Raw genomic sequence first — 262,978 nt, forward strand, 5'->3', positions numbered from 1 at the left:
TTTACGCCTTCAAAGCGGACTTCGTGGGCTCCGAGAAAGGAATCATTACTTCATTCGACCCGATCAAGACCATGGGCGTAGGTGGTGTCCACTTTCCCAACTAGTATTGCCCTCAAGTCCACCGGGCTGGTTAACGGCAGAGCCGGGACTGAAATCCAGGTCTAGACTCCTAACCTGGGCTTCTTCCAGCAGGAACCCTGCCTACAGCAGAAGTCTCTCTTCTTCCCATTAGACTTTTCTTTGACAGGTCCCACACTGCACTACTTAAAATATATAAAAATACTATCTCATCCAATATTATTCACAGACTTATATACATGGATGTAAACTACTAGGTATCGACTTCCAAGGGCAGCCGTAACAAATGACCATAAACTGGGAGGCTAAAAACTACAAAGATTCATCCTCTCCCAGTCCTGGAGACCAGACGTCTGAGGTCAAGGTGTCCCAGGGCCGCGCTCCCTCCAGAGGCCCCAGGGGAGGGTCCTTCCCGCCTCTTCCAGCTTCTGGGGGCTCCAGGCATCCCTGGGCTTGTGGCCGCGTCCGTCCCGTCTCTGCCTCTGTCTTCTCAGGGGTTCTCCTCTGTGTCTGTGTCTCTCCCCTTCTGTCTCTTGTAAGGACATAAGGCCACCCTGACCCAGGATAATCTTGAAATCCTAAAATAATCACATCTGCAAAGACCCTATTTCCAAATAAGGTCCCATTCATATGTACCAGCAGTTAGAATAGGGATACACTTCAATTGACTACTATACTTATATGTTATATATAACACATACATCTATATTGAATCTGCATATATTTACACAATATGTATATAGAATAAGTAAATAAATATATATATATTTCATACATCTTTTTTGCTGAAAGCATTTCTGGGGACATTTTAGATAAATTAGTTTCGATAAGAATTAACTGTGTCTAGATCTTTACATTTGAACTCTATGTGTGCCAATGTCTGTGAATGTTATAAATAAAATGATAAACTACTAGTTTAGTTGCAGTGAACATAGTTCTACCCTTTTTTTTCTTTTCGGTACGCGGGCCTCTCACTGCTGTGGCCTCTCCCGCTGGGGAGCACAGGCTCCGGACGCGCAGGCTCAGCGGCCATGGCTCACGGGCCCAGCCGCTCCGCGGCACGTGGGATCCTCCCGGACCGGGGCACGAACCCGTGTCCCCTGCATCGGCAGGCGGACTCTCAACCACTGCGCCACCAGGGAAGCCCATAATTCTACCTTTTATAGAAACTGAATGAAACTCTTGCTAATTATAGTTCTGCTCCTTTATTTTCACATTTTGGAGGAAATAGGACCTTTTCAGGTCTCAAGCATCCATCACCAACCCCACACCCTGCAATGCAACCTAACAGTTTTCACCCCAGGGTACACTTAGAGAAGTATGACGGTTAACTTTATGTGTCAAACTGGCCAGGCTGTAGCACCGAGTTTTTGGTCTACCCTTAGTCTAGATGTTGCTGTAAAGATGTTTTTTTGTTTGTTTGTTTTTTAAAGATGAGATGAACGTTTAAATCAGGAGAGGTTAAGTAAAGCAGATTGCCCTCCTACTGCGGGTGGGCCACATCTAATCAGTTGAAGGACCGAAGAGAAAAGTACGGAGGGTCCCTTGAGAAGGAGGAATTCTGACTTCGGATGGTTTTCAGACTCAGAGTACAGCATTAACTCTTCCCTGCTGATCTAAGCTAAAGACTCTGGACTTGCCAGCCCCTACAATCATGGGAGTCACATCCTCAAATATCTACCTGTCTGTAATCTAATTCATTTACCTACCTATCAATCTATTTATTTATCATTTACCTATCATCGATCAATCTTTCTATCTGCCTATCTATCATCTATTTATTCATCTATCTATAATCTATCTATTATCTATGTCTAATCTATCATTCATCTATCATCAATATTTCTGTCTCATCTATCATCAACCTATCATCTATGTGTTCGTTTATATCTAATCTATCATCAATCTATTTATCTATCACCTATCATCTATCAATCTTTCTATCTATGTGTCTATCATCTATCTATCCATCCATCATATCCTATTATCCACCATCTTCTTATGTATCTATTTATCTATCACCTGTCTCTATCATCTATCTATGTATCTATCTATCTATCTACCTACCTACCTACCTACCTACCTACCCACCCACCCACCCAATCTCCTGTTGGTTCTGTTTCCCTGGAGAACCCTGACTGACACAGAAAATGATACTGAGACTCACTGGGGTGGATGGACAAGGCTGCATCCAGCCAGAGGCCATGAGTTCTAGACTCTGCCTCAATGACCAGGTTCCCCCACAGTCCTTGGGAACCACGGTGGGGCCTTTGTTGCGTGGTATGAGCTGTGGTCCCTATGCTTCCCTGCAGGCCACTGTGGAACAGAGATGGTGCCCGCATTGGTCTGTAAATTAAGGTTCTGCTTCTCCTATTCTCTCCATTTATTCTTCCCCGTAATCGACAGCCCTCACTGCCTTTCTCTCCCTTGCCTGGGGGTGGGGGTGGGGGCTGAGGAGGGGCCAGCAAGGCTCTGAAGCTGTGGAGGAAAGCAGACCTGGCAGCGGGGAATGAGCTAATAGATTAGCATAAGCATCTCAGGACTGGCCGCTGGATGTCGCTCCAGGGGCGAGACCTCCTTCTACCAAAGATCAAAGGAGCAAAATCCACCTCCATTGACCCCAAATGAGCTCATCTCCCCAGGGACGTGGGGGAAGGGGGTACCACACGTGGCCACCTGTCCCCAAATTGCCCCCTCCCTGCCCCTCACGGGCCTCCGGGCTTCCTGGGATGATGTATTATCGCTTAAACACTTCAACCTCGGGAAAAATAAAAATGACAAAGTACCGATTTCGAGCTCCTGAATGAGGACAAAAGTAAGTAAAATTCCCAAAGGTGAATGCATTTTTCTGTCTGATAGGACTTCCCTCTGCACAGGGCAGCACCACACCCACAAAAGTGCATGTCTGCAAACTGTGACACGTGGGCCAAATCCGGCCCTCGCTTCCTTGTGTAAATAAAGTTTTACTGGTACCCAGCCAGGCCTGTGCATTGACATACTGTTCAGGGCCACATTCCTAAAACACCTGAGGAGCTGTAAGAGGGACTTCTGGCCTTGGAGCCCAAGATACTGACAATCTGCCCCTTTCCAGAAAGAGCTTTCAGCATCTAAAATCATCTAAAATCATCCCAAAGTTGCCTTTTAAGGTATAGCTAAGGCCCTTAGGTTCCAACATGTCTCATCTAGACTCGGTGGGGTTTTTAAAGACTAAGAAGGAACAAAATCATTGCATTGCAATGATTGTCTTGCAATCATTAATTTATTAATTGCAATAATTAAATCGTTGCATCCAAATGGCAGGCAGATATAGAAAACTAACTTATGGTCACCAAGGAGGAAATGGCGGGGGTCGGGGAGAGGGATAAATTAGGAATTTGGGATTAGCAGATGCACACTACTATATATATAAAATAGACAACGAACAAGGACCTACTGTATAGCACAGGGACCTCTATTCACTATCTTGTAATATAACCTATAAGGGAAAAGAATCTGAGATATAAACATATACATGTATAAACGAATCACTTTGCTGTATACCTGAAACATTATAAATCAACTATATTTCAATTTTTAAAGAAGTAAGGCATTTTTGTGGTGATTCTGGAAAAAGATCCTGGGAAGTTCAACCTCATCCTATGCTATGGTGTAATTTTTATAATTGCCACCACGGGCATCACAAATGGTTACTGTTTTCTTTTTTTCAATCAAGTGATGTGAGCCCTGTCGAAAGCGGTTGTATAGCATCGTGTGCAAAAACCCCTGCTCACTGAGGTTCTGTTTTCTCATCTGTAAAATGGGTAGAATGAAGTGTTTCTCCTAAGATGCTTGTGTGTATCAGGTAAGAACACAGGTGAAAAGGTCGACCAGAATTTCAGGCACAGATGGGGCAGACGGTTGACGGAGGCTGTTTTTTGGAGTTTCATCGCAAAATGTTAACTTTGTTTGCAGATAGTGGGGCTCAGGCTTCTCCAAATTTACAAAGGCATTATAAAATGCCAGGGAAGCAATACCACCGTCCGGGAAAAACACGTGCCGTAAGGACCGAGGGGATGATGAAAACAATCACGCCGGTCGTTTCTGAACACGTACAAATAGGACAACACGCGCTCCCAGGGACAGAAAATGGGATTCGGGGCCACCACAGAATTTTATGTTTCTCTCCTCTCCCTTCCCTTGAATCTCTCCCTTCAGTTTTTTAGCAAGATTCCTCCCGTTCCTTCAATGCCAAGGTTTGGGCCATCGCTGGGAGGCGGGGAAAACAAAACGGTTCTCTTGTGAGTAGACCGACTTCGGGACGAGAATGTACACAGTGAGTTTCCCTAAATGGCATTCGGGGTCAGAAAGCCAGGACACCAGGGCTTGGGACTCGGTGCCGTCACGCCTGCAGGAAACAGACACACACACACGTGTGTTTTCTGGGACACGTGTGACAGCCGCTGATGCCACAGCAGGGCTGACACGGGCGCGGGGGCAGATGCGGACACGCAGTAGAAAACAAGGCGCCCGAAAACACCAGGCCGGCTTCATCACCCTGCACCGTGAATGAGCCTGCTGGCGTTCAATCCCCAGCTTCCCTACAGACTGTTTTCATGGAAACTGGGCTGTTTTCGGGTTCCTCTGCCCCGTGCCCACGGGCCTCTCTAGTGACTTCGCTACCTCCGCACGCCCCTGCTCCGTCCTCCGTCCACACCTTCTCCTGCCAGGACCCCTTGTCTTGGAGATTGCGGGAAAGGCTCCTTGGAGAACGTCTTCAGCGCCGATTCCAACCTCAGCCGAACTCCCGCGCCGTGTTTGCAGCTGGGAGGCTGGAACGCGTTCGTTGGGTCCAAACGCCACTTCTTCGATCACTGTCAGCCGTGCTTCCCTCTTTCGGAGCATGCAGCGCACCGCGCGGATTTCAAAGCGGCCTTCGCCGCACGTGGATGCCGACCCTGCCCTGTGCACCCACTCTGCCCCTCCATCTGGGCTCACGATCGGCTCTTCCTCCAAGGGGCGGCTCCGGGGGTCAGGGTCTGAGGGCTTGTAGTTCTGTTTTCCCACATCCACTCACGCCCCAGCACACAGGCACACACACACACAGGGGCATCGACGCACACGTGCATGCACACACGTACCTGAGGCATCCACACACCCATGCACACTCATTCACACGTGCATGAAAACGAGTGCACGTATGAATTGCACATATGTGCGGCATGTATGCACACACACCCACACAGGCATGCAAACATACATGCGCTGTACACCTGCACACGTACACACAGGCACACCCCCACACATATGCATAAGTGCATGCATGCACCGCACACCTGCACACATATATTTATTCATGCACACACATTCATGCATGCACACGTGCATATAAATGCACATGTGCATTGCTCACATGAACATACATTTGCACGAGCAGACATCCACACTCAGGAGCACACCTGCACACAGGCATGCATGCACGTGAACATAAATTCATCCACGCATGTATGGATGAAAAGAGCTACCTTCTTTTCTCCAAAACAGCCGCACCCTTCCCACTTTTGCCGTCTGGGTTTTCAGGCTGTGGTCGGAGGCCAAGAATCTTCTTTCTTTTTTCTTTTTTTTTGGGCCGAGCCATGCGGCGTGCAGGATCTGTTTCCGGACCAGGGATCGAACCAGTGCCCCCTGCAGTGGAAGCCCCGAGTCCTAACAACTGGACTGCCCAGGAAGTCCCCCAGGCTTCACAAGGAGCCTTGGGATATGTTGACTTATAATCAATCTCCGTGGGAGGCCATGACCTCTGACCAGCTCCACAAAAGCCAAGAGGAAGCGCAGCCATTTATCCCCAGGCTGTCAATTTTCTCTCTACCCTGAGGGTTCCTGCTCCACCATCCAGTGCACTGGTTCCTCCCCTGGCTCTGGCTTCCCACTTAGGACCACGGAGCCATCTCTTCCCGGGTACGGTTCACTTTCTGGCCCTTCTCTCCCTCTGGCCGTAACCCTGCGGTGGCCTCCTGCCTGGGAGCCTCTCAGCCCCCGTGACCTGCCCACTTCCCCACCTGCTGCTATTTCCTGGGCGCTGGAAAATCACGCTACGTCCTTGCTGAGAAGCGCTGTGGTCCTTGGGCAGGGGGGTGGGGGGGGGGTGGGGGGGGGTGGGGGGCGGCGCAGAATGAAAATCCAATGATGCCAGACGGGCATCTTCATGCATCCCGACCCTTGCTGGCGTCCTCCACGAGCCTGAGGCCAGCACGGCTGGGTGCGCGGTGCTCACAGCAGCTTGAAGGAGCCCGGAAGGTGCCCACACAGGGTCCCAGGTGACCCACCATCACCCAGTGCCCACAGGCTCCAGCCGTGGGTGGTGCCCTGCGTGACCAGGAGGTGGGTTCTGCGTGATTCACCGATGGCTGTGTTTCCCCCTAAGACCTGCCTTCCACCCCGCACGGTCTCTTTAGGCTCAGCCCTTCCTCTGGTCCCCCGTTCTCCCCTCCCCCGGTGAATACCCCCCGTTACCCTCAATTCTCAGACGCTGGGGCCGACGGAGGGACACAACTTTTCAACTCAAGTGAGGTCATCCTCCTGGACTTTGCCTCACGACACACCCACTCCAGCGACACAGTCTCCTTGCTGCTGGAATCACCAAGCCAAGCCCTGCCCCAGGGGCTTCACACATCCTGCCCGCCCCGTGCGCACGGAGCGCCCTGCACCCCAGGTAGATGCAGGGCCCACCCCCTCCCATCAGGGAGGTCTGCTTGAATGTCACCCCTTCTCTGACCCTCTGTCAACTCTCTCCACCTGCTCTGTTCCTCACAGACTTCATGTCTCTCCTTGGTTGTCCTCAGTCTCTGTGTTCGTGTCTGTGTAGACATTCAGATCCATGTCTACGTGTATTTACATCTATCATCTATTATCTACCTGTTATCTAGCATCTATCTACTACTATCTGTCATCTATTATCTAGCATCTATCTAACAATATCTATCTAATCTATCATCTATCCATCTCTATCTTATCTATCTTTATTATCTAATAAAATCTTCTATCAATCATCTATCGATCTATCATCTACCTATCATCTATATCTATCTAATTATTTATCTCTTTCATCCATCCATCCATCCATCCATCCGTCCATCTATCTAAATAAAGTCTGCCATCTGTGTCTATTTATCTATGATAACGGTTAGAAACTGGGGAAGACTCTACCCCCAGGAGACAGTTGACAATGTCTGGGGGCATTTCCCACTGTCACAACTCGGGGGAGGGGTGCTCCTGGCATGTGGTGGGTGGAGACCAGGGAGGCAGCTCCACAACCCGCAGGGCACAGGACGCCCCACATCCGAGGGTCATCCAGCCCCAAACGTCAGTGGGCTGAGGCTGAGAAACCAGGTCTCATCTAAAAGGACAGAATTCTTGATGCAGAAACACTGCTGGGGAACAGCCCCCCAGAGCTCCAGGCTCCCACACAGAACCATCACGGAAACAGCCTCTGGGCCTCAAAAGCTGACCTTAGCATCACCCAGGCCTCCAGGGAAGGTGTGTTCCTGGGTACCTGAAGCTCATGGTCACGTCCCACGCAGCAGGGTCCTTATAGGACCCTGACCTTTTACAAAAAGGCACCATTTAAAAATTCATCTCACTGATGACTGCAGAATGTAAGAAGCCTCTGCTCCCGGCGCTGAGAGGGGAAGATCAGAGAGAGACGCCTTGAGGGTCTCCCCCCATCCCACCCAGGCTGCCCTTATCCAAGAGCTCCCAATGTAGAAAATCAGGTAATGCAGACAGAGTAAGGGGATATACCTACACAGGTGCACACCTCTATCTAGAGCTGTCACACCTACACGCTGCCCTTCTATCTTATTTCAAGGAAGGCATTTCTTTTTCTTTCTTTCTTTTCTTTCTTTGTCCTCCAATTCAACCTTCACACTGACAAACACACAGACTCAGAACGACTTGAAGAATGGTCCAAAGGACGGAGCTCGCATCTCCGCCCGGGAAGCCGGCTCAGAGCATCAATTACTAATGTGGTCTGCAGCACAGCCCCGGGGCTGGAGGGAGCTCTCATTGCTCGGCATCTGTGCCCTTGGCTGGGGGCTAACTCCCTCCCCCTTCTTGCCCCGGCGTCTGGTACTTTAAAGTCAGAAGCGGTAATTCCCTGTGAAGGTAACTAAATTAATTTCCAAGGGACCGGCGGAGATCACGGTGTAGCTGTTATTCAATGGGTAGGAATAGAAATGAACACTAAGGAGGAGAGAGGAGATATGATTGTGGGGAGAGAGAGACCAGGTCGGCAAGGGAGAAACAGAGAAGGAAAAAAAAAAAGCCCAATTTGCAATGACAGCCCACTTTGCGGGCTCCAAGTGAAGGAAGGACACGGTTGCCTTTTTGCGTTTGGACTGATTTCAACGCTGGGCTCTATGAAGGGACAGCAAAAGCTCCATAAGTCGTAGGAAATGTCGGGCTCAGAAGAGATGGGCAGCTGCTTCTCCGTCCTCAGCAAAGATGAGCATGACATGGGGTCAGTGAGTGCTGGGGGCTTATATCAGCTTCCTGGGCTGCTGGAACCAATGACTCCAAAACAACACACGTTTACTGCCTTACGGTTCTGGAGGTGAGAAGTCTGACACGGGTCTCACAGGGCTGAAATCAGGGTGTCGGCAGGACCTGGGGGAATCCATGTCACTGCCTCTTCCAGCTTCCGGAGTTGCATCCTTGGTTCCTGGCTTCTTCCTCCAAATAGCAGGGTTCCATCTTGAAATCTGTCTTTTGTCGCCTTCTTGCCTTCTATCTATCTGACCCGCCCACCCCGCCTCCCTCTGGTCAAGACCTTTATGATTATATTGGTTCCACCTGGATAACCCAGGACCCTCACCCTTTCTCAGCATCCTTCAGTTACTCACACCTGCAAAGTCCCTTTGGCCACATCCAGGAACCGATTCAGGGATTCTGGGATTTAGGATGGGGATGTTTTAGGGAGACCATTATTCAGGAAACCACAGGAAGGGAAAGAATACGCTGAAAGAGAGAGTGGTGTTTGGTGGATTTTGGAATGATGTGGGAAAGACCCTCCCAGGGCAAACCCAGTGGCTGGACGTCTCGTCCCTGTATGGTTGACGGTGTCCAACTACGATGTCAGAAAACATAAAACCACGACTGTTCTACAGATACACCGCGAGCCCGTATCAAGGGCTTTTTGAACCTCATTCACGAGGGAATGTGTGCAGTGTTAAGCCTGGTCCCACAGCAGCTGCAGGGGTTGGTAAATATATAGTCAGGATTCTGGACTAAAATGGAAAAGTCAGATACAAAGCAGGCGGGTGTCCTACAAGGCAGTAAACCTGCCACATCGGGGTTATCTGTTCTCTGAGGTGTAGATCACTGACTACTTCACCATCTTCTACAAGCTACCAGGTGACCTGACACAGCTGGGTCCTTAATCCATACCCAAGAGTAATTCACGGAAGGTTACAATTGCAGAGGGTCAAATGCACCCCCCCCCCCAAGACGGTTTGGTTTCATAACATTCAGACGTGACATTGAAAGGGGGCACTGGATTGCTTTTGCCTCATTTCTCTGGTTTGTACAATTCTTACAAATAATGTTGTAACTGAGCAGGACCCTGTGAGTCCTTCCTGGAACAGAAACCCCTCCCCCCATGTCCTCTGCTTTCCTGTTGTTTGTAGAAAAGCTTTCACCTCTTAGTCCTTCCCCGAGTTCCAAAGAGCAAATTTAATCACAGACGTGGGAAAATGAGAAGCCAAGGGAAACAGTCAAGCATGACAAAATAATCATAATGTAGCCATTAAACAAAGTCAAGGACCTTAGTTCCTCCTCAAGGGCTATAGATCATATTCTGAGCCATGTCCTGTGAGCTGTTTTGCAGATACTGAAACCCCAGCAGGTGGGAGAAGTCACCTGCATGCTGCCCACCAGCATAGAGACCCCAGACCAGTCGGAACCAGAAGGTTGATGATGTGGACTCCCGATGACCTCCCTGCCAGCCAGTCAGAAGAATGTCCACCAGCTGATCACACACTCACCACGCCCCTCTCTCACCCTGTCTTTAAAAGCCCTCCCCTGAAAACCATCGAGGAGTTCAGGCCTTTTAAGCTCTAGCTGCCTGGACTCCTTGTTTGGCACCTGCAATAAACGCTGTACGTTCCTTCACCACAACCCAGGGTCAGTAGATTGGCTTTGCTGCACGTGGGTGACCGGACCCAAGTTTGGTTTGATAACAGTGTCTGACCATCTCGTTTCCCATCTGGTTACAGAAAAGAAGTATCAGAAGGTATCAACAAGTGATACGGTGGCTGCCCTGAGATGCCGTGAACGACCTTTCTGGGACTTGGCTAAGAGGGGACGACCCTCTCTGGGAGATGCCGGGTCTGGGATGTAGGCTGTGACGCATCTCCTTGTCTGCACCTCAGAATCAGGTCCACGCACTACTGAACTGTCTTAGAATAAAAGGTGATGGGCAGCTTGGAGAATGCCCAGGATACTGCCGGACCAGAGAAAAGGCAGGGCCCAAGCAACATCACGCCCCAGGTCCTGGGCGGACAGGCCAGCTCAGCTACCCCAGCCAACACTGGCCTCACACAGGAGATGCCTGGATGCTGCCCTGAACCCATCCTCCTGCTGCCTGGAAGGACCACACCACTGCCATGTTGAGAGCTGATTCAGGACCACCTACCCTAATCCTGCCTCACCAGGTTTGCGTGATTCCCCCCTCTCCCGGCAACTGTGTAACTGATGGAGCAGGTTCACCTGGCCTGTCCCAGGGGCAGGAGAAGGACAAAGAAGGGAAGATTCTGCCTTTGCCACGTGCCCGGTAGGAGACAGACTCTGCCCATGAGACAGAAAATGTTCCCCAAACGTGAGGGACATCCAGATGCTGGGTGACCTCTGATGGTGACACCGGCTCCATCCTCCTCTGATGGTCCAGATGGGACCATATTCACCTCTGCAGAATTTCACAGTGCACACAGATGAAAAGATTCTAGGAACAGTCTCCAGGTACTGTTTCATTAACAATGGGCTTCTTTTTTTTCCTTTGCATTAGGTTAAAGTCGTTAAAAAAAATTACTGCTAGTGATTTTTGTAATGGACATGAAATTCACATTATATAAAAGTAACCATTTTGAAGTGAAAGATTTGGCGGCATTTAGTACGTTTATAATGTTGTGTAACCATCACCTCCGTCTAGTTTCAGAACACGCTCATCCCACCAAAGGAGACACCGTCCCCATGAGCAGTCACTTCCCATCCCCCTCCCCCAGCCCCCGACACCATGAACCCATTTTCTGTCTGTGAATTTGCCTGTTCTGGACGTTTCCTACCAATGGAATCACACACTGTGTGTCCTTCTGTGTCTGGTTTCTCTCACTGAGCATCGTGTTGACTTAGAATCTATATGAAAAAAAATCACTGAATCATAAGCCTCTACATTCTGTAAAAAGATTCACATTCAGACCCACAATGTGACATCACGATACACCTATTCAAATTGCTAACCTAAACGTACTGATAATGCCAAACGCTGCTGAGGATGTGGGGCGGCTAGAATTCCCACAGGATGCTGGCAGGGACGCAAGATGGTACCGCCTCTCCGGAAACCAGTTTGGCTGTTTCTGATAGGTTAGCATCCTCTTAGCGTATGACCCAGCAATCCTACTCACAGATGTTTATCCAAGAGAAACAAAAACCTGCATTCACACAAAGACCTGTACAGGAATGTTGGTAGCAGCAGTCTGCACAGATCACCCCCAAATGGAAACCCACTTGGCCGTCCTTCAGTGGGGAAAGGATGAACTACATACAATGTGTGCATACAATGGAGTATCACTCGGTGATTAAAAGGAATGGGCCATCGTTCCTTGCGACAGCTCAGCAAAATGCATATTGCTAAGTGAAGGAAGCCAATTTCAGAGGGCTAAGTACTGCAGGATGCCACCTATATGACTTTCTGGCAGAGTCAAATATAGGGACAGTGGTCGCCAGGGATGAGGGCTGGAGAGAGGGTCTGACTGTGAATAAAGAACCAGGACGAGCGAATACTCTGAGGTGACGGAAATGTTCTGAATCCCATCGGGGGTGGTGGTTCCACGAATCTGTACATGAGTTAAAACTCACATGACTGTCCTGCAAAAACAAGTGAATGTCTTATTGCATGTAAAGTGTTTAAAAGAGCTCTATGTGTTGAAAAACTTGAAAATGGAATTACCCTATGATCCCACAATTCCACATCTGGGTATTTACCCAAAAGAAGTAAAAGCAGGGACCCAAAGGGATATTTGCGAGCCCAGGTTCACAGCAGCGTTACTCACAATAGCTAAGAGGTGGAAACAATCCAAGTGTCCATGGATGGTGGATGGATGGATACACAGCACTGGGTCCATCCACACAGGGGAAAATGACTCAGCCATGAAAACGTGTGAAGCTCTGACACAGGCTACCACATGGATGGCCCTTGAGGACGTGATGCTCAGTGAGAGAAGCCAGATATAAAAGGACAAATCCCATAGGATTCCAGTCATATGAGGTCCCTAGAGGAGTCCGATTCCATAGCGACAGAAAGTAGGATGGTGGGGGCCGGGGCCTGGGGAGGGGGCTGGGGAGTGAGTGTTTAATGAGGACAGAGTCTCAGTTTGGGAAGATGAAATGTTTCTGGAGACGGATGGTGGGGATGGTACATTACGTACACTGTGAATGTACTTAATGCCACTGAACTCTGCGCTTAAAAATGGTTAAGATGGTACATGAAACACTCAGTCTGTCTGTCTCTCTCTCCCCGCGACAAGGGTCCAGAGCTGAGCTGCAAATGGTACCGAGAAATCGTGATTCCAGAAAGGCCAAGCGTGTCATAGCCACTTGGAGCTGCCGGGATCCTTGCCGGATCCGCTTACATCCCTGATCACCATCCGCGGGGGTGGGCAGGGTATCAGCTCCAGACGTGGAAGCTGCATCTCAGGGCGGTGCACCTGGTCCGAGCGTCCGGGCTGTCAGGTGGGGGTGGGAGGGATGGGGTGGGAGGCACGCCCACCAGCGTCTCCCCAGCATCCCAGACCCTTAAGCGCTGAGAGGGGGAGCCTGGGACACCTCCCCATGGAAAAGAAAACAGCAGTGTTCACCAGCTGTGGGGAGAGGGGAATCTCAGCGGCTTTTTCGTTGTTGTTGTTTTTTTAATTTGGTCTGAAACAGACTGATAACTCACTTGGAATTTTAATGTGAATTCCAGCTCTGCAATTCTAAAATCTAGTGCACATAGCTTTGAAGGGTTTAGTCTTTGGAGTGACCCAGGGGTTCCCCAAAGGGAGTAATCCCGACCCCCAGGGGACACTAGCAATGTCTACGGACATTTTGGGGTGTGACGACTGTGGAGGGGCTCCTGGAATGTGGTGGGTGGAGACCAGGGATGCTGTTCCACAGCCCCCAGTGCCCAGGACGCCCACATCAGAGTCGTCCAGCCTCAAATGTCCACCTGCCCAGGTGGAGAATACCTGGGGCAGCCAATAACATCACCCCTTATAAATTATGCATATATATATATATATATATATATACATATACATACACGTGTATATATATGTACACACTCATATGCATGAATCGAATTGTGAGAAAACCCAAGGTGTGGGCGTCTGGCCACTGGGTCCAGTTTCCTGGCTGTGTCCTGACCTCCCTCCCTTACAAACTTCTAAGACACGTGCGTTCTCTGGTTTCGCCCATCGGGGTGCCATCCATCATTTTCCAAGCAGAGAGTTGCCACTTGCACTGCCTGGAAATGCTTTCGGTTCTTTTCCTCGGGATATAATTTTGCGTCTCTAACTTAACCAGGCGCGATTTTTTCCTAATACCCAAGACACATCCCGACAGCAAATCCTGTGCCTGAATCACCTTGGACGGTTTTATAACTCCCTCCAGCCCCGGGAAGGGTGCGTCATCATTTATGCATGGCCTCTGAGGTCCTTCCAATCCTAGGAAATCGACTGTCATATTTCATGCCGCTTTGGTACTTATAAAACCTTCCACGGAGAGAATTTCAAAGACGGGCAGAAAATGATGGAACCCAGTGGGGTCTATTTCTTTCTATTTTGAAGGTTACCGAAACTCTTGTTGTTTTTCCGCCTCCTTGCCCTTCAGACACAGGGAGACAGAGTTTTTAAAGGAAGCGGGGCTCCTGCTACAAGTGAGCATTAAAGGCTGCTTGCCTTTGCCAAGGATGCCTGAAGGTCAAATAACTAAAATACAAAGTGAAGCTGCCAACAGCCACTGATATGCAGATCTATGGCCCCGGTGGCTGGGAGGCTGGTCCAGTGGCTAGGGAGGGAAGGTCTGCTTTGGACCGGAAGTTGCACATTCTCAATGTGAAAGGATGACCTTCAGCGTCCTTCAAAGGCAGGCTATGACCTCGAAGACAGAGGAGAGCTGTGTTTTGCTTCCTAGAGCCTTGATTCTACCTGGAAGTGAAGGGTTCGACCTGCTACACTACAGGACCTCATGGACAAGACATGGCTGCCCGGAGCGTGTGCTGAAAGCTTCATTCGAAACATCAAGTGTCGAAACGTCTGAGGCGTGGAAATATCGTCCATACGGTCCAGGGGATGGGGGCCTGGGAGCCCAAGACGGGGACACCTTGTTTGCAGGATGCATAGACGGTTAAATAAGATGATATTGGAAATTTTTTTTTTTTTTTTGGAGTAGAGTTGCTTTACAATGTTGTGTTAGTTTCTGCTGAACAATGAAGTGAATCAGCTCTATGTAAACCTATAGCCCCTCCCTCTTGGACCTTCCTTCCATTCCCCCCACATCCCACCCACCTAGGTCATCACAGAGCTTCGAGCTGAGCTCCCTGTGCTATACTGCAGGTTCCCACTGGCTACCTATTTTACACATGGTAGTGTATTTATGTCAAACCTAATCTCCCAATTTTGGAAACATCCTGGCATAAAGTAGGAACTTCCTAAATGGAAGCCCCACATCTCCTGTCTTATTTCCCAATCTTTTTGAAAAGGAAACGAACACCCGTATTAGTTATTTTTGATTTGATTGAAGCAAGAAACAACTTGAGGGCTGTCCGCTATCTATGACAGGATAGAATACCCAAGGAGCCCACCATGGGGGTGTTCCCGCCCCGGCATCAAGCAGTTAGCTTAGATGGACAGGAGTTGGACGTAACCCCTGCTCGTGGAAACCGAGGACGATGTTCGAGGTCTGTCAGAACCCACAGCATCACACTATGTCAACCCTACCATCGCCAGGGTCGACATCCCTGGAGAAATGCTCTTCTGGCCCTCTTGGGAATCCCAGCTCAGGAAAGCTATCCCAAGGGGAGAATGCCTTATGCAATCCTGGTGCAAAGGAAAAATGGAAGTGGACGGTCAGGCCAGACCGCTTCTGCTCCATTGATCAGTTTGGTCCGGTTCAGAGCACCACCCGCGAATGCCCAGTGTGTGGGGCTGAGAAGAAAACACAGCCTTGCTGGGAGGTGCTTTGTATCTGCTTCGTAGCAAGTATTTAATTGTATGGAGGCGAGATTCACATAACATCCAATGAGTCACTGAAACTGGACAAATCAGGGACGCTGAGCACATTCACCATGTTGTGCAACCGCCACCTCTATCTGGTGCCAGAACCTTCTCATCCCCCCAGAAGGAGACCTGTCCCCGTGAGCGGTCACTGCTCCCGGCCCCTGGCAAACACTAAGCCACTTTGTGTCTCTCTGGATTTTACTACTGTGGGTGTTTTGTAGAAGTGGAATCATATACGATGTAGCCTTTTGTGCCTGGAGTCTTTCACTTAGGATGTTTCCAGTGTCCACCCACGATATACCATGTATCAATACTTCATTCCTTTTTCATGGCCAAATAATATTCCACCCTGGGGATGTAGGTTAACCCTTTTTTTTTTTTTTTTTTTTTGCGGTACGCGGGCCTCTCACTGTTGTGGCCTCTCCCGTTGCGGAGCACAGGCTCCGGACGCGCAGACTCAGCGGCCATGGCTCACGGGCCCAGCTGCTCCGCGGCATGTGGGATCTTCCCGGACCTGGGCACGAACCCGTGTCCCCTGCATCGGCAGGCGGACTCCCAACCACTGCGCCACCAGGGAAGCCCCAACCCATTTTTAATGTCCCTTTACTTTCCTAAAACAAAATCACAGATACCTACAGACAAATGACCATAAAGTGATACCCATTTGAACACAGCAGTGCTTGGACCTCCCCCCCCTCCCCCGCCCGGAGAGGGTGAAGCAGTAAGGGGATGTCTTCGTATGTTGGATCCCCAAGATGGTGCCGGCTGCCCCAGGCCTAGAGAACTGGTCACTCAAATGCCACGAGCTGCCGCCTGCCCTACGGTTTCCCCAAATGCTGAACACTCAAGCCAAGGATAATCTTCTATGAATGCAATGGTTGCTCGCCTGGAAATTCAATCTCTTGCACTGATGTGTAAACAGCCGTAAGTTCTAGGCTGGGGTTAACTATAAACAGGGTTTCCCCTATGTGAACGTCTGGCCAGATGTGAAGAAGTCATGTGAGGTGTGAGAACATCTGACGCTGGGTACCCTGTCCTGTGCCTTGTAAGAAATTAACACGCTGGCCTCCTCCTGCCAAATGCTAGTGCGAGGTCCACTCAGGGTGCCCCTCCCCACCCTTCCCTGCACCCCGGAGAAAACAGCCACTGCTTAGAAGCACCAGGATATCAGGAAAGGAGTCCAGATCATTAGGTCCACGTGATTTGCACCAAACCCACAACGGCGACATGACTCGTATAGGAAACGTATTTGCAGCCTTGAAACGCTTTTAGATCCATCCTCTTATTTGAGTCTTATAACCACAAAAGACCCATTGAACAGAATGGGACACCGGGATCCTGGAGGGTAAACTGTTTGACCAAATTATGCAGTTGGCAATAGACATTTCACATTGTTGCTGCAAATCAGAACATGTTGTCCACCTTAAAGAGATACAATTCCTATTTGTCACTGATACCTCAATAAAGCCAGAAAACTAAATATTCCTCCCTTAAAAAAGTGTTCCTCTTAGTTCCCATGCTATTTTTTTCCTTTCCAGGATATTTTAAATGAAAATGTTTTATTGTATCTACACATCTGGTACCATGGTAGACCAGAAGTCCCGCAGGGTCTTTTAAGGACAAAACAAGTAGGTTCTGGGTGAATTAGAACAGATGTACTTTTTAATGCATTCCTGGACCCATGACAGTAAAAGGATTATTTTTAATTCTATATACTTGGGGATTTTTAAATACCCATTGAAGTAACCCATGGGGTAAAGAGGAACCATGAAAATAAGGACTGAACTATGTATCTATGAGATGCAGCCCAAGGGACAGACAGAAATGAGGACCCTGCGACCAGAAATATGAAAAGTAAAAAATAAAGGGCAGGCATTAACTCTGGAAGCCCGACATGACATCCCAGAATGAAGGCAAAGAATGAAGGGAAAAAAAGGGGAGGAACAGATGTAGGCAATATCACCAGAAGTTCTAAGCTAGCAATAAACGCAAAGATCGCTAAAAGACTGTGAACTTCAGAAAATGCTTCACTGAAGAGAGCCCCAGAGACTGAAAAATTCTCAAGCTTTTTACTACGTACAGATGCTCCCCCATCACACATGCAGAAACCCAGGATGTCCTCATGTCTGGGATCGTGTTTGTGTTTTTGTGGCCGTCGGTAAACAAGCTATGGATTTAGATCCATCCCCTAGGATACTGGTACCCAGACGACAGAAAATACAACCCCAACTCATTTCTCTGGTTAAACGACAAATTCAGCGACTACGGAGCTTGGATGCAGAACCATGCCTGGCAGGGATTTACCCCTAAGCATCCTTCAAACAGAACGCATACCGCCTTGCTGTCCACTCGGCAAACCCGGTTGGAGACAGGGCACATGTTAGGAGCATTATTTGATGGATGAAGAGTCGGAAACACAGAGACCAAAAGGCTTAACGAGGATGCTTAACAAATGTGAGACTAACACTTCCCAAGGAAGAGCCCACATGGGTAATGGGCAGGGTGCTACCTCCCGGACCCATGGGTCACCTGAGGAGCTCCTAATCAGACTCCCAACCTGTCCAGCCTTGGAGGGAGCCCGGTGCACCTTCTATGGTTGTATTTCCTAATAGCCAAGATGAGAGGTATTTTCGATACAGGCACCCTCAAAATCCAGTGGGAGCCGAGACGGAGGAAGCTTCAGCTGGGTCATGTCGGACACAGACCCGCCTTTGCAGAGCCCACTCTTTCCCGTCAAAAGTGCCTCTTATCACGTCTGGTACCATCTCCAGTTTCTAGGCATTAAGACCTGATATCTTTGAGTCCTAATCCCACCCTAGACAGCAAGCTCCTTTAGGACAAGAGCTCTGTGCCACTCAACTTTGAGCTCCATCCAGTGTTTGCTCAGAGCTTGGCTGAGTAACCCTACTCAACACATCATTGCCGAATGGATGGATGGATGGATGGATGGATGGATGGATGGATGGATGGATGGATGGATGAGGTGGTCGTTTCCACTGTCGTACAAAACTCATTGATGCTACGTGCAGGGAACTGAGAAATACATGCACCATGGGTCCAATTACTGAATCAAGACTTGCCCAGGGATGGAAGGTCATCCATCCCGGTGTGTATGCACACAGCCCCGTTCCCAGGCTCCCTGAACGACAGCGACAGGTGTAAACCCAGGATCCCCAGTGCCCACCACGCCATGGACGTGGCCTTACTCACCCAGTGGTCCACGAGACTTCTCCAGCTGCTGCGAAGTGTCTCTGAGCTCTGAGGAATGTTCCACAATCAGGTGTCGAGGGAACATGGTAACTTCTCCAGAACTGTGTCCTCTCTCTCCCCTGGTGGACGAGCGACGTAAGGCCGGTCATGCAAAGAGGAGGAGCCTGTGAGGCCAGGGTCCTACACAGTCCAAATTGCTCTCAGAGCCTAGCTTCGCCCAGGGACTGCAGCATCTTTCAGGGGCCAGCAAGCTTGTTCTCAAAGTGACAGAGGATGTCGGACTGGCCAGGACTCTTCCTGCATCCTCATCCTGAGTCTGTACCTGGGAACCAACTTTGTGATGCTGCTAAGAGTAGCTGGCACTTGTGTACTATGACCTCAAGCCGTAAAGGGCTCTCTAGTGATGTGCAAATGCTCCAAGGTTGGGATCTTCCTGGAAGTCAAGATCCTGCTCTGCCATCCTGGCTATCCGGAAATATTAGACAAGGCATGTCTCCATCTTGGTTTGAACATACAAAGTAATTCTAGTTCTGAAACACATCAGTCAGGGCTGTAGGGCTTAGCAGAACATCTGAGCAGTTCTGGGAGGGGCTGGCGCCCAGGGCTGGAAGCTTCAATCTGCATTTGCCTGGCCCAGAGGGTCTCAAACTTGCCTGAACAAGAGGATGGCTTGAGGAGGTCTAATGAATGCTGGTGCCCAGAGGAACGAACTTGGGGATTCTGCTGATGGTGGAGCTGAGCATTAGTGGTTTTCAGAGGCTTCCCCAGTGTGCAGCCAAAACCCACTAGCCTTACTGGATCTCGGGGAGAGGTCTTCACCACCCATGAGAGGTAGGTTTGAGCGCATCAGTGGCCGGATGGAGGGTGTGCTGCGGGTGGGGGGGTCCTTATTGGGTGCAGACTTGCTCCTCTTTCTTGAGGTTGGAAGGAATGTGAGCAGAGAGGGCTACCGCATTTGCAGTTCCAGGGCAAAATGAAAATGTGGGTCCTTGTTCACGCTTCAAGAATTTCAATATGGCGGCCATAGGGCATTAAGCCAATAGGCGTCCTTATGAGCCCAGGGTCCCGTGTAGTGACATGGGTCACTCGCCCAGGAAAGCGGCCTTGGGTACATATAGAAGAAGCCGTGACCTCCGTGGTTTTCCAGTTCACCAGAAAAGGAATGGATGTTTCCTGAGTTTCCAAGTATCCAGTTCATGTACCACGCAGTGGATTGAATATTTTCTACCAAAAAGATATGACCACGTCCTAAACCCTGTTACCTGTGGATATGACTTTGTCTGCAAAAGGCTCTTGACAGATATAACTAATGAAGGATCTTGAGATGAAGAGATCATTCTTGATTATCCGGATGGAAGTGAAGGGTCTGAGATGAGGTCCTCCTGGAGGAGGGTGGCCCTACATCCAATGACACTGTCCTTATAAGACACAGAAGAGGAGAGACACAGACACAGAGAAGAAGCCACATGCAAACACAGGCAGCGATGGGAGGGATGCGGCCACAAGCCCAGGGACGCCTGGAGCCCCCAGAAGCTGGAAGAGGCGGGAAGGATCCTCCCCGGGAGCGTCTGGAGGGAGCACAGCTCTGGGACATCTTGACCTCAGACGTCTGGTCTCCAGGACCGGGGGCTGGATGAATTTCTGTTCTTTTCAGACTCCCAGTTTGTGGTCCTGTGTTACAGCCGCCCAGGACACTCTTATACACGACATAATAGTGAGCTGTTTGAATAAGCAGGGTCTTCCACTGGGACCATGCGCCCCCATCTTCACACAGTGATCTGAGCCACGGGCCACCAGGACCCACAAATCGTCTTGTGGCTTCACACCGTAATCATCACCTCCCCTGCAACTGTGATGAAGGGGGACAGGAATCTCTGACCCTCTGGCAGCTCTCTTCCTCGTGCTGGTCCACGGTCCCCGGGAGCCTCCTTGTCACCCTATGGTTCTCCCGGGAAGGGTGTCAGGATGTTTCTTATCCGAGCGGACATCCTGCAGAGTCTGCGCACCTGCAGAAGGGGCCCTGGTTTGTTCCTCTCAGGCCACCACATGAACAGTCCCAGACGCTGCGGTCTCAGCTCTGCCAACCACAGCAGGATGCAGGCAAGGAGGTGAGGACCTCAAACGTACACGTCCTGGTCTCCTGTCCTTTTACACCACCGTCTCCTGGTTGCACGACACAGAACTCATAACATCTTGTTCATCTGTAAGGAAAACATGGTCTCTGGGGTTAGACACCCCTGAGGTTCCCTCCTAAGGGTCAGCAGGAACTCGAAACTGGGTGAGACACCGAGTCTTTCTGAGGCTAAATGCCCACCCATACGACAGGACTTACAAGGCTCCACGTGGCACACAGGGGTCAAAACCAAGGTCAACAAAGTACGGGCCTCGGATAAATCTGACCTCCCCCCTTTTCTGTAAATAAAGGTTTATTAGAACACAGCCACACGTTAGCGTAGTGTGTGTACATGCTTGTGTGTCATATGGAAGAGTTGAGCAGTTGTAATAGATCATAAAGCCCTAAAATATGAAGATATTTATTAACTGGTCCTATATATAAAAAGTTTGCTGACCCGGAAACCCTTTCTATCTATCTGTCTGTCTATCTATCTATCTACCTACCTATCTATCTATGTACCTACCTATCTATCTATCTATCTATCTATCTAGTGTAGTGTGAACCCCACTCTGGAAGAGCTGCTGGCTGTTATTCCAACGCATGAATGTGCTGGGGGCTGACATCAGGTTTGGGGCCTCAGTGGGATTTTGCCAATTGAGGGAATGCATGGTTAGCTGACCAGTGGTCCCTGGTCTTGAAATTCAGGGTGCAGTCTGGCAGGAAACACACAGAGTCCTTTCGCTAGCATTCTAAATGTCTGATCTCTCCATGTTGGAATTTGAGAACCCAAGAGCCATTCTCAGAGAGAGGATTGAGCCTTCCTTGCCTGACTGGTGGGTGAGGCAGGGCGGGCCCGGATGCCCAGGCAAAGGTCCACTAAGCTGCTAGAGATGTTCACATGTGTCAACAACTGTATGAGTTTCTTGTAACAAATCACCATCAAGGTGCTGGTATCTTAAAGCAACTGAAATTTATTCTCTCTCAGTTCTGAAGATGCGGGGCTGCGCTCCCTGAAGAGGCTCCAGGGGAGGGTCCTTCCCGCCTCTTCCAGCTTCTGGGGGCTCCAGGCGTCCCTGGACTTGTGGCCGCATCCCTCCCATCTCTGACTCTGTGGTCACATGACCCCCTCCCTCTTCTGTAATCAGTTCCCCCTCTCCCTGTTTCCAATAAGCAACCTTGTGAGTACATTCGCCCTACCTGGATAAGCTAGGATGGTGTCCCCATCTTAAGACCTTAATGACATCTGCAATGATTCTTTTCCCAATAGGAACACATGTGCAGGTTTCAGGGGTTAGGATGTGGACATGTATCTTGAGAAGCCACCATTCAAGCCACTACAGAGGGAACTGGATGAAACCAGGATGGTCCCACCACTGACCTGTCTCCAAGGCATAGAGGGCGGCCGTCACGCTGCTGAAAGGGTCTGCAGGGTCTGCAGGCCCTGGAAGGCCCACGATGAAACTAGTTCAGGAAGAGCCTGACAGACAGCGATGGGCACCCAGATCCAGGGAAGCACGGGGCACTCGACATGATTGCTGCTACTGCGTTAGTACCGCGGTGTGACGCAGAATCCACGCCCTGCACACGCCTCCGGGAGAGGAGCACGCCCGTGCCCACAGGCGCCCAGGCCCCGTCCCGCAGACCCCATGGAGACAGGCGCCCAGGCCCCGTCCCGCAGACCCCAGCACGCCTGTGCTCACAGGCGCCCAGGCCCCGTCCCGCAGACCCCATGGAGACAGGCGCCCAGGCCCCGTCCCGCAGACCCCAGCACGCCTGTGCTCACAGGCGCCCAGGCCCCGTCCCACAGACCCCAGCACGCCTGTGCCCACAGGCGCCCAGGCCCCGTCCCGCAGACCCCATGGAGACAGGTGCCCAGGCCCCGTCCCGCAGACCCAGCACGCCTGTGCCCACAGGCGCCCAGGCCCCGTCCCGCAGACCCCATGGAGACAGGCGCCCAGGCCCCGTCCCGCAGACCCCAGCACGCCTGTGCTCACAGGCGCCCAGGCCCCGTCCCACAGACCCCAGCACGCCTGTGCCCACAGGCGCCCAGGCCCCGTCCCGCAGACCCCATGGAGACAGGTGCCCAGGCCCCGTCCCGCAGACCCAGCACGCCTGTGCCCACAGGCGCCCAGGCCCCGTCCCGCAGACCCCATGGAGACAGGCGCCCAGGCCCCGTCCCGCAGACCCCAGCACGCCTGTGCTCACAGGCGCCCAGGCCCCGTCCCACAGACCCCAGCACGCCTGTGCCCACAGGCGCCCAGGCCCCGTCCCGCAGACCCCAGCACGCCTGTGCTCACAGGCGCCCAGGCCCCGTCCCACAGACCCCAGCACGCCTGTGCTCACAGGTGCCCAGGCCCCGTCCCTGTCCTACAGACCCCATCACGCCTGTGCCCACAGGCGCCCAGGCCCCGTCCCGCAGACCCCACGGTGACAGGTGCCCAGGCCCCGTCCCGCAGACCCCAGCACGCCTGTGCCCACAGGTGCCCAGGCCCCGTCCCGCAGACCCCACGGTGACAGGTGCCCAGGCCCCGTCCCGCAGACCCCAGCACGCCTGTGCTCACAGGCGCCCAGGCCCCGTCCCGCAGACCCCACGGTGACAGGTGCCCAGGCCCCGTCCCGCAGACCCCAGCACGCCTGTGCCCACAGGTGCCCAGGCCCCGTCCCACAGACCCCATGGAGACAGGTGCCCAGGCCCCGTCCCACAGACCCCACGGTGACAGGTGTCCAGGCCCCGTCCCACAGACCCCATGGTGACAGGTATCCAGGCCCCATCCCTGTCCTACAGACCCCATCACGCCTGTGCTCACAGGCGATGAGGCGAAGGGGCAGGCACCGGGAGGGAGGCTTCATGTGGCCACTGAAGGGCAGGTGGGCAGCAAAGCTGCCATTCCTGGGCTAAGGCCCTCAGCAATGGTGGGGGAATCCCACAGTGACAGGTGTCCAGGCCCCGTCCCGCAGACCCCACGGTGACAGGTGTCCAGGCCCCGTCCCACAGACCCATGGTGACAGGTGTCCAGGCCCTGTCCCTGTGCCACAAACCCCATGGTGACAGGTGTCCAGGCCCCGTCCCACAGACCCATGGTGACAGATGTCCAGGCCCCGTCCCACAGACCCCATGGTGACAGGTGTCCAGGCCCCGTCCCTGTGCCACAAACCCCATGGTGACAGGTGTCCAGGCCCTGTCCTACAGACCCCATGGTGACAGGTGTCCAGGCCCTGTCCCTGTGCCACAGACCCCATGGAGACAGGTGTCCAGGTGCCATCCTACAGACTCCACGGTGACAGGTGTCCAGGTGCCATCCTACAGACTCCATGGTGACAGGTGTCCAGGCTCCATCCTACAGACCCCATGGTGACAGGTGTCCAGGCCCCATCCTACAGATGCCCATGGTGACAGGTGTCCAGGCCCCGTCCCTGTGCCACAGACCCCATAGTGACAGGTGTCCAGGCCCCGTCCCGCAGACCCCACGGTGACAGGTGTCCAGGCCCCCTTTCTTACCCCGTGTCCTACAGAATTCCCTACCCCTCTGTTGAGGGTCTTTCCATGAGTCACGGGGTGAGAGCCCTGATAGATGCCCTAATGGCGGCAGGAAGCCCCTAGGACCTGGTCCCCCTAAAGATGGTGGGGCAGAGGGTTAGGGTGGTCACATGACCCTTGATCAACACACTAAGGAAGGCTCACGTCTCTCCCTTTCCAGGACCCACAAGTCAGAGCCGCACCTCTGGCACAAATTGCGAGTGAGAGAACAGGGGACACAGGACACCCTCAAAGCCACCAGCGCCCAAGAGTCCCAGGCCCCCTTGAAAGTGTTTGTTTCACCCGGATGTTTCTACCCCAGGGTCCTCGGCGCCTCTGTGCTAAGCAAGAACACCACCTGCGTGGCTGGCAGGGTTTAATGACTCAGGGCACCCGGTACAACTGGACACATTGGGGATCACGAGATTCATGGCTGAGGACCAGCTGCTTGGGGTCGCACTCAGCATTCCTCTTCTCCTCAAGTTCTGGCCCAGGGCAAGGAAGCCGACGGGAGACGCTGGGGAGACAGAGCCCCAAGGGCGGGGGATGTGAACGACGCAGACACGTGGTCCAGCACAGACACACCTGCACGCGCCTGGCAGATCACGGTCTCCCCGGCGGGTGGCTAACCCTAGAAGACCTCCTGGGTCACGTCGGCGATGCCCGTCATCTGGCAACTTCTGGCCCACAGCTGTCGCTGAAGCTCCAGGTCGTACGTGACCCCCAGAGACTTGGTCTCTTTCTCGTTGTAAAGATAGCAGCCCCCACGGCCTTCCAGCGCTGGGGTGACCGCCGCGTAGACGGAGGTCCGGGCTCCCTCATCCGGCGTCTGCAGGGAGAAGGAAAGAAGAACAGAAGTCAATTTTCAGAGCAGAGACACGGGGGTCGCCACGCTCACAGACACTGTGGGTGAGACAGCACCTCCGACCTTCTTCCATGGACTCAGGCGCAAAGCCGGGCCGGACACGGTGGGGCAGCCCAGCCTCCATGGGTGCAGGAAGGTGAACCCAAGTGGGCTGTACTTCCACATTGGGTTAATCCATTTCGATAGATGCATACGAAGGCCCCAGTGTAAATACTCAGGTCTCCAACTCTTTTCTAAAAAGTTTATTTTTATTGAAGTAGAGTTGTTTACAACGCGGTGTTCGTTTCTGCTGTATGGCCAACGCCTGATGAAACCGAAATGCTTGCTCGTTGGCTCAGAGCAGATGACGGTTCCGCCTCTGTGTTGAACGCACGACATTTAGCAATTTGAGGTGGAAACGTCGAGACGGCAGAAAGGTTCTTGGTTTCCATGCAGTGAGGAGAGTTACAGCAGGAGAACTGTAAGTTCAAGAAAAAGCTTGAAAGGCTGAGAAGAGATTGAGAAAAGTGGACCTCGGGCAGTAGGAGGGAAGGAGGAAGGTTTGAACGCCAGACACCCTGTGTTTTGGGTTGGGAGCTGGTCCCTGGGCATGGTCAGTGGATTAGAAGAAGACGTGGGGTGGTGGGGTGTATATATATAACTCTGTGTGTGTGTGTGATGGAGTATTACTCAGCCATGGAAAAGAATGACATAATGCCATTTGCAGCAACATGGATGGACCTAGAGATTATCGTACTAAGTGAGGTCAGACAAAGACAAATACCATATGACATCACTTATATGCAGAGTCTAAAAAGTAATACAAATGAACTTATTTATGAAACACAAACAGATTCACAAACAGAAAACAGAGCTACAGATATCAAAGGGGAAACGGGGGCAGGGATAAATTAGGAGTTTGGGACTAACAGACACACACTATTATATGTAAAGGTCCTACTGTACAGCACAGGGAACTATATTCAAAATCTTGTAAGAACCTGTAATTGAAAAGAATCAGAAAAAGAACATATATATATAAAACTGAACCACTTTTCTGTACACCTGAAACACTGTAAATCAACTATAATTTTTTAAAAACTGCAAAAAAAAAAAGAACCAGTGGATTAAAAGAACCAGGCAGAGAAGTTCAAGGGATTAGACCTTGTGGGAAGTGAGGGGCTTTGGGGCTACGATTCAGTGTCCAGAAACCTACATAATCCCCTCATCTTACTGTCATGACGATGACTTTTCAGGAGCTCATCGCACGTAACACACTTTTGGAAATCCGCTGAACGCGCCTAGCCCTGGTCCTTCTCGTGTGCCTCTAAGAGCGTACCATTGTGGGACCCTCAGGTACACACGCAGGCCAGGAAACAACCCCACGGTCACATTTTTCTGGATTCAGACGTGCTCAAAAGGGCTATCTCGGAAGTCGTGATGACAAATATCCCCCGCCACTTACAATCGGGCTGGAGAAGGTTAAGAAGAGAAGTGCAGGGCAAAGCTTCCTTTACTCCACGGAGCCGTCTGACAGGCAGAGAAGCCGCGACTCTGAAGGTATTGTCTGGAAGACCAACACCTCCCCGTGTGATCTCCCAAGAGGGCTGTGTACCCACCTGCCAAAAGCACTGGACATGACAAAGATGGGAAACTGCGGAGGGCAGCCAGGTTAACTGTTCCTTTGATGTTACCGGGTCCCATACTCAAGGAAGCAAGATCCTGGGACTCTACGGTCAAGACATGAGTTGACGAAGACTATCTGGAACATATGGGCGTCTCCCAGGAGGAACCTGAAGGTTTGCAAGAAAGTCCGCAGAGGGGAACACGCGTTACTGGAAAGCCTGTGTTCTCATGTGCTGGGACGGGGTGGGAAGGGGTGGCCATGGGGTCAGGAGGGGTCAGGGGTCACGCCTCTTCAGGAAAAAACATTCATTTCACTGTAGCAACGAGCTCCTTTAGACAGGATTCTACTACTTTTTTATGGAGATAAAGTTATACAATGTTATATACGTCAGTTATAAAGTATAAAGCATATTGATCTGACACGCAGTCTTATGAAGACTCCTAAGTGTTTTGGGGTTTTTTCCCCAAGTGCTGATAGGGGTTTTTTCATCTTATTTTAGGTGCAGTTTCCAACTTTTAGAAACACGTAGGTCACCTATTCCACCAGCCCCAAGTCTCATCCTTGTCAATTTGTCAGTGTTGCTCCGATGCTTTCTCACATCCGGTTTTCTGTATATGCCATTCTTTTCAGATGTATTAAACAAAAATCCTCCAAGAAAAAAGGATTTACTCATTTAAATAGGAGACGCTGCCTGCACGTCGCATGTGCCCCGAGTCTGTTTTCTGGGAATGGAGGTTGGATTTACCTGTCTTCCTGGGGCAGTGGCTAGGACCAGGGTTCTGTTTCCACCTCAACTGTGATTCGATTCTGGTGCTGTCCACCCAGAGGTGGCAAAGCCTCTGCGTGTTTATGGCCTCGGTTCTCCTTAACGGTGCTCACCACACGTCTCTGGGGTCCTCCTGCACTCCGGACCCACTGACTATAGATACTGGGGTACCCAGGACCCCCGCAGGGCTGAGGATTTCCAAGAACGACTCACAGAATCCAAGACGGCATCTCCTTGTGATTCCACTTGTGATAAAATCCAGACCAGGCACAGCCACGTGCAGAGCGTGGGCCGCAGGGTGAGAGCTGGGAGGGTCCCACACATACATTTTCCAGGTGATTTTCCGTTATACATTATCACAAGACAGAGGAACTGCTCTTCCCTTCAGTGGTGTCTGAGACGTTCTTGTTAGGATGGATGTACACCTCCTTGGCCAACAGATCCTTCAATCGGCTCCTGGGACGAGCTTGCTTCGTAAGTCAACCGTCCTCCAGGCCGAGGATTCAGGGGTCCATGCCCGGAAACCCCCTGCCGTGTTTCACCCCCAGAGTGAGTCACCTCCATCAGAAACACCTGCTCTGTTGCAGCCGCAGGCTCCCCCGCTCCTGGGATTTCCCTGGGATGTGTCCAGCCCTCTTTTTAGAGGCTGCTTCTTTTGGGTCCTCCAGCAGGCCGTATCTGGGGGTCCATTTCCCCCACAGGTTGGAAGTCCTCTTGTCTGGGTAACAGTGCTTGTGATCCGCATGTCCAACTAAGACACAAGGATGGCAGTTTCAGAAGGTACTGCCTGTGGTGTGCCGGACATGAGCGTGGGATGCCCAAAGGACACAGCACTGGGCCCAAAATTCAGCTACTGTCAGGAGACGGGATTGCAATGGAAATCTGTTGATCATCCTGTTTCTGAAGGAAAGGGACTTCGAAGCACAGATACCCCCGTGCACACACAGTCACACGCACTCACACATTTACACCCACACACACACACATTCACTTGCACACACATATACCCCCATGCACACACACACATTCACATGCACACACATATACCCCCATGCACACACACATATACACCCATCCACACACACATTCACATGCACACACACGGATTTACATGCACACATTCACATGCACACACATATACCCCATGCATACAGTCACATGCATACACACATATACCCCCATGCACACACACATATACACCCATTCACACACACATTCACGTGCACACACACGGATTTACATGCACACATTCACATGCACACACATATACCCCCATGCACACACACGTATACACCCATCCACACACACATTCACATGCACACACACATATACCCCATGCATAGTCACATGCACACACATATACACCCATCCACACACACTCACATGCACACACACATATACACCCATCCACACACACATTCACACACACATTTACATGCACACATTCACATGCACACACACCCATGCACACATGCATTCACATGTACACACACCCATGCACACATATACACCCATCCACACATTCACACACATATACCCCCATGCAGTCACATGCACACACACCCATACACACAGTCACATGCACTCATACATATACACCCATACACACATTCACATGCACAATCACATGCACACACATTCACATGCACACACATATACCCCATGCACAGTCACATGCACACAGTCACATGCACACACATATACTGCCATGCACACACATTCATAGGCACACACACATACCCTCATGCACACATTCACACACACGTGCATTCACATGCACACACATATACACCCATGCACACAAATACACTTACATGCATGTACACACACTCACCCAGGGTGGCCCTGCCCAGCCAGGTAGTTCTCTGACACAGAAAAGGACAGGAAAAAAAAAGAGCTGTTCTTCGTGCTCACGTATCTCACGGAGAATTAATCTCATCCACTTATCCCACTTAAACACATGATAGATGCTGGGCTAAAAACAGCCACCCCCGAGCATTTGCAGAACATTTCCAAGCCCTGGGCAGATGATAAAGATAGAAGAAATGAGACTTCATTTGTACTTTTTAATTCCTAAATGTTTTGACAGCTCACGAAATGGACGGTTTTATGCATTTCTTCTTCCCGACATCCGATGTCACTGTCCTAACCCTCACCCATCAGGGTGATGGTACATCATGCCTGAGTGAAAGGAAGGAAGTCTGGTAGACGCTGAGATGCACACGTGTGTATAAGCAGGCACACGTGCACTCGGTCACATGCACAACACACACCCCCTCCCACGCCCAACGTTAACTTTGGGACAGTTAGCTACCTCCTCTGGAGGAGGGAGTGGCACCAAAGAATTGCGGGTCCCAGGACCAGGGTTCAATTTCTGCATCACCTCTCGTGACCCAGGAGACCTTGCTAAAGCCACCACTCTCTGTTAGCCTCAGCTTCCTCACCCAGATGCCAGGTGTTTGTGTGGGTGTCCGGCCCCCGACGCTCAGGTTCTGCCACATAGACCTGAGACCAGCAACGTCCATGGCGGGTGGGAGATGCTTCTTAAACAGGTGTCCAGTGAATGCATACGTCCTGCTATGGATGGAATGTGTGCAACCCCCGAGTTCATACACTGAAGCTCTTATCCCCAACGGGGTGCTATTAGGAGATGGAGCCTTTGGGAGGGGATTAGGGTTAGATGAGGTCATGAGGGTGGGGCCCCCAGGATGGGATTAGTGTCCTTAAAAGAAAAGAAGATGCCCCAGAGCTCCCTCTCCACCACGTGAGGACACGGCAAGAAGGCGGCATCTGTAAGCCAGGAAGACAGCCTTGCCAGGGACTAATCTGCCCACACCGTAATCTCAGACTCCCAGCCTCCGAAACCTGGAGAAACAAATGTCTGTTGTTTAAGCTGCCCAGTCTGCAGTGTTCTACTGGGGCAGCCTGAGCTGATGACTACATGTCCCAACTCTGTATTTAAATGAGAATGTCTTCAGGTTATCCAAAAAGCATGAAGAGGAAATAACCAGCACACCTTTCCCCAAAGCCTTTTGAGCTAGAACCCAACAGACAAAAGAGGTCATGGTACTGGTCCAAGCAGCTTCAGTGGGAGCAGCAGAAACTCCTGCAGCACTTACGTGTGCCAGGCGCTGCCCTGAACACCACGAGGGAATCCTTCTGAAGCATCCCCCACCCCCATTCCTAATGATGCCTTCGAAACACGTCTCGGAAACATCCCCGTGGCACCCAGGCTGAGACCCTACGGACACACCTCAGGGTCAATCACCCTTCCATCCCCACCCGCCAGTTCCCCCGTTTCCTGGACAGCCACCACCATGCGCCCCGACTTCCCTGAGTCAGAAACCCCAAATGACCCGAGTCTTTCTTGGTTCACTTTCCACGGGCAACCAGTCAAGAATGCGTGACTTGGTCTCTAGAATCATTTTCAAAACGAACTCCTTCTGCCCCTCTGCACCGGCCTCTAACCAGACCCCAGGCCCATCCCACCACGCCCTCCAGTCCACAGGCTGCTCTGTAGGCTGGGTGCATCTGATCCTACAACATCGCTGTTTTGGGGTTTTTTTTGAAGTACAGTTGATTTACAATGCTGTGCTAATTTCTGCTGCAAAGTGACTCAGTTGTACACATAGAGACACTTTCTTTCTTCATATTCTTTTCCATGATGGTTTATCACAGGATAGAGAAGAGTTCCCTGTGCTCTACAGTAGGACCTTGTTGTTTATCCATTCTATATATAATAGTTGGTATCTGCTAATCCCGAACTCCCACCCATCCCTCCCCCATCTCCCCTCCCCCTTGGCAACCACAACTGTGTTCTGTGTGTCTGTGGGTGTGTTTCTGTTTCGTAGATAGGTTCATTTGTGCCATATTTTAGATTCCACATGTAAGTGAGATCACATGGCATTTGTCTTTCTCTGTGTGACTTACTTCACTTAGTACGATCATCTCCAGGTCCTTCCATGTTGCTGCAAGTGGCATTATTCTATTCATTTTCATGGCTGAGTAATATTCCATTGTATACATGTACCACACCTTCTTTACCCATTCACCTGTTGATGGACATTTGGGTGGCTTCCATGTCTTGGCTATTGTAAACAGTGCTGCTAGGAACACTGGGGTGCACGTATCTTTCTGAATTAGAGTTTTGTCTGGATATATGTCCAGGAGTGGGATTGCTAGATCATATGGTAGTTCTATTTTTAGTTTTCTGAGGAATCTCCATACTGTTTTCCATAGTGGCTGCACCAACTTACATTCCCCCCAACAGTGTAGGAGGGTTCCCTTCTTCTCCACACCCTCTCCAGCATTTGTTATTTGTAGACTTTTTAACGATGGTCATTCTGACCAGTGTGAGGTGATACCTCACTGTAGTATCGATTTGCATTTCTCTAATAATTAGTGATGTTGAGTATCTTCTTGTGTGCCTACTGGCCATCTGTAATAACACCACTATTGACATCCGTTATCGGGCGTCCTGGGAAGAGGTCCAGACCCAACATCTAAGACACTCACTGGGGCTGGGACCAGTTGTCCTGGGGAGAATGGAGATGGGGGTAGCTCACACCATTTGTGGGGATCTGGGGTTCTGATGAGGGACCCAGCAGACAAGGGAGAAATGACAGTATGGCCACCCTCATCTTGAGCTATTTCTGCATCACTGATGGTCCCAGCCTGGTTCAGGCTCCTTGGACCTTAGCCCAGCCTTCAACCCTCTCCAAGGGCTGCATCTTTTGTGTCCTGCGTCCACTGCAAGGGCAGATCATTGACACCGTCCTCCTCCTTTCAGCACTCATGAAGATTGCTGAGGAAGGGAGTACCCACTGCCTGGTACGATGTTGGGACATACCTCCCGATGCCCTACTAACTGTCTTCACAGCTCTGTGCAGAGAGATGTCACGAGTCTGAAGGACATCACGCCCTAACCCCCTGCTCCATGCCTCCTAGGGAATCCCATCTGAGGTGATGTGATCTTTTTTTTTTTTCCTAAGGTGTATAGAAAATGGGAGATGTTATTTATCCCAGAGGGAGCACTGTTTAGAGCATCTTCCTGTCTATTCAGAATCCGATATGCATTTCCCAGCACACGGCACCCAGGAAACACACTCCATCATGCCTGGTGCGTGACGTGCACCATCCTCAGATCACGGTATCGGAAGGACAAGGATGTTTCCTGAAAGCTTGTCACCTTTGCTTCGATCAAGGACCCTACAGCGGATTTCTGAAAGACTTTATTTAGACTATACTATAAACTGTGAATTTTAATATATGTTCATTCATAAAACCGAATCGTTTCTAATGTTAAAAAAAAAATCCCTCCACGTTCCCCTCGGTAAACTGGGGGCAGGATTCGTGCCCGCCCCGTGGTCTTGGAATACAGATTAAACACGCCGATGTTTACAAAGTGCTGTGCGACATCCAGCACGTCGTGGGCGTCATCTGGGCGTTTCTAAGACGTGCGTCAAAGGTCTCATCAGGACGGGAGGGGCTGATGCTTCAAGAAGGATTCCCTCGTGGCGTCCGGGGCAGCGCCCGGCACAGGTAGGTGACGCAGGCGCCCACCTGAGAGGTGAGTCTTATCAACGTGCCCCAGAAAGGCAGGATCTGAAGGCAAGGAGCTTAAAAAGCCACAAGGTGATGGTCTGGACACTTGAGATCTAAGGAGAGAGGAGAGTGTCTGAATTTCCTCTGGGGGCTCTTGGGAATCATCACAAAATCGTGGCTCAAAACAGCACAAAGGTATCATCTTCTTCAAATCCTAAGAGGTCGGGAGCATACAGTGGATCTGGGCGAAAATCCAGGTGCGGGCAGCGCTGTATTCCTTCTCGAGGTGTCGTGGGGAGAGTGTTTCCTTGCCTCTTTCAGCTCTGAGAGGCCACTGCATCCCCTGGCCCGTGGTCCTCTGTTCCACCTTCAAAGCCAGGAAGCCATGACCTCTGCTTCTGCCGTCACTTCTCCCTCTCTGACCCTCAGCCCCCCAGCCTCTCTTATGAGGACCCCTGTGATGACCTTGGGCTTCCCCTGGGTCACCCAGCATCTCCGGCGAGAGGCTGACCTCCAAGGAGCCTGGAGTCATGGATGGCGGGTCCCTATGACATGATGGAATGTCAACTGGGGGTGTCACATGTCTTAAGCTGCTGGGACAGCGTGCTTGCACCTGGATGCTTGGTCCCCGACAACGGAGCAGCTCAGGACGCAGAGGTGAGACAGAAGGCTCCCTGGACGTGTGTCCCTGAGGTGCTTAACCAGGCCTCTCAGCCGCTGAGCGCATCCATCCAAGAACCAGACTTTCCGATCCGTCTTCACTGGACAGATTTCGATGCGTGGTGAAGGGAACCAACCACGGCCAGCCACATATGTTATTCTGACAAGGGCACACTGCACAGGGGAGATGTGATCGTTTGTAATTGGAGACCTGATAAAGGGAATTTCAAAGGGCTTATTGGACAGGAGCCCCGACCAGGGGACCAGAGGTAGTCAGCATTGAAAATCGTGGTACAATTTTTTCGTGGTACGCGTTGACCTTGAGGGGGTGCGGGAAGGCAGCCAGGATGACACCCCCAAATGCAAGGGTCCGACGGCCTCTGGGAGATGCAGGTTTTTCTGTATCGGAGCTAGATTTGATTTATGATGCTACTAACTGCTTCCTAGACGCCTGAAGGGCACTCACTCCCTCTGAAGACCTTCCCTGACCCTACGGCACAGACAAATGGAATGGTCTTGACTTGCTTGTAGAAAGAACCAATTAAGCCTCTTATCTTTATGAATGTAGCAACCTGCTGGGTTGTTTCAAGGTACTAACTGGTTTACCCAGGGGACCGGCTCTGAATTTGGAATCAAGTCCACGGCTTTTGATAACATGTAGAATAGAGGTTTCGGAGTGATAGAAAAGAATGCCATTAAATGACATAAAGGGACATAAAGACACATAAATCCTCTACACTCCCCCCCGGGCCCCCAGGGACTGAGGGCACACCCTTGAAGACTTCACACAATGCATGCACACACACGTACGTGTAACGAAATAATATGTATAATGATGACATACAATCATTACAAAGGTGACATCAGAGCCTGCCACTGTCCTACAACTTTTTTCTTTTTACAACTCACATCACTTTTGCTTTATTACCATGGTAACAAATAGGCTTCCACTATGGAATGCTACAGTTTCCATAATTTCCTCTCTTATATATAAAAGCACCATTACTCAGTGCCCTGTGGTTGCACTTTTAAACCCAAATGTGCGTGTGATGATCAAAAGATTTTTTAAAAATGATTCGCAGGTGCAAGCTTCACCTCCATGTTCGACCACAAAGAAAGAACACCACGTACTCTCTCGGGATGTACAGGGATTCCTGGAGGAATAGGGAGTATGTCGAAGCGTGGATGTTTTGCTAGCGAAAGAACGTAAAATTTGAAAAATTTTAACATCCTTTGCTTGAGAATTGAGAGACTAAAAGGTGAGCTGAGAAGAAGCAAACTGAAAAGAGTTAATGAAGGTCTAAACGGAGCCCAGGGGAGTAGCTGACTTCATTCAACTGGAATCAGGAGCATTCCCGAGCTGGAGGAAAGAGGTTTAGTAAAAACACATCAAGTCTAACACTGGAAACAGACGATTCTATCGATAGGAGGATGCTGCCAGAACTAACCACAGAAGAGGAAGAAACCCTCAAGCAAGCAACAAGCATGGAAGGCATTTTGAAAGCGGACTTAGAATTCCTTTTCTGAAAACTCCCAAACCCTGAGAGTTTTCAAAGGGAATCGTTCCACTTTTCAAAAGCTTCTCATGACAATTAGACTATTCCGAGCAAAAGGGCAGGAAATAGAAAGCTTCTTAATTCTCTCTCTCTTTTCTTTTTCTTTTTTTTTAAACAAATCATCAAAACTTTACCATCCACACTTGTCAAAAAACAGCACAGAAAGGGGATCTCCAGCTCCAGGATAAATATCACTAAGCAAGTGCGCAGTGAAGTCGCTGGGGAACAGAATCCCACAGAATGAGGCTCCACGACGGTCAGAATCATTCGAGAAATAAAGACCACCCCTTCTAGGGAATGTACTGACCCACACCACCCACATAAGGGAGGAAAGGAAACTAAAATGCAGTCCCCTCTCTAGGTCAGAGCCAGCCAGCTTTGTCTGCAAACGGCCAGACAAGAAATGCTTTTGACTTCTGTGGGCTTTTCGGTTTCTGTTGTAACTTCTCAACTCTGCCTTTGTAACATGAAAGCAGCCACGTGTGCCAATAAAACTTTATTCTCAAAACCATGCAGCCAACCCATAGTTGTCTAACCCTGTGCCCCGTAGGTCAGGTCTTTATAAAATTAAACTGATACTTTATTTTTTAAAAAGTAAGATAGGAGGACTTCCCTGGCGGCGCAGTGGTTATGAATCCGCCTGCCAATGCAGGGGACACAGGTTCGAGCCCTGGTCCGGGAAGATCCCACCTGCCGCAGAGCAACTAAGCCCGTGAGCCACAACTACTGAGCCCGTGCGCCACAACTACTGAAGCCCGTGTGCCTAGAGCCCGAGCTCTGCCACAAGAGAAACCACCACAATGAGAAGCCCGCACACCACAACGAAGAGCAGCCCCCGCTCGCCGCAACTAAGAGAAAGCCCGCGCACAGCAACAAAGACCCAACGCAGCCAAACATAAATATATAAATTTCTCAAAAAAAAAGCAAGATAGGAATGATATACAACATAGCATACGATAAAGTATAATATACAAAGGACAATAGGTATAAGTATTCTTCAGAGAGAAACATTAGATGTTTTCCCTTCAAAATAACAAATTAGCTACCAGGACAAATGATACACGAGCTACTATTTAATTGCCTAGAGAGTAGATGGGGACATTTCCAAAAGCAGCACACAAAGGAGACAGTCTGATCCATATATGCAGATTAAATAAGCATATGGCTAAAAAAAAATTGAGATTGAAAATCTATTAGAAAGTAGAAGGTGTCAGGGATGGAACTGGTAAAATCATGTTTTTGTCTCTTCTTTTTTTGTTGTTTTTTTAAAATGAAATAGACATTTATTTTCTTTAACATTGTTTTCCTATATTTTGAAATTATATTTCCCTGTTCCCACATACCATGAATCACAAAGCCATCACCACAGGCAGTACAGGCTCAGAGTATACTGAACATTGTCATCAGTGAGGCCGTTATAATGGGATTCTTCTGATAATGGGATAGAAATTTTGGAATCTCAATATTTCTTTTTTTATAAATTTATTCATTCATTCATTCATTTATTTTTGGCTGCGTTGGGTCTTTGTTGCTGCATGCGGGCTTTCTCTAGTTGCCACGAGTGGGGGCTACTCTTCTTTGTGGTGCGCGGGCTTCTCATTGCAGTGGCTTCTCTTGTTGTGGAGCACGGGCTCTAGGCGCACGGGCTTCAGGAGCTGTGGCACGCGGGCTCAGTAGTTGTGGCTCACGGGCTCTAGAGCACAGGCTCAGTAGTTGTGGTGCACGGGCTACGTTGCTCCGCAGCATGTGGGATCTTCCCAGACCAGGACTCGAACCCGTGTCCCCTGCATTGCCAGGTGGATTCTGAACCACTGGGCCACCAGGGAAGCCCCGTATTTAATATATCAAAATTACTTGAGAAGGAATCATGTCCCTTGAATAAATAATCTTCCATATAACTATGTGCATCTAGGAAGTTATAAATCAACGTGCATTCCACAAATGATATATGCCACATACTCCATCTATATGTATGCATGTATATGTACGAGTGTGCAGATATACACACAGATATACATGTATCTATTTTTTTGTTTCTCCATTTTCAAAGTATTTTTCTCCTATGTGCCAATATCTTTCTCCTATGTTCCAATATCTTCTCCTATGTTCCAATATCTTTGGTTATAACCATACAATATTACTTTCTTGTATGTTCTTGAAGCAGAAAATACAAAGGAAAAAGTACTGGCAACATACATAACCGATACAAACCAACAGCCAGAATAAGGAACAGAGATGAATCCAAAACACAAAGGCTAAACACCCCCTAGAAACACGGGGAAGAGGCATTTCCCGGAAGCCAGCGTCCAGATGCCAAATAATCCCACGGACACCGTTCCACCACAAGGATACTGCGGAAAATGCAAATGTAAATTAAAACACAGCAAATGCCATTTCCTGCTCCAGGACTGAAGAGCTCGGCAGTGGACCCAAGCTGGCAAAGACTGAAAAGTCCAACACTTAACGCATATGATGAAGATGTAAACCCCTGGGAATTCTCAGTACCTGGACTGTGCACTGGGAAAACCAAATGGAATTCCCAGGAAACGTGAACATGTGAGAACCTTCTAGCCTTAAAATGTCACTGCCTGCGATATTCCCTAAAGAAAGTGAGATGTGGAGATCCATGGAGGACCCTTCACGGCAAAGCTGCGGTAACAGGAAAGAACCGGAAAGAACCCAAGTGTCCTTGACCCTGAGAATGGATCTGAACCATGATGTATGTGCAGGTGGACGACTTCACAGGGATGGTAAGCAATAACCTACTTCTACATGCATCAACATGGGCAGATCGCCGACATTTAATACTAAGTGCTTTGGGGTAAACTGTGACCCCTCAAAAGACATGTTGAAGCCCTAGTCCCTGAACAGGACTGTATTTGGAAATGCGGTCTTTGCAGCCATGAAGGTTCTGAGATGTGGTCCTCCTGGATGAGGTGGCCCTACATCCAAGGGTCCTTCTAAGAGACAGAACAGGAGAGACCCAGACACAGAGGAGAAGCCACGTGAAGACAAGAGGCAGAGACGGGAGGGACGCGGCCACGAGCCCAGGGACGCCTGGAGCCCCCAGAAGCTGGAAGAGGCGGGAAGGACCCTCCCCTGGAGCCTCCGGAAGGAGCGCGGCCCTGGGACACCTTGACCTCAGACGTCTGGTCTCCAGGACTGGGGGAGGGTGGATGTCTGTGGTTTTAACCCACCTGATTTGTGGTCATTTATGACAACGACCCCAGGAAACAAATTTATGGTGCAAAGAAAGTACATCACAGACATTACTCTACTTATGTCAGGATGAAAAAATGCAAAATTAAATTTCAGAGACACACCCACGTAATGAGAAACAGGAGAATGGGTAACACCACAGCTGGGATAGGGGTTACGTCTTGGGGGAGGAAGGAATGTGCCTCTGGAGCAAAGCAGGGCGTGGCAGATGCTGTGATGACGTGTGCTCATTTATTATTGACTTTTAAATATTTTATTCTGATGTGTTCAGAGTCTGTAACATTTTTAATAAACCCTATTCAGAACCGAAACAAACATCAGCATTTCAGGAAATAATTAGGAATAAATGCAATAAATATATGGGCATTTATGGAGAATTAATAAGGCACCTCTGAAAAGCTCAAAGATTTTGATCACCAGTTCCCAAGTGTGGCTTTTCCAAGACCAACAAGCAATTCTGCGACTCCAGCAGGGTGTCCTACCATTCAACTCCATTCTGACACATCTACCTAGAGGTAGCCTCAGACCCCACAGGTGAAGGGCTCAGTCCCCCAGGACTACCCCTCCCTCTACCACAATTCCGACGCCAGGTGGTCACCTGTGCCTCGGACCAACCGGCTATAGATGGAAGGTTGCCATGACCCCTCCTGGGGTTCAGTTAATTTGCTAGAATGGCTCGCAGAAGTCAGGAGATATTTTACTCACTAGATCACTGGTTTATTATAATAGCAGATAACTCAGGAAAAGCCAGATGGGACAGATGCAGAGGGTGAGATCTGGGGCGGGGGCAGGGGACCCCCAAACCCTCTCCAGGTTCTCACTTTCCTGGTACCGCCACGTGTTCACGAACTAGGAAACTATCTGAACCCTGACCTTTGGGGGTTTTATGGAGGCTTCATGACACAGGCACCATTGATTAAATTATTGGCCATCGGTGATGGACTCAACCCCCAGCCCCTCTCCCCGTCCCCGAGAGGTCAGGGGGTGGGAATGAAAATTCCAACCCTTTAGCTGCTGATTGGTTTCCCTGGCAACCAGCTACCATCCTTGAGTGAGTTCCAAAGGGCACACCTCATGAACATAACAAGAGACACCTTTCAGGCTCTCAACACTTGGGAAACTCCAAGGATTTTAGGAGCTCTGTGCCAGAAGTGGGAACAAGGACCAGGCACATATATTTCTTATTATAAAACACAGTATCGGGCTCCCCTGGTGGCGCAGTGGTTGAGAGTCCGACTGCCGATGCAGGGGACGCGGGTTCGTGCCCCGGTCCGGGAAGATCCCACATGCCGCGGAGCGGCTGGGCCCGTGAGCCGTGGCCACTGAGCCTGCGCGTCCGGAGCCTGTGCTCCGCAATGGGAGAGGCCACAATAGTGAGAGGCCCGCGTAACGCAAAAAAATAAAATAAAAAAAATAAAACACAGTATCGCAAGCATCAAGAAAGACGTGGTCAAAACCAGAAATGACCTATATTCAGACAGAGAGCAGCTCTGTCTGAAATCCGGAATTAAATCAAAAATCCTCCCACCAAGGGGATCAATGTACACATACAGCTGGTTCAGTTTACTGTATAGTATAAACTAACCCAATCCTGGAAAGCAACTATACACCAATAAAAAAAAAATTCCCCCTCCCAAATTAAGTTTTCTTACGATGATTATATCGGTTGTGAAAAGAGGAACACCGCCAAAATGTACAAAACATGTGAGCAAATGATTGCACAGGAGAACCCCTCCTCCTACATGTTGCTTTTCTCGATTTGCAGAATCATCTAAAAGGTGGTCTGGAAAGATAATCGGTTCAGAGTCAGGAAAGGCAGGACAAGAGAGTGATAGCGTAGATAAGAGTAAATTCAGAACAGACGGAAGCAAGGGCAGGTTTCTAGGAAACCCCTTCAGTAAGCGTCACGGTTGGCGGTTTTAGTCATCGTCATGGTGTGTGGTCAGCAGAGAAGGATGGACCCTTGGACACAGGGCTCCTAGTTTGAACAGGAATGAGCACCTGGGGTCCTCCTACATCACCCCCTGCGGACATCACCTAGGCTAAGGATTCAGTTGTTGCCACAGGTAAAAATACTGGAGGGGAATTTCTAATCACGTCAGCCCAGAAACCATGAAAGTTCAACAACAGAACAATTTACAACAAGGAAAAAAAAATGTTAACCCCTTGACTCATTCTGGCAAAAAGTACTTTCTCTAAGACCGAAGGCACAAGAATTCATCGCGGAAGATGAAACAAGTGATTATGTCCCTAATATACAGAGAAGCTTTTTCTGCATCATCACCTCCCCTCCGCCACGCGCGCGCACACGCACGCACACACGCGCGCACACACACACACACAGATAAGGGTCCCCACAGGACAAGAACCAACAATTCGCACAAGTTGTCACATGCACAAAAGGAAATTCGATTTTGAACGGAACCACAAAGGGGAACTGGGTGATTCAGGAGAGCTGGGTTTTGATGGCCTGCTGACGAAGATGTAATTACAGCTGGTGCTGGCTGCATGCTGGGGCCCGGCTGTAACTGTTAATTCATACTTGTCAGAATCTCAGTTCCACGGGTGGCCCCAAAAGGCTGCACTGAGGAGAGCCCAGTGGTGGAGAACTCAGGGCGACCACTGTCATTTACGGCTTCCACCCTCCCCTCCAGGGCTCTGGCGATCACTGTTTCTAATCTCTGCGACCCCGTGGTGAGGAAGAAATGAATGTGGTCCACCCGCCAAGACTGTGAAAGCTGGTCAGCACCTCCCACTGAAAGGTGATGGTCAGAGGAAAGAAAGACGTAATCCTAGTAAGGAGCCAGACACCGTCCTGTAAACACACCATCTCGCTGCTAACGGGGAAGAAAACGCAGGGTTAAACGGGACCACATACGGTCTGGGGGCAAAACACTAGAAAACTATCAGCAGAAATGTGCTGTGGGAATTTGGGTACCACATTGTACATGTGCACAGCCTCCAGATAGACAAACTCGCTTTTAAAAATTTATCCTAAAAGAATAATCGCTCCAAAGACCTAAACAGACATGTCTCCAAAGAAGACAGACAGATGGCCAACAGGCACATGAAAAGATGCTCAACATCACTAATTATTAGAGAAACGCAAATCAAAACTACAGTGAGGTATCACCTCACACCAGTCAGAATGGCCATCATTAAAAAGTCTACCAACAATAAATGCTGGAGAGGGTGTGGAGAAGAGGGAACCCTCCCGCACTGCTGGTGGGAATGTAAATTGGTGCAGCCACTGTGGAGAACAGTTTGCAGGTTCCTTAACAAACTAAAAATAGAGCTACCATATGATCCAGCAATCCCAAATATCTGGAGAAAACTCTAATTCAAAAAGATCCATGCACCCCAATGTTCACTGCAGCACTACACCCAACAGCCAAGACATGGAAGCAACCTAAGTGTCCATCGACAGAGGAATGGATAACAAAGATGTGGTGTGTATATATAATGGAATATTACTCAGCCATGAAAAAGAATGAAATAATGCCATTGGCAGCAACATGGATGCAACTAGAGATTATCATACTAAGTGAAGTAAGTCAGACAAAGACACATACCATATGATATCATTTATATGTGGAATCTAATTTTTTTTAAATGATACAAATGAACTTATTTATGAAACAGACTCAGACATACAAAACAAACTCATGGTCACCAAGGTGGAAAGGGGGAGAGGGACAAATTAGGATTTGCGAATTAAGAGATACACACTCCTATATATAAAATAGATAATCAACAAGGACCTACTGTAGAGCACAGGGAACTATATTCACTACCTTGTAATAACCTATAATGGAAAAGAATCTGAAAAAGAATATCTCTCTCTCTATATATAAAATATATACATATAACTGAATCATTTTGCTGTACACCTGAAACTAACACAACGTTGTAAATCAACTACACGTCAATAAAAAGCAAAAAAAAAAATACAAAAATAAAAAACAATGTATAAAGAAAAGCAAGAAATAACCACAGAAACACCAATGTGTCTGGGGGCACGGGGCCTCCTTGGGCAGGTAGGTGATTTCATCCCTGTGCTTCCAGTGGGGACAGTAAAATAACGACAACCATGGCCTCTATGGGCCTCACTGGGTTACTTGGGGATTAACTGTATATAAAGGAATTATTTTCAGCTTGTAGCTCATACAGAGGGCGACAGACTGGATGTTAATTTTTCTTATGATTATTGCACGTATCAGGGTAAAACCGACCACAACCTAACTGCACCAGAAAGGAAGTCTGATCAAGAAAGAGATACCCCAGACGGCAATGCAGGGGGAGAGGATTAAGAGGTCCAGACGACTAGGCATAAAGTGAGCTCCAAGGATATCGTGCACAACACCGGGAACAGAGATGATAGTTTCTAATAACTATAAATGGAGTCAAACGTTAAAAAGACAACCCAGAGACCCTTGCATACTAGATCGTCAGGGCTCACTCCACGTGGGCAAAATGGAGCAGGAGGGACACCGAAACAGAAACACGGGGAACCTTTAATCGGAGGGACTTGAGGGGCCTGGCGTTCATCATTTCTCACTTTGGCATCGTGTGAGCCATGGCCATGGCGGCAGGCACATGTCACCAAGCCTTCTGTGTGTCCCCAGCTCCTACCTCCTCTCCTCAACCCCTGTGGTCTGGTTCACGTGTACTGTGAGAGCCTGCCCTTCGCCCCGGCATCCGGCCATGGCTGTGCTGTGCCCTGGGTGTCCGATGCCCTGTGGAGAGGGGTCTGCTGAGGTCTAGCGGGACCCAGATGAGTCCTCCAAGCGGCCTTTGGTGGGACTGAGACTGACATGTCCACACGGCTGGATATAAAATAGAGAACCAACAAGGCCCTACTGTAGAGCACAGGGAACTCTACTCACTATCTTACAATAACCTATAATGTCATGGATTGATCGAGAGATTCTCATATGGAGTGAAGTAACTCAGACAGAGACAAATACCGTGTGGTATCACTTATATGTGCAATCCAAAAAAAGATGACAGATGCAGGGGACACGGGTTCGAGCCCTGGTCTGGGAAGATCCCACATGCCACGAAGCAACTAGGCCGGTGAGCCACAATTACTGAGCCTGCGCGTCTGGAGCCTGTGCTCCGCAACAAGAGAGGCCACGATAGCGAGAGGCCCGCACACCGCGATGAAGAGTGGCCCCCGCTCGCCGCAACTAGAGAAAGCCCTCGCACAGAAACGAAGACCCAACACAGCCAAGAATAAATTAATTAATTAAAAAAAATAATAGAGAAACATGGGTCTTAATGAGATTCTGCAACTTTTTTTTAGTTAGGAACAATTGCTTACCTAATCTAGGTATTTGCAGTTAAACCATGAGTTGCACGTCAGACACCTATTCATTTCCTTCTGCATTAAAAGTTATCAGTAAATCGGGGATACTTAGAAGGTTTTAATAAGTCATCTTCCTTTATTTCAAAAGCTTGGACTTTGTAATGTACTTGTTATCATAAAATACCTGACAACTGGTCTGTCTCATTTGGATGCTGCAAGAATAAAATTAAGATAATATTCAAAAAAAAGATGACACAAACGAACTGAATTACAAAATAGAAACAGACTGACAGGCTTAGAGAACAAACTTACGGTTATGGGGGGAAGGGTCAGAAGGAGGGATAGATTGGGAGTTTGCGGTTAGCAGATGCAAACTCTCACAGGTAGAATGGATAACCAACAAGGACCTGCCGGAGAGCACAGGGAACTCTACTCAATATTCTGTAACAACCGAAATGGGAACAGACCTGAGAGAGTGGATACATGTATATGCGTAACTGAATCGCTGTGCTGTACCCCTGAAGCTTACACCGCACGGTTCATCAACTGTACGCCAACAGGAAATAAAAAGAGAAGCAAAGCGCTGTCCAAGGAGACACCGCGCGCAGGGCGGCACAGACACAAGCAGGAAGCACACGCGATTAATCCTGAACTGGAGGGAGGCTGGAGGGGAAGACACACGGCTTTCACTTCTCGAGGCAGACAGGTGTGCTTCCAACGCCCTTCAAGAGTGTGCAAACCAGGGCTTCCCTGGTGGCGCAGTGGTTGAGAGTCCGCCTGCCGATGCAGGGGACACGGGTTCGTGCCCCGGTCCGGGAGGATCCCACATGTCGCGGAGCGGCTGGGCCTGTGAGCCATGGCCGCTGAGTCTGTGCGTCTGGAGCCTGTGCTCCGCAACGGGAGAGGCCACAACAGTGAGAGGCCCGCGTACCGCAAAAAAAAAAAAAAAAAAAAAAAAAAAAGAGTGTGCAAACCAGGGCCAGGGAGAGCCCAGAAGGACAACCCCAGATGCCGCCTGCTCTTTCAAGACATGACCCTCTGAGATCCATCAGCCCCGAGTCAGACACGCTCGCTAATGACCAGGGTCCTTGGGAGCAAATGCAAGCCCGCCACCGGCCTCTGACCGAAATCGCTTTTTCTCTTTTCCAGCAACAACAAGAACAAAAAAGTGCCGCGTGGATACACAGGGGAGGGTTCTGCCTCGGTGCTTATCTCGGCAACGGGACCACGGGCTCCCAGGCCACGAGGATTCTCATCGTCCTGAGGACCGCCCCACCCCCCCACCCCGGGCACGAGTACAGAAAGCCCAGCCCCTTCGGGAAACCAAACTCTGCCCACGTGGGCTCGGAGCACACAAGCCACCGCGACACACCCGACCACCGCAGCCTTACCTTGAATAGGCACCACCCGAACAGCTTCTTAATGAGCCGTGTGCCCCAGAAGACGTGTCTATACAGGTCGGTGTCCACCACGCCGGGGTCGGCCACGTTGGCGGTCACGGCGCTGCCCGTGGCCTCCAGCAGCGCCTGCAGGCGGTAGGTGAACAGCACGAGGGCCAGCTTGCTCTGGGCGTACGCCGCGTGCGCCGAGTAGCTGCTGCTGCAGAAGCAAAGCGGGAGAGGGTGTGAAACGCAGGCGTCTGGCCCCGATTTCCCCTCGCCCGACCGGGGAGGCAACCTCCAGCTACAGGCTGAGGGCAGCTACACACGCACCTGAGTTCAAGCGTCTTACGAGAATCGTTTCCATCTCTGAGAACTGACTGCGTTTTGCTCTCCTCCGAACGCTCAGCGCTCGGGAAACAGGCCCTGATGCGTGTCCCACTCGGACACAGCCTGTCCATCTTAGCTTCCTGTCGTTGCAGATCATGTTATGGGGGGCACAACGTGTTGACAACCCGGGATGCCTCTCTGGCAAAACACATCGTTTCTCATTCCTTAGGGCTTAGTCACTTTCTTCAGGCCCACAGCTCCTTTTCCTGAGTTTTATGGGATATGAATACAGCCCCACCTGAGTTCCTTCTTCTGGTGGGATGTGCCCCATATTCTATGTTACTTTCACTCTTTCAACCTCAGAGGTGTCTCCTAAGTTGGGAGAAAATCCATCCGTGGAATTCACCCTCGTGGGAGTTTCACACAAAGATGAAAAGAAGGAAATCAGAGTCGTCGCGTGAAACGCGGAGAAAACACGCTTTGGAATTCAACGGACAAAGGCTCTTCCTAAATAGGAATTAAAAATTGCAATAAATGGGGACTTCCCTGGTGGCGCAGTGGTTAAGAATCCACCTGCCGACGCAGGGGACACGGGTTTGAGCTCTGGTCCGGGAAGATCCCACATGTCGCGGAGCAACTAAGCCCGTGCACCACAACTACTGAGCCTGCAGGCCACAACTACTGAGCCTGCGCTCTAGAGCCTGTGAGCCACAACTACTGAGCCTGCATGCCACGACTACTGAAGCCCTAGAGCCTGTGCTTCTCAACAAGAGAAGCCACTGCAATGAGAAGCCCGTGCACCGCAACAAAAAGTAGCCCCTGCTCGCTGCAACTAGAGAAAGCCCACGTGCAGCAACGAGGACCCAACGCAGCCAAAAAAAAAAAAAAAAAAAAAAGATTGCAATAAACGAACTAACTTGACTAAATGATTCAGAAAAGCGAACTGAGAAAATGTGACCAAGGAAAGCACAGAAGGGGAAAAAAATAATAAAAGGAAAAGGGAAATATTAGAACGTAGAAAACAGGACAAGAAAGGGTATCAGAAATCGAGCCTCGTACGCTTAGTTGCCACGTGAGACTTTCTGAAAAACCTCAACTCTATAAATTGCACACATGGGCGCTTGTCTGTTCCTATGTGACAACCACATCAACCCCTTTTCGGACTGATTTCCGGCCTCCTGCTGTTTCCTGGGTAGCATCTTTCTTCCTCATCAGCACGTCCCCACCGTGTGCCCATCACACAGCCCCTCGTCACAACAGGCCACAGGCAAACTCGGAGGTTTGGCCTCGGGTCCATGCAGTTTAAGCTGAAAAGAAGCCCCGCGTCTTTTGTCTGAAAGATGACTCAGAACAAGTCAGCCAAGGGTGACACCGGACAAGCTGGCCGCAGGGCGTCGGCCAAAGGAATTCCAAACAGGTCTTCTGTTGGAGGGAGGAATTAAGACAAAAATATAGCGCACAGACGCCCTCCTCTGATCCACGACAACCTCCCAATTATCGTCGAGATACTTGTTTTGGGCAGTTTCCTCCTGTCTCTTCCCCCCAGAAGAGGAGAGAGCTCCAAGAAAGAGGGAGTTATTAAGTGGGGGGAGAGAAAGGCTGAACTTTCACCTTGGAATTGGGCCATGTCGACCTCACGTGCACGCGTCTGCTCCTGAATTACCAGGGCTGTTTGGGAGGGAACAGGAACCCCGAATTTAGAAAGAAGCGAAGGAACCATAAATGTGCACATTCCTCAAGGGTCAACTGGCAAGTGATGTAACTGTAGTTTCCTAGGGTAGCATGGAGAAGAGAGAACGGAAATTCTCGAAATATACTATGTGGCTGGGAAAGTCAATACATTTCTCTACAGGAGGAAAAAAAAATCAAGAGTACAAGTCATTTCAGGAGAGGTTCCCTGGTGGATTTAAAGATAAATAAACATCCACAGTAGAACTGGAAAAGAATCAAAGCCGATACACAAGAGGACATGATTCCCCATGAAAGTTTAAAAACAAAGCCCGGAGGAACGGCAGGGACACTTGGTGTTTGAAACAATGAAGAGACTGTTGCAATTTTAACAGACAGAAGGCAGCTGAAAGGGAGAATCAATCCACAAACTTAAGCAGAGGTAGAAGAAATTCAGGAAATGTCTGCATGGCTTGATTCGAAACATGAGATTTTTAATACGTTGCTTTTGTAACGAATGGTGTCAAAAGGTAGAACGGAAACCATAAAAATATATCTTTGTTTTCAATAAATGATAATCTGTTGATGTAACTACTTCATAACGAATTTGAAAGTCGATCTGGAACAGAAGTAGAGGCAGTCTTGTGGTAGAGGCTTTTTGTCGGGGAGGAAAAATTTTTCTCCTGTACTTCTGTGTTCCGTACCTGAGGCGTGCAACTTAAACCACCAAGTGTCAGATTAAAGAGAGAAGTTTTTACTTCTAACTTTACACGTATGGGGAACTTCATAGAAAAGAAGAGAAAACCCCAAAGAGTTGGGAAGTCCTCATTGCTCACAAGTTTCTGCTTTTAGTCAGATAAGGGAGGCTCCCGAAAGGCACCCTTCTGCATCTGTTGCTTCTCCAGAAGCTCAAAATAACCTGTATGTCAAAGTGGCATATTCTGAGTTGGCATACTCAGACCCCCACCACTTTCTCTACCTTACAGACAAGAGGAGGAAAGGTGAAAAATGATATTTTGAACACAACATATGCAAAGCTGTGTATTGAATCAAAGACTCGATAATCCTCAAAGGCGTTCTTGATTAAAAACTAGGAAAACATTACTTAGAGATGGGAAAGCCTATTCCTAAATTGAAGCAGCATGGCTTTCTGGTTGGGAAGAGGACACTGGATTTTTGGATCCCTGTTTCATGTAAGCAGTGTGTGACATTTACAAGATTGAGGACTGTACCTGGTCTCCACCTGGCATTGATCTGACAGCCGATCTACACCCACTGAAGAAGTTACACTGAGCCACCAGAGACCAGGTGCTAAGTGCACAGGGTCCGCTAGTGCCCCCGTGCTCAGCAACATGCCAGGAATGTAGCAGGTCATACGTTGCCGCTAAGCAAATGAGGTTTTCAAGTTCTCATCAAAGACAAAGTTACTATTGCCTATGACAATAAATGCACACCCACATATTTCTACCTTTTAAAAAATACACACGTGAAATCTACATTTTAATAAAGTATTGTAGGGGGGAAATCTTTTCCCTCTATCCTCTTAGGTTCTGTCCTGGGGCCTGCAAATCAAACTGTTGAAGGACAGTTTAACGGGAGAAAACAGTTTTAATTACGTACATACATATAGGAATCCCCAAAACGATGTGATTCAGGGAGGTGGCCAGATGATAGAGGCTTATCTACCATCTTAGGGTAAACAAAGGAAAAGGGGTTTGGGGATTCTGGGTGGAGGCGGCAGGTTATGGGAAGGGAAGAAGTGTGTGTATATAAAAAGGACCGTCTTGTTATGCAAATAAGAGTCTCGGGGCGAAAAGAGTCATCTCCAGGAGTAGCTCTCTCCCTGGAATGGAGACCTTACTACACATGGAAAATCCCTGGATAAATGTAAATTTCCTTTACAAAACAGCAAATTGATACTGTATTTTTTAGACAGTTGGGGGCGGTGGCGGAGGGAAGTAAAGAGCGTTTCCTGGGTCTGCTTGTTCTCAATTGCCTTTAGCTCAAAAGATGGCATGTATCAAAGAGGTACACTTGGGGCTAGCGTGTCCTGGTCCCCTTCAGTAGGACCAAAGGTATACCTTGGGAGAACTTTTTAAGGACAATATTAATTTTTCATTATTATAAAAGAAATATATATTGGTTGTAAAAAAATGACAAAGCTCAAAGAAGAATGGAAAATCAATTCCATAGTGATGTCAGTGTTCCCCTCCACCAAGAAATGGCCATTGATCACACTGCCTGAGTGAGTATATTTGTATAGACACAGATATGTATATGAATGTGTGTACATATGTGTGATCGCACATATATGTACATGAATGTGTGCAACCACACATATGTGTATGAATGTGTGTATACGTATGTGTAATCACACATATGTATATGCACTCATATATACATATGTGTCTATATACTCATATATACATAGATGTATCTGTGTCTACATATATACTCATATATATACATGTCTATATATATACTCATATATATGTATATGTGTCTATATGTGTCTATATATATACTCATATATACATGTGTCTATATGTGTGTATACATATTCATATATACATATTTGTGTCTATATGTGTGTCTCTATATATATATACACCCATTTACATATATGTGTGTGTGTATATATATATATATATGTTTGTGTGCGTGTATTCCATCCTATCTTAAAGATGGCTTTCCTCACTGGCTTTCCACCATCTTTGACCTACACCGTATTAATCCTATGCTTTGATGTTTCAACTACTTCCACACGAGTGGTCAAGGTTACTTCTGCACACTGCTCTCTACTGCCCACAAGTAAACTACCGCCCACCTGTCTTAGAAAACCATTTCGCATTAAGTGTCTCACGAGGAGTCCGTTTCCTGAACTCCCTCAATCCCATGAGAAATCATGCCTATGACTATGGGATTTCTAAGACAATATCTTGAAAACCATTAATTCACTGAGCTTTCTTGTTGAAGGAAAACCCCAGGGAAACACACATGACCCTGAATGTGGATATGATTAAGGGTATCTGAGGTCTGTGTTTTCAGCGTGTTATAGAAAACATTATTCTCCTCTTGCCGTTGGAGATCAGAAAAAACCAACTGGCCTGGACAGCTTATTATAAGAAAGGAGCTCTTCATTGATTACCCCGATGGACACCGTGCCATATGTGTGTGTGCGTGTGTGTGTGTGTGTGTGATGGCTCAGTCCCACTCCAGTAAGACAACTGACTGTGTGATGCTCACTTCATATGAGTAAGTCCCATTTGCTTCCCTTGAAAGTTCAATTCTGAGACAGTAACCCATGAGCACATGGCAAACACGATTATGGAAACTCCACGTACTACCCATAACCTAGTTTCCAGTTGGCGCGTTTTGGATGCTGGCCGAGCCTGGTAACGATCAGTCTGCAAGCAGGACCCGTAGCCAGCACGTCGGCAAGTCAATAATCCCTCAGCTCCAAACGAAGTTCTCCCTTGACAAGACGAACAACTGCCTTGCATTCTGCCTTGGTGTCCTAGGTTTAACACGACGGAGGAAGATGGAAAGAGAGACCACCCACCAGGACCTCTGAAAGTATCGTCAGCTAAGAGGAGTCTGTCCTTCCACGAAGGGAAGTCGGCAGAGACAGCCCGGGATGCGGCAGGGCCGCCTGTGAATTCCAGCCTCATCCAAACACCTGCTACAGTTGGTCACAGAAGCACGGCAAGGGTGCCGGCTGCCTGTAAGGGGTCCCAGGACACACACTGAACATGCTAAATGTTTAGTGAAAACCACATCAATGCAGGACAGCATATTTATAACATGACATCTCACCACAGAGGTGCCACAACCAACGATATACGAGGATGTGAAGACGCACTTATGAATAAAAGAGTGAAAAACTGCCCCAAAGTTAAGTTTGGGAAACTCAAACCAAGACAGCTATGTTCACAAGACAGGGCCGTGCCCATAATGTGTCAATGATTACTGTGTCTCCAAAGCAAGGTCAGGCTGAAATAACGTGAGCCTTAAAAGGTTAAGGATGGGGCCTCCCTGGTGGCGCAGTGGTTGGGAGTCCGCCTGCCGATGCAGGGGATGTGGGTTCGTGCCCCGGTCCGGGAGGATCCCACATGCCGCGGAGCAGCTGGGCCCGTGAGCCATGGCCGCTGAGCCTGCGCGTCCGGAGCCTGTGCTCCGCAATGGGAGAGGCCACAGCAGTGAGAGGACCGCGTACCGCAAAAAAAAAAAAAAAAAAAAAAAAGGTTAAGGATCTATCCATTGGAGAGGGACAAATGGTGTGTGCTGTGGGCTGAATTGTTTTCCCCCTCTTCCCATAACAGAAGAGGTTATGCTGTGGAGTCCTAACCCCCAGAACCTCAGGATACAACCTTCCTTGGAAATAGGGTCTTTACAGAGGTGATCAAGTCAAAATGAGGTTGTCTGGGTGGGCTGCGATCCAATATGACTCGTGCCATAAAGCAAACTCCAGAAGCTGGAGAGAAGCCTGGAAGAGACGGAGCCTGGGCGGGTTCCTCCCAGGGCCTCCACGAGGGACCCACCCTGCCTAGCCAGCCAACCTCGATCGTGGACTTCCAGTCTCCAGGACTGTGAGACAGTAACTTTCCGTTGTTCTAAGGAACCCAAATTTCTGGTCCTTTGTCATGGCCGCCCCAGGAAACTCATACAGTAACCACTGTTTTACAAAAGCAAAAGTTACTTGGGAACTGGCGGTCCAGTGGTTAGCACTTCGCACTTTCATTGCGTGGTCTGAGTATGATCCCTGGTCAGGGAGCTAAGATCCCGCAAGCCACACGGCGTGGCCAAGAAAGAAAAAAGAAGAAGTTACTTGGTACAAACCATAACAATGTGGACTTCGCTGATTTACTCCACTGAAGAATAGAGAAGAGAGAAAGCCAAGAAAAATAAGGAGACTTTTCTACGTTCAGAGGAAGTAAGCCCATAAGATGTGAGTTTCTTGTGGGGAGAGGAAGCCATGAGAAGAGTGTGCTTGTGAGGAACCCTATGAAAGTCCCCTCTGAGCTCTGGTCTGTAGCTGCACCTCTGTGGACAGAGCCACAAGACCCAGGGACACGCAACACTTGAACCCAAAGAAGCACCTTGGCTGGTGACACAGCACGTAGCCTAATCCTGCATCCCGAGGGTTCTGTTAACTTTGCCACTAAGAGCAAATCTTAATCTCTTGATCTCTTCCGAGGTCAAGAGTCAAGATGGGGGACTCGCTTTGGTTTGGGTCCAAGGAGAGGAGGTAGCAGGGTACCATTTTCCTAGCCGAGGGCAGCCCAGGAAACAGCTGCCTGCATTAAGAGGGGAGGGTCCAAGGACAAGCAGGACGAGCTGTCCCCGGGAGAGGTGCAGAGGGGTCTTCCCGTGCGGCCACCCTCAGGGCTGGCACGCAGCTGGGGCACCTCTGACGCGACCCCCGCAGAGGGTCCCTTGGGTCCCGAGGTGCCCATGGGTGCAGGAGGCTGAGCACGGAGACAAGTCAGGGTGCAGGGTGGGTAGACGACCGACACCACGGCACATCACCTACAGAATGCCTTGCCCACATCTGTGCCCCTGACGGTTCATTTCACGTGTCCACGCTCAAGTGTTTGGTCCAGTGCCAGTCTAGATGGTGCCAGGAAGTTATTTTTCAGAGGAGATGAACCATGAAACCAGTAGCCTGCGTGTAAAGCAGGTGAACCTCGGCCATGTGGGTGGGCCTCGTCCTATCAGGTGAAAGCATTCAGGGGAAAAGAATGAGGTTCCCCCAAAAGAAGAAGGGATTTGGCCTCAAACACCGCAGCATAGAAATGCTACCTAAGTCACCTAGCCTTTAGGTTCAAGACTACGACCTAAGTCACCTAGTCTTTAGGTTCAAGACTACAAACGTCACCGCTTCCCTGAATCTCTGGCCTGCTGGTCAACCTTGTCAGCTCCTCCAAGCATGGGAGGTAGTTTCTGAAAACAAGTCCAACTCTAGTGGGGAGCGGGAAGGGGGGGGCAATATAGGGGGAGGGAAGTAAGAGATATAAACTATTATGTATAAAATAAGCTCCAAGGGGACTTCCCTGGCAGTCCAGTGGTTAAGACTCTGTGCTTCAGCTGCAGGGGGTGTGGGTTCAATTCCTGGTCAGAGAAGCAGGATCCCACAAGCCACACGGTGCAGCCCAAAAAAAAGAATTTAAAAAATAAAAAAATAAGCTACAAGGATATACTGTACAGCACAGAGAATATAGCCAATATTTTACAATAACTGTAAATGGAATAGAACCTTAAATTGTGACTCACTCTGTTGTACACCTGCAACTTATATAAATTATATAATATCTGTGGCAATTTTTAAAAAAAGATGCAACAGAGCTTTGTGCAGTTGATACCTTTAAAGAAAAGTCAGTCTCTCCCTCTCACATATACGTAAATTATAACTATACATATAATTATAATTGCATAATTACATAAATATTGCAGATATATTTTATATCATTTACATATTATATATAATTAACTATTATAGATATACAAGTATTAAATAAATTCAATATAATTTTTTTACTTAAATAGTATATAGCTTTTTCACCCTCTTCCCACTAAATATAACTTTTTTTTTCTTTTTTAACCAAGCTGTCCACTACATCACAAGTCTTGTTCACTGACTACAATTTTCCCAAGATTCCGCCCACCTCTTCCACTGGAATTTCTTCTGTAGGAGGAGGGACTGAGTGCAGCCGGGCAGAGGTGACAAGCCCTCTCGTGTGGAACAACCCACCTGGGTTTGGAACACTTCATGCTTTTACAAGTGATTTATGCTTGACAAGAACGCTCCTTACCCAAGCCAGCAAATCAATCTTGGCAATTAACCGTCATCACCAGCGGTGTCTACATCAGGTGCGAGCCAAGAATTCACTCTTTTTTTTTTTTTTTACCCGGAAAGGCAGCATGTTTTTAACCCAAGTGGTTCTCAAATGTCAGCATGCATTAAGAGCCCCTCAGAGGGCGTGTTAAACTTCCCAATGCCTGGCCGCACACCCTGAGTTTGGCTTGTTTTGTTTTGAACACGGTTTTAACGTTTTAACAGTCTATTGTCAAGCCTTTAAAATAGAACAAGCGTGAGTTAGGCTCTTTTGGTTTTTTTAAAGGTAATTTTCTGTATGTTTATTATAGAATGAAAAGGCTGTATGTGGCGTGGTCTCAAGTGAAATATACACTATAAGGTATATATAAGATTTACCTGGAGGGGGCAGGTTGCTAGGAAATACCCTTTTATTGTCTTTTTAAACAATTTTGATGGCAGTAGAGTTGCTTTACAATGTTGTGTTAGTTTCTGCTGTACAGCAAAGTGAATCAGCTGTACGTATACCTATGTCCCCTCTTTTTTGGATGTCCTTCCCATTCAGGTCACCTCAGAGCAGTGAGGAGAGTTCCCTGTGCTATACGGCAGGTTCTCCTTAGTCATCTATTTTATACATAGTAAGATTTACAGTACTGTGGTAGTTTCAGGTGTACTACAAAGTGATTCAGTTATATATATGTGTATACATGTGTGTGTGTATACGTACATATATTTTGTCAGATTGTTTTCCCACCCTCAGAGTTTTGATTTCACAAGTGGTGGCTGTGTGGTCTGAGCATCTACCTGTATCATCCATCACTTCTCAGGTGATACAGATGCTGTTGCTCTGGGGACCCCACCTTGAAAACCACGGTCCTAAACGGTCTCATCCCCTTTGGATAACCATTTAGGGGAAAAAACGATAACAACGAGATGCCTTTGGTGTGATTCGACATAGGAAACGTAAACAAATACAGGAGGGCAGTTATCACCGCTTCCTGACACACTCACTCCTGCGGGCCATGAGATTACTTCTCTGCAAATGTCAGAGTTTTGTGCGATGCCATAAAAAGCTTCATTTTAGAAAAAGGAAGCTACGGTGCACACATCTGCGTTCTCTCTTGCATATTTCTACACCCGTATTCAAAGGAGAAAAAGACAACGATATTCCTGAAAGAAGCGCCCCACCCCGTACACGGGTCCCCTTGTCACGATGCTGGGTTTTTTTTTTTTTTTTTTTTCAGTACACGGGCCTCTCACTGTTGCGGCCTCTCCCGTTGCGGAGCACAGGCTCCGGACGCACAGGCTCAGCGGCCATGGCTCACGGGCCCAGCCGCTCCGCGGCATGTGGGATCTTCCCGGACCGGGGCACGAACCCGCGTTCCCTGCATCGGCAGGCGGACTCTCAACCACTGCGCCACCAGGGAAGCCCACGATGCTGTTTTTTACGAGCCGTGTGGAGTCATGCCCCCATCAGATGCAGGAAACACTTGGCGATCCTATACCCTCTGCAGACCCTGAGCCTGGACCCATGCGGATGAGAGAACCACTCTGTCCAAAGACGCCCCTTTGAGGGACGACTGGACCCCAGGAGTTAAAACACAGGGTGTTGAGTCCAGGGGGAGAAGCAGCCGCATTGCTGTGCGAGTGCTTGAGGCGACATTAGACTCTCTAGAGGCTCAGGGGCCTTTTCATTCTCTTGCTATGCACGCCCTGTGCGGAAAGCACCGGGTTGGCTCAAGGGCTACGCACGCCTACGTGCTGAGAAATAAACGGGGACAACTCAGAAACGGCAGCGAACGAAGTCAGCCCGTTAACTCCATCAGGACCCCAGAGCGCCCGTGACACCCATCCTGGCCCGGCTCAGAGGCCACGGGGCTGGTCCTCCACGAGACCCACACACTCTGAAGGTCTCCTTCAGCCCCAGCACAGGTGACCCACAAACTGGGGGCTGAAAGCCACAGGACTTCATCCTCCCCCAGTCCTGGAGGCCAGGCGTCTGAGACAAATAGCACAGGACAGCACTTATATGTGGAATCTAAAATATGACACACAGGAACTTATCTACCAAACAGAAACAGACTCACAGACGCAGAGAACAGACCTGTGGTCGCCAATGGGGAGGCGGAGGAGGGGAGGGGAGGGGGGAGGGGGAGGGGGAGGGGAGGGATGGACTGAGACTCTGGGATTAGCAGGTGCAAACTGTTACATTTAGGATGGATAAACAACAAAATGCTACTGTAGAGCACAGGGAACTCTACTCAATATCCTGGGATAAACCATCATGGAAGAGAATGCGGAAAAAAACGTATATATGTGTATAACGGAATCACTCTGCTGTACACCAGAAATGAACACAACATTGTGAGTCAACTATACTTCAATTAAATAAATTTTTTTAAATATATGCTTCTCAGTTTCCTCAAGTGTAAAATGACGATAATAATAGGATTTACCTCAAAGCATAAATATAAATAGACTGATATGGATGTGTGAGTGCCAGTTAGCAAACAATTATTAATACGGGCAGACCTCACTTTACTGCGCTTCACCGATACTGCATTTTTTTTACACACTGAAGGTCTGGGGCTGCCCCGCGTTGAGTAAGTCTCCTGACGCCGTTTTTCCAACATCATTTGCTTGCTCTGTGTCTCTGTGTCACATTTTGGTCATTCTCGCAGTATTTTAAACTTTTCCATTATTATTCTATTTGTTACAGTGATCTCTGATCAGGGATCTTGGATGTTACTACTGCAAAAAGATTATGACTACCTGTAGGCTCAGAGGATGGTTAGCCTTTTTTAGCAATGAGGTATTTTTTAATGAAGGTGTGTACACTGTTTCTATAGCCATGATGCTATTGCACACTTACTAGACTACAGTGTAGCGTAAGCATCACTTTCAGATGAACTCGGAGCAAAAAAATTCGTGTGACTCGCTTTACTGCAGTATTTGCTCCACTGCTGTGGTCTGGAAGCGAACCCGCAGCATCTCCCAGGTCTGCCTGTGTTAGTCAACACAGCTTTCACCTCGAGACAGGTTGATTCACAAACGTTTGGGGGTGTGAACCGCCATCACCTGGGACGAGCACCCTGCCCAGTGCGTCGTGGTGACGGGTCACCCTGACCGTCCTGGCAGCACTCGAGACCCCTGGCGACTGGCACCCACCTGCTCTGAAGGTCGTCCAAGTTCAGTTCCCCGACGTAGTGTGTGGCTGAGGACACGGTCACCACCCTCGCGCTGCAGCCGGGGGCACCCGACTCCCGCAGGGTGTCCAGGAGGAGGTTGGTCAGCAGGAAGTGCCCCAGGTAGTTCACACCAAAGTGCTCCTCAAAGCCGTCCTCGGTGGTCCCCTGCGGCACCATCATTACACCAGCTGCGGACACAGGAGGGTTCACGGACAGTGAGATGGGAGGAAATGGGATGAGGATGGCAGGAGATGGGAGGAGGCGGGATGGGATGAGGTGGGGGGAGGTGGGATGGGAAGAGATGGGATAGGATAAGGTGGGATGGGAAGAGATGGGATGGGATGAAGTGGGATGAGATGAAGTAGGATGGGATGAGATGGGATGGAATGAGGTGGGATGGGAAGAGATGGGATGGGATGAAGTGGGATGAGATGAAGTAGGATGGGATGAGATGGGATGGAATGAGGTGGGATGGGAGATGACATGGTTTGGATAACATGGGATGAGATGGGATGGAATGAGGTGGGATGGGAGATGAGATGGTTTGGATAACATGGGATGAGATGGGATGGGAGGAGATGAGGTGGGATGAGGTGAGATGGGATGAGGATGGAAGGAGATGAGATGAGGCTGGATGGGATGGGGTGGGATGAGGTGGGACGGGGATGGGATGGGATGGGAGGAGATGAGGTGGGATGAGGTGAGATGGGATGAAGATGGAAGGAGATGAGATGAGGCTGGATGGGATGGGGTGGGATGAGGTGGGACGAGGATGGGGTGGGATGGGAAGAGGTAGGACAGGATGGTGGCGCTGCCCCCCAGGTGGATGGGGCACCTGCCCAGCGCCAGTAGGGTGGCTCTGGTCCTGGCTGCTGCCCCACCTTCCTGCCTCAGTTTCCTGCTCTGTACACGGTGGGGAAGATGCCAAAAGACCAACAAGACCCCTTCCTGCTCTCAAACTCTGCCCTTCAACGGCCCGAGCTTGTAAATGATGAGAAAACAGCAGGACCCCCCAGAAAGTGAGACAGTCCTGAGTCACCCAACAGTGTCCCCCGGGCAGATCACTGTTCTGGATGGGAACAGCCATCCGCAGATGCCAGGGGCCTGGTCTGAGGCGGGGGCAGCACGGCTGGGACACCAGGGGGTGACGCTATCCTATGGTCCACAGGCAGGTGGACAGAGCACTGATCCCCAAACTCACGTTGCCACGGCAGCCCCTCACTCAGGTGAACCCCACAAGTGAATTCATCCCTCAGGCGCCCTTTGGGGAACTGCAGGCCCCAGCAGCCAGCCCCTCGGCCATTGGTCCATAAACACATTTGTGAAGCATATCCTGGGGCTCCGTTCGTTCTACCCGTCAGTTTGGGACACCCAAGCCTGCCCTCCGGTGGGGGGCAAAGGTCACCTAAATCCCTGTCCCTAAGTCCCTCCTACAGAGGCCAGGACACAGGTGATGGGCAGAACACATGCCCGGCCCATATGGTTCCATCTCCTAGAACGGCCAGCAGGCTTGCACGTGTGTTTGTCTATGTGTGTGTCTAGATGTGTGTGCGTGCTGCCTGCCTGTGTGTGTATTTTATTTGTGCATGTAATTCTGCATGTATTCGTATGCTTACTCTAGATGCATTTGTATATGTCCATGTATACATGTGTATCGCGTATATGTTCATATGTATTTGCACACACGTGCACACGCACACATTTATACACATCCATGTTTATGCGTTTGTGTGTTTGCATGCACATGTGTTTATAAATGCCTATCAACTTATGCATGTTTTCTTTTGCATATATGTCGTATGCATGCCTATGAATTTGCAGTGCGGATGCATGTATATGTACTTGCATGAGTGCCTGCATTTGCATAACATGCATATGCAGGTACATGTGTACATATTTGTAAGTATATGAGCAGTTATTTGCCTATGTGTAAGTGTTCACAGTCAACTATGCATTTGCACATGTGTTTATGTGTAATGCATGCATACGTGCATTCCAGTTGTATATTCGTCCACATAGGCTTTTGTATTTACATATATATTTGCATTTTCAAGTTGTTTTGCATATATGCATAATTTTATACACATACGCATATATATTTTTGCATGTGTGTATACATGTGTTTGTACTTGCATGTGTATACACTTCTCTGGGTATATGCATTTACATATGTGTATATGTTTGTGTTGATATGTTTGTTTACATGGATGTATACACATATATTTGTATATGTATATGTACATTTGTATGTGGCTGTATATACATTTCTATATGTAATTCTCTGTATATGCATTTGTATATGTGTTTGTTGATGTGTGGGATTTTTTTTTTGTTTTTTGGGGTTTTTTTTGCGGTACGCGGGCCTCCCACTATTGCAGCCCCTCCCGTTGCGGAGCACAGGCTCCGGGCGCGCAGGCTCAGCGGCCATGGCTCACGGGCCCAGCCGCTCCGCGGCATGTGGGATCTTCCCGGACCGGGGCACGAACCCGCGTCCCCTGCATCGGCAGGTGGACTCTCAACCACTGTGCCACCAGGGAAGCCTGATGTGTGTGTATTTTATATGGATGTATTCGTATATGTATACATATATATTTGTATGTGCTTGTGTATGCATTTCTACATGTAATTCTCCATGTATGCATTTGTATATGTGTATGTTGATGTGTATTTTATATGGATGTGGATTTCTATATGTATATTTCTGTATTTGTATATGTGTGTGTATATATATATTTGTATGTGCCTGTGTATGCATTTCTACATGTCATTCTCCAAATACGCATTCATGTCTGAGTAACTGTATGTGTGGACAGTTTTCCCAGCTGCACTGCAAGGCCCCTCCCGGGCCACACAGGCCACACTGCACGTCCCTCCACACTCAGGTCCCGGGTAGGTTTCACGACCCCGTACATCCCCACTGCAGGTTCTGAGGTTCCTGAGGCAAGAAAACATCTGATTCAGGCTCTGGCTTTCACAGAGCCAGCCAAGTGCTCTCGGTGTTGCAAGGTGGTAATATTAAAAAAACAGAGCTGTAGGAAGGCTGCGGGCTGACGGCAGCTTCCACAGACAAGGATGGAAGAGGAACCGTGACGGAAGATGGGGCTCCAGACGCAGACACGAGAAGACGGGGAGTTCAGGTGTGTGGTGTCTCACCTCACACGCATCCTGGCCACACCTGCCTCTTCCCTCCACACCCAGCTCTCCCCAGAAACCTCCGGACTGCGGAAAGTTTATCCCCTGCGCTGATGACTTTCAAACATCATGACTGTGGCACAGCATGGACGGAGGCCACAGACACGAGAAAAACGAGCTATACGTGTCTTAGGCACTCCGCGGAGTGTGTGTTCAAATATACCTACAGCCACTAAAATTCGATGAACAAAACAGATTGGGAGTTTGGGACTGACAGGTTCACACAGCTACATTTAAAATAAAATGCCTTTCCATTAAAACAACATAAAGAAGAAGTGGCTTGGCAAAGTTCACACAGCCAGGAAACTATAGAATTAGGTCAAAGGATGATTTTATTTTTAACTTTTATATTGGGGTACAGTTGATTAACAATGTTGTGTTGGTTTCAGGTGTAGAGCAAAGTGATTCAGTGACACATATATGTGTATCTATTCTTTTTCAAATTCTTTTCCCATTTAGGTTACTACAGAACTAAAACCCATTATTTTAACTCTAAACCCTACGATTCTCTTTTTCCCCGGGACCATCATGTAACCAAAACTAGGTTTTCTCAGCTACAGACCTACATGCTCCAGCATGTCTGGTCTCTAAACTTGTGTCGTTCTGAGATGAGACACTTTGTTACGATTTTCACAGTCAAATGAATTTGTTGAGATTACATGACATTAGGCTCAAAAATACTCTAAAATGTTGTCTTGTAGTCAATAAAAAGTAAGGTATAAAAAAAAATGTTTCTGGACTTCCCTGGAGGTCCAGCAGTAAAGAATCCACCTTCCGGGCTTCCCTGGTGGCACAGAGAGTCCGCCTGCCGATGCAAGGGACACGGGTTCGTGCCCCGGTCCAGGAAGATCCCACATGCCGCAGAGCGGCTGTGCCCGTGAGCCATGGCCTCTGAGCCTGCACGTCCGGAGCCTGTGCTCCGCAGCGGGAGAGGCCACAGCAGTGAGAGGCCCACGTACCGCAAAAAAAAAAAAAAAAGAATCCACCTTCCGACGCAGGGGACGTGGGTTCGATCCCTGGTTGGGCAACTAAGATCCCACATGCCACGCGGCACAGCCAAAATAAATGAAAACATTTTTTTTAATTTGAAAAATGTTTCTGAAGAGCATGCCAGGGTGCCGTTCAGAAGTCACCCAGAAGAAACACAGGCTTTTTGGTTGTCACGTGGACATAAGGTCTGGCATTTAGAGAAAACGCACGCACTTCCCTGGTGATGTGTTTCCTTGATCGCCCAAGTTAGTGGGACGAAGCTAGACCAGTGAGCTCTGTCAGTGCCTGCAGCGCAGGCAGCCCTCAGCGCAGGACAGACCCGTGCATCCAGGGCACCTGGCCGATGTGAGGCTGGTTGAAAGGGACAGCAGCCTCCAAGCAGCCGGACAACCAGCCTGCACATGCGTCTGACACCCGTTTCCTCGGGAGACGAGTCTGTGTCGCATTCCTCAAATCCTGGCAGCCTCATGCACTTTGCTGTCATGAGTCGAACGCAGTGGCAATGACAATGTCGTACAACGTCCAAGGGCATATGCTCAGAAAGACCCCAGAGCTTCCGGTTTTCAGAACTCTGTCTCTCTGGGCACAGCCAGCTTCACTAGAGAAGGCTGGCAGTTCTGAGATCACTATTTTGGTGAGGAGACCGCACGTGGGGATCTGGTCGACCAGCTCAGCTGAGGCCAGGCGACGGGCAGGACCAGTTTCCCGCCACAGGAGAAAGCCACCCTGGACGTCTGGCCCTGGCTGACCCGTCAGACAACGGCGACCCAGGTGCAACCCCATGGGAGGACCAGAGTGATGACTGCCTAAAATGCAAGCACAATGGTTATTTTGATAGCAGCACTGTTGACGATAGCCAAGACTCGGGCGCCACCTAAGTGTCCAAAGACAGAGCAATGGATAAAGATGTGGTGCATGTATACCATGGAATATTACCCAGCCAGGAAAAAGAATGAAATAGTGCCGTTTGCAGCAACGTGGGTGGACCCAGAGACCATTATACTCCGTGAAATAAGCCAGACAAACACTATAGGATATCACTTATATGTGGAATCTGAAAAATACAACCCACTAGTGAATATAACAAAAAAGAAGCCGACTCACAGGTACAGAGAACAAACACGTGGTTCCCAGCGAGGAGAGGAAAGGGGGGAGGGGCAGGATAGGGGAGGGGAGTAAAGAGGAACAAGCTATTATGCATAAAATAAATAAGCTAGAAGGACATATGTACAGCACGGGGAACACAGCCAATATTTTATAATACCTACAAATGGAGTATAATGTTTAAAAGTTGTGAATCGCTATATTGTATACCTGTGCCTTATATAATATTGCACATCCACTGTACTTCAATAAATATAAATAAAAAATAAAAAAGGGGAGCCACTAGGATGGGGGAGTGGTCTGTGCACGCTGAAACGGTCAAGTCCAGGCTAGAGAGCTCCACCTCCTGGGACAAACTGGCAGCCACTAGACATGCCCTTCCAAGGTCAAAATCCATTGGAAAATGCCCCACATCACGGAGCAGGGGCATTTGAAGGGGATATGGGGTGAGCAGGAATTATGGCCTGAATCTGGGGGTGTTAACCCGCGGCGACTTCCCGGCTTCCACCTGGTGAGTTGAGGGTAACATTATATAATAAAAGGAAGCTGGTGGTGGTTGTTACTTCCTTACGATGGTCTTTGATTCCTTGGACGTTGACAGCAGAGAAAACAGCCAGGAGGCTCGGGTCAGCCAGACATTGGAACAGCTGCACCGACTCTGGATGTCACCCCGCTGGGGCAGAACAGCCGGACTCATCCGTGTTCATGTTCGCCGGGGCACCCGTGGTCCAGTTCGTGGTGACCTGAGCTGAAGGGCAACCCCTCCCCGATCTCCTTGAGGCTGTACCTATTCCATCCGCCCCACTCCGTGTTACGTATTTCCTAACGAGAATGTACAAGACAGGACATGTGCAGCAATGACGCAGCCCTGGGGACCTGCCAACACGGATCGTCATTGCATACAAGCTCTGCTGACAGATTCTAGCAGAAACTCACTGACCCCGAGCAACAGTGAGGATGCTCCGGGCACAGCACGAGTTCAAGGTGAGCTGGGAAATCATCACAGTCATCTGAGCAAGGTCTGGGCGGAAATAGCATCGTTGGGGAAAACATATTTTTAAAGCAACAGCAAGGACATCGCTGCCATGCACACAGCTGCCCACCCACCGTGTTCCAGAAGCATCTAGCCCATCCTGGGGTTCATCGAAGCTGTGTGAGGGCTACAGCCCCTCGGAGGCTGGACCCAAAAAAAACTCCCGGGGTCCCTGCCCACGACTAAGCCCACGATAAACTGAGATGCTGAGAATAATCACGCCGGTTTCTTTTTTTTTTTTTCCAAGGTGGACCATTTTCTTAAAAAGTCTTTTATTGAATCTGTAACGATATGACTCCTGTTTTATGTTTTGGTTTTTTAGCCACAAGGCCTGTGGGATCTTAGTTCCCTGACCAGGGATGGAACCCACATCCCCTGGATTGGAAGGCGGAGTCTTAACCACTGGACCACCTGGGAAGTCCCTGGTTTCCATTTTTTAAGCAAAATGTCCTAGACAGCTCCCTGGGTAGCAGATCTAACTGCAACAATATTGACTGAACGTCTGGCGGGTGCTGAGGGAGAGATTTTAAAGGTTCGCCCACGTCGCTGCACTTGTATTTTTTAAATGGATAAAGGGACGATGTCATGTCAGGGCTTCACATGGTCATCCTCGTTAGTGACCCTCCGTGAAAACAGCAGCCTCTGCGAACTGACACACAGGAAAAGAAGCCGTAAAAAATATCTGCTAGGGACTGCCCTGGAGGTCCAGTGGTTGGGACTCCACGCTTCCACTGCATGGGGCACGGGTTCGATCCCTGGTCTGGGCACTAAAATCCCACAAAGCTGCACAGTGCACCCCCAAAAACATCTGCTCGTTGGTGGATGGATTTGACTGGTGAGTGGACACACGTCTGTGGCCTGGAATATCTCAGCGTCACAGGTGGCTTCTACACTTTGTACTTGTGTTTTTTAAAAATTTTTCGGCTGTGCCACACAGCTTGTGGGATCTTAGCTCCCCGACCAGGTATCGAACCCGAACCCTGGCAGTGAAAGCACAGAGTTTTAACCAGTGCACTGCCAGGAAATTCCCCCACTGTTTTTACTTCTATAGATAATTTTTGCCTTGCATAGAAAAGCCAAGCCACTCGTCTGGAGGATGTTTCCAATCCAAAGAAAACGTATACGTTTTGTATCCAAGAAACCATAACGTGTACTGTTTGCACTTGCCTGCTGGGATGTGGGCAGACTCTCTGCACGGTTTTCGTGCTTTTCTAATGGATACTGGCCTGTGATGCTTGTTCATGGAGATGTATCAAATGTCTTCTTTGCCTGTATATTTCCATGCTTAGGTATTTCTAACGTTTATTTGTTTCCCCGTCTACTTCCATACACAGTGACGCACCGTGAAAAGTAAATGGCGTGAATGATATGTATATTATTATTCAAAATAAAGTCTTTCACTTAAAAATAAACCATGCGTTATTCCTTATAGAGAGGGGAAAAAAATAGATGTGTCCCAATCAGGAGAGGATGAGAGAGAGTTATTTGCCTTACGGGGGAAAAGAGAGGGGCAGGGAATGAGAGAGAGAAAGAGAGAGAGAGAGAAAGACAGACAGAGAGAGAGAGACAGAGAGAGATAAAGACACAGGGAGGGGGAGGGGGAGGGGGAGGGGGGAGAGGGGGAGAGGGAGGGGGAGAGGGAGAGAGGGAGACAGGAGAGGATGAGAGAGAGTTATTTGCCTTACGGGGGAAAAGAGAGGGGCAGGGAATGAGAGAGAGAAAGAGAGAGAGAGAGAAAGACAGACAAAGAGAGAGAGAGAGACAGAGAGAGATAAAGACACAGAGAGGGAGAGAGGGAGAGAGGGAGAGAGGGAGAAACAGAGAGAGACAGAGAAGGGTATATTGTAGCTGGTGCCCAATGGCTACATGAAGGTTTAAGTCCAGAACACGAGGAACATCTTAGAAAACTCTCGCAGACAATCCACCATCAGTCCAGGGCTGACCACGAAACCTGCCTCCAGAGCTGGGGTCTGCCGCAACTTTGGAATCCAGAGACTTTACCATCAGTGGAACTAAAAACGCAAAAGTAAAGACGTCTGGAAGCAGGCAACCAAGGCAGTCAACAGAGGAACGCAAAACTGTTTGGAAAGAAGGATAGAAGATTCTGGAAAGGGGACGAGGGTTCTGAATCCACCTACACAACGCGACCAGGAAAGGAGGTGTCCATGTGTCTCGGGGAAAATCTACAGATGGAGGGAAGCCTGTGATCTGAGGCAGGACCGGGGGTGGCCATGAACCCAGGTGTTTGTCAGCCCAGCAGGACCCGCGTGCTGGGGCTGAGTGCTTAGGGGTACTGAACACAGTCACATCCTGGGCCAGTGAAAACGTCGAGCTTCAAAGAGCACATGAGTGTGTCCCAAATCATCCTTAAGTCAATGGAGAAAACACTGGCTAGAGCATCACGTGGACAGGTCCAAAGGTCACCCTCGTACTGTGTTTCCAATACTGTCATCTCCCTGTCACCACAGAGGACAGAGCGCCCCATGCCCCATGGCCACGGCAGAGATGCCACCGCTTACTGAGGATGTTTCCCCAACGAGCAACTATTCGCACTAGAAATACGCCCTGGGGACCCGCTATAAGCACAGCCAGGACACCTGGGGCCAGGGGATCGGAAACGCCCAGCTCTGTTAAGAGCTCCTGTGTTGCACTGTTTCCAAAAAGACATCAAAGTAAGGCAGCAGGAGCGTGCATCCTCTCGGGGAGGGTGCATCAAAAACAGAATCTCCCTCCCACCCAGAAAACCCTTCTGAAAAGGAGACAATTTTATCATTGACTCACTGTGAAAGCAGAGGACAATCAAAGAAATTGCAAAGACGAGAGGACATGTCACCCTCTTATACAGCAAAGTGGCTAAAACCCATCCCATTCACAGTCTGAGGATAAAACTACTCCATCATCACAAAGTCTATATATAATAGACGCTGGAGAGGGCGTGGAGAAAAGGGAGCCTCCTACACTGTCGGTGGGAATGTCAGTTGGTGCAGCCCCTTTGGAGAACAGGATGGAGGTTCCTCAGAAAACTAAAAATAGAGCTACCAGAGCTACCAGCTCCAGCAATCACACTCCTGGGCATATATCTGGACAAAACTCTGGTTCGAAAAGACACACGCACCCCAATGTTCACAGCAGTGCTGTTTACAATAGCTAAGACATGGAAGCCACCTAAGTGTCCCTCAAGAGAGGAACAGATAAACAAGATGTGGTACGTAGATACAATGGAATATTACTGAGCCATAAAAAAAAAGAATGACATAACACCATTTGCAGCAAGATGGCTGGACCTAGAGATGATCATACTGAGTGAAGTAAGTCAGACGGAGAAAGACAAATATCATATGATATCACGTCTATGTGGAATCTAGAAAAACAGTAGAGATGAACTTATGTGCAAAGCAGATACAGGCACACAGATGTAGAGAAGAAACTTATAGTTACCAAGGGGGGAAGGCGGGGGATGCATTGAGAGATTGGGATCGACACGTACACACTGCTATATTTAAAACGCATAACCAACGAGGACCTACTGTAGAGCACAGGGAACTCTACTTAATACTCTATAATGGCCTATACGGGAAAAGAATCTAAGAAAGGGTGCGTACATGTATCACTGATGCCCTTTGCTGTACACATGAAACTAACACAACATTGTAAATCAACTGTACTCCCATAAAAATTTTAAAAAAAGAGCTCCTGAATTAAATGCTGGATGCATTTGGGTAATTAGAAAACCACTGCATCTTTGGACCCACTTCCTGGATGCTCAGCAAGGGCTTTGGAAGAAGGAGGCCCTTGAACAGGGACACGGGATGGGCAGCCTCCTGTACTCCTGTGGCACTTATGGAAGCCGGGTCAATCACGCCCAACAGCCCTGCGAGCTCCACCACCAGCAGAGGAGCGTCCAAGTGTCTTCTGCTCCCAAAGGCAGGAGGAGCACCCCGGAAAGCACGACACAGCGGGAAACGGTTCCCTCAGGGAGACACAAACCCCGGGAGAGAAACAGAAGGCGCTGACGGTGGTCCACACATATTCACATCCAACCCTCCAAGGATAAAGGCACCCACGGTGCGTCACCAGTCTCCCAAGAGACACATCCGTCGCCTCTTTCTCGGAGGAAACGCCGAGCACATAAATAAGGAAAGGATTCGGGCATCTGCACCCCTACCCCAAGAACTGGGCCCCGACTCCCTGCTTTCTTGACCCCCCTGTCGGTGCCAAGGCCACGGCGGCCACTGCTGGGAAGACTGGCTCTAAGTGTACCTGGTCCCTGGTCCTCCATGCTGACTTAGGATACGAATTCACGAACGAATGAAGAACTATACCGAAAACTGGGCTCCTACGTACCTGGCCGGGCAAGCATCTTTGTGATTTCTCAGGGTTACCACGGACACTGATTTGGAGGGAAAAACATAATTTTTAGTAATTCTTGATCTTGAGAAATATATCCACGTGTGTTATGGGGACAACTCCTCCAAGGCTAAAACTGAAGTCCTGAGGGCTGGTGACAAATCTACCCGACTTCTGGCACAGGGATGGGAAACGAGATAAATCCGTATGGATGTGAATAAGTGATAAATACTGACCAGCTTGGCAGGACGCAATCATGCTTGGGTTAGATAAATCCTCAGCTTCTCTCCTGAGTTCCCCACAGCCAGAGAGAGGCGGTCTGGTTCTATTTATGTCACGCTAGCGAGGGCAGAAATATTCCGCGTCCGAAACACCAACGTTTGCAAAATCCTGATCGCTCTCTTCAGGAATAAAATTTAGAAATGCAACGCACGGAGTCTAGCGAGACGTGGCCCTTGGACGTCTTCTCTGTGGGACACAGCTGGGGCTGTTTTCCATGCGAGTTGATGGGTGAACAGGAGTTTGTCCTATTAACCCAACTCCTCTGAACCCATCACCTTGGGGCGGGGGGGTGGGGGGGGTCGGTAGTTAATATCCCAGAGGAGGGTCCCAGGCATATGGTTTTCAGAAACTCTGCAGACCCTCCTGGACACCAACAGTACCATCGACAGGGCTCCCCTCTGAGAAGTCCTGTAGTTGGGAAGCCCACTGGCACCTGCTGACTCAGAATCTCCCCAATATCGGTCCCTTCAGAACTGTCGTTTGAACACAGCAAAGACAGACCCTCGTGTACAAACCAAGCCACGAGATGAATGAGAAAATCCTTCACTTCCCCCACATCAGCTAAGTCTGCCCCGAGCCCCAGGCACACTGCGCTGGTAATGAATCCATTCTCAGTCTGGACTGGACCCTCCTGGCTAACCCCTGGCCCGAGAGGCATTTATCCCTGGAGCCGTCCACCCATCCTGGGTACCAGAGGGGGATGCCCCTTCCTAAGTCCAGGGGGTGCCAACACTCCTGTGGTCCCGTGGCATCTCTGAGAGACACAGAGGCTCTGCCAAGGAGGGATCCCCTTTTTGAGGGACCCGACAGCCTTCCTGCCCAGCACCGTGGGGACTGGGCATCCATTATGGGCACCAGTATAACCTCCGCCCCAGGGCACATCGTTCCTGAAAGTTGCTGTCTGAACCCACAGAGGCTGTTACTTCCAAGTCCTAAGAACCGGGCTCCTCCCTACAGGGACCCAGACGGGGTTCCGAGAAGCACCGTCCTAAGTCTGCAGAAGAAACCGCCCCAGAGGCAAGAATGTGCCCAACCCGGCCAACAATTTGAAAGATAAAGGGTACCACACGACAGGAGCAAACACCACGTGTGATTTCAGCCAATCGTCCTGTAGGAACTGGACTCCCATCTCCGACTCTGGGAAATGGCGTTCGGAGGAGTCCGGGCTGGGAAATTCCACGCGTGGCGTTTAATTTAATCACACCTAATGATGCCGTCTTCTCTTCACACGACCCTGGGTCACACTGTAAGAGGCATTTTCTAGGGTCACGCATTTCACAGAATAAGTCTTTGTTTAACGTTTGTCTCCTTGGCTAGAGAATGATTTGCATGAGGTCAAGGGCTCTTATCACCGTATGGTTCCTGCGTATGATTCACCGAGATGGTGGGTGTGGTGGGCAGAACAATGTTCCCCAAAATGTTGTTTTAATCTGTGGAACCTGTGACTATGCCACCTGACCTGGCAAAAGGGAGTCTGCAGATATGATTACATTAATGACCTTGACCTGGGGCGCTGACCCTGGGTGAGCCCAGTGTAATTTCACAGTCCTTTACAGCAGGGAGGCAGGGGGTCAGACTCAGAGAAGGAGGTGTGAGGACAGAAGCAGAGGTTTGAGGGAGAGGGCTATGTGAAGGTGCTGTGGTGCTCGCTCCGAAGATGCAGGAAGGGGCCATGAGCTAAGGAATCTGGACAACAAAGCTGGAATAGTAAGGAAATGGATTTTCCCAAGAGCCAGTGTCCTTTAGGGGCTCAGGAATCCCACACCGGTTCTGTCGCCTTGAGGTGCCTCTGGGGCACTGACCAAAAACAAGAGGTGCTGAGCTCAGAGGAAACATCTGGATGAAGGAGTTAAATCTGGGCTGAAGGTCAGCCAACGTGCAGATCAGATTCTCTGCAGAAAGAAGAGAGAGGGTGTGAAAAGAGGGTCCAGCGGCAAGCCTCCCAGGTCCAAATGCAACTCTGTCCTGGTTTCCAGAGGACCGTTATCTGCCTGAGAGCCACGCATGCGGGGTTTAAAATCTGCAGAGAAAAGGAACACGGGACCATCGTAGGATGACTGGAGTCATCTCAAAACTCAAGGGCACTACAGATAAATGCTGGAGACGGTGTGGAGAGAAGGGAACACTCCTGCACTGTTGGTGAGAACGGAAGCTGGTGCAGCCACTATGGAGAACAGTATGGAGGGTCCTTAAAAAATTAAAATTGAGCTACCATACGATCCAACAATCCCACTCCTGGACATGTATCCAGAGAAAACCATAATGTGAAAATATCCATGCACCCCAATGTTCATAGCAGCACTATTTACAGTAGCCAAGACATGGAAGCAACCTAAATGTCCATGGACAGATGAATGGATAAAGAAGATGTGGTACATATATATATATATATATATATATATATATATATATAATGGAATATTACTCAGCCATAAAAAAGAATGAAATAATGCCATTTGCAGCAACATGGATAGACCTGGAGATTATCACACTAAGTGAACTAAGTCAGACAGAGAAAGACAATATCATATGACAGCGCTTATATGTGGAATCTAAAAAATTATACAAATGAAGTTATTTATAAAACAGAAACAGACTCGCAGACAGAGAACAAACTTATGGCTACCAAAGGAAAAAGGGTCGGGGGGAGGGATAAATTAGGAGTTTGGGATTAACAGATAAACACTACTATATATAAAATAAATAAACAACAAGGACCTACTGTAGAGCACAGGGAACTATATTCACCATCTTGTAATAACCTATAATGGAAAAGAATCTGAAATAGCACATATATGTGTGTGTGTGTGTGTGTGTATCACTGAGTCACTTTGCTGTACACCTGAAACACAACATTGTAAATTAACTACACTTCAAGTAAAAAAAAGAGAGCAAAACAGTCAACAGAGCATTGTATATAAACTAAATAAAATTACTTAAAGTGCTTTCCCTTTAAAAAACAACAAATACAACAACAAATTGGGCTTCCCTGGTGGCGCAGTGGTTGGGAGTCCACCTGCCAATGCAGGGGACACGGGTTCGAGCCCTGGTCCAGGAAGATCCCACATGTCGCGGAGCAACTAAGCCCGTGCACCACAACTACTGAGCCCGTGCTCCAGAGCCCGTGAACCACAACTACTGAAGCCTGCGCACCTAGAGCCTGTGCTCCGCAGCAAGAGAAGCCACAATGAGAAGCCCGTGCACCACAATGAAGACCCGACGCAGCCAAAAATAAAATGAATAAATTTATTTTTTAAAAAACCCCAGCAACTTAAGGGTGAGGGTGAATTATGGAGAACACATTGATGTCTTGCCTACGGTATTCTCCCCAGAGAGCTCTCTCCACTGCAGCAAATATTTCTCACTAAAATTCTGTTGACCCAAAGCGGAGATCTGTTGCAGAAAGGCATCAGATTTGGGATACATCATTTTCCCTACTTCCTGGCAGATGGAAGGCTGTACTGAAACTGCAGAAAAGACCCTCAGTGGATATTCAGTTCTGTTGTGCCTGTGTCTATAAAACCTCAGGAATCCTGCACGATGGCAGCACACGGGGCACGCGCTGCCGTTACCGATTCCTGAGGGTGTTAAATGTAATGTGGAAAGAAGGTGTGTGGCTCCACACGTCTCCACGGCCCCTCTGTGTAACCCACCTGTACACGTGGCAATCTGTAATGTTGTCTTTCTAATCAAGGACGACACAGACAAACGCCCACGAAAGGAACCCCACCCCAGGGCTGAGGATCCCAGGTGGCCATGTCCTTGGAAAGCGTTTATTTCTGCAAAGAGGTCTAAGGCATAATCGTTTTGGCGAACTTGAAAGATATCAACCAAGCGTACTTTAAATTCATTCTGAACCTTCCCAGAAGAACTGCCAGCATTAACGACACGCAGAGTCCTTTCCCGGGCTAAGGAGAGGGAAATGGTATTAGTTGTAGGTGTTTCATAGGTACCCACACATCAGGAATAAAGACACAGACCTACTAGAGAATGGACTTGAGGATACGGGGAGGGGGAGGGGTGAGCTGTGACAAAGCGAGAGAGTGGCATGGACATATATACACTACCAAACGTAAGGTAGATAGCTAGTGGGAAGCAGCCGCACAGCACAGGGAGATCAGCTCGGTGCTTTGTGACCGCCTGGAGGGGTGGGATAGGGAGGGTGGGAGGGAGGGAGATGCAAGAGGGAAGAGATATGGGAACATATGTATATGTATAACTGATTCACTTTGTTGTAAAGCAGAAACTATCACACCATTGTAAAGCAATTATACTCCAATAAAGATGTAAAAAAAAAAAAAAGCCACAGATGCATACGTGTAGCTTTGGAGACACAGTTTATATCCCATGCATTTCCCTTAAGTGGGAATTTCTAATTAAACAAGTGAATTGAACAGCAGTATCTCTATCTGACCCTGACCGCCAACCCCATTAGTATTACGGGAGAAAGATAGAATACGCAAGACAAAGAGAAAGGTGAGGAAATGACAACAAGCAGATCTCGGGAGCCAGAATCAGATGGACACTGTCACAGCCTCAGGAGGAGGAACAACGCTCCCTCGCCTTGAGATGTGTCCACACATCCCCGGCATTACGCGTTGGGTCCCTCAGAAAAAGGGGCACCAGCAAAAGGGAGTTCGGGGAAGGGATTAGCTTAAGGATGTTTAGATGCGAAAATGACCCTGGATTATCCACGGGAGGCTCCGTATAACCACAAGGGTCCTAGTTTTCTCTGCCATCCAAAATACGAATAATTTGGGACTTCCCTGGCCGTCCAGTGGTTAGGACTCAGCGCCTTCACTGCCGTGGCCCTGGGTTCAATCCCTGGTCGGAGAGCTAAGATCCCACAGGCCACGGGGCGCGACCAAAATAAATAAATGAATCCATAACATTGCTTAAAAACACTGGAAAAGAGAAAATCTTAGAGACAGAATAAAAGACATTAAAAAAACCCAAAATACAAATAATTTGACAAATGTTCTATCTATCTGGGAAAAAAGTATAGTGGCTGCAACTCACTGTTTACGTCTATTCCTTTTACTGTATTAATTAATTAATTTAATTATTTTTGGCCACGCTGTGTGGCAGGCGGGATCTTAGTTCCCCAACCGGGAATTGAACCCGTGCCCCCTGCATTGGGAGCACAGAGCGTTCATCACTGGACCGCCAGGGGAGTCTCTACTGTATCAATTTAACTATTTACCTCCTTTATATACTGGATTCTCCACGTCTGAAAGCAGTGTGTTAAATTCTACCAGCAAAAATGTTTTCCAGGAGGCTTACAATAGTTTTCGTTCTCTATATTTATTGTTTGGAGATGTTAAACACTGCGTTTCTCTGTGGAGAGTTTGGACGAACTTTTATGAAACAAGTTGTAGCAGCGGAAGAGAGAAAGAGGCGGGGAAAAGGGCAGGAAAGTGAGAAAGCAGACGTGTTTCCAACGCTCCTAAGAGCTCAGCGCGGCTGACAACAGGGCTCTGGGTGGTCTGCGGTCCGGGGGCGGGTGGAAGGCAGGGGGAGGGGAGATGTGGACTCCACATGTACGTTTGAAGAGTGCTGGCTGTAAGGATGACATCAAGAGACAGTTGGGCGTGACGGTCTGGAGCCCAGATAATGATTGTCATGGAAACACGCTGAGGCTTTAATAACATAACCCTTGTGACAACATCCAGCCCTTTGCATGTCCCTCATACATCTTAGCCCAAGTGGACCTGTCCAAGTTATCAAATCCACGGGACACATCATCCCACTTTACATCATTTCAAAGCAACGTCCTAAAATTGATTATTCTGAGGACGAAAGCCAAACGCATCAGTGGAACCAAACAGGGGCAATAATTGCAACATATATGTCCTTGGGAATCCCGCTTTCCCAAGGGACCGCTAGAGCGCGTGTCTGTGTCTGAATTAACCTCTGGATTTCACCAGAACTCACCGTTATTGACCAGTACATGCAGTGGGATTTTCTTCATCTTGAACCTCTGGACGAACTGCTGAATGGACCTCATGGACGCCAGGTCACAATACAGAAATTCCACTGGAGAAAGACAAAAATGCGTGGTCACCCTCCAATTTACCACAGATGCTAAGACGATTTCTAAAGAGGTTAACTTCTATCCCTCCTGGGAAGTAACACCGGATTAGAGGAAAGAGGAAGGTCCAACATACGCTAAGAAGACCCTCTGTGAGTTACGTCCTTGACGATGCCCTCTTTTTGAGTGTGGGTGGGACTGTGTCCTCTTATACGGCAAAGATCCTGGGATGTCACCCCTATGACTGTATTTCATTACATAATATTCCCTCTTGCAAGCAAACTAGAGGAAGAGAGATTCCCTTGCTGTTCTGCAAGAAATAAGTTGCCTCGTTGGGAGAGGGCCATGGGGCAAGACCCTCAGGGCAGCTCCTGGGAGCTGAGAACAGCTCCCACTCAAGAGCCAGCAGGACAGTCAGAACCTCAGACCTACAACCTTCAGGGACTGAGTTCATCCAACAACCACGTGAGCTCAGAAGACGATCCTGCGGTCCAGAGGGGAACTTAGGCCAGACAACCCTTCTGAGTGGAAGGCAGTTTTCTGGGTCATTCTGCAGCACTGCTGTCCTTGCACTGTCGCAGCTGGCTCTGCTGAAGGATCGCGTTGGGTCTCCCCAGGCCCAGCTCTTGGTAAGAGGCTCACAGGGATATCTGTGGTCCCAGGACCCAGGAACAGAGGGGAGTACGGTTTCCATATCCTAAGGACCAGCACCTACTGTGCCACACATCTCAGGGGGGAGACATGCCTGCAGGATTTTGCTGGTTTGTGGTTTCTGTAGGAAGTTTTAAATATAATTACACCTGAGATCCAGCCAAAGTACTAGCTTGGGAAGGTACATATTTTGCAACACATGTTAGTGTTCGCTCAGAAGAGACATTTTAAGATAATCTTGAGCACAGAGAATGGAACCTCTGTGGGCCAAGTCACACAGCCACTGAGGACAAGCGAGTGTATATATTTATTAAAGTATTTTCCCTAAAAATTTATAGTGGGAGTCGGGGTGGGCGTGCTCCTGGATCAGAGTTACTCAACGTGGCCTACGGACGGGCACCATCCTGTGATCTGTTGGCTACTAGGCTGCCAGAGGACACGTTCAGAAATCGAGGATGCGTTTAGAAATTTAAAAAAAAAAAATCAACAGTCATTTTATTAAAAAAAATTAATAAAAAAAATTTAAAAAAAAAGCAACACTGGGCACTACCGTTTTGCATGTCTCTTACATGTATTTTTTCTCGTAATTCCTTTCTATTCTGTCTCCAATGGCATCAGGCTGTGACAGACTGGGGACAAGGGAGCTTTGCCACAGGGCGTGTGAAAGTTCTGCTCTAGAACACGGTGCCACCTGGACAGGCATTCCTGACCCACTGTTCTAACTTTCACCTGAAACGCTCCCAGGAATGTGGAAAAAAAAAAAAAGAGGAAAACTCCCACTACTGCTAATACTCGAACCCATGGTAAAAGGCTGGGTGGACCCACACACTCAGCTTCCGGAAACAGAGCACTGTAACTGGATCTTTGAAATGTCAGAAGATGAATTTTCCCTGCTCCTTGGGGGAAAAGGGTCAGAAATGACCAGAAACATGAGGACTGATGTTCCAGGCTGAGAGCGCTGCTTTGTGAAGGAGCTACTGGGTTTTGCTCCTTCTCTGCCCATTCTTGTCATTAGCGCCCACTTTCTACATCCTTTGAGGAGCTGCCCCCCACCCCTCACCTCTCCAGCAGCATCACTGGCAGGATGATGGGGTGACGCTGCACAGGGAATATGAGCGCTCCAATCAAGCCCTACCGCTGAGAGGACCAGACTGTTCCCTGCAGACCAGGAGGCTTTAAGCGCTCCATCCCTGAGAAAAGAAACACCCAAGACAAGTTGCAAACTGTGAGGTCTGCCCCCCGTCGAGCCAAAGCACCAGGATTGATCACTGACAGGATATGGGGACTCATGCACGCTAGGGGCTCACCTAAAACCCAAGTAGGGGCTGCATCCCCCCAACAGCGCACACGGTGAGAGGGGACGGGGTAACTGACACAGCAGGGCTCCTGGCAGGGAGAAGGAGACACAAGTGACATCTTTCATTGTACCTGGGATGCCATCACGAACACCTTCACTTCTATCTGGATAATGAGAGAAATGAAGGTTGCGATGTTTTGAGAAGGGTCAAGATACCCGTAGGAAATAAGAAACGGAACGTCTGCCATGCAGAGGACTGGAACACAGGAGGTATACCAGTTGTCCGGGTAGCAAAGCAGGAAACCCAGGAAGCAGGTAGGGGTGCAGTTGGAAAGAGTAAGCGTGAACCCCAAGGGGGCTGGTTAGGATGCAAAACCAAGATGGTAGCCTCGTATGGGAAGACCACACTCAGCGTTCTCCTGGATATTTCATTATAGAACTTTTTAAAGCAGGGATTGAAAATTAAAAGACTGAAAAGTATCAGGCAAACAAGGAGAAATGAAGCAGGGCTGGCCCTACTGACATAAGGTGGGGAGGATTCAGGACTAAAGTATCAATGGGGCAACGTGGACCGTTATCTGTGGGTCCAACGCCCAGTCAATCTGAAGTCACGATAGTCACGTGCCATGTTCTCAGAATAACACAATATCGCAGTCTGTGTCTCACCAACCCTTGGGAATGCGGGGAGAAGTGCACAGAACCAAAATGGTTATGGGAGAAATGAGTGTATGTCTTTGAGCATCTGACAGATCGACAGACCGAAAGAAAAAAGAAAAAAAGACAGAAACAAAGATCCAGAGAAGACTGTGGATAATGTATTTGACAAGGTTGAAAATGCAAATTTACAAATAGGGACGAGTCCATCGTAGGAAGAAGATTTTAAAATGATAGGTGTGTGCTTCCAACGATATTAATAATATGCTAGATTTACAAGTCAAATATGAACATCTCAAGGAAATGAATGCTTTTCTGAGAAAAATGCTGATTGTTACGACCTAATCAAGGAAATTAGCACTGATCAGAGCAAAGAATATGGGAGAAAGAGAAAAATTAATGAAAGAATGACATCCAGAAAAGGCAGGGACAGTGTCCATGGTATTTTAGCAAATTTTGTCTGACTTTCAAAAAATAGATAATCCCACCTCTATTGACTGATTTAGAACACGTGGGCAGGGGGAAAAGCCTGAGTTGATTCTTTTTATGAAGTGTGCCTTGTTCTGATACAAAAATCTGCAAAGAAGTAGCACCAGAAGGAGAGGGGAGTTCACATCAATACTCAGAGAAGGAAAAACTCACGAACAAAAATGTAAATTAAAACATTTCCACTGGGATAAACATAAGCACGTACGAGAAAAACACAAGATGATTTTTGGAGAGGCTGCCTGTTCAGAGATGATTTCTGCCGTGAAAGGGCTCCTAGCATTGGTTCTGTGCATCTCACCATAACCACTACCCGCCTTGGAACCTAACAGGGGTAACTTTAGGGCCACCAAGACCCTGAAAGGCTGAGAGGCACCGTTTATGATGAAGGGGGTTCAGGTGAACACGAGGGCAGCTTTCAAATATCCCAACACCAAGCACAGCCCCCGTACACGGGGCCAGCGGGTCCCGGAGAATCTGCCCCCCCCCTCCCCAACAGGGAACAGCAGACGCTGTCTGGGTCCATCACAGACGAATTCGGGGAGCTGCCGCTGCTACATCCATGCCAGGCAGGGATGCAGCTTCCGGAGTCCTGGCCCTGTCTTCACTGCAGACAGAGGAATAGGGGCCCCCAAAGGACCAGGAGGCACCCAGGAGAAGAGCTTGGTTATCACAGCCTGCCTCCCACCTTTCCCTGTATCTCTCTATGTAAAAGACAGAGGTGAAAGAGCACCCATAAAGCGATATGAAAAGGACAAACAACCTCATGAAAAAATGGACAAGAGACACGAGCAGGCACGCCCCAAGAGAAGAAAACTGAATGCCAAATACACACCCTAAAAGACACGCCATCTCAACAGCAAGTGGGAAATGCAGATGAAAACCAGCAGACGTCCCTTCACATCCACCAAGGTGGCAAAAACGCCAGACCTCGCGTTATCAAGGTTGCTGAGGACACAGAATACAGCAGTACGTGTATACGTTGCTCTTTGGAATATAAACTGGTCCAGATCTTTGGAAAAGAATGTAATGTTACACAATCATTTTGAATATGCGTGTAGCACTGGACTGAGCAATTCCACGCCTAGGCGTATATACCCTAGAAAATGTCTCACCCCTGTCCACCAGGTGATGTGTATAAGAACATTTGTATGCGCATCATTGCTACGGGCAGAAACAAATTCACCAGAAATAGATCAAATGCCTGACAACCAGAAAAATAATAATTCGTTCCTTAAAAATAAACGTGACGTATACACACCTCTTGGCTGTTCTAGACAGACAGACGGACTCAAGTCTGCTGAGACGTGAGATGCTATTTTCTAGGTAGGAAGCAGAACCCAGCTGCCCCTAAAACCAGATAGGGAAAACGGACGGAGGGAGATTATCCTGTGTGTGCGTGAGAGAGAGAGAGAGAGAGAGAGAGAGAGAGAGCGCGAGCGCGAGAGGGAGGGAGGGAGGGAGGGGGAGGGAGGGAGAGGGAGGGAGGGAGAGGGAGGGAGGGAGGGAGGGAGGGAGAGGGAGGAGAGAGAGGGAGGGAGAGAGAGAGAGGGAGGGAGGGAGAGAGAGAGAGAGGGAGAGAGGGAGGGAGGGAGGGAGGGAGAGAGGGAGGGAGGGAGGGAGGGAGGGAGGGAGAGCCATCCCAGGCACACAGTGAGAAAAGTGAATAAACCAATGGGCAATTTTCTCTCTGGTTCTGCTGGTGACGAGCACCCTTCCATGGCTCCTAAACAGGGGGATGTCTCCCCAGGACATGTCCTGAGAGGGGTGCGTTTTCCCGGAAAAGGAGGCTGTACCCAGAAAGCATCCTGAGGACAACTCTGCATCAGGACCAGGACACGCATGCGGAATGAACTCCTCGCAGCCTCTCTTCCGGAAGCCCGCCCGCAAGGGCGGTCTTCCCGGAGCAACTGGGCATCACTGACAGCATCTCAGGAAACATCTCAGGAAGCAGCCGCATTCGGAACCACGGGGCCTGGCTGACGTGCTTTCTCGGGGGCTGTGACTCCACACCACCACAAGGTGGATTTGCTTTTTCTCTTTGACCAGTGCGGGCAGACATCGTGGTACGGCATCTCAGTGGATCGTGCTTTGCAGATGCTGTGGGTTTTTTGGGGTTTTGTTTTTGTTTGTTTGTCTTTACAAATGGAAGGTTTGGGGCAGCCCCGTGTCGGGCAAGTCTCTCGGGGCCATTTTTCCAAAAGCAATTGCTCAGTTTGTGTCTCTGGGTCACATTTTGGTCCATCTTGCCGTATTTCAAACATTTTCGCTAGGATTCTGTTTGCGATGCTGACCTGTGATCAGGGAAACTTCCCGTTACTACTGTAACAGGATATGGCTCGGGGAAGGCTCACAAGGGAAGGGAAGCAACTTTTGACAGTAAAGTTATTTTTAAATAAAGGTACGTGCGTTGTTTTTTTAGACACAGTAAGGACCTACTGTGTAGCACAGGAAACTACTCAATATTCTGTAATGGCCTGTATGGGGGAAAAAAAAAAAACTAAAAAAGAGTGGATACCTGTATATGTGTAACTGAATCACTTTGCTGTACAGCTGAAACTAATACATTGTAAATCAACTAAACTCCAATAAAAATTGTAAAAAAAGAAAGACTTTTTTTAAGTTACACGTGAATTACTTTTAATCCACGTGCTATTTTTTTAATTAAAAAAATTTTTTTTTAATTTTCATTTTTATTTTTGGCCACGCCACGCAGATTGTGGGATCTTAGTTCCCTGACCAGGGATTGAACCCAGGGCCCCAGCAGTGAGAGCGCAGAGTCCTAACCACTGGACCGCCAGGGAATTCCCAAGACATAATAAGACTTAACGAACCATGGTCTAGTATGAACATAACTTTTAGATGCACCGGGGAACCAAACAATTCGTGACTTGCCGTATTATTGTGATATTCGATCTATCGTGGTGGTCTGGAACGAAACCCACGATACCTCCCAGGTGTGTTTGTACTCCTAAAAGGATCAGATCGTAGACAGCCAGCCTGTACGGCCAGCATCTGAGGGAAGCCGTGAGGCCCCAGCCACTTGGTTGCTCTGTGTGACAGCTGCCTGTCCCTGCAGGTGAGGTCAGTGGGCACAGCCAGGTAGGTGCACCTGAGCGGTCTCACCCACCTGCCTTGGTCCCTTGATGCCTGTCTGTGCACATCCACTGCCCCAGCGTCACCTGTTCTCATGGTTCATAGTTCAAAATCCCCTTTTTCTTAAGCCTAATGCTCTCCTAGTTGAAGTATTTCTGCTCCGTCCATATTCCCTTTTTCTAAACTGTCAACTGAAAAAAAAAAAATGCACAACCTAAAAGTTGAGAATTATGTTTTATTTGGTGGACTTGCTGACGACTTAAGCCCGGGATACAGCCTCTCGGGTAGCTCGAGGGGACTGTTCCAAAGAGGTCAGGAAGCAGCCAGGGTATATAGGGGGTTTTGCAGCAAAGACCAGGTAGTTCAAACATCAAGAGATTATTAAAGAAACCAGACATCTCAAGTTAATGAATCTGGCACTTTTCTATATATGGGAAGATGCAGGAGTCTGAGCTCATTGAAATCATTCCTCTGATATGCACCTTAACTCTCTGGGGCCAGGATCCTGTTTCACGCCATCCTGAATCCCCTCAGGGCAAAACACTGGGGCAGCCAGGATCCTGGTTTTCTCCATCCTGAATCCCCTCAGGGCAAAGCACTGGGGCAGCTGCAGTGGCTGAGGGCTTGACAGCTGCAATATCCTTTGTTTAATGAAAAGGCTGGTGACATTTTTTTGTCCACATCACAAAGATATCTTGGAGATCCAATGCTGTCTTACAATCACCAGCTGCAATTTTTTGTTCCCCCTGTGCCCACCTGAGCCTCAAACTCACCCTTATCAAGCAAAGCCCTGGTCCTCCCTACAGACAGACATTTTTAGGACACACACATCCACCTCCAGGGAAGCTCATTTCTTTAAGTCTCCCCACTCACTTTTCTCTCTCTCCTTGGGAGACAGCAAACCACCACCACTGAACCATCACAGGAAGACGGTACATTCAACCCCAGAATCTCAAGTATAAAACCACTGCCACCACCAAAAAAGAGTCAACAACACCACTGGTAAAAAGCTTTAGTAAAAGCTGTTGAAGTTTGTGAAATTTTCAGGTTACAGATTATTCAAATGTTTATGGTTGCCAAGTATATTTGGAAAATGAAATTAAAGTGAGAACAGTCTCCATCGACCCCAAGACAAGTAACAGACACCCCAAAGCACTTTACAGTTAAAGACAAAAGAATGACCTCCAACTGACTGGTAAGCCAGGTGGTTAGAAGGCCATCAGCATCTTACTTGGAAACAGGAGCTTCTGAAGAGTTTTAAAAGCAATTCGTACTCCCAGGAGGTAAAGGGTCCTTCTGGGGATCTTATTTAGTTTATCCACCCACAGAGCTGGCCTAAAAGTAACTTCCACCCAGCCCACATGATCACAGGCCCCTAACTAGTGTAGGTTTAGCATGAGTGTGTTACCCACTGTTCATGGATTATAACACGAAGATGACGTGAGCATGCCTCACAGCCAACTACAGCGCTTCGTAACTCATCACAGGGTAAATGCAAATTTAATTGCAATGAGATATCACCTCATCACCTGCTGGAATGGCTACTATCAAAAAGATAACAAACAACAAACGCTGGAGAAGGTGTGGACCCCTCCCACACTGTTGGTGGGAGTGTAAATTGGTGCAGCTACTATGGAGATCAGTATGGAGGTTCCTTAAAAAACTAAAAATAGAGCTACCCTAGGACCCAGCAATCCCATTCCTGGGCACATACCCGGAGAAAACCGTAATTCAAAAGATGCATGCACCCCTATGTTCACAGCAGCACTATGCACGACAGCAAAGACATGGAAGCAACCTAAGTGTCCATCGACAGATGGATGGATAAAGAAGATGTGGTGCATATATACACTGGAATACTACTCAGCCATAAAAAGGAATGCAATCATGCCATTTGCAGCCACATGGATGGACCCAGAGATTACGTCACGCTAAGTGATGTAAGCCAGACAGAGAAAGATAAACACCATATGACATCACTTATGTGTGGAATCTACTTTACAGAAAAGATACAAATGAACTTATTTACACAACAGAAGCAGACTTATAGATATCGAAAACAAACTTATAGTCACCAAAGGGGAATCATGGCGGGCAGGGGGAGGGGGGTGAAGTAGAAGTTCGGGATGAACACACACACACAGGACTATATATAAAATAGATACCCAACAAGGACCTGCTGTGTAGCACGGGGAACGCTACCCAATAGCCTGTGATAACCTTTATGAGAAAAGAATCTAAAACAAGAATGAATATATGCATATGTATAACTGAATCACTTTGCTGTACACCTGAAACTAACAGGACATTTTAAATCAACTATATTCCGATAAAATTAAAATATGTTTTTAAAAAGCAGAGAGTAGAACGGTGGTTACCAGAGGTTGGGGTTTGGGGAAAATAGGAAGATACTGCTCAAAGGGTACAAATTTCCAGTTATAGGAAGAAAAAGTTCTGGGGTCTAACGTACATCATGGTGACTATGGTTAACAGTACCATATTATATACTCAAAATTTGCTAAGACAGTAGATCTTCAATGTTCTCATCACACACACACAACAAAATGGTAAGCATGTATGGTGATGGGTATGTTGTGTGTGTGATGGGAACGCTAAGGATCTCCTGACCTCGTAAAATTACAAGTATATAATACAGCACTGGTTCTGGTCATCATTTCAAAATGTACGTGCACATTAAATGTTCACACGGGACACCTTCATAAAAAGACAAAACACCGCAGTGTACAACCTAAGATCAATTAATCAGTCAATCCATCAGTGAATGACCTCAGTCACAGAAAAAGAAAAAAGAAATTCAAATCCTCCAAGAGTAATGTGTGGTGGCCAGAAATGGAAAAAAGGGGAAAAATCCAACTCCAATATACACCCTCTTCCCGCCCACGCGACCAGCACTCTAACTTGTGAAATTTTCTGTCCACTAGGAGGCAGGACAACACCAGTCATGTGGGGTTCAGGGTGGAAAAAGTTCTTCATAAGCAGCTTTTATTGAGATGAAAAGACTTCCTACCAGGAGAACACAAACAAATGTACCAAGATGTCCAACTTCCTTTGTTGCTCTCAGGATCCCCCTTCTTAGTCCCTGGTGAGAAGGTCGTGTGGTTACTTTACTTGGGTGTAGACACCAGCTTTAACAAGTTGAATCCAGGGAGTAAAGGCGCCCATCTGCCTGCAGGGCTCTCCTCACTCTGCCCTGGATTGAGGGCTTGAAGAGGGAGCCATGGGTATCAGCTAGCTACACTGTGTAACAAATTGTCCCAAACTCCCTGGACGGAAACAACACCCATTTACCATCTGCCAGCTCTTTATGTCAGAAGTCTGAGTCGGGGTGAGCAGGGTCCTCTGCTCTGGGTCTCACAAAGCTGAAACCATGGTGTCAACAGGGCTGGGGTCATCCTCTGTGGCTGGGGATCCTATTCCAGCCTCACTCGGGTTGTAGGTGAAATTCAGTTCCATGCAGTTGTAGGGCTGAGGTCCCGTTTTCTTTCTGGCTGTCGGGCAAAGGGGGCTCTCAGCTTCAAGGGGTCACTCAGCTCCATGCTGCATGGCCCTCCCAAAACACGGCTGTCAGCATTTTCTAAGCCAGCATAAAAATTTCTGCTTCTGTTTCAAGTCTCTCTCACAGGGTCACCTGTTTAGGCTAGGCCCACCCAATGGTCTCCCTTTTGATTAACTCAATGTCAACTGATTTTGGACCTTAATTATATCTCCAAAGTCCCTTCGCTTCTGTCATATAGCATAATCTAACCATGGGAGTGACACCCCCATCATCCCTGGGCCCCACCTACAGAGAAGGGGAGGGGATTACATAAGGCATGCACACATTGTAGGGAGGCAGGAATCTTGAGGCCACCTTCGCATAATGCAAAGCAGTGCTCCTTTATTTGGGGTCCCCTCTACCCAGTTCCATCAGTAGATCTCCATCGGGAGGACCTCCCTGTCACTTTTGCTCTTTGCTCCGGGGGGAAGTCAGAGCAAACAGAAAGTTACGTGAACAACGACCTAAAGGAGGTTTGTACCCACAGGGAGTAAGAGGTACCAATTATTAGGTATAAAGTAAGCTCCAAGGATACAGTGTATAATACGGGGAATACAGCCAATCTTTTATAATAACTTTCAAAGATAATAACACAGGTGAGTATCAAAATCAACATGCACTACAGTCGCCATTGTGTGGTCACCATTTATTACCATTAACTCACACATGCAACATACATGTTCCCTAATGCTGAACGGCCCGAGTAGAAACTTTCTTGTTGAAATAAGATTGAATCATGAAATCTCCAAAATACTTAAAATGTGAATTATTGGTTGCATTGGAAGTTATGACCACAGGCGTAAGAGCATTCCCTGAACTCTCCCTGTGGGCTGACTGTTTGTTTCCTCGTCCTCCCACTCACCTAATTTTGTTATAAATAGGAATGAGAAGACCCTAAAAGGTCCACCTTCACCTCCCCGCTATGAATGTGTGCCAGGACCCGTACTACCCAAGCCTGCTCAATGCATACGACGGCTCCATCCCATTCCCCTTCAATGACTGGGTAGTGCTCAATGCATATGGTGGCCTCACTCCATCCCCAAGCAATGAGCTGGTAGTGCTCAATGCATATGGCGGCCCCACTCCATCCCCAAGCAATGAGCTGGTAGTGCTCAATACGTATGGAAGCTCCATCCCGTTCCCAAGCAATGACCTGACACTCCTCAAGGCCATTCCACCCCCGGTCCCCTACAGAACACTGTCTGGACCCCAGACCTAGCTTCCCATGAACACACACTCACATTTCATCTTGCCGTTCTGCCCACCTCCTTTTCCTTCAATGAGCTCCTCTGAAAAAACTCCAGACTCCGGGAACCCCTTCCATGACCTGACGTGCCCTATGATGCTCAGGTTTTCAGAGACGGGGCGGATAATGAAACACTCTAACTCCCTCAGCATCTGTAAACTTCCTTGGGCGCCGAGGGAAGCTACAGAATTCACCGCATCAGCAGGATGTCCGGGTCACTACAGTTGCACGTGTAGAAAGTTCTCGGGCTTATCTCGTGAAAACTGGAGTAGGGAATCATTGCAGTAATAGGTTTTCATGTCTCTACATTATCTAAGAACAGGGAGTTTTTGTTTAGTTTTCGTTTTGGCTACACCCCGTCTCCACGGACACGCAGGCAACCCCAGTATGTGGTACCCACGGTTCCATTCCATTTTATTTTATTTTATTGGGGTACAGTTGATTTACAATGTTGTTGTTCCATTCTATTTTAAAGAATATTTCTTTTCAGACAAAAAAGGAAGCAAGGAAGCGAAGGATGGAGGGAGGAAAGAAGAAAAGGAGAGAGCAGAGGGACAGGTGTCATTATTGTCTTTCTACTGGGAACAGAAAAACCCCGGGTTTAGATTCTTTTTAATATAGAAGAATTCTTTTTATTTGCTCACATTTTAGTGACGGTAATTGGTGCCAGTGTTTTTTCACTCATTCTCTTTGTTTTATCAAATAAACTAGTAAAAAAAAAAAAGAATATTTCTTTTGAGAGGATGTGTTTTTTGTCTCTTCTTTCGTTGATGTGGTGTATCACACGGATTGATTTGCATATGTTGAACCATCCTCGTGACCCTGGGATGAATCCAGCATGGCCGTGGTGCCTGATCTTTTTGATGTACGGCTGGATTCAGTTTGCTAGGTTTTGTTGACAATTGTTGCATCTACATTCATCAAAGATACTGGCCCGTCATCTTTTTTGGTCGTGTCTCAAGACTATTCCTTGAAGGAGGTGCCCTGGGATTGGTATTCGCTCGCCACAGTTACTGTCTCTTCAGCTGGTATGCATGTCATGGAGGGACAGACGGAAACGTCGCAGTTTTATCCGTCCCACTCGGAAATCACCGCACTCCCGGTCCCGAGCACACGCCTCGCCCCACCTCCGTCAGCCGAGCCTGAAACTCCGATCGCGACGGAAGTCTCAGCACGTGCACAATAATGACGATCATTTCCCTGAGGATGCCACAGCGATTTTCTGCATCATTTCCCTTCCAAGGGCGTGAAGGACACATTAACGTTTGGGAGAACCTGTTCATCGAGGCTGTTAAACCTTCCCGAAGAACAAGCAACATCAAGAGACAAAAACGTGCTTTGTTTTTCTCCAGATGTCTGCAGTTCTGCCCGACAGTGGATTTTTTTTTGTTTACGCACACGATCGTCTTCTGCAAGTCTTTCATTTTTTTCCCTTTGCTCTTCAAGAAACAGTTTTGTTTTGGACTAGAAAGTATGTAACAGGGACTTCCCTGGCGGTCCAGTGGTTAAGAATCCGCCTGCCAATGCTGGGGATACGGGTTCGAGCCCTGGTCCAGGAAGACACCACATGTCATGGGGCCACTAAGCCCGTGCGCCACAACTACTAAGCCTGCGCCCTAGAGCCCGCGAGCCACAACTACTGAGCCCACACGCCAACACTGAGACCCGAGGCAGCCAAATTAAATTAAAAAAAAAAAAAAAAAAAAAAGACCAAAGAAAGGACATAAGAGTGGGTGGCCTCTCTTGTTTTTCTCCCCCTCATACCTTGCAAAACTACATTCTCTGGAAAAAACTGAGGATTTCTCCAGGCAGCTTTACAGATTAGTAATACCTGCACTGTTTCACATTCCTAGCTGGAAAAATCCCGTTTTTCTGACTATAGATAAATTTGAAGTCAATTGCCTTATTTTTATATAGTAACTACACAGTATACACAGTTCTAATCCTGCCCTATGTTGGCACGATGTTCGATTATGTCCTGTCGACTAAAAGTCCAGCTGGAGAGCCAATAATGGGCAGAGTGTAAACTACAATCTTTCTAAAATCTGGAAAAATATTCATTGTGAAACACGTCTGGCTCCAAGGAGTACTTTTCAGGACTTTTCCTGCCAGTCGTTCCATTTTCCAGTATTGATCAGCACTAAAAGTAAACCAGATTGTGCTGCCCAAACTTTAGCTTAATTTACTAAGTGGTTTCTGTGCAGGAATGAAAAGTAGAAAACCCTACCATATGTGATGATATATTCTAATCCAACATCCATTACAGCTGGACTTTCTTGACCAAGCCACTTGTCTTAATAAAACAGGACAGTAATGAATCTCCAGAGATACTTTTAAAGGGAAATCCAGACTGATTATAAATCGCTGAGGTGTGATTCTAGGGTGTTTTTTGGATACAGTGATCCAGGGTGCAACGTGAATTTCAAAAGCTTGTATTTATTTTTACCAGTATGTAGTTGCCTACATCTGATTTTTCTTTAGTGAAATGCAAACTTAACGTCCTAATCTTGTATTTCTGCTCAGGTCCTTTTTGTAAATGAACTTCAAGAGCTAGTTCCACTTACTGATATCTGGAACAAATATTATAGGATGGTATGGATTTAAATTCCTAAAAGCTGTATAGTAGTGTTTTTTTTAAATACTATCCACAACTAGCCCTCGTAATTGTATCTTGCAGTGTTTCCTTAGTAGCGCCTTTGTTGTTTATATGGAATGGCCGTTTTTACTTCCCCTTCACTCCCCATGACAAGCCCTTGGTACTGAAGTAAGTGCTGGATTTTGGAAATAATTTTCCTTACATGTAGTTAGAAAGAGAGAGTACTATCCATGCAGAAAAAGATACAGATAGAATTCCCATCTGAATGTGAAGCTACGTATTAAAAGAAAAAGAGAGAGAGAGAGAGAGAGAGAGAGAGTTATCCATGCAGAAAAAGATACAGATAGAATTCCCATCTGAATTTGAAGCTACGTATTAAAAGAAAGAGAGAGAGAGAGAGAGAGAGTTATCCATGCAGAAAAAGATACAGATAGAATTCCCATCTGAATGTGAAGCTACGTATTAAAAGAGAGAGAGAGAGAGAGAGAGAGAGAGAGAGAGAGAGAGAGAGAGAGAGAGAGGGAGAGAGAGAGAGAGAGAGTTATCCATGCAGAAAAAGATAGATAGAATTCCCATCTGAATTTGAAGCTACGTATTAAAAAAGAGAGAGAGAGAGTTTCCTCTTGCCTAACTTGACAAAGACATGCCCACAGGTGACAGCAAAGTCCAGCCAAAGCAGTGGTGCTAACGTAGATTCTGCCGTAACTGATGCATCGTGCATCCCACACTGTGCCACACAGAACACGGAACCCCGGGCTGAGATGTGTGCTTTTGTGCGATGCTGAGAGTGGAGTCCTGTCCTCGAGGCATCCTGACTAACACTCGCCCTGCTTTAGCTTCCTGGGAGATGAATGCAGCCATAAGACAACACGTCAGTGAGATCGTGAGCTCACCTGAACCTTTTTAGTGCTGTCACAGACACCTGCAAAAACATAGGATACAGACGATTTTGTTAGATTTATGATTTTTTTTTTTTTTTTTTTTTGGCCACGCAGCAGGCAGGATCTTAGTTCCCCGACCAGGGATCGAACCCAGGCCCCCTACATTGGGAGCACAGAGTCTTAACCACTGGACTGCCAGGGAAGGCCCAGATCTATAAATATTTGAAATAGCAAAAAAATATATATCACGACATTCAAATAACTCCATGGCCTGCCTAGAAGCAAGCTTTACCTTGAGACCCCAGAATAACTGAGAACGCCAACACAATGATCTTCCAGCGTCTACCCGTCAGCCATGAACGACGGGCCCTCAGAAGGTCATAAAATCAAGGGGAGGTCTGCACTCCGCGGGGGCTGGGGGAGGTAAATTGACATCTTTGACTGAGAAACTAAGCAGCTAGGACCATGCATGCTCAAGACAGCAGCACAGCACAGACACACACACCATCCTCAGTGAGGCTGGCTGAGCAAATGGGCAGATTCCTTGCGCTGGGACAAAATTCCACCAGGATCTCTCACGTTTCTGCATTTCTTGCCTGTGAGGCACTGATCGCCCTCTGTCCTGAATTACCTTTTCAAGTATTCATACAGCAAAACACCTAGAAGATGAAGACGGCATCTCGCTCCAGACCAACAAGTGGGCCAAAAGTTTTTAAAAAAAAAAGTGGGATTGCCTTACCCCTTCCTTGTTCTCCGATCCAAACAGCCAACACCCTGCAGTGCACTTAAAAAAGTGTTCTCTCATTTAAGAAAACAGAAAAAGTCCTAGTTATCTTTTCAGAAATTAATTTCAAAGTCGTCCTTCTTTGACAAGGATCTGCCAGGTTCTTTTTAAGGGGCACGATGAAAATGTTCCCATTTGTCATAATATTTGCTTCGAGGAACAATGTGCTTCAGACACAGATGTTGTTGTGGAGATCCTGGTGCATTAGTTTGCTAGGGTGCCGTAACAAAATTCTGCAAACAGGGTGGATTAACAACAGACATTTATTTTCTCCCAGTCCTGGAGGCTGGAGTCTGAGATCCAGGTGTGGGCAGGGCTGGTTCCTCCCGAGGCCTCTCTGCTGGGTGTGTAGACAGCTGTCTTCTCCCTGCGTCCTCACAGGATCGTCCTTCCATGTGTATCTGTGCCCTGATCTCCTCTTCTTATAAGGACCCCCATCCTATGGGATCAGGACCCACTCTAGTGACCTCATTTTACCTTCATTCCCTGTTTAAAGACCCCATCTCCAAATACAGCCCCATTCCGAGGTTCTGGGGGTCAGGGCTTCAACATGTGAATTCTGGGGGCCATCATGCGGACAACCCATGATGCCCGTGGATTGAGACCCAGGTCACCTGTGCTGAAGATATTCTGCACTTGGGCTCCTCCAACCAGATCGGCTTGGTCCTCCTTGGGACCAGTGACGCATGCTGTGGGGATGTCTGTGCAGAGTGACCAGGGAAGTCGTTGGTCTTAGAACAAGGCAAAGCCACCTGGACCACACAGGCCACCAATGGGGCTTGGCTAGCGCCTTGACGGAACCACGAAGCCAACGCCATCACCCACCCCCCCACGCAAAGTATTCTTCAAATTCAAGAAGGATGGACGGAGCTGGAATTGAGTATTTCCCTGCCCCCAGGTCAGGGAGGCACTGGTGAAGTAATTTCCCTTGAGAGCAGACAGAGAAGGAAACCCTCTGAGCTTGTTCCAAAATGGAATTCCTGCAGAAGGGGACGTTGCTCCAGTCTTCACCATTAGAACCTGGTGGGGTTCCTGGAGGTTCTGCATGAGAGGGCTGCCTCCTCCCGTCCTCATAAAAGACTGGGTCCCGGGGAGTTTAACTTCTCAGGCTTGTCCACAATCACCAGCAAGGCTGAACAGCATCCCACGGAGGTTCTCAAACGCACCAATTCAAGTCCAGGCACATCTTCCTCTGAAAGACATGGTTCATCTCGACGGGGCAGAACAGCTCCATCGTTCAGTGGCTTTGCAGCCTAACTGCCTGAGTCCCCATCCCACCCCCAAGGCTGGGTAACTCTGGGCAGGTCCCTCAACCTCTCTGAGCTCTGGGGTCGTATCAGTCAGCCTAGACCACCATAACCAGAGGATTAGGGGGCTTAGACATTAGAAATTCATTTTCTCACAGTTCTGGGGGCTGGAAGTCTGAGATCAGGGTGCCGACATGATTGGTTCTGGGGAGGTCTCTGTTCCTGGCTTGCAGACAGCCACCTTCTGGGGGAGAGACGGAGAGAGACAACAAGATCTCTGTGTCTCTTTCTATGAGGATGGTAATCCCATCATGGGGTCCCACTCTCATGACTTCATCGAACCCTAATCACCTCCCAAAGGATCTCCTGATACCATCCCGTCAGGGGTGAGGGCTTCCACGTATGAATTTTGGATGGACACACATTCATCCCATAGCAGAAAAAGTAAACCTTCCCCTTTGGGGGCTGGCATGAGCTGTAAATGTGCCCAGCACTCAGCGCAGCATCCACAATTCAGCAAGGGGTCCAGGAACAGCAGTTGTGACGCTAAATGTGATTTGTCCTCACCCATAGAGCTCTTTGGCGGTCCCAGCAGGGCAGCGCTGGCCTCACGTCTCACCTCTTTTTAGAAGTGCTGCTATCAGTGTGACATGAGGATGGACCTCAGCCCCACCAGTTTGCAGCCACGCTGCACACACAAGGCCGTGAGTAAGTCGGGTCTTGAGGCTGTGCTGGTGTGTTCGGCTGACACGACACAGAAGCCATCTACGCTGCTTTTAAATCTCCAGTCCGGCCGCAGGGTTACGTAACCGTGTATGTGCCAAACCCTATAGAGTTGACCGTGCGCTGCCTGCCCTTCCAGGGTGCGTCCTGCCTCTCTCCTTCCACTCACCCTATTTATCGTCAGAACCTGCTTCTGCACCTGTTTCTAATTTCAACGTAATGACGATCTGTGAAGGGCCTGGCGGGGGGCTGTCTCTGACGGTGTAAGGAGATGTCGCAGCATCCGTCCACGCCGGCAACGTTCGGGTACGTGCTTGGAAAAAAAACCGAACGTCAGAATAAACATCGCCTCCTGTCTCCCACGGTCAGGACCCCAGGAAACCACATCTGGCTGGGCTTCAGGGTGAACGAATCCTATCAAGACAGATTTTCCGAGTCAGAATGTTTAGGGGGTGTCTCGAGGGACCCTGACCGCGGCCACGCGCCTGGAGGAGAGTTCTCTTTTCGCGACCTTCGTGTGGTTACTGCAAAGCATCAGAATTTCTGTGTGAGTGATGGTAGTTTTTCTGGGATGCAGGGTGAGGGCCACTCCAGGTGACCAAGGGAGACACACTGTCCCCTGCCCATCCCTTGCTCGCTGATGAGGAAAGAAAGCAAGGGACACACGGTGTTCCTGGGACACAGCTTCTGCATCCTTGCAGCTCGTCGTTATGGGGCCCATATTTATGGCAGGGAATGTCCAAGGCACTAGGGCTCTAAGTAACACGCGGGGTCACTCAGAGGCACCTACGGCGTCCGCTGATAACGCAGGACAACAGGCTACGCCAAGGGCCACGGGCTCACGGTGAAGGCTTCGGTTGAGGAACCCACGTGACGATTCACTGCACAGGCACGGACAGACCGCAGCTCCCGTGATGCCCTTGGTCTCGCGGCCCAAGCGCCACGCCGGTTTCCTTCTAGCTCCCTCGTTCCGAAGCACCAAGGCAGACCTGAGACCCCCAGATGGACCCATGGCCAACAGGACAGCGGTGGGGACAGCTGTGCTCGTGGAGTCCAGCTCCAGGGGTACCAGCTGTGGAGTAAGGACGTGGATGCCTTACTCAGCTCACCAGGGTCACCGTCTATCACCAGGATGGGCAGGTGGGTACATACAGGCACTCGTCACCTCTGGAAAGCTACCTAGGGACGGAGAACCTACTGAAAACTGGACTCCGCCTGGCCGGCTCTGTCTCTCCCGGCTACCGTTTGGATCATTTGGAAATAAAACTGTTAAGTGCCCATCGTATGATGTCATCATTCTTTTGCTACATCAAGAGCACACGGACCCCAGGGCTTGACATTTAACCCTTAGTGACCTTAAAGTCACCTTCACATTCTAGATTCCCAAGCAAGTTGCCTTTAGTTCTTTGTGTTCCTGGGGTGTCATTCTTATAATCCACTAAGCAAAGGCTTCATAGGGACCTCATAAAAAAAATGTCCTCCGTCAGATGAGTGGATAAAGACGATGTGGTACATATATACAACAGAATACTACTCAGCCATGAAAAAGAATGAAATAATGCCATTTGTAGCAACAGGGATGCAACTAGAGATGATCATACTAAGTAAGTCAGAGAAAGACAGATACCCTGTGATCTCACTTATATGTGGAATCTAAAATATGACACAAGTGAACACTATCTATGAAACAGAAACACACTCACAGACATAGAGAACAGACTTGTGGTTGCCAAGGGGGTTGGGGGATAGGCGAGGGATGGAGTGGGAGTTTGGTGTTAGTAGATGCAAACTATTATATATAGGACGGATAAAAGACAAGGTCCTCCTGTAGAGCACAGGGAACTCTATTCAATATCCCGTGATAAACCATCATGGAAAAGAACATGAAAAAAGAATGTATACATACGTATGACAATCACGCTGCCATACAGGGGAAATGAACACAATACTGTAAAATCAACTATATTTCAATAAAAATAATAATAACGTGCGTGGTAATCTATGGAGCACACAGCAACTAGCTCGCAGTTTGCCCGCACCGAGAAAACACACTTATTGATACCAACAACACACCCAATTGCAAGGGATACAAAAGGCTGGGCAAACCCAAGGGCAAGAGGCAGCTTCCATACAACCAGCTAAGAGGGCGCCATTTTGATTCCAGAAGTGTAGACCTGGAAGTCCACCAGAAAGGAAATATGGAAACCTTAGATGTGACCCAGAGGCAGGAGGAAAGAGCACAGACCAGGGCATTCTAAATGTCTCTAAAATGTCAAAGGCTTATGGACGAGGAGGAAAAATTCCCACCAAAGGACCCCAAGGTGATGGCTGAGGGGACAACGGGGCAAACAAGACAGAAAGGGAGGCTTGGGAGGTGTCCGGCAGTGGCACGTAGTCCAGCCTTACACACTAGGTAGCTGTACCCCTTCGAGACCTGGGAAAGCCTTGCTTTTCTCATCTGCGCAATGGAGCTGAGAATCACATCTACCGTTGGGGTGTTGCATGGATAAGCCATGAGATGTTCTTTGCATCACACCCAGCATACACTGAATACCCCACGACCACTTCGTTCACTCCACGAGGCCTGTTTTTATTACTTAGGAGGGCCGACAGGACAGCCAAGAAAGATGTTGCAGAAAGAGAGGAAAAGAACAGATTGCTGGACTGAACAGTTAGCACGAGGCCCCAGGGAATAAGTCATGAGAAAGCCAAGATGCTGAGTAAAAACTACCCAGGAGAAATGTGTCAGGAAGGGGAGAGGAAGGCCAAAGCGTGTGCAGTGGTATTTTCATAGTGCTTTTAAAATTAGATTGCTAACTGGCCAAATCAGACCTTGGCTGGGTGACAGCGTGGGCAGCGTAACTGCCCTGTGTCAGCCACGATTCCAGGTCAAGAGACCCCGCCAGACAGTGTGGAACTTCACACGTGAGCAGAGACAAAATGGCTACACCGTGAATATGAAACACAACCTGTGTCAGCTCTCCAGCCGTATGACCACCAGCCGGTAACAGCCCACCCTGCTGCAGCCCCCAAAGACGGGATTCCCAATTTCATACATTGGCAAAGTATACCTGGATTTTCTTCCTCTGAATTCTAGCAAGACTATTCAATACCGAGTTCCCTTTCAGATCACCAGAATCACAGAGGCACATGAAGCATTTCAATTTCCATTTGATGTGGCCACAAAGGCAATCAGTCAAAGATGCAAGAAGACACTTTTCTATACGGCTGGCTTTGTTATTACCATGGGTTGTGGACAGTGCTTAATTCTTCCAGAGACCATGCAGGACGCAACACAGATGGAGTACTGCCAACCCAGGAGGCTCACCTGAGCTTTGACGTCCAGGGTTTTTTTTGAGGGGCAGTCATGTGGGCATGGCTGAGCACCTGCATGGTAGACATTCCTCCACATTCCCTCCAAGGCCAAGCTGACACTACATGCCCCAAAATATTCCATTGTATGTATGTATGTATGCGTGTGTGTGTGTGTGTGTGTGTGTGTGAGAGAGAGAGAGAGAGAGAGAGACATCTTCTTTACCCATTCGCCTGTCGTACCATTCTACTTCCTGTTTCTATGAGTATGACCTTTGGAGACTCCACATATAAGTGATATCATATATTTGTCTTTCTCTGGCTTACTTCACTTAGTGTGATCATCTCCAGGTCCATCCATATTGCTGCAAATGGCATTATTTCATTCTTTTTTATGGCTGAGTAATATTCCATTGTATATATGCACCACATCTTCTTTATCCACTCATCTGTCGATGGACACTTAGGTTGCTTCCGTATCTTGGCTATTGTGAATAGTGCTGCTACGGACACTGGGGTCCATGTATCCTTTCAAATTAGTGTTTTTGTTTTCGTCAGGTATATATTCAAAAATGGAATTGCTGGATCGTACGGTAGTTTTATTTGTAAATTTTTGAGGAACCTCCATCCTATTCTCCATAGTGGCTGCACCAATTTACATTCCCTCCAACAGTGTAGGAGGGTTCCCTTTTCTCCACGTCCTTGTCAACATCTATTATTAATATTTAATTTTACAGTCATATTTGTCTGTGCTCATCCCCAAACCTTCCTGAATTATCTGTTATTATGATGCTTCCGTTTTTATTTACTTAGGTGGCATCGTAAAGGAGTCATTTGTAGCTTTCTTGCAGTAACTCTGAGTCACACGAAACACAGCATTTGTAACATATGCTGAGTTCTTTTTCGCACCAAACCTCCTATGCTAGCTTTGCTGTCACCGTTCTCTGCCTTAGATGCTCGTTCTGCCACTCAGTAGGCACCAGGCTTAGTCACTCTCTCCCTTCCCTGCAGACCCCTGTGCATTTTCTTTATCAAAAGCATTTTGCTAAGGCTAATGTACCCTTATTATGTCAGACAGCTGCAGTTACATTTATCCAGCAACAAGGTTAATTGCCTTTGAGTAATAAACAAAAAGAGGTTTTGCGGCCAGAGGAACAGAACAAGGGGGGAATCGTGCCCATTTTGTCACAAGTGTCTAAGGGTGCAGATCAGCATTTCTGTTGTTGGTGGAGGATTAATTTATATGGTTCCATATACGCACAGCCTCAGGGTGGATCCCCTACCAACTACAGTCAACAGACACTCTCTTCTTCCTGGAGGAACACACGATTCAAGAGCAGACAGGTGGTTCTCAAACCGTACAATGTACTGGGGCACCTGGAGGGCTTGTGGAAGTGCGGGTCGGGGGCACCACCTCTAGAGTCTGTCACTCCACAAGTGTGTGTTGGTGGGGGGGAGCCTGGGAAGGAGCATTTGGAAGAAGGTCCCAGACGATGTTGATACTGCTGGTCTGGGAATCACGCAGTGAGAGTCACCAGATGAGACCACACCCCATGACACGCAGCTATCTGTCTATCTATCTAATCTATCATCTATCTCTCTATATACCTATCTATCTACCAAATCTATCATCTACCTATATCTAATCACTAAGTATGAGAGAAATGCAAATCAAAGCTACAATGAGGTATCACCTCACACCTGTCAGGATGGCCATCATCAAAAAATCTACGAACAATAAATGCTGGAGAGGGTGTGGAGAGAAGGGAAGCCTCCTGCACTGCTGGTGGGAATGTAAATTGATACAGCCACTATGGAGAACAGTATGGAGGTTCCTTAAACAACTAAAAATAGAGCTACCATATAACCCAGCAATCCTGCTTCTGGGCATATATCTGGAGAAAACCGTAATTCAAAAAGACACATGCACCCCAATGTTCACTGCAGCACTATTTACAATAGCCAAGGCATGGAAACAACCTAAATGTCCATCAACAGATGAATGGATAAAGAAGATGTGACGCATATATACAATGGAATATTACTCAGCCATGAAAAAGAATGAAATAATGCCATTTGCAGCAACATGGAGGGACCTAGAGATGATCATACTGAGTGAAGCAAGTCAGACAGAGAAAGACAGATACCGTATGATATCGCTTGTATATGGAGTCTAAAAAAAAGAATGGTACAAATGAACCTATTTACAAAACAGAAACTGAGTCACAGATGTAGAAAACAAACTTATGGTTACCAAAGGGGAAACGGGGGTGGGGTATAAACTGGGTGATTGGAATTGACATATACACACTACTATTTATAAAAGACAACTAATAAGAACGTACTGTATGTCTTCTTTGGAGAAATGTCTATTTAGGTCTTCTGCCCATTTTTGCATTGGGTTGTTTGTTTTTTTGTTATTGAGCTGCATGAGCTGCTTGTAAATTTTGGAGATTAATCCTTTGTCAGTTGCTTCATTTGCAAATATTTTCTCCCATTCTGAGGGCTGTCTTTTGGTCTTGTTTATAGTTTCCTTTGCTGTGCAAAAGCTTTGCAGTTTCATTAGGTCCCATTTGTTTACTTTTGTTTTTATTTCCATTTCTCTAGGAGGTGGGTCAAAAAGGATCTTGCGGTGATTTATGTCGTAGAGTGTGCTGCCTGTGTTTTCCTCTAAGAGTTTGATAGTGTCTGGCCTTACATTTGCCAACAAACACATGAAAGGATGCTCAACATCATTAATCATTAGAGAAATGCAAATCAAAACTACCATGAGGTATCATCTCACACCAGTCAGAATGGCCATCATCAAAAAATCTAGAAACAATAAATGCTGGAGAGGGTGTGGAGAAAAGGGAACACTCTTGCACTGCTGGTGGGAACGTGAATTGGTACAGCCACTATGGAGAACAGTATGGAGGTTCCTCAAAAAACTACAAATAGAACTACCATATGACCCAGCAATCCCAGTACTGGGCACATACCCTGAGAAAACCATAATTCAAAAAGAGTCATGTACCACAATGTTCACTGCAGCTCTATTTCCAATAGCCAGGAGATGGAAGCAACCTAAGTGTCCATCAACAGATGAATGGATAAAGAAGATGTGGCACATATATACAATGGAATATTACTCAGCCACAAAAAGAAACGAAATTGAGCTATTTGTAATGAGGTGGATGGACCTAGAGTCTGTCATACAGAGTGAAGTAAGTCAGAAAGAGAAAGACAAATACCGTATGCTAACACATATATATGGAATCTAAGAAAAAATGTCATGAAGAACCTAGGGGCAAGACAGGAATAAAGACACAGACCTACTAGAGAAAGGACTTGAGGACACGGGGAGCGGGAAGGGTAAGTTGGGACAAAGTGAGAGAGTGGCATGGACATATATACACTACCAAACGTAAAATAGATAGCTAGTGGGAAGCAGCCGCATAGCACAGGGAGATCAGCTCGGTGCTTTGTGACCACCTGGAGGGGTGGGATAGGGAGGGTGGGAGGGAGGGAGACGCAAGAGGGAGGAGATATGGGAACATATGTATATGTATAACTGATTCACTTTGTTGTAAAGCAGAAACTAACACACCATTGTAAAGCAATTATACTCCAATAAAGATGTAAAAGAAAAAAAAAAGGTCAATTTCATCAACGCTCTCAAAGGTCAGAGGAGCAAAATGGGACTGACGAGCAGTCATGAAAATCAGATGAACATTCATGCTCCCAAACCACCCAAATGCAGCATTCATCAACGTCCCCTCCCCCCACCAACCCAGGATGTTTTATTGTTCGACCCTGATAGTGGGTTGAATTCTGTCCCCCCAAAAGGTATGACCAACTTATAACCCCTGGTGCCTGTGAATGTAAAGATATTGAGAAATAGATTCTTGGAAGGTAATTAGAATGTCAGGATGACATCATCTTGGATTTAGCATAGGGTCTAAGTCCAGTAACCGGTGTCCTTGTAAGAGAAAAAAGAGACCCAGACACGGAGAAGAAGCCCCGTGAAGACAGAGGCAGAGACGGGAGGGACGCGGCCACAAGCCCAGGGACACCTGGAGCCCCCAGAAGCTGGAAGAGGCGGGAAGGACCCTCCCCTGGAGGGAAGGACCCTCCCCTGACCACACTTGACCTTAGACTTCTGGTCTCCAGAACTGAGGGAGGATGAAGTTCGCTTGTTTTAAGCCCCTCAGTTTGGGGTCACTTGTGATGACAGCCCTAAGAAAGTAACACAGCCTTAACTGAAAACATGAACCTCCATTCACGTTGGGTCTCACTAATCTTCTGCGATATAGGTCCACAAACACTCTCTGGACCTTTCCTTCCTCAGCCACGTCCACCATTTCAGTAAGTATCACCTAGAAGCTTCTTAGAACAAAGCCTTAGCATCCCGACAGACCCTTTCATTTCTCTCATGCTCCACATTCAATTGGGAAATTCAAAATATATCCCGCTTCCATTAACTTCTCATCAACAGCCCCGCCTTTGTATGAACAGTGTCTTTTAATTTTCTGCATTTCTGATACATTGACATCCAGCATCTGGGGTCTTGCTGACCATGGAGGGACCGCCCCTCCTAGGATTAGATAATTCCTCCAGAGAGTAAATAACTAGCCCCTAAGCATGCTTCTCAAATGCAAACCAACCCATGAAAAGTCCACACCCCACCCCCTTCTCTAAGGGGGTCTCACAATCTGGGCCACCGTCCACCTGCCCTCATCCCCCCCAGGGCAGGTGCCAGACAGCGAGGACAGTCCCTGCACCCAGGACCTGCTGGAATTATTCACACCAGCCCATCCTAACCCTGCTCAGCCTGCCTCACCTCTTCCTTCCTGCGAAAATCACAACAACGGCTCTTGTCTAAGTGTTCCCCTCTCCCTAAACCAACCCTGATGCTTCCCTCATGTAACCCTGCATGGCGTGGTGTGCTCCCTCGCTTTAGGGACTGTAAGAAACCCACTCTTTTCAATGTCAGTTGCTCCTAGTCTGTTGGCCTCACCATACCTGAATAACAAATCCTCTATTTCAGGACAACCTTCCCCCAGCCGCCATCTTTCCTGTGATGGCCATGGGCTCTGGTAGAAATGGGGCAGAGGATGTGAGAGCCCCAGATTCCATAACCCATAGACGATGGTCCTCTGTGGTTTCCCAGCCCTGGGAGTTTGTCTTCGCAGTGTCTAGCCATCACTTGTATTGTCACAGAACTGGTATTTTTTTTTTAAGTTGCAAACTTCTGTTCAATAAGCTACACTGTGAAATTCACACCCATAAGTAATAACTGGGTTTCCTTAGTGCTCCCCAATTTACCACGTTTTTGAAAAAGATTTAATAAACTCCTTGAAATATAGAAGAAAACAGAACACATCCTTGCAGTATGCAGGACGACTTTTCAGGTAAACATAGTTTAAAGTCCCGATATAAGCACTTCTTTGTATTTTAACCTAGCTTAAAGATGGAGGAATTGAAAAATGGAATTTTTTTATAAATTAAAAAAATATTGATACTGATCACTACTGCAGACCAACACACCTGAAATCTCAGCTTCTCCAAACCCGTAAAAACGTTCCTCAAAATAGTGGGGGGGGACGGATTCCTCTCACTGGTAAGAGAATATTCACCCTACTTGTGTCCACAACTAAATACAACTTCATAAAGCCTTCGAAACCTAATTCTGACAAAACCTTTCCTCCTTTCTCCAAAATTCAGAAATCTACCTGGATCAATTTTACAAGCCATCGTGAGATCAGGTCTCGTTCCTTTTTGGGTTTTTTTGGAACCCACACATCAGTATTTTTATTAAAGCAAGTTGAGTGATCGTGATGAGCAGACAAGACTGAAAATCACTGGCCCCCAAAACTGATTGTAGAACAGAACATATATTATTTCCAAATTATAATACTCTAGAGTAATTAAAATACAATACGTAGAGTTTTCTATTAATTCATATTGTCACAGAAGTGTTATTATGTGGAAGTCTGCCACACATAAAGGCAAGTGTTTCCAATCATATCTACTGACGTCATAACTCTTCTGTGTTTGGTATTAACAGGGTTACTTAAATTGAACTGCATTAGATTAATATGCTATCGCGCAATTAGGGTCCCATTTACGTCCATGGCCAACAGAATCGACATCCCCTTAACGTGAAGACCTCATGGCTCCTTCTATGTAAACCCACCAAAGCAAAGCATAGCTGCGCGCTTAAATGAAACCTTCATTAGACACGCACATACTCACACACAAGCAGTATCGTTCAGTTCCAAGAGACGATGGAGGATTTTATTTCTAGGTAATTTGATATAATTATCTTCAATTCACCGAGTGCATAAGAAGCAGTGTAATAAATGGGTTAGTGACACAAAATCTACTTTAAAAAATATTTTTTTTAGAAACAATTCTTTCTTTTAAAAATTTTTTTCAGGTGGTATTCTTTTTCTTTTCTTTCTTTTTTTTTTTTTTTTGCGGTACACGGGCCTCTCACTGTTGTGGCCTCTCCCATTGCAGAGCACAGGCTCTGGACGCGCAGGCTCAGCGGCCATGGCTCACGGGCCCAGCCGCTCCGTGGCATGTGGGATCCTCCCGGACCGGGGCACGAACCCATGTCCCCTGCATCGGCAGGCGGACTCTCAACCGCTGCGCCACCAGGGAAGCCCAAGGGGGTATTCTTTTTGAGATGAGTTTTATTTTATTTATTTATTTTGGCCAGGCTGCATGGCATGTGGGATCTTAGTTGCCCAACCAGGGATCAACATGCACCCCTGCAATGGACCGCCAGAGAAGTCCTATTTTTATTTTTCTTTTTAATTATTATATATATATATTCTTTTAATTAGGGTAGAGTTGTTTTACAATGTTGTACTAGTTTCTGCTGTACGGCGAAGTGGAGTAGAGTTCCCTGTGCTATACAGCAGGTTCTTATTAGATATCTATTTTACACATATTAGAGCATATATACGTCAATCCCAATCTCCAATTCCTACAACCCTCCCCCCACTTTTAATCTCTCTTAAATGTTTTTTGCAAACCTAAGAGGACAGCCGAGTGTCCCAGGCAGCTCACTGGTTTCTCGGCAAGGGAGATGCACTGTTTTAAGAGAATTTAAAATAAACTCTGAGACACCCAAGCATTGGCGTCTGAAGTATGTGTGCCTCACAGGTAGGTCTTCAACTGGAGCTGACGACATCGAATGAGCTAGAAATAAAAACGTAAGTGTCTGGGCTTCCCTGGTGGCGCAGTGGTTAAGAATCTGCCTGCCAGTGCAGGGGGCACGGGTTCGAGCCCTGGTCCGGGAAGATCCCACACGCTGCGGAGCAACTAAGCCCGTGTGCCACAACTACTGAGCCTGTGTTCTAGAGCCTGAAAGCCACAACTACTGAACCTGCGAGCCACAACTACTGAGCCTGCGCTCCAGAGCCCGCAAGACACAACTACTGAGCCTGTGCACCATAACTACTGAGCCTGTGCTCTAGAGCCCGCGAGCTACAACTACTGAGCCCGTGTGCCACAACTACTGAAGCCTGCAAGCCACAACTACTGAGCCTGTGTGCCACAACTACTGAAGTCCGTGCGCCAGAACTACTGAGCCTGCGTGCTGCAACTACTGAAGCCCGCATGCCTAGAGCCCATGCTCCGCAACAAGAGAAGCCACCGCAATGAGAAGCCCGTGCACCTCAATGAAGAGCAGCCCCTGCTCGCTGCAACTAGAGAAAGCCCGCGCACAGCAATGAAGACCCAACGCAGCCAAAACTAATATTTTTTTTTAAAAAAAAACCTAATCACTTAAAAAAATTTAAAAAAAAACAACGTAAGTATCACTCGGAAGTTGCATCGTTACTTCTATGCATGAATGTGCAATGAAGGTTTGGAGCACGGCTGTCCTTTTACTGATGAACCTTTCACAAGTACGTGATGTTTCCTTGCTCAGGGAAGCTTTCTCCTCAGCAGGGAGGCGATGGTCAGCGAAGATTTTCTAGGCGTGAAGCTCCAGCTTCCAGGACTGACCAATAGGGATCTGTGCAATGATGCTGGGGATCGACGGTGGTTTGCCTTGTCCTTGGTGGACCCAAGTGGCAAGTGGATGATGATAGCCACGGCTTCCACAGAGGAGATGAGGTGTCTCTTCAGCTGAGCCAGGAGGAACCTGCGGCCGTTCTAAAGTAACCATCACTACCCCTCTACGGGCATGCGGACGGCATGGTCGTGTAGATCACGACAGATCCCCAGCTGGTCTGCACTTCGCTATAGCACCCGCAGCTCCGTCTAAAACGGTGTACTTATTGGAACCCAATCCAATCAGGGTTCAGCCCCACAGCTTCCGGGAGACCTACTGCTCTCCATCCCCTGCCTGAGCTCAGGACCCCAGGGAAGATGGTGCACCCCCAAAACGGCCTCCCGTATCATTTCCACAATGGGATGCGATTTTGCACTGCAGTTCCTCACAGGATACTGTACAGTCTGGATGGGCAAGCTACCTGCAGGTTCCAGGGGATGACCGAGCACAGAGTATGACCAACACATACAACACTCCACTCTAGGGAGACACCACACCTTCCTTATCCATTCATCCAGCGATGGCCACCTGAGGCTGGTTTAGAAGCTTGTATCTGCAGGCATGGAGGTCTGGAGGGCGTTGTATCTGCGGGCTCAGAGTATGACCAACACATAGAATGTTCCACTGTAGGTAGGCACCACATCTTCCTTATCCGTTTGTCCACTGATGGAGGAATGCCCTTTGACCAACATCTCCCCAATTTCCCCAACCACCAGCCCCTGGGTAAACACCACTGTACTCTGTTTCTACAAGTTCAAGATTTTTCAGACATAAGTGAGATCATGTAACTATCCTTCTCAAACGACCCCCAAAAGTTGAAGCTATGTTTGAAGTTTCTTCAGATATAAGCGAGATGCTACACTGTTTGTGAGACTATACAGTATTTGTCTTTCCCTGTCTGATACATTTCCTGGTGCAACACCCTCAAGGTTCAACCGCGTTGCTGCGAATGGCAAGATCTCCTTCTTTCTAATGGCTGGATAAGGGTCTACCGTAGGTAGAGGCCACATTTCTTTGTTGTTGCTGTTGCTTTGGTTTCTTTACGTTTTATTACTTTTTACTGGCGTATGCTGGCTTTACACTGTTGCATCAGTCTCTGCTGCATAGCAGAGTGGATCGGCTCTACGGATACATCTAGCCCCTCTTTTCCGGACGTCCTTCCCACGTAGGTCACCGCAGAGCACTGAGTAGAGTTCCCTGTGCTCTACAGTAGGTTCTCATTAGTTATCTATTTTACACGTGGTAGTGTGTACCTGTCCATCCCAATCTCCCAATTCATCACAGCCCCCTTTCCCCCCTTGGTGTCCATACATTTGTTCTCTGCTCCCGTGAGAGATCACGTTTCTTTGTCCAACCATCCGTGGATGGACACCTGGGGTCATTTCGAAGCTCATGCCTGTGGGCCCGGAGGTCTGAGATTCCTCCAGCCCTTGTCACCTGCCAAGTGATGGTGGCATGGGTGGAGATGGCCGTCTGCGGCCACAGACCCAGACCACTCATGCTGAGGAGAGCATCCTCACCCTGTAAATACAAGCCCCGTGTCCCCGTGGGGTCTCTGATCTGGGTCTTCTCTCACGTGCTATGGTACAGCGTCCCTGACGTGCTGGGCTGCACACCCTCTGATCCTCCGCTGGCTGCCCGAGGACGGATTCTATTTCGAGCTCCCGGGCAGGCGGGTGACCGAGCGGCAGTGCCCATCTGGCTGGCCCCTATTTGCCTTTGGAGACGGCCTGGCCTTTCTCCCAAATCCCCAAACATAAAAATAGTCACCAGATCAACTCACCAGGTGACAAGCACATGAGCCGTGCGTTCCTCCTAAAGACTTGTGGTCACCTGGGCTGGCCCGAGACACAGCCCTGGCCCCTGGCAGAGACTCACGCCCATTCACTCCGTTCACGTAACTGCCACGGTCAAGGCGCCGAGTGGGCACCACTGAAGGAAGACCCCACCCACTGCTCCAGGCCCCTCCCTGCAGCCTCCCATGGAGCCACAGGGCTCTGCTCTGACTTGTCCCCTGGAAGGCGGACATGGCTTCTCCCACCGTCCCTTTATGCCAACATTCTGTGATTCTCAGTTCAACATGCACCGGGGATAGAAAAGCATAACAAGGCTCTTGGAGAAGGTGGGTGCTAACACGCCCACCGGTGGGGACCAACGGGGAAGCCAACCGTTCAGGTTCCAAAGGGAGGAACCTCGAGCCAAGCCTGGCAACTTAGTGGACGGCACAGACAAGCCAGAGGACGTTCCCAGCTGCATCGTGGAGAACCAAGAGAGACGGCCCTGAGACCCTCTGCTGGCCCTTCCTCCCAGTGAACTGGTGTCTTTTGGAAGGCTCCTCTTTCTGAGATGTCAGTGGGACCCTGTCACCTAGCAACCGCCTTCTCCCCATTGAGAATCTGTGTATCTCTGTCTGCATCCGTATGTACATCTACATCTATCTATTCTATCCACGTATATCTACTTACATCTACATCTATATGTACGTTTGTATTATACCTGTATGTGCATCTATATTTACATCTACACCTGCATCTATTATACCTATATGTATATCTATAATCTATTTACATCTACAAGTACATCTGCATCTACACACACACACGCACGCGCACACACACGCACGCGCGCACACACACACACACACCGTTGGTCCCGTTTCTCTGGCGAACCCTCACCAATACACCCAGGACCTGTGTTCCCTTCTCTCCCAGGACATAAATCAGGTTGAGGCGAACACCCAGGACACACTCTCGGCCGGGAAAGCCCTCTGCCCTTGTGCCAACCCAGAGAACTCCCCACCCACCCTCTAAACTCTGCCTCAAACACATGTGATTCATGATGGTGTGTTCAGGCCCCCAGGCAACACCCGACATCCCGGCCACAGTATCTGTGCACGCGTCCGCTCAAGCCACCTGCCATGGCTTTACGACCCTGGGAATGGAAATCTCCCCAACCCACTGGCCAATCCTGTAGGCTCAGCATTTGTAAGGACGTCACGGAAGCACAGCAGGGGTCATCGGAGACGGTTCCTCTCCACTCGCACAGCCCAATCGGGCAGCACTTTCCGTGCCAGTCGCTGCATTTTCCTCCCACCTGGTTATCCTCCCTCTGGCTTCCCCTCCTGCCAGTGGTCATGAAGCTGCTGTCCAGCTTCATCTCCCAAAATAGCTCCTGTCCCACCCACGGCCTTTGGGAAACGTCCTCCAGCTTCATGCAACAATGACTTGACTCCCAAGAACCCCACCCCTGCCGCCCATGGCTCATTCCCAAAGGTAGGGATACACCACGCTGAGAATGTCCCCCCGCATTAAACAACACTCTCCCTTCCAGCCACCCCACTGTATGTTCCAGCACCGTGAGGCCGTGTGCATGTGTCATGTACAAAACAGCGGCATCTGTCCCCAAGTGGACCACAAGCTGATCCCCACCGCCGATGGGCACTCAGTGTTCCGCCCACCCAAGGGACGTCCCCTCCACTTCAGCTGCGCCCAGTAGGCGGCGTCCCCTGACTCACGCTGTCTGCAGTGCATCAGAATCCCCACGGCTGCCAATCCAAACCCAGGGTCCCGCATGGAACCCAAACGGAACCAAGCAGAACCCTACCCTGGGATTCTCCAAGAGCAAAGAAGAAAGACAGTTGGTCAGCACTGGAGGTAAAGCCAGGAAAGGGAAGCTGTCCTGGGGGAATACGTCTTCTCTTTAGTGACCGGAGACCTCAGAGGGAGGGAATGTGCCTCGCGCGGGGGCCCGGGCTCCCCTCCCGGCTGCTGAGAGGGACGGGAGGACGAGTGTGGCTGCAGACGGGACGTGAGGGCAACGGCTTCAGAGGGATCACACTGTGGTCAGTCCCTTGCAGGCGGACTTTGGACATGGGCGTTGATTCACCCCGGATGTGAGTCTGCGTTGATGCCGTCGAAAAATGAAACAGAGGCTCAACCGTGTGATGGGTGTGAAATGGACGCCCCCCCTCCACCGAAGGTAAGAAAGAGGTACATGCAGATACTAAGCGAAATGAAAATCAGAAGGCATAATGGAAAAAATGCCATCGCCATCTAGCTTTGCAAAGACAGGACGAGAGGGGAAGGTATGTTTACACACAGCAGGTGCCAGGAGAGGCCAGCAGACGTGCATCTGAGTTCCCGGCCAGCTGCTGCGGCAGAAATCTGTTCACCTGGGAGATGGCAGGGAAGAGCCTCAGAAAATGAAAAGTAGAGCCTACACCATCATCAAAAAGTCTACAAATAACAAACGCTGGAGAGCGTGTGGAGAAAAGGGAACCTCCTGCACTGCTGGCGGGAATGTGAATTGATTCAGCCACTGTGGAGAACAGGATGGAGGGTCCTCAGAAAAGTAAAAATACAACTACCGTATGACCCAGCAATCCCACTCCTGGGCATTTATCCGGAGAAAACTCTAATTAGAAAAGACCCATGCACCACAGTGTTCACTGCAGCACGATTCACAGTAGCCAAGACATGGAAACAACCTAAGTGTCCATCGACAGATGAATGGATGAAGAAGATGTGGTACATGTATACAATGGAATACTACGCAGCCATAAAAAAGAACGAAGTAATGTCACTTGCAGCAACATGGATGGACCTGGAGATGATCACACTAAGTGAAGTCAGTCAGACAGAGAAAGACAAATACCATACGATATCGCTTATATGCAGAATCTAAAATATGACACAAAGGAACTTATCTACAAAACAGAAACAGACTCACAGACACGGAGAACAGACTTGTGGTTGCCTAGGGGGAGGGGGTGGGGGAGGGATGGAGTGGGAGTTTGGGGTTAGTAGATGCAAACTAGTATATATAGGATGGATACACAACAAGGTCCTACTGTGGAGCCCAGGGAACTATATTCAATATCCTGTGATAAACCATAACGGGAACGAATATGAAAAAGAATGTATGTAGACGTATAACTGAGTCACTTTGCTGTACAGGAGAAATTAACACAACATTGTAAATCAACTATGCCTCAATAAAAGTTTAAAAATACATATTTACATTAAAAACAAGAAGGAGAACCTATGATCCAGCAACCTCATGTCTGGGAATTTACCCAAAGAATTGAAAAAAGCATTTAAAATAGATAACTGCACCCCCACGTTCACAATAGCCAAGATGTGGAAACAGCCCAAATGTCCACTGACAGACGCACGGATACAGGAAATGTGGTGGATGTATAATAATGGAAGATCATACAGACTTTACAGAAGGAGATTCCGTCATACGCAGCAGCATGGATGAACCTGGAGGGTATTACGTTCAGTGAAACAAGCCAGTTACTCAAGGACAAATACTGCAGGATTCCACTTACACGTTGCAGCTAAAATAGTCAAATTCATAGACTCAGAGAGCAGAATGGGGGTCGCCAGAGGCAAGGGCAGGGGAACGAGGAAGATGAAGGTCAGTGGGTGTAGTTTCTGTTTCGCTGGATGAATAAACTCCAGACATCTACGGTATGTACCGTGCCCGTAATTCACAATACGGCATCATACACTGAACACTTTCTCAAAGGGGCAGATCTCCTGTTAGGGGTTCTCATCACAATAAAATTTTCGAAAAAGAACATCAAACAAGTTTTCAGGTTCAAATCCATAATGGAATTCAAAGTGAGAGCTATCCACGGGCTTCCCTGGTGGCGCAGTGGTTAAGAATCTGCCTGCCAACGCAAGGGACACGGGTTCGAGCCCTGGTCCGGGAAGATCCCACATGCCGCGGAGCAACTAAGCCCGTGTGCCACAACTACTGAGCCTGCGCTCTAGAGCCCGCAAGCCACAACTACTGAGCCCACGCGCCTAGAGCCCGTGCTCCGCAACAAGAGAAGGCACCGCAATGAGAAGTCCGCGCACCGCAATGAAGAGTAGCCCCCGCTCGCCGCAACTAGAGAAGCCCGCGTGCAGCAACGAAGACCCAACGCAGCCAAAAATAAACAAATAAGTTTTTTAAAAGTGAGAGGGACCCTAAATCTAACCTTAACCCTAACGCTAACCTTAACCCTAACTGCCCACATCTGCTTTGATGAGTCGATAGAAATACCTGTACTTTGTGTATTAAGGGCTTGAATATAAATTACTGCTTATAAAAAATATAACAAGAAATGCATTAATTGCCGTGCCCCCGGCATTTACCAAGTAACCTCAGAGAGGTCACAGCTCAGCCAACGATCGGTGTTCTGCTCTGACCCAGAGAACTTCCGCCTGAAGCAGCAGCGCAGGCCACCATACCTGGTGACAGAAGCCGGAGAACCACCATCCAGCGGACAGCAGTGTCCTGGACGAGGGCCATGGCGTGTGTGTCTGGTCTTTGGATGAAGCTGAGGGACCAGTGCTGACTCCCGGCCCCACTAAGGAGGCAGCTAAGGCTGCAGGACAAGGTTCCCTGGCTTCCGAGGCTGGAGGTCCTGTCCGTGTGGGTGAGGCGAGGCCAGTAGCCTGTCCTGCTTTGCATAAGGGCAGGGCTCAGACAGGGAGCCGAGTGTGCCCCAGGTGTCCACTCTGTCCTGCTACCATCCTGGATGGCTGTCCACTCTGTCCTGCTACCATCCTGGATGGCTGTCCACCCTGTCCTGCTACCATCCTGGATGGCTGTCCACTCTGTCCTGCTACCATCCCTGGATGGCTGTCCACTCTGTCCTGCTACCATCCCTGGATGGCTGTCCACCCTGTCCTGCTACCATCACTGGCTGGTTGTCCACCCTGTCCTGCTACCATCCCTGGATGGCTGTCCACCCTGTCCTGCTACCATCCCTGGATGGCTGTCCACTCTGTCCTGCTACCATCACTGGCTGGTTGTCCACCCTGTCCTGCTACCATCCCTGGATGGCTGTCCACCCTGTCCTGCTACCATCCCTGGATGGCTGTCCACTCTGTCCTGCTACCATCCCTGGATGGCTGTCCACCCTGTCCTGCTACCATCCCTGGATGGCTGTCCACTCTGTCCTGCTACCATCCCTGGATGGCTGTCCACCCTGTCCTGCTACCATCACTGGCTGGCTGTCCACTCTGTCCTGCTACCATCCCTGGATGGCTGTCCACCCTGTCCTGCTACCATCACTGGCTGGCTGTCCACTCTGTCCTGCTACCATCCTGGATGGCTGTCCACTCTGTCCTGCTACCATCCTGGATGGCTGTCCACTCTGTCCTGCTACCATCCTGGATGGCTGTCCACTCTGTCCTGCTACCATCCTGGATGGCTGTCCACTCTGTCCTGCTACCATCCCTGGATGGCTGTCCACTCTGTCCTGCTACCATCCTGGATGGCTGTCCACTCTGTCCTGCTACCATCCTGGATGGCTGTCCACTCTGTCCTGCTACCATCCTGGATGGCTGTCCACTCTGTCCTGCTACCATCCTGGATGGCTGTCCACTCTGTCCTGCTACCATCCCTGGATGGCTGTGCACCCTGTCCTGCTACCATCCCTGGATGGCTGTCCACTCTGTCCTGCTACCATCCCTGGATGGCTGTCCACCCTGTCCTGCTACCATCCCTGGATGGCTGTCCACCCTGTCCTGCTACCATCACTGGCTGGCTGTCCACTCTGGCCTTGAGCCATCCCTGGATGGCTGTGCACTCTGACCTGTAACTTGTACCTGGCTCACAGCAGCAGGGACCATGCCACAGCTGGCCGCCATCTGGGGACTCCCCAACCTTGGAGAGCAAAGTGCCCACAGAGTTCATGGGCAGCTGTGACCTCTCACGGGTCCTGCGCCCTGTCCTCCCACCTCGGGCAGCTGAAGGACTGAAGAGTTAATATGAAAGTCTTAAAAATCACGGAAAAATGTGGCCACATCTGAGGTCTACAGAGCAAGAAGCAAAGGGAATCAGCCCAGCTCCTTCAGGGTCAAAGAGCAGGCGTTCAAAGAACTACCGAATCGCGGGACTCCTGAGGAAAGACACGCGAACACCAGAGGAGGAAATAATATGCAATACGTAGATATGTAATAACCTGCAGGATGCGAATAATAATAGTACGTAAGACAGGTGAGAAGCACGAGTTCAAAGGAAGATTTACCCAAAGCAAAGGAGCGCGAGTGTCAGGCAGCATCCGTCCGCCTCCTAGAGACAGTGCGAGATTACAGGGGAACATCCTGAGACTTGTGTGGGGCTGGCAGCCCCAGAGGAAGACGCTGTAACATCAAGGTCTGGAGACCCTGGCACAAGAGTAGACAGAGGAAAGATCGGAATGGACACTGCAGAGAACCACCTCAGTGATGTGCAAAAATACGGGATGCAGGAGAAAACGATGATGAGAGAAAATGAACACAGTGGGGAAAACGAAACACATAGCAGACAGTTGAGACCTGGCATGAAGACAAGGGGTATCTCCTTATGTACAGAACAGAAACAGACCCACAGACACAGAACACAAACTTATGGTTAACAAAGGGGGGGTAATTAATTAGGAGTTTGGGATTAACATACACACACTACTGTATATAAAACAGATAACCAACCAGGACCTACAGTATAGCCCAGGGAACGATATTACCTTGTAATAACCTATAATGGAAAAGAATCTGAAAAAGAATATAGGTGTATGTGTAACTGAGTCACTTTGCTGCACACCTGAAATTAACACAGCACTATAAATTAACTATGCTTCCATTTAAAACTGGTCTGAAAAAAAAGATAACGGGTACCTCTGAAGAAATGAGCTGTGGAAAAGAAAAATGGAAAAATGTGGGAAGGTTCAGGATCAAGAAAAAAGCCCTGTGATACAGACTCAAACCTGCAATAAAAAGAGTTATTATAGGACATACCCATGATTTTTAAATGCCCGTAAGTCCACGAACCACATCCTGGTAAAACTGTTGTGCTTTAAAGATGGAGAGAAAATCCTAAAAGCTTCCAGGGAGGAAAAGCATGACGTCTGACAAAGGGAAAATCAAATGACGTCAAGACGCCTCTTCCCCCACTGTTAGGTTTCAGTAAACACGGAAGAAACATCTGCAGGACCTTGAATTACAAGGGGTTCAACAAATACTTGTAGACCCAAGAGGCTAACCAGGGAGGAAAGCAAGAGACTGTCTAATACCTTAGGAATCAAGAAATAGAAACAGGTCATTGTTCGTCTCCCACAAAACGTACTGAGACACACACTCCAGCTCATCGGCACCCCCAGGCCAACCAAGAACTCACCCTCGTTAGGGGATGAGGAAGCACAAACGACTATGTATAAAGTAAATAAGCTACAAGGATATACTGTACAGCATGGGGAATAGAGCCAATATTTTATAGTAACTATAAGCGGAGTATAACCTTGAAAAAGTGTGAATCACTATGTTGTATACCTGAAAGTTATGTAATACTGTAAATCAGCTCTACCTCAATAAAAAAGAAAAGGAAGGGAACTCAGCCTTGGGCAAAGAACGGCAGTGAACCTCAAATGAGAGATTCAGAACTGGGGTTACTGGAACCACGTCTACATAACTGGGGTGAAGTTAACATCGTAAAAACAAAACAACTCTCGAGAAAAGAACATCATTTCTAAAATTTATTTTTTAGAAGTAATATGAAAAGATTTTTCTCTCCAAACACCCATCATCACACTACTATATATAAAATAGATAAGTAATAAGGACCTACCGTATAGCACAGGGAACTCTACTCAGTACTCCATAATGACCTATACGGGAAAAGAATCAAAAAAGAGTGGATACATGTCTATGTATAACTGAATCACTTTGCTGTACACCTGAAACTAACACAACATTGTAAATCAGCTAGACTCCAATAAAAAATTTTTTAAAAATAAAAATAAGAAACACCCTTCATCTGCAAGAGATGGAGTTTGGTGGAGTTGTACGGTTATAGAACATCCTTTACCTTCAAAGGGCGAAGCCCATGGTCAGGGTTTCATTTCTGACAATCAACTGAGAAATGCACTTTGTTTCATGTTATGTGAGTTTCGACCAATAAAACCAAAATTACCAGAGTGCTGGAGAGATGAGACATGTGGGTTCCATGGACACAAAACATGCACCAGAGCACAGAACTCTGAAAACAGGAAAATAAGAAGCACAAAAAGATACAGTTTCAAATAAGAAGACAAAGGGAGGTACAAACATATATATATTTTTTAAGCTGATGGAATAAACATACCTATTCAAGGAAAGATGAACCCCATCACCGAAAGGCTGCAGGCAAAAACTAAATATACTGCCTCTGGAAAGAATGCATAAAAGAGTGGTCTGGGTTGAACAGAAAAGAGAGTTACAGGTAAACATAAACCAAGAGCAACCCAGGGTCAAAATATTATCATCAGAAAAGAAATAGATTCAAGGCAAAATATTCAACATTTAACTGTGATGCAGGGCAGACTGTTGCCATGAAGCTCTAACAACCATGACATCACCATTTACCTCGCTGGCCACTTAAGAGTGTATCATTCAGGGAACTGAGACAGCCAGGCTCTCCCCAAGATATGTCGGAAGGTCCTTCTGCTTGGTTATTGTGATCTATCAAATGATTCGGTACCTAAAATCCACTAGAAAATATGGGCAAATCCCTACTGTTCTTTGGATGCCAAAAACTTAACATTCTGCCCCCTCACCACCAAAGGTAGACATTTCATGGTTGAATAACTAAATATCAAATAAATATCTATATTCAGGAATACCAGGTCCCTTGGCACGTTCAAGGCAAAGATGGAGCTGGAATTTGGACAGACTGAGTGACTAGAAAGGCAACACCAGCCCCCTCCCACCCAGTTCCACATGCTGGATGGAAATCTGTCTTCAGTTGGAGAAAATGCACCACTTAGAGGAGATCGTTTTCATACACGTTTTAAGAGAACTTTTCAAAAGACCGCTAGTGATGCCAACAATAGTGATTATAACAGCTGAAGATACGTATGCATTACGGAATCGACTACCATTGACAAAAGTCTAACAGAGACCCTAATCTGTGGTTTCTTGAGGTCTTTAAAAACCTTTCCATTTTCATTGAATTAGATTGAATTTTTAATCAGGGAGAAAAGCTGCCCAAGTATCAAGATGGATTAGGAGACAGAGAGCTTAAGTCCGGTCAATTTACCCTGCAGAAGGAGGTACCCTCACGGGTACACACCAAACTACTCTGTCTCCTTAGTAGTATGGTCCCAGCTCACTCCTGAGCAGATTGGAGCATGATTCCAGAACTACAACGAGGAGCTAGAATCCTGCTTTTGACTGGCAGGATGATGAGAAGCGTTTTTAGTCATGTCGCCTGAACATGCAAATGCTGGACGTGTTCGCCAGTGGCAAAGCACTTAATTTTCTTCCCTTCAAAGATTAATTACAGGGTGTGACAGCATTTCCATGAATTCAGCGCTTCTAATTCTTTCTTCAATTAGCGGAATTTCCTTCCGTGGGAGACATCTCGGCTCCATAGTACGTGCTCCAGTTCACGATGCTTCCTGGAACCCCATATCCAAGAGGATGGGATGACAGGAGTATAGACGCCAGACTGTTCCAGCATATCCTGGACACTGTCGGCACATAGCTTAAAACAAACAGTGTGGTGTTTTGATACCACCAGAAGAAATTTCAAAATCCATCCCCGAATTCAAAGAAGGGAAGTCTGGGGGTGGACAGGAGAAGAGTGTGCAGAAGTAAGAACTTCAAAAACACCCAAGACATTTAACTGCTATTAGAGGTTAAGCATGTTGGCATCACTGTTGTTTTGATTTTCCTCAAAAACACTCACTTTCAAGGTCCGTATTTCAGGGGTTTAATAGGTGCTACACATCTCCCTCTCTTTACAGCAATATCCTTCCATGGAAGGCTCCCAGGGAAGAATCCATCAGTTTATGCTCTGGATGCTGTGCTCTTCTTCCAGGATACAGGACAGGAAGTAGGACCAATGACACCATCCAGCCATGGGTGGTACAATTTCAGGATCTCTAATCAAATGCAGGTATCACCTGCCACTTTGAATCACTGTTCTACGAATCAGAGCAAATCGGCACAGAAGGACCGGAGGGCAAAGTGGAAGCCGGTCCTCAGCCACCCACATCCTCACTCATCCAATCAGAGCCCCTGATGTGGGGACATTCCCGGCGGGGATGGGGCTGTGCGGGAAGAGTCCTCCCCACATAACTGGCCCAGGGTATAGGACGGATGCAGGGGGGGCGTCCACACAGTGGGGCTGAAGGGAAGGGTGAGTGCTGGGTGGGATGGAGACATGCAGGATGAGTGTCCTCAAGTCACACCCACCTGTGACAGGAAGTAAACTGTTGTAATGTGACATGATACCCAGAGGTCTAAATGCTCCCCAGGATGCTGGCCTGGGGGTTCCCCCTTCCCAGAGGCTCGGAGTGCAGGCAGGTCTTGGGTCCAGGTCATTTTGTAGTTCTGGGGCGGTCACGCTCCAAAGCAATAGGCTCTGCATCAGTGGTTCTCCACTGGGGCCATTTTGCTTCCTCTCCCCCCCCACCCCCCCCGAGGGTGGACAATCTACAAGTCTGGCGACATTTTTAGTTGTCACAACTGGGAAGTGGGGATATGCTTCTGGGGGTGTAGAGGGCGGGACGGTGCTCAACAACATAAAGGCACAGGATGCCCACGTGTCTGGGATTGATCCACCCCAAATCTCAACAGAGCCAAGACTGAGAAAGTCTGCCTTAGCATAAGAGACTATCTACATGCTATACGATATCTATTTAATCTATCACCTATCTATCAAGCATCCATTCATCTGTCAATTATCAATCTCTCCATCTTTGAATTATCTATCTCTCATCTATCTCTCAATCTATCATTTATCAATCTATCAAGCATCTATCCATCTAACAATTATCGATCTCTCTATCCATCTATCAGTTATCTGTCTCATCTATCCATCAATCTATTTATCTATCATTTGTCTATCCATGTATCACTTATCTATGCATCCATCCATCTATCTCACGATGGTTCTCAAGTGTGAGCAATTTTGCCTTCTACCTGTCAATATGTGGAGACATTTTGATTGTCACAACTGGGAGATGGGGAGCTCCTGGCACGTGGTGGGTGGAGACCAGGGAGGCTGCTCCACAGCCCACAGGGCCCAGGACGCCCCGCATCAGAGTCATCCAACCCCAAATCTCAGTAGTGCTGAGGCTGAGACACCCTGGTTTATGTATAAAATATTCACATTTTCCAAACATATATTCTGTGGATATCACAGAATCCAGAAACATGTTTTGACAAGCAAAGCATTATTTGCCCTACCTTTGGATCCAATTTTCAGTCAGAAGCAGAAATGTGTATTACCAATCCCCCAAAATTCCCCACGAACAGATGCGATATAGTCTGATCATGAGGCTGGCAGCTCTGGAAAAGGGAACCGGAAGCACCAGAAAGAATCTTCCGGGTCAATGATTGGGAAACCGAGACATGCCGGGGAGAGTGACTTGGCCCTGGTCCCAAAGTGAGTCAGTGGAAACGAGGTTCATATATGTCTCCCCAAACCTGCAGCAGATGTTAGGTCTAAGAAGCCAGGGGGACATCTGCTCCTGAAATCAAAGTGTGGAGGTGTCCAGGATTCTGGGACATCTGTCCTTTCCAGGAAGCCACAGAGGAATGAGTAAGGCAACAGAACACAAGTGACAGAGAAGATGCTCCCAGAAAACCTCCTCCACCTGGGATGCCTCACCCTCGACACATCCCACTGAAAACAGGTGTTGCTCATGACCTTCTGGAAGCTTCTCCACCACGAGTGACCAAGACCCGCCATGGGGAGCGCCCAACTCTTCCTGTGCCACCTCTCACAATATCCCCCTAATGCGCCCTAATCCCTCATCCTTCAACAAGGTTCTGGCTCCTCCTTCACTCTGGAACATTCCACCGTCGGAAGTGCCCGTCCACTCGTGGTCTGGCCATTGGGGACCCATGTTTCCCTCTTTGGAGGAACCCAGCTCCGTTCTTGAGGTCATGACGACAGTAATACAGTATCTGTGTTTTATGAAACAGTTCTCCGCCCTGGTGCCTCCTGTTTCTGGGGGAACTGGGGCGTCCACTGGGGAGACTGAAGGTGCCTGGTTCTCCTTCGAGCCCCACCATTGACTACCTGGGGGTTCCTGAGCTCCTGAGCATCTCAATACCTTCATTTCCTCATCCACGAAATAGTGATCATAAAAGCGCCTGCCTCAAAGGACACTTGTGGGGTGAGACAGGTCACATCATAAAACACTACCAGGCTCTGCTAGTGCCTGGGCTATAGAAAGCCGTCAGGACTTACTAGCTTTGTGGGTGTGTGTGGTAAAATGCAAATATAAAATTTAAATGTTAAATAATTAAAATTTAAAATGCTTTAAAGTGGAAACCACTCAGATGTCTATCAACTGATGATGGATAAACCAATGAGGTCCCTCCACAGAGCGGAATATGACTCAGCCATGAAAAGGAGCGAAGCCCTGACCCAGGCTGCCACGTGGATGGACCTTGAGCACGCGATGCTCAGTGAGAGAAGCAGACCCAGAAGGACACAGTGTGTGATTCCATTGACATGAAATGTTTGGAACTGGCAAATCCACAGAGACAGAAAGTGGATTCAAGGCTGCCAGAGTTGACCAGGTTAATGGAGAATGAGTGTCGCTGGGCACAGAATTTTCATTCTGCTGCCATGAACATATTCTGAAATTAAATAATGGTGATGGTTACACAACACGAACATACTAAAACGACTGAATTGTAGGCTTTAAGGGTGACTTTTATGGTACAGGATTATATCTCAAATAAAGCTGTATCAAAAAGAAAGTTAACTGTCATGTTTTAAATCACTAAATTTTTAATAATTCGTTGACATTTAGTACAATCGCAATGCTGTGCAACCATCACTTCGATGTAATTCCAGAACATTTTCCTCACCTCAAAAAGAAACCTTCTGGGGCTTCCCTGGTGGCTCAGTGGTTGAGAGTCCACCTGCCGATGCAGGGGTCGCGGGTTCGTGGCCCGGTCCGGGAAGATCCCACATGCCACGGAGCGGCTGGGCCCGTGAGCCATGGCCGCTGAGCCTGTGCCCCGCAACAGGAGAGGCCACAACAGTGAGAGGCCTGCGTACCGCAAAGAAAAAACAAAATAAAATACGATAAAAAAGAAACCTTCTACCGTATAGCTATTACCCCATATTCCTTCCTCTCCCCAGCCCCTGCTAATCTACGATTTGCCTCCATGGATTTGCCCGTTCTAGACGTTTCCTACCAATGGAATCACACTGTGTGTCCTTCTGTGTCTGCTTCTCTCACTGAGCATCCTGTGTTCAAGGTCCATCCATGCTGTAGCCTGTGTCAGGGCTTCACTCCTTTTCATGGCTGAGTCATATTCTACTGGGTGCATGGACCCTGTTCTGTGTATCCATCCATCCCCTGATGGAGGCTTGGGTTGTTTCCATCTTTTAGCAATCGTGAGTAGTGCTTCTATGAACATTCAGGCACAAGTTTTCATGTGGACACCTGTTTTCAGTTCTCTTGTATAAATACCGAGAGATGTACAAATGGTAACATATGCTCAACGCATATGCTGGTATGTTAGCTCACTTGTTTAACTTGTAGAGGAACCCACTTCTACAATAGTTTTAACAACGTCACGTAGTTCTGACTCCTTCAGCTTGGGGACTCCTGGAATCCCTCGTCTCCCCATTTACACCCCAATCCACGTGCACATAGAATGTTTAGTCCCTTTGCTGGGATATCTCTGCACCTCACCCTGGATGCTCAAACACCAACCTGTCCAGAACGCGATGGGGCGATCTTTCCTCATCCCGTTTCCCCCAATCTGTGTCCTTATATTAAACCCCAGAAGTTACGAAGACACCCAGGAAAACCTTGATCTGCAGGAAAATGTCTTTATTTTTCCAAAAGGTTCACAGCTTCTCTCTGGGAAGTTGACAATCCCAACTGCGTCCCTCTGTCAAGGTTCAGTATATTTCAGTGATAAAGACATTCTAGAAAGAGAGGAGATGCTCCCTAAAGCAACCCAAGCACAGTACCAGCGCTGCAGGAAATGAGAGGTAGGGGACAGAGGTTCACTGCCACCAACGTCATTCGCACAAACACGAGGAGGAAACGTATCCCATTTTCCATCTCCCTCCTGATTTCAGTTATTCTTGGTGAGAACACTGAGAATCGGAGCAAATAACATCCTAAATGTGGCGATGCCATAGACTACACACGCGTGGTCCTGTCTGGATGGGACGTCTGTCTGGTGGGGCGCACGTGTCTAGTGCGGCACAGCAAGCCAAGCAGTTATCAGCACCCAACCCACACAGGCGCTCTGAACTTCCTCTCTTCCGTGGCCACAGACGGTGCCCAAACTCAGCCCAACCTTCTTCTCAAAGCATAATCCGGCGACAGGACTTGGAACCAGGGCGCAGGCATGAATCCTACAGGGAAACGCTGTGTACGGACAAATGTCTTAATCACCTTCCGCAGCAGCCCTCGCGAAAGCAGCCCCTCTATTTCCAGGAAGGAAAAAGGACACCTAGGACGTCCGTGAGGTTTTGGGGTTCACGGTCACGTGACAGCGTGCCAAGATGTGTGTGAGTGTACTTCTTTTTTTAGTTTAGAATTCAAGTGTAAAGGATTGAATTCATCCAGTCCTAGGTTCACACAACTTCACCAACACTGGTCTTTGCAAAAGCCCTCTCTGCTTTTCATCTTTCCTTCCTTCCCTCCCTATTTCCCATTCCACCCCTAATCCCCATGCCACGCTGTCCCCTGACCACATCCACTGTTCTTATCTTTGATGCCCAAACTTTTCTTTCGGGGTCCTTACCCCTGTGCGGTGAACACTCAATCTGAATTCCAATTAAGGGTCCAGGGCCACAGCCTGGCTTCTGTTCCTCTTCCTGCATGCCTTCTGCCTGCTGGAGGCCCCTCCCCAATTTACATTTTGACCCCACCCCTCCCCCGGACTTGTCAACAGCACCGAGGTTGAGAAACCCTGCTCCTGAAAAATCAGAAGCTCAGTTGGACCATCCATGGAAACCAGTGAAATTACGTTTGCCTCTGTGAAGACGTCTACCATTGTAACCCATGCTCCCTGTCTCATTACGGGCAAAGGGGCTTTCAGTGGGCACCCAAGCTGCAGAGCCCCAGCTCTCGCCCACCACCAAGGACTACTCACCTTTAATGTCAACAATAAGTCTCCCTGTTGTTTTAAAAACTCACAGCCACCTTCCAAGCTGCAGGCGGCTTCAACTGACCACCTTTCTTGGTTTGCTCTTGTCTGATGGAGAGGCAGAGCCTACGTCTGTCGGCCACCAAAGTGACCTTGTTACGCCTCCTGAACGCCACGACGGATTGCAATTCCACAGTTTCCGCAACAGTCAGCAGCATCTTAAAATACGCCCAGGGCATCGCGGGAGCTCTGCAGTGAATTTCGGGCACTGATACAGCAAAATCACAGTCGGCTTGGACCCCTGCCTTCTCATTGAGATGCGTGACCATCCTCCATCGGATTCCGAGGACCCTGTAGGACTCGCGGAACCTCTGGACTGGTTCCCCGTAGGCATTTCTAGTTTGAGAGGACAGCCTACCCTCTCCAAGTCCTGCAGGACGCTTGATGGGTTTTCCGGACCCAGAACCTCATCAGCGACTTTCGTGCCAGGGGCGACTCTCAGACTTGTCTCTGAGTCGTCAGGTTGACATTTTCTCCTACTCCATCCAAAGTCCAGACCATGATTTGCAAAAGCTCCAGCGAACATGGGGTTGGCTGGCTGAGCACAGGCACAGAGGTGGCAGTGAAGCCGAGAACACGACAGGCCTTCTGGAGCCCGAGTGCCCAGGGGCGCTTCAAGCAAGGTAGGAGACGCCCGAGCCCTCCTAGCCAAACTCCTCCTATTATTAAACTCACTCAAGATTACCATGTGGTCTTCAGGGATTTATGTTTTTGTTTTTGTTTTTAAGAATTAGATTTTCAACTCAAATTTGAGACACTGATGATGATTCTACCTAACCACCTAAAGGAGGTTAGCCAGACAAAATGCACGCGGGGAAGGAGAAAAGAAAGAAGAGCGTACTTCCCGACTGCAATATGGGAGCAAAGACGTGGGTGAAAACGTCAGGCATATGGTCAAACAGCAATGCATCTACTCTGGATGAGACCCTGAATCAGCGTCACCCAGCTGATAACACGCCCTATGGAAGGTGCGGGAGGGGACAGACAAGGAATCTCAGCACATCCTGTCACAGGACCCGCTCCATGGAAGCAAATCCCCAAACTGGCCGGACTGGCTCTGTTAAGAGAGGTCGGGGAAGAAGAAGGGCAAACGAGGTCTTTTCCCCACATGATGTAAAGCCCAGACCTACAATGACGGTGCAGATTAAACCCACAGGCAAATACGTGGACACACACCACAGACCTCAGGAAAGTAAGATAAAAGAAGACCTGAATAGACATTTTCCAAAGAAGACATACAGGCAGCCAGTAGGCACATGAAAGATGCTCAACATCGCTAATCAGGGAAACGGAAATCAAAACTACAGTGAGGTATCACCTCGCACCAGTCAGCACGGCCATCATCAAAAAGGCAAGTAATAACAAGTACTGCCGAGGACGTAAAGAAAAGGGAACCTTTGTGCACTGTTGGTGGGAATGTAAATTGGTGCAGCCGCTATGGAGAACAGCATGGAGGCCCCTCAAAAAAATTAAGCATAAAACTACCATAGAATCCAGCAATTCCACTCTTGGGTGTATACCCAAAGAAAACAAAAACACTCATTTGAAAAGACACAGGCATTCCCATGTTCACAGCAACACTACTTACAGTAGTCAAGACGTGGAAGCAACGTAAGTGTCCATCAACAGATGAATGGCTAAAGAAAATGTGACATATATATACAGTGGAATATTACGCAGCCATAAAAAAGGAAAAGTTGCCATTTGTAGCAACATGAATGGACTTGAAGGGTATTAAGCTAAATGAAATAAATGAGACAGAGAAAGACAAATACTGTATGATATCACTTATATGCGGAGACTAAAAAATATAACAAACTAGTGAACAAAAAAGAAGCAGATTCACAGATATAGAGAACAAACTAGTGGTTCCCAGTGGGGAGACGGAAGGGGAGAGGGGATTAAGAGGTACAAACTGCTACGTACAAAATAAATAAACTACGAGGATATATTGTACAGCACAGGGAATATAGCTAACATTTCATAATAACTTTTTCTTTTTTTTTTTGGCTGTGTTGGGTCTTTGTTGCTGCGCACAGGCTTTCTCTAGTTGTGGTGAGTGGGGGCTACTCTTTGTTGAGGTGCACAGGCTTCTCACTGCGGTGGCTTCTCTTGTTGCAGAGCACGGGCTCTAGGCGCACGGGCTCAGTACTTGTGGCTCGTGGGCTCTAGAGCACAGGCTCAGTAGTTGAGGCACATGGGCTTAGTTGCTCGGTGGCATGTGGGATCTTCCCGGACCAGGTTTGAACCCGTGTCCCCTGCATTGGCAGGCAGATTCTTAACCACTGTGCCACCAGGGAAGCCCTACATAATATCTTTGAATGGAGTGTAATCTATAAAAGTATTGAATCACTATGTTGTACACCTGAAACAAATACAACATTGTAAATCAACTATACTTTTTTTTTTTTTTAACGCCATCAGCACTGTAACTGAAGCCTGCCATAGAGGTCCCTGGAGAAAACCCCAAAATAAAACACATCACCAAGTTCACGGATACACCCAGTGCCTTGCACTGCAGGCAAATTAAAAAGGTGACAAGATCAGCCTGAAGTACACACTGCTTTGCTGAAAGGACTGCTGGGTATTTTTCTGTGGTCTGAAAAAGCAAAAACCCAATGCAAAGACCAAAACGCATGGAACCCAAGGACAGAACGATAGTCAGAAGCTGACATAACCAGTCTCCAAGAGGATGGCCTTCCAGCGAGGGTCTCTTTCTGGTACATGTGGAGGGGGACCGTGGGTTTTACGCTTGTCCACCATGATGAGTACTGGAAATCACTGTTCATCACATGAGCGCTCTCCAGGTAGGACCACCCAGCCTGGGGTGGGGGTGGGGTAGGATCCATGACGTCCAAACTATTTTCATAATCGTACAGAAATGCTTCTTCCCTCTTCACTGTGTTGATGTTTACACTGATGGTGCAGACGTTACCCTGGGGCAAACTGCTTCTCAGCCCGAATCAAGGTCGTGGCCCCAACTGTACTGGCCTCCACCGTATCCTTCACCCCCAGCACTACTACAGCAAAAACAGTGCCAGTTTCACTTAAAAATGTCCTTTATGGAGCAGTAAAGATGACTAATTTTGTTGTTTTTGACTTTGGGGTATATTTTTTTTCCCCCCATACAAGGTGGAAAAAACTTTTTTTCACTGAACTAGAGTTGATTTACAATGTTGTGTTAGTTTCAGGTGTACAGCAAAGCGATTCAGTTAGATATACTGTTTCAGATTCTTTTCCCTTATGGTTATTACAAAATATTGAGTACAGTTCCCTGTGCTCTACAGCAGGTCCTTGTTGTTTATCTATTTTATATATAGTAGTGTGTATCTGCTCATCTCAAACTCCTAATTTACCCCTCCCCACCGCCTTTCCCCTCTGGTAACCGGAAGTTTGTTTTCTATCTCTGTGGGTCTATTTGTCTTGTATTTAAGTTCATTTGTATCATTTTTTAAATTTTCCACATACAACTGATGTCATGATCTTTATCTTTCTCTATCTAGCTTACTTCACTTAGTCTGATCATCTCAAGGTCCATCCATGTTGCCGCAAATGCCGTGATTTCATTCTTGTTTATGACTGAGTCGTATCGATTGTATGGAGTATATATATTTTTAACATCCTAGGTGACAAGATGGGAAGTACACACAAAGCACGTCTACCCTGCGCTGAAGCGTGGTGGCTGGCTGGCATGGCAAGTGAGATGAGCTGCCTCTCTGAACACCAGTTTTGCTTGAAAGAACAAGTGATAGAGTAACTATGGCTATTCCACGTGGGGGATTTAGCAGACCGTTTCTTGAACATGAACAAAGTGAGGGCATCACTTTAAGGAAAACAAATGACAGTATTTATTGCCAAGGACAAAATCTGAGCTTTAACAAGAAAATTGGAATTGTGGAAAACTTCTATCTGCTATCGTGAGCTTGAAAGTTTCCCAACACATAAAGCCTTCTCTGATGAGATCAGCGGTTATACTAACAAATGTGATTTGGGGGGATACTGTATAATTTAACGTGTCCACGTTGAGAAGACCTCCATAATTCCGTGAATGCACAGTTTTCCAAAGGACCAATGAGGAAATGGTCCACTTCAAATCCTAACCTAGAACAGCTGATTTTAATTTAACAGAGTAAGAAAACTTTGTTGATAATGACCCCAGATGCCACACTGTGATTCGCCATGATGAAACGACCCCTTGTTGGTTTTGGGGAATAATATCAAAGAAAGTCCACAGTTGTCTGGAAAAGCTATTAAAACAGTTCTCCGTTTTCCAGAGACATGTCTGCGTGAGGCTGGATTTCCCTCGAGGAAAACAACGTATTGCAACAGACTGAATGCAGGGGTCGATCGGAGACTCCAGCTGTCTTCCTCTGAAGCACACACATTTGCAAAAACATAAGACACTTGCAAAAATGTAAGACAATGCCACCTTCCTTCCTGAGTTTGTTTTGCTTTCACAGAAAACATGTCATTTATGCTAACATGGTGTGTGTGTGTGCTGTGATATGAGACCACGTGCACCAGCTCCGAAGACTGTACCCTCCTAGGAGACCCACCCAGAGGCACATTTTCCTCCCACACTGTCACTTACGTCCCTTCACAATAAGGAAAGACCTGGGCTCTGTTGCAGGGTGAACCGGCAAGCTACCCTCTGGACAAACTCCTCTTGAACCCAGGAGCAGGGACCCTGCTATAGCCAAAGGGAGGGTGACGAGTCACAGCAGAAGGGGTTCGCGACAGAAAAGAGAATAAAACATCGACTTCACGCCCCTCGTGTACACGGAATTACCTTCCCCAGATGCCTCCTGCCTGTGAATGGGACACAGGCGGTATGAACGCCTTTCTCCACTACACATCACAGCCACCTCCAATGCTCCACGTGCCACACACGCGCGTGACTGTCGCATGGATCTCCACTGTTATTTCTTGACACCGAGTCAAGGATTCTGGACCAGTAACACAGAATCTGGTGTTTCCCCCTACCTGGCCACCTCCCTCCTCCAGAGGTCTTCTAGTTCTTCCAGAATATTCTGAGGCCCTCCAGGGAGCCCTATGTGTGCAGACCACCATCCCCAACCACAACAGAACCCCTCTGTCTGCGGAGAAGGCCACACAAAATAACCCAATGCGCTACAAATAAACCGTGTGCGCAGGCTGGCTCATGGACGTAGCAGCCCCGGGAGGCAGAGGACCTTCCTGGTGCACAGACTAGAGCACCTTCTGGGCGCCTCCCGCCCGGGGCTGCAGGCTCTCTGTGGACTCCCCCTTGAACACACAGAGGGGTGCTGCACGTCGGGCCGGGGGCTCTTCTGCAGAGTCGAGGGCTCCGGGGTCCAGATAAGGGAGGGACCATGCTGGGCGGGGGGCTCTTTTCTGGACGTGAGAGGCTCAGGGGTGCAGATGCTGGGCCCGTGTTTGTCTGGAAGGGACACACTAAGTCCATGCTTCCTCCCGATGCCCAGGTGTGTCGGCCCACTCCTCCTGCCCTCCCCCACCCCACGGGTCATGGGGAGGGGCCCCCGGCCCATCACCTCGGCCAGGAGCTCCACAAAAGCAAGGACCACGTTGCTGCCCTGCACAGGGCAGGTGTAGTTTGAGGGCTGAGAAAGGCTTTCCTCTCCATGTAGGACACAGCTCCACCAGATGGGCGCTACGACCTTCTCCTTCACTCCCGGTGCATTTCTCACGAATGAAAGGTGCTCGGACCCGCCCCAGGGAGCACAGCCAATGGCAGGCCTCAGGCTGAACACGCCGAACCCGTCCACCTACCTGGCATCGCTAAAGATCCCAGACTCCATGGGGCAACTCCCCTTTCCAAAGCCACTGCTTGTTGGGTTTGGAAGAGCGTCAAAGGTTTTCCACAACTATGAAAGAGCTATGAAAATACTCCTCCCTTTTTCCAACTACGTGCTTGGGTGAGGATGGACTTTCTTAAACAAAGAAATATTGTAAGAGGAGGAACGCAGAAGCAGCTGGGGAGAAGCCCAGCTGGAAAGCCACACAGTGGAGACACGGCCTCTGGCTTCTATGTCTACACAGAAGGCTCTAAAGGTCTAACATTTTTGCCAACCTTACAGTTTTGCCAACGTCTTAGTTTTGCCAACGTCTTAGTTTTGCCAACGTCTTACAGTTCTGCAAACGTCTTACAGTTCTGCAAACGTCTTACAGTTCTGCAAACGTCTTACAGTTCTGCAAACGTCTTAGTTTTGCAAACGTCTTACAGTTCTGCCAAGGTATGGTTTAAGAGGAAGACAGCCCAATTCTCCTATCGACTTCTACGTTCCATCTGTTGCCATGTTTCTTCTGTTGAAGAAAATCCAACCTCACGCAGACATGTCATTGGAAAACAGAGGAGTGTTTTGACAACTTCTCCAGACAGTTGTGGACTCTCTTTGATAGTATCCCCCCCACGAACAAGGGGTCTTTTCATAATGGCTATTTGCAATATGGCGCCTGGAACCATCGATAAATGACTCTTATTCTCTCAAATCCGGATCGACGGGTACAGTTAGTGCGCATGTATGAAAAAAGAAACAGGAACGGCGTTCCAGAGGGAAAAGCTGTAGACCTTCCAGGAGGCCACACAAGGCCAGTATGCCAGGTTCTGTCTTATTCTGTTTGGGATGCCATATTCCTTGGACATTTACATCGTTCATCCTAAGAGCTGGTCCCCATGACACATCCGGGAGAGGCAACCTTCCATCCTCCACACTTTAGGGAACCCTGAGGGCTACGAAGCTCTGAGGATGGACCCAGGATTTCCCCAAACTGGGTGAAAATGGACAAAACCCAACATGCGTGACCCTTAACCCAATGTGGTTCAAGGAATCATGAGCTCCCAGGACGGTGGACCATTCCAAGGGGTCAGGCCCGAGGTGGGAAGCAGGCGGACCCTGGTGCTCTGCAAATAGTTGTTACCCTACCGCCCACACCTGAGATGAAGCCTGGGGTCCCATGACAGCCCTCCCCTCCCCCAGCATACACCCTGCACCAGGATCTCTTCCCCCACCGCCAGCCTTGTTATCACAGACCATATTCTACCCCTCAGAACCCGCAGGGGCACCCACTGCTCTTGCTGACCATAGAGCAGAAAGTATCAGTTCTGAAACATGGTTAAGATGATGCCCTACAATTGCACTTCTATACCCCATGAGATTACCATTACTATCAACACAGGACGGGGATGTGGGGTTTAATCAAGAGATCCCAGGGCTCTCCGCCTGCATCCTGGGTCGTTTTTACATCTGATGTTCTCCATCCTTTATACCACTTGGCAAAGTGCAAAGTAAAACTCAGCCCCCAAAGAGCTGACTCTGGAGGTTTGGTGAAGAGGCCCATGACCCACTTCTGGTCCAAATGGGGCCGTTTCACAAACACCCAGACTCTGCCCGAGCTTTGGAGAAAGGCAACCCAGGAGGGAATGGCGGGGCTCACCTCAGAGAGAACCAGAAACTGCTAACACCAAGATCCCAGTTTTCAGAGCACAACTTTCTTCAGCAGAGAAAGAGATGCTATTTCCTTAGATAATTAGTGTTAAATTGAAGCATCATCTGGGAATTGAAAATAAGAACAGTAAAGAGACATCTTTCTCTTCTAGAATGATCTTTCTCTTCTAGAATGTCAATAAACAGAAGATGAAGACCCATTAAGCCATGCAAAACAATGTTTGAAATTTCTCCTACTGACCTACAGTACCTAGTGATTTTTTCCATGTAATAACAAAATAAATGGAAAGAGATGTGCAGGGGCACAATGGTATCTGAAACGTTTTATTTCACACACACACACACACACACGCACACAGGATCTAAAACTAATTTAGCAAAATGCGGACATTTGATAAAACTGCATGTCAGGTACACAGCTATGCTTTATAGTCTATCTTTCTTATGCATGAAGTATTTTATAAGAAAAAAATTAAAGGCGCATTGAAATTCAAATCGCTGCTACAAAAAGATGATGCTAATTTGTGTCGATCAAATGCTGACATGAATTTACAGGCAGACCTTGTTTTATCGTGCTTCGAAGATGCTGTATTTCTTACAAATTGAAGGTCTGGGGCAACCCTGCATCGAGCACGACATCCATCAGCACTAATTTTCCTAAAGCATTTGCTCACTTCGTGTCTCTGTGTCACATTCTGGTCATTCTTGCGATATTTCAAACTTCTTCATTATGATTCGATTTGTGATGGTGTCTGTGATCTGTGATCTCTGACGTTACTACTATGACTTGCTGAAGGCTCAGAGGGTGGTGACCATGTTTTTTTAGCAATAAACTATTTTTAATTAATTAATGAACACTGTTGTGACATCATGCCATTACACACTTCACAGACTACAGTCTAGTGTAAACATAACTCTTACGTGCACTGGGAAACCCAAACATTTGTGTGGATCGATTTATTGCGATATCCCCTTTATTATGGTGGTCTGGAACCAAACCCGCATCATTACCAAGGTCTGCCTTCACTCTTTAAGAATAATTTGAGAAGTCACACAGAGAGAGACAAATACAATATGATCTCACTTATATGTGGAATCTAAAATATGACACAAATGAACTTATCTATGAAACAGACACACAGAACAGACGTGTGGTAGCCAATACAATATGATCTCACTTACATGTGGAATCTAAAATATGACACAAATGAACTTATCTATGAAACAAACAGACATAGAGAACAGACTTGTGGTAGCCAATGCGGAAGGGGGCGGGGGAGGGATGAACTGGAAGTCTGGGATTAGCAGATGCGTCCTTTTATATACAGGATGGATAAGCAACAAGGTCCTACTGTAGAGCACAGGGAACTCTACTCGATATCCCGGGATAAACCATCATGGAAAAGAATATAAAGAAGAATGTATGTGTAACTGAATCACTTTGCTGTACGGCAGAAATTAACACTGCAAATCAACTCTACTTCAATAAAATAGTTTTAAAAAAGAGTAACTTGAGGGCTTCCCTGGTGGCGCAGTGGTTGGGAATCCGCCTGCCAATGCAGGGGACATGGGTTCAAGCCCTGGTCCGGGAAGATCCCACATGCTGCAGAGCAAATGAGCCCGTGCTCCACAACTACTGAGCCTGTGCTCTAGAGCCTGCGAGCCACAACTACTAAGCCCGTATGCCACAACTACTGAAGCCCGTGCACCTAGAGCCTGTGCTCCACAACAAGAGAAGCCACTGCATTGAGAAGCCCGTGCAACATAAGAAAGAGTAGTCCCCACTCACCACAACTAGAGAAAGTCTGCGCGTAGCAATGAAGATCCAACGCAGCCAAAAATAAATAAATAAGATAAATAAATTTAAAAAAAAAAAAAAGAGTAACTTGAAATGCATGTTGCTTTCTGTGTAAACTAAAATCCCATGAAAGCGCTCTCCCCTTTTTTCACTGGGTCTAATCTCCTTCCGTTGAGACAAACCCACTACCCTCTTCGAGAGGCTTCATGAATCTCCTGAGTGGGAAATGGTTCCTTTTCCAATGAATTTATCAGAATCTGTGCCAGCTGGTCACACACTCGCCAACATTCTACCTGAAGATACCGAGGTTAAACTGGTGTAGAACGAATAAAATGAATTTTGTCTGAGGGTGAGAGATGTCTCTATCAGAACTGCAGGCAGAGGGTGGTGGGTTCATGTCAAAAACTTATACAAAAGTGGCGAAGAAAAAAAAACAAGAAATGAGCAAATGAACTGCCCTTTTGAAGAATTTAATCTGGTTTCATTTCATTTTTATAAAAATTTCAATTTTCATTTCAATTTTCATTAAAAAATTTAATTAAAATTTCATTTTTTATAAACCTTCCATTTATTTTAAAAAACCAATATCTGAGAACCGCAATACATCAAGGTCTGCTTGGAATTTCACGTGAGCATTTGAGTAACACACAAGATTTTCATTTTGCAGCAATGGTTTGAATTTCCGATCTCAGGCAGCTGATTCCTCTGGTTCAATGATTCTCAACCTGCCTACGACACGATGACATCCCGAAGGACATCTGAAGATGACAAAAGGGCAGCCAACAGGGAATGTTGTTCTCCACGGTCCCAATGAGGTGGAAGAAGATGACAGACGGCCCCTCTGCCTCGGGCTTCTCCAAGTCCCAGAACTACAACTTCTAAGACCTTCCACGTGGGACCATGATCCACAGACATCTTTAAACTTGCCTTGAGTCTTGTTCTAGTCAGCGTGGGCGGCTATAATAGATCACCCCAGACTGTACGCTTGAAAAACAGACATTTGTCTTTTCAAGGTTCTGGAGGCTGGGAGTCTGAGATCGTGGCATGGGCAGATTAGTCCCTGGCGAGGCTCTCCTCCTGACTTGCAAACGGTCACCTTCTCACTGTGTCTTCATGTGGTGGGGAGAGAGCTCTGGTCTCTTCCTCTTCTTAAAAGGACACTAATCCCATCACGGGGACCCTAACCTCGTGACCCCATCTAACCCTAATCCCCTCCCAAAGGCCCCATCTCCTAGTATATCCCATCGGGGGCCACAGCTTCTACCTATGTACGCTGGAGAGACACACATTCAGTCTATAGCACTTGCTCCTGGAAAACTAAAGGTAAACCCCCCCATTCCTTCTGTGTTCCAGGAAACGCTGTACTTTGAAAAACCTCTGTCCCCCGTATCACTTAGCCAAGACTCACAGGGGCCCCGTTTACCCAGAACAAGGCCACACCCAGACCCTACAGGGACCCTACAGGCTCCCCAGTGATGAGCTGAAGCGTGTGCATGTGCTGACCCATCTGGACAAAACGCCGGCTGTCCGGACTAGCTCCCACATTCATTCAGCTTCTGTCCTTATCCCCAAGGCCTCTGGCCTTCTGACCCGGCGTCAGAGGCAGAACCACCCCTCCAGAAATCAGCTACCTATAAGGAAACGCGTCCGTGGCGCAAACATTTCAATGACGGCACCTGAATCTTCCCACGCCTGACTCTTTCTAGGTTCATATATAAAGGGAAGTCCTTCCTGCTGACCTTCACAGGCACGGACATCTCATGGCTGGGCCGCACTCCCTAAGACAACAGCCCTCCTTCCTCCTATTGCAGTAGGCGGTCTCCAATGCCCTTCAAGCTCTCACATCCTCACCTTACAAGGAAACGCTCATATCCAAAGCACAGCTGCTTTAAAGGACAACTGTCCAATCAAGCAGTGGCCGGACTGAGTCTCCATAGTTATAAACTATCGGGGCAGCAAGAAGGGGATGAGGCTGGATCTCAAAGTGAGGGCTTGAGTGCCGGCTGGCCATCGCGACGTGATGCCTTGAGGGGCTCGTGGGCGCCTGGCACAGTGGGGACGGCGCACCTGAGCAGAGCCCTCAGGCCACGGGAGGACACAGGCTGCAGGACCGCTGAGAGGGCACAGCACTCCGGCGGGAAAGTGCTGTAGAGGCAGCAGGAACAGGAAGCCACGCCCAGTGATGGACAGAAACAGCCAACGGCACCTGGAGCCCAGGAGGTCTCCATCTGGTACATCATTAGGCAGAACAACTCACAGAGAGAGGCGGGCGGTGAGTGAGGAACAGAAAGACCTTCTGCGTCTGCACGCCTGCCCTGCCCACACACCTGTCCAGCCCAGGGGGCGACCCAGGTGATGCGTGTTCTCTAGACACTCGGCTCTCACATACCCACATCTGGCTGCCTCTGAAAATAACAGCGCGTTCCAAAAACAGACCACGCCACCTGCGTTCTCCGAAGATGGCGACCCCAAGGAGGCTGGCTGACTGTGTGGTCACGGCACGTTCGAGCCAGTCTCAGAGGAGCAGCCTCCACACCCCCAGTGAGCCCTCGAATCTCCAGCAGGGGCTAAGCCACACACCACAGAGATACGCCTAAAAGCAGGAGGTTAAGGTGCCGTGGGCACGTGATGGTTCTAAAATGCATGCCTTTACTCCCCGTCGGGGGGCAGCGTGGAGAAAATACGGGAAGCGATTTCGACTGCAGAGAGGCTGGAATTTTCCATCACCATCTCCTGCTTCTCTCTACCTATTTGTATTTGTCTGGAAAATCCCACGTGTGTCCCTACTTTCTTTTCCCCACACGGACAGTCCTTAGCCATTGTATGATCTTGGTTTGTCTGTCTGTTTGATTTTCAGTTTGTTATTTCGTCTCTGTCTGGGAAGCACACAACTCAGTGGGTTTTCAAAGAATCCACAGGATTCCCCGGGCAAAGAAGTTGCCTGTGATTTTTTTTTTTTTTTTTTTTTACTAAGTTGCCCGTGGCCACCATCGTTGTCACAATGCTTTCACCCAAACACAAATAAAAAGGGCAATTTTCCTGGGGTCGTTTTTCTTGTAGAAGAAAGAGTTCCCCCTCCTTCCATGCAGGTGCCTCTAATTCAGATGGAAAGATGGAATCAGGCAACTATGTGACTCTTTTCTTACTAAAGTCTAGATTCTATCTAGCTACAGGGGCTGAAGGTAGCAGGTACTGGAGGCATTAGAACTTGTAGGGTAAGAGTGTGTGTCTGTGTGTGTGAGTGTGTGTGCGTGAGTGTGTGTGCGTGTGCGTACTTTTGCCATAAACCAAAGTAAAAAAAGGGAATTGTCCGCAAGAAGAATGCCAGCCAGCATCCCCTGCAAGGCTGGTGTCTCATCTAAACAGGATGATGTGTTTATTACAAATATGGCGGCCACGGACCAAGGTCTCCAGACTCTTATCTGGAAATGTGGGGTGAGAGCCTAACATCCACCAAGATTCTTGCCCGGGCATTGGGGGTAGTGGGTTGAACGTTGGCCCCTTCGAAAGGATGAGTCCACTCAGGACAAGTGCACGAGACCTTATTTGGAAATAGGGTCTTTGCAGAGGTAATGAGGTAAGATGCGGTCCTATGGGATTAGGGTGGACCTGAAATCCAGTGACAGGTGTCCTTATGAGAAGAAGTAAATCTGGACTCAGAGACATGGTGACAAGGCACAGTAAAAAGGAGGCAGAGGCTGGAGGGATGTGTCAGCAAGGGAAGAAACGCTAAGCATTGCTGGAGTGCCCAGAGGCGGAAGAGGCAGGAAGGGCCCTCCTCTAGAGCATCCTGTAACGCCAGGCACCGGGACTTCAGACTTTTGGGCTCTAGAACTGAGAAAGAACAACTTGTGTTGTCTTAAGCCACCTAGTTGGAGGAATTCTGTTGCAGCTGCCCCAGAAAACCAGTTGATGGGGCCCACCTGTGACACGCAGGAGCCAGATGGCATCCCATCTCAGACCTCACAGGAGTGGAATCAGCCCCGTTGTAAAGACGGTGATGGGGCTTCCCTGGTGGCGCAGTGGTTGAGAATCTGCCTGCTAATGCAGGGGACACGGGTTCGAGTCCTGGTCTGGGAGGAGCCCACATGCCGCAGAGCGACTGGGCCCGTGAGCCACAACTACTGAGCCTGCACGTCTGGAGCCTGTGCTCCGCAATAAGAGAGGCCGCGATAGAGAGAGGCCCGCGCACCACGATGAAGAGCGGCCCCCGCTTGCCACAACTAGAGAAAGCCCTCACACAGAAACGAAGACCCAACACAGCCATAAATAAATAAATAAATAAATAAAAAGAATTAAGAGGATCATTGGAAATGTTTATTTGACAAGAGAACTGGCTAAGAGATATAAATCACTGAGCTTTAAGTTTCCTAATTTCCCCTTGTTCTCAAATTTGGCTATATCGTTCTTTAAAAAAAAAAAAAAAGACAATCATGGTGTCGCTGACAGGTGTTGAACCACCTGCCCACCCAATGCCTTCCTGTTACTAAAAGGCAGCACCAGGAGTTGAACCTGACAAGCCCATGCCCATCACAGCCTGTCGTCCTTTGGCTCACGTCAACATCATGTACCATAGAGTCATGGAACCTTTTGTAGAAACCTCAATTTAGAATACTAAAACATACAACCTTAATGGACCACGAGTGAACAGTGATGCACGTATCTTTACAAATTACTGCACCCCGATGTTCATAGCAGCACTATTCACAATAGCCAAGACGGGGAAGCAACCTAGATGTCCATCAACAGAGGAGTGGATAAAGAAGATGTGGTCCATACATACAACAGAATATTACTCAGCCATAAGAAGGAATGAAATCATGCCATTGGCAGCAACACGGATGAACTTGGAGAATATTATGCTAAGTGATATAAGTCAGAGAAACACAAATACTGTATGATCTAAAAAAAATGTGGAATCTAAAAAATACAACTAAGTAGTGACTATAACAAAAAAGCAGCAGACTCACAGAGAACAAATTAGTGGTTACCAGTTGAGGGAAGGAAGGGGCAAGGGGGAGAGAGGGGCAGGGGATTAAGGGGTCCAAACTACTATGTGTAAGATAAATAAGATACGAGGATATACTGTACAACATGGGGAACACAGCCTATATTTTATAATAACCATAAACGGAGTATAACCTTTAAAAATTATGAATCACTATATTGCACACCTGAAACTTATGTAATATTGTACATCAACTATACCTCAATTAAAAAAAAAAAGACCTAACAGTGACTTCTACAAATGGAACCCAACAATGTTTTCTTAAGAGTGTAGGCAAGTTCAGCAAGGTGGTTACTCGACCACAGTTGGATGGAGTTTTCTGGGGTCAAAGCCCCCGCTGTCTGTGGCCAGCGTCTGGCAAGACCCCCTGTGTCCCTATGAACCCCCGATTCCTCCCCACCCCACCTGAGTCCTAGAGCTTGCTGCGGCTGCAAAGAGCAACCCTGACTGTCCCCAGACACACGGTGGACGTGTCACATTCTGAGCAGGGGACTTCCCTATTGGCTCTTCATTAACTCGGGGTGATGGTGGATTCTAGATACACAGGGGTCTCCATCATTCGAAAAAGCTTTAATTCCTCCCCCAGGAATGGGTGACTCATGGATGACCCTTCAGAACCTCATCTCATAAGGAAATGGCGAGTCCTTTATGGAGTCCAGGCTTCCACCAGTTCTGACTTGTTTGTGGTTATAGAAAGTGACACCCAAGACCTTTGGGGCATGTGTCCGTGGTCTTCGCTACTTTCGAGAGAGAGAGAGAGAGAGAGAGAAAGAGAGAGAGAGAGAAAGAGAGAGAGAGAGAAAGAGAGAGAGAGTTTTCTAGCAAGCACACAGAAAACGCAACTTTGTTATTCAATTGACTGTGTGCCTTCAAGTCCGGGGGCTCAGGAATTCTCAGATCCTTGCCGGGCGAGCTGTGTGTTCTTTGAAGGAAAGGCCTTCCCGTTGAAGCCTTCTGTGGCCAACAACTCCTACCGCGGGCTGTGAGGTCCCCTTTGCGTTACCTATGGGTTTCCCACGAGCTCCCTCCCAAGCAAGGCTCCTGGCTCACAAAAGCTGCAGCAAAGAAAGGTATCTGGCGGCTGCATCCGACAACCGCATCCTGACTATTTTCGGATGTTGGAGGCAGTGGCACCCCCAGACCCACGCGGGCTCGGGGCATACGAATATTCCCAGTCCTGTTTGCAAGACATCCATGAAGGGAAGGAAGAAGAGTGTTTTTTACGCTGCAAGAATGTGGACGAACTTAAGAAAGGACACCCACTGACACGTCACCAAGGACAGGCGGCTGAAATTCCCCTACGATAAATACAGTTAAACAAGCAGCCATCCCAGGCAGGAAGGGTTTCCCATGCGTTGCTGACGTTCTTACAAAGCAATTCAAGGTCACGAATGGCGGGTGGGGTGGGAGAGGGATGGGCTGGGAGTTTGGGGTTAGCAGATGCAAACCGGTATGTATAGGACGGATCCACAAGGTATTGTAGAACACAGGGAATCATTCAATACCCTGTGATAAACCATACTGGGAAATATGAAAAAGTAGGTACACATGTGTATAACTGAATCCCTTTGCTGTACAGCAGAAATTAACACTTGAGCAATCAACTCTACTTCAATTAAAAAAGAAAGATCGCGAACGAAGGTGCCCTTTTTCCCAGCCCTCAGCCTCCCAAACACGTCCGTCCCGGTCCCTTTGCCTATTGCTTTTAAGCGGGAGTGGCCCCCGTCCACAGGCCCCGACAACCTCTCCACCAGTCCCGTATGCCTCCACCCTGTTTAAACCTCTTCACCGAGAATGCAGAATTCCAGCCCTGTCTGCGAGGGAGGTCCTGCAATTTACCCTTGTCCTGACCCTTTGGGGGAGCTGTCTGAGGCCTCTCAGATGCAGACAACGGGGTCTGATGATTCACACGCTGCAAAAACCCATCAAATCACTCCCCCGACTGCCTGAGGACGTGGAAGGCACGGCACCGTCTACTGCGCTGCAAATACAGCGGACAGCAAAGCAGCGGCCCCGTGCCCACCTGCTCACACGCCAGCGATGAACACAGGCCGGCCGGAAGTGAGATCAGTGAACAGAAGCCTTATTTGGAAACAGGGTCATCGCAGATGTGAGTCATGAAGTGTGGTCCTACGGAGAGAACAGGGGTCGGAGATTAGGAGGTACCAACCTCCAGGTTCAAAATGAATGAGTCCCAGGGGATGAAGCATACATTAATTATTGACTGTATTCCCCACGCTGTAACATCTTTGTATGGTGACAGACTGTAACTAAATCATCGTGGTGACCCTTTTGAAACGTAGAGAAATGTCGAATCGCTAGGTTGTGTTAATAGGAACTTAATAGTGTCTGTAGGGCAGTGATACTTCAAAACACACAGAAACCCAGAAAATGAGGTCAATTTGTGGTCACCAGAGGGGAGGGGTGGGGGAGGGGAATTGGATGAACGTGGTCAAAAGGTACAAACTCCTAGTCATAAGATAAATAAGTACTAGGAATGTAATTACAACATGATACACATAATTAACACTGCTGTACGTTAAACGTGAGAGTTGCTAAGACAGTAACTCCGAAGCGTTCTCATCACAAGGGGAAAAACATTTGTTTCTATTCCTTTTATTTTGCGTCTGTATGAGATGAATGTTGATACATTTATTGCGGCCATCGTTTCATGATGTATGTAAGTGAAATCGTTATCCTGCATACCTTAAACGTATCTAGTGTTGGAGGCTGATTATATCTCAGTAAAACTAGAAGAGCAAAAAAAGGTGAGGGTCTCCTGGAGTAGGGCAGGTCTTAAATCTGACGTGATGGAGGGGGGCAGGGCGGTCTTCATAAGAAGAGAAGAAAAAGAGACACAGACACACAGAGACAAGGTCATGTGAAGACAGAGGCAGGGATGCAGGTGACGCTCCTACAAGCCAAGATGGAGCGAGGACTGTCTGCAGCCCCCAGGAGCTGGGAGGGGATGGTACAGCTTGTCCCCTGGAGCCTCCAGAAGGAAGCAGCCCTGCCCACACCTTGATCTTGGACGTCTGGTCTCCAGAATGGACGAATGACACATCTCTGTTGTCTAAGCCCCCCGGCTGGTGGCACTGGGTGATGGCCGCCCCAGGACTGTCACCCAAGGAGAAAGGGGACCTGGTTTTTGGAGGCCCCCAGCTTTGTCCTCACTGCACCAGGAGCCTCATGGATTCACCGCTGTGTGGCTCTCTTGACGTGTGGACGTGTCACGGCAACTCCGACCTGTAGCACCGCCTGCCTCGCCCCCGAGCTTCACGACCAGCTCGCCAGGGAAGAAAAGAACGGAAGAGGGGAAGGCGTATCTCACCCCTGAGCAAGCATCCCAGAGGCCATCAGCCCTTCCTTCCACGTCACAAGTCTACGGACGCCCTTGACCTTCATAATCACTCCCGAGACACGTGGATTTTTGGAGATTCCTGACAGCTAATTAGTCCAACACGGCAAAGAAACGCAGAGGGGATTAATCTGACCTGCTGACGCACAGACATAGAAAACAAACTGCGGGTTACCAAAGGGTAAGGGGAGGGTGATAAATTAGGAGTCTGGGGCTAACAGATACACACTGCTATACATAAAATAGAGGGACTTCCCTGGTGGTCCAGTGGTTAAGACTCCGCCTTCCAATGCACCAGATGCGTGTTCGATCCCTGGTCGGGGAACTAAGATCCCACATGCCCCGGGGCAGCTAAGCCCACGCGCCACAATGAGAGAGACGTCCGTGAGCCACAACGAAAGATCCCGCATGCTGCACATAAGACCAGACACAGCCAAATAAATAAAGATTCAAAGTTTTAAAAAGTAAAACAGATAATGGACAAAGACCTACTGTGTAGCACAGGGAACTCTACTCAAAAGAACCTAGAAGGGAAAAGAATCTGAAAAAGACTGTGTGTGTATATATCTGAATCACTCTGCTATACACCTGAAACTAACACAACATTGTACATCAACTATACATCACAAAAAATCTGTCATACGTCAATCCCAAACTCCCAATTTATCCCCCCCTCCCAGCTTTCCCTTTCGGTAACCATAACTTTGTTCTCTATGACTGAGTCTGTTTTGTAAATAAGTTCATTTGTATCTTTTTTTTTTTAGATTCCGCATATACACACCACTATATTTAACATACATAACCGACTAGGACCTACTGTAGAGCACAGGGAACCCTGCTCAATATTCTGTAAAAACCTAAATGGGAAAAGAATGTGAAAAAGAATAGATACGTGTATATGTATAACTGAATCACTTTGCTGTACACCTGAAACTAACACAACATTGTAAATCAACTTATACGTCAATATAAAAAACTAAAAAATAATAATAATTAACACAGGGGAAACACTTAGAACAGTACCTGACACCTGGTAAAGAATAAATATAAGTTGCTGATATTAATTTTCTCTTTGGGAGAACTGGAAACAGGATACATTTCAGAAGTAGGCAGAGTTTACAGGAAATTTTACAAGCAACTATTCAGACATCTGTTTGGGATTTTCCCATTCATTATTCATTTACTCGGCAAAGCATGTACTGAGTGCCTAGTCACTGTATTTAACTATTCCGATTATTTGAGGTTAGTTGTCATGTAATCAATATAACTTAATTCCATCAACATATGAGCCATACGTTTCTATTGTTGCATCTAATTTAATTTCTTTAACCAGTCTTAACCGAATCAAACAAACCATAGAGTAAAAAGTTACGAAGAAAAGAAAAAATATCTGAGCCTGCCCAAATGACCCGGGAACAGTCCCAAGCTGCTTGGAAAATCAACAGGACAACGACTGACCCAGGACATTGTGAAACCGCACCGCGGAAAACATTTTCCTTCAGTGGGAATTTATTTCCACGCATAACAATGAGCGATGCATGGGGCTGCCGCTGGTGAGGTGCCAACATGTGCTGTTTATTAGAACGAGCTCTGACCTTTCCTGTTACGCTGTCAAGGGCAGCCCCTGAAATCACCCCCATCAGTGAGCAGAAAACTCCAACACAGACTCCAGCAAGAGCAAGAGAGAAAGCCCTCTTGGGGTAAATAAAAAGGATGTCTGGCCGCCTCCGCGCACTTCCTTAAATCAACTTCAGCAAAGCCTTGATCACAATGCTAATGAACCCGGAGGAATATTTACACACTAAAAGCAATTAGACCAATTATGAGGGTAATTTACTAACAAAGCACAGTGTGATCCCATCCAGCAGACAGGCCAGAACCCAAGGCAAAGGGCTGTCTTTTCTCTCGGTTTTGAAATCACGCGTAGATTTCCCTCTCAAGCATGGCACTGCCGGACTGGGGGCTCTCAGAACAGTGGCCAGAGTGTCGAATGGAGCCCCAGGACGTGGGAGAATTAGCCATAAATTCGGCGGACACACACACACACACAGAAGGTGGAGCCTGTGCACCCTGTGCAGAATCTCAAACTGATGGTTCTGAAAAAATAACTAGATGTTATGTGCAGGTTTCCTACAACCACTGGGACAAATGACCACCAACCAGGAGCCTGACCTGAGTCTCACGGGGCTAAGACCAAGGTGTGGGCAGGGCTGGTTCCTTCTGAGGAATCCAGGGAACAATCCGTTCCTCCTGTCCTCCACCATCCAGATACGCCCACATTCCCTGGCAGGCGGGCCCCTCCTTAAGGGCAAATTCAGCCACAGGGAATTTGTAACCTGGATGGTTACAATGTATCACAATGTTTTCCTCTAGCTTAAAACATCCACTTCAAAAAGCTCTACGTTTAAAAGTATTTACTCAACGAGTTTCTTGTCATCTCTTTTTCTTTTTATTTTTTTATTTGTATATATTTTTTGGCCACGCCCTGCAGATTGTGGGATTTTAGTTCCCCAGCCAGGGGTTGAATCCGGACCCACTGCAGTGAGAGCGCTAAGTCCTGGTCACTGGACCACCAGGGAATTCCCCCTTTTTCGTTTTAATACATCCATAAAATATGGTGGGATTTCTTTAGGCACCAAACCTCCTCAACATGTGACATGATTCTTTTAAACATAATTGTTGTGAGTAATTTCTAACAATTATTTAGCACATATACTGGTGTGTTTCTATGATGCTTTGTCACTTGGAAATTTTTTGAAAGGTGTTCCATTTATTTTTTTTGATCAAACAATAAAACACTTTATGAATTAAATGTCTTAGTCTCTTCGGCCCCTAAAACAAATTCGTACAAATTGGGAGGCTTATACAGAACAGACATTTATTTCTCATAGTTCTGGAGGCGAGTGTCTCTTCCTTTTCTTCTAAGGGCGCTAATGCCATCATGGGGGTCCCACCCTCTTGACCTCATCCAAACCTGCCCAAGGGCCCATCTCCTAACACATCCCACTGGGGGTCAGGGCTTCAGCATATGAATTGGCGGGGGCGGGAGAATGGCAGGAAACACATTCAGTCCATAACAGGTGTGTCCTTATCTTGACCCAACTCCTAATCCAATGAGAGTCTATGAAAGGTAGGCTCTTAACGAAGTCAACAGGCAGGAAAATTCAAACAGCCCAATTCACAAAGCCAACTCCCCAAGTTAAAATAACAATATCAACAGGATGGAGGTTCTTTAAAAAACTAAAAATAAAGCTACGCTCTGATCCAGCAATCCCACTCCTGGCCATATACCTGCAGAAAACTCTAACTCAAAAAGACACATGCACCCCAATGTTCACTGCAGCACTATTTACAATCGCCAGGACGTGGAAGCAACCCAAGTGTCCACCAACAGATGAATGGATAAGGAAGATGTGGTACATGTATACAATGGAATATTAGCCCTAAAAAAAGAATGAAATAATACCATTTGCAGCCATACTAAGTGAAATAAGTCAGAGAAAAACAAATACCATATGATATCACTTGTATGTGGAATCTAAAAAAAAATGGTACAGATGAACTTGTTTACAAAACAGAAACAGACTCAGACATAGAAAACAAACCCGTGGTTACCAAAGGGGAAAAGGGGGTGGGGAATAAATTGGGAGTTGGGGATTAACAGATACACACTACTATACATAAAATAGATAAACAACAAGGACCTACCGTAGGGCACAGGGAACTCTACTCAATACTCTGTAATGACCTATATGGGAAAAGATTCTGAAAAAGAATATATACATATGTATAACTATCACTTTGCTGTACACCTGAAACTAACGCTGTAAATCAGATATTCTTCAATTAAAAAAAGAAATAAAAGAAGGATCTCATAGCGAGAACACAGAGAAGTCTCGCAGGCATGAATGACCAAACCTCCCACCACGTTCATCCTGAAACTACCTTGCGTGGTTTTGTGCCCAGGCGGCTGTAACCTACTGGGGTAAGTGAGATGCTAGAAGGGAATTCAACACAGATTAACCATTCTTGTTTTGGAAATTCATCAAGATACACAGAGGCCACCCAGCTGGCAGGACAGCTGGACGGACGTAGGCGGATTTCTGTGTATGGGGAAACATGAGTGAAAACCTAGCTTTCAAAAGCACCTGCCACTGAGGAACCAAGATGGGCTGCAGGTAAAAGTAGTCACCCCTGGCTGCCAAGGATGGGACGTCAAGAGTGTTGACATCTAGGGACCTCCCTGGCGGTCCAGTGGTTGAGACTTCGCCTTCTAACGCAGGGGATGCAGGTTCGATCCCTGGTCGGGGAGCTAAGATCCCACACGCCTCACGGCCAAAAAACCAAAACACGGAACAGAAGCAATGTTGTAACAAATTCAATAGAGACTTTAAAATGGGTCCACATCAAAAAACTCTTAAAAAAAAAAGAGTTGAAATCTCGGGCTCTCCCTCCGAGGCTCTGTCAGCACTTCAGATCTTAACAAAGCCCACTGTTTATCGAAGGAACAGACCCACTTCACGCCAACATCCTCAATACTAGTATTTATTTTGAAACCCACTGGCGTCAGATGCCAAGTAGGTAGCTAGAAGCATGCCCTTGTACGGGATTTTCTCAGTATTTTAAATAATAAAATTCAGGTGGTTACCCACCAAATGTAGGGGGAAGTGATCAATGAAAAGTCATAGGAGGGCTTCCCTGGTGGCGCAGTGGTTGAGAGTCCGCCTGCCGATGCAGGGGACGTGGGTTCGTGCCCCGGTCCGGGAGGATCCCACATGCCGCGGAGCAGCTGGGCCCGTGAGCCATGGCCGCTGAGCCTGCGCGTCTGGAGCCTGTGCTCCACAACAGGAGGGGCCACAACAGTGAGAGGCCCGTATACCAAAAAAAAAAAAAAAAAAAAAAAAAAGTCATAGGAAAACGCACAGGGTTTGGAGAGCACAGTCTGACCCCGAGAGGCTTCCCAGTTACCTGGAAGACTTATTGGTAAATCAGAGAATTGTGATAAACGTCGTCGACTTCCTCTTGCTTGGGTGCTTTATTTAATGACATAACTGGAGGTGATGATCTTGAACGTTCACAGTTGTGGGGGACAGAGGGACGCACCTGGATGTTCTACCTGCGCCCAGCCTAATTCAAGGTGTCCACTCGTGGACGGTTCCGAAAGTAATATTGGGTGATCATGCTATCCAGTCGGGTGAGCGGCACCCAACACCATGAAAAGGACCTGCAATTAGTACACTAGCTCATGGCTGTTCCCACTCACAGGATGTCAGCCCACGTCCTCACTTTCAGACATTTAGAACAAAGTGGTTCAGTAATATGCACCCTGTAATCACCAAATCACCCTGTGTCTTAACCATTCTCGGCCTCAAATGTCTACTCAGGAAGCCTCACCTGAACCACCATCCTCTTCCTTCAACTTCTCTTTACAAACCTGGGAAAGCTAAGTATCTGAAGTTCTCGAACAAAGCAACCTAAGGGCCCATCAACAGATGAATGGATAAAGAGGATGTGGTACATATATACAATGGAATATTACTCAGCCATAAAAAAGAATGAAATTATGCCATCTGCAGCAACATGGATGGACCTAGAGATGATCATACTAAGTGAAGTCAGACAGAGAAAGACAAATATCATATATCACTTATGTGCAGAATCTGAAGAAAATGATACAAATGAACTTATTTACAAAACAGACACAGAAAACTTATGGTTACCAAAGGGGAAAGGTCTGTGGGGAGGGATGAATTGGGAGTTTGGGATTGACACATACACACTATGACATTTAAAATAGATAAACAACAAGGACATACTGTATAACACAGAGAACTCTGCTAAATGTTCTGTAATAACCTAAATGGGAAAAGAATTTGAAAAATAGATATATGTATAACTGAATCACTTTGCTGTACACCTGAAACTAACAACATTGTAAACCAAGTCTACTCCAATATGAAATTTTTAAAAACATGTTACAATAAAAAATATGCAGAATAATCTCTTTGTCTCCATATCTGTATCTATAAATAGATATCTACTTATACTATGTATAGGTATATTTTATATACCTCTTTATCTTTAATAGATACCTATTTATTTTTAATAGATATCTATAAATAGATAAAAGTAAAAGGATAAATACACAGATACATACACACAGAGACTCACACACACACTTTTATTAAAGTGAACTTCCAGGGACTTCTCTGGTGATCCAATGGTTAAGACTTCACCTTCCAATGCAGGGAGTGTGGGTCCAATCCCTGGTCAGGGAACTAAGATCCCACACGCCTCATGGCCAAAAAACCAAAAACCATAAAACAGAAGCAATTTTTTTTTTTTTCGGTACGCAGGCCTCTCACTGCTGTGGCCTCTCCCATTGCAGAGCACAGGCTCCGGACATGCAGGCTCAGTGGCCATGGCTCACGGGCCCAGCCACTCTGCAGCATGTGGGATCTTCCCGGACCGGGGCACGAACACGTGTCCCCTGCATCGGCAGGCGGACTCTCAACCACTGCGCCACCAGGGAAGCCCCAGAAGCAATACTGTAACAAATTCAATAAAGACTTAAAAAAAAAATGGTCCACATCAAAACAAATCTTAAAGTAAATTTCCAAATTTATCCTTTAGAACATCTAAAAGGAAAATGAATTCACCAGTAATTCAAATTAAGTGTGTAATTTAAAAATATATACCATCTGAATGATCTGAATATCTCAGATCACTGGCTGAGGTAGGGGGAGGGAAGTGAGGGAGTTTATTATTTGCCTCTTCCTCTTATAAGTGCACTAATGCCATCATGGGAGCCCCACCTCCTGGACCTCTTTTAGGCTTCTTAGGAAAACCTAAAAAAATGGTTTTCCTGGGCTTCCCTGGTCTACAAGTCAATTGTTTCAGCCTCTGGAAAGTCATACACCCTGTAAGGAATGAAGTATGACCACATCAGGCATTCCTATGTTTCTAAGAACATCTGCTGATTTCCACAAAATGGGAATAAACACACTACCAGAAACACACGCATCTGGCTTTTACATGTATTGTTTGTTTCAGCCCCCCCAAACTGAGGTGTTATGCACAAGAAGGATTAAACTAGAGTCAAGGGAAGCGTGATTAGGGCTTGGGATGCCAGCCACGAGATGCTCCAGCCAGCTCGGGCATGAATTCTCGTATTCGTGAGACCATGATGGGCACTAGTAGTCAACTAGGTCAGAGTGAGCATTCGAGAGACAATTTGACGTATGTGTCTGCTTCAGCGCCTTCGGTTCTGTATCCTCCCATGGCCCGAAATCAGCACCGACCCCAGACGGAGATGACCATGACGGAGAGAACAAATAAAGCCCCCAGCCCGGGATGAAGCCACAGAGGGAGGGGAAGCAGGTACTGGTGGATACTGCCATCCAGCGGGAGGGCGCTCAGCCACGAAGCCACAGCACAAACACCCAAGCCGGGGAAAGGGGGCGGGGGGGGGGGTGTCTCGCCAAAGGAAGAGGAGTGATCCCAGAAGGCAGCCTGCTCTCCCTTCCTCTGTCACTTCTGGGCCGCCTTAACGGCCCTGCCAGCTCAGGGTGTAACCGAGCAGGACCCTATGGGGCCTCACGGGGTGACACGCCCCCGCCGCACGTTCTCCACCTGCCTCTTATTGGTAGAAAAGCTGTAGCCTCACCGGACTTCCCCGAGCTCCGAAAAACAAATTTAATCAGAGAAGAGAAAATTCAGAGACAAACGAAAACAGTCACGCAAGACAAGAATACGAATAGTTTAGCCATTAAAGAGCGTCAAGGAAAAAAAAAAAAAAAAAACAAGAGCGTCAAGGGCTTTCAGTTCCTCCCTAAAGGCTACAGATCATATTCTGAGCCCCGTCCTTTGCGTTGCTTTGCAGAGACTGAAAGCCCCGCCAGGTGGGAGAAGTTACCTGCGTGCCTCCCACCACCACGGAGACCCCAGGTGGTTGCCATCAGAAGGTTGACGACGCGGACGCCTGGGCCCCCACCAACCAAGCCGAAGAAGGACCACGAGCTGACCTCGCACCCGAAACCCTCTCCCTCGCCCTGGTTTAAAAGCCTTTCCCTGAAGGCCCTCGGGGAGTTCGCGTCTTCAGCGCGAGCCGCCCTTCTCTAGACTTGGCCGCACGTGGGGCGTCTTGCAGACAAACGCTGCTCTTCCCTTCACCACAACCCGGGGTCAGGAGCTGGGCTTTGCTGAGCACGGGACTCGGGTTCGCTTTGGTAACAATTATCTGCAAGCGCCGCCCTCGACGCGGCTAGCGAACAGGCTTGCGTAGCTGGGCATCCTCTGAATTTCCCCGTGTACCCCAGGGGGCGCAGACCCTGCCCTCAGGGGACTTACAAGGGAGAAGCCACGTGGACATAAAATATGAAACACGGTAGAGTCTTCTCCGGGTTAAATGCATCTGCAGAGAAGGTCTGGGGTGACCAGATTTGGACTCGGAGAAACTGAGTCATGGAGAATCGTCTATTAGTTACTTGCTGGGGAACACAGCCGGTGGGCTGAGGCTCTGATGGGGAATTGGAAGCATGGAAGAGAAGGGCAGTGCCTTGCTTCAAAGCCAGATTTTCACCAGATACTCAACCAGAATGGCTTTTCGGCGGGGGGAGGGGCAGGAAGGGCACACGGGACCCATCGTTTGGGAAATGTTTAACACACGCAGCCAAAGGCCCCATATAAGATTATGATACAGGCACCAGGGAAATGTTAAGTCCAGCTACTCTGCTGGGATTATACACTCACTGTCTTGGGAAAGGTTCAGGTCTTAATCAGTTTACCTCTAGATTAGGCCTTGAATTCGGTTTTTAAAACCTACAGGGTTTTCTAATCGAACTATAGTTGCTGTATAGTCTATTAGTTTCAGGTGAACTTGATTCAGTATTTTTACAGATTTCCAAAAATAGCACAAATGGCAAAGTGAGCTAAAAATATCACATTTCCCCTCAAACTGATACATGGAAAGACATAGATTCCAGTAATTAGAAAACTGCATCTTCATTTGCAGATGGTATTTAGCCTGGATTCCCCACCTTGCTCTGACAATGGTCCAACTCATTAAGAATTCAGCCCATTTCTCTCCCAGGCTGTCTGACCAAGTCCATGGGTGACCACAGCCTGGGCTGGATGGCAAAGATGGGGCACAAAACAAAGATGGGCAGGTGGGTGCAGGAGGCTTTGGGGTGTCATATTCCATCCAGCTCCACCAGATTCAAGTTTGGCAACAATTCGTGGAGACTGCTGTTGGAGTCTTAATTGTTCTTGCTTTTCCCCCGGGGTGACCCTATTTGAACTAGGGAGAGTGTACGCCTCCCTTCCCTCCGTGAGGCTGAACGGGATTGAACGTGCCTCTGTAGAAAGCACGTGGAAATCCAGCCCAGGCTGCACACCGACAGGCACCCGCACTCTTACCTTTGCATCCCACTGACGGTACAGGATCCTACTCAACAGCGTCATGAAAAACGGCACCAGCGTCTTGTCATCCCTCCTGCACACACGTCTCAGACCTCTCACCCGGCCGGTGGGGCTGGTGGTGGGCACACTGACCGAGATGCAGTATCTTTAGGTGACTCAGCATGTGATAAGCGCCCCAAGACTTGTCACCGAGCAGAGGCTCACCGCCCGACGTGCACAGAAGCCAATGCAATGGCACAAGCTTTCCCAGAAGACTAAGAGATTCACCGTCAGCTCAACCAGCAGCAGCCCAGGCTCGCAAACGCGTCTCCAGGATTCAGCGTCCGGAGTGAACTTTAAGGGGTCAGGAAGTTTCAAGCTTGGAAGCTGATTGGCTAGTCTCCAATCAGGCCATATGAGCTACTCCTGCAGCTGGAAGCCAGATTTTCCTTATTGAAGGAGTTCTCGCTTCGTAAAGGGCTCCAGTGGTAACATTTCTAGTCCTTAAGTTTTGGGGACTGAAGATTCTTGGCTCCGAGATCACCCTAGTAACATGGGTTCCCGTCTTGAGTATGTGCAGTGCTGTCTATGTAAAATAACTCGGCGATTGATGAATCAACGACCTATTAAATGAGGCGAAACCAGATGAAGCTGGTGCTGTTTCAGTTTGATTAATCAACAACCTATATAACGAGGCAAAGCCAGTTTAAGCTGGTCCATGATTTCCGTGCTGTTGCAAACTGATTCCTGAAACCGTGTCTGATGTGTCACGGGACATGCAAATAAACACTCATCTTATTTTTTGTAACACTGTGCTTGAATATCCGGCATAGTGCACGTGCAAAGAAAATGGTTCTTGAATTCTTTCCTTCTTCCAGAAATGAGACCAAGGCTCTTCTTAACCCAGAGAGGTGATGACGAAATTGCAAACAATCTCAGTGTTTTCCCTGAGCGCCTCTGTGGGGCCAGCGATAGAATCATTGGAGGAACTTCTTAAAAATACTGTCGACCTGATACCTACCCAGGTCACTCTCAGAGGACGGGGCGCAGGAATGTGTGTTTTTATGGGCTGTCTGGACTGAACTGGATGCACAGGCAGGTTGAGGAAGCACTTGTTGATTAGGGAGGGCAGGAGATCTGGGTATAAAAGCCCACTCGCTTATTCATCATCACAGGAGCCCCAGAGTTCCCACGGTTGATAAACTGGGATATTAACAGGGCCTTTCTCTCAACATCTGCAGAGAACTGAGTGAGAAGACAGACCTGAAAGCCCCGGATACGCTGCATCCCGCTAACAAACCAGAGCCTGCTCTGTAGATGGAAGGTCGTCGGAGGACAATGGAGGGTAAGCATTTCAGCCCAGTGAGTCTAACAGCCAACATCAAATATCATACACGGTGTGTCTGGGAGAGCAACGCAGTGGATTCCCCCCGAGAACACAGAGAAATGGCGAGCACTCACTGGGTGTCGTTCACGTAACATTACTGCCCTGAACACCGACGCGGCCAAGCCATGCAGTTTGATGAGCCACTGAGTGCGTACACCTGTATTAGTCTCCCCGGGGTCGCCATCACACATGACCACACCCCAGATGGCTGAAACCAACAGAAAAGTATCTTGTCTCAGTTCTGGAGACCAGACGTCTCAGATCAAGGTGTGGGCAGGGCTGGTTCCCTCTGGAGGCTCCAGGGGAGAATCTGTTGTAGGTTTCTCTCCAGAATCCGGGGGCTGCTGGCCATCCTTGCTGGTCCTTGGCTTGTAGACACATCTCTCCAATCTCTGCTCCATCGTCACATGGCTTCTCCTCTCAGTGTCTGTGTCTTCTGTTCTTATAATGACACTGGTTATACTGGATTAAAGACCCACCCTCAGAAGCAACCTAAATGTCCATCAACAGAGGAATGGATGAAGAAGATGTGGTCCACTTATACAATGGAAAACTACTCAACCCTTAAAAAGAATGAAATAATGCCATCTGCAGCCACATGGATGGACCTTGAGGGTGTTATGCTAAGTGAAATACGTCAGAGAGAGAAAGACAAATGCTGTATGATCTCACTTATATGTGGAATCTAAAAAATACAACCAAGTAGTGAATACTGTATGACAAAACAGAAGCAGGCTCACAGATACAGAGAACACACGAGTGGTTTCCAGTGGGGGGGAGGGGCAAGATGGGGGTAGGTGATTAAGAGGTCCAGACTACTATGTATAAATAAGCTACAGGAACACACTGCCCCAAATGGCAGTATTTCATTCTTTTTCATGGCTGAGCCGTATTCCATTGTATATATGAACCACTTCTTGTTTATCCATTCCTCTGCTGATGGACATTTAGGTGGCTACCATGTCTTGGCTATTGTAAATAGTGCTGCTATGAACTTTGGGGTGCATGAATCTTTTCAAATTAATTTTGTCTGGATATATGCCCAGGAGTGGGATTACTGGACCATATGGTAGCTCTATTTTTAGTTTAAGGAAACTCCATAGTGTTGTTCTCCATAGGGGCTGCACCAACTTACATTCCCACCGACAGTGCAGGAGGGCTCCCGTTTCTCCACACCCTCCCCAACATCTGTTATTTGTGTTCTTTTTAATGATGGCCTTCTGACCGGTGTGAGGTGATGTCTCACTGTGGTTTTGATTTGCATTTCCCTGATGATTAGCAACGTTGAACACCTTTTCGTGTACCTGTTAGCTGGCTTGGAGAACCAATTCTAAAGCTTTTTCCTACGGCCTGTTTAGCAATAAGCCAGGATACTCTGCTCCACGTGGCATCTTCTAACCAAGAAGCCAAAAATGGTGTTCCACGAAAAGAGCAGCTGGTTCAGCTCACAGCTCAGTATCTGCACAAGTACTCTGCTTCACAGTAACTATCATATTTTGTTAATATAGCAGAAGTGCTTTATTTAAAAAAATTATTTAATTCTATAGCTTTTAAAATATTATTTAATCCACTGGCTTTAAAAAATTGTTTTAATTTATAAATTTAGCTTATTTTTTGCTATCCTTTCTGGTTTTCTTTATTGAGATATAATTCACATATGGTAAATTCACCCTTCTAAGCATGCAATTCAGTAGTTTGGGGTGTATTTATGAGTAGCCCCCGCTCGCTGCAACTAGAGAAAGCCCACACGCAGCAACGAAGACCCAATGCAGCTAAACATAATTTATAAAAAAATAAAGCTGGATGGAAACAGGGAAATGGAGCTTTGACATATATTACATTTTTCCAAGGAGAATATATTCAGAAATGACTACCATACATAAAAGAATACTAAGGAGGATAAAAACCATAAACAATCCACCGACGATTAGTTTTGAATCATGAGATGTAGGCATCTCACAAGAAAGGATGACCCTAATAAAGGATGTAATGAGGTGAGTTTGGCTTTGCCTGTCCGGGAGCACGGACTAATCTGATTCTCCTCTGTGATGTTCCTCTTTCCCCATCATCTATGCATAACCCATGAATGACCAAATCAGGGGAAGACAGAAGCACAGACCCATGAAAAGCAAACCAAGTCAGATGAACAGAATGGCCTGTAATAGAAACGCCCAATTTGTAGGAAAAACTAAGGTTTCAGGAGTCATTTCATTGGGATTCTGGTAACGCCTTTGATGCCGACTATAAAATTGAGGTGCGTGATAAATTCAGGTTCACTGGGGAAAGCACATGAGGACCAGTGCACCCCCAATGGAGAAGGGGACATAGTCACAGTGAAAAGAGGGGTCTACGTACATATGCAGGGGTGTGGTTGTATCTGGTTGTGTTAAATTGTCCCTTTATGTGCTATAAGCTGAACTGTCCCCTCCAAATTCACGTGAAGTCCTAGCCCCCAGGACCTCAGAATGTGACACTATTTGGAGATAAGGTCTTCAAAGAGAGGATGACGGTAAACTGAGGTCACTAGGGTGGGTCCTGATCCCAAAGGACAGGTTTCCTTATAAGAAGAGATCAGGACACAGACGCGCAGAGAGGGACGACCCTGTGAGGACACAGGGAGGAGAGGCCGGCTACAAGCCCAAGAGAGAGACCTCGGGAGGGACCAGCCCTGCTGACTCTTGGATCTCAGATTCCAGCCTCCAAGACTGGGAGAGAGACACATGCCTGATGTTTAAAAGCGCCCCCAGTCTGGGGCATTTTATGGCAGCCAGAGCAAACAGATACATCACGATTTTACAAACGCTTTTAAAAATCATAGCAATCAGCACACCTGCAGGTCCCATACAGCAATTTGTGGAATACACCAGCAAACTTCATTTTAGGGTCAATCAAAAACAAAGTGCGATTTAAGTGTGAAAAATTGAGTTATGGGATAAAGTTTTAAAGCCCCGTGAAGACATGATAGAATACATTTGCACAGGTACATATCCTGCAAGCAATCCCATGCTAAGGTCACATTTTTGTGATTTGTATTCGAATCAAAAACATTCGTATCTTTTGGCCCCAAAATGTCAATACGAATGCTCACAGCTTGCAACATCACTAACCGACATCACATGGCAAACTCAGTGGGAAAGGACGAGGCAAAACCAGCCGTGACCTATAACCAGGAGGTGAGAATAAGCACGGTGGCATCCACAACCGGCTGTATACAGTCACCGCACTGACATCCAGAACCGACTGTATACAATACCCATGACGCCCCTTCCTGAAATTGGGGGAACTGCAGCTGAGATGGGCTGGGAGCTGGGACCCTTTGCTGCAGGGCTTGCACCTGGACACACCTCTCCTCCAGCAGCAAGATACAAAGAAACTAGAAGGGGCTAAAAATAACCGCACACAGCTGTGGGAAATTACAAACAATAAGATGCAAAAAGACCAACCCCCAACTGCCATGTCTGAGGTGTTGGAGCAAAAGCAGGGTCCTGCGCGTGATTCCTGCGCACAGCACCACCGAGGGGTGGGCAGACCCCCTAAGCCGTCCCTCCATCCCAACCCACCCAACTACTCCCCCCCTCAGCGCATTAGGAACCAGCTCAGGGAATGAGCAGGCACCTGTTACTTGTCTTCACTCCCTCCCGCTGCAGGACAAGTCCCAAGACAGCCTCCCCTGAATAACTCATCTGCCTTCTAATCAATTTCTATTGATTAGAGAGACCAAGGACCCGGGCAGGGAACACAGTGACCTGCTTGCCTGAGGGCACAGCTGAAGGTCAGGACCGTTGCCAGCTACCTCTGCAGCCGAGTTCTCATAAAATAAAGAATCACCATCTTTCCTGAAGACTCTCGGAAGATGCTCATTTGGCTTGTGTACTGTATGTTACTAACAGATGATGCGTAAACAACCGTTTACTCCTAAGCGGAAGCCACCCATGCCTTGACAGTTGGCATTATATTTACTTGCAAGAAACAAACTTATGCACATGATTTCAGATGACTCATGAGATTTCGGAGTCCCTGTCATGAGCCCATGATGGCAGAATGAAATCACCTTCTTTTAAACCTATTTCTTTTCTCTTTTTCTTTTTCTTGGCCGTGGCTTGCAGGATCTTAGCTCCCCGACCAGGGATCAAACCCCTGCCCCCTGCAGTGGAACCGTGGAGTCCTAACCACTGGACCCCCGGGGAAGTCCCGCCTTAAACCTATTTCTTGAACAAGGAGCTCTCCATGTGGAGAGCAGAGAACTGACCTTTGGCCAAGAGAAACCCACAACCCTTTTATACCCAGGGAAGAATAAAGAGTATCCTCATTGTGGACATGAAGAGCTCTGTGGAATGTTTCCTATCGACCTCAGCCAGCATCCTTGCTAACTCTGAGGGACGCTCCAGGCCCAGAAACGGAGTGGCCTGGTGTCTGCAGAGGGAGCCCAACCCTGAAGAACGGTTTGTTACCTGGGGTCTACAAGCCCCGCCTGGTGGTTTTAGATGATGTTTTTCCTTCCTAGTTCCTTCTGATCAGTTATCTCTCTTATAAAACAAAACATAAGTGTGTTCCACTGTAACAAACCCTTCTGTGTCATATTTTAGCTCCCTCAGCCTATGTCACATTAACTGTGTAACTTATTCCCGTCTTGATTTTAAAATCTCGTTAAATAAAACTATCGCTTTCGTTGTCGTGCCAGGCAAAAAAGGAGTGATGTTTTGGTTAATAATTGGGCAAACGGGGAGGATTCTGCTGGCCACTCTGGGGAACATTATAATGGTGATTAACGCTTCTTCTGTAGCAGGGAAATGTTGAACTCATGAGGCGTTTTTAAGCCAAATGCCATCTCGTCTCTGCTGACAAAGCGTACTGGACACAGGAGTGGCATTTACCTGAACGGAAATGAGGGGCAGCTAATCCACCCCTCCATGTTTCCACCCATGAAACACAAGAACAGAACTCAGGGAAAACAAAGAGGCAGCCATGGAAGGAGGAAGACCCTGATCTGAGGCAGGGGATACAACTGCAAGAGGAAACAAATCAAGGATGAAACGGACAGACCCCAGGGGACAGATTAAAAAAAATAAAAGATGGGGGGTGGTGGGAGCTGACAAAAAGGAACAGACCAGTCTCTACGAACAAGAGACGGGAAAAAAATTAAACTCTACTGGAAAAAAAAGTCCCCTTTTTCTTCATGGGATAAAAGATACCTTCTCTCTGAGAGCATTGGCTGGGGAAGCAGCTAATGTTTCCTGAGTATGAGAACATGAATATACAACTTATGGACGTTGTGACAGACCGGGGAATGGACCCCTCCCCCCATGGCCCCTGCCTCTTGTTTCTAAGAAAAGCTTTACCCTCCTAGGCCTTCCGGGATCTCCAGAGAGAGAATTTAATCAGAGAAGTGAGAAAATATACAAACAAAGGAACACAGTCAGCAAGACAGTAATAGTTTAGCCATTAAACAGCGTCAAGGGCTTTCAGTTCCTCCCTAAGGGCTACAGATCAGATTCTGAGCCACGTCCTTTGCGTTTGCTTTGCAGAGACTGAAAACCCCACCAGGTGGGAGAAGTTACCTGCGTGCCGCCCACCAGCACGGAGACCCCAGGTGGCTGCAATCAGAAGGTTGACGACGCGGACGCCTGGTCCCCCACCAACCAAGCCGAAGAAGGTCCACGAGCTGACCTCGCACCCGAAACCCTCTCCCTCGACCCTGGTTTAAAGCCTTTCCCTGAAGGCCCTCGGGGAGTTCGCGTATTCAGCGCGAGCCGCCCTTCTCTAGACTTGGCCGCACGTGGGGCGTCTTGCAGATCAACGCTGCTCTTCCCTTCATCACAACCCGGGGTCAGGAGCTGGGCTTTGCTGAGCACGGGACTCGGGTTCGCTTTGGTAACAATTATCTGCAAGCGCCGCCCTCGACGCAGCTAGCGAACAGGCTTGCGTAGCTGGGCATCCTCTGAATTTCCCCGTGTACCCCAAGGGGGCACAGACCCTGCCCTCAGGGGACTTACACAGGAGAAGCACGTGGACATAAAACAGGAAACGCGGTAGAGTCTTCTCCGGGTTAAATGCATCTGCAGAGAAGGTCTGGGGTGACCAGATTTGGACTCGGAGAAACTGAGTCATGGAGAATCGTCTATTAGTTACTTGCTGGGTAACACAGCCGGTGGGCTGAGGGTCTGATGGGGAATTGGAAGCATGGCAGAGAAGGGCAGTGCCTTGCTTCAAAGCCAGATTTTCACCAGATACTCAACCAGAATGGCTTTCAGCGGGGGGGGGGGACAAGAAGGGCAGATGGGACCCATCGTTTGGGAAATGTTTAACACACGCAGCCAAAGGCCCCATACAAGATTATGACACAGGCACCAGGAAACTGTTAAGTCCAGCTACTCTGCTAGGATAATACACTCACTGTCTTGGGAAAGTTTCAGGTCTTAATCAGTTACCTTCAAGTTTTAAAAGCCACAGGGTTTTCTAATTGAACTATAGTTGCTGTATAGTCTATTAGTTTCAGGTGAACTTGATTCAGTATTTTTACAGATTTCCAAAAATAGCACAAATGGCAAAGTGAGCTAAAAATATCACGATTTCCCCTCAAACTGATACACCTAAAGACATAGATTCCAGTAATTAGAAAACTGCATCTTCATTTCCAGATGGTATTTAGCCTGGATTCCCCACCTTGCTCTGACAATGGTCCAACTCATTAAGAATTCAGCCCATTTCTCTCCCAGGCTGTCTGACCAAGTCCATGGGTGACCACAGCCTGGGCTGGATGGCAAAGATGGGGCACAAAACAAAGATGGGCAGGTGGGTGCAGGAGGCTTTGGGGTGTCATATTCCATCCAGCTCCACCAGATTCAAGTTTGGCAACAATTCGTGGAGACTGCTGTTGGAGTCTTAATTGTTCTTGCTTTTCCCCCGGGGGTGACCCTATTTGAACTAGGGAGAGTGTAAGCCTCCCTTCCCTCCGTGAGGCTGAACGGGATTGAACGTGCCTCTGTAGAAAAGCACGTGGAAATCCAGCCCAGGCTGCACACCGACAGGCACCCGCACTCTTACCTTTGCATCCCACTGACGGTACAGGATCCTACTCAACAGCGTCATGAAAAACGGCACCAGCGTCTTGTCATCCCTCCTGCACACACATCTCAGACCTCTCCTCCGGCCGGTGGGGCTAGTTGTGGGCACACTGACCGAGATGCAGTATCTTTAGGTGACTCAGCATGTGATAAGCGCCCCAAGACTTGTCACCGAGCAAAGGCTCACCGCCCGACGTGCATAGAAGCCAATGCAATGGCACAAGCTTTCCCAGAAGACGAAGCGATTCACCGTCAGCTCAACCAGCAGCAGCCCGGGCTCGCAAACGCGTCTCCAGGATTCAGCGTCCGGAGTGAACTTTAAGGGGTCAGGAAGTTTCAAGCTTGGAAGCTGATTGGCTAGTCTCCAATCAGGCCATATGAGCTACTCCTGCGGCTGGAAGCCAGATTTTCCTTATTGAAGGAGTTCTCGCTTCGTAAAGGGCTCCAGTGGTAACATTTCTAGTCCTTAAGTTTTGGGGACTGAAGATTCTTGGCTCCGAGATCACCCTAGTAACATGGGTTCCCGTCTTGAGTATGTGCAGTGCTGTCTATGTAAAATAACTCGGCGATTGATGAATCAACGACCTATTAAATGAGGCGAAACCAGATGAAGCTGGTGCTGTTTCAGTTTGATTAATCAACAACCTATATAACGAGGCAAAGCCAGTTTAAGCTGGTCCATGATTTCCGTGCTGTTGCAAACTGATTCCTGAAACCGTGTCTGATGTGTCACGGGACATGCAAATAAACACTCATCTTATTTTTTGTAACACTGTGCTTGAATATCCGGCATAGTGCACGTGCAAAGAAAATGGTTCTTGAATTCTTTCCTTCTTCCAGAAATGAGACCAAGGCTCTTCTTAACCCAGAGAGGTGATGACGAAATTGCAAACAATCTCAGTGTTTTCCCTGAGCGCCTCTGTGGGGCCAGCGATAGAATCATTGGAGGAACTTCTTAAAAATACTGTCGACCTGATACCTACCCAGGTCACTCTCAGAGGACGGGGCCCAGGAATGTGTGTTTTTATGGGCTGTCTTAACTGGATGCACAGCCAGGTTGAGGAAGCACCTGTTGATTAGGGAGGGCAGAAGATCTGGGTATAAAAGCCCACTCGCTTAGTCATCATCACAGGAGCCCCAGAGTTCCCACGGCTGATAAACTGGGATATTAACAGGGCCTTTCTCTCAACATCTGCAGAGAACTGAGTGAGAAGACAGACCTGAAAGCCCCGGATACGCTGCATCCCGCTAACGAACCAGAGCCTGCTCTGTAGGTGGAAGGTCGTCGGAGGATGATGGAGGGTCAGCATTTCAGCCCAGTGAGTCTAACAGCCAACATCAAATATCATACACGGTGTGTCTGGGAGAGCAACGCAGTGGATTCCCCCCGAGAACACAGAGAAACGGCGAGCACTCACTGGGTGTCGTTCACGTAACATTACTGCCCTGAACACCGACGCGGCCAAGCCATGCAGTTTGATGAGCCACTGAGTGCGTACAGCTGTATTAGTCTCCCCGGGGTCGCCATCACACATGACCACACACCAGATGGCTGAAACCAACAGAAAAGTACCTTCTCTCAGTTCTGGAGACCAGACGTCTCAGATTAAGGTGTGGGCAGGGCTGGTTCCTTCCGGAGGCTCCAGGGGAGAATCTGTTGTAGGTTTCTCTCCAGAATCCGGGGGCTGCTGGCCATCCTTGCTGGTCCTTGGCTTGTAGACACATCTCTCCAATCTCTGCTCCATCGTCACATGGCTTCTCCTCTCAGCGCCTCTCTCTCTGTGTCTCCTCTTCTTATAATGACACCAGTTATACTGGATTAAAGACCCACCCCCAGAACCTAAATGTCCATCGACAGAGGAATGGATGAAGAAGAGATGGGGTGTGTGTGTGTGTGTGTGTGTGTGTGTGTATAAAAAGTTTATTAATTGCGTTCCTTGCAATCAATAAAATAACGGGAAGATTCCTGCCCTGGATCCCTATTTTGCAGTCACAACGTATGAAAACACTCGGTCTGCGACAAGGACCGCAGCATCCTGCACTTGGCAGCAAAGACTCTGAGCAAACTGAACCCAGAGCCCACAGAGTCAAGAGCCGTCGCCTTCGGATTATTTGCTTGGGGCAAAGACTGTGCCTGACGCGCCGACCCCGGCGTTACCAACCGAGGGGCAGCCGTCTTCCTGCTGCATTGTGCATCTGACCCTTCCCGTCTCACTGTTATGTCTTCCGATGATGGGATGGATTTTCAGATATCCTTGGGTCATCACCTTTCGTTCAACAGAAGTTTCCTGTGCCCTCACGCACTAAGACGTTTCTAAGGAACATGCAACGTGCCTTCCTCATTGGGAAATCCATCAAGCAGCCTGGCAGAAACTGATTAGGATAAACAGGGACGAGTGATTAACATGCTGGTAACAGGCGTGAGCGTCTAGACAATGGATTATATCAAGGACTTTTTTTTTTTTTCCTGCTGCGTTGGGTCTTCGTTGCTGTGCACGGGCTTTCTCTAGTTGCAGCAAGCAGGGCTACTCTTTGTTGCGGTGCGCGGGCTTCTCGTGGTGGCTTCTCTTCTTGCAGAACACGGGCTCTAGACACACGGGCTTCAGTAGTTGTGGCACACAGGCTCAGTAGTTGTGCACACGGGCTTAGTTGCTCCGCGGCATGTGGGATCTTCCCGGACCAGGGATTGAACCCATGTCCCCTGCATTGGCAGGAGGGTTCTTGACCCCTGCGCCACCAGGGAAGTCCAAGTACATCAAGAACGTTTGTGAAGAGCTGCCTGTTCTTCTCCTTGTTTGGGGCCTGCAGTAAGTGCTGCACTTTCCTTCACCACAACACCGTGTCAGGAGATTGGCTTTATGGCCCACGGGCGAGTGGACCAAAGTTTGGTTCAGTAACAGGACAATCAGGGGGTGCCCAATTCAGAGCATCTAAAAGCCACAAGAGTAGCAGACAAAGAATGGGTGTGAATGACGGAGGGGCATAACGGGTGAAAGCAAAATCGCCATCAGTGTCTTTCCCCCATGACACCATATGTTCTTTAGAAGTAGAGGGCTGAGCCATGAAACATCTCTGTTATGCCCAGGTCAAGCCCCAGCTTTGCAGCTGCCCACAGGCAAAGGGAAGCAACCAAGATGCCAAGCATGATGGGGCTTCTGGAAAGCTCCAACCCGACGGGTGCATGATTAAGAGCCTGGTTGTGCAAATTTGGAGGGGTGACAGGTGGCTGACACCTGCCCAGCTCCATGGGCAAGTCAGCCTGATGGAGAAGTGTCACCATGCTTCTGGGATGGCCAACAGCATCGCCTTTGAGGGCAGAACGTGGACCAGGGGATGCACGAAGAGGTCCTGTGGGCCCTCCCAGACTCAGCGGGCTTAATTAAAATACTCAGAAACACAACCCCTGCTCCCTAGAGAAGCGTCCTTTGGGTTCCGTCGACCACAGTCTCTGTTTGGCAGAGCGAGGAAGCTGAATGCAGGCAGGACCCGAGAGTCTGCAGGCGTGAGGGCTGCCGGCAGCCGGGGAAGGCGGGTGGGGAGCAATACGTCGGATGTGGCCGGCTTCCCTAGGCTCCCGGGAGGAGCTGGCAGCAGGGGAAGGGACTCCGACGAAGGGGCCGCGCAATAGTCTGTGGACCATTGAGTAGAGCAAGGATGTTTCCACGAAGAGTGGACCTCATGAATTATCCCGAGAATGTGTCCGTCATTACCTTCGCATGGTACCACGGCAGTCACATCCCGAATTAAAGCAACAGTGAGGAGATGCGTGCACTAGAAATGTGGCTAACAGATGTGGGCAAAGTTTCTTTCCCTGTCAAACACTTTCCATGAGGGGCGGGAAGGGAGGTCTGACAGGAGGTATTTGCTTATCAGAATTCACGTAATTCAGATTTGGACAAAACAGGACTCAGAAAAGACAAGAGCAACCATCCCCCCCCGCATCCCTCTGCAACCTTCAGATTGTTCTTTTCCGAACAGAATAAGGAGAAAATTGATTTTCTCTGACTTACATTTCCTGGGCGGAAGTGTCCTGTCTCAGTGCCCATGTACCCAGTGCAAAAGTTATCTGGGATGCAATTGATTTCATTGAGAAAGGGCTTTCAAATAAGTATTTTATGTCATGAAAATCCCAGCCGTAGGAAGAATGGAGAGGTAAGGTTACAACTGCGGTTCTAATATAAGAAAATTAAGAAGTAGTGGGGGAGTTTCTTTATTTATGTTGTCCTGAAAGATGTATTTTAATCAACGCAAAGCATAGCCAGCTACCATGGTGACCAGGAATATGTCTGATAAATGCTCTATGCAAAAGCAAGGCTGAAAAGTGACAAAAGCGATATGAGATAAAATTTCTTACCAGCAACGTCCTTATCGAGGGACAAAGGTATCGATGAAATGAAGACGCACATGAATTAATTCATCTCTGGAGATATCAGAGGAAAAGACTGTTCTCTCAGTTGAGCAAAAGCTGCAACATTTCAGCTCAGGAGAGAAGAGGCAAAAATTGAGGAAATACCATGTCGTAGGTCAAAGAGACAGCTCAAATGAGCTTCTCCTGACATCCCTTCTGACAATTAAATTAAATATGATACCATCACAGGACACGGTGAAGCCACAGAATGAGTCTCTCCTGTAACACAGCGGAAAAAGCATATCGTAGAGGAGAGACACAAATGAGATAGGACCAGCAGCTGGCTGGTCATCCCCAGGACACCCATTAATGCCTCTGGGCATCCCCTCCAAAATTCTGTGACTTTCTATGCGAGTAACTACAGTGGACAAGAGAGCCGTAATCACCACCATCACCATCACCATCACCATGATCACCGTCATCATCAACAGCATCATTCTATTATCACCACCATCACCACCATCATCACCATCACCATCATCACCGTCATCAACATCATCATTCTATTATCACCACCATCACCACCATCATCACCATCACCATCAACATCATCATTCTATTATCACCACCATCACCACCATCATCATCAACATCATCATTCTATTATCACCACCATCACCACCATCATCACCATCACCACAATCGTTATCAACGCTCATCACCACCATCACTGTCACCATCATTGTCATGACATCTGCCATTCACTGAGATCCCACAAAGTACAAGACGTTCTCCACCCTGCATTCTTCTGGCCAGCACATTTTTTGTGTGTCCACGATGCGCCAGGGACCATGCAGAGGACTAGGAAATTGGTGACACAATTACACAAACCACAGTACAATGTGTGAGGTGGGCGAGATGGAAGAGGGTCAGGGAGGAAGGAGTGGAGGCACCTGGGTTTAGGACACCTCCTTCAGGGTCTGCTGTGGAGGCTGAGAAGTGTAGGGTGAGTAGGTCAACAGCAGGAGGAGAGAGCTCATGTTCAAGTCTAGAGCTGGTGGGAGGAACCATGGAGGGGCTCCACCCGTAGGGGTTTAATCAGGTAAGGCAACTGCTTGGGCAGCCCAGAAATGGGAGGCCAGCCAGGAGGATGGGTTATGGACCAGGTAGCGAACAGGTGGAGTAGTGACAGGAGCACAGAAAAAGAAATGAATGCTTTGGAGAGATGTTTAGGAGGAAGACACAGTGCTCAGCTACTGGCTGCAGAAAGAGGACTGATGAGGAGCAAAAGCCACCAGGGAAAGCCCGGCGTCTAGCCTCCAGCTGGGAGGTGGCGGCACCACTGACCAAATCAGGGACAAGGAAGACGTCGCGTCCAGCCCTGAATGTGCTGCGTGGGCACAGAGGTCTAGCTGGCAGGAGTTTCCGAGAAAACTGCATCAGGGAGAATCAGCACCATGGGTGTGCATGCAATGCCCGGGAGAGGGGTGCTGTGTGAGATGCTAGGGTGACACACAAAGGGGTCCGGCATGAAAGGGGCAGTAAAGAAAGAGGAAGCTGCACAGGAGGGTGGGAAAGCAGACAGAGCATCGTGCGAGGGGACGAAAGCGGATCTTTTAACGTAGCTGCTTTAAGGACGGTGCTTACAGCATTTATCACAATTTTGCTAACTCAGACAAGTGCACTGTTACTTGATTAACCTTCCTCTCCAGCTATAATATAAACTCCATGCAAGCAAGAACCAAACTTATCTGATTATCTTCGAAAATAATTCAGTTGTCAAGTGCCCGCTCAGCCCCAGCAGCGGCTAAGGCTTGGGAACGTCCCCCAAGAACCAGCCAAATGGCTCTGGTGCTGGCTGGTGGCTGCTTCCAATTCTTTCAGAGATTTACGGTTCAATTATGAGGTCATAACGGTCTCATACCAATCATGAGGTGGAAGGAGGGATAAATTAGAAATTTGGGAGTAACATATGCTATACATATAATAGATAAACAGCAAGGACCTACTGTAGAGCGCAGGGAACTATACTCAGTATCTCATAATAACCCATAATGGAAAAGAATCTGAAAAAGAACATATATATGTGTGTATAGAGAGAGAGAAAACGGAACCACTTTGCTGTACCCCTGAAATTAACACAACATTGTAAATCAACGATACTTCAATTTAAAAAAGTAACAAATAAATGTATAAGAGAAGAAGAAAAAAGACTGTAGCATATGGGCCACAGTCCTTTCCCCATGACCACAGCAGACATCACCAATCCATCACAGTCTCCCTTGCTGAAGCATCGTTCTCATCTCACAGTATCAGGCAGCCAGAACCAATCAACCAGCCTCAGGCCTGGAAACTCACTTGTTATCCATTCAATTCATGCTTCAGGTGTAGAAAGACCACCTGCCACCCTTCCAGCTGCTGCTACAAAATTAATTTCTTCAGAAGTTTAGTAATGAATGGATAGTAAATGATCCTGAATGCTTTACTGTTATCTTCTGAGAGAAATATGATTTCTTCTGTAAGGAAGTGAAGATGTAATCATGTCAGAGGGTATTTTTTAACCTGGGAGTCTATTCAATAGCTAGAGTTAAGCTAAGCATTCTGTCTCTAGGTTAGTAAGCAAGTTGAGCTATAACTTTGCTTTGGAAATTGCACAGTTAGGAAGAAAAGTATATGTAACACATAAAGTAAGCTTGGTGGCCATGACCCCTTTGAACGCTACAGATCAAGAGCTGGGAAACATTCTGCACAAAGGGCCAAGGAGTAAATACTTTTGGCTTTGTGGGCCATACAGTCTCTGTTGCAATTCTTCACTCTGTTGACCTCGGGCAAACACAGCTACAGACAGTAAGTAGATGAATGGGTGTGGCTGTTTCAATAAAACTTTATTTGCCAAAAAAAGGCAGAGGGCCAGATTTAGCTCAGGGTCTGAAGCTTGCCGATCCTTGATCTCCATCATCCTTGGAGGGCTGGAAAGAGTACTTAGGAACTTTACTACAGGCAGCAGCCTTCTGGGGGAGAGTTGTGACTTTTGGTCTTTCAACGTGTCGCTGATCTGTGCGTGATCTCCAATACTATTTGCATCAATCTGGGAAAATCCCGTTTTGAGGAGTGAGACATCCTTTTGCAACAGATAATCAAATAGTACCCCCCAGAGTCAAGAATAAATTCCCTTTCGTCCAAACGTAAACCCTATTTTTATTGGGTGATATTTTCTCTTTCTCATTCCAAGGCCACACTAATTTGCTCCTGCATCTTGTGAGATGAGAGATGAACAATTGTTTGCTGGGTGAGTATCCATTCATTAGTTTTTGAAGGAAACTATTACTGATTTGGTTTGTGGCTTCTCTGCTCTTCCCACTTGGGGCTTTATTTCTGCGCACTATGAGTACGTTCACATTCGTGCTTCCTAATTTTTACTTCACGCCCTGGGTGCCCAGTCACAATTTTGTTTTTTCATTTCATACGAGTACGAGAGCCTAGAGCAACATAAATTCTCTTCGTATTTTGGCTGTATCCCAGAGATGGTGACGCCCTGCACTTCCATTTCAAATATAAAATATTTTGTTACTGGCTATGAATCCCCTGTCGACACGCTTTACAAGGGGAGCTTTCGAAAATGAATGTGCGTTTGGGCCTTTGGAAATTCCACTTTGAATCAGAAGCATTAAAGGTTAAAAGGGGGCTCCTGCCACCTGTCCGCTGAGACACCAAGGTTACAGACAAACGGATGGGAAATGGGCAGCACCCCAAGTGTAGAAGCTTGCAGAGGAAATGCTGGGGGGTGAGAGGACGGGGCGCCCAACTCTGGGACCTCAGCCAGACCCAGGACGTGCAAAGGGGCCGGCCTAGGGGTTGGGGTGAGTCACGGAGGAAACCTGTGTGGAGAAACCTGAATCTGAAACCTGAATCTTGTTACCTGCAGGGGCAGCCACAGAGCAGGTGCTGACTCCCTCCCAAAGAAGTCCGTGGCCACGACCACAGGACAGGGGTGTCTCCACGGGGACTGGTCGTCCTCCCAGGGCTGCTGGGGGTGACACGTCTTGTGGAGAACACCGGCGTTCGAGTCCTAGGGGGTCATTCTCGGTTCTACTCAAAGAGGTCCCCAGGATGAGCCCAGGGACCCCAGAGGCAAGAGGCTGGTGGTTACAAAAACACATCCAGGTCCAGAAACTTTCCATCATCCCCAACTGAGACTCTGTCCCCATTCAAAACCCACTCCCCGTCTCCTGCCCACACCCCCCAGCCCCTGACACCCACCGTCCTACTTTCTGTCTGTATGAATCTCACTCCTCTAGGGACCTCACAGAAGTAGAACCTTCAGAATTTGTCCTTCGCGTCTGCCTTATTTCACTGAGCATCACAAGCTCAAGATTCACCCACGTGGTAGCAGGTGTCACAATTCACTTCCTTGGGGCTTCCCTGGTGGCGCAGTGGTTGAGAGTCCGCCTGCCGATGCAGGGGACACGGGTTCGAGCCCCGGTCCGGGAAGATCCCACGTGCCGCGGAGCAACTAAGCCCTCCCTGAGAAACGGATGACGATGATGCTTCAGCAAATCTCTAGCCGTGGGGAACGCGGTCGCAGGCCTCAGCTTGCCCTGAGAAAGCAGCGGCATCTTCCTGGGACTTTCCCTCCCACCTCCCGGCCAGATCAGGTGGAAACCCTGTCTCCCCACCCAGCAGACGTGATCCCCGGCTTTGCCCAAAACATAAAAATGGTCAACAGGCTCTCAAGGGCAGCTCCCAGGCCACTTCCCCTCTCTGGAGGCACAAGGGGGGTCCAGAGTGTGAGAAACAGAGCCAACACACCCCCTCCACCGTGTTTCCGCCGGGCCATCACTGCTGAAGCTACGGCCACGTCCAGGGCAGTCGATCCATCACGGAACAGACGCAGGCGTGGGCCGAACACACCTGGCGCTGGACCGTGGCCAGGAGCTGTCGGGACGCATGTTTCTGCCCTGGGCTCGGATGCACGTGGTGCCTCTGTCTTCGGGGCAGGAGCAGGTCCCCGCGGGACAGGCTTGGCGTGGCCTTTGGGGGCCCCTCACCGGCCGCCCGAGCGCGGTTTCACAGACAGAACGTTTCCAGAAAGCAGCCAGGAGGTGGAGCTCTTTTTTTTTTGTCTTTGAACCACACTTGTTATCTCTTCTCTCGTTACATAGCCTGCCCGAAGGATGCATGGCTAAAACCACACCATCATCTTCCGGGTAATCAACCTGTACAACAAGCCACGCCCCCATTACGGGGGGCGGGGGGAATTGGGAAAGGGTCCCCCAACTGCCATATCCGCAGAGCTGAGGATGCGCTATCAGTCATCCGGCCGCTCCCGGCTGTTCCAAACCCCGGCCCTAGGTGGTCCCGCCAGTCGGTGGGCAGGGGTCGCCTCCGTGAGGCCCCCCGACGTAAGACGAGAGAGAGGAAACAGCCTCAGAGAGCAGAAGACGCATCCAGGTGGGGAACACAGGTGGGTGCAGCGGCTGAACACCCGGCGACTGGGTATGGGCTCAGGAGGGCTCTGCCCTCCAGCCCAGGCGGGGATGTACCAAGTCTTGGCCGTCCAGTCGGACCACCGCCAACCTCTGCCCTCTAAGCCTCACCCTCACCCTGACCTTCCTTTGGGGGCAACCTAACAGCTGCCGTTTTCCAACACTGAACACGCGGGGCTTCCCTGGTGGCGCAGTGGTTGAGAGTCCGCCTGCCGATGCAGGGGACGCGGGTTCGTGCCCCGGTCCGGGAAGATCCCACGTGCCGCGGAGCGGCTGGGCCCGTGAGCCGTGGCCGCTGAGCCTGCGCGTCCGGAGCCTGTGCTCCGCAACAAGAGGCCGCGATAGTGAGAGGCTCGCGCACCGCGATGAAGAGTGGCCCCCGCTCGCCGCAACTAGAGAAAGCCCTCGCACGGAAACGAAGACCCAACACAGCCAAGATAAATAAAGAAATAAATAAATTTAAAAATAAATAAATAACTACTGTTCTCTGTTTAAAAAAAATAAAATAAAAAACTGAAGACGCTGTACCCTGCAACTCCCTCTCCTCTGGGTACACCCACCTACCGCCCAGCGCTGTATGCGGTCGGGCTTGCCCATGAGCATTTAAAATCCTGTATAGGGGGAATTTTGTCCTTTATAAAAATAGGTATTCGGTGCTAAAAAGAAAGGAGCTCTGAAGCCATGAAAAGACAGGGAGGAACCTTAAATGCCTATGACTGAGTAAAAGAAGCCCATCTGAAAGGGCTACAGACTGTGTGATTCCAACTCTATGACTTCCTGGAAGAGGCAAAACTGTGGAGACAGTCAAAGGATCGGTGCTAAAAAAAAAAACAAATTAAAATACATACAAAAATAAAAGGATCAGTGGTTGCCAGGGGTTGGAGGGATAAACAGGCAGAACATAGAGGGCTTTTAGGGCAGTGAAACTACCCTGTACGCTACTATAATGGTGGGTACACGTCATCATACATTGGTCCAGACCCATAGAACGTATAACAGCAAGCGTGACCCCTAATGTAAACTATGGACCTTAGTTAGTAATGTGTGCATACTGGTTCATCAGTTGTAACAGATGTGGTGTATTCCTGCAAGATGTTAAGAACAGATGAAACTGTGGGGCAGGTATTGGGAATTCCCTGTATTTTGTCCTCAATTTTCTGTAAACTTTAAACTGTACTAAACACTAAAGTGTAGCAATTTTAAAAATAACAGTAACGTATAGAGAGACAAAGGGGTTTAGACATACCTGCCAGGTGAGCAGATCCTGCATGGTGACCCCTCACGCCACCACTGGGTACAAAGAAAGCATGTGCCTTCCAGGAGACAGGGCTTTTTACGACTTGTTTCCCTCAAGGAATCCTAACGTCCTCTCACGTTTAATTTTACATGCAGGTGATCCATGGCATTCGCTCCAAATGGGGAGGGTCGTTGTATAGGGCGAGGTTCCCAGTGACAGGTCCACCCCTGGAAAACCTACGCTGGGAAGCCAGCTCTACGGCAGGACATTTAGGAAACGCGTGCCATCACGGCTTGCCCTGTGCTCCCTTCAGCAGGTCTCCGAAGTGGATACGTGAAAAGGCGTCATCAATCAGGTACTCGAAACAGGAACACCCTGAGGACAAGTCAGGGCGGGCGGGCAGAAGCCCACGCCTGGGATGGTGATTACGCAAATGCCAAGGAAGGAGCGTACCAAGGCCTGGAAACTCCCCGAGCTGCACCCTCCCCGTCCACGCCCAGGCTTATCTGCAGGCATGGGGAGGAGGAGTGATGCAAACATGAGGCTGGAAAAAGACAAGGGCTGAATCAACTCCAAAGTGTAACCGGCCAAGTCCTGGAAGGGGAATTCCAGGTAAGGAGGTCAGCTCAGGACACACGGAGCTGGGCGGCCTGATTACCCAGACAGAGAGATGTCTCCACCTGGAGCTCCAAGACCTTGCAATACCTGCATCCCTCGGCACACGGCATCCTTGCCAGTCCCCCGCAGGCCAAACGGCGTCACCCAGTGGCCAACCATCACCCAGACGAATAGCTCTACATGGAAACACACAGTGGAGGACAAGGGCAAGCGGTCCACTCGTGGTGGCCGTGACCAGTGCCACATTCCTGGAGAGCTGTTCGGCAACCTGCATTCAACGCCTTTGACTCCTCATACGACATGTCAGAAGGCATCGGGGGAAGAGTACGTGTTTAAGATACAAAGACAAGGGCACCGAACACACGGGGTAACGAAACACAAGCCATCGATGAGAAATGAGGCAAACACCCTGGGATATCCTGTCAACAGAAGCGTACGTAGCCATAAAAACAAGGACTTCTCTTTATTACAAAGGAAGACGCCCAACTAGACAGAACCTGGAAGAGCTTCTTCATGGATATGTACCTATAACGGATAGATACACACAACCCGGGTGGCAGCTGGGGTTCTGCTTCCTCATGGGCTCATGTTCTGGGTTTGAAGGAGCCGTACCTTCCCATGGGCTGTGGAGGCCCTAGAGCCCTCCCCAGCTCTCGGTACTCTCAGGGGTCTTGGGGCACATGCGGTTCCCTCTGCTGCGTTCTTGTCGCTATGAAAATAACAGGAAGGGTTATAACCCCACCATGTTTCTCCTGCCTCCACTGTGTCCCACCGACAGAGGCGTGACTACAATGTACAAGCCAGGGTCCCTGCGAGACCCTGGGCCAGCAACACCCACCCAACTCCCATCTGTTGAGCTGCTTGAGCTGCTTTCTGTCTTTCTCCACCCGCCTCTCTCTTTCTGTTTCCCTGCCTTCTCCATCTCTCCCCATCTCCAAGGGTTGCTCTATTTCTGGGTTCCTTCTAGGACTCTGAGTTCAGACTCAAATTGTCCACTTATTAACGGCATGATGTTAAGAGGCTTCCCGAAACTCTTTGTGCCCTGGTTTCCTCACTTGTAAAAAGGGAATAGTGACAATAACTCCTTCCTAGGAGAGGACCACGTGAATCCATACACGTAAAGCATTTAAAACAATACCCACTACAGAGCACGTATCCAACACGATGCAGCTGTGTACGCTAATGATCATCATTTCTAACAAAAGGCGGTTTGGTTATCTGTTTTGCTGAAGCTCGTTATTCTAACTTCAGTAGCTTATTAAAGAGGGGCTACCAAAAAAAAAAAAAAAAAGAGGGGCTACACATTCTGGTTTGCCACAGACCATTCTCATTTATCTTTTTGGGGGGGCGGGGGGCGGTACCCTGAGGGTACTTCTCAAATTTCAACATGCAGGGGTGCAGACCTCAAAGAGAAAGTGACAACTGGTTGGGCTGAGGAGTCAAAGGTCAGAGTCTGGGGCGCCTAGGGCAGCTGGAATGGAGGCGCAGAATCCTAAATGAAAGGCCACAGGGGCAGGAGCTGAAAATTCCGAGTAGAAAATCCCGTCGCAACCTCAGCAGACTAGTGAACTGCAGAAACACGGCAAGACACCAAGGAGTTCAGGGGCAAACTGCAGCTGGAAGGTTGAAAGATGTGAGCGGAGAAATTTCAGCCACTGCCTGGTGCTGGGGAGACAGGATGACACTTGCATCTTGCCAGGTTGCAGGGGCTCAGTGAACAGCTCAGAGTCTCACCTGAATCCTGAGATGGGCTACGTCTTAGAACAAAGGATCGAGATTGAGAGCTCCGTATCTTAAGATTGAGAGCTCCATCCAAGGCCCAAGGGCAGAACTGAAATAGACTCATCATGACAAGACGTGAAGCCAAGGTAACCCACCAGTGATAGCACTGTCCACTACAAAGCTCAACACTCTTCAGAGGAAGATAACAGAACGCAAAATCTCTACAGTGGATCAATCACAATGTCCAACACACACCAAAAAATGACTAGACATGCAGACAAATGGGAAAATGTCACCTGCTGTCAAGAAGGAGAAAAATCAACAGAAACAGACCCAGAGATGACGTAGCTGTTGGAATGAAGAGACAAGAACTTTCAGGTAACAATTATGAATTAAAGCATTTACAAGAAAAGATGGAGGTCAAGGGTGAAGAAAGGAAGAACGTCAGGAAAGACATGTAAACTAAAAATAACCAAATGGAAGTCCTAAGACTGAAAAATACAGTTAGTTTTGAGGACAACAATAGTCCGAGGATGGGATTACAAGTGGACTGCACACAAATGAAAAACAATTTGGTGAACGTGAGATAGTTCAATAGAAATCATGCAAGCTACAGCACGAAGGAAGAAAAGGAAGTTGGACAAAATGAACAGAGCTCGATGAAAGGTCAGACGGTGTCCCGTAACCTACCACATGCGTGATTGTGGACTGACAAGAGGGTGGAAAGAACAAAGCAGGAAACGCATTTGAAGAATAGTGGCTAAAAGTTGTTCAAATTTTATCAAAACTTCCTACCCCACGGCTACGGGGAGCTTTTTAAACCCAAGTAGGATAAACACGGGGAACCACACACAGGCGTGTTATCAAAATTCTGAAAACAAGTTAAAAAAAAAAAAGAGGAAAGAAGGCACATTATATTCGGGAAATAATGATAATAATTATAGCTGATTATAGTTCCGCAACGGGAGAGGCCACAACAGTGAGAGGCCCGGTATCGCAAAAAAAATAAACACAAATAATTATAGCTGATTTCCTATCTGAAACAATGAAGGCCAGAAGGCCAGGTCACAACAACTTTAATATCCTGGGGGTAGGGCAGTGTTTTCAACCCAGAACTCTACGTGCGTGGAAAACTGCTCTCACGAATGAAGGCGGAATAATGCTACCTGCAAACACTTAGGACCATGTGAATCTCCCACCCTGCTCTGAGGAGACAGTGAAACTTTCCTCTTCAGGAAAAGGTTTTAAAACGAAACCTGCAATAAGTGAAAATAAATATTTACCTTCAAGGCACTACAGTACCTTACGGAGCCTCCAAATATCTGTTAGAAAGTGGATCGAAGCGATTTCTAACACGCTAACGTCACGGGCTCTGCACACCCCAAACCACGCATCACAGAGATAGTAACACGGAGAGGACCACAGATGTGTGCAGAGCTGGGCACGGGCTGTTCTCATCAGAATCTTGACAACAATTTCAGAGGCAACGTCCTTTTCACTGAAGGAGAAGCTCCTTCCCGGAAACATTAACCTCTGGGTCTCATTTAAGTGTTTCAAATATCATTACATAATCCTCCAAGTGTTATTTTTTTAAAAAACCTTTCTTACTATATGTTTATCTTCTATAACAACTAAGGACGACTTCATTTCCCCCAGGAGGAAACATATCATGGAAGTAACATTTCCAGAATAACTTTTAGAGACGGGCACGCGAGCAGGTTCTCTAATTACCAAGTTTAAAAGCACGGAGCGCCTTGAGGTGTGTTAGAAGGGAACGGTCAAAATGAATTTCCTCGGCGATGATTCCTCCCCACAAATGAAAAGAGGAGAAACACGGCACAGGATAACAGGACAATGCAGGAGGGAGTGAAAATATTGCATAAATTGTTGGTGGGGGAAATAGAACTTTGGATGCACGATGAGAATGAAAATTCTTCCCTGTGGGTTTTTTCTTCTATTATTATTCCTGTAAGTGTGTATAGACGAGCTAAGGAAACTAGGCAGACAATCGCCTCCCTCATGGAAGTCACCTTGACGGTGCTTCCAAAGGTTAACATTAATCATTCCCGAGCCTGAGAAATGAAGAGCCCTTCACAGGAAGAACACGGTGTGAGCAGTAATAACATTAAATGTTCACAAAGGGCTGTGCTGCGCCTTCGTCCCTTCAGAAAAGACACGATGACCTTCTAAACTTCCTTTTTTTTTTTCTTTGTTAATAGAATTGACTCGCCGAATGCCATCTTTTTTTAATTGCAGTAGAGTTGATTTACAATGTTGTGTTGGTTTCACAGCAAAGCAATTCAGTTACACGTACACATGCATCTATTCCTTTTCAAATTCTTTTCCCATGATAGGTTATTACGAGATATTCAGTAGAGTTCCCTGTGCTCTACAGTGGGGTCCTTGTTGGTTATCTATTTTATATATAGTAGTGTGTATCTGTTAATCCCCAACTCCTAATTTATCCTGCCCCCCTTTCCCCTTTGGTAACCATACGTTTGTTTTCTATGTCTGTGAGTCTGTTTCTGTTTTGTAAATAAGTTCATTTACATCATATTTCAGATTCCACGTATAAGTGCTATCGTATGATATATGTCTGTCTCTGTCTGGCTTACTTCACTTTGTATGATCATCTCTAGGTCCCTCCAAGTTGCTGCCAATGGTATGATTTCTTTCTTTTTATGGCTGAGTAGTATTCCACTGTATATATGTGCCACATCTTCTTTATCCATTCATCTGTTGATGGACAGTTAGGTTGCTTCCATGTCTTGGCTATTGTAAATAGTGCTGCAATGAACATTGGGGCGCATGTACCTGTTCAACTTATGGTTTTCTCCAGGCATTGTTAAACCTTCTAATTGCCCACAGGAAATCATCTGTCTGTATGAACACCTGTCTAGTGTCTGTCTATCCAGGCATGCCTGCTCACTGTCTACCTCAGGACACCAAGTTAAAGATGAAAGGGGGACATTCCACAGAATTCCTGGCCAGCACTCTGCAAAACTGTCAAGGTCATCAAAAAACAAAAAACAAAAAACACGGAGAGTCTAAAACATGATCACAGCCAAGAGGAGCCTAAAGAGATGGGACAACTAGATATTACCGTAGCATCCTGTGTGGGATCCTGGGATGGAAGAAAGGCATTAGGTAAAAACTAAGGAAATTCGGAAAAAACATAAGGTCTTTAGTCAGGGATCATAGACCAATAAGGTGCTTTCACTGTGAGACACGAACTTAACACAAGATATTAAGGATGGAGAGAACTATAGACATAGGGTATGTGGGGGCTCGGGAACCTTCACAGCTCTTCTGTAATCTAGAACTGTTCCAAAATTAAAAGTCCATTTTTTTCAAAATCCACTTATTAAATCATTCACCATCACGTCACAACTGTCAGAGAGGCTGTCATCAAAAAGACCACAAATAACAAATGCTGGAGAGGGCGTGGAGAAGAGGGAGCCCTCCTGCACTGTGGCTGGGAATGTAAGTTGGTGCAGCCACTCTGGACAACAGGATGGAGCTTCCTTAAAAGTAAAAAGAGAGCTACCATATGACCCAGCCATCCCACTCCTGGGCATATACCCAGAGAAAACCATAATTCGAAAAGACACACGCACCCCAACGTTCATAACAGCACCGTTTACGCCAGCCAAGACACGGAAGCCACTTAAGTGTCCACAGACAGATGAATGGAGAAAGAAGATGTGGTGCATATATACACAGTGGGATACTGCTCAGCCATAAAAGAGAATGAAATCCTGCCATTGGCAGCAACATGGATGGACTTGGAGGGCACGATGCTAAATGAAGGAACTCAGACAGAGACAAATAGTCTATGATCTCACTTATATGTGGAATCTAAAAAATACAGCAAGCTAGTGAATATAACAAAAAAGAAGCAGACTCACAGATACAGAGAACAAACGAGTGGTTACCAGTGGGGAGAGGGAAGGGGGGAGGGGCAGGATAGGGGGAGGGGAGTAAGAGGCACCAACTACTAGGTATAAAATAAATAAGTGACAAGGTTATGTTGTAGAACACAGGGAATATAGCCAATATTTTTCCATAACTATAAACGGAGTATAACCTTTACAGTTGTGAATCACTATACTGTACACGTGAAATATATAACACTGTACATCAACTGTACTTCAATTAAAAAAAATGAAAGGGGGAAAGAAAAGGATGCCTGTAGGAAACAGGAAACTGTCAATAAGGGCCATTTTAAGTTAAATCAAAAAGACAGGAGAAAACCATAATTTGAAAAGATACATGCACCCCAGTGTTCATAGCAACACTATTTACAATAGGCAGGACATGGAAGCAAACTAAGCGTCCATCAATAGATGAATGGATAAAGGAGATGTGGTACATGTATACAATGGAATACTACTCAGCCATAAAAAAGAACGAAATAATGTTATTTGCAGTGGCATGGATGGGCCTGGAGATTATCATACTAAGTGAAGTAAGTCAGACAGAGAAAGACAAATATTATATGATATCGCTTGCATGTGGAATCTAAAAAATGGTACAAATGAACTTATTTACAAAACAGAAATAGAGTCACAGACGTAGGAAACAAACTTATGGTTACCATGGGAGAGAGGGGGGAAGGGATAAATTAGGAGATTGGGATTGACATATACACACCACTCTATATAAAATAGACAACCAACGAGGACCTACTGAACAGCCCAGGGAACTCTACTCAGTATCTCATAATACCCTATATGGGAAAAGAATCTGAAAAGGAATATATGTATAAAACTGAATCACGGTGCTGTATACCTGAAACTAACATGATATTGTAAATCAACTATACTTCAATAAAAAATGATACAGGGACTTCCGTGGTGGCCCAGTGGTAAAGAATTCACCTTACAACGCAGGGGACGCGGGTTTGATCCCTGGTCAGGGGAACTAAGACCCCACATGCTGCGGGGCAACTGAGCCAGCACGCCGCAACTACTGAGCTCGCACGCCTCAACTAGAGAGCCCGCGTGCCACAAACTACAGAGCCCACACGCCACAACTAGAGAGAAGCCCGCGCGCCACAACAAAGAGCCTGCATGCTGCAACTCAGACCCGACGCAGCCAAAAATAAATAAATAAGTAATCAATAAATCTTTTTTAAAAATGATACAAATGAATTTATTAACAAAACAGAGTCACAGACATGGAAAACAAACTTACGGTTACCAAAGGGGAAAGGTGGCGGGGGGGGGATAAATTAGGAGTCTGGGGTTAACACAGACACACTACTGTATACAAAATACATAACTAATAAGGACCTACTGTAGAGCACAGAGAACTCTGCTCGATATTCTGTCATAACCGAGAAAGGAGAACAATCTGAAAAGGAATCTATGTACATGTATAACTGAATCACCGTGCTGTACACCTGAAACTAACACGATATACTTTAATTTAAAAGATTTTTTAAAAGAATAACGTTAAGAAAGGTGTAAAATTGTCCAGGAAGACACTGCTGACCGTGGAAAAGTGTGGAACAGTGACACAAAGCAAGGGATGCCTTTCTCCTTTTAAAAACAAAGAACAGACACCACATTTCCTAGGATTTGGGACTAGGGAATTCCCTCGTGGGTTGCGTGTGTCACTGTGAAATGGGCAAAGCAAAGTTTACCTGCCTGGAGTCCTTTTAAAAGTATTTAAATTATCTGTTTCCATTTGGGTTCATTTGAACGTTGTTATGCCATTTTGCTGTTTCTTTTTGTGGTGTTCGGGTTTTTATTGGTATTTGGGGGTGGGTTTTTTTTTTTTTTTTTTTTTTGGTAAATTAGCAAGACTATTTGCTCCAAATAAGAGAGCTTGCATCAGCACATAATTACTCAAGAACAATAAAGGTTTTGGTACCATGGATACATGGTGATAAGGTATGAAAAGTCTCTTCCCTGGAAATCTCTAGGTTGAGAAATGATTGATTCCTGAGACCATACTCGCGAATACATCCTTCCGAAAGCCAAACTAGTTATACACTGATAGGCAGGCGTCCTCCCATCCCAGCCCCAAACATGACCTCAACTGACTGTGATGTCAAAGGCACATGGTACAGCACAGAAAGCATTCAACGAAGAACTAAGAAGAAAGGGTCAGTACAGAGATGAGGGGGGAGGTAGGCTACAGAGAAATTCGGCATTTAGAAATAATTGTGTTAGGGAACTCTACTCAATACTCTGTAATGACCTACACAGGAAAAGAACCTGAAAAAGAATAGATACATGTATTATGTATAACTGAGTCACTTTGCTGTACAGAAGAAGCTAACACAACACTGTAAAGCAACTGTACCCCAATAAAAATTTCCAAAAGAAAGAATTGTGTTCTCGACAGTCATCTGCTAGTCTCAGGCTATCTGCTGATTTGCTCCAAAGAAAAAAGAGAAGAATCCAGAGAATCATGGAAGAGCCATAAGCGAGGAACAGGTGGGGCTCCCCCTGGCCAAGTGGGAAGCCGGGGGATGTGGGGACAAGACCCTCAGAGGCTGCAGCAGGGCAGCTAGTCTGGACAGAAGCACCTCTGCAGGGCTGTGGGTTCCACTCCTGAGAGCATCCCGACCCAGACTGGGTCCGGCCGAGTCTGCAGGGAGCTAAACCAAGAGGAAGGGTGAGGGCCGACCGACGGCCACCGATGCACAGGGAGACCCAGTGTCCCCACCGGCCCTGCCCTTGCACAGCAGGTCCCCGGCACAGGGAGTGCCCCTCTTCCCCCGGGACTGGCTGGACCTTGGCTTGGGGGAATCCCGAGGCTGGATGCGAATTCAGCAATGACAGTTCGAGGACCACCACCAAACCACCCTCCTCTGGCCAGGTCTCAGCATCTCCCACCCGTCCCATGGACCCCTCCAGGCGTGCACGGGCTGCGGTGTCCACGGACCGACTTCCAAGTGCCAGGCTTCTCGTGTAAAATACGGACAGCGCTGCCTTCATGTCTGGTTCAACGCGCAAGAGGAATTTTAAAAGGTACGTGTGCGTGTGTCATCAAGGGTTCACTCCCTCACTGGACCAGCCCCCGTGGGAGTGGCCACGCTCACCCTGGCTCAGACCATATCCCTGCTGCAGACCTCAGGGGTCACTCAGCTTGTGTCCAGACACCTCCCCGGCCCCCATGTCCCCTCCCAGGCCAGGGGGAACCTGAGCTTCCCTGAGCGCTGCCAGCTTCTGGGCAAGGGCAGCTCCAAGCAACACAAGGACCAGCGCAGGGCTGCTACCCACCAAGGACGCCCAGCCTCGCCCTTTCCATAAACACGGATGCCCGAGGAGGGGGCTGCCAGCAAGTGGGGTGCAGGCAGGCTGGGGTTTGGGGCTTGTGCAGACCCCTGGGCTCTCTCTGCTGTCGGTGTGCACCTGACTGACTGTCCGCCCCAACGGCTACTTCTCCCAGATGCAAACTTCATGGATCTACCTGGTGTCACTTGCTAGAAATGAAGACACAGGAGCAGACACAGCCGAGGCTCTGTCACCAGCCTTGACCAGAGGGACGCTGACATCACCGTCCTGGGTGATCAGGAATCACCGCCCTGCCCAGCGCAGGCCCTGGGGGCCTCCCCTCCAGCACAGAGCTGCTACGGAGGCGTTTTCCCTTTAATCCGTGAGCTTTCTGCACAAACCATGAGTCGCAGCGTACAGAGCTGATGCCACCAGGAAACTGTCTAAAGATGTTCTAGAACGTTCCTTCCTCCCATCAATCAGGGCTGCGGATTACAGCTCTGTCAGAACACATGAAGCTCTTACACGTTTTACGGAAGCACACGTAGCCCCAGATGAACCTCGGCACCTTGACTGGTTAGGGCTGTAACACGAGCGAGTTTGGGTGAATTATTTTTTCATCCTTTCCAGCGGTTTTTCAGGTCATGAAAAGAAGCCCACGCTTTGGCGGTTCCCACGAGGCTCCTCTTTTGGTCTGGAAATTATGGTTTCATGCGGTCACGACAGCAGCGATTCTTAAACTTGAGGGGGGCAGGGGGATTCCCGGGGAGGGCGTGGGAAAATGCAGGTTCCCGGCCCCGCCTGCAGAAGTTTCCGTGCTCAGGGCTGAAAATCAGCACTTCTAACCACCTGCCCCTGGTGACGCTACTGCTAGAGGCCCGGGAAATACACACTGGGTGGAAACCAAGGCGTTGGAGAGAGAGGCCCCCTGAGCCACTGCAAACTAGGGACGGGGTAGGAAACTACCCCATGTGACACGATCAGCTGTCGCAACAGTGGACCACTTCTGCCCCGGGGCAGGCGAGGGAGAGAAGCAGCGCCTCCGTCTGCAGGAGCTGCCTGGTGTTGCAGGAGAGCTGCGGAAGCCCCTCTGTGTTCTGTCTCAAGATCAAAGGCATCCTAGTAGATGCCTAATGAGAACCTGCCGTACAGCACAGGGAACTCCACTTCACGGTACAGCAGAAACTAACACAACATTGTAAAACAACTCTACCCCCATTAAAAAAAAAAAAAAGGGGGAGGAAAGGAAAAGGATGAAAGACATCCTGCCACAAGGGCAGGGGAGACATTGGGAATGTCAGCACGCCCCAGCCTTGGGCAGAGGGCCGGACGGTCAACCTGGAACACCCACAAGTGGGAGTCTTGACACAAAGGGACAGATACGGCCTTACCCGTCCGTCCGGGGTTTTCATGTGTCTCTCGGGAATCGCCATCTGCCCACAGATGGGAATCCTCAGCTTCTGGGTGATGCTTGAAACACCCTGGCTCTGACGGCCAAGAACGTGACCTGCATGTGCTTTTTTTGAACATAAGGCACCAGGCTTGGGCTCAGAAAGCACCGGAGAGCGTTGGTATCAGGAAAGATGTGAGGGCCGTGTGTGTATCCCCCGGGTTCAATAGGTAGAGGAGGCCCCGGGGAGGCACGACGGGGCAGCGCCGATCCCCGTGAGACCCGGCAGGTCCTGCTTGGTACATCTTCCCTTCAAGAACCCGAGAAAAGTAGGTGTACCTGCCGGAGGGTGCCTCCAACGGTTCCTGAGTGAACACGGGCCTCAGAGGGCCCTGGAGATCGACAGGGAATGAAAAAGGGCCCCAGTTTCACAAGGAACGCCCTCCCCAGCAGGTGCCGCGGTGGCAGCGTGCTTGCTGCCACCTTCCACGCCCCAAGGAGGACAAAAGCTCCCCCAGAAAAAAGCCCAAGAATCAGAGACACCGCTGCCCAGAACCACGTCCACCATCCGGGTCCCTGAGCCCACGCCAGGGCCTGCAGCCCCCAGACCAAGCAGCAGAGCCATCTGTCCACCGGGCAGTAGAGTACCTTTGTCATTGAGGGTTTCCTCTCTTATCTTTCTCACAGCTTCTTCCGCTTTGCCTTCGTTATTTCCGCCTACAAGGAAAAGAAAAGATACAATTCAGGGTGAGGAAGCTACCCCATGTGAAACCATGTTTTCTTGAGACAGTAAACACAGCCCTACAACACGCTAAGTGTCTCCTTCCGTCCTGGCATTGAATTTGGCCATCGGAGCAACTGTAGCGGATTCAGCGTATCCACTGAAGATGCATTTTCTTTAGGTGGATTAGTCAAAAGGATGCCTTTCTGGGACATCTTACTTTTCAGTAATTCCAGGGACACGAAGCACCTAGTGGCATCGGGACCACGGGGACACCAAGAGCATATGAGCGGGAAACTGTCAGCAGAAATGTCAGACTAGACATAGATCTTTCGAGAGACTTTTGGTCCAGGCGACCGCTCTGTTCACAGTGGCTTGAGCTATAAAAACCATCACGGGGGACTTCCGGGGAGGTCCCGTGGTTAGGACTCTGCGCTTTCACTGCCGAGGGTCTGGGTTCCATCCCTGGTCGGGGAACTAAGATCCCGCAAGCCGCGTGGCACGGCCAAAAAAAAAAATTAATTAAAAAAAAAAAAACCATCGCGGGACATTCCCACCATGAGCTCGAGATGTCTCCTCCCGTTACCCGTGACTCCGTAAAATCAGCGGGTGCGATGCTGGGAACGTTCGCTTAGAAGGGTGGCGATGGGTCTCTTGTGAAGGATGAGGGTGTCCCCGTTGAAATTTGGGGCGAAAGAAAGTGAATGAGGTTTCTTTAATGCCTGAGGAGGTGAAACTGTGTTGACCGTGAGGGTAGAGCCTGGAGGGCAGGCGGGCTCTTCTTCCCTACGTCTGTGCGCAGACAGCCCTCACTTTAAGGGGGTCCTGATGTATCTGCTGCTCGGGGTGGGGAGAGGCCAGGCCAGCCTGCTTCCCAGGCAGCATCCCTGACTAAGGAGCCGGCCTCAAGCAGCGCCTCTCACCTTGTGCAGAAGCCACACCTGAAACTCCCTGGGGGCTGCGTCACGGGAGACCTCCAACAGGGAGGCCAGAGCTGGCACCTGTGAACACGGGCTGGGCATGGAGCCCTGACGCCCAGAGAACCAACAGGGGGCAAGAGGACACTGCTGAGGGGCCTGGGAGGGTCCTGCCCACATCACCCTCCCACCTGCAGCCACAGCCCCTCCTGGGAAGATGCTGGTTCTCTCGGGTCAAAGCCTACTGAGGTCTCCGTGAAAGTACACGACCAAGCAATCCTTTTATCATGCATTTCTGCATGCTGTTTACGTACCCGTGGTCTCACTTACACACTCTAAGAGTACCCCTACTATTTTCCTCTGTGTTATGTGCTCCGTGTCACTGACAAGTGTCCCCAAAGGAACCTAGGCAATGCCCTTTGCAAAACAAAACAACAAAAAAGATGTTTACAGCAACGGGTGTATCTGTAACAAACATGTAAGAGAGGAGAAGTGGTGAACCCGGGGGAATGAGAAATGCCCCTGCTGAAGATAAACGTGGCAAAGGGCATCTCCGCGGGCGAACGAAAAGGAATATAGAAGCTGTCACCGCCTCGGAGAAGTTCAGAGCTGCAGACATCAAGAAGATGCAGCCGCAGAAGTCCTCTGCACCTCCAGCTCCTCAAAGAAATAAACATTATGCGGTTATGACGTGGTTTTGCTGGGAGAGCCTTCCTGCACTGCAGGAGTGCAGGGGCAGGATGGCAAAGAAGCATGTCTTCCATCCCTAAATGTTCCGGGCATCAAAGACCAAAAAAAACAAGAATCCATGGGGTAACTGAGGGCTGCAGACACGTATGAGCTTGTTTCTGAAACTTGTGCAATTTTTAAACATTAAAACACCATCTGCTGCTGGGCTACCCTCCAGCCTGAGACCATCTTGACATCAAGGGCTGGCGTAGCAGAAGCTCACATGAGGTCAGAAAGACATAAGTGTCCAGAGGAAGAAAGAAAGCTGAGGGTGGGCTGGGGAGAAGCGATGGAACTGCAGGACAAACTGGCCACGGCCAGCAGCGTCCCCCGACGGGCAGCTCACTGCGTGCTCAGGCAATCAGGATATGACATCGGCTCTAGGCGGGATCTAAACAAAACTGACACGTATGAACTTATTTACAAAACAGAATCAGACTCACAGACTTAGAGAACGAACTTGTGGTTACCAGGGGGGAGGGATACATTTGGAGTTTGGGATTGACTTATACACGCTGCTAGATATAAAACAGATAACCAACAAGGACCTACTGTAGAGCACGGGGAACACTACTCAGTACTCTGTAATGACCTCTATGGGAAAAGAATCTGAAAAACAGTGGATATATGTACACGTATCACTGATTCACTCTGCCGTACACCTGAAACTAACACAACACTGTAAATCAACTATGCTCCGACAGAAGACAGAAATTTAAAAAATTAAAAAGAAATCAAAGAAAAAAATATTCAGGCAGTCAGGGCTGGATTGTGTGGGAGGGATGGAGAGGCACTTTGGGGGCAAAGGTCATCTTCAGCAGCTGCCTCTTATGGGCTGGATATGGGATGCTTGACCCTACACAGCTGCCAGTGCTGCCCATATATCTCCGGAGTGCTGGCTGCGTACCCGGAAACACTCCGCCACGACAGCAGCAGGGCTCAGACGCAGTGGGTCCGCCTTCCGCTCAGCCTTCGTGCAGCAGGGGTTAGGTTTTATACGCGCTGCAGTGCAAGGCTTCAGGGGCACCAAGTCGAGTGGGAAGGACAACCTCTCACATCCAGGTCCGCTCCCTGAAGACAGCACCCTAGCCACCAGATTGTAAAGATCTGCGAGAAGCAACACAACTGCCACCTGTTTAAAAAAAAAAAAAAAAAAAGATACTGGACCCAAATTAGGGCCAGCACACTACGGACCCGGGGCCAGATGTGGCCCATCGCTTAGACAGCCATGTACTTTAAGTATTGGCCGTGCTGATTTCCTGCTGTAAGGGCAGAGCTGATCAGCATGAGAGAACTATGATAATATTTACCATCCAGCCTATAGCAGAAAAAAATGTTCCAACCCCTGGTCTAGACCTTAGATGACCGCTTATTAAGAATTATGAATAAAGAGGGATCTTCCACCAAAACAGTATTTTGAAACAGTAGGAACTAAGGTACTGTGAACAGATGGGAACCTGAATAATTCATGCATTCTTAGCAACACTAATGGGCTGGACTCGGACCCAGACTATCACTTCAATTCTTCAGCAAGTAATTGATTATTCTGTAAATATTCATGGCCTCGGGACTGAGAGTGTGGAATTGATGAAACCCATCTCTTAGTCTGTGTTTAATAGAAAAATGCATTCTGCCCAATGATAATGTTTCATTAAGTGACCTTGTCTCCAGCTGTCACGTAAGAAGAAAAACTGTCCCTCTCAGGATATGTTCAGCTATCCCCTCAAAGACACACAGAGGTGGTAAGACTCCCTATGTGACCGGATTGACAGGGAGGGTCAGAACTGTGTCCCTCGGGGAGAGTTCAATCAGGGACATCAGAACGTTAGTGGGAAAGGAGACACAAGTGGGCGAGGATGTGCTGTCTACTCTCTGTTTAACTCGAGAAGAGTAGAAATTTGGTGCTGACGGATGCCATACCTGATGCTCAAGAAACATCCCCTAAAGGAGGTGACACCAGTCAGGGCTCCAGTCCTCTAACGCTTGGGTGCCCAGGCTTGCTCACGTATGCTCAGTGCCCGTGTCCCAGGCTTGCTCACATATGCTCGGTGCCCGTGTCTGCAGTGCATACTCATCACCCAGCTAGACCTCATCCTGACCTTCCCTCTAGATCTCCTCGTGACCTAACCCTCTAGACTTCCTCATGAGCTAAAACCACCACACTGAGGCAAAAAGCACAGAAATGGGGCTCTTTTTACTTCTCTGTCTTCCAACATCACCTAGTTTCACTAGGAATGAAGAAGATGAAGGTGCCTGCAGTGGAGGGATCACAGGGGCAGAGACACCCAGCACTGGATGCCAGCCTCCCGTCTTTGCTCAGACTAGAAAGCTCCTCCTGGATTGCTCCACCAGCATCTTCCCACCACTAGCCCAGGCCCAGCCGGTCCTCAGAGGGGATGCATGGCTCTTCCTTTACAAGAGCTGACATCACTTTGACCAAGTCTTCCAAATATCGGCAGAAATCCAAGACATGGAAGGCTTGTCATATCTCTAATGAGACCACAGAGGCTGCCCCTCCGTGGAAAGTCAACAAATCAGGGGGCTAGAGCCCATCCCCATCTCACAGTCTCCCTGCAGTCTTGAGATCTGCTCCCAGCCTCTGCTCCCACATCCTACCTCCTTGATATTCTCAGGCCCCAGAGAGACATAAACAGTTCACAGAGGTGCTCAAGTTGATAAAGGAGCCTCAGATATACATTCTCAGATGCATCCCCTCTCCCACAAGACCTCCTGGTCTGCAAGCAACCCATCTTCATCTAAGGGGCGTTACGGATAGTGATAAAATAAAGTTGGTAATTTCAAGTTCAGAAACTTTTAACATGTCCACATCTATCAAGAGAATAGGACCTACCCGGGGGGAAAGGCAGGGAGCTGGGATGAACTGGGAGATTGGGATGGACATATATACACTATTGATACTATGTATAAAATAGATCACTAATGAGAACCTACTGTATAGTACAGGGAACTCTACTCAGTGCTCTGTGGTGACCTAAATGAGAAGGAAATCCAAAAAAAGGGGATAGGTGTATATGCATAGCTGATTCACTTTGCTGTACGGCAGAAACTAACACAACAGTGGAAAGCAACTATATTCCAATAAATAAAAAAAAAAGACTTATTGAAAGAGGGGGAAAAAAGACAAAGAAAACACACACACACAAAAGAAAACAGAGAATGGGACTTAGCCGTATTCCTGATGAAAAGAACCCCTCCATGGAGACAAAGAACAGTGAAGTAGACCAAGAAGGGATCTATTGCTCCCAAAGCAAGACAAATGTGGGCCATTCCACAGACCCCATCATACATGAGAGACAGATGGTTATGGGAAAAAGGGAATCACCATAAGAAACTGCAGTCTTTGAAAAGAGAGTGGAACATGGGACAGGCCACGAAATGGAAGAAATTTTAATGGTGCAGTCAGGTTTTGCAAAAGCAAAAAAAAAGTTCCAATGTAAGGGCGTGAGGGAAGAGTTGTGTGTGCCCAGGTAAGCCCCGCCCCTCCAAGAGCAGAGGGCTACACTGGACCCCTGGGGATGTCCCACGTGGGACTCAGGGCATCTGTGAGTTCCGATGGGGAAGAATGGACATCATCACCGTCCATTCGGCCTCCAAGGGAACGTGGACGAGACAAAGAGGACAGGATGGACAGGATCTATGGCTTGGTCACCAATAGAAGCCCCATTCTCCTATCAGGGTTCAGTTCTTGAAGATGCCTTGAAATAAGGTTTAAGATCCTCATAGCAGGACTTCCCTGGGGGCGCAGTGGTTAAGACTCCACGCTCCCAATGCAGGGGGCCCGGGTTCGATCCCCGGTCAGGGAACTAGATCCCACATGCATGCCGCAACTAAGGAGCCCACCTGCTGCAACGAAGGAGCCTGCGTGCCGCAACTAAGACCCAGCGCAACCAAAGAAAAAAAAAAAAGATCCTCATAGCTCCAAATCGGAGGGGTTACTAAACTCACAGAAGATCCCACTATTTGTTGTATAAAGACGTAACGTGTATAATTATGTGGCAATATGTTTCCTCATATACTTTTATACCTGCATTCCAATACAATGAGTTGGTACTACGATGGGTTTCAGTTTCTGCACTGAGGCCTCACTAGATGTGAAGGTACTCAGGGACCAGAAAAGGAGGAATCTGGCTGTGGATGGAGCTTACGGACAGACCCACAAAGGAGAGAGATTCACGTGTGTTTACATCCACAGCCCCAAGTGCTGCGTCTGAGCTGTAATCATTCTTCAACACACGACGGAGGAAAAACGAGAGAAAGGAAGAAATGAATCGATAATGAATGAATGAAGGGCCGTGGTTAATATTTTAGAAAGACTGAAGTGAAAGCAATCCCTAACACCTAAAACCAGACCTGCAGTACGATTTTCGTAAAAACGGACACCATAAAAGGGATTGACTGAATTCAGATGATGTCGGGAGAAGCGTGATAAATATTACGGCCTCTTTTCAAAGCTCATCTCCCCATATCCTTTCGTCCAGCTGATTTAAACGTCTACCTCCAGCTGAATGGGAAGGTTCACAAATGTAAAATTAGCTCACTTGAACCGTCTTCACTTTCCTAGCAGAAGAAAGTCCCTTCATTTTCAAAGAGGATTTAGGGACCAAAATAAGCCATTAGAAAGTTTCAGAAAGAAGAAGGGAAACACGGAGTTTCGGTTCAGAATCTGACATGCAGAAGCTGTTCAGGTTGTTGGGAGCTGAATCGTGACATCGCAACGTCGTATGTTGAAGCCCTGACCCCCAGGACCTCAGAGCGTGGCTGTATTTGGACGTGGGGTCTTTAAAGAGGGGATGAAGCTAAAATGAGGTCCACCCACTAGGGTGGGCCCTGACCCCATAGGACTGGTGTCCTTATAAGAAGAGGAGATCAGGACACAGACACACACAGAGGGACGACCCTGGGAGGACACAGGGAGAAGACGGCCGTCTACACGGCAAGGAGAGACGCCTCAGCAGGAACCAGCCCTGCCCACACCTGGATCTCAGATTCCAGCCTCCAGGACTGGGACAGGAAAAACGTTTGCTGTTTAATCCACCCAGTTTGTCCTACGATTTGTTAGGAGAGGGCTGGCAAACTAATTCACAGTTATTGTTGTTTACTGCAGTGAATCACACAGGGAAAAAAATATATGATCCCCATCACAGCAGAACCTCGACTCCCGTCCAAAAAAAAAGCGCAACACAACTTCCTGTCTCTTTCAGTTTTTGAGTGTTCACCCTTACGCCTTCTGCTCTTGTTGGATCTGGAAGCCCATCAATATCTCCATACACATAGGAGCAAGCAGCTGCGTATCTCCCGCTCGCTCTAAGATACGAGGAGTTGTGGAAGTGAATCATCACCTATGATGACGTGCATGCCCAGTCTGGCCAGATGCTTCGCTGTCGCATATCCAATGCCATCAGTCCCGCCGGTCACTATAGCAACACGCTCGAGTTGTCGGGGGAAAACTGCAGGAGAAAAGAAAAAGAAACCGAGGTAAAGGTTTAGCGGCAGAGCACACACTGATGAGAATGAAGTCGCAGAAGAGGGCGTGAGGCCAACGGGACCTGCGGTTGGATATTTGTGGGTTTGCTCTTCTGAATACTCCTACAGGCTCGGGACGCACGAGTGTCATACAGTGCAGTTGCCCTGAATAAGGACAGCCTGGTAAAGCCACCTGATAAATCCTTGCTCGGTCCCCGACGATACCTTTGCGGGAATTAACGCCGCCAAAATGATCTGCAGAGAGCTCCAGAGAGCGTCTATCGTTGACGGTTGTGGGCGAGAGTCCTGGGTTAATCCTCTCGGACCATGTTGGTTGTGCTGTAAAGTGTAGGTTTTACACTCGTATGCATTTTCTCAAATGTAGTTAGGAAACTGCTTGTTATGGAGGGACGGCCCACTGTTTTCTACAAAGTCTGAAGACCACGTGAGAATACAGAGTATCTCATAAAAACGGAGAACATGATGACTCCTTTAACCATGTACCTTTGCATGAACCTACACATATGCAAAACATATGAGAATATACGTTTACGTGATGGTGTAAGATTGACTGTTTCTACTCACACACAGAGAGAACAGACTCGTGGTGGCCAAAGGGGCAGGGATTGGGGGAGGGATGGATTGGGAGTTTGGGGTTGGCAGATACAAACTATTATATATAGAATGCATAAACAACAAGTCCTACTGTGGAGCACAGGGAACTATATTCAATATCCTGGGATAAACCATCATGGAAAAGAATGTGGAAAAGAATGTTTATGTATGTATAACGGAATCACTTTGTTGTAGAGTGGAAATAAACACGTTGTAAATCAACTATACGTCAATAAAATAAATAAACTTTACTGTGTCTAAATAAAATCTTAAACTACCCAAAGTGTCAATAACATGTTATTATACAAGATGAAATAATGCTTTACTAAAGGTCAGACTTCTCTTTTTGACTCCATTTTAAAATTGTACTGTGCAATGTGTCACCAAAATAAAAAGGGTGTATTGTGATGTAAAAATAAAAAAGAAGAAAGAAAGAAAGAGAGAGGGAGGGAGGAAGGAAGGATAAAGTGTAGGTTTTATTATTATTCAAGAATGGGGTGAGGCCAACAGGTCAGGAGATGACCAATATTGAAAAGACAGATGACCACTCACAGTTCCCAAGAGGAGGGGGCACAGCACACCATGCAGGGTTACACGGGGAAGCACCAGGGTCGGTCAGGAGGCAAAGGGAAAGGGGGAAACCAGACGAGAGCCCTGCAGGAAGGAACAGGTGAGCAGGGTTAGGATGGGCTGGTGTGAATAATTTCATCAGGTCCTGGCTGCAGGGACTGTCCTTGTTGTCTGGTACCTGCCCTGGGGGGGCATGAGGGCAGGTGGATGGTGGCCCCGAGTGTGGGAGCCCCTTAGAGCAGGGGGTGGGGTGTGCATCTGGGTGGGTAGCTTTGTATTTGAGAAGCACGTTTACAGCTCAGTTATTTGCTATCCGTGGGAATTGGCTAGTCCTAGGAGCTAAAGCTCCTACAGGACCAAGGTGGCAAAGATGAATTCTGTATTTTCCCTGTCTCCTTTATTTCACTTCTTTTACACGTGTTTTATTGAAGTAGAGTTGCTATACAATATTTTATAAGTTTCAGGTGTACAACATAGTGATTCACAATATCTTAAGGTTATACCCCATTTATAGTTATTATTAAATATTGGCTGTATTCCCTGTGCTATACAATATATCCTTGTAGCTCTTTTTTTTTTTTTTTTTTTTTTTTGACCGTGCCACACAGCATGCGGGATCTTAGTTCCCCAACCAGGGATGGAACCCATGCACCCTGCAGTGGAAGTGTGGAGTCTTATCCACTGGATGGCCAGGGAAGTCCCAGTAGCTTACTTATTTCATACACAGCGGTTTGTATCTCTTAATCCCCTACCCCTATCTCTCCCTTCCCCCCTTCCCTCCCCCACTGGTAACCACTAGTTTGTTGTCTAGAAAAGATAAACTTTTTTTTTTGCTCCGCGGCACGTGGGATCTTCCCCGACCGGGGCACGAACCTGTGTCCCCTGCATCGGCAGGCAGACTCTCCACCACTGCGCCACCAGGGAAGCCCGAGAAGATAAACTTTTTAATAAATGGTGTGGGGACATCTCAAAAGACCTCTGAAAACAGATGAAATGAGATCCATACCTCCCAGGACACATCAAAATGAACTCCAAGAGGAAAAAAGCTAAACAATGAAAATATTCAAAGAAAGCAGGGACAAATTTATTCTCAACCTCAGAGTAGGAAATGCCTTCCTAATTCTAATTCGAGATTGAGAAGAATAAATAGACCAATTTCACTCCTAAAAAAAGTGTACACAGTTTAAAAAAAAAAAACCAAAAACACCATAAGGACTTGCCTGGCGGTCCAGTGGTTAAGAGTCCACGCTCCCAATGCAGGGGGCGCGGGTTCCATCCCTGTCTGGGAACTAAGACCCCACAAGCCACGAGGCGTGGCCAAAAAAAAAGAAAGAGAAAAAAAATCCTACCAAAAAATTAAAATTAAAACAACACCATAAGCAAAGTCACATTCAAAGGGCTATTTTCCGAGTATGTAAAGAGTTCTTAAAAATCAAGAAGAAGAAGAAAAAAAAAAAAAACTCTACAGAGAAGAAGGGCAAAAGCATTTGTTGATATAAAAACATACTGAGGGCTTCCCTGGTGGCGCAGTGGTTGAGAGTCCGCCTGCCGATGCAGGGGACACGGCTTCGTGCCCCGGTCCGGGAAGATCCCACATGCCGCGGAGCGGGTGGGCCCGTGAGCCATAGCCGCTGAGCCTGCGCGTCCGGAGCCTGTGCTCCGCAATGGGAGGGGCCACAGCAGTGAGAGGCCCGCGCACCACAAAAAAAAACATACTGAAATGGCCCTTAAAAACACATGCCCAAGTTTACACGTAATAAGAGAAATGTTAATAGTTAACGAAAACTGCTAGATGCCATGACACCCATCAGGCTGGCGGAAGTTCAAAGACTTCAACAGCCTCGTTTCTCTCACCTACAGCGTGGGCAGGAGTGCAAAACAGCACAGTCCCCATTGGGGGAAATTGGGTAATATCTAGTGCAATTACATGTGCTTCTATCGTTTGATCTCGAAAAATCACGTCTAGGAATCTGCCATGGAGAGACAAGGCCGGTTGCCAACGTAAAGCCAAGGTTCCTCAGGGCAGCACCTGTCTCTCCGTAAAGAAGGATGGATAAACCCCCTGCCATACCTGCATACAGTGGGGCATCCTCCATCCCTACAACGGGGTATCCTAGCCCATCCTGGGTCTCCACCGTCACACAGGGGACACTGAGCAGCCCCGAGCGGGCCAAGCTCAAGTGGTAATTCCACCTGTTGGCCAGGAGTCAGGTTTGATCCACTTGTTAGACAATCCTTCCAATAAGTGGGGACAACCTGTTGTCCAGCGCTGCAGTAAGGCGTTGCTGCCGGTAACATGAAGCAACAACCCTACAAAGAAAAGCCCCGAGAGGGATGCAGGGGCAGCGGTATCTTCCGGGAGGCGCGGAGGACCGCCACTCCTCCGCCACGCCCGGGGAATACTCCCCATCGCCACGTCCATCAGAAAGAGCACGTCCTTCGCAGAAACCCCAAATGAGTCCTTCGGGCGCCCCACAAAGTTCCCAGACACCCAGGCTTTATTCTACTAAAGGGATTCCAACCGCGTGCGGGTTTAGTTCCTGGGCAGGTGAGCTGGATTAATAAAAGTGCTCTTTTCCTAGGCTCCCGGCGTTTACAGAGAAGGGTTCCAGCACCGCGCTGCGGGGCGGGGAGCCTTAGGGAAGACCCAACTCAGCTTTTCTTGTCCCCCTGGCATCCACCTGTCCCTCCTGAAAATGCAGACCAACAGCTGCTGAATGCGTGTGGGGCACTGTGCTGCGCCGACCGTGCGCCGTGAGCACAGGTGCACGCTGGGGTCTTGGGCTGGAGGGGACACCTTACAGCTCCCGGTGTTCCACAGAAGAGGCAATGGACGGGGAAGTCCCCAGCGGTCCAGTGGTCAGGACTTGGGGCTCTCGCTGCCAGGGGCCTGGGTTCAGTCCCTGGTCAGGGAACTAAGATCCCGCAAGCCACGCGGCAGGGCCAAAAAGAAGACAAAGACCAAAGGACGACCACAGAAGCCTCGTCGGCAGCCTGAACTTTCATCGCAAAGCGAGGTTACGGGGGACACTGAACAGTTAAGACCAAGTAGAATACAACACTGGTCCCCAAACTTTCGCAACCTGCAACACACTTGCTGCCCAGGAGTTTTTTCACACCACTGCTAAGGAAAAGAAAAAGAAATAAAAATCTATGTGTAAAATATATTCTTATATAAATATAATGTTTGTTCCTATTTAGATATTTATAAATAGTATCTATGCTATAGTCTTATCCTAGGTAAAATTATGTTTCTATATCTCAAATGTTACATATTTTACATATTTATTTTAATATATTTAAATATGTTTAACATATTTAATACATAAAAAATATTTAATAATGTAAAACAAGTAAAAAAGATAATAGCAAATAGGATGTATTATTTAATGATAAGAGACAATATGAAAATAAATGATACTTTTATTTTAACATAAATATTTGTCAATATAAGTAATATTTATGATATTAAATATTTTATATTTATAATGTTTACATATTATACTATGCAAATATTTATGTTATACATGTTTATATTTATAATATTTATTTATAATGTTCACATTACTTGTAAGATTTATAAATTATATATTTATATATTACGTAAATATTTATAAATATATTTATTTTATATTTATATTCACATATTTTATTTTCTATTTTATTTATGTAAAAATGATAGTCATATATATATGCAACTAGAGATCATCATACTAAGTGAAGTAAGTCAGAAAAGGAAAGACAAATACCATATGATACCACTTATATGTGGAATCTAAAATATGGCAAAAATGAACCTATCTACAAAGCAGAAACAGGGCTTCCCTGGTGGCGCACTGGTTGAGAATCCGCCTGCCGATGCAGGGGACACGGGTTCGTGCCCCGGTCCGGCAAGATTCCACATGCCGCGGAGCGGCTGCGCCCGTGAGCCATGGCCACTGAGCCTGCGCGTCCGGAGCCTTTGCTCTGCCACGGGAGAGGCCACAGCAGTGAGAGGACCGCGTACCACAAAACAAACAAACAAACAAACAAACAAAAAAGCAGAAACAGACTCACAGACATAGAAAACAAACTTATGGTTACCAAAGGGGAAAGGGAGGGATAAATTAGGAGTTTGGGATTAACATACACACTACTATATATAAAATAGATAAACAACAAGGACCTACTGGATAGCACAAGAAACTCTACTCAATATTCTGTAATAACCTATATGGGAAAAGAATCTGAAAAGGAATATATATATAAATAACAAGTATCAATATTATATATGTTATATAATATATATAAAATAACTTTGCTGTACACCTGAGACTAACACAACATAGTAAATCAACTACACTTTGAAAAAATAATAAAAAATTAAATTAAATTTTAAAATAAAGAACAAAGGTCCTTAATTCTCTTGGTCCCTCCCACCAGAATTGAAAAGAACAGAGAGAGAGTTTCTGTTTCCCTGTCAAGGAGGGTTCCAAACAAACCCCTCGGTCCACACCCAGAAAGGAATGGAATACGTCATTAAAAAGAAAGGTCAGGACTTCCCTGGTGGCGCAGTGGTTAAGAATCCGCCTGCCAATGCAGGGGACACGGGTTCGAGCCCTGGTCCAGGAAGATCCCACATGCCATGGAGCAACTAAGCCCGTGCGCCACAACTACTGAGCCTGCGCTCTAGAGCCCACGCACCACAGCTACTGAAGCCCGCGTGCCTAGAGCCCGTTTTCTGCAACAAGAGAAGCCACCGCAATGAGAAGCCCACACACTGCAATGAAGAGTAGCCGCCGCTCGCCACAACTAGAGAAAGCCCGCGTGCAGCAACGAAGACCTGACGCAGCCAAAAATAAATAACAAATAAATTTATTTTTTTAAAAAAGACATGTCAAGTGAAAAGATCCGATGTAGACACGCTTCCGTCAGCACCTGCAACATCTGAAAATCTCGCCTCTACCCCCACGTCTATTGCTGAGAAGTGGCCACGGGAAAACCCAGCGAAGGCATTAATACCCCCTCCGACATGAGTAAGGTCTAGTTTCCTCCTTGCAGGTGGACAGCACTCAGAGGACTCTGAATCAGGCGTAGGGCATTGGCCACAAGAAGCGAGAGACGCCCAGGAGAGAGGCTGCCCCTCCCGGATCCCGGAGGCTAGTCTTTGCATCTGCGTCACCTGCATCCTGGGATTGCAGAGGGGTCCACGTGATTCAACCAGCCGTGGGAGGCCAAGCAGCAAAGGAGGAAATTGGCAGGAGCATGCCAGGGAGGCTGGGCAGAGGAATGGCCGGGCGGAAGGCACCGGATGTGAGGTCAAGGGACTCATTCCTCTAACGTGTGCTGAGAACGAGACCACCGCCCTGATGCTGGTCACCCAGGCCGGACGTGGGCCAGTCCCCACCTGTCCCGGAGAGCTGACTTCCAAAGCAAGAAGCTGACTCGCCCACCCAGAAACAGTCCAAGTGTCAGGCTGTCGAATCCCAGTGGCCTGCCTGGTATGGGAGCTGCGTCTCCCTCTGGCTTCAGCTGAGAGAAGAATCCTATCACATGTGCTCCCTGGTTGCATGGCCGTCACAGCTCCTGGGATAATCTTACATGTCGAACTGGCTGGGCCACGGGGTCTAGATATGTGGTCAGACATTATTCTGGGTGTTTCCGTGACAGTGTTTTATTGGATGAGATGAACATTTAAATCAAGGGGCTTTGAGGAAAGCAGGCTGCCCTCTCTGGTGTGGGTGGGCCTCATCTAATCCGTTGACGGCCTCCATAGAACAAAGGCTGAGATTCTCCAAGGAGGAGGGAATTCTGCTTCCTGACGGCCTTTAGACTCAAACTGCAAGTCTTCCACGGGTTTCCAGCCTGCCGGCCCACTCTGAAGATCTAGGACCTGCTAGACCCCATAATTACATGAGCCAATTCCTTAAAATGAATCTCTCCATAGATAGATACATAGATAGATATCAATAGACAGATACAGGATAACTTGAAAGATGATATAGATGATAGCTTGAAAGATGACAGAAAGATACGTAGATCGATACATAGATAAAGATGGTTGGACACATACATACATAGATGATAGATTGATAGACGATAGATAAATGACAGATAACAGATGGATATAAACAGACGGGGAATACATAAATGGATAGTTCAGGTAGGTAGATGATAGATACACAGATACATATAGAGTTAAAAAGATAGAGACAGAGATATAATTTACGACAAGCAATGAGCAGTTTTTGGTTTAAGTATAGCCCATGCAATATCCTGGACATGCTTATACTACAAGCACGTGCGTTATTTATCTTCCATCCAAGCTGACGGCGTTTCTGCTGAGATGGGGGACGTTTCAGCCAACAACTGTCCAGGCACATCCTGGGTGGTCTCTGCAGAGCACACATCCTCATTTTGTCAGCCTATAGGGAACGTCTGCCCCAGGCCCCTCTCCTTGGCGTGTCGATGGCCGTCTTCTCTGTGTCCTCCCAGGGTCCTGCTTCTCAGCATCTCTGTGTCCACACTTCCCCTTTTTTCTAGGCCCCCAGTCCTGCTGGCTGCGCCCTCACCCAAGTGACCTTACCGTAAGTTGCTCATCTGCAGAGACCCTATTTCCAAATAAGGTTACAGTACGGGGTGGGGGTGGGGGAGGAGGCGTGATTCAAACCCTAACCAGGGGCGTACACCTGCACACACACGTACCTCCACGCGAGGACACACCAGCCTGGCTGGAGGGAGCTCCCTAGGAGGGCAGGTGACCCGGGCCCTCTCTGCCCCCCTTATCTCCCCGACATGGGTCAGCTGCAATGCACATTCCTTCCACACTTCCCCCGGAAATCTAGCTGCAAACAGCTCCACGGGATCCCCGTGCATCACCTCCACCGCCACCCTCTCCTCCCCACACCGTGCACGGCTTTGATCCTGGGTTCAACACCAACTCCGACCTGTCAGCTCCTGTCCGACAGACGTCAGAGAAAGCGCTCTGCCAACTCCAATGTAAGCTGATCCCAAGCGCACCGGCCGGGCCTGGGACCCGTGTGGTGACTGGGACCCGTGTCGCCAGCTGCCCCGTCCCAGATGGGTACCTACAAGCCGCACCACGACAAGGCTCTCGCCTGCTCCTTTCCTCCCAAAGCCACTCAGCTCCGCAGCCTCGGGGTCCAACGCTGCAGCACGAAGCTACTCGCCCCTGGATTTGTTTCTGGGTCACCACGCACCGCAAGAAGAAAGGCAACTGAGATCTTGGCACCACGCACCGCAAGAAGAAAGGCAACTGAGATCCTGGCAAACGGCACGATGTTTGCAGGGTGCCGGGAGAGAGGTCCCTTCCAGGCTATGTTTAGAACGCTCTCCGCTCTCGGTTCTGTTTGAAGCGTCTAACTTGGAGTGCTGACCTCATGCCTCGGTGATGGCCAGCGCTTGGGAAAAATGGCAAAACGACAGCTCTCTGTATACCGAGCTCACTGCACATTAGAGCCAGCTCCAAGGGTAACGGAGAAGAACACATCTGACTCCACATTAGGTCTGTTTCTTTTACTGTAACTTTTGTATTCTTTTGCTTTGAGTTCAGAATGTTGCCCATCGCCTGAAATATACAGGATAGCCCTTTCTCAAGGCTCTGACCTTTAAGGGTGGAACGCCTTTCCATTCATAGAGCGAGAAAAAGTTGCACAACAGAGAATAACATTGGTTTTCTTGAGGGTTAACAGGAACACTGTGACCTGACTTTCGTGGACAAAGGATTCCCACACCACGAAGTCTGCAATAACCACCCACACCCTTCCTTCACCTTTGCATTAAAAATGCTTTGCTGAAACCCTTCGGGGAGTTCGGGGGTTTGGGGGCACATGCCACAGTCTCCTTGCAGGACCCTGCCATAAACCTTTCTCTGCTCGAAACTCCGACCACTCGGCTTGTTTGGCCTCACGGGTGCCTCACCCGAACTTGTACCCTCAAAAAAGAGAAAAAGGAAATGAACAAGGATTTAACCAATACTGAATAAAATACAGGTATGTAACAGGATGTTGGAACTCACTCCTCCTTAAAGAAAATAAAAGCAAAGGAAGTTAGTAGGTTTCATCAATAAGAACAGCTCGGTCCCATCCAGGATGGCAACGCCCAGTTTGCACATTCAGTCAATTTTCCACTGAGACTGTATCTTTTAGGAGGTGAGTTGGAGGGGGTCTAGAGCGGATGTGCATGTCCCCTACGTAGCAATTCTACTTCTAAGAATTTCATGCCACAGACATACTCCCACAGGTCTGCAGAGACACAGGAACAAAAATATTCACTGCAGCCTTGTTCGTAAAAGAAAGATCTTTAGTGTGACTGTCATTTCACAGGTGTTATTCAAAAGAAAGGCATAGTGTTCTAGCAACAAGGTGGGTGGATCTCCGGGGAATTACGCCGAGTTGGGAGAAAAAGAGCCGTTTCAAAAGGGTTCCATTGTGTATGCCTCCATTTCTATGACAGTCTTGAAGTGACAGCATTATAGAGCACAGATTAGTGGCTGCCGGGGTGAAGGACGGGGTGGGGCGTTGGTGTGGTAAGGAGATGGGCCACGCCAGAGATCCTTGGGGTCCCAGAACTGCCCTGTGTCTTGACCGTGATGGTGGATTCTCAAAGCCACCCATGCAACAGGATTGTACACACACGAGCGAATACAAGTTAGAACAGGGAAATCTGAAAGCATTGCCTTGCACCCAAGTCTACATCTAGGCTGGGATGGGGTACGGCCGTGCTGCAAGCGGGTAGCCCTGGGAGAAAAACAGGTAAAGTGTCGCTCCGTTTCATTCCTCACAACTGCACGTGAACCTACAATTATCTCAAAGCAGGAACTGGTTTTCTCGGCCAGGCCACACGTCTTGCGGGATCCTAGCTCCCCGACCGGGACTGAACCCAGGCCCTCAGCAGTGAGAGTGCCGAATCCTAACCACTGGACCGCCAGGGAATTCCCAGGAACTTTTTTTAAAAAGTCTACACTAATGCCATGTAATATAGCCTCTTCTTAAAAGAGAAAAGAACTAAAGTAAAGAGCAAAACAAAGAACTCCGCCTCCTTGGCCCCTGTCCAGTTGTTGTGAACTGACCCGAGGCTTCCGGCTCCCTTTTAATTGGGGATGACCCCGTGCCTGGTCCTTTTATCAAATACTGAGAGCTGGACCCCCTGCCAGGACTGCCCGCTGTCATGAGACAAAGTGGACACCAGGTACAGGGGTTTGCTAAGCCCAGGCTATAGCAGCAACACTACCTCGTCCCTCAGCTACCAGGTTTCTGGACTTTGGTCTCTGTTCCGTGTTTCCTGTCTTCCACAGACACGCCTAAGCCACCTTGAATTCTTTCCAAGAGCACGTGGGTGGTCAATTCATTTCTTCACTCCTTAAATCTTTGCTCCTGTGCTCCACTGGGAAATAACCACATACCTCTTTGAAGAGAGCATTAGCGAAACGTAAATCAAAGCCACACAGTACGTTTTATATCATGTGATGTGACTTTTACCACAATAAAAAAAAACACACCATTTAAAAGAAGAAGAAAGAAACAGAAAATAACGAAGTTGGTAAGGATGTAGAGGAATCGGAACCCTCCTCCACTGCTGGTGGGGATGTAAATTGCAGGAACCACTTTGGAAAAGAGCCTGGCGATTCTTCAAACCGGTAAACATGGAGATACAATAGCCCAGCTACGCCACTCCTAGGTATCAATCTCTCCAGGAGAAATGAAAACACGTATCCATTCAGATACGTGCGATGAACGCTCAGAGCACCGTGATTCACAGTAACCAGAAAAGTGAGAACAGAAGTGTCCATGGACCTTGAACACATGATGCTCAGCGGGAGAAGCCAGACCCAGAAAGAGCACATATGCCATGACTCAGTTTCTATGAAATACTCAAATAGGCAAACGCATGGAGACAGAGGACCTGGGGGGGGGGGGGACAGGAGTGGGGAGTGACAGGTAACAGGTACAGGGATTCCCTTGGGAAGTGGTTTTTAAAATGTTCTAAAATAACATAGCAACGGCATTTGTGCAACTCTGCAAATATACTAAAAACCACTGAATTGCGCCATTTACTGGGTGTACTGTATGGTGAATTATTTCTCAGCTTAAAATGGGGGAAACACCTTGCTTAATCGTGAATAATGGGGGATGGGCGGGGACTTGGAAAGTCTGGTATTCTTCTCACAAATGAAGAAGGACATCTATAAGCCACCCTTTCATGGACCTCCTACCATCTTAGGCATGTGTGTGTGCACTTGTCTCAAGAGTCCTCAAAATTGACAGAATAATTTAAAATGACGTGTAGCTGAACCTCCAAGTCAGCTGGCCCCAGGAATACGTTTTCCTGACACGCAGCATCACGGAGGTCCTTAAGAATGGCTGTGTCGATAATTAAGAAGCATAAAAGTCTCACTAGTGAGACCTGCCTGACAGACAGATGATGGGAAGCAACCTTTCCAGACAAAGCCGCCATCGGGCCCTTTGGACACCATACCAGCCTGTGCCCCGTTTGGTGACCAAGGAATAGGAACAGGATGGCCATTCATCCCAGGGATAGAATGATCTAGAAGCATTAAGACTGGAGAGGCGAGGGGGGGCACAGATGGGAAAGCTTACTATATGAATACATCATATCATCTATGTATCAATCCTAAAGCGAGATTGGCAGAAAAGGAAACAATCTAGAAAGACATCCAGACCCTACATTAAAAAGCTACTTAGGGGACTTCCCTGGTGGCACAGTGGTTAAGAATCCACCTGCCAGTGCAGGGGGCACGGGTTCGAGCCCTGGTCCGGGAAGATCCCACATGCCGCGGAGCCACTAAGTCTGTGAGCCACAACGACTGAGCCCACGTGCCACAACTACTGAAGCCTGCGCCCTAGAGCCCGTGCTCCGCAACAAGAGAAGCCACCGCAATGAGAAGCCCGGGCACCACTATGAAGAGTAGCCCCCACTCGCCGCAACTAGAGAAAGCCCACGCGCAGCAACGAAGACCCAACGCAGCCAAAAATAAGTAAATAAAATAAATTTATAAAAGAAAAAAGTGACTCAGTCCTACGAGCAATGGCGTGAGGAATGATACTGTGTCACAATAAGTGATGCTGGGTCCAGGGAGGCCATGCGCATGTCATGTTGTCCAGATCCCTCTAGAGAGCACGAGTTCATGCTTTCGGGGATGGGTGGCATAAGCCATAAGCCAAGCACCAGGAGGCAGGTCCACTGAACACTGTACTGAATTGTATGATTTAATGGTGGATGAAACCTCAGTACAGCCGCTCAACATGGGTGAAGACCGTGCTGAATCACGGACCGCGGGGGAGGCGTGGGTGTGCAGAGGTCCCGGGAGTTCCTCCGTGAGAAGGGGGCTCATGTGGGCTGGAGGTGGGAGACCTAAAACCCAGGACGTAACTCCAAGAAGCCAGGCCCAGGCATCAGCCTCGACAGAAGTGCTGGGGGCGGCGGGGGGGGGGGGTCAAAATTAGTGATGCGTTCAGACTTCCCCGGCGGTCCCGTGGGTAAGACTCCGCGCTTCCAAGGCAGGGGGCACGGGTTCCATCCCTGGTCGGGGAACTAGAACCCCGCGTGCTGCAACGTGTGGCCAAAAACAAACAAAAAATTGGTGATGGGGTGGCCTCAGCAGCCACCACCCAGGACTCCGAGGCCGTCCAGGGCTGGTAGGAAAACAGGCGCTCCCCAGAAATTACCCCAACCCATCGGAGTCTGGGGACACCCACGGCTCCCGGTAAAGATGCATGAAAAAGTGCCTGGATTCTTCACGGGAGAATTAAACCACCAGCACCTTCGGGGCATGCCCTGAGCTTTGCACAAGTCTATTTAAGCACGTCCATCACGAAGCATCCAGAGTTACAGGTCAATCTGCCTCAGTAAAGTTAGGGAAGAAAAGAAATGTGGCATTAAGGGGGTATGAATAACTAAGAGGGAATCACCTGTAAAGCGATCACGCGTTACGTGATAAACACTGTTTAGAACCTTATGCAAGTGACCAAAAACACAGAGGCAAGAATTTTGCAGTCACTTATACTTGGTTTTCAATAGACCACAGAGAAATGATGCAGTGAAAAGAAAAACAAAACACCAAAACAGGATACAAAGTTGTATGTGATGTAGGATGATGGTTAAAGAGTACTAACATTATAGGGAAATAAATCAAATGTTCACAGCAAAAAAAAGAAGCATGTCCACTAATAATGGCCTCTACTGTTCATCTGTTTTGTGTATAGCAACGTGTATATGTTAATCCCAGTCTAATTTATCCCTCCCCCCTTCCCCTTTGGCAACCGTAAATTGTTCTATCTGTGACTATTTCTGTTTAAGTTCATTTGTGTCATTGTTTTAGATTCCACATGTAAGTGATATCACATGATATTTGTCTAACTTCACTCAGTATGGTCATCTCTAGGTCCACCCGTGTTGCTGCAAATGGCATTATTTCATTCTTTTTTATGGCTGAGTAATAGTCCATTGTATATATGCACCACATCTTCTTTATCCAACAAGGATTTACGGTATAGTACGGGGAACTATACTCAATATTTCATAATTACCTACATGGGAAAAGAATATATATATATATATGTAACTGAATATAAAACTGAATCACTTTGCTGTACACCTGAAACACAGCATTGTAAATCAACTATACTTCAATTAAAAAATTTAATTTTTTTTTAAATAAATGAAAAATTCAAGAAAGTTCTCAAAGAACGAAAAAAGGAAGAGTAATGACAGCAGATAGCAGGCATCAGTATCATGTTGGCTTAGGGTTTACTTCCATACCTTGATCATTGTTTATGTATCTATTACTTGTATTATTAAATTAATGTGACATTTTTAATTTTTATCTTTAAAGAATGAGAAAATTGCAATACTTACCTGAATTTCTTATCCTATTTCATTTTTCCTGACAGCTTTGGTTAGTAATGTCATTTTCATATTGATAGCTTTAGAATATGACCATTTTATTTTGTAACAATAATTGCCAATATCGTTTAATCTAAACTACACAGTTAAATATTTTCTCTGTTCAACGATCGATTACGCAGAACTAAGACTTACAGTTTCTTTAAGAAGGGTTTATGAAAACTACATTTGCTGAATTGTGAAAAAAACAATTCGCATCTGAGAAGCAGAATTCAATGACAAGGAAATGTTTAAAATTGACAGCGAGTGGGGTGACCACAGCTTGGGTGTTTTACACGAGGGGAAGACGCTTGGCAGTTAAGTCCGTCAGCATGAGGAAATGAAATTTTTTTTGACATGTCCTCTCATGACTGGGAGGGGCTTGGCTCCTGTATTCCTTGCACCCCCAACTCTAACTGACTTTCTTGTAGTGCCACCCATGGACATAAAGTATGTTTAGTTATGGGTCCCTCCAGAGAAATGGACCAACAGGAAGCACAGACAGAAAGAGAAAGGGAGACAGAAAGAGACAGAGAGATTATTTGAAGGAATTGGTTCATTCAACCACAGATGTGTAGAGGGGGCACCCCAAAATCTGAAGGGTAGACCAGCAGGCTGGAGACCCAGGGAGAGCTGAGGTTACAGGTTGAGTCCCACGACCATGTGGAAGCAGAATTCCCTCTTCCTTGAGGAACCTCAGTCTTTTTTTCTCCTAAGATCTTCAACTGATTGGACAAGGCCCACCCACATTGTGAAGGACAATCTGGTTATGTCAAAGTCTCCTGGTGTCAATGTTTTTTTAATTGTAGTTGATTTACAATGTGGTGCTGGTTTCCGGTGGACAGCAGAGTGATTCAGTGATATATTTTTTCAGATTCTTTTCCATTGTAGGTTTTGACAAGACATTGAATACAGTTCCCCGTGCTCTACAGTAAATCCTTGTTGTTTATTTTATATAGAGTAGTGTACATCTGTTAATCTCAAACTCCTTAGTTATCCCTCTCCCCTTTGGTAGCCATAAGTTTGTTTTCTGTGTCTGTGAGTCTGTTTCTGTTTTGTACAGAAGTTCATCTGTATCATATTTTAGATTCCACATATAAGTGATATATTTGCCTTTCTCTGACTTACTTCACTCAGTACGATCATCTCTAGGTCCATCCATGTTGCTGCATGATTTCAATGTTTATCTCATCTTTTTTTTTTTTTTGGCCATGCCACGGGGCATACGGGATCTTAGTTGCCCAACCAGGGATCGAACCCGTGCCACCTGAAGTGGAAGCATAGAGTCCTAACCCCTACACCACCAGGGAAGTCCCAACGTTCCTCTCATCTTAAAAAATATCTTGCCAGCAACCTCTAGACCAGCGTTTGACCGCAAAGCTGGGTCCACTGCCCAGCCACAGTGAGATAAAATTAGCCAGCATAAAGTATGAGTTTTCAGGCAACCAAGAGCCCTAACTAGCTTCCGCTGGGCATCGTCTGGAAGCAGGGACCCGGCCAGCTGGACCAGAGGAGCGTGCAAAAGGCATCAGCTCAGGCCAGCATGGTACCATCGCCTGGATGACGGCTCATCCTTGTGGCAGGAGGACCTGACGGCCGCCTCTCATGCTGGCGTGTTTCCACAGCTTGAGAAACCAGTGCAGGTGTCAGCCACGAAGCACGGCTGCTTCCACCAACAGCAGGGGGACAGGAAGAGCTGGGGCAGCTGACGGGCCCCACGGCTCTTCAGCCCCGTGATGTCAGCCGCGTGGATCCTAAACCCCTCCTGCAGCGGCCACTAAACCCTGTGGCAACTCCCTCCAAACCGAGAAATACAAGAGGTCCATGGGACTTCCCTAGCGGTCCAGCGGTTAGGGCTCCATGCTTCCACTGCAGGGGGTACGGGTTCCACCCCTGGTCGGGGAACTAAGATCCCGCAAGCCGCGGAGCATGGCCAAAATTTTAAAAATAAATAATAAAATAATTTTTTTTAAAAAATAAAAATGGTTATGCTAGAAGGGCCAACACCGGAGGAAAGAGCCATGTAGGGAGAAGCCCCAGGGATGATAGGAGTAAATGCGGAAAGGGGGAAAGAAAACAGCCTCCACGTGGACCCGACGGAGGCCTTTCTAAGCAGGAGTCTTTTATGTGTGAGGATAAGCCCCACCCCCTCTGCGGGCTGGGTGAGGTAACAGGCAGTTTGAAGAGGCCCCCAGCCGCCCCTGAGCACGTGGGCGAGAGAGTCAGCTGGACCCAGGAGCTGTGCCCGCTGAGGCCTGCAGCCCTGGTCACGTCCTGCGGCACTCAGCTGCTCTATGTGCCAGGGCGGGCTGCACGATGAGTGAAGGTACGCATCAAGTTGGCTGGGCCACCAGGAGCCCAGAGAGCTGGGGCACCGTGATCTCTGCATGTGTCTGGGAGGGTGTTTCTGGACGAGATGAGCATTTGAACAGGTGGATGGAGGAAAGCAGGTGGCTCTCCCCAGGGAGGGTGGGCCCCGTCTAATCAGTTGACACTTGAATAGAACAGAAAGGCGGAGGGAGAATTCTCTGTCTCTCTGTCCTTGAGCTGGGATGTCCATCTCCTCCTGCCCTTGGACACCTGTGTGCCTGGTTCTCAGGCCTTTGGACTCGGACTGAACACGCCACTGGCTTTCCTGGGGCTCCAGATGGCAGACTGTGGCACTGCTTGGTCTCCCGAATTGTGTAGGTCAATTCCAATCAATCAATATACACATAGCGATATAAAGATACAGATATATGTGTTACACAGGGCTCTGCAGAGACACAGAACCAACACCTACATTTATCTGTATCGTCTATCTACCTATCATATGTCCGTCATCTACATATCTATCATCTAGCTAGCTAGCTATTATCTACCTACCTATCATCTATCTATTATCTATCATCTATCCATCTACATAGATATTAGATATACCCCGTTGGTTCCATTTCCCTGGAGAGCCCTGACTAATACTGGCTGCTATAACGAAGTAACCCAGATAAGGTGGTTTCAACAACAGACACGTGCCTCTCACAGGCCTGGAGGCAGACCACGGCCAGGGCAGATGAGTTCCCAGCGAGGCTCTCCTCCTGGTTTGTACAGCTGCATACTTGCCGGTGTTCTCACGTGGTGGAGAGAGAGCTCTGGTCTCTTCCTCTTCTATAAGGACACTAATCCCATCACGGGAACCCCACCCTCATGGCCTTATCTAACCCTAATCACCTCCCAAAGACCCCACTGCCTACCATCATCCCCTCGGGGGTCAGGGCTTCCACATACGAATTCCGGGGGGACACAAAGGCTCAGTCTGCAACACGCTCCCGCCACCTCGCCCGGAGGTGTCCACACGAGAGGGGCAGAGGCAGAGGAGGAAAGGCGGGGCTGGGGGCTCCCTGCGCGGTCTCCCCCTGCGCTGCCAGCGGTACGGACGTGCCTTCCTGCACGTGCATCCTGCACCCACCACCCCCCCCCCGACTGCACATCTGCTCTTCCCTTCATCCACCTCCCCGTTCCCAACCCATCCCAACGCCTAGCCGGGGGGGTCAGGACAAGACCTGGGAGGGCCACTGCCAGCCCCTCCCAGGGGGTGTCCCTGCTGCCGCCAGACACCCCCCAAGGCAGGCTCACCGCGGGCTCGGGCACCGCGCGTGCGCCACCTCCGCTGTCCCGGGCCGCGCTCCTTCGCGAGGCCGTACACGGCGGGACAGCCCTGAACCAAGCTGACCACAGACCCAGGACTGGCCCCCGTGGCCTGGCGCGCGAGACCCCGGATGCCAGCGGGAAGGGAGGGGAGCCGGTCACTGCATCCCAGCGGCTGCACCTCCCCCGTGTCCTTCTGCCACCTGGAGACCCGCCACGTGGGCTTCACCGCCCACAGCCCAGGAACGGGCTCCTCCTTGGGGAGACCCCCCCCACCCCAGGCAGGCCTGCAGCCACGGGGCCAGCTGCCCGGGCCCGAGAGGCATGGTATAGCTCTCCGGCCAAGTGCGTGTGAAGGGGGGAGGGCCACACCAGCCGCGGAGCCAGGGCACCACGCACTGAGGGCAGGGTGATGCTCCCCCAGCTCTCCTGGGTGAGGAGCTGGACATGCTGAGTCCTCAGAGGTTCCGGGAGGAGAGTGGACTGCAGGAATCCCACGGTTCCTGCCAGAGTGTCTTACGGAGCCGGGAAACGTGTTAAGCCATGACGGGCTGACCAACGACAGCTGTCCTTTAAGGAGAAGTGCGTCAACTCATTACATTTCCTGCAGGGAGAATGCAAGCTGCTCAACGCACCTTCAGTTTACCCATAAAAGTACAGGACGGACGGATGGATAAACAGAGACAGACGTTTACCCATAAAAGTACAGGACGGACGGATGGATAAACAGAGACAGACGTTTACCCATAAAAGTACAGGACGGACGGATGGATAAACAGAGACAGACGTTTACCCATAAAAGTACAGGACGGACGGATGGATAAACAGAGACAGACGTTTACCCATAAAAGTACAGGACGGACGGATGGATAAACAGAGACAGACGTTTACCCATAAAAGTACAGGACGGATGGATGGATGGATAAACAGAGACAGATAGATAGATATGACAAACTGACAGGTAATAGAAAATACACAGATACACAGATGATAAATAAAGAATAAGTGTATAGATGATAAATAAGATACACAAACAGACGATAGATACAGAGATGTATGACAAACTGATCGTAGATACATAGATAAACACACAGATGATATAGACAACAGATACAGATAACAGGTCGATAGATAATAGACGGAAAATGGACAAGGGCACAGATGATAGATTATAAATGCAGAGATAATAAATAATACATACATAGATGATAAAGATGTAGACAGATGATAGATATGTAATAAATACACAGATGAATGATGACAGATGACAGATAACTGACAGAATATAAAAAAGAAGATATACATAGATAGGATATAAAAGTATATATATTGATATATGTAAATATATATACTTATGTTCACACACATATTTACATTATGTATTATACATATATATATATATATATAAAAAAATAGAATCAACTCCATCCAGGCATGGAATCACAAAGGTTAGTATGTATGTAACAAACTGGCCATCGACACAATTATCAGCTCCTACGCTGGACCATAAACTCCAATCCTGGTGTCCCCGGTGCTGTGCACGAGACGTGATCTTCCCAATGTCACCTACTCTCCAATCACTGCCTCATTTCCACGAAGACCCAGCCAGGATCCTCCTGGAAGCAAAAGCCCCTAGAGGACTCATCAAGTATCACCTCCCAGGACACCTGCCGTCCGAGGGGAAAGGCATTTGCTGTGGACCCCACGTGACAAAATCTCTCAGGAAAAGTCCTCTTTCAAGGACAGCTGCGGAGACCACCGGGTTCCATCCTTCTAACAGAGGAAGCGATGCCCGTCTCCCTAAGGAAACACTTCCTGAGGAATCCGCCCCTGCCTTGTGCCATCTGCCGTCTGCTAAAAGCCTATCCCATCTGGTCTCTCATCACCCAAAAAATTGAGGGAGTTTGGTTCAGTCGAGAAGGTGAACAAATTGGGCTGAAAACGAGAGGTGGGCAAAGCATCCCGACCTCGCTTCAGGCCAAAGGTCAAACCGCTGAGCAGATATCATAAGGGTGCTCCCAGAAAACCAGCACAAACCACCCCAGCAAAGAGGCCACGTGGAGCACCCAGCCTCGGAGTCACAGCCTGGGAAGCCGGGATGGGCCCAGGCAGCCGGGGGGACCCAGAGACCACGCAGGTTCCGGGAGGGCCCTGCGTCTGCAGGCCAGGAACCCAGGTCTGCAGAGAGGAAGGGGGAGCCTGAACGGTCGGGATCTTGCCTTGAGCACGACAGGATATGGGGCTGCAGGGCCGGAGCAGAGGCCAGTGGGGCTGCAGGCTGAAGCCACCCAAGGCAAGCAGCCGCTGTATCCCACCCGCGTGGGGCTGCAGAGGACGAAGCCAGCGAAGTTCAGAGGAGAGTGGCCACGGGCCCCCAGCACGTAGGAGGAGGACCCCGAAGGCCTAGCCCTGGGCCTGCTAGCCGTGAGAGGCACAGAAGGGCTTGTGTTTCCAGGCAGAGCTGCAAACCCAGCCCCCCGGTGGCCAGAACAGCTGCAAAACATCCCCCGCTGGGTCTTAATGCAGTACAATTTATAGGACGGGGACACACGGGGCTGCAGGTTCGCAAGGAGAAGAATTCTAGCAATGTGCCCGGGATTGGTCCAGACTGCACCCGGAAACCAGAAAGACGAACTGTCCGAGGGCCGCGGTGCTTTCAGAAGCCAGTGAAGGGCCCCAGGCCTTCGCTCAGAGGGCGGCCGAGACCCCGGGGTCACTCCAAACACACACTGAGGCGCCCGCCTCCCTGAGCCGGGATGAGAGCCGGACTCTGAAAGGAAACTGACTTTAGAGCAAGACCTGAGCGTGAAACACACACCATCTTGGGGAAGCAGAGTCCTGGGCCGACCCAGATAAGACACATCCTTAACGGTTAGGGGCTGTGTTTTTACGAGACATTCTAGATGCCAGCAACGATACTTTATCTAAGACACTGAAGGCCACGTTCCACTTAATGTTCGACGGAGAACGCTCTGCAAGTGTCAGGTTATCATGACTGAAAACTGGCCTGTTGAAACTCAAAATGTTTGTGCAGAAAAATTCTACGTTTGAATCCCCCTCCCCATGCCCCCAGGAACAGAGGCAACCCATAACGTGCAGAAGGAGAAAAATAACGACGGACGCCGACCTCCCAGTCTGTCTGTTTCTGGGGTACCTCGTTTTCTTAAAAGGAAGGAGAGAAAGGAAGGGAACGGGGAGAGAAAGGAGTCGATGGGAGAGAACCCAGATGCCCTAGCGATACACATGGCCTGAGGTCAGCACCCCAAAAGGCTCGGCTTTTTAAAATCATCCTCCCCACACCCAGTGCAAAGACAGCCCAGGGAACGAACGTGCAGAATCCCTACTCCCGTAGCAGGCTTCCCCGGCTGGCAGCTTTATTCACATAAACACACTGTGATACCAAAAGATCCAGAAACGCATCACACCCTTGATGTGATTCCCAAAGACCCCAGAACAAAGCACAGGGGCCTTCCTTCTTCCGCGTGGCTTGGAAAACTCTCTTTGAACAAACAGAAATAAAGCCCTCTCTCGAGGTCGGAGGCTTTCCGGCAAGTGTGAAGCGTTACTCACGCACGTCAGACCGATCAATTAGGAGTCCGTTTATCGCTGGGGTTTCTTGAACAAGCGTCCAATTCCACAGCGTTAAATAAGGAAAAGTACAAGCCAGGAAGAGGGCCGGCAACCCCAGGGCTTAGGAAAAAACGTGAGAAACGCAGAGAGGCGGCTAGCTGGAGGGACACAAGTTTTCACGAGTGACAGAAAGCCAGGATTTTAAGAAATGTGGCAGGGAGGGGTCAGATGCAAAGCAGCCAACTACAGCCCGGGAGGTGGGATGTACGTCTCTGCGGCTCTTTTCCCAGCCGGAGAGCAGAGCAGAGGGTCTGGAGACAGCGACGCTATCGCTTTCCTTCAAGGAGACGGCGCGGGTGACGCTGCTTTCTGACGCCTGATTTCCTAAACACGTTCACGGCTGGTGACATCAAGATAAAAGACTGCCTTGGCCGGAGCCACAGGAAGTCCCCAGCCACGAACCTGGAGAAATGCCCTCCTTAAGCCCCCGGGATGCGGCTCGATGTTGGGGTCCTGGGAAAAGATTGCCGAGGGCTGAGATGGGGCATTTGTAAATCGCGTACCTCCCAACAAAACCTCCACCCGGACTCGGGTTGTTTTAAGGTGGGAATCAGAGATAAGACTGGTGTTGTTTTCTTTTTTGGGCCACATCGCGCAGCAGGTGGCATCTTAGGGCTCCGACCAGGGATCGAACCCATGCCGCCTACATTGAGAGCACGGAGTCTTAACCGCTGGACCAGCCAGGGAAGTCCAGGGGCTTTGCCTCTTAAAAGCAATTCGTTTAAAATAAGTAAATAAATAAAAGTAGTTCTAAGTGTTAGAAACGGCCTTCCCGTTTCCCCAGTGGCGTAAGCAACCCACAAGGACCCCCCAAAGATAAAATGATCCCTGGTACTATTTTTAACTCAATGCCCCCCGCCCCCCATTGGTGTTTAAAAGAGAATGCAAGAGCCCTTTCCAGGAATCAAATCTGAATCAGCCCTCTAGAGCCGGCCGTGGGCACCAGAGGGTCCTCCGTATTCAAAAGCAGCGTTTCCAAGGAGTGGGGACCTCCTTCTCTAGGTTCATCCCAAGAAAAGTGATTCTGGGGAAACCGGACCTCTGAAGCATCAGACTCACAGAAAACCCACCTCAAGACCCACGAGCTCCAGGGCTCACAAGGACTGTGAATTCAGGCAAGGGGAGAAAAAAGACTGACTCACGGCAGAAAACACACCACAACCAACACCTCTTTTCTGCTCTTTTTTTTAATAAGCGGTTGCACTGCAGGCTCACTGGTAACATTTTCCACCAAACACAAAACTGGTGTCTCTTGAAAACAGGGCGTCTGGCGAGAGTGTCTCTCCCCGGCTACCCAGAGGCAAGGTTCCCACGTAAATGACAGTGTAAATAGGTTCCTTCACCAACCAACGGGTAACATCCACGGATGGTGTCGGTGGAGGACACACAGGGCTTTCATCCTCAGCTGCCCGTCGGTTTCAATCTTTCTCCGATTTACCCCAAACCGTCCCTCGCAGAGAACACGAATGCTGCAGGTATGGAATTATCTAGAGGGCAAGACATCCCTGCCGGCCGTGCTTCTGTCGCGGAGTTCAGCATTTGCAATCCTATCAGCGGACATCTAGGGCTTTGATAAGTCATTTCTTTCCCCAAGGGGCCCCTCCAGAGAAAACGCTCATTTTCACCAGCTCTGGGCCACCCAAAGCCCGTCTCTGTCCTCTAAGACCCCCAAAGCCCTCCACCTGTCCTTTGGGCCACCCAACGCCCACCTCTCTCCTTTGGGGCAACCAAAGCCCATCTCTCTCCTTTGGGGCAACCAAAGGCCGTCTCTGTCCTCTGGGCCGCCCGAAGCCCCACCAAAGGTCCATCTCTCTGTTTTGTGCATTTCCTCTGTCCCGGGCAGCGCGCCCACCGGCGGAGTCAGTACTGACAGCCAAGCATTCGACGAGAGGCGCCCACGCGCGGTCCCCTCCCCCCACCCTCCCCCGCCGCGCTACACGAAGCTGCCGTCCCTGAGGCCGAAGTAGCCGGCGTGGCCGGCGTCGCCCAGAGGGAACGCCTGCTCGTGGCCCAGGCCCCACTCGCCCTCGTCCTCATCCTCCAGCTCGGCCGCGGCGCCGCGCGCATTCTCGTACAGGAAGATCTGCTCGTGCACGTGCGCGGGGGCCAGGCGGTTCCGCTTGGCGCTGACGACGTTGGCCGAGGAGCCGAAGAGGCGCTCGGGGCAGACGCGCGTGGCCGCCACGGACCAGTACTTCTGCAGCACCCTGGGCAGCAGCGGGAAGAGCGCCAAGCGGTCGGACCACCACCTGAGGGGGTCCTCGTTGAGCCCCAGCACCTTCTGCGACTTGAAGTTGCTGAGCTCCTCCACCACCTGCGCGCGCCAGCCGTCCTGGTCCTCGACACCCGCCGCGGGGCAGAAGATCTCGGCCAGCATGTCGTGGATGACGCTGGCGGGCGGCGGCGTGGCCGAGGGCGCCGGCTTCTTCACGGGGGGCTCCTCGGGCGGGGCGTACAGCTGGTCCCCGGGCGCGCGGTAGGCGCCGTCCTTGGCCTTGTCCAGGAGCCCCTTGGCCTCCTCCACCACCCTGTTCTCCACCTGCTGCCTCTCGAAGGTGGACAGGAAGGGCAGCCTCTTGTAGCGCGGGTCCAGGAAGGTGGCCACGTTGAGGAACATGTCGATCTCGGGCGTCTCCTGGTAGGTCTTGGCAAGCTCCTTGGCGATCACCTCCTTGGCCATGCTGATCTCCTTGGAGTCCGTCTCCTTGCTGTTGAGCGTGCTGTTGAGAAGCATGTGCAGCAGGGGCTTCACCATGCTGATGGTGGGGTACTTGGACCCGGACAGCATGTCGGCCACCTGCTTGAAGGGCTGCAGCAGGTCCACCAGGCCCTCAATGGTGGCCCACTCGGCGGCCTCCAGCAGGAGGTGGTGGTTGTTGCTGTCCTCCAGGAGGACCCCGGCGATGGCGAACTGCTGCTCCTTGAGGCGCTGCAGCATGGCCAGCGTGCTGCCCCACCAGGACACGCGGTTGCTGACCAGCATGCAGTGGGCGGCGTTCTGCTGCTTCTGCTTCTCGTACAGCATGTACATGGCCACGGTGGACTGCTGGAAGTACTCCACCAGCCTGCGGCAGCGGCCAAGCAGCGCGCCCAGCTTGGGCAGCCGGAAGGCCTGCTGGATGCCGGCGTCGAACGTGTGGCCCAGGCAGGGCATCTGCACCGCGATGTCCAGCAGCGAGCAGGCCTTGGCGATGTCCTTGCCACGGTCCGTGGTGGCGCTGAAGACCTTGGAGCTGACGCCCCACTCGATGAAGGCTTCGTACAGGACGCGCGTGATGGTCTCGGCCGCGTTGTCCTCCGGCACCTCGAAGGTCTTGAGGCAGCGGGAGCCCAGGAAGAGGCCGTGGGGGGCGGTGCGGCCCAGGAAGTGCGCGGCCAGCGTCACGTAGGTCCGATTCTGGCTCTCGCTGCGCCACAGGTCGGTGGAGATGCCGCACCACGCGGCCTCCGCCAGCTCCTTGAGGACCGCGTCGCGCACGGCGCCGTAGCGCTCGGGGATGGCCTTGCCGCAGAAGAACTTGCGGCTGGGCAGCTCGTAGCGCGGCTCGGCCGTCTTCAGCAGCACCTTGAACGTGGGCTCGTCCACGATGGACGCGGGATAGAGCCCCTCGCAGATGAGGCCCATGACGGCGGCCGTTAGTTCCTGCTGCCTGCGACCCTCGTGGCCGTGCACCGCCGCCGCCGCCGCCGCCGCCTTGGCGGCCGGCGGCTCCTGCGCGCTCTGCTGCGCGGCCTCGGGCTTGAGCTTGGAGAAGGCGCTGGCGAAGGCCTCGCGCATCTGCTCCGTGTTGCTCTTGACAAACTCGCAGAACTCATCGGGGTGGTTCTTCTCCAGGTGGTAGGACAGATTGGAGGTGTTGCCCGAGTAGGCGATCTGGGCCATGCAGATGCGGCAGTAGATCTTCTTCCACTGCAGGATGCAGCCCTCGGCGTTCGTGTCGAAGCCGAAGTAGCGCCACACTTTGCTCTTGGCGCGCGGATGCGCCACCAGCTTGAGGTCGGTCTGCGCGCCCTCCAGGCTCTTGCCCTCCATTGCGCCACCCGGGCCGGGCCTCGCTCATTCGGGACGACCTGCCGAGAAGCAGCGAGACAAACACAGCGTGAGAAGAGACCCGGCTCCGGCCGGCGGGGAGCGGGCCTGCTCCGGAACCAAGGGCGCACGCAGAGGGTCCCCGGGGGCTGCCGCTCCGGCTCCTGGCTTTGGCACAGCAGAGGGGCCAGTCTGACAAGCCAGCGACTCTTCCGTCCAGGTGCGTCCGAAGACACGCGTTTTTTTATTGTTAGTTTGGGGATCGTCTTTGGACTCCCGATGACAGCTCTTTCCTCACCTGAGCTGCTTTACTCTGTCCTGTTCTAGGAAATCCAGGAGCCCCGACGCCAAGCAGGGGGGCTTGTTCTCCAGACGGAGGCCACGTTCCCAAGCGCCCGGCCAGCCCAAGACGACCCACCTCCCCAACCGAAAACCTGGTCGGCAAGCACGCGTGCCACACGCCACCATCAGATGAAAGAAGACGAAAACAGAGGGTCTCAAGTGGATATTAAGTTGTCAGAGTGGCATTAAATACAAGCTTTTTCTAATTTTATGTTTTGAAATGATGCCTTTTTGACCACAATGAGATCTCACCTCACACACACACACACACCCCCAGCGGAATGGGTTTCATCAAAAAGAACACAAATAAATGCTGGTGAGGGTGTGGAGAAAAGGGAACCCTCCTACACCATTGGTGGGGATGTAAACTGGTGCAGCCACTATGGAGAACAGGATGGAGGTTCCTTAAAAAACTGAAAATAGAGCTGCTGTATGATTCAGCAATCCCACTCCTGGATATTTATCTGAAAGAAACAAAACCACTCATTAGAAAAAAGATCCATGCACCCCCATGTTCACAGCACCACTATTCACAACAGCCAAGACATGGAAGCAATCTAAACGGCCATCGTCCATGGACAGAGGGATGGATAAAGAAGATGCGGTGCATATATACAGTGGAATACGACTCAGCCATAAAAAAGGATGAAGTCATGCCATTTGCAGCCACATGGATGGGCTTGGAGATTATTATGTTTAATGAAATAAGTCAGACAGAGAAAGACAAATGCTGTATGGTATCAGTTATCTGTGGAATCCAAAAAAAAAATTTTTTTTTAAACTAGTGAATATAACAGAAAAGAAGCAAACTCACAGATATACAAAACAAATTACTGGTTACCAGTGGGGAGAAGGAAGGGAGAGGGGCAATATAGGGGAAGGGGATTGAGGAGAACGAACTATAATACTCGGTATAAAATAAATAAGATACAAGAATATATAGTACAACACAGGAAATACAGCCAATATTTTATAATGACTATAAAGGGAGTATAACCTTGAAAAACTGTGAGTCACTACGTTGTACACCTGAAACTTATATAATATTGTACATCAACTATATATCAATTAAAGAAAGTTAAAAATATTACTTTCTGCACTGCACATGCTCCAGCTGTTTTGTTTTGTTTTTTAATCTATCTATCTATCTATCTATCTATCTTGGCTGCGTCAGGTCTTAGTTGAGGCATGCGGGATCTAGTTCCCCAACCAGGGATCGAACCCGGGCCCCCTGCATTGGGAGCGTGGAGTCTAACCCACTGGACCACCAGGGACGTCCCTCTATTCTTCTCCTAGGTGCATCTGGCATCAGGAACCAGATTGGGGCAATAATGGATTTCTCAATCCCTGGAACTTCTCAAAATGCCCACCGTGGGCACTCACACCTGGGCACAGAGATACCTACGAGCTGTGGTGCAGCACTGCCCGGCTGTCAGTGGGACACATTCGGCTTCCCGGAGCTGCCAATCAGGGCCAGGACACCAAAAGGGCAGCTGAGTTTTCTTAAAAGCTGGCTGTTACTCACAGACGTAGAAAACGAACTAGTGGGCACCAAAGTGGAAAGGTGGGGAGGGATAAATTAGGAGTTTGGGATGAACAGATACACACTACTATATATAAAATAGATAAACAACAGGGTCCTACTGTATAGCACAGGGAACTACATTCAATAGCTTGTAATGGCCTATAATGGAAAAGAATCTGAATATATATGTATAATTGACTCACTGTACTGTACACCTGAAGCTAACACAATATTGTAAATCAAGTATGCTTCAATAAAAGAGAAACTTTTGGGCTTCCCCGGTTGCACAGTGGTTGAGAATCTGCCTGCCGATGCAGGGGACACAGGTTCGAGCCCTGGTCTGGGAAGATCCCACATGCCGCGGAGCAACTAGGCCCGTGAGCCACAACTACTGAGCCTGCGCGTCTGCAGCCTGTGCTCCGCCACAAGAGAGGCCGCGATAGTGAGAGGCCTGCGCACCGCGATGAAGAGTGGCCCCCGCTCGCCGCAACTAGAGAAAGCCCTCGCACAGAAACGAAGACCCAACACAGAAAAAATAAATTAATTAATTAATGAAACTCCTACCCCTAACATCTTCAAAAAAAACAGAAAAAAAAGAAATAGCAGAAAATTTCGAATTAGGCATGAGCATGAATTTAAAAAAAAAAAGAGAAACTTTTAATAATCATAAACAAATATACATACATATGCCTAGACACAGAGAGAAAAAGATACGCTTTAAGAGCATGAATGTTAGTTTTATTACTTATTTGATTTCCTCAAATGATGTCCATGGAACAGACTTCCCCCTGAAATGGGTTAAGTCTGCAAGCTTTCAACCCCCTGTACAGCACTCAGGGCGTTAAATCACAAAGTGCACCAACCAGGCGTTTTCTGAGTGTGGGGCGTATGTTCAAAGCCAAAACCCAGTAACAACGACAGTGGTTTCAATAGTGGCCCGCCTCCCCAAATTCACGTCCCCCCAAAACCTGAGAATGGGACCTTATGTGGAAACAGGGTCATTGCAGAGGTGATGAAGGGAAGGGTCTGAGATGAGGTCCCCCTGGAGGAGGGTGGCCCTACATCCAATGACAGGGTCCTTACAAGACACAGAAGAGGAGAGACACAGACACAGAGGAGAAGCCCCGGGAAGACAGAGGCAGAGACGGGAGGGACGCGGCCAGAAGCCAGGGACGCCTGGAGCCCCCAGAAGCTGGAAGAGGCAGGAAGGACCCTCCCCTGGAGCCTCCGGAGGGAGCGCGGCCCTGGGACACCTCGACTTCGGGTTTCTGGTCTCCAGAAAGAGACAGGATGAACTTCCATGATTTTAAGTACTTTGTTACAGCCGCCCCTGCCGCTCTGCTGATGAGAACAAAACTATAAAAGCTATGAGTGGTAACATCACCCCTGGTGCTGGGCGCCCTGCGGTCAAAAGGGCCCACCTGAGGCTTTCAGGGAGAGGTCACACTTGGGGGGGCTGATTTAAGGGGCACGTCGGTAGCCAGGGATGGGGCAGAAGGATGTACTGCTCAGAGGTGAGGCCCAAAGTCTCCAGGACAGGGGAAGGGGATCCGATACAGCCAGGACTTTCACAAAGAGGAAACCCCCAAACCGCACATCCTACAGCCAAGCCAGGATGGGGCACCTGAGCGTGGGAAAGGTGGTCCCCAAAAGCGATGGGAACTGCACAGCAGGCACGACACCTGGGCTCTGGAATATGAACCGCCACATCCCGCGCGGGCCACGCAATTCAGTTTTCTCAGATCCGACTACACCTGGATGATGACAATGAATTACTGCTGTGATTTGGCTTAAGGAGTCCAGCGCCATCCTGGCGCAAACTTCTGCCCACAAAGCAGGAAGCAGCCCTGACACAGTGACAACCTAGGGAGGCACCGCCCGCAGGGCCTCCCCCTGCGGCTTCACCTCCTTCGGGCCAATGATGTCAGAACCTCCAAGGAGGTGACGCACAGTAGGAGGGTTCTGAGCACATACGTTGAAGGCGGCTGCACAAAGCCACCCTCCACTGTCCGGAGGGCAAGGTCTACATCTCCCGTCAGAGTCAGGAATCAAGGTTTTGTCAAAGCACCCTCTCCACAGGGTCCTTCTTACAGGGCGGCCTGAGCATCTCTGGGGGGGACCATCGCCACGACACTGCCAGGGACGTGGCGAGGTCCTGCCTTTTCTCACATCAGAGACACCAGCCAGATCTTCCCAATCGGCTTCACCAACACAAGGAACATGTCACAAGACACAGGATGAAGCCACCAAGTGGAGAACCAGCTGCATTCTTCCCAGTCGGTACTTCAGGAAACTGGCAAGAACCAGGAACAGGGCCACTCTCCCTGATTTTTGTTTGTTTGTGTTGGAGATTATAGTTATTTTTCACTGGGAAAAAATGTTACTGGGAATAACATGTAAGTGACTTGTTATGTTACTTGAAATATATGTTGTAAATTTCTGTTTCAAATTTCTGTTCACCTTTTTTTTCATTTCAAATAAATTTAAATTTAATTAACATGTAAGTGAAGAGGATCCATATGGATAAGTCAAAGCCACACAAACAAAAGCTCTTTGGGGCTTCCCTGGAGGTCCAGTGGTTAAGACTCCACGCTTCCAAGGCAGGGGGCATGCGTTCGATCCCTGGTCAGGAAACTAGGATCCCACATGCTGCGTGGGACAGCCGAAAAGTAAAAATTTAGAAATTTATTTTTAAAAAAGCTCTTGGGGGGGCAGGGGGGAGTACTTATTTTTTTTTAAGAGTCAAAAACTCCTAAGATCATGAAAACTGTGGTTTCACCTCCCTGGATCCACAACCCCCAACCGTTCATATGTACACAACACCAACGAGAAATAACGTCCTCTTTATCGGTTTCTAAAAACCCTGCAGTTTGAACACCAGGATCCACCCTAAAATAGCTTCGTAAGTGGGCCAGCTGACATCTTTTGGGGGTGTCAGCCCATCAGCAGAAGTCCATTTCCAGACCTACCTCCTATGTCCAACAGAATTCTTAAGGGAAATGTCCGTGTGATATCAGAACGTCCCTGTAAAACACATCTGGATGACTTTCTCTCCCTTTCAAAACTGATGCATCAGAGACATTTAATTTGTAACAGACAATCGCCATAGAGAATCTGGAAATCAGGGTCTGTTACAGGAAGTTTTCATTGGCTTACACACGTCTCTATCAAGGTACAACCTGCAACGATCATGAGTCTGTAATGATCTTGTTCACAGAGAGCGCATTTTAAGGTTACATTCAGGGGCGGGTTACCTTTTCAGCATCTTCCTTCACCTTTTCACAGAATCCAGGTGAACTCACACCACACGCCTGTCCCCCACCGGGTAAAATGTGCAGGGCCACCCACAACTGCAGAGCGACAGCCATAAACGTGAGCCAGCTCCCTTTTACCTAAGGAGTCCCAGTAAACGTTATGTAACTGCATGAAACACGTGCAGTGTGCACACGCAACTCATCAAAGCGCTGAGACGATCTACAGACAGATTCTCTGGATACTGAAGATCTGACATGCGAATATTAGCCAACTCGTAACCAAGGTACTTGTAAATCTGAGGCACGACCTGACCGCTCACGGCGGCTTAGCAAAGAACTTCCACAACAGCAAACGCACTTCAATCATCACCGCTGGGCTTTGTCGTTACCCGTTTACAATATATAAATAAGAGACTATTTCCGTATCAACTATTTTATACTGTGCACATTTTATATTTATATTTATATAGACTTATATAGACTTTATTTATATAGACTTTATATAGATTTATATTTATATAGACTATATGTTATTTTTTTTAAAAAAGAAAACATCTGATGTTTAAGAACAACAAAGCCCAGCTACTCTCCATGTGAACGGGGCCTCCGGTTACTGTTTATTTAGCTCCATACCGGGGCAAAGTTCAATGTCTCCTCCCCCGCCAAGATGAAGTCCAGTTAGGGGCAAATAAAAAATGGGTCCAAAAGCAGAGGAACAGGGCCACTTGGGACACCGGCCACCACCTGGCACATGGGACGGATGTTCGTTCACTCCTCCGCCCAGACCTAAAATGATTTCTAACCCCACAGACCACGTGGCTCGCACACAGCAAGCCCAGCAAGTCCATCTTTGGATGCAACAACCCTCTGCAAAAGCCGGAATAAGGATGCCCTCGGCGGACACATGGCCTCATGGCTGGTTTGCCTTTCCACGACTTTATTTTTTTTTCTCAATCAGTCAACAGGTGGAAACCACAGGGCAAGCCCTCAGGTTGGATGCACCTCCAACACGTTTCCGAGGCACGCATTTTGGGGTGCTGCTGCGATAACACCGACAAGTCTAAATTCCATCCTCAACTTGTCTTTTCTGCGAGCGGCTAAACCGGCTCCCAGGCGAGACAGCCAGACCCGTCTGGGAGCAAAACTGCTCGGAGTGGTGCGCTCCACAACCTGGGGCCATTTGGGGCAACCTGGGACAGCTTTCCATACGTCTTCACTGTGTACAAGCCAGTCCTGATCTCAAAGGTGACTATGCGGACCCCACCCCCGAGCCCCAGGTACTGGCTGGGGTCTTACCCTCTGTTCATTTCTGATTGCTCTCAATGTGTTTTTTTTTTTTATAAAAAATATCGAAATCCAGCTTATCAGAAAACCAAATGCTCACCTCACATAAACCTGGAAGATGTATTTCCCTTTGATGGAGGCCTGGGAGGGTGGAGCTCATATAAAAATATCTACTCCTGGTCGGAGCTGCAGGTTTGCAAAGTGTGGCCCCGGCAGCGCCCCTGCCGTCGGGGAGTGGAGCGATTCTCAAGTATTTTCACAGCCAAAGTCACATGTTCTTTGCCTTTTTTTCACCCCCGCGTCTCAGGGGTGTTGCCCAGACGCTGCTGGGGGTGCCAGGTCAATAGGGCGGAAACACGGGTGAAACTGAGACTCCATCTATCCCCTTAGGCCACACAGTAGAGAGACCGGCCACAAGGTGACACGGCACCACTCTTCCCACCTAATACTTTGTTTTAGAAAGTAGTCATCTGTCACCTAAAAATACAATGTCATGTATGCTCGCGTAGCCTAGGGTGAGTGTGATCTCCTGCAAATTAGGGCAGACAGAGATTCCTACAGGTTCCCCCGTTTTACGTCCTGAGCACGCCGCTGCGACCAGACACAGCCCCAGACGGATCGCCGCCACCCCCCGCTCCCCGGAGGTCCCCAACGTGCGTGAAGAGCGCGAACGGGTCCCCGGAGAGTTTGGGACCGGAGACGCCGCGGAGGTCGCGGGGGACAGAGGAACAAGGTGCCCCAGAACGGAAGCCCCTCCCTCCAGGCCTCGCCGCGCCCCCGAGCGCGCCCGGCGTCCCCCACCCACCCCGGGGAGGCCCGTCCTACCTGATCCTGCGCGCGGCCGGGCTCTCGAGCGCCCCCTCCTTCGCCCCGGCCGCGGGGCTGCGGGGCGCGCGGGACCCCGGGGACCCCGGCCCGCAGTGCGCGGGGGTAGCGGACCCCCGGGCCGACTCCGGCCCGGGATGCGCGGAGCGGGGGAAGGGCGCGTGAGGACGGCGCACCTCCCTCCCCCCCGCGGCCGCCCGGCCCTGCTTCCGGGAGCGCCCGGCGCGGCGCGCCATGGCCGGCGGCCGGGGTCAAGGGCACGCGGGGCCCCGCCGCGCCCCTCCCCCGCTCGCCCCCCACCCCGGGGGTCCCGGCCGAGCGAGGGGCGCGACCCCGGCCGGGCGCCGCCGCCGCCGCGAGTCCCCCGCCCGCCCCTGGCGCCTCCGCCCCCGCCGGCCGCTGACCTGGTTCCGCGAAGCCCGGGAGGCGGCGGCGCAGCAGCTGCGCCACGACCACCGCCGCGCCCACCGCGTACACTCGCAGGGCCGCCCGCGCCGCAGACAAAAGCGACATGGCTGCCCGGCCGCCGCTTCCGCGCCGCCCGCGGGACTCAGAGCCCCGCCGGACGGCGGAAACGCGCCCGCGCCGGCCCGCCCCCCGCGCCCACGCGCCCGCCCCGAACCCCGCCCGGACCCCGCCTGGACCCCAGGACGCCGCCTGACCCGGGGCGCCGGACCCCGGACCCCCGACCCCGGCCCGGAACAGGCACTCCCGCCCGCACCGCGGACCCCTCCCGGCTGACGACCTCCGCCCGGACCCCGGGACTCTGCCTGACGCCGGGGTCCCGGACCCCAACCCGGACCAAGGACCCCAGGGACCCCCCCCGACCCCAGAGACCCAGACCAAGGATACCAGGGACCACCCCCCCGACCCCAGGGACCCCCGCCCAGACCGAGGACCCCAGGGACCCCCCCCGACCCCAGGGACCCCCGCCCGGACCAGGGGCCCCTCCCTGCCTGGATCCTGGGACCCCTCCTGACCCCGGACCCCCGCTCAGACCACAGACCCCGCCCAGATCCCCAGGACCCCTGCCTGGCTGCAGGACCCCCACCCAGATGTGGACCCAACCCAGACCTTGGACTCCTGCCCGGGACCCCCAATCCGGCCCTCGGACCACAAGAGCCCCCTTGGACCTCAGACCCTCCATTGAGACCGCGGACTCCCGCTAGGCTATTGCCCACCTCCACAACAGAACCCCAGGCCCCCCAGACAGGATCATGGACTCCCACGTGAATCCCTCCTGGAGCGTGGAACCCCCCGCCCAGACTTCCACCTGACCCCCGCTAGAACCACAGACCCCGCCCAGATCACAGCTAGGACCCTCCCTCCCCACACTTCCCCAACCCAGACCCCCAGTAAGACCCCACACAGACTCCTATCCAGAACCTTACAGAAACCCTAAACCTGGCAACCCCAGACCCTACAGGGACCTTAATACCCACCAGAACCCTGGACCACATCCATATCCCCCCAATTCGGACACCTACTGGACAGCACCCCTCATACACACACCAGCAGAGACCTCCTCCCCCACCACCACCATCAGCGCCCGCCAGCACCCGGGACCAAGGATCTCAACCCCAGCCCCACCAGGATTCCTGTCCCTGCTAGGACCCAGGATCCCACACTCCACAACCCTCTGTAACTGTGACCCCCACACCTGGACTCTGGGTCTCCCCCCATCGCCATAGGAAGTGAACCCAGCTGGTCTGACTTGGGGGGTCACCCCAACGTGCAGGCTGCCCCCTCCACTCAGGCCACCTGGAGATGTTCAGCATACAGACCTCTTCGGTGCAATCTGAGGCTCGGTTAGGAGGGTCCTTCCGGTCTTTGTGACCCTCTGTCCTACAGATGAGAAAACCGAGGCCAGGAAGCCTTCCCAGCATCCCTGGCAAGACCATGGTGTCAGCTGCCCCTCCTGGCCAGGTGCACCCAGGTGTGCCAGGCATGCCCAGGTGTGCCCAGAACAGAGCATCAGGGAAGTCCTCCATAGCTGCCACCCTCCAGGGGTTCCCGCAAGAGCCCCAGGTGTGGCCACAGTGACAGAATAAGAAGGACCTAGAAGCAGGTGGAGCCCAGGGAACAGTGGGGGCGTGGACCTGTCCCTGGGTGTTTGTCCAGAAAGAAAGGCCCGTTGCCAGGCATGTTATCTGTGGGGGCACAGCAATGCTAGCTGACGCCTCCTGTCCTCTTGCCCAGTCTCCCCGAAGCGTGTGTTTTAACGTGGTTTCTGGAGCGGTGAATGGAGGGGCTGGGGTCGTCACCAGGTGCTTCCAGCCACGGCCCCCAGCTCAGAGAGCCTGGAACTCATTAGAATGTTGATGCTGCAAACGCACTTGACTTTTATGGCACCTGTAATAAGTCACCCCACGTGGAGCAGCTCAAACACACACCAACATAGGATCTCACTGCCCTGTAGGTGAGAAGTCTCGCCTGTGGGTCTCCTCTCAAGGTCTGACAAGGTCAAAATCGAGATGTCTACCCACTGGGCTCCCAAGGAAGTGGATCTGGACGAGCCTGTCTCCAAGCTCATTTGGGTGAACAGCAGAATCTAGTTCCTTGTGGTTGTAGGGCTGAAGTCCCCGCCTCTACGCTGGTGGTCAGTGGCGGGGAGGGTAGGATCCCGTCTCTGGTCTGAGCAGGTGTCACCTAGATCCCACCCTCAGCATCTCTTCACCTTCCCGTCTGTCACATCTCTCCCGCTCCAGCCAAAGTTCTCTGCTTTTGAGGGTTCATGGGATTAGAATGGAGCAGGGACCAGGTTAATCTGGGATCATCTCCCTATTTTAGGGTCCATACCTTAATTACATTTGTAAGGTCCCTTGTGCCATATAAAGTTCCAGGGGATTCTGGCTTGGACACCTTTGGGAGGTATCCTTGGTCTCCTCCACCATGCTTGACAAATCCCCGTCCCTTCAAGGATTTTAGGACGCCACCACTGAAGGTAGGTTCACCTGGGCCAGAAGAGGAGGGACAACTCCAGGTGAGGGGCAGGACATCCCCCTGGAAAAGAAGGTTAGGCAGAATGGGGCCCCCTAGTAGAGGCCCAGGAAGCAGGGCGAGAGCAGCCATCTGGTTGACCCAGAGGCCAACATCTACCATCAGGCACCCCTGGCACAGTACAAGGTGCTCATTATATCTGGGGTCCTTTTGAACTTCTCTTAAAATTGGGGGGTGGGGGGAAGACTATACTAATAATAATGAATAAATATAAATAATGCATGCAGCATGGAAAATAAGTTTTCTACCAGAACTGTCTTAAAATATAAATTTTAATATATCTTACGGAAGCCGCAAAGGCGACCACAGAATGGCCCCGAGGAAGTCAGATCCTGAAACATCACGGGTGATCAGTTCCTAGAGGCCCCTGACCCTAGAGAAGGGGGCTTCAGCGATGCTGGCCACACACTAAACCACAGCAACGCGGGCCCTCAGGGAACTCTGTGTTGGTGAAGAGCCTCTTTGTGGTCAAAGGTCACCCTCCCTACCACAGCCCCTGGTAATTCAGTGGCTCCCTCCCACCTGAGTCTCCTTGTAATCAGGCAGCCCCCGCGGCAGCTCCTCTGCCACACCAGGTACATGGGCCACACCAGCCACTTCTGTTTCATTCCTCTCCTATCCCTGGTGCTAACACTGTTATCGTGCAAATTGTATTCCCTACGAATAACCAATAACCGTGGGCTCCGCCAGTGCAAACTGTGCTATTGTAATTCACTAGGATGCCTGGTTTTTTGTTTTTTGTTTTTGTTTGTTTGTTTGCGCCGGGTCTTAGTTGCAGCATGCGGGCTCCTTAGTTGTGGCATGCAAACTGTTAGTTGTGGCATGCAAACTGTTAGTTGTGGCATGCACGTGGGATGCCGTTCCCTGACCAGGGATCAAGCCCGCGCCCCCTGCATTGGGAGCACAGAGTCTTAACCACTGCGCCACCAGAGAAGTCCCAGGAGCCTCAAAGCTGGGAGAGAGGCTAGAACAGGTTCTCCTTCAGACCCCCCAGGAGGAACCAGCCCTGCCCACAACTTGATCTCAGACTTTTGGCCTCCAGAACTGTAAGAGGATACATTTCTGTTGTTTAAGCTCCCCAGTTTGGGGTACTTGGTTACGAAAGCCCTCAGAACCTAACATAGATGCTGAAGAAAACCATTTCCTCCTTAAAGGGACCCCCCAGCCACAGTTCTCAGCCCTCAAATCCTGACACTTCAGGGGATAGTCAGACCCCTCGAGCCCTGTGGTCACCCTACTATGTGTTCAGACCTTCAGATTCTATAACCTAGACGTGGATCCATCACTATCATCACGGAGCCCAAACCTCCTCCAGGCTCTGGGGGTCCAGCTTTCTTGGGGTGTCAGGGGGTCCCGAGTTCAGTGCCCGGCAGAAGGCGGAGAAATAGGCAAGTGGCCTGAGCTCCTGGAAGGCGGGACGCCCCATGACTCTGTATCCAGCATGACAGGAAGCTGTGACACGCGCTTTGAACACTTGGTCGATGCAACCTTTACACACGAGACCGGTTTCTTCCTACCTCACCTCCCTCCTGAACGATGCGGCAGGAGTCGATGGGTTAGGGACTTCCCCGGCGGTCCAATGGTTAAGACTCCGCACTTCCACTGCAGGGGGCCCAGGTTGGATCCCTGGTCCTGGAACTAAGATCCAGCATGCCACGCGGGGCAGCCAAAATACCTAAATAAAGAGCTGATGGGTTATTTATCAACTGAACTATGGTGCGTTTGCCTGCGTGTGCGCGCGTGCCTGTGCGTGAGTGTCGGCGCGCGTGCACCTCGCTCGGAGGAGTCCTGCCCCAGGGGGTTGGGGGAATGGCCTCACTCATGCTACCCTGCACTGCCCACGTGAGACGTACACTCACAGCCTGTGGAGGAGAACAGCCCACTGGGGCCGCACGGGGCTGCCCCCGAGGCCAGGGTGAACCCCAGAGGCAGGCTTTCTAGTCACGAGGGTCTGAGGGGACCCTGGGAGGGTGGGATGGGCTCGTGTGAATAACTCCACGAGCGGACGGGAGCTCAGCTGACTACGGAGGGATGAACCGGCACCGAGCGTGGTCCCCCTGCTCAGGAGGGGGCTGGCTGGGGGCAATGAAAGGGAGATGCTGAGCAGCGAGGCCAGTGTGCCCGCAGGCCCTTTGAGGGCCCCCTGGTTCCCCCCAGACGCCAAGGAAGCACATCACATTGGCCTTAATTTTCGTCATGGCGGCACAGTATGATCGGGAGGGTGGGATGTGGTGGTGTGGGAGGAAGGGGGATCCCAGTGCTTCACTGAGTGTGCAGACCAGGCGGGACCCTACACAGATGCCGCCGTGCGCAGGGCGCATCCATAGGGGTGTTTTTCCCTGAGTCTGCGGAGACTCATTTAACGCCTGCATCCTGGAGGTGTGCTCCAGACCTGCCAGAAATCACACACACACACACCCCCCAAGAAAAACCCAAACCCTGGGCACTCACTAAAAAGGCAGACTCCCAGAAAACATTACATACCTCCTGAGTCAGAATCCACTGGAGAATTGTTAAAGAGAAAACAGAGAAAGACCCGGAAGTTTGGAGAGAAAGCTGGTGTGGATGCCAAGGTGTGCCCTGTTTCGTTTTCACTGCGTGTGTGTGTGTGTGTGTGTGTGTGTGTGTGTGTGTGTGTCATGGGTGTTTATAGGTTTGCTTTTGCATCATTATGCATCGTGTGAGGGAGTTCTCACTGTGATGGAATAAAGTGCTTATAAAATCGTTTAGCCCATCCACAGATGGATGGATACACAGCACAGGGCCCATGCACACAGTGGAATATGACTCAGCCGTGAAAAGGAGTGAAGCTCTGACACAGGCTACAGCGTGGATGGACCTTGAACACACGATGCTCAGTGAGAGAAGCAGACACAGAAGGACACATGGTGTGTGATTCCATTGATAGGAAACGTCCGGAACAGGCAAATCCACAGAGACAGAAAGTGGATTCGTGGTTACCAGGGGATGGGGAGTGACTGCTCATGGGGTTGGGGGGGGGTCTCCTTTTGGGGGGATGAGAATATTCTGGAACCAGAGAGAGGTGGCGGTTGCACACATGTCGCCATCTTGAAATCAAGGTTGGGCGCGGGGCTGCATTTTTATTCTGCGTCGGCCCTGCCAGTTCTACAGCAGAAAATGTTCAGGTCCAGAGTCATCAAGACACCGAGAGTGGACTTTCTGCAAGCAATTGGGGTTCCCATTATTTCCCTTCATAAGTCAAATAATAATAATAATGCCATAGACGAAAGAAATACACGTCAACTATGAACGCATTCAAGAAGGAAAATGTCTCATCCGCTTTAGTAGCAAGAGGGGAAGCTCCAGGAGGTTTTCTCAGAGCAGCGTATCTCAACCCCAGGACGGAAACCGAGTGGGGCCCGCTGGGGCTCCGGGGCACAGAGGCCTTCTTCTCCTTCCTTTCTTATAGGCAAGACTCCAGCCTCCGAGACTTTCCCTGAGTTCCCAAAGGGCGGATGTGGAACCGTTGCTAATCAAGTCCCTGCACCCCGGAGACCCTGCACACGCCCTGATCTTATCAGCAACCCCACCCTTGAACTATTGCTATAAACGCATCAAATCCTCCCAAGGTGGGATACCTAGTTTTTCGAGGGCAGGAGCCCTCTGTGCCCCGCTCTGTCTGGCAAAGCAATAAAGCTCTCCTTTACTACTTCGCCCCTCCAAGATGCAATTCAGCACCGGTGCAGAGTAGAAGCTGAGCTTTCAGCATCACCACCGATGGCCTTCGGGGATAAAGATCCCTTTGCTGCGGCGGTGCAGCCCCGTAAAAGGTCTAGCAGCACCTGGGGCAGGGGGAGGGGGGGGGCTTCTGGGGAGGCCCAGAAAGGGATCCCTGTACGCTTTTTGTGTTTTTCCACATCCTCAAAGTTTCCAGTCCACATGGAGAATCTTCTTTGGGACCCAGGTGTGAAGGAAAGAATTAACTTTGCTCAAAGCCAGGTCTGGCCTTGTCTCCCGGGCTCCTGGGAGGTCACCTCTGAGCCCCTGGATGTCCTGCGTGATAAGAGTATATTTGCTTTGCCTGGGGCCTGGGCCACGACCGACATCTGTGCTCCAGAGTGATTTAGGACGGGGGCCTTGGGGCGTGCAGTGTCAGCTCGACCTTGGAGGAGATGGAGACCAAAGGCAGTCCTTCAAGCAGTCCACCATGCTGGTTGGCAAGAGCCGGAAGTGAGCACACACCCTTGGTGGGAGGGGAGAGCCCTGCCCGTTACTCTGCTGGGACGGGCACCTGCAGGCTTACACCTGGTCTCTCCTAGACACTGCCCCACGCACCGCTTCCCTCAGCCGATTTTACGCTGCGCCCTTTCCCTGTAAGGAACTGTAACAATGACATCGGCAGCCTGGCAGAGTTCTGGGCCCACATGGTGAACGATGGTCCCTGAGGGTGGTCCCGGGGGCCCACAAGTTACAGCTGGCGCTGGAAGTGAGGGTGGTCTTGGGGGTGTCACACCAGGGATGTGCAATGATATTCCAAGGACCCAGGAAGTCCACATTATGCTTTGTGAGTTGCCTTTGCACAAAATGGGAGGAGGGAAGAGAAAGGCTTGGGGGTGTTACCCAAAACCTGGGCTCCCCTGTCAATGGGTGTGGAACCAAAAGACACAACCAAGCCAAAATCAGGAGAAGGAAGGATTTATCATCTGCGGCAAGTAGGGAGAACACAGGGGCCCTTTCCCAAAGCAGTGTTTCCCAAACGGCAAAATTGGGGAAGCTGTAATCTCAGGGTACATGCATATTCATGGAGGGGGCGGGGAAACCGCTTGGGTGGTACATGCATATTCATGAAGGGGCTTGGATGGTACATGCATATTCATGAAGGGGCTGGAGCAGAGGAGACTTCAGCATTGCACTGGGGCCGAGGTCCACAGAGTCTAAGCTTTAGTTGACTGAAGTCACAGGGTCAGAAAAGGTCAGTATCCTCCTCCTCCTTTAGGTCCCAGTGGATCTGGTGGTTGAGGCTTCAGGCTAATCCCCACTGAAACGGAACTGGGAGGCTTCACCACTGGTTTGTTAACTTTGCTACTGTTCCTTCTCTTGCCTGAGAACAGCTGGCTCTTTGGTTCCCTTAAGATCATTAATTACCAAGCCCTGTTCAAGGGCAAGCATGGCGGCCAGGCCTAGATCGCAAGACGGCTTCAGCCAAAAATGGCTTCTCTTATGTCAAGAAAGCCATGGCTGGTTCTCTGTCTCGGGGACCTTCCACCTCATCTGTTTACAGGGGAGAGGGTCCCGGGGAAATACCCCTTTCCTCCTTCATGTTATGAGAAGGCTGTGAGCTATCCCGGTGATCAGAAGTGTTCTCTTCCCAGCGCTGAGTATCCTGGACGCTTTGTCGACCGAGCTGCTGAGAAACGCCTTAGAAAACTCCTTAGAACGCTTCAGAAAATGAACATTGTCGAGCTTTTTGTTTTTGTTTTTGGCCTTTTGTGGTCCTTCTTTCCGGAAGCAGCTGTGACGCCTGTGTGGGTATTCACACAATAATGTGTGTCTCTGGGGAAAAGCAAGAGAGGGTGCCGTTGAAATCTGCTTCTAAATCTGCCATCCCATTTTCTCTTCTGCTATTGTGACGAGCAGAACAAAAAGGGCAGGTGCAGCTGGGTGGCTACGGGTGACGCCCGTGTGTGGCTATTTCTCCAACTTGGGCATCCTTCTCTACCACCAAACCCCATATAAGAATCCTTTCACTTCAAGGAAGCGTTCCAAAGACAGTGACGGGTTCCGTGTTAGATGCGTCCTCACTGTGTTTTCCCAAGTTCAGATTTTTTTTTTTTTGAAATGGGTGTCTTGTTATTCATAACAAACCTCTTTCCGCGACAGCTGGGTTTATGTGAATGGAGTGACTTTTTTTTCTTTTTTTTGCCGCACCGCGCAGCTAGTGGGATCTTAGTTGCCTGACCAGGGGTTAAACCCGCACCCTCGGCAGTGAGAGCCCCAAGTCCTAACCGCTGGACTGTCGGGGAAGTCCCCAAAGTTCAGATTTGTATTTTAATCCTGTTGATGTTTACTGCTGTCCCTCCTAGACGCCGTCACAAAGAAAACATGTTCAGAAAAGTAAACAGTGGGAAGACGTTACATTCGTACATGTTCCGTGTATAGAATCTAGAAAAGTTTAACCGCCTTGGAGGTCCTCCGCTCCTGCAGGAATTCTAAAGACTAAGCAAAGCGTGAGATTCTCGCATTCAACGTCTTAAAAGTCATTCCTTGAATTCTTTCACTTTTAACCAAATCATGACCCCACCCCTATTTCTCAGGGGCATTTTTATTCTTATTTTTATTTTTAAATTTATTTATTTATTTATATTTATTTTTGGCTGCGTTGGGTCTTTGTTGCTGCACACGGGCTTTCTCTAGCTGCGACGAGCGGGGTCTACTCTTCTTTGCGGTGCGCGGGCTTCTCATTGCGGTGGCTTCTCTTGTTGTGGAGCACAGGCTCTAGGCGTGTGGGCTCAGTAGTTGTGGCTCGCGGGCTCAGTAGCTGTGGCGCACGGGCTTAGTTGCTCCGTGGCATATGCGATCTTCCCGGACCAGGGCTCGAACTCATGTCCCCTGCACTGGCAGGCGGATTCTTAACCACTGCACCACCAAGGAAGTCCCAGGGGCATTTTTAAAGTCTTGTCTGTGTTCTATTTTCCTTTTTATTTCTGTAATATGGAAGCAAAATTCTTTTCTGAGACAATATCTGACTCTATTTCCCCGGAAATTTATGTACTTAGATGTCAAAGTTGGTGACTTCAGAAGTTTGTAAGTGTCTCCATCATCATCATCATCATTATTATTTATTGTGCATCCTTGGTCCTCTTTTCCTGGGAGCATTTATTTCACAGACTCTTGATCAAGACTTCATAATCCTCTGGCCTCTTGTCATTCATCCTAAGACGGTCACAGACAGCATGGCAGGTATATTCCGTCTGGATTTGCTGGGGCTCCAGGGAGGGCTCTGAACGTGAATACTAACATTGGGCTTTTTCTACAAGGCCAGCGGTATTGGGGACAAGTTTTCTAGGAGTAGAAAACAGGTGTGAGAGCTGACAGTTTGGGAAGAAGACATCCCACACCCAACCTCAAACTTTTGTCTGCCTGAAACTGAGCAGGACCCTGAGGGGCCCTCCTGGGGACAAATCCTTTCTGTGTCCCCCATTTCTTATTTGCAGAATAAAGGCTTCAGCCTCCAGGACCTTCCCTGAGTTCCAAAGGGCAGGTTCAAACAGTTGCTGATCAGGGAAGGAGGGGATGCAGAGACAAGGGAGGAGCCATGAGGAGACAATATAACATACTCGGGTGAGTCAGGGTCAAGGGGCCTGATATGGAAACACTTAAAGTTTGTATCTGCTATTTCCAGCACCAGGGTCATCTGGGGTGAACGGATATGGGGGGGGTTCCACTTGATTTTATTATTTTAATTAGTTTTTATTGGAGTAGAGTTGCTTTACAATGTTGTGTTAGTTTCTACTGTAGAGCAAAGTGAATCAGCTATAAGTATCCATATGTCCCCTCTTTTTTGGATTTCCTTCCCATTTAGGTCACCACAGATCATGTAGAGTTCCCTGCACTATACGGTAGGTTCAGGTTCTCATTAGTTATCTATTTTATACGTAGCATCAATAGTGTGTATAGGTCCATCCCAGTCTCCCAGTTTATCCCACCCACCCCCCTTGGTATGCATACATTTGTTCTCTGCATCTGTGTCTGTAATTCTGCTTCGCTGGTAAGTTCATCTGTGCCATTTGTCTAGATTCCACATGTAAGCGATATTATACGATGTTTTTCTATTACTCAGCCATAAAAAGGAACGAAATAGTGCCATTTGCAGAGGTGTAGATGGACCTAGAGATGGTCGTACTGAGTGAAGTGAGTCAGAAAGAGAAAAACAAATATCCAGTTGATTTTAGATTATGTTTTCTTGGTTCTTCACATCTATCGTGTGTGTGTGTGTGCGCGCGCGCGTGATGGACGCTGTGGTCCGTGTGTTGTAACTGACTGTGTAGACAGTTAACTTCCCCTGCAGAGTCCAGCAGACAGTTCACTAGGCTGGATGTGAGCTCTAAACTCTGCCTTCCCTGCACGGGGCAGCAGCTGAAACCTCTGCTTCAGGCTAAACCGTTCCACCTAGTTCCCTGGAACTTTCCTACACAAGCGTCATCCAGATCTGCGCAACGCTCACACACAGATTTTCAGGCCTCCTGCCGCAGATGCCCCATGGAGGAATCTCAGCCTCATTTTCCAGGTGATCGGGCACCTGTCAGCTCTGTTTTCTGACTTACACACTAGTGAACCTGCAGTGGTTCTCGCTTCCCCCAGATTAGCAGACTGGGGGCGGCTCTCAGGAGAAACGCTGTAGGGATATGCAACTTCCACTGTGCAGTTCCTCATTTTTCAGAAGAGTCCCCCACCCTGCTCTGGTTTCTGCTCACTTGCGGTCATGCCCCAGTGCCTTCAGAGAGTTTTAATGTTTAGAAATTTCATCCAGAGTTTATACTTGTTATCTGTAGGACGTTCAGTCCGACTGAGGCTACATACCAATTGCTGGGAGAGGAATTCGATACTTCCTCGCATCTTTAAGACGTCAAGTTGCTCAGAAGAGCACTTTGCTTTCATAAATTGAGCCTCAGCTCTTCTATCTCTTGGGAACGTATTCCACTGCTTTCTATAACTGAGATCCTTGTGTGGTGCAGCCTTAGAGATGATTTGGAGAAATTCTATAATTATATAGTATTATAGAGAAGTTTGTTCGTTGTTAAAAATCCTTGTGGTTGAGAGTGGATGTTTTCCCCACCCCTATGATAAAGGACCGTATCTGCTCACTTCTTAAATGAGGACTCTGAATCGGAGAAGTGTTTACTGCTTAGAAAGCAAATTACCCGCTTTGTAAGTGTGGGCTGCCAATGGTACAGTATGGAAAAGAGCGGGAAGGGGTATCTTCCCAGTGGAGAAATCCGATTAACACTTCCACCAGGGCACCTGGGTCAACCTCACCTGTGAAAAGCCGTGTTCATAGTCATCAGCCCGTGTAATGTGATGAGAAGTGCACTTGAACTCTGTGGTCTTCCTCCCCCAAAACCCACAATCCCAGTCTAACCATGACAAAAAATCAGATCAATCCCAATAGAGGGGCAGCCTACAAAATCCTTAACCAGCACCAGTCAAAACAATCAAGGTCTATAGATAAATAGGTAACTAATAAGAACCTACTGTAGGGACTTCCCTGGTGGTGCAGTGGTAAGAATCCGCCAGCCAATGCAGGGGACACGGGTTCAGTCTCTGCTCTGAGAAGATCCCACGTGCCGCGGAGCAACTAAGCCCATGCGCCACAACTACTGAGCCTGCGCTCTAGAGCCCGCGAGCCACAACTACTGAGCCTGTGTGCCCTAGAGCCCGTGCTCTGCAACAAGAGAAGCCACCGCAGTGAGAAGCCTGCGCACCACAACGAAGAGTAGCCCCCGCTCGCCGCAACTAGAGAAAGCCTGCACGCAGCAACGAAGACCCAACGCAGCCAAAAATAAATAAAAATAAAAAAATAAATTTTAAGAAACTATATATACATAAAACTGATTGTAAATCAACTATACTCCAATAAAAAGTAATTTTAAAAAATTATCAAGGTCACTGTAAACAAAGAAAGTCTCAGAAATGGTCCCAGTCCGGAGGAGCCCCCAAAGAGGTGACAACTCAATGTCATGTGGATCCTGGGATAGAAAAAGGACATCGCAGGAAACCTGCATAGCTATGAACCAGGAAATAATATGCATCGGTATTGGTCCATTAATGGTAACCAACGTGCCAGGCTAATGTAGGATGCTGGTAATAGGGGAAAGTTTGTAACTTATACAACAACTCCTTGGACTATCCTTGCAACTTTTCTGTCAATCTGGAACTATTCTGAAACAAAAAGGTTGTTTAAATACCTAGTATAAAATCCAACGACAGATGTGTTTAAGAATCGGCATTACAATGCAATTTGTTGTCAATGGTGTACAGACGACACACGCCTCGCAACATCTTCTCAGCCCCTTCTTTGTCCTTCCACGAGGAATCTGCAACATCACAGCGGCCATCAACACCCTCAGTCTTAATTGGGCCGAGTCCCTTTCACGTGTCTGATTCACCATCGGCAAATGACTTCACCTAAGGAGACCCTGATACACATGTAATATGTCAGCTTTTCTTTTATGCAACTTAAGAAAGTAACAGATTGATTTTGCCTTCAGTTTCCTTAAAACTGGCCCTTTGCACGGGCCAGATGGATTCCCGTAAAACAAGGTTATACTACCCACCACGGAGCACCCAGTGTTCAAAATATCACTTTCTTCCAATATCCTTCTGCAAAAATGGTTGCAAAAACAACAAGAACAAGGCAATATCTCAGACATGCGTTTGCAGAGAATCTGCATGTGGTCCATCCTTTGGGGACCTCGGTTTTGTCCTCCGTAAACTGGAAATACTGACACCACCTAAGTGTGAGGTTGGAAGGATTCCATCAGAGGATCTGTGTCAAATATTTACCATAACGAGATGCATCTGGAGTTTGGGATTAGCAGATGCCAACTATTACAGACAGGATGGATAAACAACAAAGTCCTCCTGTAGAGCACAGGGAACTCTATTCAATATCCTGTGGTGAACCGTCATGGAAAAGAATATGGAAAAGAATGTATACATATGTATAACTGAGTCACTTTCCTGTACAGCAGAAATTAACACAACACAACAAATCAACTCTACTTCAATAAAATAAACTTTAAAAAAATTTACCACAACGTCTGCACAGTCAGGGCTCAAGAAACAGTAAATGCGATTTTTAAAATTCGGGGTGCATGTCCATGCTTTGCTTAACTGCTCCAGCGTTTTTCCCCTGCAAGGGAATATTACACCCAACGTGTTTAGGCCCCTGTTGCATTCGATGTCTGAGTGACTGAGAAACGAGGGGGCTTTTGTGTGTGGAACGATCTTGCTTCCTGATGAGATCGCAGGTTGTTATTTGGTTCTGAGAAAAGGGGTGGGAGGGTGGATTATAGGAAAGAGGTGGATGGACACACAGGGTGTGGGAGAGCTGTAATAAAGGACTGTTTCCAGAGGTGCAGCGGTGGTCAGGGAGGGCTCCTGGGGGCTGGGAACCTGGCGAGCCTGTACCATCTTGGGCAGTGGCAGCAGAGGGAGGGGACAGCCACCAGATCCGGAAAAGACAGGTAAATGGACAGGGCCAGCGGACAGGAGCCGGGGCCTTGGGCAAGAGAAGAAAGCCCGTGCTTGGTGATGCGGCATTAGGAACGCAGGGATGTGCTGCCCCCTCCAGCCTTGGCTGGGGCTCCCCACTCTTAGAACGGCAGCCCGAGGGCAAGGGAACCCCGGGATGTGGTCCAGGTGCACCAGACCCCCTGCCCCGACAGGCTGAGCAGGGTGCAGAAGCCTGGGTAGTGGGTATTGAGGAGCAGAGGGAAGGGATGGGGCACAAGTGTTAGAGAAATGTGGCCGGAGACACCGGGTGGAAGAGAGCTGTCCTGCCCCTCGGTCATGTAAGGAGTTCAGATGGGAAGGAAAGAGAGGAGGGAGGGAGGGAAGGAGGGAGGGAGGGAGGGAGGGGGGAGGGAAGGAGGGAGGGAAGGAGGGAGGGAGGAAGGGAAGGAGGGAGGGAGGGAAGGAGGGAGGGAGGGAAGGAGGGAAGGAAGGAGGGAGGAAGGGAAAGAGGGAGGGAGGGAGGGAAGGAGGGAGAGAGGGAGGGAAGGAAGGAAGGAGGGAGGGAAGGAGGGAGGGAGAGAGGGAAGGAGGGAGGGAGGGAAGGAGGGAGGGAGGGAAGGAGGGAGGGAGGGAGGGGGGAGGGAAGGAAGGAGGGAGGGAGGGAGGGAGAGAGGGAAGGAGGGAGGGAAGGAGGGAGGGAGGGAGGGAGGGAGAGAGGGAAGGAGGGAGGGAGGGAGGGAGGGAAGGAGGGAAGGAGGGAGGGAGGGAGGGAAGGAAGGAGGGAGGGAAGGAGGGAGGGAGGGAGGGAGGGAAGGAGGGAAGGAGGGAAGGAAGGAGGGAGGGAAGGAAGGAGGGAGGGAGGAGGGAAGGAGGGAGGGAGGGAAGGAAGGAGGGAGGGAGGAGGGCAGGAGGGAAGGAGGGAGGGTTTTAACGAAAGCTGTGAAAGTTATCGATTCAGCAGCCCTACGGCATCCCTTTTTCTAATTAAATTCAAGAAAAGCCTTAAGACCATTCATCTCCATTTCTCGTGAAGGTTCGACCGCGAACCACAGACGTGTCAGCTCCTTCTCCACCACGAGCCTCAGCTGTGATTTTCTCCGCGTGCTGCTTCTCAGTGGTGAACACCTAAGTGAAGACTCTGTGCCACGCCCGAGCTCTCTGGGGGCGCCGCTGCCATGGGGGGTTTCCAGCTGGGTGTCCCCTCGGGCGTCCTAGAAAACCAGTGACTCATCTTCCAGTCTGTGCAGAAACCGAGTGGTACCACGCTAGGTTTTCGTTTTCTTTTCTTTTTTTTTTTTAAGATTTTTTTGATGCGGACCATTTTCAAAGTCTTTATTGAATTTGTTCCAACATTGCTTCTGTTTTATGTTTTGCTTTTTTGGCCGCGAGTCCTGTGGGATCTTAGCTCCCCGACGGGGGATCAAACCCACACCCCCTGCCTTGGAAGGCAAAGTCTTAACAACTGGACCACCAGGGAAGTCCATAAGCTTTTTCTTGACTTATTTCACACAGGTGTAGGAAGGCTTAACAAATATCCTGGTTAGTGGACTTTTTTTTTTTTTTTTAATAATCTAAGCAGTGTTCTTTCCTTAAAAATATCTAAGGATGGTTACACAATTGAGATAACTGGTGGGAAGCCAACACAATTTTCAGTTCCCAGATTATTCTGAGATGCACAGGAACAGGGTAGGTGGAACACATCAGAGGTCCCTGAAGAGTGTTAATGGATTAATCCTTTGTCTGTGGTCCATGGGACATAGAGATAACATGGGTCACATTATTTAAAAATAACAATAAAATACATCGTGCAGATTACAGAAGGCATTTTGAGGAGCCTGATGCTTGAAATTCCAAGATATGACCCTGATGATTATTGCCCTTTTAAATGTCCCTTCCTTCCTCCCTTCCTTCCTTCCTTCTTTCCTTTCTTCCTTCCATCAAGGACGTCTTAGTGCCAAATGGACCCAGAATTTTTGTTGGACCCCAGGACGGTCGTGAGCACAGCAAAACACGTTTGCTCCCAAATGCCACGGACTTCAGTTGACTCAGATGATTTCATCATTTTTAGAAAGACTCGTTGGCATCCGTTCTCAAAGCCTTTGTCCAAACACATTTTTAGAAAGCATTTTTCCTCTTTGGCTTTACTACATTAAAAAATACTTGGAAACACAGAGGAATGGTGGTTGCACAATAGTATAAAAGTAATTCCTGCCACTGAATGGCACACGTAAAAATGGTCAGAATGGGAGATTTCATTATTTTTATTGATTGTATATATTTTTAATAGATCTTTATTGGAGCATAATTGCTCCACAATGTTGTGTTCGTTTCTGCTGTATAACAAACTGAATCAGCTATATGCATACATATATCCTCATATCCCCTCCCTCTTGCGTCTCCCTCCCACCCTCCCTATCCCACCCCTCTAGGTGGTCACAGAGCACCGAGCCGATCTCCCTGTGCTATGCGGCTGCTTCCCACTAGCTATCTATTTTACATTTGGGAGTGTATATATGTCCATGCCACTCTCCCACTTCGTCCCAGCTTACCCTACCCCTCCTTGTGTCCTCAAGTCCATTCTCTACGTCTGCGTCTTTATTCCTGTCCTGCCCCTAGGTTCTTCGGAACCATTTTCTTTTTTTTAGATTCCATATATATGTATTAGCATACGGTATTTGTTTTTCTCTTTCTGACTGCATTCTGTGTGACAGACTCTAGGTCCATCCACCTCACTACAGGTAACTCAATTTCGTTTCCCATTATGGCTGAGTAATATTCCAGGGTATATATGTGCCACATCTTTTTCTTTTCTTCTGTCGATGGACACTTAGGTTGCTTCCACGTCCTGGCTATTGTAAATAGAGCTGCAATGAACATTGGGGTACATGACTCTTTTTGAATTATGGTTTTTTCAGGGTATATGCCCAGTAGTGGGATTGCTGGATCATATGGTAGCTCTATTTTTAGTTTTTTGAGGAACCTCCATACTGTTCTCCATAGTGGCTGTATCAATTTACATTCCCACCAACAGTGCAGGAGGGCTCCCTTTTCTCCACACCCTCTCCAGCATTTATTGTTCCTAGATTTTTTTTATAATGGCCATTCTGGCCAGTGTGAGGTGATACCTCATTTTGATTTTGATTTGCATTTCTCTAATGATTAATGATGTTGAGCATCTTTTCATGTGCCTCTTGGCCACCTGTATGTCTTCTTTGGTGAAATGTCTATTTAGGTCTTCTACCCATTTTTTAACTGGATTGTTTGTTTTTGTGATATTGAGCTCCATGAGCTGTTTGTATATTTTAGAGATTAATCCTTTGTCTGTTGTTTCATTTGCAAATAGTTTCTCCCATTCTGAGGGTTGTCTTTTCATCTTGTTTATGGTTTCCTCTGCTGTGCAAAAGCTTTTAAGTTTAATTAGGTCCCATTTATTTTTGTTTTTATTTTCATTACTCTAGGAAGTGGGTCAAGAAAGATCTTGCTGTGGTTTATGTCAAAGAGTGTTTTTCTTATGTTTTCCTCTAAGAGTTTCCTCTAAGTGTGTGGTCTTATGTTAGGTCTTTAATCCATTTGGTGTTTATTTTTGTGTATGGTGTTAGGGAGTGTTCTAATTTCATTATTTTACATGTAACTGTCCAGTTTTCCCAGCACCACTTATCGAAGAGGCTGTCTTTTCTCCATTGTATATTCTTGCCTCCTTTGTCATAGATTAGTTGACCATATGCGTGTCGGTTTATCTCTGGACTTTCCATCTTGTTCCATTGATCTGTATTTCTGTTTTTGTGCCAGTACCATACTGTCTTGATTACTGTAGTTTTGTAGTACAGTCTGAAGTCAGGGAGCCTGATTCCTCCAGCTCCATTTTTCTTTCTCAAGATTGCTTTCGCTATTCGGGGTCTTTTGTGTCTCCATACAAATTGTAAAATTTTTTGCTCTAATTCTGTGAAGAATGCCAGTGGTAGTTTGATAGGGATTGCATTGAATCTGTAGATTGCTTTGGGTAGTGTAGTCATTTTCACAATATTAGTTCTTCCAATCCAAGAGCATGGTATATCTCTCCATCTGTTTATGTCATCTTTGATTTCTTTCATCAGTGTTTTATAGTTTTCTGAGTACAAGTCTTTTGCCTCCTTAGGTAGGGTTATTCCTAGGTATTTGATTCCTTCTGTTGAAGTGGTAAATGGGATTGTTTCCTTAATATCTCTTTCTGATTTTTTGTTGTTAGTTTATAAGAATGTCAGAGATTTCTGTGCATTAATTTTGTATCCTGCTACTTTACCAAATTCATTGATTAGTTCTAGCAGTTTTCTGGTGGCATCTTTAGGATTTTCTATGTATAGTATCATGTCATCTGCAAACAGTGACAGTTTTACTTCTTTTCCAATTGGTATTCCTTTTATTTCTTTTTCTTCTCTGATTGCTGTGGCTAGGACTTCCAAACCTACGTTGAACAAGAGTGGCAAGAGTGGACATCCTTGTCTTGTTCCTGATCTTAGTGGAAATGCTTTCAGTTTTTCACCATTGTGTATGATGTTTGCTGTGGGTTGGTCATATATGGCCTTTATTATGTTGAGGTAGCTTCCCTCTATGCCCATTTTCTGGAGGGTTTTTATCATAAATGGGTGTTGAATTTTGTCAAAAGCTGTTTCCGCATCTATTGAAATGATCGTATGGTTTTAATTCCTTAATTTGTTAATATGGTGTTCGTATAATATGATTGTATATATATTTAGATATATAATATATATTTATATACATTATCACAATAAAATTTTTTGTTGTTTCTCAATAGGGGTATTATATTGTTTACAAATGTTCTTTTTATTGAGATATAGATGATGTACAATATTAAATTAGTTTCAGCTGTATGCACAATAAAACTTTTAAAATATATATATTACATTTTACAATTGCCTATCTCACCTCCAAAGGGCAACACAGCACACTGAGTGCTCACACACACACACACACACACACACACACACTCAAGGATCAAATGATTCTGTATATTTTTTTGGGTATGAGTTTTCTTTTCCTCAGAGCAGGGTATTAATCTTCATGCAAATTATATTTGCTCTCACCTTTTCTGGAAGCTCCGCACTGTCAAAGAGTTGCTTTCTCAATGTAGGCATGAAAAGAAAAATCCACACCACCATTCCCAACATGATACCAGATATCCAGCTAGAAGCTGAGGTGTTTTTCCTGAGGTGGCAAAGTCACAAAGGAATTTTCATTTGTTAACATATTTATATATAGCTTGTGTCCTACTTTCTTCTGAAATGGCCAACGCGTTGATACCGAAAATAACATCTGGACTACTTTTTTTTTTTAATGTCCTCACCAAGTTTTCAATGTTTCTATAGCCTGAGGATTTTTGAAGGTTCTGTGGACAGGTTTGGTGAACACGCCCCAGACAATGTAGGTTACTCTCTTCTTCTATCACATCTCATACCCACACCTGCTCCACTTTCCAGGGGGCTCTTTCCAAGACAATGGCTTTCCTTTTCAAAATTTCTTCTAGATGGCACTATTCACAGTAGCCAGGACATGGAAGCAACCTGAGTGTCCATCGACAGAGGAATGGATAAAGAAGATGTGGTGCATATATACAATGGAATGTTACTCAGCCATAAAAAAGAATGAAATGATGCCATTTGCAGCAACACGGATGGACATGGAGATTATCATACTGAATGATGTAAGTCAGACAGAAAAAGAGACTTATATATCATATTACTTATAGGTGGAATCTGAAAATTGATATAAATGAACTAATGTACAAAACAGAAACAGACTCACAGACTTCAAAAACAAACTTATGCTTACCAAAGGGGAAAGCTGGGAGTGGGGGAGATAAATTAGGAGTTTTGGATCAACAGATACACATGACTATATATAAAATAGATAAACAACAAGGACCTACTGTGGAGCACAGGGAACTCTACCCAATATCTTGTAATAACCCATGAGGGAAAAAAATATGAAAAAATGTATATATAATATATACATATGTATGTATATATATACATACATATATATATACAACCAAATCACTTTTTTAAAAAACTAGTGAATATAACAAAAAAGAAGCAGACTCACAGATATAAAGAACAAACTAGTGGTTCCCAGTGGGGAGAGGGAAGGGGGGAGGGGCAAGATAAGGGGAGGGGATTAAGAGGTACACACTATTATGTATAAAATAAAGAAGCTACAAGGATATATTATCCAGCACAGGGAATAGAGCCAACATTTTGTAATAACTGTAAATGGAGTGTAACCGTTAAAAATTGTATAAGAAATAAAACATTTAAAAATAATAAATAAAATTTCCTAGTGGCCACATTGAAAAAAAAAAAAACCATGGTTGCAGGCTTCCCTGGTGGTGCAGTGGTTAAGAATCCACCTGCTAATGCAGGGGACACGGGTTCGAGCCCTGGTCCCAGAAGATCCCACATGCTGCGGAGCAACTAAGCCTGTGCGCCACAACTACTGAGACTGCGCTCTACAGCCCACGAGCCACAACTACTGAAACCCACACGCCTAGAGCCCGTTCTCTGCAACAAGAGAAGCCACCGCAATGAGAAGCCCATGCACTGCAACGAAGAACAGCCCCCGCTCACCGCAAGTAGAGAAAACCTGCGCGCAGCATCAAAGACCCAACGTAGCCAAAAATAAATTAATTAATTCTTAAAAAAAAAAAGGTTGCATCCAGTATGCACCCTCTTCTAAAAGAACATTTGTTTATGTAAAATGTACTCATCATGAGGTCCAGGTAATATACCTCGGCAATGGTGAGGATTCGGTTCCAGGCCACTGCAATAAAGTGAACATCTCAATGAAGAGAGCCACACAAAATCTTTGGTTTCCCAGTGCCTGTAAAAGTTATGTGCACACTGGACTGTAGTCTATTAAGTGTGCAATAGCATTAGGTCTTAAACAAATATGCCTACGTTAATTAAAAAATATATTATGGCTAAAAAATGTAAAGCGTCATCTGAGTGCAGGGTTGCCACAAACCTACTGTGAAAAACACAACACGTACAAGGCACAGTAAAGCAAACCGAAACAAGACCTCGCGGTGCCCAGGGTCTGTGAACTCCTAGGGGCCCATTCAATGCTTTCAGTTCTTTGAAAACGGAAAGAAAAAATGTGCCTATAACACAGGCTGGTGATATTCATGTTTATAGCAACACAGTCATAAAATATAATTTTTAATACTTTTTTATTTTTTAAAGTTTTTCTTCTTATTATTTTTAACTTTGATTTTATATAGGCATACAGTTAACAATGTTGTGTTCGTTTCAGGTGTACAACAAAGTGATTCAGTTACGCGTATACATGTATCTCTTCTTTTTCAAATTCTTTTCCCAATTAGGTTGTTACAGAATACGGAGCAGAGTTCCCCGAACTATATTTTTTAAATGGAGGAAGGGGCCCATCGAGGCTGTAACCTAACCCCGGATGTAAGGTTCCCCTACGTCCAGCAGTCGGGGAGTCAGGGGCCCCCTCCCAGAGCCTCCTGCGTCTTTCCCACGTTTATCATTTTAAGGATTTTTTCACAGTCAACCTCAAGGGCCCTGGCGTCAGGGCTGGATGCGATCCCTTATTAGTGACGGCAGGGCGAGCTCGGCCCCCTCCGAGAAGCAGGCAAGCTGTGCAGACCCTGCAGATGTGGTCGGTGGGAGGGGAACAACCAGCCTCCTGTGGGCACCTTCCGAGAAACGTCGAGAGCCCCCCGCCAGCCTCTCGTCTCTCTGAAGGGCAGACCCAGGCTCTGGGGTCCCTGTTGGGTGAGTCCGAATCCCACCTCCATCTGTTCTGACTGTGGGCAGCCACTCCTTCCCCTCGGCCCAGAGTCTTGGTTGGCTTAGCGGGCGGTCACACTGGGCGCTGTGACCCAGGGCTCGGGCCGTGGTGCTCACGCAAGAAATATGTATTTCCTCTCCGAGAGGCCGGAGCCGTGCTTCCCACAAAGCACCATGGCTAGAGCTGGTCCTGACTGCAAAAGAGTCTCTGCATCCTCCGTAGTGGAGAAAAATGCAGAATTTGGAAGCAATGGGCATGAGAATTAAAAGGAAAAATCAAGGAGTCGTTGGGACGGAGGGTTCTCATTCAGCCTTCACGTGTGGACCAAATATCACCCTGTCAGAACCAGGAAGCTTATTGAGAACATAAATTCCATCATTGGAGGCTGTGTGTATGTAACGCACTATTTTTTTTTCTTTCTCACGTGATATCTGACTTCTTATTGCCACGTTAATTATTTGAGCTTGGGTCTCTAGGGCTTGTGTGTGAAGGGTCCAATTTTTTTTTTAATTGAACAAATAAATTATTCATCTGAGCTGATTTCCTGTTTTTATGGAGACAGATGCAAAGCTGATTTATATAACAGATCTGACTGCCAAATCGGTAGTCTTTCCACGTCCTTGGCTTCTGCTGAAAACTGCGAGTCCAAATGCGATTTTTGCCCGTGGTTTTGCGCATTGAAATCTTCGGTTTTGAAAGGACAGATCTTCTTTAAACACAGGTAAAGGTAGACAACTACAAAGGCACCTCTGTCTCACTGGGTACCCCCGCTCCAGGGGAGCCCCAGCTCTCCAATTCCTGAAGGGTTTTCAGGCCCTTGAACCCTAAAGAGACATGCAGCCCTTCTGCGTTGAGAAGAAACCGTGGCACTTTACCATCCAAGGTGGCACGGCACCAAATAAAAGTTTTAAAAAGGTTCTGCTGCTCATAAGAAAGCTACAAAAATATTTTGACAACCTGAAATCTGTTTGCTGTTGGATCTCCTTCTGCGAAAGAAAAGGGGGGGACGCAAGTGTGTCTTAAAACCCACCCCTGATTTAGAGACAGAACGTCTTCTGGGCGTATTAGTCATCTCCTGACTCAGACGCTGCTGCTGACTCATCATGTCGTATCCTTCTGCTTGTTTTGAAGCTGCACCTTTCGGGGGCGATGTCCGGGGTTCTGGGTAGGCATCCAGGGAGCTGCACCCTGGTTGCAGATGAACTAAGGGCTCTGGGCGTGAGGAAGGAGGAGAAGCGGGGACCGAGGGACCTTAGCAACGGGGACGCACCGCGACCCAAGGGAAACCCGCTCCTGAGTTTGGAAGGATCTGGGCAGGAAGGAGGAGAAGCAAGGGCACCTCCTTGACGGAGCCCCTGGAGGAAGTGCTTAGGCTCTGGGATGCCATGCAAGGACCACAGGTGCTGGAGAGGAGGGCGTTGCCCATGCGGCCACCGCTGGACCGAGACATTGGGGTCGTCCTCTCCCGGAAGCTGTTGGCACCTCCCGCCAAGGGACCACCGTCTTCTGGCCTCCGTGGCACCCAACACAATGGTGCGCCTGCCCGGTGAAGGTGAGACCCCCGGGTGTTTCAGATACGGCAGCTCAGGAAGCGGAGGAAGATGGGTTTGAAGAGAAAGATGAGCCACTATGGCTTCCCGTGCTCTGAAGGATGTAGACGGTCAGGGCATCTGGGATCCAGATCATACGACCCTGGGGTCACGTCCCAGCACAAACCTGCCTTCCGCCCCAGCCTCGCCTCCAGAGCCCGGGGAGACCTCCCGTCTGGGAGTCCCGTCCCGTCTGGGAGTCCCGTCCTGTCTGCCCCAGGAGCTGAGAGAGACCCTCCCGGCCCCGCCGAGGGGACATCTCTTCCCTTCCCATCAGCATGCTGGGCCTGCTCTTCCCAGGGGGTGGCCGGCCCCTCCTCTCCACTCCCCTGATTTTCGGTCTTACCTTTCTGGAGGTGCGTGTCTATTCCCACATCTATGCCTACACCCTCACCTGTACCCCCACTACCTGTCCACCCACACCTATGCTAGACCTATGTCTAAATAGCTACACCTGTAGATAGAACATGTATCCACCTGTGGATGCCTCTAGCTCTGTCTATACTTTTACCTATGCTCTATCCCTACATCCACATACATGTGTTTATATTCGTACGCCCATACTTACACGTTTATACCTATATCTATACTTCTACTTAAATGGATTTCTATATACCTATATCTATATGTGTATCTCTATACGTGTATCTATATTGATACCTACCTCTCTACATTTATAACTACATCTACAGGTATATACCTATATTTATATCTACAGAGCTTCACTATGACTATGTACTCCTACCAGAAGACCTACGCTTATGCTATATTTATATAGCTATGTATGTATTCTTATGTGTGTACCTACAGCTCCATCTGTACTTTATTTATACCCGTGTCTATATAGCTGTATACACCATATCTATATAACTGTATGTATATCTCTGTCTATAAACCTATACCTATACCTACCCCTGTATGTATATATCTCTACCTATATCTGTATACTTCTACACCTAGACTATATACTTGCAGCTCTGTACTTATATTTATACCTGTACCTACACTTTGATATTTCTACCCCTACACTGGTGCTGTCCCTATATCCCACCTAGAGCCACACCTGTACTTCTAAGCCTCCCCCTCCACAGTATGTACACCTGTATCTACAGCCATCACTCAGGATGTGCCTACCTCCCTCCACCTCCATCCCTCTCTGTTTCTACATGTCTATACCTTTACCGCACCTCTGTGAACATGCATGTGTTTGTCTCTGCCTCAACTTCTATCTCTGTGCGTCTATATATCTATTTCTCTTTCTCTAGCTCTGTCTCTGTCTCTATCTAACCGTCTCTCTATCTGATCTGCACTCAGACCCTGCCGCCACTACAAGTTTAGGAGCCCAGCGCCTAGCTCAGCCCATGCGTGGAGGACGACGCTGGTAATCACGGGGTATTAGAGATGGAAACGTCTTACGTATCTCCCAAAGGAAAGAAGGAAGGAGGAACTAAACGGTGAGGATATCAGAGCTGAAAGAGCCCCACCCCCAGGAATCAATGCTCCTTTCATCAATGACAGCAGGAGAACCCAGGATCCCAGGGCAAATGCAGCGCCCATCTTTTAGTGCAGTAATGGCATGCACCCCATGACTCATTCTCCTGTCGCCCTGTTCCACTAGATTGTGACCTCCTTGAGACAGAGGCCGTTAATCTTGCTTTCTCTTAGCAAGACTTGGCATGGTGCTGGGTAGGCATTCAATACATTTGTGCTGAGTTGAATGAACGCATACATTATTCTTGTCCTAACGTTGAGAGTCAAGTCAGAGGCTATGAAATCCTAAACTGCGGTTGTTTGATTAATGCTTATGCTGAGTGGACTAAAGATCCAGGAAGAAAAGAAATGCATCCCTTTTGTGTCCCTTTTTATCCCAATGCCTAGTACCGCGCCTGCCGCATACCAGGGGGTTCTGTACACATAAGTGAAAGGTGCAAAGAGCTGTGGCATTTCACCACGACGGGTGTGAAAGCAGAGCAATGATTCCCTCTGTGAAGGATACACATTTGAAGATACAAAGACGCTTATTCCGGAGGAGGTGAGTGGGTAATTCTGTACTAACTTTTGTAAGGAACTCCCAACTGTCTCCAAACCACTGAAGGATTCTGGCGTGGGTTAGGAAGTCAGAAGTCTTTTTTCCAAAATTAAGGCGAGGGCTTCCCTGGTGGCACAGTGGTTAAGAATCCGCCTGCCAATGCAGGGGACACGGGTTCGAGCCCTGGTCCGGGAAGGTCCCACATGCCACGGAGCAACAAAGCCTGTGCTCCACAACTACCGAGCCTGTGCTCTAGAGCCCACAAGCCACAACTACTGAGCCCACCTGCCACAACTACTGAGGCCCGCGCACCTAGAGCCCGTGCTCCACAACAAGAGAGGCCACCCCATGAGAAGCCCACGCACTGCAACAGGGAGTGGCCCGGCTCGCCGCAACTAGAGAAAGCCCGCGCACAGCGCGCAGCAACGAAGACCCAACGCAGCCAAAAATAAATAAATTTATAAAAAATAAAAACAAAATTAAGGCGATTGCACCTCTGTGCCATGTGCCAGGAGAACACTGTCCCTCAAGCCCCATCCACTAAGGAACTCAGGTTAACTGTTAAAGTAGGGGGTCCCAGGAAGAAAGGTTGTGTGGTGGACAACATTGAATTCTTCATGCTCCCAGCCTGGAAGGATGAGTTGGAAGGTTTGCTTTTTCAAATGGCTTATATAACTTCATGGAAAGATTGTCAGTGGGAGGGAGAGGACACCACTTCTCTGGAGTGTCCCTTTGTGTAAGCATTTGATCAGTACTAATTTTGTTGGGTTTTATCCTGATGTATCTCGATCCTTTGCTTGGAACCGCAGGCTATAATACTAACACTACAGAGTTACTGCGAATATTGAAATGGGATCATGGGGCTTCCCTGGTGGCGCAGTGGTTAAGAACCCGCCTGCCAATGCAGAGGACACGGGTTCGAGCCCTGATCCTGGAAGATCCCACATGGTTCAGGGCAACTAAGCCAGTGCAGCACAACTACTGAGCCTGTGCTCTAGAGCCCTCGAGCCACAACTACGGAGCCCGCAGACCACAACGACTGAAGCCCATGCACCTAGAGCCCGTGCTCCACAAAAAGAGAAGCCACCGCAATGAGAAGCCCGCGCACTGCAACGAAGAGTAGCCCCCGCTCGCCGCAACTAGAGAAAGCCCGCGCGCAGCCAACGAAGACCCAACGCAGCCAAAAATAAATACATTGAATTAAATAATTTTTTAAAAAAATAATAAAGTTTATCTCCTTCTTGGAAGATATCTAGAGTAGCCTTAACCGTGGTTAAGCCCAATGCACCTCATATTGTTCACGTTTAATTTTGTACAGGGTTAATGGAAGGTTGAGCCGGGAACCCTCATTCCACAAGCCCAGAATCAGAAATTTATGTTGTCTTCTGCTTACCAACAACTTAACCGCACTCCTTGCTCTGAAAAACTTAGTTTACAGAACCTCACTGAAATTTTGACAAAACAGCTCAATTTTCATTATTTTAGACACTATTCCTGGTATGTTCAGTGCATTCAGTTATCATCCCAAGAACTTCTTTTTTTTAACACATATATACATTCTTTTACTAATATTCTTTTCCATTATGGTTTATCCCAGGATATTGAATATAGTTCCCTGTGCTCTACAGTAGGACCTTGTTGTTTATCCATTCTAAATGTAATAGATTGCATCCGCTAACCCAACCTCCCAATCCATCACTCTCCCTCCGCCCCCCTACCCTTGGCAACCACAAGACTGTTCTCTATGTCTGTGAGCCTGTTTCTGTTCTGTAGATAAGTTCATTTGTGTCATATTTTAGATGCCACATATAAATGATATCACATGGTATTTGTCTTTCTCTTCCAAGAACTTCTTGATGTGGAGAAAATGGAGCCTGCATGGGATATACAAGAAGTAGGAGATTTTCAATTCTCTTAGTCAACTCTTTAGGAAATATATCAAATGCACTTCATTAGAATGAGATAATATTTGAAAAGCTAATTATAACCCGTTTTATTCTACTAACTAAATCAGGTCCCTGTTGGTCTGCTACCTCTTGGTACTTTCATAGTGTATTACCTTTATTTAAAAATTTTTTTCCAGTTTATGAAGGTGTAATTTTTTTAAAAGAAATTAATTTAAAAATAAAGGAAAAGGGTTTCCCTGGTGGCGCAGAGGTTAAGAATCCACCTGCCCATGCAGGGGACATAGGTTCGAGCCCTGGTCTGGGAAGATCCCACATGCCGCAAAGCAACTAAGCCCGTGCGCCACAACTACTGAGCCCGCGTGCCACAACTACTGAAGCCCGTGCACCTAGAGCCCGTGCTCCGCAACAAGAGAAGCCACCGCAATGAGAAGCCCGCACGCCACAACGAAGAGTAGCCCCCGCTCGCCGCAACTAGAGAAAGCCCGCGCGCAGCAGCAAAGACCCAACGCAGCCAAACATAAATAAAATAAATAAATGTATTAAAAAAATAAAAATAATAAAGGAAAAAGCCACTGACACACACCACAACATAGCAGAAGCTCAAAACCAAAACCACCTACGTTAAGTGAAAGAAGACAACCTCGAAAGGTCACATGGTGTAAACTCCCTTTTGAATGCAATCATAGTTAAAACGCTCATAATAGAAAGCCTGGCAAAGAATAAACTGAAATTTGGGCTTCCCTGGTGGCGCAGTGGTTGAGAGTCCGCCTGCCGATGCAGGGGACGCGGGTTCGTGCCCCGGTCCGGGAGGATCCCACATGCCGCGGAGCGGCTGGGCCCGTGAGCCGTGGCCGCTGAGCCTGCGTGTCCGGAGCCTGTGCTCCACAACGGGAGAGGCCACAACAGTGAGAGGCCCATGTACCGCAAAAAAAAAAAAAAAAGAAAAAAAGAATAAACTGAAATTTGAAAAACATGAAGTTCCTTGCTCTGATATGTTCACGTCTTTTCCTTCAAATAGGAGGAATCTTCGTAATTGCCTTCTCCTCTTTTTAAAAAGAAGATGAAAAGTAATTCCTGCAGAGGCCACGTATGACTTCAAACCTCCTGAATCCCCCCTAGAGTAGCCTATTTGTCACGTCTGGTAGTGTTTTTGCTCTTCGTTTTGTCCAATTTTCCCCCCATAGGCTGCGTTTTTCTCCTCTTTAATTTGCCTCATGGTTTAGGAATTTTTATTTTAAGAGGATTTATCCCTTTGAAGCCCCACTTCTCCCCCCACCCCCCACGGTGAATGCATTCTTTCAACCTCGTCAACATCCAGCTGTGTCTGCAGAGTTGGGACGGGATTGTTTGGAGCAGGTTCTCAGGAAGGGTCCCGCCTCTGCGTCTGGTGAGTCTGTCGCTGACTGTGCCTCAGATCTGCTCTTCTATTCCAGTTGCAGTTCTCCACAATGCCTCTTTGTTTTGTTTTGGGCTGTGAGTCCTTCCTCTTCAAGTCACCCTTTTCTTATTTTTTATTTTTTAAATAGAAAGGACTGCAGGGCACCTAGAGTGAGGAACTCAGCTTGCCTCTGTATAAATGTTTGACCTGAATCCACACACAATACAGGTGTGTGGTTTTTCTCACTTATTTTTACACTCGGGCAATTCTTTTTTTTTTTTTTTTTTTTTTTTTTGCCTACTTACACCCTTGTGAGATGGAAGAGCCAGAAATGGCACCGAACTCAGCCAATGGGCTGCCACCTTGTTTTCTTCTCAGCTGCCTTCTCCGTATTGTTTGATAAGCCTGGCTTACTTACTAACTCATGGTCACGGATCGAGTCAACCTCAAGGAACATTGAACAATTGTTTGGGCTTAAGCCACAGCTATTAAACAATTATTGAAAGATAAAGCAAGTTTGCTGCTTTTCCATCTTGCCATCTGCAGTCAAAAGCTCATAGTTTGGGTGATTTTGAAAAAAGTGCTTGTTTTGGAAACGTGGCTATTAGAGCTGCAGAGAGATTTCTGTGGGGGACCAGAGCGTGAGGATTTAGTTGACCGTCTCCAAGCTGGTCCCTCCCAATCCCCTCCTCCTAATGTTCATGCCCTTGCGTCACCTTCACCTCAGGAATATGGGTGGAATCTGTGTCTTTCTTCTAATGCAAAGATGGCAAAGCTTAGGGACTTCCCTGGCGGTCCAGGGGTTAAGATTCCATGCTTCCACTGCAGGGGACGAGGGTTTGATCCCTGGCTGGGGAACTGAGATCCCGCGTGCCACGCAGTGTAGGGAAAAAAAAGAAAAAAAGATGGCAAAGGTTAGTGGATGTCTCTTCTGAGACTGTGTTGCATAAGACTGAAACTTCTCGGACTTAACTGGTGGCGCAGTGGTTAAGAATTCGCCTGCCAGTGCAGGGGACACGGGTTCGAGCCCTGGTCTGGGAAGATCCCATATGCTGCAGAGTAACTAAGCCCATGCGCCACAACTACTGAGCCTGCGTTCTAGAGCCCACGAGCCACAACTACTGAGCCCGTGTGCCACAACTACTGAACCTGCAAGCCTAGAGCCCGTGCTCCGCAACAAGAGAAGCCACTGCAAAGAAAAGCCCAAGCAAAAAAACGAAGAGTAGCCCCCGCTCGCTGCAACTAAAGAAGGTCCACATGCAGCAACAAAGACCCAATGCAACCAAAAATTAAAAAAAAAAAAAGACTGAAACTTCTGTTCTGCCAGCAAAGCCTCCTGCCCCATGGAACCCAGGGGCCGTGTCCTGAGATGTCCACACAGCAAGGAATGGACAGTGGCTTCCAGCCAACAGCCAGAAGGGAGCCAAAACCCTCAGTGTGAAAAGCCACAAGGAACCAGTTCCTGCCAACAGCTGCTTCAGACCCTCCCACTGTCTCAGGGGAGCCCCCAGCCCTGGCTGACACATTTGCAGCCTGCAGCAGAGGACTCGGCTAAACTATGCCTGGATTTCAGACTCCCAGGAACGTGTGCTGGTTAAGCCTCTGAGTTCTGGGGGAAGATGTTTTGCATCAAGAGGTAAGTGACACAAAGGCAGAGGTATTTGGAGCAGAGACAGATTTTCGAAAAGAGCCTCCGTTTCATCTCTGGTGGGTTACAGAAGTAAAGATGAGGATGCTTGCAGTACGGGGGGTTTCTGGTGCCTTGTATTAGGGTGTGTGGCCCTAAAGAGGTCTGTGTCGGTATTTCCTGCTGGACCCAATCTTCCCGAAGGAACAAAGCTTTTCAGGCAACAGCTCTCCGTGGGGCACCAGCCAGCCCCGCTGGCTGCAAGGTTTATGGGGAAACATCCCATCCATACCTCAGAGACTAAGGCAAATTGTTACATCAGTCACGCTCCTGTTTCCTCTGCGTCCGTCTTTTTTAAAAAACAATCTCATGAACTTGGACCTCCTTCTGGATTTCGGTTCCCTGTTCACCCAGACACCCCTCAAGATGTGGGTGTCAGAAGATGTCCTGACCCAGCCTTGATAATAGAGAATCCTGCCTGTGACATTGAGTCTCTGTCGGCCCTTCTTACCTCCACGCCTAGGAAGACACAGATTTCTCCGGAGCAGGAAAATTGAACTTGGCCTCCCGTTAACACTCACGGCTAGGGATTTTTTTATTTACTTATTTATTTTTGTCTTTAGTTAAAAAATGCTATGCAGAAGAGATGATCTATTTTGCAAGTGGAAAAATACTGTACACACAGAGACACACGCACGGAGTGTGGTGCTATATCTGTAGGTGTGAAGGGAGGCAGTAAAGTGTCAGCTCAGCTCACCTGAGTCCAGATCGGAGGCTCCTCCCCCAGGTCAGGAGCCAGCAAAGCGCTGTCTACACCAGCTGCAGCTTCAGGCTGGGAACTGAACTACGGTCAGGGGTGTCTGTGATCCAGGTGCACACAGTCCCACCCTTGGGATGCAGGTCACGTTCCCTCCCTGATCGCTGCTTTGTGGCCCCGGAGCTCTGGGATGCTGGGGGTTCCAGGGAGAGCTCTCAGGAGAAAAGGGAGTGAGGAAGACAGAGCAGGACAGGAGAAACAGCCCAGCAAGGATGTGACCTTTGCAGCCTGATCCCTTGGGGAGGCCTGGCGCCTGCCTTGCACCGCTGAGCTGGTCTTTTGTACAATGTCATTGCCTGTCGGCTGCCTGAGCTTGGGGATATGTGGGGTGATATCCCAGGCCAGGCAGCTTGCATAGATCTGAGCCCATCACAAGGAAAAAATGTTTTTCTATTTCTTTAATTTGGAGAATTTGAATCATCAATATGAAAAGATGAATCTTATCACTGTTTCATGACGTAAGTCAAATCATTACGCCATACGCCTTCAACTGTTCCAGTGCTGTATGTCAATTCTATCTCAATAAAAATGGAAGAAGACATAAAAATTTAAAAAACGTTTTTAAATAAGAAAATGGAACCGTTTAAAAATGTGAAAGCCGTTCTTAGCTTGGGGCCATAACGACCCAGTTTAAATTTCATCTCCTGCTGGAATACTTAGAAATAAACCCTTCCCAATTCTATCTCGTTTACCCTTAATTTGGTCAGCACGGAGGATGTAGCTTGTGCTACAAGGAGTTTTTTTTTTTTTTTTTTTCGTATCAAGTTAAATGTGTGTCACCCAAAACAAGCTGCACGAGGCTGGCCCTCCATCTCCCGGACAGGAGAATATTCACAAAGTTTGGTTCCAGGATCCTGTACATTTTATAGATATAACCGCCAAGGAGGTGAGTGAGGACGGTAAAAATAGCAAAATGCAGACACAACTCGAAACGCCCAACCCTCCACGTGGTGATTACTTAATTCAAGCTCCCGCTTCCCATCAACTGTCAGGTCGCCCTGTTCAGACAATGAGTCATGGAATTCCAACACCGATAACAGCTCCTACAACGTAATTTGGGTTGTAGATCCCAGATAGAGGACACCACGCGCGTCCCTTCTGAAAGCCAGGCGCATTTTTATTAGTCACGGTTTTGCATTATTGACGGCTCCCTTTAATTAGACTTGAGGAATGAGGCGTTAGATCAATGCCAAAGCCTGCGTTGTAGAGTAACTTAAAACAGGAGCTGAAAGGAACCTGTATCCTTCTGGCACCAAGCGTGAGCTACGATTTTCTCTTTTTCTGAAGCCCTCCAACCATGTTGAAGTGCTCTTCACATACAGGCTTAGAGATATACCTGGAGAACGATTTATCAATTTGAGCTATTTTATCGCTAATAAACTCCGGGAGAATGGGACACACATTTTCTCTGGGTCTCTCCTCTTCGTTATGGAGCTGTTTTCCTTACAGTTCGTTGAAAGGCTGGAATGAACACAGGGATGAAGGATTTTCCATCATCTTGTTTCACGTAAAATCCTCCCACCTTTTTCTTCTTCCAGGTTTACTGAGATAGAATTAACACACAGCACTGTATAAGCTTAAGGGATACGGCATAGTGACTTACATACATCGTGAAATCATGACCACATAACTTTAGTGACCATCCATCATTTCATAGAGATACAAAAGAAACAAAATAGAAAAACTATTTTTGCTTTTCTCGTGATGAGAAATCTCAGGATTTACTGTCTTAACGACTGTCATATATAACACAGAGCAGTGTTAATTACTTGTATCATGTTTATAATATTGAACATTACATCCCTAGCACTTATTTACCTTTTAACTGGATAAAAGTTCCTTTGGGTCACCTTCCTCCAATCCCACCTTCCCCTACCCCCTGTCTCTGTAACCACCAATCTGATCTCTTTTCCTAAGAGTTTTTGTCTGCTTTTGAAGTATAATTGACCTACAGTACTTTTAGTCCTTGTTCTACGACATAATGATTCAATACTTCTGTACACTGGTCCACTTTCTAAGTTACCCAGCTTTCACGTGTTTCTGGGTTTATTGGAACTACAATTTCACTGGGGAATGACCATCCCCAAACTGGTTTATTTTATTTCATCTGCCGCATTTACCAACGTTAATCACCACCAATTATTTGTACAACCTCCTTGTGTTCCTTCAGATAGGGGATCAATAAAAATCAACCCATGGGAGCTATACTTGAATGTATGAACATTTATATCCAGCATACTGGCCTATTTCAAACATTTAAAAATCTTTCCCAGACGTGTTTCTAACTCATGGCTTTTCTCTGTTCCTAATCTACGTTTTGAAATAAATTTATAACATTATACCACATTTTATCAGACCTGAATACATGATCCATGAAATAGCCACGCCTCCATCCCCCACCCCTCAAATATTTTGCAATTAAAATTGTACTTTTACTCCAAACGTTTTACCCAAACGTATTTGTTTTTAGCGGAAAGATTTTTGGTGGCCAAAAATAATTTTCGTTTCTTTTTTTTTGGAAATAAACGAATCCACCCACCGCAAAAGCTCTGTTTCAGCTTGATAAGGCATTCCGGCGTTTGCAAAACACTTTCATCCTTGCAGCAACGGGGAAATCGGCAGCTATGCCAGCATGACACTCTCGCACATGGAAACGTTCTCAGTTGAAAGCGGCCCGGGTGGCACTCTGATGCGTCTCCTGGCAGCACGGGGCTGGCCTTCATAAACACCCGCCAAGGGGATGGGGCTTCCGTGGAAAGCCTGCCCGTGTATCCTACATGATTCCATAAGCTGCTTACCACTGAAGGTTTTCTGTGTCTATTCACCTTCAAATAGGGGTCCATCCTTTTTTTTTTCTTTTTTTGACTTAATTTTTTCCAATTGCAAATCTTTTTTCTTCTTTGTTTCTGTTTCTAATTGACGTCTAGTAGATTTACAGCGTTGCGTTAGTTTCAGGTGTACAGCACAGTGATTCAGTTATACAGCACAGTGATTCAGTTATACATATATATCTACTCTTTTTCAGATACTCTCTCATCATTTTAATGTTTCTTTCTTCTTCAATGTGTGCATGCCAACCAATTTTCTCTTCTCTCCTTGGGGGATGCGTATCACAACAGCGGGGTCCTGGTAAAGGGTTAACCGATTATCCAGGAAAAAAAAAAGAAATGCTGGTCCGTCTCTGGAGCCAGTTTCTGGGGTGTAAACACGGCCGCCCTGGTTGAGGTCGTGGAGCATGGATTTGGGACATGATGAGCCGTGTTGGGCCCCAAGGGTGGGTAGGAGCTGGTTCTATCACCTCTCCATTAAGGTGTCGACAGGGGAGACGGATGAGACGCCTAAGGGGGCTTTGGGATGGGAGACACATAACCCCACAGGTGATTCGTTCCACGGGTATGACTGGCCACGGCAGGGGGGTACCCCAGGGGAGACGGTATCCCACAAACCTGGGAAGATGTATGTGGACTTGCCTCACCTCCCGATAAGAATCTGCCTCTCTCATAGACCCTCAGTCCATCCGTACCGGAATCACCAAGTCCGTGTAGGTATCACCACCTCAGCTCACAGGAGACCCTAACAGAGTCCCACAGTTGCCCGTTGGGTTGACTAAGAAGATGCAGAGTGTCGTGGCCATACTAGGAAGTGTGAGGGAGAAAGTGTGAGCTGGGCTGGATGCAGCTCCCACCTGGGACTGGACAGAGCTACCCTCCGTCCAGTGTCATGACACCCACACCTGCACAGGTAAGTCAGTGCAGGTGCTGGGGCTGGAAGCTACCTGTGCACACAGAACACAGTGGAAGGGGCTTCCCTGGTGGCGCAGTGGTTGAGAATCCTCCTGCCAATGCAGGGGACACAGGTTCGAGCCCTGGTCCGGGAAGATCCCACATGCCGTGGAGCAACTAAGCCCGTGCGCCACAACTACTGAGTCTGCGCTCTGGAGCCCGCAAGCCACAGCTACTGAAGCCTGCGCACCTAGAGCCCACGCTCCGCAACAAGAGAAGCCACCGCAATGAGAAGCCCACGCACCGCAACAAAGAGCAGCCCCCGCTCGCCGCAACTAGAGAAAGCCCACGCACAGCAACGAAGACCCAACGCAGCCAAAAATAAAATTAATTAATTGGTAAATTTATTAAAAAAAAAATACAGTGGGAATATTGGAGGGATGTTCAACACTGCCTCAGAATGTTCTCTAAGACTGAGGAGGTGAGCATCCCTGAGGGGTATTTAAGAGTGTGTACAACGAAATTAAAGCAAAAGGGCCAGAGGACCCTGGCTGCTCTCTCACTGGGTCCATCTTCATCCTAAACTCCTAGACAAGCTTCATCCCCAAGCAGTGCACTGGCTACCTGGACCCCACAGAGTTCCTCACCTCCCTTGGAATGCTATTCTCCCTGGCAGAAAATGTGTCTTTTTTTTTTTTTTTAGTCTATAACATGTATATCTGGTCAACCAGACAAATAAGCTAATTGTGTGAGAAAATGCTGTCAAAACAGAAATTGCTTTTCGTCGTAGAGTCTTAGGAAACGTCTGCGCAAGTTTTTTCTTTTAATGACACTTATTTTGATTTGGGGACTCAGAATCTACCAGATCGCAGAAAAAAATAAATGCAGAAAATAAATCACACTTGCACAGTTCTGAGACACGTGGGTCTCGCGCTTGGGAGGGATGAAACGCAGGCTAAGGGTGATATTTTTTTTTAAAGGGATGTTTATCTATTAAATATGTTCACATATATTTATTTGGCAAACAACTTCAGTAAATAAAAAAGCATGTATTTATAGAATGCAGGCCTAGGAGTCTTCTCAGCAACCAGAGGTTGCAGATCGGGTGAGCTGAATGGTCCATGGGGATGGCGCACTGTAAGAAGCAGAGAACTGCCCTCAGCATTCAGCAGAGGCTTCCACAGGAACCACCGGATTCTTCTCTCTGTGTCCTTAAGTGTTTTCCAAACTACACCAAGCAAAATTCCTTCCAACACAAATAACTCAGGACACTCATTGCCGTGTCAGCAGGGAGTAACAGGGGCTCTGGGGATCAAAACACGTGGGAAACACGGGGCTGCAAAGAGTGAGCTATTATTCATTTCAGCAAGATGTCTCTGTCTTTTCTTCGCGCAAGTGCAATGAAATCTTTCCAGGGAAGAGAGATTATGATACGATCGGCAGCTTTCCCCAAACCAACCTGGCCACAGAACACATTGAGGAGCATTTCACTCCAATCGGATTCCAGGGAACAGAACCAGTAACATCCGAAGTTCGTTACCCTGTAGATGAACGCTACTGTTTGTATAGAGTTAGATACTGTTTGTTAGATACTGTTGAGGTAACTTCGCACAGGAGTAGAATCCCTTCTCCAAGAGGCTGCAGGTAGGATATAAATATACCACGTGCCCTACATCGAAATATAAGATGCACGTTACATATGTAGGTACGCTTCACGTGCTAAAAGCTTGAGTTATCAAAGGCTGACACTTCCCCTTAACCAATGGCTTTCTTGTCTTCCTCCAAGAAAACCTTGTCTCTAGAACAAGGTCTTCATAACTTTCCAGAAGTTCTGCGTATGTCCAAAATACGTTAAGAAAGACATCGAGGTTTCCAGTAAACTTCTATATGCATGGAGCGAAACAGCAGGAGATTTCCAGGCAAGTCTAGATGCTTGGATGTCCTGGAACCTGTGAGTAAAAACTTTCCTGCTTGAATGCCGTACAAGAAAGAGCATGGCCATACCTTCAGGTATCTTTGGTCACTGAATTAACAGGAGGGTGAATGAAAGGGGGGCTCAGGAGCTGTCCTGGAAATGACACATTCCACAAACACAGCCCTGTTTCTTCTCCTCTGAACCGTGGCATTTCTGAAAAGGATGCAGGTGATGTTGCCCCTTTGTCCTGCAGCATCTCCGTCTTTCTCAGAATTAGGCTTGGGAAAGGCAGGTCATGCTTGGAAGATTTCAGACTTCGGCCAAGGAAAACCCCCAACTCTTCATTTTCTCATCATTCTGCATGTTGGGGTACAGCTACAGTCCCAATGAACAGGGGACAGTGGGCACAGCCTCTCACGGGCTAATGGGTCAAGGAGTTGTGGAAGGTGATGAGTGTCTTCCAGGCATTCAGCAAACTCCCTGCTCTCCTTGAATGAGCTCAGAGTCCACCATCAAATCAAGGTCCCTGTATGCGCCAGCCCTAAAAGATTTCCGGGGAACTGGGGACAATTTTTCAAAGATAAAAACCACCATGCTACAGGGAATACAGCCAATATATACATATATTTTTTTGCGGTACGCGGGCCTCTCACTGCTGTGGCCTCTCCCGTTGCGGAGCAAAGGCTCCGGACGCGCAGGCTCAGCGGCCATGGCTCACGGGCCCAGCCGCTCCGCGGCATGTGGGATCCTCCCGGACCGGGGCACGAACCCGCGTCCCCTGCATCGGCAGGCGGACTCTCAAGCACTGCGTCACCAGGGAAGCCCCCCAGCCAATATTTTATAATAACTATAAATGGCGTGTAACCTTTAAAAATTGTGAATCACTATATTGTACACCTGTACCTTATATAATATGGTACAGCAAGTCTACTTCAACTTAAAAAATCACCATGCTGAAAGTCAGTCAGTCAGCCTGACTCAAAGCCCGTTTCTTGGACCACCTGCTGCAGCCGGTGACCAGGAGCTGGTTACGGACATAGCATCTTGACCCTATCCTGATTGGCTGAAGCTGACTCTGGTTCATAAGACCCCTGGGTGATTCACTCTACAAGGATATTTGCTCTGACCTGTCATATTTTAAGAGATGAATCAGTCTCCTGTTGCTGTCGTAACAAATTACCACCTACTTTGTAGCTTAAAGCAAAGCCAGCATCTTCTTTTATGGTTCTGGAGAAATGCCTAGTTAGGTTTCCTGCCCATTTTTTGATTTTTTTTTTTTATTGAATTGTATAAGTTCTTTGTATTCTTTGGAAATTAAGCCCTTGTTGGTCCCATCGTTTGCAAATATTTTCTCCCCTTCCATAGGTTGTCTTTTCATTCTGTTGATGATTTCCGTTGCTGTGCAGAAGCTCATAAGTTTGATTAGGTCCCCTTTGTTTATTTTTGCTTTTATTTCTATTGCCTTGGGAGACTGATCAAAGAACACATTGGTACAATTTATGTCAGAGAATATTTTGCCTATGTTCTCTTCTAGGAGTTTTACGGTATCATACCTTATATTTAAGTCTTTAAGCCATTTGAGTTTATTTTTGTGTGTGATGTGAGGGTGTGTCCTAACTCCACTGATTTACATGTGACTGTCCAACATTCCTAACACCACTTGCCAGAGAGACTGTCTTTTCTCCATTGTATATTCTTGTCTTTGTTGTCAAAGATTAATTGACCATAAGTCTGTGGGTTTATTTCTGGGCTCTCTATTCTGTTCCTTTGATCCATGTCTGTTTTTGTGCTGATACCACACTGTTTTGATTACTGTAGCTTTGTAGTATTGTCTGAAGTCTGGGAGGGTGATGCCTCCAGCTTTGTTCTTTTTCTTCAGGATTGCTTTGGCAATTCTGGGTCTTACGGTTCCATATAAGATCCAGTGATTTTTTAAAATGACACCCCAAATAAATATTCTCAAATCTCAAAGGTTAGGTAGTGTGATACTGTGATTTGGCATAAGAAACAAATATTTGTTCCTCATCCCAGTTGCTGGGTGATGCTGATGCTGCCAGTCCGTGGACCACTCCATGTGTGGTTATGTGCGTAAACACACTGCAGAGAACAACCTAGGCTGGAAATGGTAGCAAAGTGAAATCTGGAGTTTTACTTAACTTGGGAGATGGATTTGGAGCTTGGGAAAGCCTCTCCCCTGACCTTCAGTAGGAAGTGAACACACCCAGACAATTTATCACAGAGCAGATGAGGTGAACATCCCAGATGGATCAGTTCAAATGCATCAGTAAGACCAGCAACAACCAAGAGCATGCATGGCCTCCCGACAGGATACAGGAACAATTGCATCACTTTCCTCTGTGCCTGTGTGTGGTTTTGTCCCTGAAGAAGAACAGCTCATGTGACGAAGGGCTGATTAGATCAAGCCAGGGGGGGAAGGCTTACAAAAGGGGCAGGGGTTAGTCGATCGTGGCAGAAAAAAGGAACTTTTATCAAGTCCAAACCCCAATCAGTTTTAAAGAGTAATTAGCTGTGTACACAGCAAATGAAGATTGAAAGGGATTTACACTTTGTTTTCATTAATTTTAAAAGTGAGTCTTGCTACGTTGATGCTTTTAGAACTCACCGTTGAAAGAGGCAGAGTCTGCACGGGAAGCTCCCTGAGGACTTCGTGGAAAAAACCCAGAGCTCCATCCTGCACTGAGCAAAGTGCATTTTCCCAGCGGGGCTCAGGGCCCCACTTTAAAAAGGGGAGTCTGGAGGCAAGTCCTTGCCCACGCTAGGAGGGGATGATAGAATTCTCTAGGATCTAGATGCTAAAAGGCCACCTTTCACTGGCTTTCTGCTTCAGGGGTGGGGAATGATTCATTTAATCCAGGATAAATAGCTATTTAAACTTACCTAGGTAGACTGGTCAAAGATACATTAAGGTGGAGATTCCAAAAACAAACATATTATACTATAAAGGTGTCTTTTATTTAAAAAATAAAAGAGAAAGGAAAAGACATGAGATCTTCCAGGCATTATGAAATGAGCAACGTTTAGAATATCAGGTAATCCATCCTCATTCCAAATGTCTGCCAACACGGCATAAACATTATTCCTCTATTTTCCAGTTTCTAGGGTACAGTATGATGCTGCAATTGTTGGGACTTGGACAGAGATGAAGCAGTGAGTAACAGTCAGTATGGCAACCCACTGTTTCCAATTTCCTGAACCATCGGGAGAATATAATCCGTCTCTTTGGTAATATTTATGAACCATAACTTGAGAATTTTTATTACAATTCCACATGCCCAACATTTATTCTCTTCTATCTAAAGTCATGGCAACTCTGGAATCTAATTGTTTTTCTCTGGAACAAAAAGCCAAGCAGAGAGAATGTAAAGAGACTTACGGGTATTCCACAGAATATGTTTTGTGATTTCTCTGCATCATGAACTGGGCTCTCTCTCTCTCTCTCTCTCTCTCTCTCTCGCTCTCGCTCTCTCTCTCTCTCCAGGGGACTCTATGATTCTCTGGTGTACCTGGGAACCCAGGCCTCTTCCAACCAACTCTTTTTCTTCCCTTGGATTTATTCCTCAGTAAAACTAAGAAAAGCCCCAGAAAGGGTCTGCAGAATGATCCCCTCTAAGTCATTTCATTCATTCATTCATGTGTGCATTCATTCACGAAGTGAACACTGATAACCTAGGTTGTGCCAGCTATTGAAGGATGCCTGCATATACATGGGTATAAATATTTGATCTCAGAAAGTAATAGGTACATGGATGGAATAACAAATAGATGGATGGGTGGCTGGGTGGGTGGGTAGGTGGACGGATGAATGGATGGATCAATGGTTGGGTGGATAAATGAATGGATGGATAGATGGATAGATGAATTGATGGATGAATGGGTGGATAAATGAATAGATAGTTGGGTAGATAGACGATGGGTGGAAGATTCTCCAATTTCTGGTTTACTGCCACCCCCTTTCCATCCTTCAGGCTGTTTGCTAGTGCCAGACGGGCAGGATGGGTGGTTCCATGCAGAGATTATGAGTCCATATGCTGTTGTCAGCAGCCCCAGGTACCAGCTGTGTTACCTTGGACATGCAACTCAACCTCTCTGCCCCTCCACTGTCCTATCTTTACAGCAGAGGTATCCACAGTGCCCCGCCTGATAGGATTGTCATGGGGAATTTGTGAGAAAATCCGGGTCCACAAGGCACAGTGAGAGGTCAGTACATGACACGACAATTGAGAGAGTGGTCAGTAGATGTATCCCCTCAAAGGGACTTGAGATCACTACTCTCAGGTGGCCCCGGAACAGGGCAAGTTCTTTTCCAACTGAAAACTCCGTCAACTATAGTGTGAAACCGAATGATCCCAATTTTAAATTTACATCTCCTTCCACAAGAGCAAGGGGAGCCTTGGAACAGTCAAACACGTCGCAGAAACACGGACTTGTCCACCCAACTGGGGAAGATGAATAATCCTGTACCAAACACAAGAAGAACCATGAGCCGTCCCCACTCAGACGGATGAACACAGCAAACCACAAAGCAAGTGAGAATGTCCTGGGGATTAATGCATGGGCCCCGCAGCTGGATACACGGAGCTGGAGTCACGCCTGCTCCTAGCTGGTGCTAAGTGGGCCAAATGACTTACATCCATCAGCTCCCCAATCTGTAAAAGATCAGGGACATCCCTCCCTGGCTGGCAGGGGTGAGAAGGATTACATGAGGTTACGTCCACCCTGGCAGCCGGCGCTGACGATTACATGGTGTGGATGATACAGTCTTACTTTGCTGTGTGCTGCAACAGAAACTGTGCTAAGAGGAAATGTCAATGCCAGACTCATGCCTTGCTTTCCTCTCTTCAAATCGATTCCCAAAAGTGGATCTGTCTACTTCTTCCTCATGTTTTCTTTCTTTTTTTAATTGAAGTATAGTTGATTTACCATGTTGTGTTAATTTTTGCTGTACAGCAAAGTGATTCAGTTATATATATATATATATATATATATATATATATATATATATATATATATATACATACACACACTTACATTCTTTTTCATATTCTTTTCCATGATGGTTTATCCCAGGGTATTGAATATAGTTCCCTGGGGTCTACAGTACGACCTTATTGGTCCTTATGTTTTCTCTTACGTTTCCCCACAACACTAAGCTTTTTCGAAACGTATGAATACTCTTTTTTTTTTTTTTTTTTTTTGCGGTACGTGGGCCTCTCACTGCTGTGGCCTCTCCCGTTGTGGCGCACAGGCTCCGGACGCGCAGGCTCAGCGGCCATGGCTCACGGGCCCAGCCGCTCCGCGGCATGTGGGATCTTCCCGGACCGGGGCACGAACCCGCGTCCCCTGCAACGGCAGGCAGACTCTCAATCACTGCACCACGAGGGAAGCCCCCGTACGAATACTCTTGATCTTATACTCTTTTTCTCTAAACTATCGATATCGGCCCCAAATATGTGACAATAATCATCTTAATGCTGTTTTTCCTTTGGCTTGAAACTTATGACAAGAATACTGGGTATGCCAGCCATAAAAAAGAATGAAAAAATGCCATTTGCAGCAACATGGATGCAACTAGAGATGATCATACTGAGTGAAGTAAGTCAGACAGAGAAAGACAAATACCATATGATCTCACTTATATGTGGAATCTAAAATATGACACAAACTTATCTATGAAACAGAAACAGACTCACAGACATAAAGAACAGACTTGTGGTTGCCTAGGGGGAGAGGGGTGGAGAGGGATGGGTTGGGAGTTTGGAATTAGCAGATACAGACTAGTATATATAGGATGGATAAACATCAAGGTCCTACTGTAGAGCACAGGGAACTCTACTCAATATCCTGTGATAAACCATCATGGAAAAGAATATAAAACAAGAATGTCTCTGTGTGTATAACTGAGTCACTTTGCCGTACAGCAGAGACTGGCACAGCATTGTAAATCAACTCTACTGCAATTTAAAAAATGCTACTAAAAACAAGAATACTCGGTATGCGGTAGTCAAGTGCATGTGAGGGTCCCCAAAAGAGAGAGTTTCTCATTGGGGCTGCTTGTGGGTGAGGGCAGGGTTTCTGCGAACCCCTGGTAACTTGTGCAGGACTTGGTTGGGTATGAGAGTGTGCGTTTTCCATTCATGTCCAGAGTTTTCACTGACTCATGACTGTCTTCCCATCTTATCACAGCTGACCCAGCACACATAACTCCAACCTCTAACCAACTCTTTTCGATCGCCATTCAGAGTTTCAGGCAAAGCGCAAGATCATTTTTTTTTTTTTTCAACATAATAAGGATTCAAGAACGGTGTAAATTCTTACCTTGTTCTCTAGCCTTCCGGGATAAACGTACACAACACGACTTAGACATTCCTGCCCCCTTCGTTCAAAAATGTTCACGCAGGGGCTTCCGTGGTGGCGCAGTGGTTGAGAGTCCGCCTGTCGATGCAGGGGACACGGGTTCGTGCCCCGGTCCGGGAAGATCCCACATGCCGCGGAGCGGCTGGGCCCGTGAGCCATGGCCGCTGGGCCTGCGCGTCCGGAGCCTGTGCTCCGCAACGGGAGAGGCCACAGCAGTGAGAGGCCCGCGTACCGCAAAAAAAAAAAAAAAAAAAAGTTCACGCAGGGCTTCCCTGGTGGCGCAGTGGCTGAGGCTCCGCCTGCCGATGCAGGGGACGCGGGTTCGTGCCCCGGTCCGGGAGGATCCCACATGCCGCGGAGCGGCTGGGCCCGTGAGCCATGGCCGCCGCGCCTGCGCGTCCGGAGCCTGTGCTCCGCAATGGGAGGGGCCACAACAGTGAGAGGCCCGCGTACCGCAAAAAAAAAAAAAAAAAAAAAAATGTTCACGTGCATCTACTGTTTTTCTAACTTTGTTCCTTGGTGAACTTGAACTATGCAGAAGAATGGTAAGTGGCACATGTCGAGGGCTTATATTATGCCATTGTTTTTAAACATATTCCATACACATTAACATGTCACATGGTCCTTAAACGGCAGGCGGCATAGGATATCCATTTTCATTTCTTAAGTTGGGTACCCCAGGTGTCCCAAGGATGAGATGTTCCCTCCTAGGTTTAAGCCACGGCAGCCTGATTCTAGACCATGCTCTCAGCCGGGATGCTCTGCTGGAGGGCCCCTGAACCCCTCCACGGAGGGATGCTGTCCATCTTCCCCCAGCTGCATGAAAGTAGAGGGATCTCACCAGCAAAACGGTGATGACTCGTGGGGTACACTCTAAGATATCCCCTCGTTCAGGACCCCCAGGTGTCTCAGCAAAATGCACCCTGAAAATATGAGGGGGGCTGTCTGCCTGTGGGGCTCTTCCCCACCGATGCTTGTTCAGCTTCTGACCAAGCCCTATGTCACCACCGAGCCAGCTGCTTCTTGTATCCTCCCCGGTCCCTTACATAAGCCATCCTTGGCCCCTCAGCCCACCATGCTGAAACCCCTTTCCCAGGGGAAAAGGCCCCCCACCCAGCCTCTTCAAACACTGCATCCTTTAGTTGGGAGTGTAGAGAGAGAGATGATCCCTGAGCCCAGATTTGCCGAGATGTTCCTTCTTTGGATTAATATGAAAATAAGTGCATTATAAGCACAAGAGGGTTTTTTTTTTCTTTTATCCAATTAAAATCATGCTCATTCAATATGCCTTGGGACTTCCCTGGCGGTCCAGTGGTTAGGATTCCGTGCTTCCACTGCAGGGGGCCCGGGTTCGATCCCTGGTCGGGGGAACTAAGATCCCACATGCCGGGCAGTGTGGCCAAAAATATTTTTTTTTAAATATGCCTTTTCCAACTCCATTCCTTAGCCCTTCCACCCTGTTCTGGGCTGGGTCACAAGATTACTCTGCATCTTATGTGTGTCCTCCTTGTGGGGCAGCTCACAGATGAGGCAGGTGCGTGATGAGAATTGAGACCAGCAGCTCTAGAGAGGAGTATTCTCCAACTCAAGGGCGGTGACCTTCCTGAATCCTCCTGAGATACAGGGAAACCAGA

The 262,978-nt window shown here is 48.4% G+C and overlaps 3 protein-coding genes across 4 annotated transcripts; 1 reads left to right on the top strand and 2 right to left on the bottom strand.

Annotated features, from left to right (window-relative positions):
- Window positions 1–24,783: 24,783 nt before the first annotated feature.
- On the bottom strand, window positions 24,784–218,521 carry LOC137217865 (dehydrogenase/reductase SDR family member on chromosome X-like). Its single transcript, XM_067724857.1, has 7 exons — window positions 218,388–218,521; window positions 185,258–185,365; window positions 178,179–178,247; window positions 74,210–74,311; window positions 57,308–57,515; window positions 45,340–45,547; window positions 24,784–25,253 (listed from the first exon to the last, which is right to left on the bottom strand). The coding sequence occupies exons 1-7, from the start codon at window positions 218,494–218,496 to the stop codon at window positions 25,056–25,058; spliced, it is 1,002 nt and encodes a 333-aa protein (XP_067580958.1). The 5' UTR covers window positions 218,497–218,521; the 3' UTR covers window positions 24,784–25,055.
- On the top strand, window positions 58,990–62,387 carry LOC137217874 (uncharacterized). The gene is made up of 3 exons (XM_067724877.1): window positions 58,990–59,073; window positions 59,521–59,572; window positions 62,266–62,387. The coding sequence occupies exons 1-3, from the start codon at window positions 58,990–58,992 to the stop codon at window positions 62,385–62,387; spliced, it is 258 nt and encodes an 85-aa protein (XP_067580978.1).
- On the bottom strand, window positions 207,876–218,525 carry LOC137217864 (E3 SUMO-protein ligase ZBED1-like). 2 transcript variants are annotated; one of them, XR_010940306.1, is made up of 3 exons: window positions 218,388–218,525; window positions 208,433–210,794; window positions 207,876–208,373 (listed from the first exon to the last, which is right to left on the bottom strand). XR_010940306.1 is itself a non-coding variant. In XM_067724856.1 (2 exons), exon 2 carries the CDS (start codon window positions 210,754–210,756, stop codon window positions 208,657–208,659), a length of 2,100 nt encoding a protein of 699 aa, XP_067580957.1. In that variant the 5' UTR covers window positions 210,757–210,794; window positions 218,388–218,525; the 3' UTR covers window positions 207,876–208,656. The 2 variants fall into 2 exon arrangements, 1 of the variants encoding a protein (XP_067580957.1); XM_067724856.1 differs by having other exon boundaries at window positions 207,876–210,794.
- Window positions 218,526–262,978: the final 44,453 nt, after the last annotated feature.

Source organism: Pseudorca crassidens, chromosome Y (genome assembly GCF_039906515.1).
Source record: "Pseudorca crassidens isolate mPseCra1 chromosome Y, mPseCra1.hap1, whole genome shotgun sequence".
Classification (NCBI taxonomy): domain Eukaryota; kingdom Metazoa; phylum Chordata; class Mammalia; order Artiodactyla; family Delphinidae; genus Pseudorca; species Pseudorca crassidens.

Excerpts from the sequence above, each read along its gene's own strand:
- LOC137217874 (XM_067724877.1), top strand. The coding sequence starts at position 58,990 with ATGTTCATATGTATTTGCACACACGTGCACACGCACACATTTATACAC. Across the intron at positions 59,074-59,520 it reads TTGTGTGTTTGCATGCACAT|GTTTGTTTACATGGATGTAT; the intron begins GTGTTTATAAAT and ends TTGTGTTGATAT. Across the intron at positions 59,573-62,265 it reads GTATATGTATATGTACATTT|ACAACGGCGACCCAGGTGCA; the intron begins GTATGTGGCTGT and ends CTGACCCGTCAG.
- LOC137217864 (XM_067724856.1), bottom strand. The coding sequence starts at position 210,756 with ATGGAGGGCAAGAGCCTGGAGGGCGCGCAGACCGACCTCAAGCTGGTG.
- LOC137217865 (XM_067724857.1), bottom strand. The coding sequence starts at position 218,496 with ATGTCGCTTTTGTCTGCGGCGCGGGCGGCCCTGCGAGTGTACGCGGTG. Across the intron at positions 185,366-218,387 it reads CCCGGGCTTCGCGGAACCAG|TTTTCCCCCGACAACTCGAG; the intron begins GTCAGCGGCCGG and ends TTTCTCCTGCAG. Across the intron at positions 74,312-178,178 it reads GGAAACCCTCAATGACAAAG|TGGAATTTCTGTATTGTGAC; the intron begins GTACTCTACTGC and ends GTCTTTCTCCAG.